This window comes from Salvia splendens, chromosome 21, assembly GCF_004379255.2.
Source record: "Salvia splendens isolate huo1 chromosome 21, SspV2, whole genome shotgun sequence".
NCBI lineage: Eukaryota > Viridiplantae > Streptophyta > Magnoliopsida > Lamiales > Lamiaceae > Salvia > Salvia splendens.
This window is the reverse complement of record NC_056052.1, coordinates 26357993-26603431: the sequence shown is the minus strand read 5'-3', so window position 1 is coordinate 26603431 and position 245439 is coordinate 26357993. Positions and strand designations below refer to the sequence as shown.

At 37.7% G+C, this 245439-nt stretch overlaps 29 protein-coding genes and 3 pseudogenes across 54 annotated transcripts; 14 read left to right on the top strand and 18 right to left on the bottom strand.

Moving 5' to 3' along the window:
- Positions 1-4148: 4148 nt before the first annotated feature.
- On the bottom strand, positions 4149-7579 carry LOC121785131 (MDIS1-interacting receptor like kinase 1-like). Its single transcript, XM_042183501.1, has 2 exons — positions 4828-7579; positions 4149-4748 (listed from the first exon to the last, which is right to left on the bottom strand). Exons 1-2 carry the CDS (start codon positions 7466-7468, stop codon positions 4339-4341), a joined length of 3051 nt encoding a protein of 1016 aa, XP_042039435.1. The 5' UTR covers positions 7469-7579; the 3' UTR covers positions 4149-4338.
- A 13224-nt stretch (positions 7580-20803) lies between these two features.
- LOC121783582 (bifunctional TH2 protein, mitochondrial-like) lies at positions 20804-24875 on the bottom strand. Its single transcript, XM_042181697.1, has 6 exons — positions 24352-24875; positions 23561-23669; positions 22725-23015; positions 22207-22621; positions 21826-22092; positions 20804-21512 (listed from the first exon to the last, which is right to left on the bottom strand). Exons 1-6 carry the CDS (start codon positions 24720-24722, stop codon positions 21100-21102), a joined length of 1866 nt encoding a protein of 621 aa, XP_042037631.1. The 5' UTR covers positions 24723-24875; the 3' UTR covers positions 20804-21099.
- A 557-nt stretch (positions 24876-25432) lies between these two features.
- Positions 25433-29006, top strand: LOC121784478. Of its 6 annotated transcripts, XR_006046710.1 has the most exons (4): positions 25433-25831; positions 26272-26713; positions 26832-26917; positions 27292-27426. XR_006046710.1 is itself a non-coding variant. In XM_042182612.1 (3 exons), the coding sequence occupies exons 1-2, from the start codon at positions 25493-25495 to the stop codon at positions 26686-26688; spliced, it is 756 nt and encodes a 251-aa protein (XP_042038546.1). In that variant the 5' UTR covers positions 25433-25492; the 3' UTR covers positions 26689-26713; positions 26832-27111. The 6 variants fall into 6 exon arrangements, 2 of the variants coding, with proteins under 2 accessions (XP_042038546.1, XP_042038544.1); XR_006046708.1 differs by lacking the exon at positions 27292-27426 and adding an exon at positions 28874-29006 and having other exon boundaries at positions 26272-26917; XR_006046709.1 differs by lacking the exon at positions 27292-27426 and adding an exon at positions 28877-28995 and having other exon boundaries at positions 26272-26917.
- Positions 27076-37580, bottom strand: LOC121784448 (ammonium transporter 1 member 2-like). The gene is made up of 17 exons (XM_042182583.1): positions 37323-37580; positions 37139-37213; positions 36532-36620; positions 36201-36285; positions 35867-35948; positions 35478-35569; positions 34611-34862; positions 34484-34543; positions 33914-33961; positions 33684-33816; positions 33512-33588; positions 33255-33353; positions 33098-33168; positions 32922-33012; positions 32737-32831; positions 28868-29289; positions 27076-28414 (listed from the first exon to the last, which is right to left on the bottom strand). The coding sequence occupies exons 1-17, from the start codon at positions 37491-37493 to the stop codon at positions 27324-27326; spliced, it is 3033 nt and encodes a 1010-aa protein (XP_042038517.1). The 5' UTR covers positions 37494-37580; the 3' UTR covers positions 27076-27323.
- A 577-nt stretch (positions 37581-38157) lies between these two features.
- LOC121783358 lies at positions 38158-50005 on the bottom strand. Its single transcript, XM_042181404.1, has 7 exons — positions 49457-50005; positions 49225-49311; positions 48435-48707; positions 48134-48304; positions 39771-39824; positions 38846-38992; positions 38158-38753 (listed from the first exon to the last, which is right to left on the bottom strand). Exons 1-7 carry the CDS (start codon positions 49676-49678, stop codon positions 38376-38378), a joined length of 1332 nt encoding a protein of 443 aa, XP_042037338.1. The 5' UTR covers positions 49679-50005; the 3' UTR covers positions 38158-38375.
- A 1906-nt stretch (positions 50006-51911) lies between these two features.
- On the bottom strand, positions 51912-71461 carry LOC121785305 (protein ILITYHIA-like). 2 transcript variants are annotated; one of them, XM_042183692.1, is made up of 60 exons: positions 71290-71461; positions 69459-69844; positions 69232-69363; positions 68747-69128; positions 68472-68618; positions 68129-68313; positions 67901-68027; positions 67702-67808; positions 67375-67451; positions 67054-67090; positions 66804-66970; positions 66198-66381; positions 65960-66037; positions 65499-65618; positions 65342-65401; positions 65093-65218; positions 64904-65015; positions 64646-64815; positions 63845-64147; positions 63639-63755; positions 63455-63556; positions 63220-63369; positions 62935-63099; positions 62678-62854; positions 62305-62427; positions 62055-62135; positions 61866-61982; positions 61450-61622; positions 60993-61070; positions 60755-60902; positions 60104-60226; positions 59927-59983; positions 59749-59859; positions 59441-59632; positions 59211-59384; positions 58467-58577; positions 58307-58376; positions 58135-58213; positions 57468-57570; positions 57212-57382; positions 56991-57113; positions 56792-56905; positions 56426-56532; positions 56297-56348; positions 56106-56212; positions 55976-56035; positions 55777-55891; positions 55371-55481; positions 55121-55258; positions 54924-55046; positions 54708-54779; positions 54392-54504; positions 54127-54285; positions 53937-54033; positions 53683-53865; positions 53285-53479; positions 52878-53057; positions 52644-52776; positions 52397-52475; positions 51912-52257 (listed from the first exon to the last, which is right to left on the bottom strand). In XM_042183692.1, exons 1-60 carry the CDS (start codon positions 71390-71392, stop codon positions 52218-52220), a joined length of 7926 nt encoding a protein of 2641 aa, XP_042039626.1. In that variant the 5' UTR covers positions 71393-71461; the 3' UTR covers positions 51912-52217. The 2 variants fall into 2 exon arrangements, with proteins under 2 accessions (XP_042039626.1, XP_042039627.1); XM_042183693.1 differs by having other exon boundaries at positions 67702-67775; positions 71290-71424.
- Positions 71462-71961: 500 nt separating this feature from the next.
- On the bottom strand, positions 71962-83951 carry LOC121783423 (annotated as a pseudogene).
- Positions 83952-85253: 1302 nt separating this feature from the next.
- Positions 85254-87922, bottom strand: LOC121785383. 7 transcript variants are annotated; one of them, XM_042183796.1, is made up of 4 exons: positions 87631-87922; positions 87165-87517; positions 86747-86818; positions 85254-86645 (listed from the first exon to the last, which is right to left on the bottom strand). In XM_042183796.1, exon 4 carries the CDS (start codon positions 86394-86396, stop codon positions 85740-85742), a length of 657 nt encoding a protein of 218 aa, XP_042039730.1. In that variant the 5' UTR covers positions 86397-86645; positions 86747-86818; positions 87165-87517; positions 87631-87922; the 3' UTR covers positions 85254-85739. The 7 variants fall into 7 exon arrangements, with proteins under 7 accessions (XP_042039730.1, XP_042039731.1, XP_042039726.1 ...); XM_042183797.1 differs by having other exon boundaries at positions 85254-86621; XM_042183792.1 differs by having other exon boundaries at positions 86747-87517.
- Positions 87923-88205: 283 nt separating this feature from the next.
- LOC121783923 (probable disease resistance protein At1g58602) lies at positions 88206-91767 on the bottom strand. The gene is made up of 3 exons (XM_042182111.1): positions 91140-91767; positions 90415-90817; positions 88206-90016 (listed from the first exon to the last, which is right to left on the bottom strand). The coding sequence occupies exons 1-3, from the start codon at positions 91635-91637 to the stop codon at positions 88305-88307; spliced, it is 2613 nt and encodes an 870-aa protein (XP_042038045.1). The 5' UTR covers positions 91638-91767; the 3' UTR covers positions 88206-88304.
- A 7806-nt stretch (positions 91768-99573) lies between these two features.
- Positions 99574-103061, top strand: LOC121783716 (probable disease resistance protein RF9). Of its 2 annotated transcripts, none has more exons than XM_042181869.1 (2): positions 99574-100799; positions 101171-103061. In XM_042181869.1, exons 1-2 carry the CDS (start codon positions 99890-99892, stop codon positions 102889-102891), a joined length of 2631 nt encoding a protein of 876 aa, XP_042037803.1. In that variant the 5' UTR covers positions 99574-99889; the 3' UTR covers positions 102892-103061. The 2 variants fall into 2 exon arrangements, with proteins under 2 accessions (XP_042037803.1, XP_042037804.1); XM_042181870.1 differs by having other exon boundaries at positions 99575-100799; positions 101186-103061.
- A 628-nt stretch (positions 103062-103689) lies between these two features.
- Positions 103690-107879, top strand: LOC121785390 (U11/U12 small nuclear ribonucleoprotein 48 kDa protein-like). Of its 3 annotated transcripts, none has more exons than XM_042183803.1 (6): positions 103690-105011; positions 105334-105448; positions 105816-105923; positions 105998-106819; positions 106915-107137; positions 107604-107879. In XM_042183803.1, exons 1-4 carry the CDS (start codon positions 103696-103698, stop codon positions 106694-106696), a joined length of 2238 nt encoding a protein of 745 aa, XP_042039737.1. In that variant the 5' UTR covers positions 103690-103695; the 3' UTR covers positions 106697-106819; positions 106915-107137; positions 107604-107879. The 3 variants fall into 3 exon arrangements, with proteins under 3 accessions (XP_042039737.1, XP_042039738.1, XP_042039736.1); XM_042183804.1 differs by having other exon boundaries at positions 105998-107137; positions 107604-107699; positions 107772-107879; XM_042183802.1 differs by having other exon boundaries at positions 105998-107137.
- A 3062-nt stretch (positions 107880-110941) lies between these two features.
- Positions 110942-113601, bottom strand: LOC121785392. 2 transcript variants are annotated; one of them, XM_042183806.1, is made up of 4 exons: positions 113392-113594; positions 113045-113275; positions 111279-111515; positions 110942-111199 (listed from the first exon to the last, which is right to left on the bottom strand). In XM_042183806.1, the coding sequence occupies exons 1-4, from the start codon at positions 113398-113400 to the stop codon at positions 111146-111148; spliced, it is 531 nt and encodes a 176-aa protein (XP_042039740.1). In that variant the 5' UTR covers positions 113401-113594; the 3' UTR covers positions 110942-111145. The 2 variants fall into 2 exon arrangements, with proteins under 2 accessions (XP_042039740.1, XP_042039739.1); XM_042183805.1 differs by having other exon boundaries at positions 110942-111515; positions 113392-113601.
- Positions 113602-117015: 3414 nt separating this feature from the next.
- LOC121783809 (violaxanthin de-epoxidase, chloroplastic-like) lies at positions 117016-120905 on the bottom strand. Its single transcript, XM_042181987.1, has 6 exons — positions 120769-120905; positions 119307-119575; positions 119060-119226; positions 118867-118963; positions 118382-118773; positions 117016-117682 (listed from the first exon to the last, which is right to left on the bottom strand). Exons 2-6 carry the CDS (start codon positions 119565-119567, stop codon positions 117169-117171), a joined length of 1431 nt encoding a protein of 476 aa, XP_042037921.1. The 5' UTR covers positions 119568-119575; positions 120769-120905; the 3' UTR covers positions 117016-117168.
- Positions 120906-123711: 2806 nt separating this feature from the next.
- On the top strand, positions 123712-124667 carry LOC121784447 (the record flags this gene model as incomplete). Its single annotated transcript, XM_042182582.1, has 1 exon — positions 123712-124667. A coding segment is annotated over one exon (609 nt), but the record flags the coding sequence as incomplete, so codon positions are not given.
- Positions 124668-124829: 162 nt separating this feature from the next.
- LOC121784446 (wall-associated receptor kinase-like 21) lies at positions 124830-125546 on the top strand. Its single transcript, XM_042182581.1, has one exon. The coding sequence runs from the start codon at positions 124830-124832 to the stop codon at positions 125379-125381; it is 552 nt and encodes a 183-aa protein (XP_042038515.1). The 3' UTR covers positions 125382-125546.
- Positions 125547-125554: 8 nt separating this feature from the next.
- On the top strand, positions 125555-126283 carry LOC121784445 (somatic embryogenesis receptor kinase 5-like). Its single transcript, XM_042182579.1, has 3 exons — positions 125555-125788; positions 125890-126090; positions 126155-126283. The coding sequence occupies exons 1-3, from the start codon at positions 125555-125557 to the stop codon at positions 126281-126283; spliced, it is 564 nt and encodes a 187-aa protein (XP_042038513.1).
- A 516-nt stretch (positions 126284-126799) lies between these two features.
- Positions 126800-128923, bottom strand: LOC121784558. 3 transcript variants are annotated; one of them, XM_042182719.1, is made up of 5 exons: positions 128478-128922; positions 128247-128297; positions 127730-127863; positions 127448-127548; positions 126800-127343 (listed from the first exon to the last, which is right to left on the bottom strand). In XM_042182719.1, exons 1-5 carry the CDS (start codon positions 128823-128825, stop codon positions 127177-127179), a joined length of 801 nt encoding a protein of 266 aa, XP_042038653.1. In that variant the 5' UTR covers positions 128826-128922; the 3' UTR covers positions 126800-127176. The 3 variants fall into 3 exon arrangements, with proteins under 3 accessions (XP_042038653.1, XP_042038654.1, XP_042038655.1); XM_042182720.1 differs by having other exon boundaries at positions 126800-127286; XM_042182721.1 differs by having other exon boundaries at positions 127190-127332; positions 128478-128923.
- Positions 128924-148429: 19506 nt separating this feature from the next.
- LOC121783752 (probable serine/threonine-protein kinase PBL26) lies at positions 148430-151776 on the bottom strand. Its single transcript, XM_042181921.1, has 5 exons — positions 151508-151776; positions 150428-150606; positions 150004-150193; positions 149526-149917; positions 148430-148688 (listed from the first exon to the last, which is right to left on the bottom strand). The coding sequence occupies exons 1-5, from the start codon at positions 151596-151598 to the stop codon at positions 148494-148496; spliced, it is 1047 nt and encodes a 348-aa protein (XP_042037855.1). The 5' UTR covers positions 151599-151776; the 3' UTR covers positions 148430-148493.
- A 502-nt stretch (positions 151777-152278) lies between these two features.
- LOC121785044 (protein LUTEIN DEFICIENT 5, chloroplastic-like) lies at positions 152279-156276 on the top strand. 2 transcript variants are annotated; one of them, XM_042183380.1, is made up of 16 exons: positions 152279-152501; positions 152589-152742; positions 153004-153220; positions 153302-153373; positions 153507-153617; positions 153751-153942; positions 154024-154185; positions 154292-154387; positions 154470-154571; positions 154645-154677; positions 154764-154844; positions 154943-155025; positions 155203-155334; positions 155639-155699; positions 155817-155882; positions 155993-156276. In XM_042183380.1, exons 1-16 carry the CDS (start codon positions 152402-152404, stop codon positions 156164-156166), a joined length of 1836 nt encoding a protein of 611 aa, XP_042039314.1. In that variant the 5' UTR covers positions 152279-152401; the 3' UTR covers positions 156167-156276. The 2 variants fall into 2 exon arrangements, with proteins under 2 accessions (XP_042039314.1, XP_042039315.1); XM_042183381.1 differs by having other exon boundaries at positions 152344-152501; positions 152576-152742.
- A 1022-nt stretch (positions 156277-157298) lies between these two features.
- On the top strand, positions 157299-170566 carry LOC121784602 (brefeldin A-inhibited guanine nucleotide-exchange protein 5-like). 2 transcript variants are annotated; one of them, XM_042182770.1, is made up of 34 exons: positions 157299-157351; positions 157524-157682; positions 158266-158341; positions 159109-159301; positions 160377-160498; positions 160581-160639; positions 160813-160870; positions 160944-161028; positions 161126-161305; positions 161450-161508; positions 161607-161676; positions 161766-161834; positions 162054-162176; positions 162254-162307; positions 162407-162489; positions 162628-162724; positions 162804-162902; positions 163025-163219; positions 163318-163428; positions 163497-163681; positions 163813-164436; positions 164796-165213; positions 165487-165726; positions 165813-165936; positions 166011-166159; positions 166275-166631; positions 166929-167095; positions 167187-167443; positions 167529-167704; positions 168790-168909; positions 169008-169144; positions 169250-169511; positions 169618-169713; positions 170208-170566. In XM_042182770.1, the coding sequence occupies exons 2-34, from the start codon at positions 157571-157573 to the stop codon at positions 170283-170285; spliced, it is 5235 nt and encodes a 1744-aa protein (XP_042038704.1). In that variant the 5' UTR covers positions 157299-157351; positions 157524-157570; the 3' UTR covers positions 170286-170566. The 2 variants fall into 2 exon arrangements, with proteins under 2 accessions (XP_042038704.1, XP_042038705.1); XM_042182771.1 differs by lacking the exons at positions 157299-157351; positions 157524-157682; positions 158266-158341; ... (4 more) ...; positions 160944-161028; positions 161126-161305 and having other exon boundaries at positions 161465-161508; positions 161752-161834.
- Positions 170567-173985: 3419 nt separating this feature from the next.
- Positions 173986-176534, bottom strand: LOC121783798 (L-ascorbate oxidase homolog). The gene is made up of 2 exons (XM_042181980.1): positions 174939-176534; positions 173986-174302 (listed from the first exon to the last, which is right to left on the bottom strand). The coding sequence occupies exons 1-2, from the start codon at positions 176435-176437 to the stop codon at positions 174002-174004; spliced, it is 1800 nt and encodes a 599-aa protein (XP_042037914.1). The 5' UTR covers positions 176438-176534; the 3' UTR covers positions 173986-174001.
- Positions 176535-176933: 399 nt separating this feature from the next.
- LOC121785588 lies at positions 176934-180115 on the bottom strand (annotated as a pseudogene).
- Positions 180116-183429: 3314 nt separating this feature from the next.
- LOC121783282 (endoglucanase 12-like) lies at positions 183430-188048 on the top strand. The gene is made up of 6 exons (XM_042181308.1): positions 183430-183552; positions 183721-184174; positions 185480-185787; positions 186074-186671; positions 186970-187142; positions 187532-188048. The coding sequence occupies exons 1-6, from the start codon at positions 183511-183513 to the stop codon at positions 187931-187933; spliced, it is 1977 nt and encodes a 658-aa protein (XP_042037242.1). The 5' UTR covers positions 183430-183510; the 3' UTR covers positions 187934-188048.
- Positions 188049-188185: 137 nt separating this feature from the next.
- On the bottom strand, positions 188186-193486 carry LOC121784666 (beta-hexosaminidase 3-like). The gene is made up of 15 exons (XM_042182865.1): positions 192970-193486; positions 192300-192649; positions 192058-192132; positions 191851-191886; positions 191353-191464; positions 191089-191159; positions 190653-190783; positions 190503-190568; positions 190053-190153; positions 189896-189955; positions 189774-189807; positions 189547-189645; positions 189347-189406; positions 188722-188969; positions 188186-188494 (listed from the first exon to the last, which is right to left on the bottom strand). The coding sequence occupies exons 2-15, from the start codon at positions 192639-192641 to the stop codon at positions 188328-188330; spliced, it is 1602 nt and encodes a 533-aa protein (XP_042038799.1). The 5' UTR covers positions 192642-192649; positions 192970-193486; the 3' UTR covers positions 188186-188327.
- Positions 193487-193595: 109 nt separating this feature from the next.
- Positions 193596-198129, bottom strand: LOC121784665 (beta-hexosaminidase 3-like). 4 transcript variants are annotated; one of them, XM_042182864.1, is made up of 16 exons: positions 197976-198023; positions 197698-197832; positions 196768-197101; positions 196463-196537; positions 196233-196268; positions 196012-196123; positions 195854-195924; positions 195608-195738; positions 195356-195421; positions 195089-195189; positions 194931-194990; positions 194758-194791; positions 194580-194678; positions 194449-194508; positions 194123-194373; positions 193596-193847 (listed from the first exon to the last, which is right to left on the bottom strand). In XM_042182864.1, the coding sequence occupies exons 3-16, from the start codon at positions 197098-197100 to the stop codon at positions 193681-193683; spliced, it is 1596 nt and encodes a 531-aa protein (XP_042038798.1). In that variant the 5' UTR covers position 197101; positions 197698-197832; positions 197976-198023; the 3' UTR covers positions 193596-193680. The 4 variants fall into 4 exon arrangements, with proteins under 4 accessions (XP_042038798.1, XP_042038795.1, XP_042038797.1 ...); XM_042182861.1 differs by lacking the exon at positions 197976-198023 and adding an exon at positions 197898-197930 and having other exon boundaries at positions 197698-197819; XM_042182863.1 differs by lacking the exon at positions 197698-197832 and having other exon boundaries at positions 197992-198129.
- Positions 198130-203249: 5120 nt separating this feature from the next.
- LOC121784983 (bifunctional purine biosynthesis protein PurH-like) lies at positions 203250-207763 on the bottom strand. Its single transcript, XM_042183290.1, has 13 exons — positions 207644-207763; positions 206908-207080; positions 206710-206806; positions 206549-206624; positions 206222-206318; positions 205818-205920; positions 205587-205720; positions 205272-205449; positions 204918-205072; positions 204531-204740; positions 204068-204415; positions 203851-203977; positions 203250-203734 (listed from the first exon to the last, which is right to left on the bottom strand). Exons 2-13 carry the CDS (start codon positions 207052-207054, stop codon positions 203583-203585), a joined length of 1824 nt encoding a protein of 607 aa, XP_042039224.1. The 5' UTR covers positions 207055-207080; positions 207644-207763; the 3' UTR covers positions 203250-203582.
- Positions 207764-207876: 113 nt separating this feature from the next.
- LOC121784984 (ribosome production factor 1-like) lies at positions 207877-211010 on the top strand. 2 transcript variants are annotated; one of them, XM_042183291.1, is made up of 10 exons: positions 207877-207969; positions 208569-208943; positions 209047-209130; positions 209237-209306; positions 209493-209575; positions 209770-209849; positions 210115-210213; positions 210307-210403; positions 210620-210709; positions 210824-211010. In XM_042183291.1, the coding sequence occupies exons 2-10, from the start codon at positions 208617-208619 to the stop codon at positions 210860-210862; spliced, it is 969 nt and encodes a 322-aa protein (XP_042039225.1). In that variant the 5' UTR covers positions 207877-207969; positions 208569-208616; the 3' UTR covers positions 210863-211010. The 2 variants fall into 2 exon arrangements, with proteins under 2 accessions (XP_042039225.1, XP_042039226.1); XM_042183292.1 differs by having other exon boundaries at positions 208565-208943.
- A 788-nt stretch (positions 211011-211798) lies between these two features.
- LOC121784444 lies at positions 211799-212302 on the top strand (annotated as a pseudogene).
- Positions 212303-215558: 3256 nt separating this feature from the next.
- Positions 215559-223109, top strand: LOC121783293 (mitochondrial proton/calcium exchanger protein-like). Of its 2 annotated transcripts, none has more exons than XM_042181320.1 (15): positions 215559-215714; positions 216556-217239; positions 217315-217627; positions 218411-218557; positions 218714-218802; positions 218921-219013; positions 219522-219648; positions 219964-220028; positions 220112-220286; positions 220793-220996; positions 221091-221138; positions 221389-221532; positions 221703-221785; positions 222064-222179; positions 222686-223109. In XM_042181320.1, the coding sequence occupies exons 2-15, from the start codon at positions 216647-216649 to the stop codon at positions 222766-222768; spliced, it is 2280 nt and encodes a 759-aa protein (XP_042037254.1). In that variant the 5' UTR covers positions 215559-215714; positions 216556-216646; the 3' UTR covers positions 222769-223109. The 2 variants fall into 2 exon arrangements, with proteins under 2 accessions (XP_042037254.1, XP_042037255.1); XM_042181321.1 differs by lacking the exon at positions 215559-215714 and adding an exon at positions 215895-215917.
- Positions 223110-223461: 352 nt separating this feature from the next.
- Positions 223462-228946, bottom strand: LOC121783418 (leucine-rich repeat receptor protein kinase HPCA1-like). The gene is made up of 19 exons (XM_042181485.1): positions 228643-228946; positions 227883-228006; positions 227704-227775; positions 227552-227626; positions 227411-227482; positions 227162-227329; positions 226996-227070; positions 226851-226922; positions 226682-226750; positions 226539-226607; positions 226399-226473; positions 226240-226311; positions 226033-226164; positions 225494-225954; positions 225268-225417; positions 225058-225197; positions 224693-224912; positions 224223-224458; positions 223462-224084 (listed from the first exon to the last, which is right to left on the bottom strand). The coding sequence occupies exons 1-19, from the start codon at positions 228731-228733 to the stop codon at positions 223560-223562; spliced, it is 2898 nt and encodes a 965-aa protein (XP_042037419.1). The 5' UTR covers positions 228734-228946; the 3' UTR covers positions 223462-223559.
- Positions 228947-230095: 1149 nt separating this feature from the next.
- On the top strand, positions 230096-234063 carry LOC121785075 (V-type proton ATPase subunit H-like). The gene is made up of 11 exons (XM_042183413.1): positions 230096-230226; positions 230395-230520; positions 231007-231109; positions 231191-231263; positions 231537-231602; positions 231689-231803; positions 232572-232733; positions 232866-232991; positions 233093-233218; positions 233292-233471; positions 233606-234063. The coding sequence occupies exons 1-11, from the start codon at positions 230191-230193 to the stop codon at positions 233852-233854; spliced, it is 1362 nt and encodes a 453-aa protein (XP_042039347.1). The 5' UTR covers positions 230096-230190; the 3' UTR covers positions 233855-234063.
- A 1245-nt stretch (positions 234064-235308) lies between these two features.
- LOC121784055 (sister chromatid cohesion 1 protein 4-like) lies at positions 235309-243775 on the top strand. Its single transcript, XM_042182238.1, has 16 exons — positions 235309-236052; positions 236534-236795; positions 237142-237239; positions 237321-237364; positions 237825-237871; positions 237940-238027; positions 238234-238543; positions 238625-239107; positions 239383-239781; positions 239887-240031; positions 240160-240296; positions 240763-241595; positions 241860-241893; positions 242301-242409; positions 242844-242973; positions 243386-243775. The coding sequence occupies exons 1-16, from the start codon at positions 235929-235931 to the stop codon at positions 243482-243484; spliced, it is 3342 nt and encodes a 1113-aa protein (XP_042038172.1). The 5' UTR covers positions 235309-235928; the 3' UTR covers positions 243485-243775.
- Positions 243776-245439: the final 1664 nt, after the last annotated feature.

Sequence of the window (245439 nt, the reverse complement as noted above, 5' to 3'; positions counted from 1 at the left end):
ACGGAGCGAGATAGATATAAGAATAAGAGTGGGACACAAATGCATACCAGTTCAACAAGAAATCCTTTCACATCACGTCCTTGTTCGACACCAGCCATCACTGCAACCTCATTTACTGTATTGTACAAGGTTTTAAATAGGATTTCAACTGGCTTCTCTTTCCATTTGTTTCAGTAAAGTATGCATTACAAAAGAATATATAATTTTGTGTTTCTTCTGCCATAACCTGTGTATTTTACGTAGTCATATTATTTACGTGTTTATCTGCATTATTCACAATTAAGGTTCACGTAAAAAGATTTAAAAATTCATAATCTTATTCAAAATATAAAATCTAAAATTATCTCCAGAATCTTGCAATCTTCCAAAATAATTAACCTATCAATTTAGCAAAAATAATCATACTTCTTATATTTTTATGATGGTGATGAATTAAGTTAAAGACCTTATAATGATCGGAATCACTTAAAAAATATATTTTCGAATAAAATTTAAATGACATATGTATATATGTCGATCTTTATTTATGTGTCTGTCCCCTACCAACCTATATGTCTTTTCAAGAATAGTATCAATTTCGGATTGGAAGTGTCGGTCGACTCCCAATCTTTCTAGGGTGTCGATTATACACAGACTCGAGGGTACATCCGAAGGTGGAAAAGGTGCAGTTGCTCGAGAATCATCGCCTTCCCTCTTCAACTTCTCCTTTAATTCTCCCAACAAATCCTAAAATAGGGGCATGTGTTTAAATCGAAATCCAGAATTTGATCGAATAAGAACAAGACAAGATTTTGAGTTTGCATCTTACTGTTGTAGTAAGGCTGGATTTAACGGTAACATATGACTTTTTGGCCATGGCCATTCGTAATCCTTTTTTCACTACGAAAGAAACAAGATAAAATAAGCAAACATAATATAAATATTCTAATTAAAATCATCAACAATTAACGTCTAATTAAAATTTGGCTCAAACGCCCAACTCGGTGGCCGGAGAAAGGTGTGACTCCGATGTTGAAGGCGAGCGACATTTATAATTCGGGGCTGGGGAGGAAAGAGGCGGCGATGACGATGGTTGCTGTTTATTTATGTTGGTGGAACATATATATAGGCAATGCATGTTTTAAAAATCTGATCGATGAGTGAGCTATTGAAGCTATCGGTTCATGTTTTAATTGATCGGACCAGTTTATTTATAAGTACATTTATCAATTATCAAATAATATAATGTAAAAGGTAAGAGGTATATTAAGTTATACTAGTAAGAAAGATTAATATTTAAGGATTGTATATATATTGTTTAAAGATTTTTATAATGCAAGTAATATATTTGAATTGTGGTTTTATTTTTTATTTCCAAAAGTGTCAAGTGTATTATAATTAGTAAAAATGATATGTAGATAATTAGTACTACTGTACTATAAGTGCATTTAAATTGTGGTTTCCAAATAAAGTCAAATTATAGATTTTCTTAATGTATATGAACATTAAAAGGGACTAATATTCTAGGGGTGAGAAAGTATGTTAGTTACGTATGTTTATTGATTCAAATATTTATTACTGTACAATATATACTTCACGATTGTGTTTTAGTCCACCAGAACTAATACCTATAAATTACATTAATTTAATTTAAGCTCTTAGCTAGGTAGTTTTACTTTGATGGTAAGCTAAGCACTATGTTTCCCTCTTTGCCCAGATATAAAGTACGTGTAAATTGTTTATAATGGACATTCATATGTATTTAGATAAATAGTAATACTACATCTCCCCTAATTAAACTTTAACAAAAATTAAATAAATTCTTATTAAAATAGTACTCCACTTGCTAATTAACTAATAATAAAACAGGGTGTTTGGTGATATGTGCGATTCAACTAGTGATTGAGAATAATTTATTATTGCAGATAGAAATCCATGAGTTCCATCCTAAAACCACATGGTGATAGGAGGAGAGGCCCATGAGACCTATATAATGGATTAAGCTCTTTGTGTACGAATATTATTATATTCATTTTTATGTTTCAATTGCCAACACTCTCCCTCAAACCTTTCAAGGTGAATCTTGGAGGGGTTGGACTTTTTTATGATCGATTGGACAATCGGCCCAATCTTTTTTTGATCGGTTGGACCACTGGCCCAAATTTTCAGCCCAGTTATACTGCTAGGTCAGTCATTTTTTTCGGTTTCAGCCCAGATATACTGCTGGGTTAGTTAAATATGACCCACAGTCGGCGACCCGCTCTGATACCATGATAGAAATCCATGGGTTCCATCCTAAAATCAATTGGTGATAGGAGGAGAGGCCCATGAGACCTATATAGTGGATTAAGCTCTTTGTGTACACCGATGTTGGAATATTATTATATTCATTTTTATGTTTCAATTGTCAACAACCTGTTAAATTGGGCCTAAATAAATCTAATTTTCCTATACCCTTTGTTTAGTGAATATATATATTGTTTATTTAAAGGCGTCCAAATAGTAAGGATTTTTCTACAAAAATATTCTATCCATTTTGGATAATCATTAAAACCAGTACTCCGATTTTTCTAATTTTGGTAATGGCTATTTATTCACAAATATATGGAGTTAATTTTGGACTGCTCGCCGTTCCTATTCAATAACAGTACATCGTAGAGTTTACCACATTTTAATTAAGGAATAATTATCATGTAAATAACAACTTTTAATTGTAATTTAAATTATAATTTTTCGATGACTATTGGTTGATCCCATGATATTTGAAATTAGAATATAAACTTAGTAATTTTCAATTTTTTTCAATCGTCTTACCATGGCTAAAATTGAAATATTTTGACAAAATAAAATATGATGTGGCAAGTTATTTGTTTTGTTCATAATGAAAAGTGATACCAGTTCATCTTAGTGTTGCAGTAAGGCTGGATTTAACAGTGACATATGATTTTTTGGCGATGGTCATTCGCAATCCTTTGACTACAAAAGAAACAAGATAATAATCAGCAAACATAATATAATTATGCTAATTACAATCATCAATAAATTAACGTCTAAATGGGACCTGGAAAATTTGGGCTCAAACACCCAACTCGGTGGCCGGAGAAAGGCGAGCGACATTTATAGTGACCGGAGAAGAAAGAGAAGGCGATGAGGATGAGAATGAGGATGAGGATGGTTGTTGTTTATTTATGTTGGTGGATATATATAGGCAATGCATGTTTTAAAAGTTTGATCGATAAGTGAGTTAATGAAGCTATCAGTTCATGTTTTAATCTTAATTGATCGAAACCATTTTAATTATAAGTACAAATCAAATAATATAATGTAGTTTTAGAGGTATATTAAGTTATATAAAAAGAATATATTGTATATTTAATTTTAAAAAAGATTAATATTTATGAGTAAGATGTTTTATGTATTTTAATGCTAGACTAAAATGACTTTACTTGTTATTAGCAAAAATGATATGCAGATCAGTATTGTATTTTACAAATAAATGAAATTTATTTTCTTAATGTAGAGTTAAAATAAATAAATTCTATTAACAGAGTAATTAACTAAGTAATAATTAATCAATAAAATTTTAAACCGGGTTTTTTGGTGATATGTGCAATGCAACTACTGATGGAAAATAGTAGTAATTCATAAGTACGACGGTTTATTTAAAGGCGTCAAAATAGTGAAGGATTTTTCTACATTTTGGACGATAAGAAAAATCAATATTTTTGTATTTCTGGTAATGCTATTGTTCGTTCACACATTCAGTAATTTGGAGTTAATTTTGTACTGCTCTCCACATTTTAATTAAGGATTAATTATCTTTAAAATTACAACTTTTAACTCTCATTTAAATTATAACTTTTTTTTATTATTGATTGATTTCTAAGACATTTTTGAAATTGAAATACTATAAAAATATAATTTCCAATTTTTCGTTATTGTTAAAAATATTATGACAAAATCAAATATGATGTGGCAACAAAAGATCGTTATTTTGGACCGACGCCACTTTATAAAACGGCATTGGTTTATCGAAAACAACGTGGTTTTGTGTCACATCAATTTCGATTTCGACGACACGAGAAATTTTCACTTTTTAATTGAGAAATATACTTAGAATTCTATCAACATAACCAAGCTCCAACCTGCACAAAAAATAGTTAAGCTACTCAAAAATCAAAGAGGAAATCTATATTGTATAAACACTATGCTTCTTTCCCTTTATTACCACAACCACAAAAAGGGTGAAAAACAACATACAAAAAAGAAAAAAAAAAACTTTACAATTCTATCAACACAAATTTAACCAACCAAACTTCAAAAGCATCCAAAACAAACTCAAGAAGTTCAATCTCTCAACTACAATTGCCCTATAACTGGTGAATGTGCAAATATCATTTTCTCCTTGTTCTCACCATATCCCCACCTCTGGCATATGCTCTTCCTCCTCGGCTTCGCCTCCCCGAGCATCATCACAACGTCCCTCATCGAGGGCCTCTCCTTGGGCAGCTTAGCAGTGCACAAAAGTGCAATCTTGAGCACAAGAATCATCTCTTCTTGCACATGCCTACACTGCCCTGCAATGTCCGGATCCAACGCAGCCTCGGATTTCGCCTTACTCTTCACTTCTCGTCTCACCCATTCGACAATGTCAATCAACTCCCCAAAAGAAGGGTCCAAAGGAGCCCTCCCGGTCAAGAGCTCGAGCAGCACTACTCCATAGCTGTATATGTCACTCTTCTCATCAACCTTGAGTGTGTAACCATACTCTACACGAAGAAAACAGATCAGAAACGCGCGTTTTATATCAAGAAACAGGCTTTTTAAAGACGAAGGGAGGGAAATTACCCGGTGCAATGTAACCATATGATCCAGCCACCATGGAAACAGTCTCATTCTGGTGCAGCATTGTCCTTGCAAGGCCAAAATCAGCAATCCTTGCCTCAAAATCAGAGTCTAGCAAGATATTGTTCGACTTCACGTCTCTGTGGATGATCGGAGGGTGGCAGTCGTGGTGAAGATACGCAAGTCCCTGTGCTACACCAAGAGCAACATTGTATCTAGAAACCCAATCCACCAAGAACCTCCCGGCTTCCTTCCCGTGTAATGCAGCCCCAAGGCTCCCGTTAGGCATGTATTCGTACAGCATCATCACATCCGCCTCGTTGTGGAGATACCCGAGCAATCTAACTATGTTCCTATGCCTCAATTTTCCCAAGATATTCACCTCAGCAAAGAGTTCATCTCCACTTTCCACATCACTTGCTTCTGATCTCCACAGCTTCTTCACTGCTATAGCAGTGTGAGGCCTCTGCGTCTCGGCCTTGTACACGATCCCCGTCCCGCCCACGCCCACCACGTTCGACTCCTTTATGCAAGACAAGATCTCAGCACTTGTGAAATGCAGCCTTTGAAATGCCACAAGCCTCCAAGGCCATTCTGAGCTGCTTTTCTTGAACAAATCTGTGAATGAGCTGCTGCTGCATAGGTACCACTTCCTGTACACCTGCCTCACCGCGAAAACGAGGATTCCCGCAGCAAAAATCGCAGCAATTCCGACGGAAAATCCTACCACAATGTGCTTCACATGAGCCTTACTATGCCCAGGAGGCCTAATTGAGCCTTGTGAGCAAGGTGGGAGTATTGCACCACACAAACCGGCATTGCCAGCCAGATCGTCCGGATTGATCGTCATCAAGATCCCGTTGCTCGGGACTGGCCCCACGAGCTTGTTGTACGATACGTTGAGCGTTTCAAGAGCCGGTGAGCTGCCAAAGTCCTGAGGTATCCTCCCAACCAGAGAGTTGTTGGATAAATCAAGAACTGAGAGTGTTGGCATTGTGGCTATTGCCCTTGGGATTTCTCCACTCAACTCATTGCTTCTGAGATTTAAAGTCACCAGTTTTCGACACGAAGCAACGCCCTTTGGAATCACCCCGGAGAAACGGTTGAAAGACAAATCAAGAACGGACAGAGAAGGGCAGCCTTGGAACTCATCAGGGATCTCTCCCACCAAGCTGTTTGAGGCCGCCATGAACGTCTGGAGAGTCCCAACGGAGAGAATGCTCGAGGGTAACGACAAATCAAGGCGATTCCTCGAGACATCCACAAAGGAGAGGGATGTAGAAAGAGCAAAATCTCGAGGGATTTCACCACTCAAATTGTTGGTGGCCACCTCCAGCCTCTGCAGCCGAGGCAGAGTTCCGAAGCCTAAAGGGATGGGTCCCGAGAGGCGATTGTTGTGAATCCTGACACGAACAAGAGACGAGCAGCTAGCCAAGCTCGCGGGAATTGGACCCGAGAAGGAGTTGTTAAACAGAATAAGCTTAGTGAGATTCCCCAACTCACACAAGCTAGGTGGAATCTCACCAGACAAATTGTTTGATGAAACATCAAGCCATTGCAAGGGGGAATCTCTCCCAAGATTCAAAGGCAGAGATCCCTCCAAAGAGTTCCTCCACAGCTCAAGAACCTCAAGATTCCTCAGCTCACCAATCTTTGGAGGAATCAAGCCACTCAAGTTATTACACATGAGATTCAGCAGCTTGAGATTCTCAAGCCCTGCCACCTCATAGGGAATCTCACCTGAAAACCTGTTGTCTGACAAATCAAGAAACACCAAAGAATCTAACCCCCCAATCTCAGAAGGAATCTTCCCTTCAAACCTATTCTGATACAAGTAAACAGTTGTCAGCCTCTTCAACTTCCCCAACTCCTTAGGAATCTCACCACCCAAAGTCCCCACAGCCAAATCAAGATACTCAAGATTCCTCAAATCACCAAACTCCTTAGGAATCCCACCCTCAAACTCGTTGTATCCGATGATCATTGTCTCCAACGACTCCATCTGGCCTAACTCGACCGGGATCCTCCCAGTCAAGTTATTCCCCGAAAGGCCTAAAAACCTCATCCTCTTCAAATTCTTGAAAGATGAAGGAATTGAGCCTTCAAAGAAACTCCCCCTAAAATCCAAACTCTCCAAAGAAGATGCATTGCCTAGATCATCCGGGATCCGCCCTTCGAAATTGTTGCTCGACGCGTTAACCATCTCCAGCCCAGGGAAGGCCCCAAGCCCAGAAGGGAACCTTCCAACAAAGCTGTTCTGGCTCAGATCAATGCTTTTGAGTGAGGTCAGATTGCCTAAAACCCTCGGGAGCTCACTCGAAAACGAGTTGTTCGAGAGATTGAGCTCCACAAGGCTGCTCAAATCTTGAATGTGATCAGAGACGATGCCACTGAGGTTCATGCTGGACAAGTCCAGCCTCACCACAAGGCAGTCTCGGCTGCAGAGGATGCCGGCCCAACGGCAATGTGGGGAGGTGGATTTGTCTGAATCTGTGGAGTTTTCTTGCCAGTTTTGCAGATTGTTGAGTGGATCAATGAGGGTGGATTTGATTTGTAGGAGAGATGAGAGCTGATTGATGGAAAGAACAGAATGGAAAGCAATGGAACAGTAGAGGAAGAAGGGGAAGAGGAGGTGAGGCCTCATTTTTTTTGTTTTTTGATTTGATTAAGGTTTGGTTTTTTCAGTTTTCTTGCACCATTATAGGTTCTTGCAAGAAGGGTGGTGGTGGTGGTGATGATGGACAGGAAGATGTGTATATGAACAAAGCTGAATCAATGATTGGTTAACCAGTTAGTTAGTAGTACAATTATTACCTAGAGTGTGGGGCCCTTGTGCTTTTTTAGAGTGGCCTAATTGATCAAGTGGGTGATGAAAGTGTTGAAGCTAATCTACGAGGTCGAATCTGTCTCACATGATTTACTACTTCAATTTATCCCATTGTGCCAATAGGATCTATACATTTCTTATTGGATACATGATTTAATATATTTTTAATTATTTAAAACTGTAGAATATAGTGGGGGTGTGTTATAATGATAATTTTTCTTAAATCGGTAACTTGCTAACTTATTAACCCATTGTATTAAAAATATCAACACAATCCCATTAAAATATTAACACAAATTTGTGTTTACATTTTAAATATTAATGTCAACATAGTGTATAAAAATATCAACTACGTTTATGTTAGCATTTCAATGTCATCGTATTGACATTTTTAATACATTATATTGATGAGTTAGTAGAGTTAGCAACTTAAGAAAGTTAGCAACGGATCACATCTATATAGTATAAGAGAATAAATTACAGAGACTATCATTTTTGTTAAATGTGTCACTTAAATAAGACATTCCAAAAAAATATCACTATAAATGCGATAGAGAGGGTGGATGTTGAATACAAACGAGATTTGTATGGAATGGACAGTGAATAATGTAGTTGAATTTACCACATTAATAATAATAAAATAATAATAACTAAAATGTCCCACTAGTAGGTCGAGTCTGTCGTGTATGATTTTCAAATGAAATTTGTATTAGCATGATATTGAGTGGACACAAAAAATAGTTTAGGAAAGGCTAAAATCGAATTTCCTAACAAAGGATGCTAAATTAAAATAATTATAAAATAATACAAAAATATTGTGGAAAAAATGTGGGGGTGCTAGAGATCCCCCTAAACCTTCTATTTTTTGGGTATTGGTTGTTTTTTATTTTTTATCTCATTAGATTTGATAGTTTGTTTTTCGATAATTGCAACACAAAATATTCAAACCATTAACAAAGTGAGAAGAGAGTTACTAAAACAAGCAACGCACTTAAAACAACACAACGGTGAATAATACTCCATCCGTCCCTTAAATTTTGTCACACTTTGACTAGATACGAATTTTAAGAAATATAATGGAAAGTGAGTTGAAAAAATTAGTGGAGAGTGAGTCATACTTTTATATGCTCCATCTGTCCTATTAAAAATGAAACGTTTTCCTTTTTTGTTTGTCCCATTAAAAATGAAACGTTTCCTAAAATAAAAACAACTATATCTCTACTTTTTCATCGCTCTTACACTCTCTTCATTAACTCACAAAACAACACTACATAAAATCTCGTGCCGATTCCCAAATGTTTCATTTTAAGTGGGACGGATGGAATATTAGTTTTATAATAAAATGTGAATTGAAATGAGTTAGTGGAATATGAGATCACTACCAAAATGGTAAAATGTGAAATGTGACAAATTTTGTGGGACGAAAGGAAATGAAAAAATGTGACAAAATTTAAGGGACGAAGTAGCCTTCAATTTCTCTTGGTTAAATTTTTTTAAAAAAATTTAAAAGAAAAAAGGAAAAAGAGATGGGACCCTTTTTGCATGTGTGTGGATTTTCTTTGTTTGGAATTACTATTAACTATAAATCTAATGATTAAGTAGTGATTGGATTAGTTTAATTGAGTTCGTGAGGTCTTGGGATTCTAACCAGCTACTAATCTTGCTACAAATGACTCTAACCATTTGGACTATTGCACATTTCTTCCGACATTAAAACATGGAAGGAATGTGTTTAATGAAGTGACAGTGCTGCTAATTGAATATTATTGCCTAATTTGGTCAACTCAAACAAGATTAACGAATATTTAGAATCTTAATCGCACATAAAGTACAAATAATTATTTATTTTTATTTTAAAACTGTCTGTACCCTTAAAAGATAATGTTTCTTGTTTTGTGGTTGTCAAGAGAAAACTGTTCATGTATGAACTACTATCATGTGGGATGTCAAGGTTCTTTCATTAAGTGGAGCTGTCAATGCTATTCTTTCTATCTCTCTAGAAAAATGAACATATGATTTTTTTTGTTTTAATTTAAATATTCGAATGGATAAATAATGACATGAAAAAATGAATTATTTCTAGTTTGACTCGCGCTTCATATCTTAATAAATATGTTTTATTTAAATTTTTAGTTTTTTAAGCTAAAAACAACATTGTTTAATCATTCACGTTGTCACATTAATACATTTGTATCACTATTCACTCACATTACTGAAAAATTACATGTGTTCCAACCTAGCATGATATTTATTAGAAAAAAAAAATCATCATAGAAAATTTGAGGATTTTTTAAAAATCACTATTCAAATTTCGAAGGTGCAACTAATTATGTTGGGTTTTAAATATATAAATACTAACAGTAGAATATTCAAGTATTTATAATAAATACTCCCTCCGTCCCATGCTACTCGCACTTTTCATTTTAGGCCGTAAATTTGGGATTGATTTTTTTGTGTAATTAAAAAAGAATTTTAGGTGTAATGAGACATCACTTAATAAAAGAGCTCTTAACTTAAACTAACATATTAATTAAATGCATTAATTCTAACTTAAATTATAAATAGTGTAATGACTTTGTGACGAGCCGAAAAGCAAACGTGCGAGTAGCACGGGACGGAGGGAGTACTAGATATTAATCAATCCCACTTCCATAGTCACAATCTTTCAACATTGAACATTATTTTGAGTGTCACAATCTTTCAATTTCCATGCACACGTTGGCCAATTTGATAGAACAACGACTCTGAAATTGACAAGTCCTAAATACAAATATGAATATATAAATTGTGATCAATATAATTTAACGAGTCGAAATAGACTGTGATCGATTTTTATTTAAAAGAAAATAAAAGTAAAACCATATCAATGATTAATGAGGGGTGTGGACCCCACCCACCCCCCATCCTATTTCAATAATATCACTTGGAAAATAACATGCACCCCATCTGTAACGTTGTATCTTTGCATGAATTTAAAATTAGGAAAACAGTACAAAATTTAATTTATTGATATAAGTTGCTAATAAATAAACAAACACTAAAAGTCGAAAAAGGGCTGGACACCATGTGAATTGAAGCTACACCAGCACCGCTTTTACATATTTACCCCTCTTCAAAAACTTAAATCATAGTACTAATTTTTTTTTACAAAATCGATAATTTGGGATATAAACATTTTTTGTAAAATGTAGTCAGCATAATTTTCATAATAATAGTAATAATGATAATGAATGCTATGTAGAATTGACGTTAGTTATCGATATTTACACTATAATTAATGGAAGCCAATGAGGGTAATATTGTATTTACATTGCAATCAACATTATCGTTTTTGTCAATCGATCTCAACAATTGAATACCTGTTATTATATATTGGCATGTCTAAGAATATTCCTAATTTATATACTATTAACCACAGCTAAATTCTAAAATACATAAAAGAAGTAAAAAAAATTCCATCTTTATAATCATTATACAAGAATTATGATAGTATAGAATAAAATTTTTATGATGTAAAGAAAGATCTACTTATGAGTCTAAATGAGGTGTCCACATGCTTAAACGTATCAAGTAATCACATTTCATATTTCATCATTAGAGGTGGGTTTAATTAATGCCACTTTATTATATATATTTTTTTAATATTTTTTTCATTTAATGGACTTAGGGTACCTTTATATTATCAAAAGTGATACTTTTTGTTAGTATTTATCGCTTAAGACTTGGGCTAGCGCGCTAGAGAAATTAGTGTGTAATTATGTCGTTTTTAGTAGTTTATATAATAAGTTTGTGATTAAGATAATAATTGCTATAATATTAATTGGATTTCTCTCCTCTTTTTGTTTCTTTTGGAAAAATTATTAAATTTCACAGACTTGTAATTTGTTAAATTATTAAAAACATTCAATAGATCAATCACCATGACATGATTGTTGGCCATAAAATAAAATAGAGAGAGGAATCTGGGAATCTCAATTATATATACTTGATAGTACTGAAAATAATTTAAGCTATGCTCCCTTCGTCCGCGAATAGGAGTCCCGTTTTTCCATTTTAGTCCTCTGCGAATAGGAGTCCCGGTTCACTTTTACCATAAATGGTAACAGAGTCCCACCTTCCACTCACTCATTCCACTCACATTTCATTTAAAACCAATATATACAAGTGAGACCCCTATTCCACTAACTTTTTTCCACCCACTTTTCTTAACTTTTTTTAAAACTCGTGCCGCCAAGAAATGAGACTCCTAATGGTGGACGGAGGGAGTACAAGATTACATATTATTCCCAATCACTGGTTGTCTGTAGTTATTATTTATTTTTCCAACATTTGTCCTCATCTTCCATTTTGTTGCTGCTTTATCATTTTGCTTGAAATAACAAGACTGTTGGGGCTGATCTCACATATAGACCTTTTATGTAAATCATGTTCATTTGAGTCTGGACTAGCCCAATTAATTTATGTAGTAAGCTATATTTATCACAACAACAAGTTTCAACATGAAAAGTTCATGGTTTGAATTCAATAGCAACATCTAAAGTATATGTATTCATTAATAATAATAATAATAATAATAATAATAATAATAATAATAATAATAATAATAATAATAATAATAATAATAATAATAATAATAATAGTTCTTTACAAATTGGAATTGGCCAAAATAATAAATCAGAGCTTTAGATTACTACGGACTACAAAATATTATTGAATATTGATCATCTTTTGTGATAATGTGAATAAACAAATTTCCAAAAAAAGGTTTTATTGGCACGAATTGGCTGGAGACACGTGGCAACTGCAAGTAGCTAAAAACAAAGACCGACAACACATAAAGCAAAGATTAGGCCAAAAAATTACAAGGTGTTGAATTTGATTAGTGGAGATTACTGTTTGAAAGCGCCAGCTAAAAAGTTCATTTATCCATCCATATTTTTCTTATACAATTATTCAATAATCTTAAACCAATAGAAAATTTACAATTTCGATTATTACATATAAACGAGATAAATTTGCTAATAAGAATTTAATTACTTGTTTAATAATTATATTAGGTGATCGATGGTTCAGTGATTCATCATAATTGCTTTCTTAAACACCACGAATTAAGGTATAAGGACTGTTATTAGTTGGCGTCCTAATTAATTAACCCTTTTTAGTGGTGATTAAAATTTCAAAACAAGACACATTACTATTAGCTATAGTGAAGAAATTCGGTCATGCAATTAATTATTTATATGACTCATCAATTATTGTCAATTTGTCATCATGAGATCACGTCTTACCTGATTAACAAATTTTATTGTCTTTTTATTTAGTTAACTTCTCTCTTATCGTACTAATTGATTGATTAATTGCTATCTAAGAATGGGAAAATTTTATTTGAATACATTGAGAAAATAATAATTTTCTATTGTAAATAACTAATTGTTAATCCAAAATCGTTGTGTCAATCAAACTCACGAGAGTAATCTTCATATTCCGGAAATCTTTGAAATATAAATATTTAATTCTTTCATAGTATGAATCATGAACAAGTCACCATTTTAACTTGATAATAAATGGATAAAAGTTACACATGTTTTAGCAAAAAAAACACCAAATTAAACGATCCATGAATCTAAATCCCAAAGGATGACATGATTATTACAAGGAGAATTTAAACCTACGGAAAAACAAGAACTTTAATAAAAGTTAAACTGTCAATGAAAACGGAAAAAAAATTGGATTTTATGTTGAAAAGAACATTGAGAAATGGTCAATCTAGCTTGGGAATCTTCAGACAACTAAAGATTTTATTCTTCTCCCACCATGTTTGGCCAATCCCAACTAGCCATTGGAAAATAAAAGGAAATAAAAACAAAGAAAAACTTAGGTCAAAAAAGCCAAAAAAAACTTTAAATTTCAGCCAAGCAGCAGACTTGCCTAGAGGTTGCATTTTTCTCTCTATCATATTTCAAGAAAACTCAACCCCTTGGAGGCAATTGATTCTCATGTAACATGTTGCATACTTTTCTCTCTCTTAAGCAATGCCTGCGAAACCGCCCCGACGTCACCGTCTCCGTCTCCGTCTCCGACATGTCTTCCACCTGAAAATAGCCAAGAAGAATAACAACAAGAAGTGTGTGTGTGTGTGAGAGAGAGAGAGGAGATAGAGAGGAGAGAGAGGGGTGAGAGGTTTAAAAGGACTTGATAATGGTACTTATAATATGGGAGAATGAATGATTTTGCTTAGTACATAGGGAAATAAACAAAGGTCGACAGCTTCAAAGAGATTGGATAGGAAAAGCAAAATAATACTCCCTCCGTCCCCAATTAGGAGTCACTATTTGACCGGACACGGGTTTTAAGGAAGTGTTTGAATGTGTGGTGTAATAAATTGAGTTAGGTAGTGGAATGTGGGACCTCTTTAACTTTTTGTGTAGTAAATTTGTTTGAACTATTCAATGTGCAAATAAATTTTGGATAAAGAGATAATGGTGTAGTGATTAAATAAATTCCATGGAAGGTGTTTCACTTTCCCCCCAATTCACAGGATGTGAAGGCGGCTTGGTCTCCGACCAGTCAAACGGCTGCGACGGAGGCTGAGTTTCAGATTCGTCAAACACCACAGCCGGAGGTAAAGTTTCAGATCCGTCGATTAATGGGGACAGAGGTAGAGTTTCAGAACCGTAGAAGCCCTCGGACGGATCTGCAGTTTCAGATCCGTCGAAACCCTTAGACGGAGCTTCAGTTTCAGATCCGTTGAAACCCTTGGACGGAGTTTCAGTTTCAGATCCGTAAAAGAACAAATCGGGGGTGTCAGACCTTCAGCCCCGTCGTCGCCTATGAACGGTGGAACACCGTGAACCCCGAACCCACGACCAATTTCGTCGTCGTCAACCCAGTCGGGCGGTGTTTCAGGGACGATAGTGTCCATCGAGGCGGAGGGAGGCGGAGGGGGAGTGAGTGAGGCGGAGGAATCGAGAGTGAGAGAATGAATGAGAGAGAGAGAATCGAGAGTGAGAGTGAATGAGAGAGAGTATCGAGAGTTGACTGCTGTTTCCATTTCCATTTCTTTTTTTTTTTAAATGTAAATAATGGCATTTTGTGTAAATTTTGCCAACAATTAGGGTATTTTTGATGTCCAAATATAATAAGTAGGAAGAGTGACTCTTAATCGGGGACGGATCGATATGGAAAAGAGTGATTCTTAATCGGGGATGGAGGGAGTAATAAAGATCACACATTTGCATTTGTAGGAAAAACCATAAAGTTTACTCAAATTTTGGTATGCCTGCAACTTTAAAACTTAGCCGAAAAAAGCGATATTTTATTTATGAGTACGCGACATTATTTAACTGATTATATAAATACAATGTCACTAAAGTTTCTCATTGTGAGATACTCCCTCCATCCGCCATTAGGAGTCTCATTTCTTGGCGGCACGGGTTTTAAGAAATGATAAAAAAATTGGATGGAAAAAATTAGTGGAATATGAGTCCTACTTGTATATATTAGTTTTAAATAATATGTGAGTGAAATGACTTAGTGGAATGTGAGACCGTACTACCATTTATGGTAAAAGTGAACCGGGACTCCTATTTGCAGACAGACTAAAATGAAAAAAAACGAGAATCCTATTCGCGGACGGAGGAAGTAATTGCTAGCAGATTCGCACTTCATGATTTTTTTGATTAATTTTTAAAATTGCAGAACATACTAGAATTTGACCATTTTGTTAATACTCTCATTGTCCCATATAAATATGTGCATTTGAAATGACACGAGAAATAATGCACAATTGGTAAAATACAAGAGAGGAAGAGAATAGTAGTTAAAGTAGTATTAGTGGATAGTGAAACCCATATTATTATTAGTGTTTAATGAGTTGTAATGGTGGATCATAATGAGTTGATGACAACTTTCCATAAATAAAAATATCCATATTTTATGGGACGGACGGAAATAGAAAGTGCACATATTTTTTTTATGAAATGGATGGAGTAATAGTATTTTTTTCATTTGCCCTAATACACATTTCCATCTTAATTAGTAAGGGAGGCTACGAAATCAAATAATTTGTTCTTTGTTTAAGTGCAAGGAACCTTTTTTAGAACTAAAGGGGGCGAGGGCATTGAAGTGGAAAAATGAGGGAAGCCCATGAAAAATTGTTTGTCAAACACTAATTTAAATGGGTAATAAAAACAAAGGAATGATTAGAAAAATATTATTGGCCAAACACTAGCTTAGGGCATCCGCAGTGGTGCGGATGTCCCGGCGGAATTCCTAAAAACACCTCCTGCCATGTCATAAGGACTTCTCATTGTACTACCACGTCATACGGACTTCCCACTGCACAGTGGCGGAATTCCCCTGCGGAATTCCCGACAGAATTCCCACATTAAAAAAAATCAAAATTTCACAAATTAAACAATTTCCGGAAGTAAACAATTTACGTAATTAAAATTTCGACGAAAATAAGGAAAAAATTCTATTAAAATAAGAAAAGTACATTTCACCAAATAAAAAAAATTACATTTCAATAATTAAAAACTACATCAACGACGACCCCTACGCTGCCACACTTCTTCAATAATATCGTTCTGGAGTCGAACGTTGGCTTGTTTTTGGTACATGTCTGCAAATGCACGGACTCGATCGACGTCGTCATGGGGAATCCCCATGCGTACATTGCTAGTGGCCACCGTGGCTTGGACCCGCAGCATCAGCATCATCATTGGTCCAATCGGTCAGTGCTGGACCTTCATCTTCGACGATCATGTTGTGCATGATAATACATGCGTACATGATGTCGGCGACGCTGTCAACGTACCACAGCAGTGATGGATCCTTCACTGCCGCCCATCGAGCCCGGAGCACACCAAATGCCTGCAAATGCACGGACTCGATCGACGTCGTCATGGGGAATCCCCATGCCTACATTGCTAGTGGCCACGCCGTGGCTTGGACCCGCAGCATCAGCATCATCATTGGTCCAATCGGTCAGTGCTGGACCTTCATCTTCGACGATCATGTTGTGCATGATAATACATGCGTACATGATGTCGGCGACGCTGTCAACGTACCACAGCAGTGATGGATCCTTCACTGCCGCCCATCGAGCCCGGAGCACACCAAATGCCCGCTCCACATCCTTGCGCGCTGCCTCATGACGTTGCGCAAAGTATACCTTCTTCGCATCCGTTGGGCATCTGATCGTCTTCACAAAGACGGGCCACATTGGGTATATTCCATCCGCCAAATAATAGCCCATGTTGTGCTGGTTGCCGTTGGCGACGAAGTTGACGGCCGGACCGACGCCCATGCACTGGTCGTTGAAAAGGGCGACGACTGGAGGACGTTGATGTCGTTGTTCGACCCGGCTACTCCAAAATAGGCATGCCATATCCACAACCGGTAGTCAGCTACCGCTTCAAGAATCATCGTAGGATTCTTGGCCTTGAAACCGGTAGTGTACATCCCTTTCCATGGAGCGGGGCAGTTCTTCCATTCCCAGTGCATACAATCTGTGTTGCCCAGCATCCCCGGGAAGCCGTGCTGAGCCCCGTGCATATCCAGCAGAGCCTGACAATCTTCGGGGGTAGGCTTCCGAAGATACATATCCCCGAATATCTCCCTAACGCCGTGACAAAAATACTTCAGGCAGTCGCGGGCTGTCGACTCGCCGATGTGGAGGTACTCGTCGAACATGTCCGTCGCACCTCTGTACGCCAACTGCCTGAGTGCGGCAGTGCACTTCTGAATCGGTGTGCGGCTGGGTTTACCCGCTGCATCCTCCCGCACCTTGAAATACCCGTATCGACGCTCCAAAGCGCCAACGATACGCATAAACAGCGGCCGCTGCATCCTAAACCGTCGCCGGAATAGGGTCTCCCCAAACCGTGGCTCCGGCGCAAAGTAGTCCTCGTACAACCGACGGTGGGCAGCGAGGTGGTCGCGGGGTACTATAGTGCGACGGTGGATGGGTCGAGGCACCGCCTGCGCCGAGGTCTCTTGTTCCTCCCTTGCCGCGGCCTCCCGCACACGTGCCCAAATCAGAGTCATTACGTCTTCATGATGACCACTACCACTACCGGCCATTACTATTATATAAAAGAAATTTAGAGAGAGAGAAACTTGTTAAAACAAGTGGTGCGAAATGAAACGAAGTTCAACGAGTGGTATATATAGACATTACAAAAAAAAGAAATAAAGCGGAATTCCGCGGGAGTTGACGCAATGGCGGACGTCCCCGCGGAATTCCGCTTAACGCCGCGGACCTGCGACGTCCTTAGCCCAATTCCGTATCCGTGGCGGGCACGCCTAATGGCAGACGTCCGCGACGGAATTTCGGGACGTCCGTCGGAATTTCGCGCGGAAGTCCGCCATTGCGTATGCTCTTAGAGAGAACAATCAAAGATAATGATGGGGGCGGCTTCCAAAGTTTTTTTAATCATACATGTAATTCTCACTTTATGGAAATCAAGAAAAAAATTTAGATTAAAAAGATACTACTACTAAGCTAGCACTATTATAATTAGTTGGGCAATCTAGTTAATTAAATTTAATCAAGTTTGGATAAGAATTCCATAAGTCACTATATATATACTATTCTCCCTAAAGAGGGTTTCTAATTTTTTATTTCACTAAAGCTAATGAAATTCTTGCACTATTTAGCTAGTGTGAGCTTTGTCACAAATTATATTGAATTAATAACTTCTAAGTATCCCAACTAATAATACACTTGATTAGAAAATGAAAATTAAATAATCATTATCAATAGCGTCCTAGCGTTAAATTGGATTGGTGGCGGGTTTTGTGTTTGTTGTTGTTCTTTGATTTCTTTGATAGTTCTGATTTGTTTGGCTTACCGCGGTATACCATTTTTTATCGAATATACAATATATATCGATATTATCCGTATAACGAAATATATCGAAAATCAATACGTATTGAATTATCGATACATACTGTTTATATCGATTATAATAATAATATGTATGGAGATGTGAACAATGTTTATTCTATTGTGTTGAAATTATATTATTTTGGTTTTATTTTTCAGTTTTGAAATTATATTTTTCGGTATACGGGTATTCGAAATGGTATAAAATTTCGGTATATCGTACCGAATTTCGATATACGGTTCAGAAAGGTATACCGAAGTTCGGTACGATATGCTGAAATTTCGATACGGTAATGGTATAGATATTATCCATACCGAAATTTCGATATACCGAAACTTTCAATACGGTAACGATATGAAATTTGAAGATATGGTATATGGCGCCGGGTTGAAGATATGTGACTTCGGGTTGTCCATGAGGTTCGGGGAGGACTTGGGGGGGGGGGGGGGTCCACTATGGTATATGGATGGTGCTGGTGGAGCTGTAGCTGGTTAATGTGGCTCAGGCGCTCAAATCCAGAAGCTGATCACATGTTGGAGAGTATGTGCGCTCCCTTGGTTAATCAATTGATGTAGTTCTAGAATACAAGACTTGGAGGCTAAAGCATGTAATTTTTTAGGTTTTATTTTTCTGGTTCTCGGTTAACCAAAACTGGCCGGTTAATTGAGGAATCGGGAATCGGAAACCGGTTCCAACTTTTTATTTAAAATCGATTCCGGTTAGAACCGGAACCGACCGGTTCCTAACCGGGAATCGGATTACAATTCAATTTTATTTTTTTAATTTAATACTCCCTCCGTCCCATAAATGATGTCTCACTTTCATTTTTAGTTTGTCCCACTAAAGATATCACATTTCTATTTTTTTTAAAAATTATCCCTCATAATAATATAAATATTATATTTTCTCTTTCCACCTAACCACAAAACAAAACCTCAAAAAATCTCGTGTCATCCCACAAGAGTGACATCTTTTATGGGACGGATGGAGTATATTACTAAATCTAACTTAATTGAATTAAGATTGAATTGAAATAAAATAATTTAATACATTGAATGATTTTAAAATTTAAACAATGTTAAATTTGTGAGCTCTGTTTTCTGAAGTATTTAAAATGTTTAAACCTTGATGCTTTGAATCTACAATTATTACCTCAATCCATTTTTTTATTTACTAATTATTATGAGTAGAACATCATAAGTTTTTTTTTTTAAATTTCCAAAAGAACTAGACAAATACGATATCATCTCATATGATAGAAATTTAACTTTATCACAAACTTATGTAACAATTCATTTAATATACGATGTTAACATGTTTGTGATTGATTTATTAATTGTTCCGTATTAAACCAAAAAGTCACTACAAAATCAATTAGTATTGGAAATTCCATTGAATATTTATTTAGCAAAAAATAAAAGGAAATGGAATTCAATTTTAAAACACCTTTTAAAAGTAATGCTAATTTTTAGAACTCCTTTTTTTATAAAAGAATTGCCAACATAAACTATCCCGACCTACTACACTTGGCATCAGTCTTACCCATATATGAATATTATTGTATTGTTGGTTTGTATTTTTTGTGTAGTCATTTGAATTTTTAGGTATTATTTATTATATTTCCAGATGTTGGATTATTATTTTATTAGAATTGAATTAATTAAAATTTTAAATAAATTCGGATTAAAATTACACATCGGTTCCGGTCCCAGTCCCGGTTCCGATTCTAGGATTTATGAAAATTTGAAACTGGTTACAGATAATGACACATTTTGTACGGATTTAAGAAAAAATAAATAAAGATTGTGAATCTCCATACAATAAACAAAAGAAAATATTGGAGTGACTTATTGAGTCAGTTGAACTCATATTTCCATCAAGCAAAACTACTTTTTCGTGTTTTTTTTTTGTCTTTGATCTCATGGGATGTTGTGGAAATCATGATTTCTTCTCGACAATGATTTGCCTTAAGTGGATACCATATCATAGATGAATTCAAATTTTGTTTATTATAGGATGGAATATGGTTAAGTTATTGAAATCAAATATCCACCAACTTGATTCGTCTAGAGTATGTAAGAAGCATGTTTAAATACGTTAAAAGTTGAACAAGCTTTGGAAGTTCTAGAAATGCATCATAGTATAATGGAATTGTATAGAATGGTACACCTATGTGAAATATAAAATGATCATAGACATTCATATTCATACAAAATATAAAATGCGCATGAGTGTAAAATATAGAAAAGCTGACAGTTTCTTCAACATGAATGGAACATTTTAATATTTCAACCAAAGATAGGTGACAATCGAGCTTCGAAAGCTTTTGAGTAACACTCCAGCCAAAAGAATTGCATTCACAGTTTATAATTGTTTGGCTAAAGAAGAGAAATGATTGTTGAGCTGAAGACCCTCTAGTAAAAACAAAGGGAACAACAAAGCTGATGATCATATGTGTGGCCCACAACAAAAACAGCCACCAAGCTTGTATGTATATCTCTATATAGACATCACTCCAAAACATCCAGTGCAGTGTATCCGAGACGGGAAGAGCTTCTACACCCCGAGAATGAAAGAATGGATCTCTGTCCAGCTTGATACTGTGTAGAGAACTCCGGAAAGACCCTTCCACCCAGGCATGCTTTCATCACTTACTTGTTTCTGTTTCGCCACCAGAGATGGGAAAAGGGGAACAAAAGAAACGCCGAAATGATTTCCCACTCTTCTAAGGCTGGCACTTGAACCTATCACGATTCCCACATCTGCTTCGAGCAAGCAAAGCAAGTCACCCACTGAATCTCCAATATAGATGGTCAGGGTCTTTTTGTCGTTGCAGCTGTTCTGCAGTATTTTAGTAAACACTTGAACTTTGTCTATGGGAGACTCAATCTTCTTAACAATCTCACCCGTGGATATTGAGTCTTCAAAGACCAACTCATTTGCATGTATAGTACCATCGTCTAAACCAACTGCATGAGGAGGTTAGACCAAATTAGTGTAACAGTGTAACCCTCAAAGAATAATGAAGAAATTCCATCCTAATCTTAGACAATACTACAAAACAATATAAAGCACTTCATAACATACAAATCAGTTTCACAACACCATTACAAACAAGATCTTACATAAATGAAATTCAAGGTCTCTTAAATCAGATTACTTAACCGAAAGTTCAACATTCCTACACTAAAGGTAAGGACAACTCTTAAGTTTTACAAGTTCACTTAAAACTTGAGGATGCAATATTCATGTTTCATAATGAGATAGGAAAAGGAGGCTTACCTGAGGAAAAAGCAGACCTTATTAGATCACCACACCAGCAATAGGAGAGGATATTAATGTTTTTGTTCAACTTTTCATTCTTAACAGCATTCTGAAAAAAATTGGTACAGCCATCATGTAGGATAAGGCGTCCTCCAGCCCGTTTGATGTCGTCAGCATTTATACCCTTCAATACCCCAGACTCGATCACTCTTAAGTTTGCTTTCTTCTCAAAATCTGAAAGGTTCTCAAGTGCTGCACGCAGCCCGAGATAGTTGAATTTGTCCTCTACAAAGCACAATTAATCACAAAAAAAATTATCATCAACACTCCAAGCCAAGTAGCAGGTCTAGAAGATTGACAACATTTATCGTCATGAGAGAACCATGATAAAACACTCACCTTTATCAGAATGCAGTATGCTGTCTATGCACTGTTCATACTCTTCAGTGTAATCCTTGGAAAGTTCTCCCCATGTATTTCTTAAATCAGCTGAGGACATCCGAGCAAGTTGAGTTCCAGATTGGTTTTGATCTGATTTTGGAGCTGTTATAATTGCTATTTCCGCCAAGATCGCTGATGAGTCCACAACAGTGCACGTCAAATCAAAATCTGAAAATAACAAGAGACATTTTTCTGTTGGGTTGTGCTCTTTAGAGAGTGGAACAACAATTTTCTGCGCAAGTGGCTGGGCTAGAAAGAACTCTATTTCAAGCTTCATAGCGTGAAAATAGAGCTTTTCAATTATATCAAGCTCTTCCCCAGTTAAAGATACACTCAATGTTTCCAAGAGATCCTCTGTTTGCAAAGCTGCAGCCTATACAGAAAAAGAAGGGATAGAACCGTAGGGGCAGAATAATTAATGAGAAGTAAGGCATATGTTGCTTTAGTTGAATGCAAAACTAGTATTGCTAACAAACCTGAAAAGCATCAGAAGAATAATTGTCTATCCACTTTTGGTAAGGATGAACACCTTCATTGGGATCAACAAGTGTCTGCAACTCCTTACCCAGAAAGGCATAAAGCCTCATACAAGGTGTCATGGCACCGATAGTATAAGCTGCCAATTTTGTTTTCTCAAAAGGAGTAGCGAGTTTACCAGGAGCTTTTATTCCATCAACCTTTCCCGAGGCCATTGCCAACAAAAAATCTGTATACTTAACAGTTGCAGCATTTGGAGTGATGTCTTTGGGCAAACTAAAACCCCATACCTGCATAGGCCAATGTGGAGAACAGTTAGGAAAACAGTAACACAATGGAGTGATGTCAACTTAGAAGCAAACGAAATGGATTACAGTCATTAAACTTAGCCAATAAAGCATCCCACAAGCTATTATGTCAGGTTTCTGGGTATCTAGTATTTCACCCAACAAGATGGCATTAGCAGAAGCAAACCAAAGAGCCAATCACATGACTAATCTTCTTTTTATCCACCACAGACATGAAATAAACACGGAGTAGCATAATAAGCAATGTGTTACTGATCTAATTCACAAATATTGAAGATTCCAGACATATAAAAATAAATCTACATACAATCTTCATCTTCTTCTGTCCTCAGAGGTCAATAGTTTAGATCCAAAAGGCATCTAATAGATCCAGAAAACTATCTGGAAAACAATTTTAAACACTACATCCTTGATGCCATTAAGAGAGATTTAGTATTGTGATGATTTTAAACACTAAATCCAAAAGTTTTCTACTCATCTTACAGAAGGTCTATTTTACAAACAATGACCAGAGTATTATTACTTACATCACCAGATGAATCATGCATTTTGAGTTCTTTAAGAACATTTTTTCGGAGTTCAGCAATCCCAAGTTTTGCATCGTCATCATCAGCACATTCCTCAGCCATTTCATACCTGATGCACAACTTTTGGACCCTTACAATTAGAAATTATATCGGATTACTATTTAAACATAGAGTTTAAATTATTAACAAATTATTAACAGAGGTCAAATATTTATCTATAATAGATTCCACTAAAATAGGTTTCACAAGCATGCATCATCTTCATTAAACTGGAAATTCTTAAAGTGTAAACAGAGAGTTTAAATTATTAACTTCAAAACCATTTAACAGCCTATGAAACAAAATTAAAATTTAAAAAAAATAAGAAACAGAAACAGAACATTTTCTTTTGCAAGAAAGCTAATAGAATCTTTCAACTGCTAATATTTTCCCACCAAAGAATGAAGTATTCCACTAAACTAACATTCACAAGAATAAAACACCTATAAAATCGTTAGCACATTACGAATCTCTCCCTACGCTTATTTCCTAATATATCAAAGAAATATCCTCACTACGAATCTCTCCCTACGCTTATCATTAATTTGCTCACTAATTCTATCACGATTTCAAGCACAATTATAAAAAAATCATAATACTTGAAACAGGCATATGAATTCTATACCAGGAAACAAACATCAACATAGAATAAACTTTTATTAAAGAAAAACTGATAAAAACATTTAACGACAAAAAAACATAAGAATACGAAATGTAGATCAAATGAACACACAGAAGTTAGGATTACTAACGCTTTCACAAATGCACGCAGGAAATACACGTCCTGTGAGATATAATCGCGAAATGTGTCGAGCTTGAGATTTCCCGCCGCCAATGCGATCACAAATGGAGTGTAAAGAGCTTCAGTCCACTCCTTCTTGAACTTTATCCAGTACTTCTTTCCTAAGCCGTCTTCTATCACTGCCGGCAACTTCCCCGTTGCCGACGATGCCATCGTAATTGTTTTAAAATCACCGGTAGTCGATGCGAATTTGCAAGATCGGTGACGCTGCACGAACGCCGGTGAAGGAACAGAACGAGAAGAAGTGGAAAACAGATTTGTGGAGAAATTGGGCGATTGCCGCGATGATAGGGTTTTGAGGGAACTTATCAGCTTCTGCATCAAATTTAGCGTGATTTCCTTATTCTTCCAGAGTTTATTCCTCTAGAAGGATGTTCCACTAGTTAGTGCCTCTGGTGGCGACGGCTGCAGCTGAGGAGGCGGTGGACGGTGGTGGCGGAGAGAGTTGGAGAGAGAAAATTGGAAAGTTTAAAATGGGCGGATGAAAATAAGGCGTGATGGGCTCTAATATATATATATATATTCCAGAAAAGCCCATTTATTAATCGGCCCATTTATCCCAAGATCGGTATGCAGTTACAAGTGGTCCCACTTCCCGAAGTCAGTTAAACAGTTTTTTTGTTATTTTCGTATGGAGTCAAAATATAATTAACCCTTTTTTTAATCTAATTTTAATTATTTTTATTTAATTTTTATCCGAAAGAAGTTGATTATTTTTAGAGAAAACATATAGCTTTTGCACCTCACGCTGTTCTAATTGTTCCTTCAAAACTCTAATCCAAAGTCAGTTAAGCAGTTTTTTGTTACTGTTACTAAAACAGCTGTAGATATTTTTTTTATGAAAAAACGTTATTATCGGATTTTTAAAATTTATCTATTTTTTTAACACTGTATTAATCGTATAACACCTGAAGCATTCAGTTGAAACCGTTAAAATTTGGATCTTTGAATAATTAATCTTTTTATTTTAAGCGGAAGAGATAAAGCTTAGATAGCGTTTGCACCTCAGGCTATACTGATTGTACCTCCAAAATCCTAATGCATAAAAAAAATGGCGGTTTTCTAAAATCTTGCTCAGTCGCCCATGCTCAATGGGGTCTCAAGCAGTTCAATTTTTCTGCGAATTCAGAAGTCCAGCTTATCATAATCACTTCCGCAGATTCATAGATGACGGCGGCCGAACCAATTACAAGGCGTGTCGGTGGCGGTTTTTTACCGGTGGCAGGAGGTGGAATTGGGAGGGGAATTCGAGACCTGACCGACGGTCCAGATTCAGCGACGCTTATTCAGCGGACGAGTTCGATGAGGAGGATGTGTTAGAGTTCAGGAACGCCGTGAAGCAGAGGGTTTGGTGGTCCGATGATGATGAGGAAGATGAAGATGGTTTTGGGATTCTCGAAGCTTCGATTGGATTCGATTGGGTGTTTAAGGTAGTGTATTAGGTCAATTTATCGCTTGCTTTTAAATTGTAGTTATAATAATGTAGAATTATGACAATTTTCCTCCATAATTATACTGATTTCTGACAGATTTAGAAGTTAATTGAAGTTATTTTCGTTTTATTTAAATTGAGTTTGTGACATTTTAATGATAAATTCAGTGGTTGAGAGTAGCATAGCTGCTGAAATATTCTCAATTTTGTTGCTGCATTGTATTTGGTGAAAGCATCTGTGAATTTGAACATCTGGTCTTGTTTGTGTATGTAGAGGTAATTGTCTCAGCATTAGATTAACTGGTTTTTTACTGTTTGATGCATGAAAGCAAGGATCATGTGTAAGATTTTTTGGTGGATAACTTTGTTGGTGTGTACATTAGTTCGAATAGTTTGTCTCACACTTCAATGAGATGATGGAGTTCAGTTATAGTGCAGATACTTCGAGCCTTTGGATGGATGGTTCCAGCAGTTGTGATCTACTTTTTTATGGGCAGGGGCCCTGATTCTATCCTCATGGCAGTTGCTCTTCCCCTTGCTCAGTCAGCGTTTTATCTAGTTGCGGACATGCTGTGGGGGAGGGCCGATGAAACCCCAAGACGGAAGTCTAAGAGGAAGAAGAGGCCTTTCACTGGTAGTTCTAGAGCAAGAAAAGAAAAGGGAGGCCAAACCCGGAATAGGAAGGAAGCTGGGAATTACAAGTCATGGTTCGAAGGAAATAATAACAATGCAAATGAGAGCAGGAATCGTCAAGATTTTGGAGGGTGGGACGAGCTAGATAATCCAGTGAGAGCGGAGAAGGATCCTCGTGTGGCGCCTATTAAGAAGGAAGAGGAACCAGGAGCTAACGAGTGATTTAAGATAACTAGGAGAACAAAGGGTAAAAGTTCATTGCTCGTGAGACTCTTGATTTCAATGTTCCATTTTTGGGATTTTGGACCAAGTTATTCTGATCTCGAGTTTGCATACAAAATTGCCCCCATTCTTTGACAAATCAGCTTTCAATTGCTAAGCTCGCTTGACTTCTATACCGGTAGGGATCCAGAACAAGGGCAGGCATGGTGGATCGACACTGCTCTTAAAGGTTCGGTTTCTTTGGCTTCAGTTCTCTCATTTCAGGCATGGATTATATTATGAGCCTTTGTTCGGGTTTCGACTGTTGTTATTCGTTGTGTTACTATTATTGTTCAATGTCTATTCAAGAACCGTTCTGTGTATACGTTGTTTTGTGTTAAAGACGAATGAGGTTGAATATATACCATCTTATAGAATGTGAAACATTCATTGTCTTGACATAGGACTCTGTTACACAATGAAGCTTATCTAGATGGAATCAAAACACAGCAAAAACATCAAATTATAGGCATATCCTACTGAAAAATACTGTTACCATTGGTTCCTGTTGACTTGTTTGACATCCTAATGCGTTTTGATACACATTGGTTCCTGTTGTGGTAGATGCTGAATTCTTGAGCATGCCTGGACCGGACCTACACACCCTGCTGTCGACGCTCCCCTATCGGAGTTTCCCCCGGTTCGATCCTTGTCATCTTGAAGTGTGGCAGAGTATTTTCGTCTTCCTGGTCATGGTAGATGTAGGCTAAGCCACCATGCCTGGTGACATCCATTCCGGCCATTTCATCGTCGGACGAAATCCTCAGCAACCTCAGCTTGTGGAGCACCCAGAACAGTGGTGCCATTGTCACCGTGACCCACCCGATAATCACCAGAATTTGGACGATCTGGGCGCCCAAGAGCCTCCCGCCACCGCCCATGAGCAGCCCGTGCGGCCTATCTGGTTTCCCTGGGTAAACCTCGTTTACAAAAGCTTTCTTGGCGAATAGCCCAGTGAATAGCAATCCCCACGCGCCACAGCCACCATGCAGCTGTGCCGCCTCTAATGGGTCATCATACTTTACCTTCTCGGCCAGCTTGTTGAACCCTATCAGCACCCAAGATGCCACGAACCCGCATATAATTGCAGCCCACGGCTCAACCACAGAGCAGCCTGAGGTGATTGCGGCAAACCCTCCCAACAACCCATTGCACACATCAATCACATTCCAATGCCCAACCAAGAGCCTCTTCCCGAACAGGGTGGTTAGGGCAGCCGTGCTTCCTGCTAATGTAGTCGTGACAGCTGTTCTCCCCACCGCGCTCCACTGGCCGTAGTAGGCCCCTCTAGTGTCGTATGACTTCGCTATCGCCAGAAACGAACCGGGGTTGAAACCGTACCACCCAAACCATAGAAGGAAGGTGCCTAGCACCACTAGCGATGCACTGTGGCCACGCAGGGCGACAGACCGGCCACTGTGGTCAAACCGGCCGATCCTCGGTCCCTCGATGAGCGCTCCCCATAAACCAGCAATGCCACCGACCATGTGGACGACACCCGAGCCAGCAAAGTCGATGGCTCCCGAGCCGAAGAGAAAGTTCCCGTCGGCCTTAGCTGCGCCAGCCCAACCGTCGCCCGACCAGACCCAATGTGAGACCACCGGATACACGAACCCAGTGAGGAATGAGGAGTATATCAAATATGCCACAAATTGAGTTCTTTCTGCAATCGAGCCGCTAGTAATGCCTGATCACAATATACAACGTCATAATATTATGATTGGACAAATATACCCTTTACTATATACAAAAATGACATATTTCTAAAGATGAAAATCACACTTTTACTTTATTCTTTCTTCAACTTATACACTAAACAAAATTGTTAAAAAATATTGTGCTGAAAAAGAAATATTTTGTGGCAGGGACAAAAATGTAGATTCTTGCTAGCTATGAATCTGTTATTAATGTCAGAATAAAACCCATTATTATTTCTCTTCCCTTTGTTTTTGGTTCCATATCAAATTTTCCTATATGTATTACTATTAATCCTGCAACCGTTGACATTATGCATTAACACCATCAATAAATGCCACATTATTTTCCAATGACTTTTGCCTTTAATTCTATTAAAAGTCATAGATTTTTACGTTTCACATTAATTATTTACAAGAAAAATAGTGATGAAAATTTTAATCACCTGCAGCAGCAATGGCGAAAGCCCATTGATACAAGAAGAAGCTATAATCCCCGGCGGGAGAGGGGAAATCTCTGAGGCCGAAGAAGTGTTTTCCGATGAAGCCGTTCGAGGGCCCACCGAAGGCGAAGGCATAGCCGAAGAGGTAGTAGCTGAGGCCGCCGGCCGCGGCATCTAGAACGTTCGTGAGCATGATGTTCATGGTGTTCTTGGCGCGGACCGAGCCGGCGCAGAGCATGGCGAAGCCGAGCTGCATGGCGAAGACCAAGTAGGCCGAGAAGAGGAGGTATGTGTTGTCGATGGCGAACTTGGCCCCGTCGAGACGGGTGGAGACCTCGTTGAAGCGGGTGCAGAGGAAGGCGGCCGCAGCGGTGGCGTTGGCCGCTGAGCCGCCGAGGAGGGGGAGGAGGTCGGCTGCTGAGCAGCTCAAGGGATCAGCCATGGATATAAGAAAGTTTTGGGATGAGAATGAATTATTAGAGGAGATTTGATATTTATAGAGATTGTGGGAGGCTTAGGGTATTTTGGACATTTTATAGTATGTGTTAATTAGTAGTACTCCCTTATTTTGCAATTAATTTGGTTCTAATTATATCCTGATTTTTCTAATTGTGTTCATTATCATGTAAAAATTTATTGGCTGTATTGAGAAAATTCATGTTTTTATTCAATGTGCGCAGATTAGGTTATATATGAAAATATGTTTCGCAGTTAATTTGGTTCCACATATATCCTGATTTTCAATTAGTGCAAGTTATATTAATCTGAATTATTTTTGTCAGTTTAATACTCCCTCCATCCCTGAAAATTTGTCACTTATTTCCTTTTTCGTCCGTCCCTAAAACTTTGTTACCTTTCACTTTTACCATTTTTGGTAGTGGACCCTACATTCCACTAACTCATTCACACTCACATTTTATTATAAAACTAATATATAAAAGTATGACTCACATGCCACCAACTTTTTCAACTCACTTTCTATTATATTTCTTAAAATCCGTGCCGAGTCAAATGGTGACGAATTTTGGGGGACGGAGGGAGTATTGTTTTTTTGGTCGGAAAATATAATTACCTAATTTTAAATTCATTTTTATAAAGTCATAGTACTAGAAATGTGGTGATATTTCGAAAATACAATATTTATGAAATTGGTGATACAATTAATGATATGGCACATAAATTATGAAGTCATTATATATATTTTAATTGTTAGGGGTATCATCATATTCTAATATTGGAATCATTATAGTCTAAAATTTATCAACAGAAGCTTGACAAGTCATACGGTGGAGTAGAGGTGCTCAGGGTTCCGGAACCGCCGGTTCTCGTTTTGGAAATTGTTGAACCGAAACCGAACCGCGAGGATGTTTCGCGATTACGGTTCCGGTCTCAAAACCGCTGGTTTCGGTTTCGAACCGTCAGTTTTTCGACGGTTTTTTACAGTTTTTCACGGATCACAACCGCCGGTTTTTTGCGGTTCCGGTTTGGAACTGCCCGGAACCGGTGGTTCCGGCACGGTTTCGGTTCGAAAATTTTTGAACCTAAACAGAACCATGGTTCAAAAATTGACGGTTTTGATTCAGGTAAATCCTCACGATTTCGGTTCGAAATCGTAACCGGCGGTTACGGTTTTAGTTTTAACTGCCGGTTCGGTAAACCTTGGACAGGTCTACGGTGGAGTTCTAATGTGAAAATATGAGATTCTTTTCAATATTTTGTATGATTCCTGTAAAAAGTAGTAGTAATAAATTTTGGATTCAATACATTTGAATCTTGAATCTTGCTGTTGACCTTTTGAATGTCATTAATTAGGAGTAGAGTACTACGTCTACATTGGGTTGAAAATAGCAATAAAGAATTATAAACAATTTGCCTAAATATAATATAGGCCAACAATGATTTACTAATTGATATAGGTATTGTGAACTGGATCTCTATCTCTACTTCAAAAGGTCAGATATTTCTCTAATAGAAGTAATAGCTTTTAGATAATTACCAAATGGTCAAATTAATAGTAGTATACTTTTTAATATTGTAAAATACTCAGTGTAGAATGATTTAATCAGTTTGATTTGATAAAATGAATTTGATGTCCACATCATCATTACATAGAGATTATTAAATAAATGAAAGAGTTCTTTTGACCTCGATGCTAATTATGTATCTAATTTACTCTCCTACCTTTTGCACGAATATGTAGTTGAGATTTGATCCCATCATAAATATTGAAAAGCTTATGTGATTAGCTTTTTTTAATGTCAATCAGTTTTATGAAGACAAATGAGTAATTGAGTGTGGTGGCAAAGCGGAGTTTTGACTCCTTTTTAGTCAATTTTTAGTATGAGCAAGAACGTCAATCTGAATACATATATTAGTCCCTCCCTTTGTCCATGAATAAATGTCTCATAGATGACTGACTGAGTTTTTTAGAAATTGTTTAATTTTGTTAAGGAAAATTGATAGAAAAAAGTTGGTAGAACTTATGTCATAGTATTATTATATACTCCATCTGTCCCCTAAAAATAGAAATATTTAAAACGATATGAATTTTAAGGAAAATTAGTAAAGTAAGAGACACATAGAAAGAAAAGCATGTTGATGAAAAATGGGTTCCACCTCATTAAAGAAATTTTTTTTCCTAAAAATGAAAGTTTCTATTTTTATGAGACATAACAAAAAGGAAAGAATTTCTATTTTTACGGAACGAAATGAGTAATAGTTTTATACGGAGTAATAAAATGTGAGTGGAATAAGTTAGTGTAATGTAGGGTCCACTTACCAAAAATATTAAAAATAAAATGTGACATTTAATGGTAGGCGGAAGGAGTATGATTAACATATAAGTATAATTTGTACATATATTTATATTTGTATTTTCAAATATTTGACCGAACCAACCTCCATTTTTATAAGAATCTATGGAAACCGTAGGCGTTTGGGCTTTGGACTTTGGAGGGTAAAATTGAAATTAATACTAAATCATAGTGTATGAATTTTATAATTCAAGAGGCTAAAAATGTGATCAGAAGGCTGACCTCTCATTGAGAATAAGTGGTTATCAAATTAATTATATATGAAAATATCAACTATATAGAAAAGTCAGATCTAAACAGCATATTATAAAGGTAAAAGAAGTAAATAGCTGAAAACGTTGATGTCTGCATATACTATGACAGCACAATTTTTGGCTACTTTTCAAACAATACGATTCTCGATGAATTTTATGACAAAATTATAAGCAAAGAAGTCCAAATTAATGATAATTTAGCTATAACTAGTGGGTGAACTAACATCACACGTGATGTCACTATACATGTTTGTCTCATTTAGTTTCTTCGTTCATACTACTAATTTCGAATACATTGAATTATTGATTACTTTATTTTGTTACACGCGATATCTATCAATTAATCTTATTATATAAAATAATCAGGGCATAGATAAAATTCCAGCATAAATAAAAAATCACATCATCGATGACTATGTAAACCCTAGTTAGTTCATAAATCCCAGGTCGAAAGTACTAAAATAATATTTTTAATTCTTCTTATTCTATTCTCTTATACCCCTAGTATTTTATTTTTTCCCATTTATATATATTATTATCTCTACACTTATTCAGATCAATTTCTTAAATCTCATGCCCACGTCGAAAGTAAACATCTAGATTTCGATACACACACGCACTAGGTGTTCTTTGTATAGTGATCATATAAAAACTAAAAGGAGTAACAACAGTTGATGAGATGAAAATATGAGAAAACTTCATCTTTTATAATGGAGACTACACAAAAGATCAAATTACATCACAACTGTCAGAAAAAGAAGCAAAACAATTCAAAGAGCATACAATTTTTCACTTATCCTTCGACTTCAATTGTCCTGCAAGTAGGACTAGCCCGACAGATGCGAACGCAGATAAGAACGTTGATGAGTAGAAGATCGACAACAGTGTCAATCGCAGTGACTGCATTTCGCATCATTTCTCCATTCAGAAAACACACGTATGATGAAAATTGAAAACGAAATGTATAAAAAATGAGTTTACTTTAGGCACCTTAGCAAGGAGCAGCGCGTTGTCATTTGCATACTCCAACGAGCTCTCTGGTATGCGTTGGATGCCTTGACCCACTTGCCAAGTGAGAATCCTGCAAGCGGATTTTCAAAAAGAAGGCGTGAGTTTCTCAAACTTTGCTCGAGAAATGAGAATCTCACAGCTCGGGCGGAGTGTACCCGAAGAAGAAGGCAATGACAGCACCAGTATACGCCTTTTCTGGAGTCAATTCGACCTGGAGCTCCCCAAACTGCAGAGAGGCAGGAGTATGACCGCCTCGTTTCCACAATATAGTGATTATAGAACATGATTTCGTTCAATTGCAAGACGATATACCTTTAGAACCCTAGTTTCCTGTTTTGGTTCTTCATCAGCTACCTTGGAAACTGGAATTTGGGACAATGCCTTTCCTGCTCTGTTCATGACTTTGGCAATCTATGCTGATTAAGAATGATCAACAGTAAACTGAGGTGCAGAAATGCTTATGGTGAATGTAATCCGAAACCAGAAACCGATAAACAAAGTAACAAGAAACTCAAGGGTGAAACAAATGTACTTTCACGACTTCGTTTAAAACAAGACTCTATCCATACCATTTGCAGTTCATCTTGACCATACTGGCCCATCGCCTGGAACCTTCTAGAAGCTGAAACCAGGCGCTTGCCAAGTGCTAACTAGCATTAAGACTGAAATCAGTAAGCACTAATACAGGCGTTTTCACGAACACGAAAAACACCACAGAGAGCGGTATCACTGCAGACTTGCCTGACTTGTTATTACTGGTCAGAGAGCCCACGAGTTGGGGGAGCTTGCTCACCAAAGCTGCTGAAACTGATGTCTCTGCATTTTCCCACGCTCGACTTATATTTAACAAAGTCTCTCCAGCCTCTTCTCCACACTGAAATACAAAGGCAAGCAGACGATTCATCATCAACACATCAATCACTACAAAATCTCTAATGCATTTCAAATTTCAATCAATAATGCAAACTGACCTCATCTTTGACAGTACCGTTTGAGAGATCAAAGGCCGCATCATTCAGCTTCCACATTTTAAAGGGAAAAGTTAATTTCTCTATAAAAGTGAAGAAATAGAGAAGACAAAAAAACAACAGTATGAAAATCAAGAATTGGTTTAGTCGTGTTCGAGCAAAGTACAACCATCAATGCTAAGATGTAAACCTAACTCATCTCCACAGCACAGCTGCAAAATTCAGAGCCATACCGAATGCGACACAGCCATCCGCAGACGTTATTTATCACCTAAGGCTAGTATTTGTGCTTCAAATTACAAATTCTCATCCTACTAATGCAAAATTACACAGCTACATTACACAATACATAAATACCATTGTTGCATTCATAATTTTTACAGCTTTTTACATAACTTCGATCAATTCAAAAATTGCAGGCACAGCTTATCTATTCTATCTTCTACAGCTATGCAAAAGGTACAAACATCCATGCACAGTGTACACATTTCACAAAAACATAAATTCTACAAACTCGAGATTAGAAAAAGTAGAACCCTAAAACAAGCACACGTCTCCAATTAGTAAGCTTACATCCAGACGGAGATCATTCGGCAACTGCTTAAAATAGTCCGCGGGAAGAACAAAACAATCCTGCGAAAAAAAAAAATTAAATTTACTATTTAGTTAATTGCATAAATCACAATACTACTGGCCATACCGCGAGCTCTTGGAGACGTTCAATGGATTTGGAAGAATCCGATGATTCTGCGAGAGCAAATGATATTGTTCTAAGCGATTTCGACTTTAGGGGTCTCTGATTCGGGGAGGAGGGGATATGGAGGGGAGTTTGGGGAAAGGAGTGGGAACGAGAGGAAGAGAATTTGGAGGGAGGAAGAAGATTGAGAGCTGAGAGTGAAGTAGTAGCCATTTTTTGGTTTCCAAACGAGAAAAGGTGTTGCAGTTTTTTTTTCTGTTAGATTTCTATCAATATTTATTTTTATTTTTATGGTTTTGGAGTTGACATGTGGACTGAATGTGGACAAATTATCCAATATTTTGGATCATATAATTACAATAACAATAATTATGTAATCTGTAAATGGATAAAAGAGTTGATTCTCTCCTAAATCTCTAGATATTTAATTTACATAAATTTATCTTTTCTAAATTATTAGGAACAGTAAATATGTAAATGTAATAATCTATTAATTTATTTGAAATTAATAAATATTCTCAATTTGGTTTTAAATGTAAAGTACGGAGTAATTCATATGTCCAATTATTTATATGGAATTTATGAACATTTATCATCACTTCATCGTCTCTGAATAATAGTGTTTCTTGTAGTATAGTATAAAGAAATAGGTAAAATTTAATCTTTTCGAAAAAATGAATTACTAAAGAATCTGCACTAAACTGGAAAGTTTTAACATCATTTTTTATGAAAGTATGAAATGGTACACTTCTCAAAACCAAGCCTCGAAACTAAAAGTATTACAGATAAAGAGCACAATGCATTGGTTGAGAGCAGCAGCAGCTAACAAGTTAACACCCAGTGTGCAAAATGCAGTTTCCAGCTACTTCAGACGGCGTCGATCTTTGCTACTTTTCTCTGCTCAGTTTGGCCTGTTAGAGGGCACTGCATCTCAGTCCAGCTTATAGGAACCATCGTTGCACCTGCACGAGTTTAGAATGTATGGTTTAAGGAACACGCACGAGAGTATGTAAATCATGCCTGCGAAAGGGAGATTTGAACTGAATGGAAAACCAAGAACAAGGTAAATGAACTGTTTCACACAAACTATCAAGTTTGGCAATAATGCACCCTATGTGTTTCTTTCCATAGCTTCTTTTTGCATTGAAAGTAATTTGAGACGAAAACAACTTCAGTCTCCCACATCTATGCATTCCTTAGCGAGGCTATAATGACTAGTGGACAAGTTTTAACAGATAGACAGGTAGAGAAGGTCATACCAGTAGCGCTTTCGGCTGAAACAACACCGAGTTCATTCTTTGCAGTTGACAAATAATAAGCTCGAGCATCACCAAGAGACAGCTTTTAAAGGGAGAAACATTAAGGATAGCAGTGGCATTGAATAATAAAATCAGTGTATCAACTCACATAGGAAAAATGAATCCAAACCATTTCAACGACTGAGATAGAGAAAAACAGAGTTACATGTGTTTTATATGTGTGTTTCTGAATATAAACTCACAATAATAGATTTCATCTAACAAAAAGTTTGACATATGAATGTTTAATCATGTAATGAAAAATATGTTGATCTGCAAATGGTATGAAGGATACAACTAAGGCTTTAACTATGTCGCCAGGACGGAAAGAGGAGTGCATTTCTACTTTGTCAATCTCTGTTGCCCTGACATCTTGCTGCCTGTAGTATGTGCATTCCAAGACAAGGTAGTCATCACCCATTAGGTTCCAGAAAGAAAAAAATGGTACTCAAAGTAAAAGTAATACCGATAAATGGAAAGTGAAAGTCGCACTTAAGATATCATGCAACTATCATCTAGTTATATTCGATGAGATAATAAGCATTAACTATGGTCTGAACTCTCAATCGCTAGTAGTCTCAAGAAAAGCCAACAATGCCTAAAAGAGTAAAAGTTACTTCACATACCTAATGATGCCTGTAAACTTTTCTTTAACGGACTTGGGACCTACACAAACAATATCTGCAGAAGCCATTTTAGCCATCACTTTTGTAACCTGTCACAAGAACAAGTAAAATATGGCAAAGTATAAGCATAATCAGAATAGTCTCAAGTTTACCCCAATTCGCAATCAGCAACCTCTGATTACTACGATCACTTTCTAAAACCAAAGCGTTTAACAAATAGATTCAGCCTACAACTCCTAGAATACATATAGAGTATACTCTTGCTATCTCATAAAATTGCCATCAAAATCTCCTATATATTCCCCTTAAATGACTCAAATTGAAAAAAAAAACAAGCAACTTGTGCCCTAGGCTTAATTAGCTTATAGTATAAATTAAAAATAAGAACTCAAATTCATTAGATAGAGCAATAAATGAGCCAAGCTATTTGGAGCTCCAATATTCAATATGCATATACAGATATACTACTAATATTTTTAAAAGAAACTTATTCAATTATAAGTAAGCTTAATGTAAGCTAAATTATGCCCTAACTCAGCTCATCACCAAACCAAAATTAACTACATTTCCACAAGCAAAACAAAATTAGCAGATTGAAAAACCTTACTCTTGCAGTAACAACAACACCGGGCTCCGGCACCGGACCGTGCGACTTGTGCCCCTTCACCTCCACCGTCGCTCTCTAAAAACAACAATCCACACATAAATTCCCAAAAAAGCCAAAAAATTACAAAATAAATTAACTATTCAATCCAGCTCAAAATCAGCAGTGTTTCTGGCATTGAAATTACCTGGTCGTCGGAGTCGATTGGGGCAGGAGTGATAGAGCGGAATCCAGTGAGCGAGGCGTATATGGTTTTATCGTGGGAGGAGAAGTAAGCGCCGTAGCCAGGTTTCAGCTCCAGAGCTTTTCCAAGTATATCACCAGGCGTCACGAAATTCTCCTCTTCTCTCTCCTTCATTGCAATACTTTTCCAAGTTAGAGAGAGATAGAATTCCTTTTTGCAGGTGGCGGTGGCGCAAACGGAGAGAAGCAGCAGATTTGCCGCTCTTTGTTTCTGTATTTGTTTTTTTTTTATTTGGGCCCCTTTTAAGGGTTTGGTTAGTAGAAAGTTATTTCCTAAGAAATTGGGCTAGACTTTTTGAACTGGCCCGCATTGATTCTGTAGCCCATTTATTTAGAATATTGATTCATATATACTCTTTATTCGGTTGCTCGAGATTAACTTGTTGATAAATAGTTTGAAGATAGTCAAATATATGATCTTAGTAATAAGTATGCCTTTACATGTACTAATATAAAATAGTACTCCCTCAATCTCGGCTAAGATGACACATTTCTTGGCCGGCACGGGATTTTAGGAGTTATTGGTTAATGTATTTAATTAGAGAGAGAAAATGTAGGTGTAATATTAAAATATAGAGAGAAAGATGAATATTTTAAGAGGAGTGAGAAAAAATGGTAGAGTGTATTAATTGGAGAGAGAGTTTCCAAAAAAGGAAATGTGTAGACAAACTAAAAAGAAAAACGTGTCATCTTAAGTGGGACGGAGTGAGTAGTAAACACTCTATCTTTCCACCAGGTGAATCTATCCGAAAGTAGAACAACACAAGTTAATTAAGATATTCAAAACCACACTTTATAATATTAATAATTACCTTTTTCCAAATTAAATATAGCTATTTCCTTACCTGTTTTATGCTTACATAACACATTTCTTCCTACCAACACATACAAAACTAGAGAACCGAAACGAGCAAAAACATGGTTGGAAATAGCACCAATTCTACAATCTTAAGTAAACTACACAAAGAATTTGGACTTGGGCCGGCCCGCCCTACTATTACGGGCACTCCAGGCTTTTCCCGGGCCCTCCATAGTAAAAATGTGTGCCCCACTCATTGTTGTAGGCACTCTTGATGTTGTAACAATTCGTATTCTCGGCCAACGTTGATATATCTCGGGCCGAGCTGAGGCTGTTGTCCGAGTCGACGATCTCTAGGTTTCGAAAATAGCTTGCCTTGCCAAAGCCCGCTTCTGCATAATGGCCCGAGCCCATTTGGGTTGAGGTGTGCTGGTCATTGGGCCTGGAATTAACAACCTCGCCTCCCCATTCCACCATCGTGGCCCGGTCCGTTAAATGGGTGAATAGCTCGTTGGGCCAATAGCCCACTAATGTGCTATCACCAAAGCTCATCCACCAATTTCCCAATTTGGGGTCCTATTTTCATGATTGGATATTGTTAAGATAAAAAACATAAAATTATGTGTTTTTTCGCAATTTAATTTGAAACTTTGATGACTGAATCTAACCTTCCATATGAGAATGGTGACGTCGAATTGATTTCCGCCTGTGGATGACACCGGTGAGATTGCAGCTCCGATGGCTATCCGGCTATTTGTTTGTATGAATCCGGAGCATAGGAGATTGTAACACCCCGTTGCTTGATATGAGTCGCTCTGAAAAATTATAAAAGGAAAAAATAAGAAAAAAGGTATATTATATTTACTCGAAGTTAAAGAGAGAATCAATGAGTCAGCTTTGATCTGAATAATTATAAATTTAATTGCATTAATAAAAATTATTATTGAAATAACATTTATACTGGTAATTCGAGTGTATAATGACTAATTAATGCATTTTTCTTAATTTATGTAGTACTACTATACATGCATTGCATGATGACAAGGTTAAAAGAAATTGAGCATTTTGGCCATGCATATTTAATAAGGAGATGAACAATTCATCAGTGCTTGCAGAAGATGGGTAAAGTAAAATAAAGGCACTCCCAATTATTGCAAAATCTCATTTCCAACAGATTCCAACCCATTGACTTCAAGAATTCACTGAATTTCTCACCAAAAAAATATTCCAAATTATTGTTTCTTAATAGTATAAGTGGACCAAAAAACATAACAATCACATTGATGCAGGAGGGTGAAATGTCACTTTTCATGAGTTAATAGCTATAAATACATGATGTCTCTCTTGACAAGTACAAAATTTAAGTCCATGCCTTTGGACCCCTCTTTACAAATCTCAAGTCTTTAATTAGTTGAATATTTCAAGTTAATTTGATTTATTGGTACCTAAAATAAAAGAACTCGGATTATTACTCATGATAGTTCACTAAATTTACATGCTACCTAGCTTAATTAATCGTCAATTAGAATTAATTATCTGCTATTTTTAGTACATTTTTCTCTCTAATAAAAGTTGAGAAAATCAGTAACATACCGTCCAATAAGTGAAGAGCCTTGGTCTGCTATCACCATACAACTCCGGACTAACCTGACTAGTACAACCCATCAAAACTTCAGAATTTCAACATTTTCACAACTATTTGCTAATAATATTATAATATCCAACAAATGAAAAATAATTCGTCATCTTCATATGTAATCTACATTAGGAAAGCAAATCCTTAATCAATTAACTAAAAGGTCAAAAGGGAGAAAAGTGGACATTTAAAAAAAAAAGAAAAAAAGTCAATGCTCAATCCTACCATTTACACGAGTGACGAGCCCAGCCCAGCCCACAGAAAAGACAAACATAAGCTTAAATACAACAGACAACCAAAAATTATGCTGCAAAATCCTTTAAAAATTCAAATAGTTTGTCAATTTCCCTCTAAATTAAAGATGAGGTGTGATGGGGTACGAACTAAACAAGCCCAACAGCAGTGACGGCCCATCAGCCCAAAGCCCAAGGAAGAGTATGAGTTCGGCATTACCAAAGAGTTCGGAGGAGTTCGGCATTACCAAAGAGTTCGGCCTCAGCCTACAGCTCGGTAAAAGCCAACCAATCAAGCTCTGCTCTCAGGTCGGCATCAAGCTCTACTCTCAGATCGGCAACCAAAGCAGTTCGGTCTCAGTATTCGACCGAACAAGGAGTTAGTGGACCCATGCAGGATTTCCACAACTTCCAACACACCCACTACCACGTGGCGTCAACTCAGGCCACGATCTTAGGCCATGACCTACACGACCTCCACGACCTAGAGTGATGATGTAAGCCACGATCTTAGTTCAATGTATAAATAGAACTTAGATCTGATAGAAAAGAGTTAGAATCTCTCTAGAGAAATAATCATATAGCAAGTCTGTGTTGTAAGCTGTAATTCGCAGATCAAGCAATACAAACCTGCCCCCATTTCTCCCCGTGGACGTAGATTTACCTCAGTAAATCGAACCACGTAAAATTCTCTGTGTCGTAATTTATTTTTACGAGCATTTATCATCATCAAAAATTCGCGGAATCATCACTGGCGCCGTCTGTGGGAAACAGAGAACAAAATTTGTGATAAAGCGAATTTTTGATCCATTTTTTCCACCCAAAAAATGCATACCAGATCGCAGAGTACCCGTATTCCTGCCCGTGAGAACCAGGAGGAAGCCAATCCATCCCATAGGTCGGGAAAACAGCCTAGGGATAAATCCACCACCAGTTCTCATGGTGGAGGAACAAGCCGCTCCAAAAGCCGTCACACCGAGTCTTCCCAGCAGCCCGATTTGAACGAGGCTGTCAAGCTGTTTTTGGCGGAAAAGCAGGAGGAATTCTTAACCTTCCTGCAAAAAAAGCCAAAAGCAGCCGGGGACAAAAACGGCGGATTCTCCCTCTCCCTCCATACGAGACAGTCACTACCGCAGTAGTGTCATGTCTTCCAGAAGAAAGAATCCTCGGTACCGGAATCACAGGAGAACTCCATCTCCTCCATACCGAAGAAATGTCGGGTTCGCCATGTACGGAGTATTGAGGACTCCGTTCTCGGACGATATTACCCGAACTCCCCTTCCACAGAACTACCGAACTCCGTCGATAACCTATGACGGACTCGTGGATCCTCATGACTTCCTGGGACGCTATCAGTATAATATGGCGAACCAAGGTCTCAATGAGGTCCATATGTGCAAGCTGTTCCCCGAGCTGCTCATCGGGAACGCCAGAAGGTGGTTCGACAGCCTTCCTCAAGGCAGCATTAGATCCTACCGAGATCTGATGGATGCTTTCCACAGGAGGTTCTTTCAGAAAGCGGAAGCCCGAAATACTTCGGCTCAGCTGCTTTCTATACGTCAAGGTCGCGACGAAAAGATCAGCGACTTCCTGACGAGATTCCATAAGGAATGCCTACAGGTGGATAATCTCAATGATCTACTTGTCATTTCGGCATTCCAAAATGGAATCCTGCCCGGAGCTCTCTACAGAAAGCTCGTGGAGTGCGGTCCGCAAACAGCTCAAGAGATGTGGGACCTTGCGGACAAGTTTTCTCGTGCCGATGAGGCAGACCGTCGAAAACGGTCTTTAGACAGCTCATCTAGAGAAGACAAAAAGAAGCCCGGTCATAGCGATCAGAGGCATCCTCGCCGAACACCTTCTCCACTAAAGGAGAGATAGCGGTCATCCGAGGTGATCGAAAAAGAGCAAGTGTGTTCGCAGATTGCGCTTAAAAGTGCCGAGCAATCAGTTCGGCACCATCAAGCATAGCAATCACAGCAGCCGGAATCAGAGGCCGGCGAAATGACCGAAGTCACACCGGAGCCGAACTCGATGGTGTACGGCACTGAAGCCGTGATTCCGGTTGAGATCGGCATATCCAGTCCCCGAACTCAATTTCTCCTCAGAAATGAATGGTGACGGACTAAGAGCCGAACTACATCTGGCCGAAGAAAGAAGAGAATTGGCCTGCATAAAAGCAGCCAAGTACAAGGAGCAAGTAGCCCGGTATTATAACCAAAGGGTGAAAAAGCTGCAATTTCAAGTGGGAGATCTCATCTTGAGAAACAACGAAGTAAGCCGAGCAGAAAAGCTGGGCGAACTCGAACCCACATGGGAAGTTCCATATCGGGCGTCAGAAGTCCTCGGCAAAGGGTCTTACAAATTGACTCACGTGTCAAGAGCACAAGTACCCCGAACATGGTACGTTTCCAACCTCAAAAAGTTCCATTTGTAAGAGACAGTCCGGTCAATGTGCTTTCTTTGGTTTGCTTGGTTTTTGTTCGTCTCTGTGTGCTTTTTATTTGTCTATATGCCTTGTCTATGTGCGTGTCGTCTCTTACAAATGTTACTGAGGTATCTTGTTCTTCGAAGGCTGATCCCCTTCTTAGAACATATACAAGCTAAACGATTGTGAGTCAAAGCTTCTACAGAAGATACAAGACCACAATTCAGCTTAAACAAGCAGTTCGTCTGAAACGAGCTGCAACAAGCCCACGATTGTGTGTCAAAGCTTCTAAAGAGGATACAAGACCACAATTCTGCTTAAGAATCAAGCACTTCGTCTGAAACGAACTGCAACAAAAGTCCGATTCTCGCGATAAAACTTGCCTGAATTAGGACAAGGGAAAGTCCAATCCACGCGATAAAACTCGCCGAATTAGGACGACCAAGTTCGGTCAAAGCAGTTTACCTCATAAGACCGAGGACGACCATGTCTAGTCAAAGAGGTTTACTGCATAAGACCACTTCGGTTAACTGGGAAAGTCCGATCCACGCGATAAAACTCGCCGAATTAGGACAAGGGAAAGTTCGATCCCGGCGACGAAAATCGCCAAATTAGAACACAAAGACGAGTCAGGTCAAAGATGTTTATTTCATCAGACCAAAGACGAGTCCGGTCAAAGATGTTTATTTCATCAGACCAAAGACGAGTCCGGTCAAAGATGTTTATTTCATCAGACCAAAGACGAGTCCGGTCAAAGATGTTTATTTCATCAGACCAAAGACGAGTCCGGTCAAAGATGTTTATTTCATCAGACCAAAGACGAGTCCGGTCAAAGATGTTTATTTCATCAGACCAAAGACGAGTCCGGTCAAAGATGTTTATTTCATCAGACCAAAGACGAGTCCGGTCAAAGATGTTTATTTCATCAGACCAAAGACGAGTCCGGTCAAAGATGTTTATTTCATCAGACCAAAGACGAGTCCGGTCAAAGATGTTTATTTCATCAGACCAAAGACGAGTCCGGTCAAAGATGTTTATTTCATCAGACCAAAGACGAGTCCGGTCAAAGATGTTTATTTCATCAGACCAAAGACAAGTCCGGTCAAAGAAGTTTACTTCATAAGACCGAGGACAAGTACGATGAAATTTTTTCGCTAAGCTGTAAATACACAGTGTTAGAAGCGAAAACAAAAACAAAATTTCATTTTCAAATCTTGTTCGGCACACAACTCCGCTACCCTACAAGATGGCGTTACGCTATTACAAAGGACTGTTCTACTGTCCAGGGTTGCTAAAGTTGAGCCATCTATTCACAAAATCCTCGTGAAGCTGAGTTCGGGCGTTCCAGGCAGCTGCAGAATAAGCAGGTCGACGAGATGCTCTAATCGACCTGCCACCTCTTCTCTGAGCCCGGGAAGCCCTAGCACCTCGGCGGCGAAGAGTCTCTTCACGAAGCAGTTGTTGGTCTTGCTCACTCATAATCACAGCTCCTCTACGAACTTCAGCCCGTTCTCGTCTTGACGTTTCCGGCTGTTCCAGAGTTCGTTGCTGACTTGGAGTACGGTTTTGAGCAAGTGAATCAAAGGTTTGATCTGGAGTGCGAGCATCTGTTGGCACGATATGCCGAAGGAATCTTTCTATGGAGGGGCGCCGAGAAAGAACAATGTTGTACCGAGAAGCCCAGCGCCGCAATGATGTCACGACTTGTTGGCAAGCCGAGCTCTCCAGCGCATTGTTCCTCCGGAGTACATTATATTCCTCCCACAGTTCGTCAACTCGACTCTGAACATCTGATATGGTCATTCCCCCGCGCACACGGATGTAATCCTCGTACGCAGTCCTCTCAGCAATGGTCGTGTTCAGCTCGGCCTCCAGATCATTCTTATCGGACTCTAAGTCCTTATTATCGGCATCCAGCTTCACTAAACGAGCCAGAAGCTCGTCATTCTTCGTCTGATCGGCTATAGCTCTTTTCTCAGCTTCGTCTAAAGCCGAAGAGTACAGCCGCTTCCAGTGAAGTACCTCCAGCTCCTTGAGAGTTAAGAATACAAAGCAGCTACGTCAGTTCGGCATTTCAGCTTACCGAGCAGGTAGTAAACCACAACAGGAGTAAGAGAGTACGAAAGGCTATACGAAGACACAAGAGCAGAAAGAAGAATTTTTTCATTCATAAGAAAAAAAATTTTTCTATACAAGGAGGGCTTCAAGGCCATTTTACATAAAGGAAGAAACTAAACTAAGAGAAGGGAGACGAAATCATACTTCGCTAGCTTCGTCTCCACCTTCTCGGTGAGGTTCAGCTTCCTTCTCCTTATCTGCTTCAGCTTCAGCCTCTGCCTCCTTGCTCTCCTCAGCCTGCTCGGCGCCACCGTAGCCGATCTGCTGCGTCTCCTGATCGGCTTCCTTCTCCGGATGCCCGACTCGCTCGACTTCGGCCTCCCGCTCCAGCGGCTCGGCCTCACCCTCTCCGTTGTAAGTCGAAGCGGGTGAAACGGGTCCCACGGAGGCAAAGATAGCCTCCAGGTTCTCGTCCCGATCAGCTCGACAACTCCGGACTCGGTCTGCAGAAAGCAGGACCGAGGATGAAGCGAGCTCCTCAAGGAGCGGCAGATTCTGAAGCCGAGCTGCTATCTCTCGGCTGTACAGAGGCAGCACGACATCGGCCCCCTGCTCGCCCTTATCGGCAATTAGCCTTACCAGGCTACCGACAAAGGCCGAGAACTGGCTGCTCAAAAAGAGTTTCTCCGTGTAAACACGGAGAGCCTCCCCTTGGGCAACCACGGCAGCAGCATCGCTCCGCTTCGCCTGCTCTCGCTGGATGACGAGCTGGTTTTTGGCAAACTGAGCTTCATCCTGGGCCGAAATCCTAGCAGCTCTGGCCTTCTCAAATTTAGCCTCAGCCTGTTCGGCCCGATGACAAACAGCCGCCAACTTCCTCTGCATCTCGGCATAGTCATTGGACGCTTTGGAGAGTTCGACGGCGACGAGCTTGGAGAGCATATCGTTCCTCTGAAAATGGATAAGGAAAAAAGTCAACAGAGGGCACCAAAAATACAGGACAGAAGCCAGGCCAAAGAATCAAGAAGACAATTCACCTCGGCGAAGTCCGTGGGCCATAAAAATGGCTCACAGATATGCTCCGAAGGAGGCGCCAAGACCACGTCTTTCTCTGGCGCTCTCGGGGGCTTCTGGGTCCTCCCCTTCCTACTTGCCGAAGTCGACTCCGGCTTTTTTGGACCCGAAGAGGTCTTTTGCCTCTTCGGATTCTTCTCGGCATCAGGCGCCGAGCTGGTAGCCTTCTCTTTCTCCGGCTCCTCAAGCTCGGAGGACTTTCGGATAGCCTTATTCAGCATGAACACTGCCAAAAAGCAAGAAAACAAGGTTAGTTTTCTTCGTTAAAGCAGTAGAGCATAAAGATAAAGAGAAATCCTCACCCTCGGCCTCTTCGTCCGAAGACGAGATATTGAACACGAGGTCGCCCTTGACGAGCTCAGTTTCCGAATACTGTTTCCTAATCATAGGAATCTTATTGAGCTCGCCCTCGAGCTCGGCCAACGGTTCTAACCGAGGATGGGGAATCACGGACTTCGGCCTTCTCCAAGGAAAGCCCGGAGCCGAAGTCCTATTATAAAAAAAGAAACGGTTTTGCCATTTCGGCCACTTGGTTTTGCAGAAGGCCCTAAAAGGCTGTAAGGGGATCAAGTAAAACCAAGATCCCTTCCTTTTAAACTGGAAAAAATTAAGGATTGCCCTCAGAGACAGATCCTTATCTAGCCTACGCAGTTCGGCAGCAAAAGCCGATAAGTGCCTCCAAGAGTTCGGAGTCACCTGACCTAAAGGGAGTTGAAAAAAATCAAGAAGCTCTACAAAAGGTGGGGGAAGAGGAAAACGAAGCCCGCATTCTAAGCAGGCTTCGTAAACGGTGGCATAACCCTCCGGCGGGTCGTTAGCCCTATGATCATCGTCGGGAACCACCGCCTTCCCCCCAGGTAAAAAATATTTCTCGTGAAGGGATATCACAGTATCCTTACTCAAGATACTGTGAAAATACTCTACGGTCTTCTCCCCGGATTCTTTCCGGCTAGAAGACCCCTTATCCCCTTTCCTACCGCTACCCGACACCGAAGAAGAAGAAGAAGACATTTTTCTTACTTTTTGAAAGTGAAGAAAGTCTGAAGAAGCTCTTGAAAGCGGAAGAAAATTTCTCGAGAAAGAGAGAGTATAGAAGACGCAACAGCAAAGGTGTTCAAATGAGGAAGAAAGAGCATATTTATCAGATTCGGCGAAGATTTCAAAATCATCGCACCGTTTCGAATCCCACCTTTTCAGGATTCAACGGCCGGATTTTACTGTCGCATTTAATGCAGTCACATGCAAGGCACGTCCCCTGACGTCAGCCTCCCCCGTACCTTTATCCAGAATGCCGAAGTGACTCGCTTCGCCGAAGTGATTCACTTCGTCTTTCGGGGGGGGTAGTGATGGGGTACGAACTAAACAAGCCCAACAGCAGTGACGGCCCATCAGCCCAAAGCCCAAGGAAGAGTATGAGTTCGGCATTACCAAAGAGTTCGGAGGAGTTCGGCATTACCAAAGAGTTCGGCCTCAGCCTACAGCTCGGTAAAAGCCAACCAATCAAGCTCTGCTCTCAGGTCGGCATCAAGCTCTACTCTCAGATCGGCAACCAAAGCAGTTCGGTCTCAGTATTCGACCGAACAAGGAGTTAGTGGACCCATGCAGGATTTCCACAACTTCCAACACACCCACTACCACGTGGCGTCAACTCAGGCCACGATCTTAGGCCATGACCTACACGACCTCCACGACCTAGAGTGATGATGTAAGCCACGATCTTAGTTCAATGTATAAATAGAACTTAGATCTGATAGAAAAGAGTTAGAATCTCTCTAGAGAAATAATCATATAGCAAGTCTGTGTTGTAAGCTGTAATTCGCAGATCAAGCAATACAAACCTGCCCCCATTTCTCCCCGTGGACGTAGATTTACCTCAGTAAATCGAACCACGTAAAATTCTCTGTGTCGTAATTTATTTTTACGAGCATTTATCATCATCAAAAATTCGCGGAATCATCAAGGTGAACATATGATATATCTACATTGCTCAAACGGCCAATGTATTAACGGATGTAGTTGGATGTTAACGTCAATTCGCTTGCTAAGGTGACATTGATTTATCACGAACCGACAATTATATGAAATCAAAATTAAAGGATGTTATCGTCAATTCGCTTGCTAAGATGACATTGACAATTATATGTGATAGAAATCCACGAGTTTCATCCTAAAATCAATCAGTGATAGGAGGAGAGGCACATGAGACTTATATAGTGGATTAAGCTTTTTGTGTACACCGATCACCGATGTGGGATATTTTTATATTCATTTTATGTTTCCATTGCCAACAATATGAAATCAAGATTAAATGAAAATACGTGTATTTAAATGCAACTATAGTATATAAAAACAAAACTCGGGATTGGAGATTGACTTTTGAAATTGATTCTTATATTCTACTCTATTGATGAGCAGATCTTATACATGAATGAGACATGTGTGTGCATGTGAGTGTGTGAAATGCTACACATATATGTATATGTAAGTATAGAAAAACACAGAGACACGTAGGGGTGTGTGTGTGTACCTGCCAGCCGGCTTCAATGCTGTTGAGATCGGAGCCATCAAATGAGCCGGACAGAACCCATAGTTGGGAGAGGCTGAACTCATTCACCTCTTCTATCGATGGGTCCCACACGTTTATTGTCGCTTTTGCCCCATATACCTCTCCTGATCCCGTTGTGTACGCTATCGCATGCTTTATTTCATCAATTCATACAAATTACTATCAATAAATCACCAAATTTAATTATTTAGTACACTTACATAATTTATTTAGTATAATTAGTTTACAATTAAATCTCTTTTAAATTAACACACACACATACCTCATGGCCATTGCCACTAACAACATCGGGGGCGTCGGCGCGGCGGAGGGCCGCCATCTCGGCCGTATATCTAGAAGATTTCTTGCCGAAATGATAGAGGGATTTAGCCCTCAGCACATCATGCACCGTGCTACGCCGTATCGGCACGGTTCCCTTGGGGCAGCGCCGCCCCATTTGATGCCACATTTGCCACACATTTCCGCTGCTGTTTCTTTCTCTTACACCATCGGTTTCCGCCATTTTCACCCCCTTTGGCATTTCCGGTGGTGTTTTCTGCAAAATATTTTTCATATTCTTGTTATTTTATTTTATTTTATTTAAAAAAAATCGATATAAAATAAACACTTATATTAATCCGTGCGGTTCCCACTATTGTTCGTGACTAATGGCCTTATCTATTTTTATCTCTTGTGTTGTTGCCTTTTTCCTACTTAACTTGATCCGTCTCCACAATGTCATGATTAAATAGGCATTATTTAGTTCAAATACAGTATATTTGAACTCTCATATTATATCTTAGTATTATTTTGTTAATAAACAACATAACCTTAGCGTACGAAAAATAGGCATTACAATGAGAGAGTTTGTTGGGTTATTTCGGATTCTTGCAAGAATATTTGGTTGTACAAAGGGAGAGAGGTGGTTGGTAGTTAAGGAATTTATTGTACCATAAAGAGAAAAACCAGTTGGTAATTTTGGTGGGTTTTGGCGTTACGTTTCCAAAATTTAATAAAATGTGTCCTTTTTCCTAGCTAGAGAGAGACGAGATAAAGAAAATTAAATAATTTACCTGAATTTTGTGATTCTTGAGTAGAGGATGATCCAAAGCTGGCTGTTTTCTTTTATGTACACAATCTATCATATCTCCATCTGGGCTCTGGAATTACACAAATTTGAACATCAAGAACTCGATTTTGTTTATTTATCTTTACGTTATGAGAAAAATGAACAAATCGAACTTTGATTTTAACGTATAAAACAAAAGAAAATTAATGTAGATTAGTTTGTGTAAAAGAAGATACCTGAATGGTGAGGAGAGGGGGCTTGTTGATGCTGTCCAAATGCCTCTTAATCCTCTCTAGTCTCAAGCTGCTGACTTTTTGTGAGTATTTGGTGTAGTTTAAAGAAGTGGCTTCACATTGTAGAGAGAGAAAAGCAAGAAGAAGAGAGGGAAACACCACAAGAAGAAAAGAAGATGATGGGATGGGAAAAAACCCTATCTTTCTTGCTCTAACACTTCCCATTTCATTCACAGTGATGCAAAATGAAGTGAACCAAAAGAAAGAAAACACACACTAATACCTCTCTCTCTCTCTCTCTCTCTCTCTCTCTCTCTCTTGAATTGAATTGAAGGTTGATGCAGAAGCAATTAAGCTGAGAAGGTGCACACAGTTCCACACACATTCAACACATCCAAATCATGATTGCCTGCAGACAGTGTGTGTGCGTGTGTATATATATATATATATCAGCATACATGAACTAATTAATTATATCTAACAATGACTGCCCAACTTTCTTATCATTTCCTCACTGATAAAATTGAATCTTTGTTATCATTTCACACACAATAAATGCAAAAGAGAGAGAGGTAAAAATAATGTTAGTGTAAATCATGAAGACCTACCCTCCTCACCCCTTCTTTATTGCACTCAGCCCACTTGAAATAATAAAGCATATAATTCTACCTATCTTCCCCTCACCATTTATTTCTCTCAAGATCTTTAAATCACCCTCTTCTATTTCCAATTACGTGGTTTTAATTTAATTTGCACTGTCAAAATATTTGAAATCCGAGAACCAAATCGTTATTTAAAATTCGGTTCAAAATTTTCAGATTTTCGGATTCAATATGGTACTCATACAACTTTTTTTTATTTTATGGTATTGGTATATGAATTTTTTTTTGTATTGGATTTTTGGATTTTATCTTTTTTTTTATGTAATTTCAGAGTTTTTGGATCGGATCGGATTTCATTGCTCAGATTATGGAATTTTGGACAATTCAATCAGACTGGGCAAAAATACGATCCGAAATCCAAATGTTCGCCGCTAAAGTTATTGCAGTTGGGAAAATTTGGCCTCCATATGAGCTGTCACAGCTTTAGTAATTAATACTCTAGCACTGATTAATTATTATTAACTTCATTTTATATTTGAGGGAATCATTTTATATTAACTTCAGATTATTGGTTTATCCTCAAGAGTTGTAATTGAATATTCAAACTTCAAAGTATGAAAGTATAGTACATATTAATATTAATACATATGTCAGTAATCAGAAGAAAATCAAGGCAAAAGATCTTAATGCCAAAGTTTACATATATGTATGTGAAAGTAGTTTCTCTTTTTGTTCTTATGCACACACATATGATGAGGGAGAGAGAGAGAGAGGTAATAATTAATAAAGATGGCAAACACAAAGCAATATGTTTGCAGAATTCATATTTTTCCAAAGGAGTGTAGTAAAATGAGGCAATGAGCTTGGATTTCCCAAACAAGATTAAAAGGTTATAATATTAAAATTTTGCACTAGGGAATCAATTAAATAATAAAATAAGTTTTTGAAAATTTGTATAGAATTGCGTACGTGGGGGAGGCTTCTATTCTGTTTTCTTGTGGGGAAAATTCCTTGTTCCAAGCTACAAAAGCGATCATCTCCATGTGAGCTTACATCTTAATCCACAATCTTTAATGCACAAAAATATTAAGTACTAGTACTTATTAATTGTTTTGAGCCTTCCATCTTCTTGAATCTCGAATAAATTCATCCAAAAATAATAGGAGTAGTTTTTGGAGGTGTCAGCTTCTTTAACTCTCCATGCCTGGAAGTCTGGGTTTTTGACTCACACAATTTCATGTGCACAATGACTTTTTATGTCCTCTTAGTATTAAATAATTTATTGTAGAACTGTTTTTTTAATTATTACAACTTCGATGAGATTTGAATGCACCTTCCATGACAGGAGCCAACGGCAACGCTCAATTCAGTACATATCCTGCTTATAGATGTTGAAGGGGAAAAAAGTACTATTGAAGAAGAAAACAATAAGTAAAGCTCAAGTCATAATTAACATCTCCACAAGAGTAGTACTAATTTTGTAGTGTATTTAATTTGGTTGTGCAGTAATATTTAGGCATAAACAACATTTGTTTAAAATCAAGATAAAGTGGAATGGTACAAACCTCGCAGTACATATTTATTGTAGGAATTTATAAATCTTTAAAATCAGATGGTTTTATTCTTCCCTTCATCGAATTCTCTTTACACTTTATTTTGGATAGTACTTAAAAATTGGACACGAAATAGGAGGGATTTTATGTCGCACCCACATTTCCTGGACTTCAGTGTTGAATGCAGTGATAACTCAACAAAATCAGTGTCATAATACATAAAGCAGTGGAATGTTTGTATACAGTGTATAAAAAGGGGGCTAAAATCACTAGGAACACAAGCACACATTATAAAACATGTCGTAAAACCAAAAACCCAATATTTTTATTACTCAAAAAGATGATTTTATATAGAAAAACGCATGCTCACTCAGAGTTTCCAGTTTCAAAATGCCTACAAAAGTTACAGAAGCAATCACACATCTTCTATTTGGGAACAAGTATACATCATATGCTGCTAATGGGTGTGTATATTAGTGTAACGTCTCTCAATAAATAGGACATGGGGAAAATCGGCTTTCGCCCTTTCCCATCTGGCATTCTTTTCCCCTCAAGATTCAAAACATCATCGATAAACAACCAAGTCGTATCAGCCATCAAAAGGGTAAATCAGCTGCTAATATCGTCTTCACCATCTTCACTATCATCACTGTATCAACGCAGCCAGTTAACACAATTGTGTAAAATCAATAGCATTTTAAGGAAGTAAAAGTTCTGTACTTTTTATTGCACATAAGGCCAATTGAGTGCTGGGGGGTTTATATAAAATGTGGAACAAAATTCCTTACCTGTGTTCAGGAAGCTTTGCTATTCTTCGAGCATCCAACCCTGTAATATATTTTTGTGCAGCTTGAACATATTCCGTACCTGTAAGAAAGTATGCAGGAAGAACAGGAGTTGGACGCAATATAAAGCACAGATTCGTCTATCGTAAAACTCGAGCAAAAGTTCAGAATCCAAGGGTCCACTGCTGGGCAAGAGATATTTAACAATAGCTTACGATTTGAAGCAAACAAGAAAAGTAGAGAGGTGTACCCTTTGACAGTAGGAAGCAGTGTAGTGCACATCTTTCTGCAGCTAGCCTAACAGGTGTAGAGCTATCCTTTAAACATTCACCAAGCGCAGGTCCGAATAAGGAAACATGAAGTATGATCCCCTGTGGATTAGCCTACAAAAGATTTCAGTGAGGATTAGATTACAATTTAAACATTTTACTGATAAAGTATGTAACATTGTGCTATTTTGGTGATAATCATAAAAACACTGTACTTTGGCCACTTTCTTCAAAGAACTCAAGGCCCGTCTTCTCACTTCACTTGAGTCATCTTGGATTGCCAACACCAAATAGCTCATTGATGCCAAATGTGCAGAACTGTTTGAAGGATCGTTCTGGTTCTGATGTAGTAGAAGTCTTCCGAAAGCTCGAACTGATGATTCACGAACAGGGAACTACAGAAAAACCAATGTTTTAGCTCCACTAATAGCTGAGTAAAGAAACATCTACTAAGAATATCATACTATCCTAAACCACTCTATAATAGCATATCACAAGTGGGGCATAGATATTTCATTTTCTCCAATTATACATATTAATGATAACATCGACATTCGGAAGAGTTATAGTGAGTTCACTTAATGCCAGTTCTGAAGAGTTCAATCAGTCCTGAAAACTATACCTTATCATCCTTCAATGAACTTTTCAGAGCATCAATTATGTCTGTAAACAATGGAGAAGCACAAATTATGGCAGCATTATATCTAAGCATGGATGATATGGCTAGAGCTGATCCATGTCTTGTGGTCCATGTTGACGAGGAGGAGGAATCTACTACTTCCACAAGTGTTTCAGAAACTTGAGCGACTTCCAAGTACTGTTACAGATTACCATTGCAGTTAACACCAGGAACTCCATATTCATGTACTTAAAGAAACAATAATAAATCTTTTTTTTTGTAAACAATAGTACGCATACAGAAAGATTCATGTGCAAGAAAGGACGCCCAAAGCCACATACAAGATATTTACAAGACGAAAAAATCTTAAGGGTGACATTCAAAAGAAGATAGCTTTTAACCTGCAATAAAAATCCCAAAATACCAGCTGCTGGGCTTCGTATTTGATCATCTTCACTGTATAACATATCCTTAATCTGAGTGTGGAGACGGGATATAACAGCACTACTCAAACTTTTTCCAGCATTTTTAATAACACCATCCAAAGCTGTTAATATTGCCTCCTTGACTGCAGGATCTGACGCCTGGTAGAAATACCGAGCTAGGTTATTTTCTAGAGCCAATGCGAAGGAAAATAAACAAAATATGACAATACCTGAAGACCAGACAAAAGATCACCAACTAATGGATCAATCCTTGTACTGAGAGCACTAAGCTTTCCTAGGGCAACTGCAGCACTTGAACGAATAGTCCTGCAAAAAACAGTTCTACATAAGCACAAAATAGGATCTGTAGAAACAAACTTGGTAGCTAATATTTGAATAGAGCGATTCTAATGAGCTGACCTTGTATTGTCTTGTAGGCATTTAACAAAAGTAGTTTGAAGTTGGGGAAGGAAAGGCTTTAGAGCCATTCCACCTTTTTGTATCATGATGGTCAAAGTTGATAAAATAGCACTTTTCACTTGCCATGGAAAACGGTCTCCTATAATGCGAATCAGTGGACTGGAAATAACAATTACAGTCATATCAGGTTTAAATTAAATTAAGAAGTCACTAACTAATGATGGCAGAAGGGAAAATAGTCCATGAAAAGAATCATACAACATACCCTGTAATTGGAATAACAAATTCACGCAGGGCTTTTTCACTTGTGACTTCTATCAATTCTCCAAGACCCAATGCTGCTTGTTCTCTTAATTCAGCAGATCCACTTATGAGACCCTACAGCACATAAATTGTACCAAGGAATTTACGACTAGCAATAATAACTGATCAATGAAAAAGGATAAAACCATACATATGTAGACCACCTTATTAACTATTCTCTTCTACCCACAAACAAAACACGTGTATAGACCATAGACCACCTCAAGTGAAGATCACAAATAGATTTCCACTTCCAGAAGATTCGATGTAGTTAGTACCTGGAGAAAGATGGGTAAAACAGGTTGAAGTGCCTTAGGAAGACAGAATCCAGGTATCAGAACTGGTCCTCCCTGTGAATATGGAACAAAGGGTCACAACTTAAACAGATGTAAACAATCCACAATAAATCAAATATAACAATATAATTCCTTATATAGTGATTTTGAGATGTCTTCCACCAGCTGCAATCAGAAAAAGGGGGGCATTAAACTTACTCTCTTTTTCCTACGTTCTTTGTCCCTAGCTGTAGAGACTGCATCGCGAACCAGCTTCATATACGAAGGAAGAACCTCTTTAGGCACCGAGCCTACAACCCTCAACAATGCTTCCCAAGCAGCCTGTAGAAAAAACAGAAGAGTAGATGAAATGCGAACTCACAATGTGATTGAGCAGATTTCCATTTAATAATTACCGCAACTGTAGCTGAATCTGGATCACTAAGCAAAACTATCAAGGTAGATATCATGTTTGGTGCTTCATCAGCCAGATACAATTTGCTATTTTGGAAGAAATATCCAATCAGATATGACGAACTTCTTCTTATTGAGCCCTGGAAAGTAAACCATTTTATCAGAATTTGTTTGTAACAATTGTATTACTTGCTATTCTGGACAATGACTCAAGTTCAACAATATCAATGGTCAGATGGTCAAAAATCGTGCCTGATTATCAGAAGTGCCTTTCAGAAGCTCTGAAATCAAAGACTCGATGCCTTCCTCGTCTATAACCAAGACAACTGTTTCCGCTGCCTTTTTCGCCAACTTCTGGACATCCTACGATTTCACAGGAAAAAAGTAAATGTTAAGACATAAATAAGACTATTGCAGAGGAAGAGCATGCAACACCCTGTACACAAATAACTAATACTCCGTCCGTCAGCCATTTAAAGAACCATTTTGACTCGGCATGGGTTTTAAGAAATTGCTTGACTTTGTGAAGAAAAGCAAATTGAGAAATTAAATGGAATGTGGGATCCATTTTTAGTATTAGTTTTATAATGGATGGTGAGAGTAAAAAAGTTCGTGGAATATGGGGTCAATATACTAAAAGGGAAAAAAGAATACATACCTCATCACTATCACTCATTGCAACAAGTAAAGCAGGCAGTATTGTACCAAGATGGAAATCAAGACCAGGCCCCGCAACCTCCGCTAGAGCTCCTAAAGCATGGGCATTGAATTCGCTGTAGGCAGATCGAAGTATGTAAGTCAAGAATATGAGTTAATTATATAAAAATACAGAGCAATCTGTAAATTATTGCACTTACGATAGTGGAAGGTGAACAAGCTTTGGTAGTATATGAGGCAGCACAGCAGTGGTCCTGACACTATAATTGACAATGATAGTTTAGTACAACAGATGTAAATGTAAGAATAATAAGGAACCATGTAAAATACCTCAAGATTTGTTTTAGGCCATCAAGAGCAGTATCAGACGTTTTTTCATCTTCCAAAGCATGAAGAAGTGTAGGAACTATTTCATCAATAGCCTGCAAACCAGCACTCTACACACCACAAGACAGCTTTCACATCATGAGTTTGTCCATTAAAGCAGATAATTTTTTTCGTAGGTAATTTGAAAGGCATACCTTGTACAGGGTACTGAACGCAGTTCCTGCAGACTCCCGAACCTCATGTGTGCTGCAAAGAAACACATAAAAGAAGGTTGTCAGTAATCTGCACTAAAATACCCAGTAGATGAGGATAACGCTAAGTACCTGTCACAAAGAGCAGTCCGGATCGTTGGGATGAGCTCATCCATGAAAGTCAGCAACTGACTCTTACCAGCGCTGGACATCACTTCACTTAGACCAATACATACACCCTGCACCTCATCCCGGGTAAATACTTTACACAAATAAATGAATAAAAAAATGGTGGGAGGGAAAACATGTTCAACACATTCATTCAAAACATAAAAACTCCCAGCAGCAAAAAGATGCCAGTTTATAAGTAGCAGCAAAACAATTTTTATTCCAATACCCTAGTTGATTGATCACTTCTTAATGCATAAACATCACTTAAACAACAATAGTGCAACACATGCATTGAAAAAAGGGGTACAGAAAGAGAAGAAACCGCACTTGTCTTCTGCTAGGATTAGGGTCGCTGAGACCTTCAGATAAAATAGGAATAATTAGGGGAAGCACTCTTTCACCAAGCTTTCTGACAAGCTCGCCCAATGACCGTCCAGCAACCTGATAATTATAAAAAGAGCAAATTAAATCATATTTATACTCCATGCCTTTGATTATCTTAAAAGATAGGGATCTGATGAGGAACCTGTCGCCTCTCTGAAGATGATGAAGCCAGAGAAGCGATTAGTGTGTTCATTAAAACTGGCATTATTTCCTTGAGGGTTTTTGGAGTATTTGCAACTATGGTTTTCCAGACATGCAGTGCAGCCTGAGTAGAACATAGGGTTACAATGTCAAAATTCTAACACAGGAAAACTTGGAGAGCAAATCTGGCATCACAGGTCAAAATGAATTTAATAACCATACCTGCCGTACAACTAAGCTGACATCTGTGCGAACCATATACAATGCAGCAAGAACTTCATTACGTTTATCTTTTCCAAGTACTTCAATAATAGCCCGTCCATGTGCTTCAGTGCTAGAACCTTCATCATCACTACCACCTTCCAAAAGGGCTTTCCCAGAGGTTCCAGCAACCTAAACAAAGATAATAACAAAACCTGAAGTTGCATTCTAACTTTCCAAGAGAAAAAGATAGAAAGGACTATGGAAGCACGCACACCTTAAACAAAAGATCGCCCAATAATTCCACAGAACTCTGCCGAATACGCCAACTATCATTGAATATGCCATCCTCTACTGCAGGAAGGAGCAGAGGCAGAGACCTGAAACAATGAAAAGGCAATTTTAGTTTTAAATGAATGCATATATGTCTAAGCACAATGCCATAAGAGTTGTCTTCTGGCTAGAGTATACATCATTACATCCATGCTATGCCATATTCCCCTCCCCCCAACAGTGGATGCATGGTGCATAACAATTCTTATTTCATCCAGTTGCTGCCAAAACTACTTGGATGACCAGCCATTTAAACATTTCTACCTCAGACCAATCTATCAAATGATCCTTTTCCAGTCCACCCCCCCCCCCCCCCCACCAAAATTCATAAATGTACTTCCAAGCAATTCAGTATGCAGAATGACAAGCTTAAAGGGTATAATTTTACTGTGAATTACTCCCTCTGTCTCACTAATAATGTCCCCTAAAAATTGTCTTAATAAGTGGGGCCCCTTCAATTTATGGCCATAAAAAATGCATTCCTTTATCCATGTGCCCAAAGCCACCCAATTAATGCAGATGGAGGGAGTATAAACATAACTACAGAGCCACCCAGTTAATGCAGATGTAAATAACAATTCATCATTGAGGAAAAGAAAAATAATTCATACGTAGTTGCATAATGTTCAACCAGGACATGCCCAGCACTGAGAGCTGCTTCTCGTACTGACTCGTTCTCATCAGCAAGGCCTGGGAGATGCAAAAACATAATATTACTGAATACGGTCAAGTATACAGCAGGTCAAAAACAATTGCAATAGACACTCATTTATAGGGCCATACCATCAAGAATAGCAGGTAAAACCTGTTGCAAGTACTTCTGAAACTGAACACCTAAAGATCTTGGCAGATACTGCAGGAAGCATAAAGGATTTTCATCAAAATAACGTACTCAAATATATATAAAAAAATTAGCAAGACCATGGCATAGTCAATATCTAACCTTGAACAGTGTTAAGTAACCATCACGAACTGGAGCTTTTGGATGAGAACAATTCCGAATAATATCAGGAAGTAAGGCCTCAAAATACTGTGTCCCGAGTGCTGCCAATACCTGTAGAAGAAAGAGATAAAATACTGCATCATTATTCTAATTTAAACAAAGGAGAAAGAACAATAGTAATACACCGACCAGTACTAACTACTAATACAGAGCAAGAACCAATAAAAAAATTCTAACGTAAGTCAAGAAACTCCCGTCAAAAAATGAGATTCAATGTTGATGCTTCATTCAATTAGTTGGAGAGTTCTATATACGAGTCTCATCTAAGTCACACAGCTAACCACTTGTAAAACTGGACAGTCAACAGTTTTATATGTGAATCTTCTAAAGCAGTTTTATGCATGACCTTGTTGCCCACACAACTTAATCTTCTTTCAAAGATAATCTTCTTGTCTCTTACTCCCTCCATTCCATAGTAGTGAGTCATTTTCCTTTTTAGTAAAAGTCGACACAATTCTTCTCACTTACTTTACTCTCTTACTTTATTCTCTATTCCTCTCTCTACCTTTTTCATTTCCTACATTATTCTTCCTTTTTAGTATGTTTTTACATAATGTAATATAGGTATGGATTATATTAACAGTTCAATTCATAGCTTTCAAGCAACTTTGATGAAGACACTTTTGACATTAATGCAAAACTACAGAAGCAAAGAAATATTATAGATTAAGATAATGTTCTAACCTCACTCAGCCCTTGAGCTGCTCCTGACCGCTCAACATTGCTACCATCAGACTTCAGGGTGTCTAATAACCAAGGAACAAGGTCTGGGAAGTTATCTTCTCCCATTCCTCTTATGAGAGAACCAATGGCTCTGGCGGCAACTGCTCTAACTTCAGGGATTGGATCAACCAGGACCTGTTACATAGCAAGTTAGAAAATTCATACAAGAAAACTTTCTAACACAGGATTACCTTTTTCACTTCAGGTAGAAGTAAGCCTATGTAAGGAATCATATCCTTTGGCTCAGTAACTAAAGAACACATGTTTCCAGCGATTTGAGCAGCTTTCTTTTTGGTCTCTGCACCTCTCTCCCTAAGCCCTCTATGGACAATGGGCACCAATAATGCAAGAGAAGGAGCATCTATAGTATTAATGAAGGTAGTCTGCAAAATTCAGTAGGCATTAGGTAGTCTGAATATTCCAGAAGCCATGGAAATCTAATGTAATGACGCAAATCCAATGCATACATCCATCGAAAGCATACAGATGATATATTTACCTGCAGAAGGATATCAAGTGAATATTTTGTATAATCATTAGGATCTGTGAGGCCCATCATAAGAGTGGGGACAAGAGCTGCTATTTCCGGATTCTTAATCACTTCTCCAACCTAATTGAAACAGCTCATCAATATATGCATCAATGCAGTTATTGAGACTTGATTAATATTTATTTACCTGCCGGAGAGCAGTTTGTCCAGCTGATTGGACTTTGGGGTGGGTATCTGTTAGAACCTGGAAAATAATCAAGAAAATTGCTCAAGTACAAGAACTCATACAGTTCCTAACTGAAATTTGGGGTGCGTTAATAAAGAATCAGCTAAACAGAAATGCACTTTTGCGCTCTTTACAGACCTCAGTCAACTTTGGCACAATCTTGGGCAGACATTGAGACAGTTGCTGTGGAGCACAGTACGCCATAGCACCTAGTAGCTGTACACTGCTTTGTTTTGTTCTCCAGGCTTTATCTTCAAGGCCCTAACTCAAGAAATAATAGTTTGCAGTCATTCTCTACACAAACAGATTGTTACTGTAGAGCACTGATTAAAGATGAAACATAGCATGTCAAACATATGCCAAGGTGGTATGCTAGAAGAAAAAGAAAAAGTCCTAGTTAACAAAGATACATAGGAACATGCAGAATAACCAAGAAAATTAATAATGTGAGCTCCGACAAAAAGAAAAAGGCCTAGTAAAATCTTAACCTATTAAAAGGCTGCTTTCGGTGCTCTAGCTAAGGAGACAACGAGTAAATTCACTAGTAGTAAGATTAAACTGGTTTAGATATAGCTTGGGGCATCATTTTCTCAACATAATACAGTCTAGGAATTGAGGAAGAAATGCTTTAGAATCAACATTTAATCAATCCTGGCTTTTGTGAAATTAGCACTCTACCGGACAGTGGACACTTTAATCAACCAAACCTCTTAAATATATCAAAATTAGTAAGAGTACTGTAAATTTATAAAATCAAGTTCATGGGCAATGCAATCTGAGTGTGAAGACCTTTAAAAGGGATGGTAAAACAAGTTTGACTCCTTGAGCACTAAGTCGAGACATCATTGCACGGGCTGCACCCTCAGCAGCATCTCGCACGGCAATAACTGGATCAGAGAACGATACCAGGAGCAGGGGTAGCATTTGAATCACATACCTGAAAGGAAGGAGGTGTAGGGAATTATCCATAAATTCTCCCAGGATTCACGGTGATAAAAAAATCACAAAACAATATCCATAAACTTACGGCTCAAATACTCTCCCAAGCTTGTCACAGAAACATTCAAAAGCAAGCAAAGCTCCCTCTCTCCTTTTAGCAGAGTTTCTGCAACAAAAGAAGTATGATATGAAGCCAGTAGAAAATATATCATGAAGCCCGTAGATTGTGTAAAGAGCTGATGTCTACAAAGGAATGAATTTTTTTGGGGGGGAGGTTGTCATGATAACACCCAAAGCATATAATCAATTGATTATGTGCTTTAGGACATCCAGTTAGTTTGATTGGTTTCTTTCAAAATCATCAAAGGAAATCATTTACTCTTTAGCTGGAACTTTTCCAGTTTTAATTTTGTAAAATATTGGCTGATGCCACAAACTGCTCATGATCCTGCAACACTAATATTACTATAAAACTTTACAATGTAACAAGGATTCTACCAAATGTTTGAAATGCAAAACACCTGAAACAACTCATAGAAACAGACCTGTCAGAAAGACCATCACGTAAGGCTGTCATAACATTATACTTCTTAAGACATGATATTCTAAATCCTTTAACTACTCCAGCAAGTCCAAATGCTGCTCCCCGGCGCTCACCATATTTGTCACTCTTCATCAGCTTAACAAGCAGTCTGGAAATAAGAGCCCCTGCTTCTTCCTGTGGCCATACCACACCATAAATGTAAATTTACTTGAAAAAAGAGGTAAGGGGAAAATAAAAAGCTACAAAAGCAACCAAAGAATTGTATAAAAAATTACTAAAAGCAGGCGGGAAAAAGTAGACCACTAGACTGCTAAAGAGAAAGCAGTAGAAATAGCGGCTGGTAACAGCTCATGGCAGTTATAGGTATACATAGAAGTAACAACTATTACCACCACTAATCTAGCGTCCCAGGATTACCTGCTTTGATTGCATTAAAGGTGCAAGGCAAGAGGAGACTGCGCGTTGCACAGACTCAGAAGGTGTGTCCAATACATCCAACAACTTCTCAACAACAGCATGAACTTTCGGATCATCCTGGAAATAATAGGAATTTTCAGGCTAGGCATCTACTTCACTATAATAAGTTTATAAGGGAATGGTTAAGACCTTCGACAAATGTTTTGCCAGTGCTCCTGTGAATATAACCACACCTTCCCGTACCAAGTCATATTTCTCCTCATCTGGTGCCTGCAAAATTTATTCCAAACAAAGGTAGGAATATTATTTTGTTCAGAATGTGCCTGAATGCAGACGTTCAAATATAATCAAGATGCTGACATCCAGAGATAAATCATAGAAAGTACAAGCATGTGAAGAAATTAGTGCATAAAGATGAAACATATAGGACAGGAGAGACCTTCTTGTTCAGGAAATTCTCAAAGATGGGAAACAACAAGGAAACATTATCTTGGCCATGCTTGTCAATAATCAAAATTCCAGCATCAACCATTCTTCCACGAACATCAATATTGGGATCAGCCTGCATGCTCAATTCAGTCAGGTTCAGATAAAAGGGAGGTGATTAAACAATTAACCAGATAAGTAGCATTTTACAAGTCAAATATAAGAGTTTGCCCCATATATTCATAAAAACTACACAGTTCATTCCATTTGAGTAGGCTATAAAATCGAAGTTACTAAATAACTCAAGGAATAACATCAGAGTAAGCAAATCTAAAGCTAGACAGGTTGATATCAACAATGCAATGCAAGTGATGGAATATGAGTACCAAAGCTCGAGATATCAGAAAAGTCATCACAACAGGAAGATCTTTGGTTCGGAGGACATCTGCCACACCGTGTAATGCCAGGGCTATCCCTTGTCTACCTAGCCAACCAGTGGTAGTGTTCTCCCCACCAAATCCAGCATCACGGAGGTATAAAGAAAACAAGGTTGACAGAGATTCCTGAATAATTAAAAATAAGAAAATAGTGATAATGAATTGAGGATTTAGTCCAGATTACATAAACTGGATTATTGCGTCACCTGTATTGTATCAGGCTTTTCATCCAAAGCAGCAGCAAGGGCCTCTGCCGCAGCAACTCTAACATTGTAATTAACATGTGAAAGTGCACCAAAAAGTACAGAGTAATCTGTACCAAAGTCATTGCGGTAACAATCCCACACATCTTCCGCAGCTTCTGCAACCGACTAAGCATCATAAATGACACACAAGTTACTGTAAGGTTCTTTTAGTTTCCAGAGGGAAAAGAATCACGGAATAATTCCAGAGTCTTGCAAAGCAAAACATGACAAAACTAGCCGTACTACCTTATCAGAGTCGTGCAAAGCAAGCCATATGCTGGTCGCAACCTCAACATTTTGAGGAATTGAACAATTGGAGACAGCTGGAATGCACTTTACAGCATTTAAGCAGGCCATTCTGACATGAATATCTTTGGCATAAACACCAGACAAAGCCTATACAAAGACAAAATGAAATATAGTGAACCACTCATATATGTGATATAAATTGCTAGAAATAAAAACAATAATGGAGCCGTACGGGTGCTACTTCATCAGGATGTAGACCAAGGCACAATTCATTCAATGCTGGGCTAATAGACGATTGGTAAGCAGGGACAACACCTAGAACATGGTAAAGAACCTGAAAAACATAGCATGAGTAACATAAGAAGCCATAAAATTAATGGTATAGTTTGATAGGTTGTCAAGCAACAAGGTCTTACTGATAGCATTCTAATCCTTGGTAGTGGCAACATAGGATCTATGTGCAAGAAAAGAATCTGGAGAACATCATCATGAAGACTTGTCTTCTTTGGAGACAAAAGTATCCTCTCAATTACCTGCACAATAATTCATAACACCAGAGCAAGTTCAAAGCATTGAAAGAAAGAGGAAGAATAGGAACAGCCAACAGTGCAGCGTAATTTACCGGGAAAATAAATGTAAACGAATCAACTGGAAGAGGCCCAGATTTGCAGGAGGTGGTTAAGCCACTGACTAAACGTTCAAAAAGGCCAAGTGATGGAGTTCCATCATGCTCCCCGTCGCGAATAGATGGAAATAAGTCCCACAAGATACTAGTTTCTTCAGTGGCAGTCAGTCGTAATGCAGTTGCAATTTCAAGAGACCAATTGCAAAGGGGATCAATAGTGCATTTCGAAAGTTTCACTAGTGTCTCAAAGGCAGCATCACCTACAATTGGTGACCTAAGGAAAGGACTGACGAACTTGACCTGAAAATGATATTAAGTGAGATATATATTACAATCAACCCAGATTCTGAGTCCATGTTTTCTAATATACAAACTGTGATATACTAGATATTAAAATAAAGAAAGTACAGTATATACTAGCTGAATATTATTGTCTTCTATGATAATAAACGTCATCACCTTGGTAGAAAAATAAAGGGTCCGAGGTGCTACATGTGCAACTCGATTTAGTACTTTCAGGGTATTTTAAGAACAAGAAAACTCATGACAAGACATTTTGAGAGATATTGGAACAAAAAATTTCCAGAGAAATACCACAATCAGCAGTATCTTCATATGCATCTTATTCTTCTTTTATAATCGAACTACTGAATCAAAAACATATAACTAAAATCTTCTAAGAACAAAATAGTGATACCTACAGATATGCTATAACTAGGTTATTATATTTATAGCTAATAGTGAGATAATCAAAAGAAATACTGGTAAGAGATTGTTAATGATGGAATAGGAACTAACCGAAGAAGGAAGCTGACTGTGAGTGAATATAGGATTAGCAATTGCCATTTCTCCCAAAGCTTTGAGCATCAATGAAATGTTTTGTTGAATTGACATGACCTTGTCACGAATATGACCCTCTTCCTTAAGCTGCAATTCACGGGCTTCTTCTTTAGAGGTTTTTGTCTTCTCTAGAAACAAAATTTTAAATATAAAAGGTCAGCATACAATAAATAAAAGGTGATCGATATCCAAACAAATATGACTGATATAACTTGCCAGATTTTTTCATTGATTTTGGAGCATCTTTTTTCCCAGACACGGCATTGGGCACATCTCGTCTTATAGATTGATTCGAACTAACTACTGAGTTATTAGAGCTAACTTGATCCTGAAAACATGCATTCCTCAGTAAAGACAATTAGAGCATCTCCAGACTTCCAATTGAAAAGATGGCATTTCACTAACCAGGTCATCATCCTTATCATAAATGCGAAAACGTCCTTTTGCTTGCTTCACATTCTTGGAGGCAACAGACTCCGCAATATAAACGCCTTGTTCAGTAGAAAGCACTCCCTCAGGAGTTCGGAAGATCTGGAACAGAAACTGAGAAATCAGTTATCCAATAACGAGCACAAGTAACATCCATAAATAGCATCAAAAGAAAATGATGAAAATTAAAAAAAATAATTATAGTAAGTCTAAGGGTGAATTAACCTGAATATCATCTTCTGAGAGTGCGTCATGCGCAACACGATCTGGGAGATCAGCGAAGTACTGCAAAATATATTCATGTAATAAGAGCCACAGATCACCATATAGTTTTCTTCATCTAAATCATAGCAGAAAGAGCAGAGAAAGAGATGAAGCCAACCTTAGCAAATTGTGCATAAGTATCTGCTGGTATAATAGACATCAGCGTGGACAAGGAGTTTAAAGCTGCTTCTTGCTCCATGTAGCTAAAACTCAACAATCCATTTGAGCCTAATAGTCCCTTCATGAACAAGTGAACTTTTAATAACTCAAAAAAGCATCCAATTTGAACTGTAAATAAAGCACCATATAGGTGCCTTGCTTATCAAAAGCAAAAGGTCCATAATTGGGGTATCAGCTCCAAGAAATGCTTGAAGTGTATTCACTAGTTGACCTTAAAAAAAAGAAAAGGCTAAAAAGATAATGTGTGTATAAAAATAAAAGCTAATAGATAATGTGGGTCTGAAAAATCCCCAAAACCAAACACAACCTAACTACAAAAGGATCAGAAATGAATATTAATGCATGAATGATTCAGAAAGTTGGTAACAATTAACAATTTTAAAAGAAAATGCAATTTACCTTGCATAACTTAACAACGTCGGCAGTAATAAGACCAATCACATCAATTCCCGATTTCTGCAAACACTTCTGCACCCTCTGAACAAGGAGAATGAATATTAGCACAATGTAACAGAAACAAATGATGCACACATCATCAATGGGGATGACTATCAAAACATGAAAATAACTTTAATTCAACCCATCCAGAGGCATCAAAACAGGGCCAACTAAAAGTAAATTAAGAAGAGAAAGATACCCTCCAAACTGAACTCCTTTCCCGAGTTCCAATTATGTAAGGGTGATGTACGCAAAGCAATAGCTGCACACAGGCATCTGGGCCTCTAGCAGAAACCACTGGTGCTATTACAACTAACGCTTTAACTAATACTTCAACTGATGGAAGGAAAGGAACTTGGGAGTCTGTCACATTTTCTGCATCACTGAATGAAGAAAATGACTTAGTAAGGGAGGGGGAGCATCCCAGACAGGAGCAACTTCAATATTATCAAATACATCAAGATGCATGGTTTTTCAAAAATAGAACTACCAAAATGATAGCTGACGGGCTGAATCAAAAACCACAGAAGACAACAACAACAACCAAAAAAAATTATAAGTAAATCTCCGAGTGTTTCAACCGTGTCCTTAACATCTTAAGGTTGTCTGTACCCAGGATATGGAAATTTCGACAAGGAACTTAGGTTATCGTATTCTGTTAGATACCACCGACACATTCAGGAAGGAAGGCTTGCATCCATTTTTGAATTTTATGGTTGCACGTGTGTAAATTCCTCTAGTGATTCGAATAAAAACCACACAAAGTAATGAAGCATAAGAAAGAGTTATGTGACAATTGAATTACCTCATCTTAAGATTAATAGCCTTTTCTCCAACAACAGAGAGATAACTCAAAAATTCGGGTAAAATAGCTTCAGCTAATACATAAGATGCACCAAGAATCTTCCTCGAAGTGCCATAGGCTGCTTTCCTTATTTCCCAATTCGGATGGCACAGCAAAAACAATATAAGCTGATGCATGAGATTAAACTATTAATAACAGATAATCCTTTCAACAATCAACATAAGAAAAAGAGCGGCTTAATAGTAATCACCTGTATGAATCCCTTGGTAGAAAAAGTTTCCAATAGCCTGCACCATAAGATAAAGGTCAATTTAAACAATTGGATTATTGGACATTAAATTTAGTATGATAATACATCAAATATTTTCAATAGCTTCTGATTAAAAATGCCAATTAATGAGGAACAAAAGCACATGTGCACATTTCTGGTTTCTGATATCTACCAACAGGGGTACAATTGATACTCTGGAAAATATACAAGATAGATCTTGAAAATCAGTAGTTAAGAAGAGATTGGTATTCCTCATTTAATAATGTGCTTCAGTTCTACCACATGTCATATTCACCATACCTCTGAGGGTAATCAACAAGTAGAACCTCAACAAGGTCAATGCACGCCGCTAAGTCCTCAACTGACAATTTTGATGCCTGCGAAAGTAAAATAATAATAGCTGATTGGATAGGAAAAGGTCCAAAACCAAATGTTAAGGCTTTCCTTATTTATAGCTGAAAAAAATATTTTAGGTGACATTTCTTGACACCCCCCCCCCTCCCCCTATCAAATGCAGAACATGCATTCATCTAATTACTGAAAAAAGCATGTTTAGTATTCTTCACCAATTCTTTTCACAATGGCCATTTATTTTGTCTTCGGAGGACTAAAGAAAACTGTACTGACCAAGGAAATTGGAATAATTGTTGGCTCATTCTGCGCTATCAATTGCCAGATTTTCTCCTTCGATATTGTTTCATCTATAGGAAATGAGGTGTGAGAAACATGTGACACTGACAAGGAATCGATCTCATCAACAACGTATGCAACCAAGAAGTATGTGCAATGACGCAGCACACAAAACAAAAGCTAGAATAGTAAGCACCTGCTTTTACATCAACAGCAGCAATTTTCACCACGGAAAAAAGTGCAAAAATGCCATCCAATCTCTGGGCAGCTTTAGTAAAACCAGTCTTGACTAGTTGGAGAAGAGGCAGCAATAGGGATGACATCTATAGCATACAACATAAGATCTGAGCAAAAGGAGGAATAGTATTTTAAACTACAAAGAACAATAACCCAGACTGTGTGCTACCGCTACATATAAAGTCACCTGGATAACAGCTTCAGAATTTCTACATACTAATCGCAAACAGCGAAGGTAACCTCTTCTCAGTGTTTCCTTCTCTTTGAGTCCAGAAACAAAGAAGGTAACTAACTCTGGGGGAATAGCATCCCCTGATTTAACAGCCCAGGATGCCAAGCAAGACAAAATTGCAAGCTTTACTTCTTCATTTCCTGCAAATCAACAAATTCAATAAGAGATAATACAGAATGTATAATTTCCATGCACATAACACCATTTCTGCAAAGAAGTCTATTCAGAAGAGGTCCAATTTTAACCTAAAGTTATCGTATGTATAGATGCATGTGATAGAGATTAAGCAAAGACCAACCATCTTCCTTGTAGCATGACAACAAATAGCTGCACACTGTTGGAAACAAGCTGCTAAAATATTTTCCTTCAGGAGCAGCTGAAACTTCTCTAAGCGCATTAACCATGCCAACTCTCTGGTATGGAAATGTAAGACGACCTTCCGAACCTGTTTGTATCACGAATATATGTGATCATCAACCAGTATCAAGAAATTTATTGATTGCAAGTCGAAGTTATTACAAGTTACTATCAGGTCCACTGAACTATTAAAGGAACAAGCACATTTAGCCATACCTCCCATTATAGCTTTGATAGCAGTAAACATGGCTTCTATAGCATCTGGACTGCTTGACTTCTGGCTCAAGCACCTAACTATGCTCAAAGAAACAAGTCGTCTTCCTTCATCTGCATGCCTAGCCTGTGTTAGTACCACTGGGAGAGTTTCAGTTACATATTTACTCAAGTCGAGGTTGACGGATTGCAAAAGAACTCCAACTGATTCGAGAACAAGTTCTGGGTTTCGTTTCAACATCTTAAGAGAAGATGGGAGTATGGTGTTCTTAAAATCTTCATGCGACATATGAGTAAATAATGGAAGAAAAGCCTCACTGAGGCCCTTTGTGGGCTTATCCCTTGCATTAAGAACTGATGTAACATATAAGTCGAGAAACAAGTCCTGTAGAACCAAGGAAATGCAATAAGTTCACAAACCTAAAATCCTGAGAACTACGCACACGATTTGTTATACCACATTGCTAGTACTGTATATAGTGAATTACCTTTACTTTATCAAATGAAGAAGGATATGAATTAGCATAGTCAAGCATTAAATATAACAACGCTGGACTATCTTTGTATGGAATCCTTCCATCTTTCAATTCCTCTATGTATGCTTTATATATGCTTGGTGACTGAAAATTAAATTAAATGAAACAAACATTAGAAAATGACACAGCAAGGATATTAAATAACAGAAAATATCATAGAGGGAAAATGAAAAGGGGACCTTAGTAAATAAATGAAAGCAGGTTTTCCTGCAAGCCCTTCTCACGCCAAATGGTCCTTGCATGATCATATGAAGTACCAATGCCTGTGCTTGGGCTACCCTAGACAATCCATTCTTTGATAAGGTAGCAAACTGACTATGAATTAAGAGTATACAAGACCACTTTAGAAGCCTGTAACCCCCAGTCAGTGATTGGAACTTTGAATGCCTTTCCATGGCCTGTACAAGGGTTGCTGCAAAACTTTTCATAAATAAGTCTTTAGTCAAAGCTTTAATAATAACTTCGTCCACAGCTTTTCTTGATCCATGGTCATCATAGATGGGTAATGTTTGGAAAATTAAATCAACCAATATTGACACAAGCTCAGCAGTCATCTGCAAAGAGTCTGAAGAATCATATGTCAGAAAGTTAAAAAATAATGTCTAAAATATTTATTGCCAAAGAAAAATACTTAGCAAGCAATGGCATATTTTCTTAATATGATTGAAATGAAAGCGTGCATAGAACAATAGACACCCAAAATAGAGGCATTGCAAGAAAATGAAATGCATAAAATGCTCGAACAAAACGGTTCTTTTTGCATCTCTACACAAAAGAAATTACATCAGGAGATACAAATCAATTTCATGAAGGGCTAATGGAAGATCGAGACCTATGAGCACCAATTACTTAAAGTTAGGTTGGTCAGCAATACACCAATACAAAAGGTAGCTAAATCGAATTACACTCCAAGAATGCACTCACAGAGTGACACCAGCAAGAAGTACTAAGATGGAAAATCTGGATGCAAACATCGCTACACTCTACTGTTCATCATTCTAAGCTATATCGCTAAGCAAACTACAAAAGACAAAAATAGAACTATTGTCTAAGAGAAGGACAGACTTTACATTAAAATGGCAGAACTCTTAAATTTCCAGAAAAAAGATTAAACCAAGTCTTGAATTCTTGTTTGCACAAAACTGTAAAGTTATCTAGGACTAGGAGTCTAGGAGAACCGCAAGATACCTAAAATTTTCAGTGCAGCCATTCAACTAACTTGTTCGATATAACTGACTGAAATAACTTAAATATCACATAAGTTCATAAACAATCTAAACCATATTTAAAACTCAGCCATCAATAATTTGACGTTTTTCATATTTAGGATAGAAATAAGTATCAAAAGTAACCACATATGAACTAAAGGCGCCTTTAAATTAAAAGCATGAGTAAAGATTGGCTTTGTGAAGATGATGTTTATTCCAACAATCCATCATTCAGTGATGTAGTTTTAAATATCACCTATGCCATCTACTACCAAATAAGACAGTTTTTTTCCATAATGCACAAGACTTAGTTGACAATTGCATCTTCTTTGACATCAAATTATCAACCATAGTAATTCGGAGTTGGAAATGAATGAGAAAGTAGTGAATAAATCCAGTTTGCCGTCCTAGCTAGTCCATAAAACCTAGGAGACAGTAGCAAAAGCTACAAATTTATTGATGACAGTCAAATGAATAAGAAAATTAACGATTCCATTCTCATATAACTAATTTTCTCGTATAACTAATTCAAATAACAGAATTAAGTGTTTCTAGAAATGAAAAACTACAATCCAGCTAATTCATTATGTACGAGCTAATACTCATTCAATCAGGTAGGAAACCAACCCCGCCCACTCCAACGACGAGTACAGAGTTTTCATGTGAAGCAGCTGAGCGATAAATCGCTTGCATGTGGAAAAGTCAAGGAATGCATAGAATCAGCTACCACAAGCAGAGCACACATTTAAATTCCGTAAAAAATCATTGCACACGGCGAGCATCCATCGATAAGCTCTGGTACCTAAATTGTCGAGAAGTGGAGGAATCCGGTGGCGGAAGATCTCAATGCGGCGGCTGGTGGACGGCGTGGAGACCGTTGCGGCGATCGCCGTCAGCGACTCCATTGGATGAGCTTCCGTGGGTTCAAATTTAGGGTTTTAGGACCTAGAATCTGAGTGGACAGAATTCAGTGTTTTGACTCATTTTAGTAAGCACACTCTATTTATACTCATTTCTTTTACAATTATAGTAGTGTTAATTTATTTTTTAGTATATTCAGTTTCGTTTTCTGTTATTTTAACGAGAGTGCTTTGACGGTGGGTATGTACGATATACCTTACCGAAACCACCATACCGTATATCTTACCGTACCTTATTTTCAGTATATCTAACTTCAACATCAATGAAAATAGATGATTTGAATTTTTAGAATATTATTTATATTTTATGATTTTAAAAATATGCTTTATTCATAAATATATTTATATTTCACAATAGATTTTATAATTTAAAAATTGTGGAAGATTATTTTGAACTGCCATTAACCTAATTATTTTCAACAGCCATATAATTCTATGGAGAATGAATGCATCGTCACATAGTTCAAATTTGGTTATCATTTTGTCACATAAGGATAAATTGCGAATATAACAAAACAACATGATGATGCAGTTAAAACCTACGAACAAATTTGTTTATTCTATATAAGTTATTCATGTTCATCAAGCATCAAATAAATTTCCATTAATCTTTGCAGCATTCTCATCAATAAATAATGGACAAAATCGTATAACTACACTGTACAAACATGAAAAAGTAGCAAGTCTTAAGAGGAAAAACTATGACGATGCATCAGCGCCTGAGCTATCCTGTCTAGCAGAAATGACTCGATCAAGAGTTTCGTCCGCAACTTTGATGCCACTTGTCTCGAGGTCTGCAACAATGGCGATGGATGCATCGAGTTCCCCAAGATCTAGACACAGGCTGATGACTTCGTCGTACAAGGGACTGCATAAAAACATACAACTCACACATAAAGAATCGATAGCAAGTTTTGAACGGGAGTTCGTTAGTGGCTAGAAGAAGTATTCGAGAAAGTCCAAGAATTTTGGGCCGGCATAAAAAAATACTGGCAACAACTAATTTCAAGTTTTTTCATAAGACAATCGGTTTCTGGAACTCATCTTCTAACAAGTTTCATTATTTCTTAGCAGTTGAAGGACAAGTTTTTTTCAAACAGAAAACATAAGACTCACCTGCCAAAAACATAACCTAGGCGATGAGTTGTCTGCAAAATCTGTAAGAGGGCTGAAGGCATAGGAGCTCGTATAGCAGCTCGAAGTATCATAGCACAGTCCCCAATGGTTGGCGTTCCTCCTAATTCAATTACCTAATAGAAAATCCATTTTCAGATACATGTGATGTATGCAAATATACACAAATATAAAAGCACAAACTCCAGGAGTAACAGCACAAAATATACAGATAGATATAGTAATTACCAAATTCATTATTTTAATGGCCAATTCAACCTCCCATTCCTGCGACCATCTTCTAGGGGCTTTGTTCTTAAAGTCCTTCTCCCACGTCCAACCCCAGACATCAGCTAATGTGTACATATCTGATACATCAAACACCTTCCTGTTCCTCAATTCCTTAAATGCTTCGTGAATATCTTCCGGAAACCAGTCATCATCGTCATCATCCTGCATTCAATTGTGCCAAAGACGAATAGCATATTAATAAGAATCATGATTAACACTCCTGTTACTCGCGAGCCTGAGAAAAAGATCAGGTGACAATCCAGTTATGTCACTCAGAGCTTTCTAGTACCAATTTCACCAACAAGGACATATATTGTATCACATGTGAACATTCAATATGCTAGAGTTTTTTAGGAAGGGCACAGAATATTTTGTGAATGAAAGATCAGTTTCAAGCGAAGAGTAGGGAGCATCTCCGTGACCCAGCACGTTTTAGAATGGGATAGGAGCAAGAATAAGGTGCTCTATTAGTATCAAGAGTTATACACACGGCATTTAAGCAGCTTGCTAGTAGACTATATGCAACAGGTTCAAAGATTTACCTCCATAGATGCCCTAGGTGATCTTTTCTTTAACTTTCTTGATGAGCTAGTACTCTGGTCAGAGTCTTTCAACAATTGCACCCCAATCATTTGAAGAGGTCTGGCAGCTTCAGCTTCCTTATTTTTGTTAAATGGTATAGACAACATATTTAGAGAAGAAAGCAATGGGAGAAGATTATTGTATTTTGATTGAATGATGAAATGGTACTCAACACCCATATATTTATAGGGATGTTGGTGACTTTTGAGATCCTACAATAAATGTATATTCATGGAACTACACTACTATTGGAACAATGCATGCACATCTTCAATGCTTCTTGGAACTCTATTCTTCTTTAATGCTTATTGATACTTCCCCTTTTCTCAACACTCCCCCTCAAATTGAGTGGTGGGATCTCCAAAACTCAATTTGGAAAGCACATCTTCAAAGCTCCTTGAGTTGACTGCTTTAGTTAGGATGTCGGCAAGTTGATCCTCAGAGCGAACAAAAGGGAGTTCGACAATCCCATTCTCAATGTTTTCTTTGATGAAGTGTCTGTCAACCTCCACATGCTTCGTTCGATCATGTTGTACTGGATTTTGTGAGATGCTTATAGCGGCTTTGTTATCACAATACAACTGGCACTTGCTTGGAGGGAGATTAATCTCTTTCATCAATCTCCTTAACCATAAAATCTCGGTCAACCCACTTTTAATCCCACGAAATTCTGCTTCGGCACTCGAAAGAGCCACCACCTTCTGCTTCTTACTTCTCCATGTTACCAAATTACCTCCAACAAAGGTAAAGTAGCCTGCTGTAGACTTCCTATCGTTTGGGTTCCCTGCCCAGTCAGCATCTGTATAACCATGAATCTCAAGATGCCCATTTTTAGCGAACAACACTCCATGCCCTGGAGTTCCCTTCAAATACCGACAAATCCTAAGTGCTGCCTCCATGTGATCTGTCTGCGGCTTATGCATGAACTGACTTACGACCCCAACTGCATAGGCAATATCTGGCCTAGTGTGCGAGAGATATATGAGTTTTCCGACTAGTCGCTGATATCGACTACGGTCAGCCAACTTGGCTCCTTCTCTGATTTGTAATCCGTGATTAACCGCCAAAGGATGTCCAAGATATACTTCCTTTGTCGCAGAAAAATTCCTTTGGTTGACCTTAGCACTTCAATCCCAAGAAAGTACTTGAGATTCCCCAAGTCTTTCATCTCAAATTCCTGAAAAAGATTTTTCTTTAATTCCTCAATCTCTTCTAGGTCGTCACCTGTAATAATCATGTCATCAACATATATGATTAAACATGTGATCTTGTCACCCTGCTTCTTAAAAAATAGCGTATGGTCTGAATTGCTCTGTGTATATCCATAGCTAATCATTGCCCCAGCAAACTTCCCAAACCATACTCTTGGAGATTGCTTCAATCCATACAAGGTCTTCCTCAATCGGCACCCTTCACCTGCTTTAAAATCTGTTGCAAAACCTGGGGGTGCCTCCATGTAAACTTCTTCTTCCTTCTTCAACTCTCCATGTAGGAAGGCATTCGTCACATCAAACTGGTGTAATGGCCAGTCCCTATTAGCAGCAATGGATAACAACACCCGAATTGTGTTCATCTTAGCTACTGGAGAGAAGGTCTCAGAATAGTCAACTCCATATGTCTGAGTATAGCCTTTTGCGACAAGTCGTGCCTTGTACCTTTCTATCGAGCCATCAGGTCTTCTTTTGATAGTGAAGACCCATCGACAACCCACTGGTCGTTTCCCTTCTGGTAGAGCACATTTCTCCCATGTGTGGTTTCGAATCAGTGCATCAATCTCTTTCTTCATTGCTTCCCTCCAATGCTTGAATTTCATAGCTTCTTCCCATGTCTGTGGTATTTCTTCTTCCTCATATAGTGCATTCTCGAAAGCCCGAGCCATCTCTGATAAATGGCCTTTGGCTAGGTTCACAACAGAGTACCGCTTTTTCTTGTCAATCCTCTCTGGCGTATACCTTTTGGGTGGAACTCCTCTGTTTGACCTTGGTGGAAGTATGTACCTCCCAGTGTCAGGGTCAACTCCTTCGACCTCGACTTCCTCAATTTCCCTTTCTTCGGCCTCAATTGAATTTTCTTCTGCACTTACAGTGTTAGCCAAACAATTATCTGTATCCACAGGATTACTTACATTGGATAACCTTAACGGAGAAATATTTGAGGCGATGCCACTTTCTACGATGGACTCTACCACATCAGAGACTTGCTCAGCGGAATTGCTTACTGTTTTCTCTGATAGATCCGCATCAGGATTGCTTGGCGTTGGCAGTGGCATTGAGATCCAACTTAGCGGGTCCGTATCATTGTTATCCCTAACATTACTCTCCCCCTGACCGCTAAGATGGGTAAAGAAGTACTCAGTTTCAAGAAAGTTGCAGTTCATTGTAACAAACATCCGGTTGGACTTTGGATCGAAACACCTATACCCCTTTTGATTTACCCCATATCCTACAAAAACGCATTTGATAGCGCAAGGGGATAGTTTAGTTCTTTCATGTTTAGGAATGTGGACAAAAACGGAGCATCCGAAGACACGAGGTTCAAGAGTCAAGGGCGGAGGAATTTTTGTGAAGGTGGACAAGACTTGTAGAGGAGTTTTGTGTTTGAGAATACTTGTGGGCAATCGGTTTAAGAGATAGGCTGAGGTGGCAATGGCTTCTGGCCAGAAGTGTTTCGGGGCTTTTGACTCTATAAGCATAGAACGAGTCATTTCGAGGAGAGATCGATTTTTCCTTTCAGCCACACCGTTTTGTTCGGGAGTATGAGCACATGTGGTTTGGTGTATAAGACCTTTGTTTTGGAAGAGTTGTTTCATGGTAGAATTAACGAACTCCCCCCCATTATCTGACCGAAGGACCTGAATGGTTTTGTGAAACTGAGTTTGGATAAGGTTATAGAAATGGGTAAAGTGTGACAAAACTTCAGATTTTTGTTTCATGAAATATATCCAGGTCATGCGAGTGCAATCATCCACAAAAACTAAGAAATATCGAAAACCTTGCCCCCCAATAACTGGTGCGGGCCCCCAAACATCGGAGTGTACTAAGGCAAATGGGGTTTCAACACGAGTATTACTTAATGGGTAAGAGTTCCGATGACTTTTGGATAAAAGACAAGTTTCACAGTACATGTCATGCTTAGGAATAATACTAGGAAATAACAATTTTAAGTAACCGATAGATGGATGACCCAAGCGCCGATGCCAAAGCCAAGCTTTCCGGTCAGCTGATCCGTGAGTTAACATGGCAGTCCCTTTTTGAGCTATCTCATCCACATAGTAAAGCCCATCACGTTCAGTGCCACGTCCAATTATCTCTCCGGTTCGGATATCCTGCAACAGACAAAATTGTGGCTGCATTAGTAACGTACAATTCAATTCCTTTGTGACATGACTAATGGATAATAACTTATGAGACATCGAAGGAATATATAGACAATTTGATACCTGTAAAGTTGGGGAAATGTTAACGGTTCCAGCCCCCTCAACCACCGTAAATTCCCCATTGGCAGTTTGGATATGAGATTTTAGAGGTTTCTGAAGGTTGGTAAGGTCTGAGGCATCATATGTTATGGTATCGGTTGCCCCACAGTCAAAAATCCATTTATCATTTTTCTCATGGCCATTAGATACTGCACACACAACTCCAAGCTTCTCGAGAGGCTGAAATCGATTTTGGCAAGTGGTTTGGGAAATTATGGAATTTTCAGGAGATTTGGGGGCTAATTGTGACTGAGAATTTTGGTGGGGTAAAACCTGCAATTTCCCAAAGATTTGGGGGCTTCCAATAAAAGAGCCCCCTAACCCTAATCTACCTGAATCAGGCGCCGCCTCTCCCCTCATCAATTCTTCACTCCAATCGTGAATTACACTCCCACTTCCGCTGGCAACGAAGTTTGCTGCCCCGGTTGTGTTCGCCGGCTGAGCAGCTTCATTTCTGGTCCTTCCTCCTGGCTGGACAGCACCGGCGGTTTGCACGACCCCCTGCACGGCGTTGCCTCCGTCGCCTCCAACTGCTGCGGCGGCGTGCCCGCCACGGTTCCAGGGTGTTTGCGGTTGCGGCGGCTTGCCGTGCTTCTCTTCCCACCAATCTGGATATCCAACTAGTTCAAAGCATGAATCTTTTGTGTGTCTTTTCCGTTTGCAGTAGGAACACACCAATTTTGACTTGTCTTCTTCATCACTTCGCCGATTTCTATCATTGCCACTGCCGCGACCACCACTGTTGCTGCCGCGACCACCACCGTTGCTGCCGCGACCGCCACCCCGAGAGCCGCCGGTAGGGTTCTGCCACCCTCGGATGGCGAGGCCAGTTCCAATTCCATCCATGGCAGCTGCTCCGCCGGTGTTTGCCTGTTGTAACACTCGGAGTCGTGTCTCCTCCTGCTGAATCAGGTTGTACGCATAGTCGACGGAGGGAAGCGGGTCCATTTTCAGTATCTCCCTCTTAGTTGTTTCATATTTGCTATCAATTGCATAGAGAAACTGACATACTCTCTGATCTTGTATGAATTTGTTATGAATCTCCATATCCTCTGGACATTTCATTGGGTTCGTCTGTTTTTGGTCGATTGAAATCCAGATCTCTCCCAACCGGCTCCATATTTCTTCTAATGAACTGCTTCCTTGTCTCAGTGTGGTTGCTTTGAACTGAAGATCATACACCTGGATTTTATCTCTTCCGCTCCCATATGTGACGGCCAACGCATCCCATATATGCTTTGCCGTCGGATGTTGTGAAACTCGACTCACCAGTCGAGGCTCAATGTTTTGTACTAACCAAGTGATCACACAGTGATCGGCTTGTTCCCATTGTATGAAGGCTGGATCGGTTCGCGGTGGGGAATGAGGCACTCCGGTGATGTGAGATACCATTCCCCGACCGCTTATTGCCGTCTTCATCAATACGGACCAAAGGGCGTAATTTTCTCCATTCAACTTATTCCCACCAATGTGGAGGGGCTGCGTGTCAATTCTGAATGGCATGGCAGCTGTTTCTGGTGGATTTGGTTGGTTCATCGCAAAACTATTGCGCATAAAGTTGGCAAATTGCCGGGCAAATTCATCTGCCATAGATGAATCTGAGGTTTCGGTTACTATATAGTTGTCATTTGACATTTTGGCTTATGGTTATAGGTACAGCGGAAAAAGGAAAAACAAAAAAACGGGAAGGGGCCGAGAAAGGTATCAAGGACGATGATGATACCTTATCTGAGTCCAAACCCGCTTTGATACCATGTTAAATGGTATAGACAACATATTTAGAGAAGAAAGCAATGGGAGAAGATTATTGTATTTTGATTGAATGATGAAATGGTACTCAACACCCATATATTTATAGGGATGTTGGTGACTTTTGAGATCCTACAATAAATGTATATTCATGGAACTACACTACTATTGGAACAATGCATGCACATCTTCAATGCTTCTTGGAACTCTATTCTTCTTTAATGCTTATTGATACTTCCCCTTTTCTCAACAATTTTTAACTCGGTCACTGACTTGGATTTCAGTTTGTTCTACCTCCTCGTCCTCTTCCTCACCAGCCTCATCATCTTCAGCATCTTTGGCAATCTCATCACCAACATCAGCATCATCTAAGATATCAAGGGCTTCATCATCATCGTCCTCATCATCATTTTCCTCTTCTTGTTCTAATGGCTTGCTATGATTTTCATTCAGGCCCTCCCCAAGGAAACGCTGTCTCCAGAACTCTGTATTGCCTTCTTCCAGCTTAATCCGTGAAATTAATTCATCCAACTCTTCATCCACCTACAAGTTAGCATAGTTATGTTAGACAATAATCATTCACATTTGGGAACGAAGAGCATTGGTTTTTTGAAACTAGGAGACACTGAGATGACTATATAAGAATTAAAACATTTAACCAAATTAAGTAAAAATATGAATAATTTAAAACATACTAACATAGTTACAAAATTAATCATAGGTTTACCTCTTCTTCTTCCTCTTCCACAGGAGGAACCCAAAGGGGTCGGCCTCTAGAACGGTTTATTCTCCTTGCCTTTTGCACACGCTGATACAGTACATTTCTAGTGCCATCAGTTGGCAAACCTTGAGCTTCCAGCTCTTCCTTCAGCTCTGATACTATCATTTTACTAGCAGCTTTTGGTTTTAACAGATTTTGTTCTGGACCTTTTATAATTTTCTTTAATCTCTCCTTAACTCTAATATAGTCAGCCTCGGTAATATTCCCCAACACTATTGGCCCTTCATTTCTTAAGGTTCTTAAAAGTTTTCTATGATGTATTTTCCATTCCTCAAGGCATCGCTGTTTGAAAGAGGTTTCCATAGGATTGGAATACGCAAAACCCTCAGCATCAGGATCTAGAGGAGTTTTTCCTCTACGTGGAACCCAGCGTTTGCGTTCACCCGTGAGCCACCTTCTGCAACATACCTGTTATCCAGCTATGTAAATCAAACTTCTTACAGTAATCAAAATTAGATCAATATAAAACATAGTAAAGGTTCCAGAGAAATTATATGAAAGATTCAGAAATGCTCAGAAAAATACAATTCATTAATGCTCACAAAACTAAACTTGGTGTTACAAATAAACAGAGAACAAAATACAAACCAATTAAACAGCATAGTAGAATGATTAAATAAAAGCACATAAAAGGAATTGGAATCATACAGATTAGCTCTCTGATATGGTAATATAATTTGACAGAATTAAACCTGGCAATGTAGTCAATTTCATGCCCAAGTTCAGCTTCTTCTTGCAAAGGTTCAATCCATGAGCTAACTAGAGTCCGATATTTCCTGCTCAAGATCATGGCTCGGGGTGGGATTTGTTGTTTATCCTTCGCCATGGTTTCCAGAGCATCTAGTAACTCGAAAACTCTTCCTGATTTCAATTATGATAAACAGAAAGAAAAATATGACCTCTAAAGATAGAGACTGAAGCTGCTAGCTCAAAGAGCAACCGGGAAGAAAGAAACAAATGCGGAAGTTAAGAGTGTATCAGAGTACATGCCTTCTCTGCACAATGCTCGAAGATACAACGAAAGTGGATCACCATATTGTCCCTCATAATGTAACAAAGTGGTCCCGCCTTCAAACCTTTTGAGAGCACGAAAATGTCGAATGGCTTCCCTTGTGACACAATATTTTGTAAAGCATTCCACCAACAACCTACACAAGAAGTGTAGAAGCCAATTACTCAGTATCAGAGGATGCAAGTAGATTACACCAACAGATATTAGCAGATTCACTCTATCCATGCTTCACATGTGACATATAAAAACAATTGAGTTTCCGCATAGAAACATAACAAAGTTAATTTGTTGTGGCTTGGTTCTTAAAATTATTTCCACAGTTATCTTTCAAAAGTTTAGGGTGAAAACATCTCAGCCTAGCATTCAGATATATAGATTACCAAAACTTGTCTTGAAAATGGATCTGGAAATGTAATTAGATCATACGGAAAGCACTTTTTAATATATGCTAGGTGATGACGGAAACTCATGAAATTCATTGTCTAACATGAAATAGAACTTAAGAATATCTGCTAGGGGAAGGTGAGAGATATGAAAATAAACACCTAACAAAATATAGAAGATGAATTATTTAAAGATCACATTCAATGAAGTCTAAAGAAAAAAAGATCTTACGCGTAGGTTCTCACATTTGGTTGCAAACGCTTGTGGTCTTCAAGCATCATTCCAAGTAACTCGGCAACATCTTGGACCCTAGATTGCCATATTGAAATCTGAACACATTATAGAAGTTGGCAAGCACAAAGGAAGAAAATGAAAGTATATAAATATCTTCAAAATAACATAAATGGAATGAAAACATTCTTTAAGGAATACCAACCACTTTTGTTAAAAAGGAGGCTATCAAAAAGTTATCAGCATCACAGCATAGAGAACGGTGAATTGCTTTGCATACAAAATAAGATACCTGTCATATGACTCAGCTCTTGTGTATGCTTGGATCACCCAATTATATGTCTCCGTATCAGGTTTCATATAAGCTAAACCAACCAAGAGCAGTCAAAAGGGAACTTTTAGAAAGACGACAAATCATCAGCAGGAATTATGAATGATCAATGGTCAACAATCAACTTCAATACAAGTTAATAAGTTACATTAAGGTAAAAGGGAAATAGAAGCAAACACAAACCTTCTCCATATTCCATGTTTTCAAAGGTAGCAAAAGCAATTTCAGGAATTCCACAAGCCGCCTGGAAAAGATGTGAAAATAACTTCTTAATGTCTCAATTCAAGTTTGTTTTCTTTAAGGAAAAAAAGGTAAAGGAATGAAATAATGAAGGAAAAAGTTTATGTAATATATTATACACAGATTTAGCATATTGGATGCCAAGTAAAAACAAAAGTGAAGAACTTCGCTTCTTTGCACTAACTCATCGTTCTTAAGTTAGCCTAAACTAGGACATGATGAAACATGCAGCAAAATGACAAACCCAAGTTGTTTTTTATAGTATGATTTACTTTTTGAGTATGAACACCCATGATCCCATCTGTGATAGTATCATTCAAGACATCTGATGCACATAAATCACTCAGCCTAGAAATATCCAAATTTACCATAAAATCTGTTGTGACAGAATAGAGCAATTGTGTAAATCGAGACAAACAGAAACGTAAAGAGGCACAGATTTACGTGGTTCACCAACGTTGTGTTGGCTACGTCCACAGGCAAGAAAAGGAGATCATATTGTATTCAAAGTGTTTTTTTCAAATCACAAAGTTATGCGCCCTACTTCTATATAAATAGGCACACAGACGACGGGCTAGGCCCAATAGTACAGTTAAGGCCTAAAACAGAAACATATCATAGCGAGACCCCCATTGGGCTAGCGGCAAACAACAGATTCAAGGCATACTAACAAAATCAAAGGCTAAAACAGTAGATCATCTCATGTGAAAAACCAGTAAGACCATTAATAGTTCTTCTCAGCAACATATAACCTGCCACAAAAACCAAAGACTAGAACAGGTCCGAGGGACACTGGTACCTGCACACTCAAAAGACAATTGAAATGAAAGGTTGTCGCCATTCTACCAGCTGCTTCCATTTCATAGGCTATGGTCAATGCATTTGAGTGATCTCCTGCCTTACAATCCTCTTGTATAAGAAGATCATAAAGCTTATCTGTAGCTCTAAGGCCACCTTCAGCACCCTTCAGGAAAACTCTATTGGCATCTTCTAGATGATTGCCTTTCACAAGTTCCTCTGACGGAAAGAACATGACCAATTAAACAGGGAACTTATAGGAATAAAAACTAAATTGCATGATAACAGTGACCAATCCACAGACGGTGTACATGCGTACCAACAAGAAGCAGCCAAGCTTGTCGAATGTCATCATTGAGTTTTTCCATTGCTGCAAGAACTTCCAATCCTCTAGTAGCAAGGCCTTTTGACCCAAACAAACGTACTAATGCAAGAAACGTTTCATGTAGAGGCCGAAGACCCTCACTCAGTTGCCTTCGAAGTGCATGCATCTGCCATACATGAGTTCTAACATAAGTACGCCCCCTGTTAGTCAAGAATGACAATATTTAAATTCCACTTTGACTATGATAACAGTACGCTCAATTGTCTTTCATGTTAAGGAGCTACTAATGAGGAATGCAAATAACTTTGTTATATTTTAAACCTTGGACATTCCGGGTATAAGTAGACATATTATACAGACAGATGTCAAAGTGAGCTGACCTTTACAGAATGGCCAATATAATAAAGCTTAGGTATGAAGTTTATCAAGAGCTTCCATTAGATTTTCAAATTATTCAAAAGTTCTCTAATAAAACTCGTAGCTCCAGGTAATCAACACATGTCAACTGTTCCTTAAAGTTTCAGGTAATCAATGAATTCTTTCTATTAGATTCATGTGCCTTCCCAATCTCTAGGTTATGTATAGCTCCCTAAATATTCTCTGTAATTTCACATTTAATGGCACATTATCCAACCAGCTTGAATTCAACCTCTAGCTCATTGAGGTCATCAAATTAACATTAAAAACTAGCTCAAGCAGGAGCTCATAAATATAGTACTATCATCCTAGAAGCTTGACATTTCCAAATCCAACTAAACTCAAGCATATACGCATTCACTCAAAACTTCATAAAAATAGCCATACAGATCCCTCCTCGTCGCCATTGAGCACGTGAGACACGACGAGACCGTGGAACGACCTCGGCCCAGGCGTCAGCCCCGCGGCAATCATATCGTAGATCACATCAGAAACTCCGGCAGCGCTGCCGCTTCGAGCGCGCTCCATCAGCTCCTCCATGAACACGAGCCTCAGAAGCTTCTCGACGGCGTGAAATTTCCACCCTCGCTTCCGGGATAGCCGTTGTCGTCGGAAGATTTCAGGTCGTTCTGCTGCTTTTTCCGGCGCGGTTTTCTCTGAGAGGTGGATATCGAGGCGGAAGGTCCGGCCGCCGCGGCGACGGAGTTCCGAGGAGCGGTGGTGGAGGTTAGTGAGAGGGAGAAAGGCGTCTGCGTTAGAAACGAGAACGCCATTTTTGTTTGGGGGAGAGAAGTTTGGATAAGGGAAACGGTGGGTTTTACAGTTCAGTCTTCCATGAGGATTGAGGATTTGAGGGGTTTAAGGGAATGGGTCAGGTTACTCGGGTTCGGATCTTTACTAATTTGATATCGGGTCCGGTATAATATTCCACTTTTTAAATGGGCTCATATTATTGGGCCAAGTTTCGGACGTTGATAATTTAGTAATTAGCCCATTCTATAAAACAAGTAATTTGTGAGGTGAAAGGTGCGTTTATTAAATACCCCTAGTCCCTCCGTCTTCAGAAAATAGACAAATTTATAAATGACACATATTTTAATGTGTAATTGGTAAAGTAAGAAAAAGAGATAAAAAAAATAAAGAGGAAAAAGGTAATGCTGGATTTCATGTATACACTTACCTAGGATGGAATGTAATCAAATGCAAACTCTAAATATTGTACAAACTCCAAACTATGAGCTGGTCCGTTAAAAAATATCAATAGATTACAAAATAATAGCAACAGACAGTATCAACGGTTGACACTGTGTTGAGTGTTGACGTTGTATTAACACTGTGTTGAAAAGTTTAGAGTTTGTACAATATATGAGTTTGCATTTTATCACTATCCTACTTAAGATATTGTAACATTACAGTGAAGACTATCCTTATGTAGATGACAATGCAAGAAGAATTCGTTGGGGACAAATTGGAAGTCATCAATCCTTTTTCAAGAAATACATATTCTTAATGGAGAGCCCTTTGAGGTGTGGGAAGCCCCATGCAATTTATTTCGGTTAAGCTTAATATTAGGTACTCCATATTATAATGAACATTGTTAAAAAGGTCGGAAATATATATAGAATGTTGGAAACGAGAAAATATTTGGTTAACCGTTTGTAATCATATTTAATTTTATATTTCCTTTTCTCGACCTCAATTTTTTGTTCATTATTCTCTTCCATATTTCTTCCTGATTTATAGAAAATAAAAGGACAAATCATAGTGTTGACTAGACTGGGCTTTACGTCAAGATAAACATATCAATTTTAATTAAAGATATATATTGACGTATGTAGTTAACATATTTTATTTAACTAAATATGTTAGTTGGCTGCATAAAAAAAATTGCATTTGATCGTCCTTCGTTGACTAACAATGAAATAATTAATACTAATAGGCCATTGATTGATTCCAACTAATTATTAATCTAGTGGTAACAAACTAATAATTCAAGTGGTAATAAACTAATAAATCAAGTACACCTGCAACAGCTTAATACACACAGTAGTAATTTGTATATTTTCCCATTATGCATGGTCGACTAATAAAGCTAAAATTATTTTGAGAGCAAGAAAGAAAAGCTGAAAATAAACTCTCATTACAATGAAGTTATCTAAGCACAAGAAAGTAGAAAACATAGAATTTCGGAAGCACGCATTCACTTCAAAACACAATAAACATTGCACTGGGATATCATTAGTAACAAGATTATACCACCGTCTTCATGGATGACAATGATGCAAGAATTCGGTGGGGCAAATTGAGTTGCGGCATTCCACCTTCTTCCACATCAATCCCTTTCAACAAATACATATCCTTAATGGAAAGAAAGCCCTTTGAGGCCGAGGAAGCCCCCACGCAACACTCTCATCCTCTCGCCCAAGCACACGTAGCCACTTAACTTCAGGTACTCCAGCTTCTGCAGCTTTCCCAGCTCCGTCATCGGATCCTCCTCCCAAACGTCTCCACGAGCGTCAGATTCGGCGGGAAAACGCCCGGATCCGGGCACCACCTCATCCTGCCCCGCAGCTTCAGCTTCGTGAGGCCCGCCAGATGAGGGATCATCGCTGGCTCGATCGAGCCAGCGACAGATCCCACGTCAGCTCAAGCTTCACGAGATTCGTCATCTCTTCCATCGACACCCTCGCTCTCTTGAGCACGTTTCCATCTCTCTCCTGGTCGAGAAACAGACCCAATTCTCGAACAGGACAGGTCGAGGGAGACGTGCACCGTAGCAAATCATCCACGCTGAGGTATCTCAGAGTCTCCACGTGTTTCAAGCTCTCCATCGTTGTCAGTCCGTGGACGTGAGCTGCGCTGAAGTAGCGCAGCTGCTCCATCACGGGAGTGGCGTGCGGTAACTCGAGATTCTCGCTCCCCACGTCGAGAATCTCGAGTTTCTCGAGGTGGCCGAACCACCCCGGGATCTGGATCCGCTGATCAGCGGTTACGGACTGTATTCTTAGGTACCTCAACCCGATCAACGAGCGGAACGAGTGAGGGAAACTCCGCCAACCAACGCCTTCAAGGTAGAGTATCTCGAGCAACTGAAAACTCTTCCAGAAACGAAATGGGGTATTCACACAGACATCGCTGAAGCCATCGGAATGGGAATTGATGATGAACAGAGAGCGGAGATGGCGGGTATGGTCCCTCGACACTGTGTCGAGGTTCTGACCATAGAGAATGCGATGACGAGGCTTTGTCGTCCTCTTCATCGCCTCCTCCTTCTCCTTCCCCTTCTCGATGATCTGAAACCCTATTTCATCTTTGCTTTCTCCAAACACACTTCTCGGAAGAGATCATGTAAATGGCAGTTTCTAACGCGGCCATCCAGCATTAAATCCTTGATTTGAACCATGTTTCGATTGATCAACTCATCCAAATAGCCTCTCGCGATCTCATCCAGGGTTCTACTTCCTTCGTGATGGATTAGCCTGTGTCTTCATGATTCATCACAAAAAGTTCTGTAATTCTCAATAGGATATGAATCAAACAAGTTAATCGAAAATTATAGAATTAATCACATGCTTTAGACCATCCAAGATTAGTGCGTAATATTTGCTACCTCCACAGCTTTATGCTTCAGCTTTGAACAACCTCGTTAGCTTGGACAGATGAGCATGTTCCATCCACACTACTGCAAGAAGATTACCAACAGAAAGGAGCCTCAACCTCAAGGATGGGATTAAGACCAAAAAATTACAGAAAGCAAGGTGAATTCATTAAGCTTGTCATCAAACAACATCACTAACTTCATAATTCTCCAACTCCAGAGCCAAAATTCTGAAGAATGTAGTCCTATGGAAAACACGAAAAAAGTTCACTTCACTGCAGTTCGACCTATAGCTTTCCACGATGAAGTGTTTCTCCAGTTTAATAAAAATAGAAAGCACATTGAAACACATAATCAATCTATATATACCAAAAACAAAATAAACGCAAAACAAGATACAAACTTAAAGCAGAACACAACCAAAATATACCGTTGGTACGCAATGCTTTGATCTTATCTTCAATAAAAGCGCGTTCATGTAACCATTTAAGAGATGAAAATCATACTGTTGCCAACTGTTACACATTCTATGCTCTCTCTTTCTCCTATCAATTGATCTAACACTTTGCACCCCTTCAAAGAAAAATACGAAGCATGCGATGCAGAGGTCCTTCAACAAATTAATGGCAAAATTCTTCCCATTAACTTCACCATACAATACATTCACCATCACTCTAACTAAAACCGGGCATTCAGTACACCGATTCCCCAACCCCCCGCAAAGCTTTCTCCATTTCCTTCATCTCTCCATCCTGCCAGTTCAACAGCCTCCTTAACAATAACCTTCAGAGAAAACTTCACGAATGAGCTCTCATGGCACAATCAATGACCACACCATATCTAGGCGAATTCGCAATAATCCAATCATACAAATGCAACAAATTACAGTCTCTCACCCTCAGAATAGAGCGCAAAAATGCCGCTCGATTCAATTTCACTACGAATTGCCCAAATCTCCGACGGCAGTTGAGGAGGCGACGATTGAGAGAATGGAGGGCGGTGGAAGAGAGTTGAAGAAGAGATTTGAGGTCGGAGAGGAGAGCAGTGGTAAGGGACGGTGGATTTGGAGAGTGGAGCGGAAGGATGGTAACAGTAGTGGTATGCCGCGGCGGAGTGTGAGACAAAAGCCGCGAGAGGTGGAGGATAGTGAGAGGGAGAAAGGCACGCCATTTTCGTTTGGGGGAGACAGTTCAGTCTTCGGGTTTAAGGAAATGGGTCGGGTTACTCGGTTTCAGATCTTTGCTTCGGGTCCGCAGTTAAATGGGCTAATATTATTGGGCCAAATTCTGATGATAATATTAAAGAGCCTGTCATTCTTTTTGTCCGTTCTTTTTTTTTTCCATTCTATTATATACTAGTGAAATGTATGTTTATTGACTAGTTAATATTGTTACTTAGAAAAGTGATTTGTTTGAACAATTGAATACTATCTCCATGTAAGGTTTACTTTTTAAGTATGTATTGACAGGCTCTAGCGTTGAAGCACGGTGCTGATATTATTTTTAGTACTACTACTTATTATACATTGAACATTTGAACTAAGACATCATAACATTGCAATTTTACAGTATCAACATGTAGATGACAATGATGCAAGAATTCGTTGGGGCAAATTCATAGTTTTCAAGGCCGGGCAATGACGGAGGCGGAGTAGTTTGAGTTGCGGCATTCCACCTTCTTCCACATCAATCCCTTTCAACAAATACGTATCCTTAATGGAGAGCCCTTTGAGGCCGAGGAAGCCCCCTTGCAATACTGTCATCCTCTCGCCCAAGTACGCGTAGCCAATTAACTTTAGGTGCTCTAGCTTCGGCAGCTTGCCCAGCTCCGCCATCGGATCCTCCTCTAAATACGTCTCCGCGAGCGTCAGAGACCTAAGATTTGGCGGGAACACGTCTGGATCCGGGCACCTCCTCATCCTGCCTCGCAGCTTCAGCTTCGCGAGGCCCGCGAGATGAGGGATCATCGCTGGCTCGATCGACAGCCACAGATCCCACATCAGCTCCAGCTTCACGAGATTCGTCATCTCTTCCATCGACACCCGCGCTCTCCTGAGCACGTTTCCCTCTTTCTCCTGGTCGAGAAACAGACCCAGTTCTCGAACAGGACAGGTCGAGGGAGACTTGCACCGTAGCAAGTCGTCTACGCTGATGTATTTCAAAGTCTCCACGTGTTTCAAGTTCTCCATCGTTGTCAGTCCATGGACGTGAGCTGCGCTGAAGTAGCGCAGCCGCTCCATCACGGGAGTGGTGTGTGGTAACTCGAGATTCTCGCTCCCAGCTTCGAGAATCTCGAGTTTTTCGAGGTGATCGAACCACCCGGGGATCTGGATCCTCTCAACGGATCCGGACTGGATTCTAAGGTACCTCAACCCGATCAACGAGCGGAATGAGCGAGGGAAATCGCGCCAGCCAACGCCTTCAAGGTAGAGTATCTCGAGCAACTGAAAACTCTTCCAGAAACGGAATGGGGTTTTCACACAGACATCGCTGAAGCCGTCAGAGTGGGAATTGATGACGAAGAGAGAGCGGAGATGGCGGGTCTGATCCCACGATAGCGTATCGAGGTTCTTACCATAGACAATGCGACGACGAGGCTTTGTCATCCTCGTCATCGCCTCCTCCTCCTCCCCCTTCTCGAGGATCTGAAACCCTAATTCTTCTTTCGCTTTCTCCAAACACACTTCTCGGAAAAGATCATGTAAATGGCAGTTTTTAACACGGCCATCCATGGTTAAATCCTTGATTTGAACCATGTTTCGATCGATCAACTCGTCCAAATAGCCTCTTGCGACCTCATCCACAGTTCTTCTTCCTTCATGACGGATTAGCCCGTGTCCAACCCATATATGGATCAGCCGCTTCACAGGGATGTTTGCGTCTTCATAAAAGCATGCGAGGCACAAGAAGCATGATTTCAATTGGGGAGACAGGTTTTGGTAACTTAACTCCAAAATGGTTGATATTCTGCTGCCTGCTGCTCTTCCATAATGTGAGTTCACTTGTTCTAAGACCTCTTCCCATCGTCTCTTCGTGTGTGGTTCGACTAGTAAGGCTCCGATCACAGTGATGGCTAGAGGAAGTCCGTTGCACTTCTCCACAATTTCTCGGCCGATGGGCTCAAGTTCTTCGGGACATTGGGGGTGTTCGGTGTGGATGAATGCCTTCTTCATGAACAGTTCCCAGCTCTGGTCGAGGTCTAGAACCTTCATCTCGAGGGCATAGTTAACATACTTTGTAATAGTCTTGTTGCGAGTTGTGATTAGTAATCTACTTGGTTTATCTGTTACGGATCGAAATGACTAAATTCAATAAACCAGTGGCAAGTAATGTGAAAGAGAAAGGGAAAGAGAAAGAGAAAGTAAACGATAAAAATATATATTTTTTTAAAAAAAGGAAATGACTCAACTATCCTGGAAAAAAAAAAGAAAAGAATACGATTCAACTATCTTGGCACGAATAGAGTATTTGTTATTCAAGATGATTTGTTCACATACAATTTTCATTGAATTTTCAGATTTTTCATATTTTTTCTATTATACTCTTATATTCAGTATTATCTACACTCCAATTAAATGTAAATCTTATATATATATTTAGTACGAATATCATATAGTATAATTCATGGAACATACATGACTTAAATTTATGTAGGAAGCAATATATGCATATTACACAAACCTTGTTTATCTGGGAAGGCATGTCTCAGAGCTTCCCAGTGTTCTTTCTCCCACAAATCATCAAGAACTATGAAATACGTTTTTCCCTTGAGCTGTTCATGGAGCATCTCTTGAAGCTTTTCAAGAAGATCCTTCTCATCCGTCGTTGACTTCTCGATTTTCCTGATTTCATCTTTCAGCCGCGGCGACCTCGGCAACTGCATGATCAGCTGCTTAACTGTCTCCCTCGGATCAAACCCACTAGAAACCACAACCCAGCAACGACAATCGAATCTTCCAGCAACACCGTTGTATATTTTCCGAGCAACAGTTGATTTCCCAATCCCGGCCATGCCCTCGACGACCACAACCGAGAGCAGTTCCCTCTTCTCCTCATCTAGAATCGATTCCTGTAGAATAGATTCCTGTAGCAGGGGTGAATAGTCAATAGACATATATTACTGATTTACTAAGCTGATGTTTGGTTTACTAGATAAAACAGTATATAATTTAGGATTGAATAATTATGAGATTATTTAGGGTTTAGGGTTGGCTATGATTAATTAGCAGGAGAGGGTTGGCTATAAGAGTGTTGACTATGACTAATTATTTAGCAGAAGAGGATTGATTGTGACTAATTATTACATGACTATAGTCATGACTATCCATCTACAATTAGGGTATTAAAACACTTTTTGACATATTTCTTTATAAAATTGGTAGGGGCTTATGCCCTATCCGCCCTACCAGCTTCTGCATATCATCTGCCACGCCCACCAAATGCTCGTCCTTTTTCCAAACCGGCATCCGCCTCCGCGATTCGACTCTCCATCCGGAAACCGATTCCACATCCTCCCCGAGATCCCTGATCCCGTAGCTCAGGCGGTTCCTGTGGATTGCCCGCAGCCGTTCCTGGATCGCGTCGATTTCTTTCCCTACTTTTTTGTCGTAGTGCATGTGCTTGGGGATGGCGGATAACATTCCGAGACGGGATTTGCTCTCGACTTTGAGGATGAACATCTCGACGACGTCTCTCGAGTCGAGAGCAACCTCTCGGATCTCGGATATCCAGTTGCGGATTCCTTCGTTGTCGGCCTGCTTCTGGTTGGCGTCTTTGAGGTAGCATTGGATGCGCTTGAGCTCGTCCTTGAGTAGCTCCACCTTTCCCTGGACGGATCGAAGGAAATATATCTTATGCAGCAGCAAATCGGCCAGCAGTCGCACCGTTGATGCGACTACCTCCATCTCTACGTCGGATGTGTTGGATTTCTATGTGAGCGTAGCTAGGATTTCAAATACTATATATAGAAAAATTTTGTATGTTTAAGAAGGGACATTTGGTATAATTTTATACGTATGATATTTTGTAGTAGGAATAAATTATGTAGAGGTGAAGAACGGGTATTTTTTTGGCTCACCTCTGGCAAAGATGACGAAGTTGTTGTAGTTTACTTTTGGCAAGAGGGGAATTTAAACTTCACATAAAGATTTGATTAATTCTTAGTACTAATATTATGATGTGTTCGAAAACTTGTGTAACACTATGAGTCTAACTTTGACTTGAAACAGATTTTAATACATGATAAAGGAAAGTCTGTGGAGAAAGTTAGTAAAATGTGAATCATACTTTTATGTACTTACTTCGTCCATAGAAAATAGTGTTGTTAGTTGACGACATGAGTTTAAAACTACTAGTACTCCATTTGTCCGCAATAAATAACTTACTCCCTTCATCCCACAAAGATTGTCTCATTTTGATCGGGCACGGGTTTTAAGAAATGTAATGAAAAGTGAGTTGAAAAAGTTAGTGGAATGTGTGTCCTATTTTTATATATTAGTTTTATAATAAAAGGTGAGTAGGAATGAGTTAGTGGAATATGAGGTCCACTACCAAAAATGGTAAAAGTGAAATGAGACAAATTTTGTGGGACGGACAGAAATGGAAAAGTGGGACAATCTTTGTGGGTCGGAGGGAGTAATTTTTACCGGTTCGAGTTTTAAGAAATTGTTTGACTTTGTAAAGATAGAAAAAGTTAATAAAAACCTTTATTAACGAATGAACGAACAAAAAATGAGACATTTAATAACGAAAAATGTTGCAATATACATATTACTACCTTCGTCCTTAAAAAATATAAACTTTTGAAACGGCACGAGTTTTAATGCATAATTAGTAAAGTAAGAGAGATGAAGATAAAAATGAGTAAAGTACGATAAATGAAGAAAATAAGTAGTTGAAAGTGATGTTAGTGGATTGTGGGGTCCACTTTCTAAAATAGAAAGTTTTTACTTTTAACGAACGAAGCTAGTAATAAAGTAAAAGAGATAAATAAGAAAATGTTTGAATTATTCTTAGTAAGAAATGAAATTCATCACATTAGACGGACACTAATTTTGGTGGGCGAATAAAAATAAAAACACAATATTGTTTTTTTGCAAATGAATGAGGAATGCGGAATATGAAATCCATATACTACTAAAAATAGTACTAAATTATTGATGTGGTGCATATGTATAAAATCAATGCAAATAATGAAGCGTATTTTGTCGTTTCATATTTGTTTCTGAGTAGAAAAAACGTAATTTCTAGCACAAGAATGTGCATTCTTTTCTTTTTAATCCGTCTTAAAAGAATATGCATTTTCTTAACTTTAGAAACTTTTTTTTATCTCTAATGAGGTGGGACACATTTTTTACTAAGAGCATCTATAAGGAGAAAGGTAAATGAAGAGGTAAACTCATATAACTACCATATTTACCTTTTTTTTCATGAAAAATCATTCTCCGAAGAGAGAGGTATATAAGAAGGTATTATACATTTTCCTATTTTGAAGAGGTATCTTTACCTCTCCATTGATGGAGAGGTAAAATCTTATAACTACCATATTTGTCTTCTTTTCATAAAAAATCATTCTCAAAGGGGAAGGTATTTGAGAAAGTATTACACTTTATGGTTTTTAATGTTTGTACTATTATTTTATTTTTAAAAAATGATTTACCTTTCTATATACCTTTTTTCTTTGTAATGTGTTATTTTTTAGAAGGGTATATTTCACTTTATAAGAAGGTAAATATATGATATACCTCTTTCATTTACCTCTCCTTGTTGGAGATGCTCTAATAATATTTTTATTACGTTTTCTCTCTACCTCTCTTACTTTACCAATTTTGCATTAAAACTTGTGTCTAACCCAAAGTTCATATTATTTGGTGACGGGGGAGTAATATTTAATTTTTAGTAATATATAACGAATTTTTTTATAACGAACATTATTAAAATAGGTTGGTAATATATAAAAATGTTGATACCGATGAAATATTTGGGGTAACCTTTTGTAATCCAGTTTAATTTTGAAGGAGGATTTCCTTTTTTAGACCTCAAATTTTTTTTCATTATTATCATAGGTTGAGTGGGCTTCAATTCAAGATAAACACTGACGTATGTGGTTAACATTTATTTAACAAATTACGTATGTTGGTTGTGGCGTGAAATAATTGCATTAGTTCGTGTTCGAAATAGTCTTTAATACTAGTAATACGCAAGTCACCATATATGTAATTTTTTTTCCATTTTATTTCAATATTTGGTCTAGTTTTTTATAGCTTGATTATTGATTTTCTATTATCTAAGTTTGTATTATTTTGATTAATTCGTTAGTGATATATTGAAGTTCGTCATGATGTGAACACATATGACGTATCCTGTATCTGAAAGATATAAAATAGTTGGTTGATAACATTCTATGTTAAATTAAAATATTTAACTTCTTTTAAGATTAAATATCCACGTGAACTATTAAATCAAGAACCCACTAGCTTCTTTCCTTTATGATTAATTTAATTTTCCTTGTTTTCATGTGCTAAAAACTTGATAACGAAAGAAATCAAAATAGTAATAAAAATATTACTAATATTAAATGTTATTGGAGAGATAAATAGTTTAAATTATTTAATTAATAAATTAACAAGTAATGAGCCCATGTTAAAATGCCCTCGTCAACTCTAGCTATAACGAACAACTAGGAATCTATTCGATTAAAAATTAATGCATAGTGGCCGTAATGTGATAATTAGGTGGTCATGGCACTGTCTGAGTAATTCTACCCATTATTGTTTATTACCACTATATATGATGGAATATATAGAAGTTGCTCATATATTTATTTAATTCTTAGTTAGTGGAAATTATTATATTAACATCAAGGTAGAGTAAAACAAAAGCTAAGGGGAGATGGCATATCATACTTAAATTTAATAGTTTTCGACGACTTAATGAGTTATTACTAGTGGCAAGGGTAATCTCCAAGTGATTACTTCCTAAAAATTAGAAATGACAAATACTAAGGAAAATCTATGAATCATGTCATACGATTTTCTTAGTGAATACACGAATCATGAGGTTGTGCATTCGAAACTAGACGTATTTTGGGAACCAGGCATTGTATATGTTGGAGGCTTAATTTCCTTGTCAAATGCACAAGGAATAGAGGGAATATAAACTTTGCAAGAATATAAACAAACACTTCATAAATGGACTAAAAAAACAAAATATTAAAATAACTTGCCCTCAATTTATGTACGCTTTCTTTTGTGTCTTAAATTATGGTTATTTTTAAAAATTTTCAAACGCTAGTAATTGTGTCTAATTTTCATGTTCCTAAAAGATAAACTTTTCCTAAGATGATCCAGCCACCTAGGGAGCTCAACTGTGAAATCATAGATGACGGGAGATTTGTGTATTCTCAAGCACTTTAATCCGATCAACGAACGACAAGAGCTAGGCAGTTTTCGAAAGCCAAAGCCATCAAGCTCGAGTGTCCTCAAGAGCCGGTAGCTCTTCCAGTAATCATACGGAATGGCCTTGTGATACGAGCATATCTTCGGGAATATCCCCCATATCTATATTATTTAGTTAGTTATTGATTTATCATATCTTTTCATATTTATTAGGATTATTTTCTTGTTCCTTAAGTTATGGTATCTATCCACTATTATAAATAGTGGACATGTTATTCATTTGGATCATTCAAGAAATATCAATTCAGTTTATCCTTTATCGTTACTTTATCTTTTATTATACTTTATTTTCTGCAAGTTCATCTCGTCAAACCCTAATTGACGGAGAACCCTAGGCTGCTCGATGGGAAGATCCCGCGAACAAACCTAACCCTTCTCCGGCGACTTCGCGCTGCCGGAACCGATACGAGTACCCTCTGATAAACTCGTGGTTTAGCAAGTATTTTGGATGTTTAACGTGAACATTTCAGTGTTTTTGTAGCATACTACTTGAGTTTACATCCATTATCCACTACATAAGTGTTTTGACGAGTTTGTCGAGTGTTTGGAGCTAAAACAGGTGAAAATGACTTGAAAACGAGCTTGAAGGAAGAATCGCCTGACCGGGCGCGCTTCAATGCGCGACTTTCGTATAATAGCCATAACTCTCTCATCCGGACTCCGATGGGGGCGTGCAAGATACTCACGCGAAGCCCTTTCGAAGACGAAGACAATGCTTTTAGAGGATTCCAGAGAAAACGCCCGACCGGGCGTTTTGGTCGCGAACTCCAGCAAGTTCGCCCGATCGGGCGTTTTGGCGACTTAAAATCGCCCGGTCGGGCGATGTGTTCTGCGAGATTGAAATTGCTATTATTTCCGCCCCGGGTATAAAAGGAGACCTAGGTTTTCGACCTCAACACACCATACACGCCACATAGCAGCTTTTGAAGGTTTGGAGAGTGGAATTGAGAGGAAAGGCGTCCCAATCCTCAACAAGATTGAAGACGAAGACGAATTTCCGTTCAATCCACCCTTGGGAGTATTTTCATTGGTTTTCATGTTTTATTCAATGACTATGGTTTATTCTTATGTTTTTGAGTTGAATATGAGTAGCTAAATCATTTGTAGAGTTTTGGTGAAGACTACAATGAATACTTGTGATTGATTCAATAGCTTTTGATTACCTATGCTCTTGTGATTATTTTGTTTCATTCTCGTGCCTTTCAATTCAATTGCCTAGCTACCAATTGGATATATTGACCTAGTTTTGAGTAATCGAGAGATACCTAATTAGAATTGATAAAGGAATGAACAACACCTAGATAATTTGCATTTGAGAGAAGGAATTCTAGAGTGAGGACTTGAATCTTTTGAGTATAGGAGTTAATTGTGAAGTATAGAAGGAGACTTCAATATTAATAGTTAATCAACGGGTTGAGTGCACTCGAGAGGGGGCTTAGCCTAGAATAGCGATTGTCCTTCTAATCCTAGAGACTTCAACGGGTAATCAAAGTTGTTGAGTTGTTTACATTGTGGGTATTGTAGTTGGATCCAAAGCTCCACCTCGTTCTCTTATTTGGAACTTTATCTTTTGTCTTTTGTTTTACTTTGTTTATGTTTAATAGTTAAATATCAAAACCAAACATTTGCTTTGTCTAAATAGTAGTTGAAATCGGTTCGTGGTACTTGAGTTTACACAATTTGTCTCTGTGGGATACGATACTCTTGCTTACTTTGTGCTACACTAGCCCCGTACACTTGCGGGAATTTCTTGTGTTAAAATAAGTTGAGTCACCCTCGTATCATCTGGTGCTTTCATCGGTTCTCATCCTCCGCATTACCACCGTCTCTACCACTGCAACGCAACATGTACCAGCAACGACAATTCTTGGAGTTGCAATCGCTCGACCAAGGATTGCAATATGATGTGCCGTCGTTTAGCGCGGCGGATCAATTACAACCCGATCCCTACCACCAGGGCCATCAATTCGACCACCACACACAACCGCCGCAGCCACGACCCCCTTCCTGTTGGGACCCGCCTTGGTATCACTTGCAGCAAGAGTACAGATCATGTGTTCAAGAATCCCCACCCGGCTGGCCATCTACCTGCTGGGACTTGTCGACGCCCTATCAAACATCAGAGTATCATAGCCTCCAATTTGAGTACCAGCCCCCACTAGTCCAGAATCAGTTTGCTCACGACGCCCTCATCGCCGGTCATTCCGGATGGTATCAACAACCTCAGCATTCGAATCCTAATATTGACGAGGAGACCGTGAATCCTTACTACCAACTAGAAGTGTACCAGCAACGGGCTGTTGACCAATTGCCTGAGCAGCCGCCCTATACGGGCTTCGATTTGCCAGAATCACCGCCATATCCGGGTTCGGAGCCTCTCGGCATGGCACGTGATCCGGTGACGCCGAATTTGGAACCGAACCTACAGTTGACTGCCTTGGCTTCACAGTTCGAGCGTTTGACTGCTACTGTCAAGCAATTGACGTCTCTGATGGATGCAAACAAACGCTGCCTGGGCGATCCACACGCCGCGACACGACCTCCACCAGACCCTACAGCCAGTGTCATGTACACGGAGCCGGTATCGTGTCCCCTACCACAGATGGCCGCCGCCGCCCCAGCTGATCTCCATCACGATCCATCTAGAAGCTCGCTGCCTGTTGTCGTTGCTATCCCGCCTCCACCAACCACAATATCTCTGTCGTGCGACTCCAATTTCGGGTATGACTCGATGGAATTAATTGTCGTTGATATTGATAAAGAGGAAAAAAATGTTATTCATTCTAGTGTTGATGTTAGTGGACCAATTTATGGTAGTAAAGATGGCATAGATGATCCATGTAGTGTTATTTTTACTTGCCGAGAACATATACATGTGGTGGAGCATAACAGGTTGGATATTACAATGTTGAGCAACAGGATTGATTCTTTTTTGTTGAAAGAGGACGAAGATGGTTCCATTGAGGATATGAAGAAGGTAATTGCCTGTGTATATGCGGTTTGGCATGTTGGTAATGTTACAAGTATTAATCATCGATCAACTTTCCTCGATGCTGATGCACGGTTGATTCCTCCGTGCAATGACGTGCAATGTTTGGGCATGCATGGATGCGTTGACAAGCTCCCTAGTCACACGCACTATCTTCGGGCGAGGCATAAATCCAGTCAGCTAATGGATGACTTCTCAAATCTCGGCGGTACAAGAAGCATGGGAATAATATTGAAGTTTGCAAGAGTACATGTATCCCTTCTTACAAATGTTGTTCACCAACGAATTCATGGAGGATGTTCTCATGAGGAGAAGGAAGGAGAGAAGTGTTTTGTTGATGTGCCGAGAAATGAGAGAGTTCGTGGGCATATATACATTTGATCCAGGTAGGGATACCTCGCCAAAGCTTTTGTTCGCCACACTCTTCGTTTTGTCGTGGTTTCCACCTTGAGGACAAGGTGAATTTTAACCGTGGGGAGTTGATACGAGCATATCTTTGGGAATATCCCACATATCTATATTATTTAGTTAGTTATTGATTTACCATATCTTTTCATATTTATTAGGATTATTTTCTTGTTCCTTAAGTTAGAGCATCCACTATTATAAATAGAGGACATTGTTATTCATTTGGATCATTCAAGAAATATCAATTCAGTTTATCCTTTATAGTTACTTTATCTTTTATTATACTTTATTTTCTGCAAGCTCATCTCGTCAAACCCTAATTGACCGAAAACCCTAGGCTGCTCGACGGAAGGATCCCGCGAACGAACCTAACCCTTCTCCGACGACTTCGCGCTGCCGGAACCGATACGAGTACCCTAGTATCACCTTGCATATGTCACGATCGCCTTGGACGTTAACTAGTGAGAGGTAGCGTAGATGCTTATTCTGATACGACGAGAAAGTGTCGAGATTTTCGACATAGACTACGCGATGGCGAGGTTTATGTAAGGATGATTCAGATGAGCTCCCCTCGTCCGCCTTCACTATCTGCAAGCCTATTTCCTCCTTTGCTTTCGTAAAGCATTCCTCGCGAACAAGATCGTGGAGACGACAATGTTTTACTCGGCCATCAAAGGTTAGATCATGAATTTGAACCATGCTTCGATCGACTAGCTCATTCAAATATTTTCTAGCTATTTCATCACTTGTTCTACTTTCTTCCCTTCCGATCAAGCCTTGTGCATCCCATATATTTACCAACCTTTTTACAGGTCCTTGAAAAATGCTAGGCACAAGAAGCATGATTTTAGTTGTGGAGGCAAATTGTTATAACTCAACTCCAAAATTGATGAAACATTGCTATCTGACTTTCCCAAATAAGTGTTTATTTGGTTAAGAACTTGCTCCCATCCATTGCGCACTCATGCGTCTTCCACTTGCTTTTTGTTGGCGTCTTGCAGGAATGACTGCATCCGCTTCAGCAGCGAAGCCGCGGAGGGATTTGAGCTTCTGGATCAGCAGATCGCCGAGTAGTTGAGATTGCCTTGCCGCCTTTGCTGCTGCCATGACGATCACTCGTTAGCTAAGTATCGGGTAGTATAAAGCAGAGCATACAAATTGAATAGTACTAAGCACTCGAAGAATAGTCTTGGTGTGGCCTACTTCACTAATGCCATACTAGTAGTCAGTAGGGACAAATGATGCACGATATCCGAATGTATCATCCATCACCAGTCAAACAAATTCTAAAATATCGATCGACATGGCAGCGGAGGCTGCGATCTCAACGGCGGTGGAGGTTCTCGGCAGTCTCCTAATTCAGAAGGTGAAATCCCTGCGAAGCGTCGAGGGAAAGGTGCGGTCGCTGAAAGAAGAGCTGGAGTGGATGCAATCTTTCCTCAAAGACGCAAACAGAAAGCAAGCTGAAGACGAAGGAGTCCGCAATTGGATAAGGAAGATCAGAGAAGTCGCTCAAGACGCCGAAGACACCATCGAAATGTTCCTCATCAATGTCGAGAACGCCAACAGCAGAGGCAGCAGTCTTCTCAAAAGCTGCAGCAGCTTCCCGAAGCGCATGTACTACCTCGACCGAATCGGGGATGAAATTGATTCGATCCGCGCTAGGCTCGACGCAATCGACAAAAGCCGCGAGAGGTTCGGGATTAGAGAGGCGTCGGAGCCGGTACTGAGTCTGGACATCGAATCGCGGCGGCGGTTGGCTCCTACGCAAAATGACGAACAGGTGGTGGGCATTGAGGGCGATGTGAGGGAGGTGGTGCGGGAGTTGCTTCTAGATGAGGGGAAGGGAGGGGTTTGGGTTGGGGTTATTGAGGGGATGGGCGGGATTGGGAAATCGACGCTTGCGAGGGAAGTGTACAACCACCGCGACGTGGCGGGCGGCGGCGGATTTGAGTGCCGTGGCTGGGTTGTGGTTTCGAGTGAATTTACGCCAAGGGAGACGATGAAGCAGCTGATTTTGGAGTTGCCTGGGTCGGACAGACGGAAGGTGCGGGAAGTGGAGGAATCGAGCAAGGACGAGTTGTACATTCAGCGGAAGCTGCAGGAAATGCTTCGGGAGCAGCTGCAGGGGAAGAATTACCTGATTGTTCTCGATGATGTGTGGGAGAAGGAACATTGGGAATACTTGAAGAGTTCTTTCCCCAATCAAAAAGGTATGTGTATAACATACATCCAAGTTTCAATACTCTATTCCTTGCATCCAGTAATATATTTATAGTGTTGGATGAATCAAAGAATAGCAAATTGCCGGAAAAATCATGAAATTTGGTCGGTCGGTCCGTCCCGCATCTTTAAAAGTCAGCTTGATAAACCATGAACTTTGGCATTGTAGACGACCTGATTTTTTTGCTTTGTTTTTTCAATTGATTTTTCAAGTTGCGGAATGACCAAAATTTGACCAAACTTCATAGTTTTGCCAACAATTTTCCCATTGCAGAATGTGGCTAAGTGAGTTATGCATAGCTACAATGATTATTAATTGCTAGAAATGAGAATGAAAATGCTCTGTTTTTTTTTGAATTAGTTCTTGTACTGACAGATAAACGTAGTAGATTGCTGCTTACAACTCGAAACAAGGTTATTGGAAAGTACTGCCAATATGTGCACAAGATGAAGGCTTTGGACTTGGAGAAGAGCTGGGAATTATTACTGGAAAGGGCATTCATTGGTAGCAAAAATGAAGAATGTATGAAGGAATTAGAATGCATAGGGGCACAAATCTTGGAAAAATGCCATGGTCTGCCCTTAGCTATTAGTGTTGTAGGAGGCTTACTCATGCAAACACAAACCAAGAATGGATGGGAGCAAGTTTATAACCAATTAAACTCTTACTTAGGAACATATGAAAGTAATGTATCAGCAATTTTGGAGTTGAGTTATCAGAATCTGTCTCCACAGTTGAAATCATGCTTCTTGTGCCTTGCCTTTTTCAAGGAAGACTCGACTATTCGGGCGAAAAGGTTGTTGAATGTATGGGTCGGGCAAGGCTTGATCCAGCAAACAGGAAGCGGAACAGTAGATGAGATAGCAAGAGGTTACTTAAACGAGCTGATAAATCGAAACATGGTTCAGGTCGAGGATGTAATCATCGGAGATCGAGTACGAAACTGTCGCCTCCACGATCTGATTCGTGAGGTTTGTTTAAGAAAAGCCAAGGAGGAAATAGGTTTGGAGATTGTGAAGGGGCAGGACGTGATCTCCTGCTTGTATAAGCCTCGTCACCGTGTTGTCTATGGGAAGAATCTCGACACTTCCTCGCCGAGTCATAATAAGTATCTTCGCTCTCTTTTCATACTCAATGTCGATAGTGATGGCAATGCTTACATGACTACTCCATCTCATTACTGGAAGAGCTTCAAACTCCTTAAAATGCTCGACCTCGATGGTTTCGCGTTTCAAAAGCTGCCTCGCTCGGTTCAGCTGCTGACTGGATTGAAGTGTTTGAGGATTCGTAAGTCTCACAATATCTTCCGTGATGTCTTGGAGCTCCCAACATGGTTGGAGAGCCTTAAAAAACTCGAGATCCTCTGTGTGGAGAATCAGTATGTGAAGTTCCCAAAGGATGCACTGAGATTGGAAAAACTGCGTCACTTCCACGTGCACAGCGTGTATGGAAGAGCCATGAAGGTAGAGAACTGGAAAAGTATTGAGAGTTTGAAACTGATCCGGCTCGAGGATTGGCTCGAATGCAGCTCGGGACTAACGGGCCGTTGTCATGTTCGGAAACTAGGTATACATATGATTGAAACAGAAAGGCAGAATGAGCTACAGAGATCATTAGAGAAGATGGTGAATCTTGTGGAACTACACCTAGAATTTAATCCGACATCGTTGATGAGTCCGAAAATCATCCCCCGTCTCAACGGTCTTACTAAGCTTAAACTGGATGGTGGGATGCTCGAATGCTCTTCTGCGAGTGAGTTCCCTCCGAATCTTTCTCGCCTCACGTTGGAGTACGTAAGGCTGGTTGAAGATCCGATGCCGGAGTTGGGGAAGCTTCCGAAGCTACAATACTTAAAGTTATATAGACGGCGCATTTCTAACGAGGAGTGGAGGATGAGAGTATTGCGCGAGGGGTTCCCCTGCCTCGAAGCGCTCTCGCTCGAAAACTTGAATCGACTAAGAGGTATCGACGTGGAAGAGGGTGGAATGCCGCGCCTCAGACAACTCCGGATCCGTAAATGTCCCAATCTGGAGATTGAGAATCTTCCCGAGCACATCAAATGTGCTGTCGCAACAGCCTAAGTACAAGTGCTTAGATTCAGCTCTTGGATTTTTGTGGTTTGGTATATCTAAAATGTGTATGTATAGTAGTGCAAGGTTTGCCAATTTATGGTGTTAAAACATGAACACTGAGCTATTTTGGACTAGAAGAGAGTCCTTGGAATTTGGAATGATACATAATCTTATATCTACTGATTGAAAGTGTAGTTTAGTTAATGTGGACTCTTATGGTCTTTTGTTGCAACTTTCAACAAATGTGGTGTGCATACAGCATATGACCCAAAAGTCAAAACTCATTTTAAATATAGGGGTTGTTTAGGACATTCACAATGGACTTTCCTTCACCATCTATCTTAACTATTCATGGCACACATGCCACATTTGACCTTATTCTTTACCAAAGAAACAATATCCATGAGACCACAATACATAAAATATGATATATTACGAGAATTAAGACAAAATTAGTAAAATAAGATAGAACAGGAAAATGATAGTAGTTAAATTAGTATTAGTGGATAATGTCACATTATTAGTAGTATTTAATGGTGATATAAGTTATAAATAAGTTAATATATATAAGTAATAAATTAGAATAACTATCTAAAAATTAAATATATATATTTTTATGGAACAGATAAAAATAAAAATAAATATATATTTATAAGATGAAGAGCATATATAATTTCTAATTTTAAAAACTATTTTCTCTCATTCGCCAATGATAATAGTATTTTAATTACCTTTTCTCACCAATCAAATTCAAGCCCAACAAATGGAACGTTTTGACGGAAGGAGGATATATGCATATTTAAAACCAAATTCATGACCAACAAGATATCGTGCTCGAAATTCGAAACAAGAAGCGATTTCACACAGTTTGACAATTTCACCTCCGCTATGAACCGAGCACCTCCGCCGCCGCCGCATACCACCGCCACTTTCCATCCGCCCCATTATCCAAATCCACCGCTGTCCGTCACCACTGCTCTCTCCGACCTCAAATCTCTTCTTCACCTCTCTTCCACCGCCCTCCATTCTCTCCCACCTCCAATCGCCGACGCCTCCACCGCCGCCAATACCTTCGTCCCCTGCCCTTTCAACCCTAACCACCGTCTCCCTCCTTCAATCCTCTTCTCTCACTACCTCAATTGCCCTTCCCCTCTCTCTCTAACTCACAATTTCCACTATCCCCTCACTCTCAGCTCCTCCTCCTCATCAACCGCCGCCTTCGCCTTCGCCTTACCCACCCTCCCAGCCGATTCGTCCGATCTCACCGTCTCTCTCGACAGCTACATCGCCTATAATGCCCCCGCCAACAGTTTTTTTCACCACAATTGCCCCGGCCCTGTCACCCCCGCTACTCCACCGCCTCCATCCCTCATTTTACCTATGGTTTTATACACCGAGTGCGCCGATTTCAATGACAAATCTCCAATGGAAGCTACCGCCCTTGATTTTATTAGGTTTCTGCCGTCGGAGATTTGGGCAATTCGTGGTGAAATTGAATCGTGGGGTGGTGATTTCCCCTCGGTGTACTCATCACGAATTTTGCGTGCAATACTGAGGTTTAGAGACTGTAAATTGTTGCATTTGTATGATTGGATCATTACGAATTCGCCTAGATATGGTATGGTTATTGATTGTGCCATGAGGGATCATGTGGCTGTGTTGGTTAAGCTTTCTTTGAAGGTGATTGTTAGGGAGTCTCTTGAACTGGCCGGCTTTAATGGAGAGGTGAAGGGGATTGAGAAAGCTCTGTGGGGGAATCAGAGTTTTGAATGCCCGCTTTTAGTTAGAGTGATGGCTTGGCTTGCATTGCAGTTCAGTATATTATATGGTGAAGTTAATGGGAAGTATTTTGCTGTTGATTTGTTGAAAGGATGTGTGCGGAACTCTGCATCGGATGCTTCGTTGTTTTCTTTGGAGGGAAAGGATGATGAACCTAGCGAGGAGGGAAATGATGGCGGATGTGTAGAAGAGCAGGTACAAAATGCTGGATCAATTGATGAACCAGTTGGAAACAGTGTGATTTTCGTCTCTCAAGTGGCTGCTGCTGTGGCAGCATTATATGAACGCACTTTTATTGAAGATAAGATCAAAGCATTGCGTAATGACAGGCCAACCTCTACGTACCAACGGTATATTTTGGTATTTTGATCGTTTCTGCTTTAAGTTTGTATCCTGTGTTGCTTAAAATCTTTTTTGGTATGTATAGATTGATTTTGTGTTCTACTGTGCTTGCTCTTTTTGTTAAATGGGAGAAGCACTTCTTTGTAGAAAGCTATAAGTTAAACTGCATGAGTGAACTTTAATATATTGGATCTGGTATTAAAGAATCATGAAGTTATTAATTATATGTTTGATGATTAGCTTAATGAATTCACCTTGCTTTCTGTAATTTCTTGGTCTTAATCTCATGCTTGAGGTTGAGGCTCCTTTCTGTTGATAATTTTCTTGCAGTAATGTGGAACATGCTCATGTGTCCATGATAGCTGATGAGGAAAGACAGAAACGTCCAGATTATAGACCTGTAATCGAATATGATGGTTTTCTGCGGCATAGGTCAAACAATCAGGTAACTTCTTCATAAGTGAGCCGGTTTCTATCTTCGACTTATAATTTCTATGTACTGCCTGGTCACTTTTAAGCACGTATAGTTAATGTCTTTTGGGATATCTGCAGCTTTGCTTTGAAATAGTCCCTTTTAAATGGCTTTTTTGAAATGGTAGCTAGGTGGAATGAGTATCCTGTTTGACTTTAGGTTGTTCGAAAGTTAATAATCCATTTACTACACTGGAAAATTTTGCCTTTGAAACTGCCCCACACAGAGGAACTGGCCTTTCATTATTTTGAGGATGAGTTGTAAAGATATCAGAACAATGGCATTTTTTCTCTGTTAATTGTTTTACCTGATACAATATTTTATTTTTGTGCTCATGTAGGATTCCAGCAAAGTAAAGACAAAAGAGGAGTTATTAGCTGAGGAAAGAGACTACAAAAGGCGGCGAATGTCTTACCGTGGCAAGAAACTTAAGCGTAATGCTGTGGAGGTAAGAACTTTTGTTTTTCTGTTGAAACCTTTGTATGTCATCAATTTATCTTTTCTCCTTGTAATATCTTGAAGGTAACAAGGGGTATTATAGAAGAATTTATGGAGGAATTCAGGATATCTGAAGGGATCGGTAGGTTGTCAGATGCTGTAGATGAGAATGAAGCTTCGAGGAGAAATTCTGAAGTTCCTGAAGATGATAGAGACCAATCAGTTGATTACAGGAAAACAGTACACTCTCGCCATTATGCAAAAGATTTTGAGGATGACAACCAGCAGCGAAGACAGGATTCAAGTTGGGATGATTGGCGTCAAGTCCCCAGTAGAAGCAGTAAGAGTAATTTTTATGACGGAGATGAGTCTGCAACACGTGATGGAAGACGAATTGACAGTCACTCAAGAGTGCTGATGCATGGTGGAGAAAAGTCAAACTTTGCTGAAGATGATTCTCGAAGATCACACCAAAGACGAAGTGAGTTACATGACAAAAAGTATTATAAAAGCACTAGAGATGAGCATGAGCAGAAAACTCATAATAGACGAAGAGATGAACATGACAGAAGTAGTCGTAAGAGAGAGAGAGCCAAAGACTGTTGGGAGTATGAGGTCCGAGATAGAAGCAAAAGAGACAGAGCTTCTGGAGAGAGAGATGAAGACGAGAGAGGACATGCGGATAGAAGGAAAAGCAAATCAAACCGGAGTAGTGGCTCTCGGCATGAGTTTGATGACAGATATGATCCTGCAGTCTCTCACGCAGTCTCTCATGATATGTAAGAGGAAAAGATTACTGGTCAAAAGACTTGCTTACTGGTTATTGGAATGCACCTCTGTAAGTATATGTGATTTCCACATGCGAACTATATTACCTAACATGGGACAAGTGTTATCAATGTTGGGGTAAGTTTCCCTAACATCAGATTTTCAAAATTCGACTAAATGTGGGTTGGTAGTAAGTCTGGTTCTTGCTTTTGCTTGTTCACCAAATTTGGCAGCAAGCAGCATGCTGGTGTTTCCAATTTATCCATCACCTGTATCCTCCTCTGTATCCTTGAAATTCCTCATTCTGTTGGTTTAATGGCCGATTTTTCCTCTATGTTTACATTGTATACTTTTGTATTGGCATTTTTATTAAACTTATCAGTTGATGCTATTTTAACGGACTCGTTTGAGCATCAAGTTTTGGGCATGGAAAAACTATGACTTTGACCTTTGCAGGTAATTAGCCAATGCATTATTTTGAGTTGCTTCAATTTGTTATCTGTAAATATTTCTCTTCACACTTGACCTATACATTCCACCACAGACTACTTTATCCACGACGATCACGTCTTAGTTGTCCAAAATGACAGTTAGTCCATCCAGATAAACACTAGGTGTTGTCGTCTTTTGTTCCACCATGTTGTGAATTCTTGGAGTGGTTTATGTACGTCTTTTATGTGAGGATTCACTATTCCCAGTTTGTGCTGCTAATCATCTGATGTTATACTTTGTTAGCTTATTACCAAAACTAGAAACCACTGAATTTACTTGTTCACATACCTATTTACTATTCTTCTTTACTTGTTCGCTTACCTATCTACTATTCTTCTTTCATCCTTGTAATTTTGATTTATGTCTGGATGTTATTTTGTTGAGATTGTGATATTTAGATTTTGTCTATAAGATCTGTGTTTTCTTGCAGCTACTTCTGTATCATTGTTCTTGCTAGCAAAGAAGATTGTGATGATGTTGAAAGAAGTTCACGGAGCAGTTTACTATTCAAGATTAGCCTAAATAGGTAACAAATAGTATACACTAATCTATTGTTTACTAGATAGCTCTAATTTCTTTTACTTCATTTTCTTACCAGTTCGAGGCGGTGGTATTTGTTTTAAACTTTTACTTGATTTTTGTTACATACATATTCATTGACTAAAGAGGTCTTCAAATATTGAGGGGCAGTTTGGCGGGTAGATAACTCTTCTATCTTGGAGTTATAGAACAAAAATTATCTAAAACGTGTGTTTTTATCATGTTTAGTTTATTTATCTTTCCTACCAAACTACCCCTTATTGTTGTAGTTCAATGGTATTATTCACCCCATCCTATAAGAAAAAATTACCTTCGTCCTCGAAATAATGTCCACATTCGCCATTTTGGTTCGTTCACAAAATAATGTCCGCATCTGCCCTTTCCATTTTTGGTAAATGGACCACATTTGCCACTAACTCATTACGCTCATATTTTATTATAAAACTAATACATAAAAGTGAGACTCATATTTCACTAATTTTTTCTACTCATTTTCCTTAACATTTCTTAAAATTCGCACCAAGTTACAGTAGGACTTTACACTGTGGACGGAAGGAGTTGAGAACAAGTAGCTAAAGTATGTGAGAGAGGAGGAAAAGTGGGTAAAGTACGAGAGAGAGACTTTTCATTTATAGAAATTTTGTGGACATTCCAAAATGACAAAATGAGACTTTTTCGTGGATGGAAGGAGTATAAAATTGAGGAAAGATGCTTTGTAGCTCCTTTGGAACAATAGCGGAGTACTCCTTCAGTCCATCCTACCATCCTAAAGTGAGATTTACATTTAATAGACCTTTTTTCCTACACTTAACATTTTTAGACTGAGGCAATTTTCAAACTGTGAGCAATTTTCAGAAAAATAAATATATTTTGACAAAGGAAAATACTTGACAAATACATGTACGTACTTGGTAGTCGGGTCATTCCAGACAAATGGATGAATAGAGATCCATTTGTTTTTGACAAAGGAGTAGGTAGCTGGCTCATTCATGGCCTCATTGAATGCTCTCACTCTCTCCCAGCTGCCAAAAACAAGTGGTCATATAATGCACTCAATGAGGTTGTTGGTCACTATCTTCTTCCTTGAACATGTGGCATGGAGTTGATAATTATTAATAAATGTCACATCGTTTATGATCGATAAAACACATGTATGTATTTGGCTTCTTACAACACAAGTTTCGGTGTGCATATTTTTACTATGAATCAGTTAAATCTTAATGTGATGTTTAAATTCCCCACTCGCCAAACTGAACTACTCAACTTCGCCATCAAACAAACACATTTTGTAATAGTTTGTAAATTTTATCCTTATAGTAGTCATAATCAAACTGTGTAAGCACTTTTATACCGTTTTTATTAATTGAATACTTACAATATATAATAGGAAGTCAAATTCCATGCAATAACCCCTCCTTTGAGTTGTTTGAATTATGGGTATACCCTACTTTTTGCATCAAGTAAAAGCAATAGCAAGTTGGTGGCTGTGGCAGTGCCATGACTTTGAACAATTTAAGTGAGTGCAGTTTCAAAGAAATCCAAGCGATCTGACTATGGCAGATGCGGCAATCTCAAAGATTCATTTGCTTCCCGAAGATTATGAGCAACCTTGACCAAATTGGGGATGAGATCGACTCGATCCTTGCTAGGCTTGAGAAGAGGCAGAGAAAGAGAGAGAGAAAGAGGAGGAGATGTCGCAGGTTGAATTGCGACGGCGGTTGTGTCATTGGCAAAAAGACGAACACCTGGTGGGCATTGAAGATGCTGTGGAGGAGGCGGCGCGAGAAGCGACTCTGAATGAGGAGAAGAGAGGGCTTTGAGTTGCGGCTATACAAGGCATGGGTGGGATCGGGAAATCCACACTTGCACGGGAGATATTGAACCACCCCGACGTCATTGGCGGTCCATTCGATCGGCGAGGATGGGTTGTGGTGTGGAGTGAATTTACTCCACAAGAGACGATCAAGCAGATCATCTTCCAGCTGTCCAGATCGGATGAGGAGAAAGAAGAAATCCAGATATTGGAGCAGTCGACCAAGGATGAGCATTATCTCTTACAGAAGCTTCAAGAAACGCTCTACAGGGATCAGCTTATTTCATAGTAGTTATGGAGCAAGACCATTGGGAATGTTTCAACGGTGCTTTCCCCAATCAACAAGGTATGTTTTTCTATGTTGTTATTTCCATTTTAATGTTCTTAATTATTCCCTCCGTCTCACATAATTTGACCCAGCTTTCCATTTTGGGCCGTCCCACGTAATTGGACTCATTTCACTTTTATCATTTTTGGTAATGGACCCCACATTCTACTAACTCATTCCTACTCACATTTAATTATAAAGCTAATATACAAAAGTGGGACCCACATTCCACTGACATTTTCAACTCACTTTTCATTACATTTCTTAAAACCCGTGTCCGGTCAAAGTGTCCCAAATTATGTGGGACGGAGGGAGTATTTGTCATTATTTATAAACCTCCTAAGTGCTTTTGAGGATTGTAACCTACCATAAATTATTTGAAACATCTCTAGACAGATAGATTATATCTCATTATTAAATATGTACATTATGTTTGGTTCATGAATTTGAATCTCATGATTTAATACTAGATGAATAATCATGTGATAAATAGTCATAGCCAACCCCTCATTTAACTAAAATAATCTCACAACTTAATCCTAGATTATATCTTAGTACCATTTTATCTAGGAAAACCGAAAAACCACCTAATAGTACTTAAAAGTTCTCACGTTGAATCTATTGTACAACGATCTTTAAATTCAATGCTGCATTTAGCAAAAAGAAAAAGAATATGACTCCCACCGTTGAGGCATTTCTTTTCTTTATGTAATTTAAGAAAATTGTATTTGATGATTTAAGTGAAAAATAAATAAAGTATCATTATTATAATTGGCCTCAAAGCGTAGCGTATAATTTTATAAGGATGAACAATAGCCCATATTGCAGTAATATAATCGCACCAAATTTGTGTTTAATCATTATTAGTAAATAACAAAAACATATTGTAATTATTGACAGCCCATTTAACAGCAAACTGTGATTAGTAAAGCAGTTCACAACATGATCATTACACATAATGATTATAGCATTAATTAGCAGTTCACAACATGCTCATTACACATATCATACATAATTTTAGCTATATGCAACTATATACTCCATCCATCCATCCATTATTAATAGCTTTGATAGTAGACGACATGGATAAATGAATAATCATTTCTTGATACTTAAACAAAACTAGAAAGGCTTGTTTACATACTTTGGCCCTATGATCTTTGCTACGATTTAGCTAAATTTGCAGAGGGAAAACTCAATGAAGATGAAAAATTGATTGTTAATTATTTTCATAGTCTTACACACAAGTTTAATAGCATCATTCATTCTATGCAAACTGCTCAAGCTTGGCTCATGCAGCACATGGAGGAACCATGCATTTGGAGAAGAATCCCAGCATTTTTTTCTGAAGAAAATGTCAATATTAGATAATCTTTTACACATCCAATTGAAAAAATGTAAAAAACTGAAAGCAAATTACTTACTCTTTTTGAATTTTCGAGCAGCTCGGGTGGGATCTTGTACAGATCCTCATCCACTGGTTTAGCCGAAACCGATGATCTATGTTGCACGAGGTTTCCAGATATAGTAGTATTACTTTGTTTTGGGTGGTGTTTGTGAGGGACTTTCTGATTTAATCTAGGTTGATTCATCAAGTCACGAACCTTAACTTTCCTCATTTGCTCATCTGACTGTGGATACCCCTTGTGCACTCCTCTTGTCTGAAACAAAATTTCAAGCTATGGAAATTAAATTGGGCGTGCAAAAATAGTTTTGGTGAGTTGAATTGAAAATTTTTTAGGTGTGGAAATTTTTTTTACTAATAAATGCATAATGTAAGGGGTGGACGCAGAAATAAACATTAGTAAGGGCTATATTTTTAAAATATTATTTAAAAATATATTTTTAGGTAATTTATATGATTAATAAGGGCTTTAATATTATATATATATATATATATTAAATAGGAATAAATTATAAAAAGTTTATAAAAGAAAAGTATAAAAAAATGAATTCATTAAGGGCCTAAGCCCTACCCTATCTCTGCATAGATCCGCCCTTGCTAGAGCTGTCAAAATTGATCTGGTCTGAATAGAAAAAATGTCTTTGGCCCACAAGCAATCCGACTCATCCTTGCGCGGATGGGTCGGGTGGGTGGAGTCGTGGTTCACTTTATCTGTATCGTACCAATTGAGTTATGTACGTGGTACTATATAAAATGTTATATTTTCTAGCAGATTTTAATTGGATGCATTACAATCTTACCTACCATTTTTTTTCATATATGCAATAATGCAAGTGGGGGTGGGATTGTAGAATGTATTAGAGGGTAGATATGCAATCAATGAAATCCAGCATAAATAATTATACCGACACCATTGGAATATAATATATACCCTCAAACTCTCTCAAGGGCATTATGATCAAATAAAAACTTTATTTAATGTAAAAATTATAATTTGTTTATACTTGACATATAAAATAACTATATTTAACTTAATAACATATGGAAAATAAGTCATTCAAATTATGAAATTTGATTAAATTATACTGAATCACGTAAGCTTAAACATAAATATTAAATTTTAAAAAAAATTAATCATTTTATCCGTGCACAAAATTAATGCTCAACAGTCAACACGACCAACGTCATTTTAAGAATCACAAAAAAGATGTCAATTACTCCCTCGGTTCCTGAAAATTTGTCCCTTATTTCCTTTTTTGTCCGTCCATAAAAATTTGTCACCTTTCACTTTTACCATTTTTTTGTAGTAGATCTCATATTTCACTAACTGGTTATCACGCATTTTATTTTAAAACTAATATATAAAAGTAGGACCTACATGCCACTAACTTTTTCAACTCACTTTCTATTACATTTCTTAAAACTAGTGCCGAGTCAAATGGTGCCAAATTTTAAGGGACGGAGGGAGGGAGTAGTAAACAAACGAAACATTTGAGAAAAATTTAAGTTTTCATAATTTAATATTCCGTTTTCCAAACCTTGTGATTAGATTTCACCAAAATTTCGCAGTAATTTTAATAACTACTCTCGTAATTGGAATCTCGTAAATAGCAATATTATATGAAAATGACAGGACCTCAAAAATGCAGTTATATAATAAAATCCACTAAATATATTAAACGCAAAATTCATGGATTAATATTTACAAAAAAAATAATTATTTTCACTATAAACAGTATAGCAAAAAATTACTAAGAAATGATTTAAAATAAGTGAGAAACTAACCTTGCGCTCAGGAACGGCATGAACTCGGCGAGGCAAATGCTTCTCATAAGAATTAACACCGCCGCCCCAATACGCGGCATTAGCACCGTAAGCGCCGCCGCAATCGCCGGAGCAGCTGCAGCGGAGCAGCCCCGCCTGCCTCGCGCACTCGAAATACTGCGTTATCGGCATCTCACTCGCATTTTCCCAGTCGCCAAACGCCGGAATCTGCCCACTCTTCCTGTAATTTTCCTACAAAAATAGTAATAAAAATGAATCCAAGATTCCTCAAACAACTCGAAAAGGGAAAAGTGATGCTGATGCTGAAGGAATCAAGATCTTGAAGAGTTTTTCTTTTTGTTACTTACTGTGCCCATGAGAGAGAGAGAGAGAGAGAGAGAGAGAGAGAGAGAGAGAGAGAGAGAGAGAGATGGGTGGTGGATTGATTGGAAATTGGAATGGAAATTGGATTGAATCTTGATTTCTATCTCTCTCTCTCTGTGAAATGTCAGTGGTGGTGGGTTGTTAACTGTGGTAATGTGAGGGAAACATACACTAGCTACATCATTTTCAAAGTCATTTATCATTGTGGTTTTTTGTCTAGTAATGGGATTTTGAGATTAGTCAAAGAATGGATGTGTGTAGGTGTTGAAAACTGAGATTTTTGGTATGTGAATAAATAAATTAGAGGGAAAAGTCTTGAGTTGATTGTAAGTTAGCTAGACTGCTTGAATCTTGGATAATTGATAGTGAATTAAGTCAATGGTTTGAGTATCAACACATTGAAATATGTGAGCTTATTTGAATTGAATATTTGCATGATAATCTTCGATATTTGACCATACAATTTTAAAATTAGTAAATTATAAATAAAATAAAAATGACTAAAATGCTATTAGTAGAAAGTAATGCTCACCTTATATCAATTTCATTAAAAGAGAAATTTATTATAAATATAATGTGAATATGTTTTGTCGATCATCCGAAATACTAGTTTGAAATATGCTATATTACTAAATGTAACATGTGATTGTCTCTATTGTTCATTTAATATACGTAGTATGCATCACATATTACGTGCAATTTAAGAAATGTTTTCTTGATTTTTCAGTATTTAAAAAAATTAAGATTATTTATAAGCATAAATTTGTCTCAAAGTCTATTTCTAAGCATAAATATATAAAAATTTATTTTGATAAATGAATAAGATAATTATCGTTTGGTTAAGACAAATTAGGTACACAATTGGAATGTGTGCAAGTGTGAGCACAACAAGTGATGAGGAGTCAAACAACGCACACTTTAGTGACTAATTGTTGACATTAAAAATGTACTTTTTGTATTTATTTAATATTGTAATGGTTACCAATGTGTGAAGGCACTTCTTGGTCGTTTTCTTTTAGGTCTGGGTCACGGCACTACTCCACTAGCTAGATCTAGGCATTTTTTATTATTCAATTAAATATTTGTGAATAATGATTTAATAAAATGGAAAAAAAAGGAAATTATCTTGGAAGAGTGTAGTGTTTAATTTGCCGTCATATAAAGGGTGTTGATTGTTGATCGCCTCTCTTTCAAATAACTTAATCAGTCAAATAAATAAATAAATATTTTTTCTCTCCTCTAAAAAAGGAACTTTGGGTATATTACAAATTTGAATGCGTAATTTGAAAAATACTATAAAAGAGATAAAAGAAAATAGTTAAAGTCGTATTTGACTTTACATCACTAGTAATTTAATGTGTAATGAAATATTTTCAAATATGAAAGTAGATTAATTTTGATAAACAAGCCAAAATAATAAAATGAAATTATTTTTCAAGAAAGGAAGGAAGTGAGTATCATATGAAATTATTCTTACTCTGGTGACTAAAATTAATGTAATTTATCTACCTTAATTTATAGATGATCAAGAAATTATTGAACTTTTGGGAAAGTACATAGAAGAATATTAAAATCAAACAATGAAAAAAGATTAGAAGACTTTTGCATCATCATTTTCCACCATGATTCCCTCTTAAAAGAAACATTTTCCACCATGATTTCCGCCGCACCAACTTTGTCAAATTACAACACCATAATTATGGGCAAAGTGAACAAATCTATCCTAATCTAAAGTGAAAGTTGGGTGAAAAGATCTTGATGCTTTTTTGAAGAGAAAATGGAAAAATGAAGTGTCTTCTATCCAAAAACAATTTTTGAAGGCAAAAACAATTTGACAAATAATGGTTCAAAATGCTAATTTCTTGAAGAAGTTTTAAAATACATTTAAATAGAGCACTATCATTAACTTTTTTTTATAAGTAAGTTATTAAAATTTATATATTAATTAGCCGTATATTTGGGTTAAAATTGGAATTGTGCTAGACAGTTTAGTTTGACTTCCATTTATTTAGGTTAAAATTGAAATTTAATCCTTTATTGCAATACTTTTTCTTGCAATACTTTTTCTCCGAATTGATTCACAAACTAAACGACAATACAAATATGTAATGTTTACAATTTTCATCATATATTTACTCAATTAAAGTTTTTAATTATTATATTTTAATTCGCCTCTAATTAATTAAACAATACTACTAAGTTTATATATTAAACTACGGAATAAGATGAAATTATATATATTTAAAATTAAATCTAACTTATAAAGTTTGTATAACTTCTTAATATAAAGAGTAGTGTAAATTGTCACATTATTCAAAACAAACAAGATGCATAAAATATTATCGTTATTTTAAGTGATAATTTACTTTTTATACGTATATGTGGTGGGAAGTAAGAAATTTATTCTTTCGGATATAAAAAGAATCATTTATTCTTTGGCCATGTACTCCGTATATCAAGTTATGCTATGGTGTGACATTAAACGAAAGAAATAAATAGTCAACTAAAATGTGATTATTGGATAATACAAATTTTCTAACTTGACTTCTCAAATAAGTTTTAAATTTTTATGATTTAAATTATTCATATATTTAATGTGGATATGTTTAATATTCCATATATATTTTTCAAAATATTTTTTTTTTCAAATTAAGCTATTAAATTTATATATTAATTTACCTTTTATTTGGATTAATGACTTGCATAGCACTGTTAATAAACATCTTTACTCACATATATTTTCTTTATTTGTATATCTTATTCTAATTAACTCATACTTTTTTATCATTAGTCACATGTCTTCTTTTTGTCATTAATTTTATTTATTTTTACTCCACTTAGATTATAAATCAAAATTGCATAAATGTTTCATTCATTAGAGAGTAGTAAATTTTTCATTTAGAGTGAGACAAGATAAGTACATTTCTGTTTTTTTTAAAATCTTTACATTGCTTTGAATTCTTATTTTCTATATATTTATTATATTTTGTATTCATTATTTGAAATCCACATGTCCCGTGCATAGCACGAGTGTTAATACTAGTTAATATAGTATACATGTGTTTAGTTTTATGCTATCCACATTTACTATCATTAGTATTTCTATATAGGGTGCCTCACGATCCTTTGATAATATTCGTTAAAAATGAAGACATTATAAGTAGTGAACCCCAGTGAACATTTTTACTTAATATTGGAGGAGTTTAATAAAACTATATACCTTATTTATGGAATAATCAACCATAACCATGGAGTACTTGATTTTTAGTTTAATAAAACTACATCTAAACCAAATCTCAACTAAAAAAATGTGACTTAGGTGATGGACCCCCATCCAAGTCCAAGAATAGTGAGAGGCCCAAAATATTATTACGATTAATTTCTATCGCTTAGTAGTACTTATTAGCGTTATTTATATTGTAGTATATAGTATCTAAGAAATATTATTAATTATCTATATTAAAAATTCGATTTTATTTCTTTATAATGTTAAATAAATATTTAAATAATAAATCATGCTTTGATTTTTATGAACTTCGTAAGATTACAAAAGTCCGACAATAATTTTTAATGTATTAAAATCAAATTTATCATATAAAATGCAAAAATTATACTAAATGTAAATTAAATGATAACTATGTTAATGTAGCATGATATTTCTCTATAGAATCATGTATGAGCTATACATGAGTCTTTGCATAAAATGGTACTACTAATAAAATCAATGTATCTTTCTTTCATTCTTTCACTATACAACACATTCACCTCAGTTTTCTCAAAGGCAAAGCTCTTCCAAAGAGCTTCTCCACCTCACTTGCTTCCATTTTCATATCATTCAACAAATCCATCTCTTCCTTACTCAGCTCTTGCAAGAAGTAATCCTTGTCTTTGATCAGCTCTTGGAACCCTTCCGCCAACCTCTCGAACAACGTCCTCTCCGTCTCCTTCGCCCTCTCGACTTCCTGCTCGACCTCCTGCTCGATCTCCTCGACCTCCCTCGCGACGATCCCCTCGCCCTCCTCCACCGTCTTCTCCAGCCGCTCCACTAGGGGGGGCTCGGGCCCGCATGTGTTGTCCGTCTTGATGAACTGGCTCAGGTCGCGGCCGACGCTCTTCGCCGCCTTCTCCAGCCGAGGCACGATGCTCTCGGGCAGAACCGCGCTCCGGGTGTAGATTACTGCGCCGCCGTAGCCGTCCCACGCGTCGTTCCGGCCGCGGTAGTAGACGAATATGTAGTCATCCGGTTTGTTTTCCACCTGGGCTGAGAGAATGTACCTGCTCAAACGATTCAGAATCAATATTGTTGTGACAAAATAGAGCAATTGTGTAATCGAAACAAACAGAAACGTAAAGAGACACAGATTTACGTGGTTTGGCTACGTCCAAGGACATGAAACGGAGAACAGATTGTATTCAAATTGTTTTCGGATTCTAGAATTGTGTGCCCTACTTCTATATAAAAAGGCACACGGATGACGGGCTAGACTCAATATAACAATTAGGGCATAAAACAGAAACATAGCATAGACCCCGTTTGACTAGCGGGAAACTACACAGATTCAAGGCATACTAACAAATACGTTAAACTCGAACTTGAGACATTTGTCCTTTGACAGTAACCACTCTGCTGCTAAGCCAACACATCAGAATCACCAGTAATGAGAGCACTATAAAGTAGGTATCAAAATGGTCGGTCAGTCGGGGCCGATCAGGTTATGATTTTTCTTGGCCGGGTCGACCCTAAACTCCTGAGCTGATTATTGGGCCAATCCATTTAACCGACCCGGTCTATTTTATCTCAAGTCTATAAATGTGTAGCTAAATTTGCCACCTCTATCAACAAGTGCCTTATAGCTAACTTAACATTGTGCCGAACGATATTGGCGTGTTGCCAATTATCGTGGAACGAAGGGGGTATATGTTACGCAATGCAAAAATTTGAGCAATGAGCGTAAGCAAGACTGCAGAAGTTACCAGTCATCTTGGTAGTGAAGATACTCATTGTCGTGGTTGTACAATATCCCCGGATATTTAGGATCTTGGACGAAGTTCTGAACTGCTGTTCGGGTGAAGAAGCCCGTGTCTGGAGTCTTGACACGCCATGTCAAGTTCGCCACAAGCTTGTTCCCCTCAGTGTGGAACTCGTGTAGTTGGCAGTCAAAAGTGTCGAATGTGGGATTCAAACCGCTGCTTATGAACCACTTCCCGTTGAAATCATTCATGTTGAAGTTCTGGACTAGAAGGGCCGGATCTGGCGCGGGGAAGTCGCCTAGATCAGATTTTTGAGGCACGCACTTCTTCCGCGAGACTGCACAGTCATTGAACTCGTCCACAACGCTGTTTGCAAACAAATCTCCGCACTTTATCTGTGATACACAATGATCAGAAAACCTCAAACCTACTTTTTAGATCTATGAAAAGCTTAAGGCATTCGTATCTATGGCAAACGTTCGAGTTACCTGGCATTCAGTCTCGTCCGGCCTGTTGTTGCACGTGTTGAGACACGCGACGTTAGCAGCACAAGATGGATTCGCGATGCACTTTGCAAGCTCGATTCTGCACCCAACATCATTGTATCAAATTATAAGACACGAAATGGCATAGTCGTACTATTGTCACTACTATGTGCTCAAAATTTCAATTTCGGGTTACCTACACTCCTTGAGTAAGCAAGTACAAGTTTTCAATGCGTCCACAGCTTGAGCCGAGGGACTCATCATCAGTGCTAACGTTACTACCACCGCTGCTCCCTCAACATAGCTCCGTTTCTTCCAAAAATCAAGATTAGCCACCTCCGGGAAACACAGTTTCTTCTTCACCTATACATAACAAGAATGTGTGAAACACAGAAGCAATGGCAACAACTCTTTGAGAACACATCAAGAAGTGGACTCATCACCTCAGCTATAATTGTGCTAATCCCTCTACAGCTTGAAGGTGACTGTCTCGGCCCCAACCCTTCACGAAACTGATGAGTAGTATTTAACAACTTCAGGCACCGGTGGCTCCATTTACCCGAACCTACTCTTATTGCAAGTAGATTGCCGTTGAGATCAGCTCTACTGCAGCCATATCTTTCACAACTAGCTAGCTTCGATTTATCATGCAATAGTTTGCTTTCACCATTGGAAAGCACTCCTGAGTATAGCGGAAAAGCCATGGCTCACGCTGATGAAAGCCGAACACTAACTTAGTTAGAGCAATCATGTTAGAGATGCTTCTAACATGTCAAACATGAATGTTTTACCAAATTCATCATCAAAAGTCCATGTATATACCAGTATTGTTTGTGATATAGCATTGCAATACAAATCATGATTTCTTTTCATATAGATCCAAGCATAGTAATACTCCATTGGCATATGAATTTCATCATAGTTTTAGATTGAAGGATGATTCTCACATGAACTATTTAATGCCAATCAGCAACTCTCTCGAACATATTTTCATTTGCAACGACAGTTAAGATAATCTAGATATTATTCCAAATACAGAAGACACAATAGCATAAACACAAATCATGAGCTCTACAAATACAAAAAAATAAAGTAACTCAAGCATCCTGAACTATAGTTCAAATCCATACAAGTGGGTCATTTCTCCATTTACAACACACTCAACTAACATTCTTAGAGGGAGTATTTGAAAAAAAAAATATTTTCATATTTCATAGATTCCCCCCACACCAAGCAGAATCCAACTGTATATTCCTTGAAGAGAATCATGAATCTTTCCGCCTTGATTCATTGACATTTTCAATGAAGCTTTCATCTTTCATGAATATAACAGCTAATAAAGTGTATCTTTCAAGTAAACGGCTGCGGGTATCTAATAATGGATTTTCTATATTATATGCTAATTTCAGATTAAGCACTTGAGAAGCAGAATTTCATGGTATTTCACTCAAAACCCTCACTGCATCTCTTGGGATTCTTAAAGAAAAAAATTTTAATCAAACTAAATGTCACCATTGCACAATCTCTCACAACCCCTCAAACTTGCTATATTGGGATTATGCGTTATCAATTCTTGAAATATATATGTACACTACTAATTACTAAAGCAAAAACACAAAAGTGTCAAAAAACAGAATTTCATTGTATTTCAGTCAAAACCCCTCACTTAATCACTTGGGATTCTCAAAGAGACAATTTTTTTCAGCAAGAATCAATTTTTAACCAACTAAATGCCAAATTGCACAATCTCTCACAACCCCTCAAACTAAAATGAGTTTTCACACTTAATAAACATATAAACTGTGCTAAATATGAGAATTGAGAAATGCCAATACTTCTTAATAGTGCAAACTAAGACAAAACCAAATGTAGAAAGAAAAGAGCAGAGAGAGAGAGCCCAAAAACCTTGAACATGTGAAACGAGAATGGCCATCCTATTTTTTGGGCATTGAGTGGTGAAAGAGAAAAAGATTAGAGTTAAAAATTTGGAAGGGGAAAATAGGTGACGTGTGGAGTTTGATAGGATAAGGGGTCTTCTGATTATGAGCCCTGCAACGTTGATAAATGATAGGTGGGGTTTTTATGGAAACTTATTCAATTTTCGACCATACGTTGAAATTATATTACGTTAATATTCTTATTGCTATTATAAAAATAATTATAAAAAATTTTTAAGATAAAAGAAATAGTTGTTATGAGTTAGTATTAAGTACTAATTTTCTTTTAATCCAGGTGAAATAGTCTTAATTAATCACATGAATAATGTAAACGGTTTAGATTGAAGTGTTTTTCCCTACACGGACTCGGCTGTCATTGCCCTAAGCCACTAACGGCATCACTAAGAAGTTGTGACATGTATATACTTCTTTCATCCACAACTATTAGTCTTGTTTTTTCATTTTAATTCGATAAGTTTCTCCCTCTATAATTATATGAGAATCATTTACCAAATATTTTAATTATTTTTATCATATTTCTTTTATATTTTAATAATTTTATATTAAAAATGTGTCGAACTTATTGATATTCATCCAAATGTAATGAAATCAAGAAATTAGTCAACATAGGTACCAATGTCGTTGTGACAATATAAATCATGACCTAAGAAATTACCATTAATTACTTTTCTTGTTAGTTGTTCTTAACGCTAATTCTGTTTTGAGTGTTGATTCCTACTCGGAAACTTGATCACTAATTTGTTATTTACTTGTAATGACAGATTGCTTTAAAATGTCATTTTTTTCATAAAATTTCATCCTTAAATGAGTTATCTACCCTACTAAACATATTTTTATAAACCAACTTTCTAGTTAATAGTACTATGATGAGTACACTTTCTATATTCTAATATCTTCGTCACATGTTCAAGTTCAATTGTAAAATACACAATACAGTATAATTCTCAAATGAAATATATAGAATTATAGATTATCAATTTAAGAAAAAAATTGATGTTATATAGGTGTTATTTGTTGCCACAACATAGGAAGAGTGACTCTATGAGTGCATTTTTTTCGCTTATAGAATTGTACTAATGATTTTTATTAAAATCAGGGTCGTTTAAACATTTTTTGGAAAGTTTTTCGTTATAGAAATGGTCCAATTATTTATACTCATATTAATTTTTTTGGAAAAAAACCCTTCATTGTACAAAATGTTTATATTACTTTTATCAAGTGCACCTATCTAATAGGAGTATTCTCTAAAGATTATCAGAATCATCACAAAGAACTATGAGGAAGACACTGTACCTGATTTTGAGAACTTAAAATACAATAAAACTTTTGTCTTAAAACAAAATTTATACTAGGAATATTTTTTTTTCTTTTCATATAGGCACCAATATTGAAGATTAAATTGATTAATGTTTCTATTATACCAACCAAAAAACAGCAGATCGATGCCAAAAAGATAATTTCAAGAACAAGGTTGCAAAGTCCGAAGCATAAAAAAGAAAAAAGAGAAGAAAAAAAAAGAATATTCGAATCTCTCTTCGGTTGAAATGAGGAAGAAGCCACCTATAAATGTGTGCATGGCTTACTTTGTTTACAAAAGAAATTCTTACTTATAGAAATATGAAAATAATTATCTTTTGAAAATTTCAAGCAATTTTGTAATGCAATATCGAATTTTCACATAAAGATGGAAATCGGATGGCAGTGCTTGATGAAGTTTCGACTTCATTCTCTCTTTCAAAGGACTTTGCTTTGTGTTTTAGCCATTTCACTACCATCATTTTCTTATTCAGGTTCTTTAAATTTGTTTCATCTTATTTTCTCGATTTTCGTATTTCTACGTAGGAACCATGTCATAATCTGAATTAGTAGTCCCTGCAAGGTTGACAATTTTCAACAAAAAATACGACATAAACGCACTCAAAATTAATGGGGTATTATTAAATCTTACTCCTTATCGGACCTAATAAACATATGATAATTTCGGATTTAGGCCGAGTTTAGATAAATCAATTGATAATCAAAGTTATTAGCATTATAATTATTTACTTCATTAGTTGTAAAATAATTGATTTGTAGCATTTCTTTTTAGATGTCTCAAGGTAAATTATGCATTTCCTTTGAAAAAAATTAACTCTTATACTCTGTCTATTTTATTGTCTTTTCTTGTTCATATGTTATTTTATCTGCCATAGTTATCTCCTACTTAACTCGATAAACATCACTTTCTTAACTCTCATGCCCAAAAGAAATTAATCGTTTTACATGGGACATAGAACATTATTAGAGTTAGGATTGTGTTTATATTTTCAAATTCATAAGAAACATCCATTCATTGTTTTCACAGCTGCCGCTTTCGCCGCCACCACCACACTATCAGGGTATATCTACCATAAAACATGTATGAATCATTTCATGTTATTATTCAACGTGGTTGTCGTGTGTTATCAAGTTTGCAAATACAGAATCATATCACTAACAAGTTCATATTCGGGTTATAGGTTTTCTTACCAAATCGTGTTCGAGTTAGCCTTAACAAGTTGGATCATTATCAAGACGATGCAATAACAACCAAACCCATGTGATTTATCAACCCCTGTACTTCTCTATGTTGTACCCTTTCACACCATTCACTAAGACTTTGGTTTCTCCTATTCATTTTTCTTGTTTTATCCACATCTAACCAAGAGAGCCACATTACTCATTATTCCGTTACTAAAACCGAGCACAAGAAACATGATTAACCTGTTATGTCCACAGTTGCTACTTATGAGTTTAATAATCCGATTACCATCATTGAGCATGATCAAGATTTGTTCTCGATTTATCATTTTATCCAATTTAATCTTATGATTCTTGCTTTTTCTCTCTACTAAATGTTCTGATCAAATAAAATGCACTTACACTTGCAGCTTGCACGTTGGACTTCACTCCATATCCGTACAGACCTTTAGGTGGATGCAATGGCGTTAAAGAGAGCGTAAGCGACTGGAACATCTCCCCCCGCACCAGCTGCTGCCAAGAAGCTCTCATCGTGTACGCGCATGCATTAGCTCTCGTCGCAAAAAACAGCTCATCGGGGACCATCTTCCTCAGCCAAGATCAGTGGACCGACTGCACTCGTGCACCCTTTCAGCTACAGCCCAACATGTCGATCGAAAGCTGTGGCTTCAACAATTTCTACTATGGGAGTGGCAAGTGCTCAATGCTGAAGCTCTCGGACATCGACCCGAATGTCACAAGCCAGTGCTCCAGCTTCGCCTCTTACGACGAAGCCTGTGGGATTTGCACGAAGAAGATATCAACGGCGTTGGATACGATGATGGAAAGTCTGGATGTGAAGGGGAATGATACAGAGAGAGCTACTTGTCTCGTTGGCCTTATGGTCTCAGTTATTGCTGGGAAGAAGAATGGTGCCTCTGATGATTTTGAGAGATGCTTGCCTGCTTTGGCTGGTCCAGGTTGGCTCTCCCACTCTCGGCTATATTTACAAAATCGATAAAACGCATTCCTAGAATGCGTCATTGAGTAATCATGCATTTGGGAAATGCGTGATTAAAATACGCATTCTCAGGAAGCATAACTCAAACACACATTTGCCAAATGCGCAACTCATTTGATGTGTATTCCCATTCAATATAAGTGAGTTATGCATTTGGCAAATGCATGTTTAAATTACACATTCGTGGAATGTGTATTTAAGTTGTTCATTTGCCAAATGTGTGACCACTAAATTACGCATTCTATAAACGTCTTCTTATCAATTTTGTAAATAACAAAAAAAAAGTACCTCTCTCTGTCTCATGGTCTGACTTGAAACATGTCTTCTTTCTTGCAGCGCCTCATAACTACATCAAGATAAGTTGTGAGTGAAACATCACTAAATTTCTAGTTTTTTTATGATCTATTAAGTATGACTCATTTGACTCAATATAAAGAAAAATGTGTGTGTTTGCGTGTGAATTGTGATCAGATGGTGTGGCTGAAGCTCTACTAGCAGTGGTTCTGGCCATGATCGGCTTAGCTGCAATCATAACGCTGATAAAATACGTAACCAAGAATGAAAAGCAAAAGAAGAGGAAATCACCAGAAACAAAAGGCGTGCCGGATATCCCTGGCCTCTACAAATTCTCAAAGGCGGAGATTGACAGTGCGATAAACCACGGAGGCAAGAAGAAGTGCTTAGGAAGAGGCAGTGCAGGCCTGGTTTACAAGGGTGTACTTCCCAGTGGGCAGTTGGTGGCAATCAAGCAGATATACAAGAGCAACACGTCTGATTCGTTCACCCGGGAAATAGAGGGCCTTTCGAGGGTCAGGCATCCGAATCTCGTATGTCTCTTTGGCTGCTGCATAGAGGATGGGGAGCAGTACCTCGTGTACGAGTACTGCCCTCACGGGAACCTTGCTCATCATCTTCTACGTACGTCATTTCTCGTTTTTCTGTTTTTGCTCTTGGAAACATCATTCATCTTGCTCATGACCGTTCGAATGTGCAGGGAAGGACACTGTCCTAATGTGGGAGGACCGAGTGAGAATCCTGAGGGAATGCGCGTTGGCTCTTAGGTATCTTCATCACCACACGAGTGGATGCATCGTTCATAGAGACATCAAGGTGAGAACCAACTAACCTGTTTCAAAGCGATTTTTACACGATCACGTCGATCAGTTCAATATGAAATTGTGTTGATTGTGGGTTCTTGTTTTGACAGCTGACAAACATTCTTCTCACTCATGATATGCAAGCAAAGCTGTCTGATTTTGGTCTGGCTAGGATGATAGGTATGGAAGAGAGCAAAGTGTTTACCGATGTTCGAGGAACGATAGGATATATGGATCCTGAATATATGAGCAATGCCAAACTAACCAGTGCCAGCGACATCTACAGTTTTGGCATTGTCATGCTGCAGCTCTTATCCGGGCAGAGGGTCATCGAGCTCGATCTGGACGCAAGAGACCAGCTCACCAGGAAGGTTCTTTCATCACTGTAGCCATATATGATGGTCTCAAATCTGCACACACACAAAAAAAATTGCATCTAGAAAAGGGGATTAAGAATATGAAAATGATGCAGGCAAAAGATGTGAACAAGCAAAAACGGCCACTAGCAGATTTTCAAGATCTTAAGATGAAAGGAAATATTGTGATGGTAGATTTTAAGTCCATACTGCAATTAGCAGTGCTCTGTGTGGCAAGTTCCAGCACCGGCCGCCCAAGCGTAGATGAGGTTGTAGAAGAGCTCGAGAAGGCTTTGAAAAACACACAGCTGCAAATGGTTAGTACAATATTCAAGTTATGCATCCATTGCTACGTAAACATTCATATATATGCATTGCCAGTATGTAGGTGTGTATGTTATTTGGAATACGAAATCACTAACGAGGCACTTGGTTGGCTTGCAGAGACAAAGGGAAAAGAGTTCATTTGAAGCAACACCCTCGAAATCACCAGAAGTGATTCATGTGTGATCCAAAGATGAAGTTTTTTCAAGCCTTTAGTAGAGATGCTTCATACAAATAATAGAAAGACGTGACGTAAATACACTGAATTAGTGACCATGAAGCCCGAGAGCCGGGTTTTCTCAGCACTCCTGTTACATGTATATTTTAGCAAGAGAGTAAACTTTTCGTACCTTCCATCGTCCCTTTGTTTTCAGAAAAAACAAGGATTGATTTGATGATTTCTCAGTTTGAACTCAATCCTCAACTGATTAAAGGAACTTACAGCAACAACCTCACAAAATGATAAAGATGGTCATAAACATCATCCAGAAATTGTATAACAATAACAAATCCCAAGGATTCAAACCTAAAGACCTCCATCATACATCCATGGCGAATGACATTTTGTACCCCAGACGAGGTACAAATGGAAAAGTAGATATTTAGAAAATAAAACAAATAAGCCCTCCACCATGGAGTAGAACTAGGATTTTAAGCTGAAATATCATGGTAAGGACAAAAAATATGATATGAACCAATCCATTTGGAGTTAAGCTTAAAACTTTAAATTCAAAAAAGTGGTACAAATTTAGGGTCCTTCAACTGGATCCATGTGGATCAATACAAGCAAGATTGCACTTTAGACTAAATGCTAACTCCAGCATGAGTGCATGACATGATCTAAGCATTTCAGGTAGAGGTTTTCAAATAGATCGTGACTATAAACTCCACTTAAACTAATTTCCTAATCACGGAAAGATAGTTTCGTATTTACACCAGAGAATGCTACACAAGTCTTTATTTTGCATTATGATCTGATCCAGAGGGAAATTGCAAGCGTGTTCGGGTGCTCATGTCACGTACCACAATGCCAGTCACATACATTGATAAGCCAGCAGACTACGTATCGACTGAAGCTATCAACTTTCTGTCTCGTATTCATCAGCTGAGCTGTGTTCGCCTGGCGATATGTAGTTCAAGAAAGTTTTGGCTGCTTTACCAACAACACGAGAAGTCTTCTTTGCAGCCCCTGCCACAACCGGTTGTAGTGAGATGATAGGCAGGCTAGCTCTTTCCTGAATCATGGCTTTTTTACATAAAGTACAATTATTTCGTTTATTCAAGAATGTTTAATATGCATAAAAATGCCTCATTTTGTTAACTGAGAAGAAAATGAATTGAGTGTCTTACCCATTGTTTGTTCGCGAGCAAGTGAACCTATTTGACGAGCTCCTGCTTCGGCTGCTTGCACTACTTGAGCAGACTTGTTGACCCCGTCTGTTATTTCTTGGCTGAGAAACAGATGAAGCAGCACATATTTAGAAGACCTTTCACAGCTTCTAACAACTACCAATTCTATCAATCCTATGACATATTCTAAATACTTCAACTAATTTATCCACCCAAAGAACTAGGAAGACTGGATCATTACCAGTGAACTACTCGTCAGGAGAAATGAAAATGTTTAAATACCTCAAGTCACTCAATTCCAGTGTGAGATCACTGATTTCCATCCCAGACAGCCTGACAGCTGCCATTGTACTGGGGAGCTCCTCACGTGCAGTATCAGCTAATTTTGAAAGAGATATAGCAGCCCTTCGCATTGCCTACAGCAAAAGGAAAGTAAATGAATCCATAAAGTCCAGTCTTTCTTAGTCTTGAGCGGTTACTTATATCTTTTACTTTTAATTTCCCTGCAATCTAAGATGATTTCTCTATTGTTTTTCAAACTTAGCAATACAGCCACAAGTAAGATATACCACCAAACCAATTACATGGAACTTGGATCCTTACCATAACCAAAATCATAAGAGCACACTAATTTGTCCCAAAAGATTATCGTTTTAGAAAGCAACTTCTTCAAATTTTATTCACAACGCACTTCTTGTCTTACTGCATCACCATATCATAATAAAAGTCCAAATAAACCCAAGCAATATATCATCATTCCAAAGAGATTGAGAGAGAAAGAGAATACAATTATACTTACAAATAGCGTTGGCACAGCTGCGGCAACAAGGCAAGCGAATGCAACAGAAGTCTGCAAATCATCAATTTAACAATATTTCATCTCATACAGAACAAAATCAAAAATTAATTATACACACAATAAAGATGCAAAATAAACAAATTAAATATTTGAAGTAAAACAAAAACAATCACAATACCGAGTCCAAACAATCGAAAACGAAATTAATTTGCGTAACCGAAAGCAAATTACCGTGCAACCGATGAAGGTAAGGAGCAAAAAAGCCTGATCGCCCAAGCTCAATCTAGGGCGCGGAGTCAAATTAGGTGGAGAAAAAGGGCTTCTCACTTGAAAACTCAACGATTCAACTCCGCTCTGCGTCTCCGACGCCAAATCCCCAAATTGAGAAGTATGCGGCAACGGCGCCGTCGTGCCACTCGAATTTCCCGATCTGCACAAAACTCTGAGACTGAACCGCCGCCGTCTGAGCGGTTTCAGGTCCGCCGTGAGGCGGAAAACGCCGTTCTGGATCCAAAATTGAGGCGCCTTTGGAAGAGAAAATTGAGGGGCGGCTGTTAGTGAGCCGCCGGAGGGTTTCATTGCCGGCGGTGGGAAATGGCTTTGAAAACACAGATAGTGGAAATGAGCTGGAAAAATGGAACTATTTTAGTAGCGGAGAGTACAACAATTCATTGCAGTGGAATTCCTCTGATTTTAGGCCTGTCTTCTCCGGGAAATTCGGGTTTATGGGGGAGTTTACACTAAATGTTACGTAAATGTACCCATTTTGTTATCTATTCCACAAATGGGAAAAACGCCAACCACATTGGCGTTTTTATTAGTAAATACGCCAACGTCATTGGCGTGTTTTAAGGTAAATACGCCAACGATGATGGCGTTTTATACCGTATTTTGGGTGTATGCTCTCGGATTGTAATTACGATAAAACACGCCAACTTGGTTGGCGTGTGTAAATAAAAAAACGCATTTGTAAATGGCGTGTTATTTTTGTTGAAACGCCGAACATATTGGCGTTTTTCTAAAAGACGCCAACCCGAGTGGCGTATTTACTTAATCATTAAAAACGCCAACCTGAGTGGCGTGTTTAATCAGACTGATATACCAGGCGTTCCTCCCCCAAATCGCGAAAACCTCACAACACACAGCCGTCGCGATTTCTCCAGCTGCGCGCCTTCTCTCCGTGATTTCGGCATACATTCATCAATCGGTGCTATTCTCTCCCAAATTCATCTATTTTATTCGGTTAGTATGCTTACCTTTTACATTATTATAGTAATTGGTGGATAGCTAGGGTTTGTAATGGGTTGTGAATTGAGTAGAAATATTATGCATTTTGGATTGGTTGAATGATATTATTGTTGATTATTATGTTGGATTGTGTTGGGTTTAAGTTAATTTGTGTATAAATTTGATTATAAACCTAAACCCTAGGGTTTTTATAGCTAAAAAATTGGGCAAATTGTTTTGATTTATGTGGGTTTTGGTTGATGTATGTTGATTAGTTTAGATTGTTAAATTTGTTTATATTGTTAGGTTTGTCAAATTGAAATTGGACAAATTGAAAATGTTAGGTTAGGCAAAATTGAAATTGGTAGGTTGGGCGAATTGTTAATTGAAATTGTTAATTTTGTGTAGGTGAATTGGTTTATGATTTTGAATGTGCAATGTTGTGTAACTTGCTTATTTGATGTTGGTGTTCAATTTTGTGATATTGGATTAAATTGTATCTAATTATTGAAATGGTTTATGGTTGGTTATTGTTGAATTTGGTTTATGAAATTGGATTAAATGTTATGGTTGGTTATTGTTGAATTTGAATTATGTAGGTAAATTATGGCATCATCTTCAACCTCTCGTCGTCGGCTTGCATGTGGTCCTGCGGATCCATCTGTATTATATTTTCAGAGACAACACGTCTCTAACAATATATGGGCAGGAGTTCAATCCGAATATGTACGTTGCCGACGATATGAAGGAATAATTTGGGATGTTCCCATCAATCAATATGTCTTGGCAATAGTGGACCAGATGGGGTTTGGGGGTATATTAAGGTGTGGTAAACCAAAAGACATTGACCACCATCTTATCACAGCTCTGATTGAACGTTGGAGGCCAGAGACTCACACGTTTCACTTTCCAGTCGGTGAAGCGACTGTGACACTGGAAGACGTCGAGGTCTTATGGGGCCTGAAAGTTGATGGAGAGGCTCTGACAGCTTACATCCCCCCGACGGAAGCGGGACATTGGATGGACAGGTGTTTGGATTTTCTAGGATTCATACCGGACGCATCTGAGTTGAAGGAAATGGCTTTTAAAATGGCTGTTATTTAAAAACGCCAACGCCATTGGCGTTTTTAAATTAGTTTTTTCTTTGCTCGTTTTTTCTACGCCGAAAGCGGACATTTTGAACAAACACGCCAGTCCCGTTGGCGTGTTTCAGCAATAACACGCCATTCACGTTGGCGTTTTAAAGTGAAAAGAAGCCAATTAAGTAGGCGTCTCTTTAAACACGCCACTCACATCGGCGTGTCCTATAAAAAACGCTCCCACAGTTAGAGTTTTTAATCATTTCATCATTATTCAATATATAAGTACATACAAATATTACCCTATACATTAGTCCAAATCTTGCTAAATACAGAAATCCAATATTACACAATGCATACGTTCAATTGTCTCGCCTTTTCCGCGTAAAAAAGCTACGGATCCCCTTCCCGATTCTGGCGGTTGAGAGTCTAGACGGAGGAGTCTCTCGCACAACGACATTCTCTAAATCAACCCCAAAATATTCGTCTCGCACAGAAGACCGAGGTGGAGAATGTGGGACATCACTGAGACCGATGTGTTCGCCTGTACCACCAGTGTGGCTGACAGAGTGACGACCTCGAACTGCAGATCTTGGTGGAGGTGGAGGCATAAAATCGTGATCGACATCATCAGTGTGACTGACAGAATGACGACCTCGAACTGCATATCTTGGTGGAGGTGGAGGCAAAGAATCGTCAGCGGCATCATCTATCAACTGAGTATCCATCCTTGGTGGAGGTGGATGCATAAAATCGTCAGCGGCATCATCTACCAACTGAGTATCCATCCTTGAATGAGCATTCGGGCAGTTGCGCCTGTCGTGACCTGGTTGACGGCAATGTTTACATCGGCGTCGGGCTCGTGGCTGGTCAGCTTCACGGACATCCATCTGATTAGGAATCCTAGTAGTACGGTATCGACCGCGACTTTTAGGCATTAACTGAGCTCGTGAACATTGCAAAGTCCATTCAGGCACGGCCCAATAATCTTGGTGTCTGGGTGGATTGAACACCGTAGAATATTGGTGTACCCAAACACTTGTGCGGTATACGGGATCAACAAGCGACAGCATGTTGTCGTTTCTAAAACGCGCAACTGCCGCTGCATGTGAACATGGAAGTCTCCACATCTGCCACTTTTGACATTTGCAGTGCGAGTCCAAGTACTTTACCTTCCACTTATTAGCGCCCTTTCCACCAATTCGACGCTTTGTTCGAACCACATAATGCCCTGCAATTGTGTTGGGTGCTCTCACATTATGCAATTGACCTTTTGCATCATTTTTGCACACCTTTTCATGCGCCCACGGGGTAAGTGGTGTGGCACACTGTGTTGATGCAATTGACCGGTCATTGAACCATTCTATTGTCCTCCAGAATATCATATCAATGCAAGCTTTAATTGGGAGTTGTCTTGCGCCTCTCAACACATTGTTGTAAGATTCCACCATATTAGTGGAAACCTCACCCCATCTTTTGTGTTTGTCATACGCCAGATTCCATTTTTCTAACTCCACGGCATCAAGGTACTGCAAAGCCTCGTTGTTGACGTTTCGAAGTAAACGACGTCTGATCTTAAACTTGCGCTTCTTGGTAGCAATACCAATTTTCCAAACAAGTCTTTTGACCATGATACCTTTGTGATTCTGCAAAACATTCTTTCTAACATGTACCAAGCAAAATCTGTGATGACCCACATTGGGTTCTTCTTTCCATATGGGAGAATTCATTGCATCTATGATTCCCACATGCCTATCAGATATGACACATATTTCATGCTTTGCTACATGAAGTCTAATGCGTTCCATAAACCAATTCCAACTTTCTTTGGTTTCCTCATCAACAATGGCATATGCAACAGGCAAACATTTCTTATTAGCATCAAATCCAACGGCAATAAGAATTTTACCTCGACATCGTCCACGTAGATGAGTTCCATCAACCGTTAAAACTGGTTTGCATAGTTGAAAAGCCTCCACAGCTGGTCCAAAAGCCCAGAATACGTACTTGAATACCTTGTTCATACCATTGCTTAATATGTCATCGTGCATCCATTCCACAATTGTGCCAGGATTTTGTCTTTGCACTTCATTCAAATAAGCTGGTAAAACTTTGAACGACCACTCCCATCCACCGTATACAAGCTCAATCGCTGTCCTCCGAGCATACCATGCTTTCTTGTAACTAACTTTGACATGAAATCTATTTTCAATATCCGCCACAATTGCTTTTACCTTGTAGCAAGGATCGTTTTCTATCTGATGGCGAACACTCAACGCTATCATACCCGACGAAAGATTAGCGTGGCCATTATAGTTACGATCCCCCATGCAAGTATGAGCAGTGCTGAACACTCTAATTTGCCAGTGTTCATCATGCTTCCTCAGTGTTGCTCGGCACTCCCACAAACATTTAGGTAAGGACGTATCTTTCGGATTTCCCTGTGGCCACTTACAAACTGCATGCCATCTCTTTCCTTTACTTTCAACAACTGTATATTGTCGGATTTTTTCCAAATGCCAATGAGTCACAGCTGCCTTCAATTCCAACTTCGTTCTAAATTTAGTATGCAAACCGACATTGGTAGGATCCTTTTCACTCCAATAATGCACACTGGGATCATCACGCTCAAAGTTTTTGGGATCAAAACTATCATATGGACCTGGTAAGGTGCGAAAGTAGTTGATTCCAGGCTGTGGGAACTGTGGAACTACTCTTCCTCCAACTGCCCTTCCACCAACTGATGTTTCTCCAACTGCTGTTTCTCCAAGTGGAATGGATGGTCTTGAAGCAACAAATTGTTCATCATCCGACGGATCACCATCTGAGTCTGTACTAACCGTGTCGGAATCTTCAGAATTATAAGGTGATTGTGGATCAAGAAAGTCGGCTTTATCAGGACCTATTATGTCCTCCACCACATCACAATTGTCACGATCCCCTAAATGCACGCCTCCAGCTTCAAAATCTTGTGTTGCAGCTAAATATGGTTCTTCGGCTCTCGTAGACGTACCAACATCAAAATCTTGTGTTGCAGCAAAATATGGTTCTTGGGCTCTCGTTGACGTACCCGCATCATAACTTATGACATGATGACTATGATGTTGAGTAATTGCCGAATACTCAACATATAATTCAATTACACCTCCAATAACCATACTCTCACTAAACATTAGTTGTATGCATACTTCTTCTAGTTGAACACCTATAAACGTGACTCCGGATCCAAAGCATATAGTACGTTTCCATATTATTTGAATATTGTTTTCATATATGCTTATCCCCATCCTTTCACAAATTTTTTCCACAAGGTCATCGTACGAAATTGTTTCATCCAACATAATGAATCCTTTAGCAAAAGGAGGATCATACGAAATAACTGCTCCGGGAATTATCTTTCCACCCCAATATAAATTGACACACCACGTCATACTATCTGCAATAATGTAAAACACAAATAAATATGTATTATTTTTACATTCATCATTATGTAGAGTCAGCCAAAAAATTGACAAAATAATTCTATTAAATACACTACAATATGTATTATCATAACAATCCATAAAATATACTATAACATATAATAGCATAACAATTGGTCAAAATATTTCCATTAAAATATATACTATCATAATAATCCATCAAAATATTAGTGTACCCATAATAATTGGTCAAACTATTATATTAATTACACTACAATATATATTATCACAACAATCAATCAAATATTGGAAGACTAATGTTTAGAAGAATGAGTCTAAAATTTGATAGACTAACCGATTAGAAGGACTAATGGTTGAAAGAATTAGCCAAATTCAAAATATCCACGCTTAAATCCACCACCGGGTCGACCCGAGCGAAAGGTTTTTATGCGTTTGGGAAGGGTTTTCGCGTTTTGGGGAGGGAAAGTGTTTAGGGTCGCGATGTTGGGGGAGATCTGATAAGGATATGGTTCAACAGAAACACGCCGCTCAAATTGACGTTTTTAAGAATAACACGCCAACCTCAGTGGCGTTTTTATTAGTAAATACGCCTACTGCATTGGCGTTTTATTAATTAAACACGCCAACTACATTGGCGTTTTAGCTTAAAACACGCCAATGAAGTTGGCGTTTTTTACCGCCGCTGTATTTGGCGAAAATACACCTCCAATACGACGCGAAGATAAACGCCAATGAGGTTGGCGTTTTTACTAATAGAAACGCCAATGTGGTTGGCGTTTTTCCCATTTTTGGAATAAATAACAAAATGGGTACATTTACGTAATCTTTAGTGTAAAGTGCCCCATAAACCCGATTTTCCCTGTCTTCTCCACTTTCACAACATTGGAATTATCTTTCATTTCGCAAAAATCTTAAAATTTTAAAAAAATATCAAGAATCACTAATTAGTTCCCTCTATCCTAAATTAATAAATTCACATGCAATGAATTACATGGTAAAAGAATAAAAGTGAGGAGAGAATCATTTAAAATTAATTTAATTTTTAATTACATTATTATTGTGGAATTTTTCTATAATATCGGTCGTCTAACCATAAATTTTGACTGAATAGATTCTAAATTTGTTGCAAGTATTAACCAAATCAAAACTAAAAACTTTTTTCTACAGATTCATATCCACTTTAAAAATATAAAAAATAATTAATTAAATATTAGAGAGATACTAAATGATGAATATAAAGAAAAAGTAGAAGAAAGAGACCAAATAGTGGACCGTACTAATAAAAAGTATAATTTTTGTGAACAAATAAAAATAAAAAAACAAGATTATTGACTGTTAATTGTGCATGGGGAGATAATTATGTTGGTTGGAGAGGTTTAATAGGAAATTAGGACTGATGTCAAGAGGACTCGAACTTGGCGCCTCATACAATAATGTCTAAGCTCTTTGCCGCTAGAACAAAAGCTCTGGACTAATAGTTCATTGCAGTGGAATTCCTCTGTTTTCAGGCCTTTGTGTTCTTAACTTTTACAACAATGGAATTATCATTCTTTTCGAAAAATCTTACAATTAAATTTTTTGAAAAATCAAGTATCAGTGTCACTCTACTTTATTGGAGTACTTCTATCACAAATTAACCAAATCAAAACAAAAAACATTTTTACGGATACATATCCACATAGAATATAAAAATAATAATTATGAATTTCAATATAAAATTATTAAAGCATTAGAGTGAGAAATGATTTCTATATTATTAGTTAAATATTGATTTAGTACATAGAAAACGTAGCAGAAGAAATACAAATAATGGATCATACTATTTGGAATGGAAACTGATATTTTTTGTCATTCAAAATAAAAACAAGATTATTGACTATTAATTGTGGATGGAATAATAATTTTAATTTATAAATATATAAAGTGTAAACGTGACGATTATTTTGGAGAGGTTTAATAGTTTAATCCAGATAAATTGATTTTAAGTTTTACGATTTTGAAACTACTATATTTGGGCTCCAAATAAATAAATTATTTGGTTAATATATGGGCTCATTTCAAATAATATTGGGCTCATGAAAGTTATATGTATGCCTTTTAAAGTTATTGGGCTTTTAAACTGTAGTACAAAATGAAAAAAAAAGCCGAAATATTTCAAATAATTTCACTTTAATAGCCCTTCCATTTTGGGCAAATATAAGGTAGGTGTTAGAGATAATCACTTACTTATTTTCATGGGAATAAAATTTAAATTTCAAATTACAAAATTAAATGCTATTGTATGTATTTGTGGATACCCATAAATTATACTGACCATATTACACAAACGGTAGCATGAAAAATTTATTAATTATTTCTTTTTAGTTTCATTTTTACCTAATCCGTGCTGTGTTTAATATCTCCAAATTATTTAACAAAGTGTAAATGTGAATTCACTTTATTTCGCAAAAGTGATACTCTATAAAATTCTTGTTTTGTGAGACTATTTGGGGACTTGAAGAGTTTTAAATAAATCAACACTAAGTTGCTTTACAAAGGTATTGGTTGATTTCAATTTGAATGTTGTGTTAATTTATGCATGCTTACTTTAATTATATCTCAGTTTGTACATGTGGTTTGTAGATCCAATTTTGATTATTCAGTAGATTTGAAGTCTACAAGTCTCACGAATTTTGAATTATTAATGTTTATTTTATTCTGTTATTTGTGTAGTAATTATTTGTTGAATTGTTGATTCTATTTGATGAGATGATAGTTTAAGTGTAATAATTTTGAAAGTGTTCATTTTGATTATTAAAAGTGGATTTGAAGTCTATTAGTTTGAAGCATATTAATGTTTATTATTATAATTCGTTGTTGTGCAGCAATTATTCGATGATTTATTAATGTTGTTTCGTGATGAGATTGTAGATGCTGATTTTCAATTTTAGGTAGATCCAATGTTGTTTTATTTAGGGTTTTGAAGTGTAATAGTAAGCATCTTGATGAGATCTATAGATGTGCATTTTAAGTAATTAATGTTTATTATGTTTGGCGTTGTCGTGTAGCGAGCAGATGAATTTTGTCGCTTTTTGATGCATGTTCAGTTTAATAAGTTCGTATTTAATCCAAAAGTGTAAGACGTGTTAAGAACGGTGTAGCTTCAATAAATACTTCATATATATGATATTTAATTTACTCATATAGGCGTTGTCGTGTAGCGAATTGTCGGTTTTTGATGCGTGTTGATCAATTTAATAAGTTTGTGTGTAATCCAAAAGTGTAAGACTCGCGTGTTAAGAACGGTGTAGCTTTAATAAATACTTCGTATTCATGATATTTAATCCGCACTTTTCAGTTTGATTATTTTCAACAACAAAAAAAAGACATGTATTTTACTTTAAGATGGATTGTTTTAATATAGATATTAATTGTTGATGTTGTATGAATTCCTAAAAGTATCACACAATTTCTACAAAAATAGTTTTTGTTTTTAAATTTAAAATAAATTGAAGTTATTGTTTTTTAATTTAGTTTATTTTATATTACTATACGTTATATTACATAGAAAATTTTTTCTCACATTGGTCATGACTTAGAATTCGACTCTTCTGTATAACATTTTATAACTTGTTTTGTATATATATATAGTATTCTCAGAAATAATGAAGCAAGGATCTTCACAAGATATCTTTGTTGAAAGAGAATCAAGATACAGGTAATTAATAACAAAAATATAAGTTAATAATTATTCGCAGTTTTCAATTATGTGTATAAATAATATCTATAAAATAGTATTATTCATACATCTAATTATTTAAATAAATTTGTAGCATCCCTCAAATAAGTCAGTATCAAACTTCAAATTTTGAGGGTGCACCAAATTTTTCACAAAGCAGGCAGACACAATTTTCAGGAGGTCCATTACAGGTAAATTTTTAATAATCCTTTGTCTATTTCCACATGGATTTATATATTTGTTTTTTGATGAAAAATTAAATATTAAGCATTGTGATGAATTTAATGTTCTAATTATGAGAAGGGGGAAATGCTGTCACAATTTCACGGAGGAAATTTAGATCTCTCTGCTGCCTATGGTTATTTACAATCATTTGATCAACAGATGTAAGTGCTCTCTTGCTTCTACATATAGGGACCATTGCTATATAAATTATAAATTCTTTTATTCACTTCTCAATTATCCCATAATAGTCAAATTGAAACTATTAAAATTGTTAACTAACCTATTTCATTTTGATTTTATAATAGATATCAAGCGAATCAACCATTTAATACTGCAACGATGGCCGGTGAAGAAGCACACTATGATGAGATGATGAATAAATACGACATATCATTGTCAAATATGCATCCTGAATTTCAAATTTTAAGATCTTCATCTACAAATAGAGGGGTGCAAATTGGATCCTCACAAGCGCTTGTAAGAAATATATAAATCCTTATGTTATGTGTGTTGTATGTGAAATGTTGTGTGTCACATCATGTATGTATATGTTTGTGTACGTGTTTTGTATATATAAATCCTTATGTTTGAGTGGGATTTTGTGTCTGTTTTATCGTATATCATAACTTATATCATAAACAAATTTTACCATATTATAGTAACTTATATAACTAAACAAATTTCTCCATATTTATGATAGGTACCATTTGAAAGCTTGGGAATTGATGCAATGGTAAATACTGACATACACAATGCTTATTCTGTGCCTCGTGCTTAAAATACTGAATGACAGTTGAGAATTTGGATTAAACAAATTTCTCCATGTTTATGATAGGTACCATTTGAAAGCTCGGGAATTGATGCAATGGGAAATACCGACAAACACAATGCTTATTCGGCGCCTCGTGCTCAAAACACTGAAATGACGCTTGGGGATTTGGATTCCGCACGGTAATATTCTTGTGTGACACAAAATATTAATTGAATAAATGAGAACTAAGATTAAGTCCTCATGTTATATTATTAATGTAGGCCAACGAGTTCCCAAGGTTTTTCATATCCACTGAGCACACCCAATGGCTTTGACATCTCCAATAATTGGACAAACCCTGCCACATCAACACACAAGGTAAAAATGCTAATTAACTATAATAGGATTAATCTCATTTTATATCATTATAAAGTTGTTTAAACAAAAAACTTGTTTCTATAATTCGCTTATTTGTGCATACAGGCATTGTATGAAAGCTCGATGTCTGGTTTATTAAATGACATTGCAGGCCAACATAGTTATCCGGCACAACAAATGCAAAACATTGTCACAACTATTGTATCTCCTATTCCAATTAGGTACCAAGTTTGCGGATAGTTCACCGGTAATAGGATTCGAACCCTTGAGCTTTATTCGCGAACTTTTTATGTGCAAATTCGCGAAAACATATGTGCAAGAGCGTGCATGTGCGTGCAAAACTAATTATATTAACAACTAAGGTAGTCATATTAACTAAACTTTGTAAATGTGTCATTCTCAATCGATATTAATCACTCTCACCAAATCATTTGTATGTATATCTATTCATATATCTATATATAGCATGTTGATGTTTAGCTTATCTTTGAACTAAACCTAACTTATGTGTTACATAGACCGGTTAGTACTACTCAAGGAAGTCCATATCAAATGAATACAACAAGTGGCTTCTATGCGAGTGGTTCTAACGCTCCCTCATCATCGTCGTTGAAGGTACGACTTTATACATAATTTGTCTGATGTATACAATTTCAATGAAAAAAACTTTTTCTGGATTAAATTTATCTTGATAAACTAGTCTTTGGAATAAGTTCTCATTAGCCTGTAACAGACTGGCTTTTGAAAAAATCTCTCCAATTCCTATGCGAGTGTTTCACCACTACATTTTTATGTTACATTCATATTTTATTCATTGTACATATGTACATTTATTGTATAGAGGAAAGTGGCTTCTCAAGATGAGACAACTCCAAATAACCAAAGTTGGAATTCCAAATTTGGTCGAGGTCTACATAGGTACAGTTCAGGCTGCTACAACAATGGTGAAAGGTATTCAAAATTTACTATTCTAATATTTACTTACCTTTTTAGTGAACTCTGTCTTAATTCTTATTAAATCAAATATGAAATATAGGTACTCATTGTATGACAAGAGGTACGAGGATGTCGGCCTTCCTCTCGACCCCCATTTACGCATCTTCATTACTTCAAATGGAAATGGAAATGGAAATGGATATGGTAAATTTATGAAGTTTTCATCATCTCTACAAAGTATTTCCATTCAATAAAATAACATTGCATCTTAATATTTTTCTTTATATGATTAGTGCAAACAAATATTTTGTAAAACATTATTTAGTACATATTAGTGCAAATATTTTAACTAGAATTTAGTGCAATCAATCCTTACCTTATCATACCAATCTTTTCTACATGTATACCTTTTCAGGAAATGGAGAGTCATCGCCGAGGAAAAAAAGACCGATTATCTGAAGGAGTTTGTTGATTATTGTTTTCGAAAGTAGCTTCTTTCAATGCCTTTGGAACACAACATTTCTTGTTATTTATGGATCATATTCATATAATGAAATTTAAATTTGGTCAAATATAAGTAGTTGTTAGGGATAATCACATCCTTATTTCATGGGAATAAAAGTTAAAATCTCAAATTATATGCTTTTGTATGTATCTGTTAGGGATATAGACAAGAGTATACGAACGGTAGCATGATAAAAAGTTACAATAATTATTGCTTTTAAATTTCATTTTTACCTAATCCGTGTGCTGTGCTTGAATATCAATCAATCATTTAAAGAAGAGTATATGTGAATTCATTTTATTTCGCAAAAGTGAAGGCTAGTAGGCTACAACCCCTTTGGTGAAAAGTGGTTTTCATTTAGATATAATATTATTGTTTAGTGAGACTATTAAGTAGCTTACAAAGGTAATATTATTGTTTAATGAGACTAATCGAGAATTTTTTATGACAAAAATTTAACGTATTTATGCATGTTTAATTAGTAGTTGCGGAAAACTTATGTGCATTGAGCGTGCGTGCAAGACTTAATAGATTATTAATTAAACTATTAAAATGTATGGAATCAAATGCATATCTTATTGTTCGGTTCAAATAAAAAAGAAAGAAATTAACAAAAAGAAAAAAATTATTTTAGTCAAACAACATCATTTTTAGCATCATCAAAAGAAATCATTTTGTATGAGACAATTGAAAAATGTTGAAATTTATTAATTTAATATTCTATTTTCAAACTTTATGAGATCGACCAGAATTTGACTAACATCTAACTTAATTAAATCATATGAGCTCTTTAAAAATAATACTTGGGCTCTTCCAAAACAAACTAATTATATGGGCCTAACAATGGTATGTTCCTTTTTAAATGGAAAAAGTTATGAGCCTTTTTAATTGTGTAGGACAAAATGAAAAAAAGTAGAAAATATTTCAAATATTTCTAATTAACTTAGATTATGCTAGTCCAGAACGGATACTAAAGTAGTTGAATCAACATTAATTTCATTTTGGTCAAATAAAAAGTAGGTTGTTACAGATAATCACACACTTAATTTTATGGATATATAAATTTAAATTCAAATCTCGTATTAAATGCTTTTTTGCTTGTATTTGTAAATGTACATTTTACAGACCAGATTATACAAACGGTAGCATTAAAAAGTAATTACTAATTATTTTCAATTTCATTTTTACCTAATCCGTGATGCGCTTTCATGTCTATAAATTATTTAAAGTAGAGTAAATGTAAATTCATTTTATTTTGCAAAAAGTGATCATTAAGTTGCTTACAAAGGTATTGGTTGATTTCAGTTTGAATGATGTGTTAATTTATGTTTAATTTTAGTCAAATCTCAGTGTTTATCTTTGGTTTAGTGATCCAATATAATTTTGATTATTCGGTAGATTTGAAGTCTATTGGTTTTAAGCATGTCGATTTATTAATGTTTATTATAGTTCGTTGTTGCTTAGTTATAGAAGCATCTTGATGAGATGATAGATGCACCAGTTAAATTTTACTAGATTCAAAGTTGATTATTTAGTGTAGTTTCGAATTAGTGTTGAGCATGTTATTATTAGAGTTTATTATATTGATTGTCAGTGTAGTAATTTGATGAGTTATTGTTGCTTCTTGGTGACTGATGATGAGATCTATATAGATGCACATTTAAAATATTGAGTAGAACCATTGTTGACTATTTAATTAGTAGTTAATCACAAGCATGTTGATTGATTGATGGTTAATACTCTATATTTCAGTGTTGTCGTGTAGCGAGTTGATGATTTTTTGTCGCTTCTTAATACATGCTTCTTCATACGTGTTCGTGTCTAATCCTTTATATTTATGATATTTAATCTGCATTATGTTTATTTTCAACGATCAAAAGAAAGACATGTAGTATTTACTTAAAGATAGAAATTATTATTATTATTATTATAGTTCTTGATGTTGTATCTATTTTCGCAAAATTAGTATAGTTTTAAAATTAACTAATGACATTTTTGCATTGTTTACTTTCTAATGACATTTGTTCATTTTCAGAGTTATATTTAAACGAAATTTTTGTGTACATGTGTATATATATATATATATATATATATATAGTATTCTTAAAAATAATGGAGCAAGGATCTTCATCATCAAAATCACTATCAAATTCAAATAAAAGAAGGCAAAGCTTTAGTGATGAACTGCATGATATTGTGAATTCATCTTCACAAGATTTCTCAGCTGAAAAAGAAACAAGATACAGGTATTTAATTACTAGCCCAAATATAAGTTAATACTTAATAATGTGTATAATTAATTTTTATGTAGTATTATTCATACGTCTAATTATTTAAATAACTTTGCAGCATCCCTCAAAGCAGGCACACACAATTTTCAAGAAGTCCATCACAGGTATTTATTTTCACATGAATATTTATGTATTTGTTCAAATATTATATAAATTAAATATCATATTTATATATGAGAAGGGGGAAATGCTGTCACAACTTCATGGAGCAAATGTGGATCTTTCTGCAGCCTATTTTAATTTACAATCACGTGATCAACAAATGTAGTGCTCTCAGCGTCTAATATAATATCGTACTTTATTATTTATAAATAAAAAAAATAGTTGGTTTTGCAATTTTAATGCTGAATTTTGATTTCGACTATTCTACTTTTGTGTGGAAATTTCACCAAATTTTTATGATAAAAGTAAAATAAAAGCAGAGTAAGTAATTTATTTCAATAATTGTATATTAATTGTCTTGGATTTTCTAAGATTTGTAAGTAACACAGTATTTTGTTTGACTTTCTAATAAATATCAAGCGAATAAGTCTTTGAATGGTGCAATGATGACCGGTGAAGAATTATAGCATAATGAGGTGATGAAAAGATACAATATGTCTATATCAAATATGCATCTTCAATTTCATTTGATGACATCTCCATCTATAAATAGAGGGGTGCAAATTGGATCATCACAAACCTTGGTAAGACATATAAATAACCCTTTATATATTTTTTACTTTGAATCAGACATCTCACTGTATATCTGTGCAAGTATTTAGGTTGTGGTGTGTATGTGACCTGTGTGTAATGTGCATTTTGAGTGCATTGTGTGTACAATTTTGCATGTCGTATGTGATTGAGTGTGACCGTTTAATGTGTACTTATAGTGTGAATCGCATGTGTGTTGTGTGTACGCGCAATGTGTGTTTAGGAGGTAATATCATAAACAAATTTTGCTATATTTATGATAGGTGTCATTTGAAAGCTCAAGAATTGATGCAACGTTAAATATTAACATGCACCATGCTTATTCAGTGCCTCATGACCAGAACACCGAAATGATATCAGAGAATTCAGATTTAATATTCTTTGTGTGAAACACTATTAACTGAATAAATTAAAACCAAGATTAAATTGCATATGTTGGTTGTATTATGATTTGGTACTCACAAATCATAATTATCAATTAATGATAGATTTACCTTTAGGCCAATGAGATCTCAAGGCTTTTCATATCCATTGAATACACCCAATGGCTTTGACATGCCCAACAATGTGAAAAGCCCATCAACATCATCACCCAAGGTAAATTGTTAATAATAAATCATTACCAAGTTGTTTAAATAAAAAAAACCTATTTACATATTTCACTAATTTTTGCATACATAATTTATGCAGGTACCGTATGATAACCCGATGTCGGGTTTATTAAATGTCATTGCAGCTCAACGATGTTATCCAACACAACAAGCGCAAAACAATGTTGCAACTATTGAATCTCCACTTCCAATTAGGTAAAACTGAGAGTTCATCGCGTAAATTAACATGAATTGAGAATGACGTATAGATATGCCAGTAATGGAATTCGAACTCAAGAGCTTATTCACAAATTTTCATGCGTAATCTTATGTGCAAGAGCGTGCATATTTATGCGTCATCCGCAATCTTAAACAATAATCGTCATTCTTTGTATCTATATTAATTGATTAATTCATACACATACCATGTTGATTTTTAGCTTATGTTATAATTTTAATTAAAACTAACTTATGTGTTACCTAGACCGCTTAGTTCTACACAAGGAATTCCATATTCAATGAATACACCAAGTGGTTCTAATGGCCCCTCATCATCGCCATTGAAGGTATGATTTTATACATTTTATTTACTTCGGAAATAAAATTGCTCACATAGTGAGATCGTATTAAGACTTCAGCGCAAGAAAACTTGTCAAATATTTTTGTGTTACATTCCTTTTTTTTCAACAACACATGTAAGAGCATGCGTAACGCAAGGGGCCGGGCCGCATCTCGCGAGTCCCGGCCCGTCCCGAGCGTTGCACGGAGGAGAGTCACGGCCCAGGCCGCTCCCGGGGCCGCGTTCCCGACCTGGCTAGCGTCCCGCGTCCCGGCCCGGGACGGCGTTGCACGGTGACGGGCCGCAAGGCGCGAGTCCCGGCCCAGCGTTGCACGGTGACCCGGGCCGCAAATCCATTTTTTTTAATTCGATGTCTATAAATACGAGCCTTTGTTGTGCATAAATCTTACGTGCATTCAATTTCAATCCTAGGTTACATTTCAATCCTCTATTAACTCGAACAATTATACCCTTTGTGTCGGTGTAAATGGATTGGTTCAACAGCGATCAACGTGAGATGGAGGACTTCGTTAACTCGAACAATTGGTACATACCGGCGTCGCCACCATCGCAGGCGACGCCTAGTCCGGGAGTCGGTAGCAACGTCGACGGAACATCGCCGGTCACCACCGAAGAGTTCGAGGTCAGTGAGATGGAGCCCGCTCAAGAGCGGGGCAAGGGGAAGGTGGGCGAGGAGGATGGGCCGAAGAAGTACAGTCCGCAAGAGACAATGTGGCTTGCGAGGAACTACATCGACATCGCCGAGGATCCTATCATCGGCAACCAGCAAACCAGCAAGGTTTTTTGGGAGCGGATTGCTGAGAAGTATAACGCTGGCCGTCCTAAAGGGTCGATCGAGCATAGCTACGTGAAGTTGCGCAAGCATTGGGGCCGGGTCCAGGCGGATATGAGCAAGTGGAACGGAAAGTTGGCCAACGTAGTCCGGATGTGGCCGAGCGGGCACAGCGAGGCGAACCTCGTCCAGATGGCGAAGGATGCGTTCTTCGCTGACGGGAAGAAGGCCTTCAAGTACATCGACGTTTGGAAGCTCGTCGAGAAGAGCCCGAAGTACACCAGCGGTGCCGAGCCGGCGGCAACTGGGGCGGCGAAGAGAACCAAAGTTTCCGCCTCCGGAAACTACTCTTCGAGCGAAGGAGGTCCGGCGATCGACCTCAACGTGACGGACGACAACGTCTTCGGCTCCTCTCCTAGCATTCAGAGCCGCCCGATGGGAACAAAGGCGGCCAAGAGGAAAGCAAAGGGGAAGGCAACTGCGAGCAACTCCGCTATGGTGCCACCACCGACCAATCCGTCTCTGGATAAGATGTCCGACACTTTGTCGGAGATGAATATTACATGGCGGATGAGCCAGCTGACGGAGTTGACAGCGAGGGATACATCGAAGATGTCGGACGAGGAGCTCGAGTTGCACCGTGAGATGATCGCTTACCTTCGCGCTCAAATGAAGAAGTAGTAGTCGTGGCCCGGGTTTCTTGTATTTTAAATTTGCTTCGTCTAGTAATGTAATGTTAATTTCGAATGAACAATGCATTTTTCCGGTTTCAATTGTTCAACGAATTGCGTTTTCGAGTTAAATAGGTTGGAGTTGTGAATAGTGTCATTTATTAGTTGCGGCCCGAGTTGCGGCCTGCACGGTTACAGCAGTTGGGGCCTGGGCCGCAACTGTAGAGGAATGATGACGTGTAGGGGACTTGGGGCCGGAAATGGGGACGGGGTTACTGATGCCCTAATATCCAGGCCCCAACTGTAGAGGAATGATGACGTGGAGGGGACTTGGGGCCGGAATTGGGGACGGGGTTACTGATGCCCTAATATACACATTTACGCATCTTCATTGCTACAAATGGAAATGGTAAATTTTACTCTTCCCGCCCCACTTTAAATAACATTGTTTTCCTTTTTAAATGTCTACGCATTTTCTAAAATCGAAACATCATTATTGAATGTATTTTCTTATTGAATTTTATAATTTCTCAGGATATTGAGATTCATCATCGAGGAAAAGGGGCTGATTAGTCGAAGGTGTCTTTTGATGATGTTATACTAGCAAACTAATTAATTTGCTTATTGCTAGGTGATATTTGGATAATCTGTATTTTGAATTGTTGTTTCAATCTTGTATTTTAATTTAAAGCTACACTACACTTTTTTTTAACTTTGGAGTATTATTTTGTTTAAAATATCTATTTTCATTTAGCATCTTTTTGTCCCTGGAAATTGATTTTTACAGAGTTAAACCCTAGAATTAGATGTGACAAAAATGTAGAATCATATGAAGTGGAAATCTTGAATTTGTTGTGACTCATGCTAATTTAGCAATCAAAGCGTCACCCACAAGTGAACGGGGTAAGTAGCACGTCGCAAGCTAAAATTATCGATCCACGAAGACTAAAATCCAGTTTGAGTACTATGATGCAACTTTGAACACTATCTAGACTAATAAAATGGTTTTTGGTTTTCTTAACTAAGATCAAAGAACAAATAAGCAATAAAGACAAATAACTAGACAAGACAAACAAAGGATGTCTTTTCACACAAATTTGGAAAGGTAGGGATATGGATCCGTTGGTATGGATCACGGGTGTCACCTAGGGATGTTGCTCATCTATTGGGTCTCATGCATGGTTAGGAAGGTCAGGACTATTGGATAGACCCCCTCTCGGGGGCATCTAACACGTTGATCGGACCTTAATGTTGGAGTCTCCTCCCAACACTTCAAGTCCGACTCCCTAATTCTACGGACCCAAGCCCTCTCTCTAGCTATGCATCTCTCGATCACATAAAACGCACAGAGCTGTTGGTTATTTAACAATCTAATCAAGCATTTCTCAATGACAATAATTAGAACAAGATATATCAAATTGGTAGCTAAGCAATTGGATAATAAGAGCCCAATAACCAACAAAACCACACAAAGAGATAGATCAACATAAATCAAGGTTCAACCCATGGATTCCATACAAACTTCACCACATCCCTAAGGAAAATCTAGCTACTCATGTTCAAAGATGAAACAAAAAGGAAAATAAAGCAAATGGAAAAAGACATGGATGGAAAATGAAAACTAGAACTCCATATGGTAGAATTGATGTTGGGGAAGTCTTCTTCTTCAATCTCTTGAAGATGGGAGCCTCCTTGCCTTCAGTCCTCTTGAATCTCTCGATTTCTCTCTTGATTTTGCAGTGTGGGAGGTTAGGGTTTGAAAATGAGTGAGAACCCTTATATATCCGGAGTGAGAAAGGGGCAAAAGTGAGCAACAATAGGTATCGCCCAGCCGGGCGATTTGTAAGTGGGAAAATGCCCGGTCGGGCGTTCTCGGACAATCGCGATGTAGCCTTCAAACGCCCGATCGGGCGTTTCGTCGGATAGAATACGCCCGGCCAGGCAAACTTTCTGTTTCTCTTCTTTAAATGTCCGACCGGGCGAACTCTCTGGAATCAGTCCGTTCGCTCCGTTTTGTCAGTTTTAGACATGTTTTTACATCAAAACTCCGACAAACTCGTTAACTCTAAAAATAGCAAATTAGTGGATAAAACCTAGACTTTATACCTCAAAAGATTCAACAACATGCGTTAATCACCCATCTAAGCATCTTAAACTATGAGTTTGTCATTGAGCTAAAAAAATTTTTCTGGTTACAATGGTTATAGATAGCTATTAATAACATTGGTCATTTATACTTAGAAGAATGCATCAATGATCACAAAACAATGTCCCAAATCATGGGACAAAAATAATAGATTAGACAAAAAAGAACATTGGCTGAATTTACATCTCTTCTTGTTTACTATGTCAATTAATTTTGGCCTCTACATATTGTTACAAAGCCGCCTAGGGCGGATCCATCGCCAAAAAACTCAATGCAGCCACGGCGTCAGAGATCAGAGGGCGACCGACCGGCTCCTCCTGAAGGCACATTGATGCCACCCCGATCGCCTGATTCAAGCTCGTTATAGGGTATTGACTTTCCAGAAGTGGGTCCGCAATCTCAGGAAACTTCTTCGGGTTCCTGAGAAACGGTTTCACCTGGCAAACAAAACCATAAAGTAGTTATAAAGCAGTTATATGTTAGTTGATTGTACAGTTGTCGTTGTCGTTGCCTTGGGCCCACAAACCATACACTCCATAAATGGTTTATCGGACTGGGCCGGGCCAAAACACCCAATTTTTTGTTTGTGTCTATTAAATCTTGACCGACACTAATAAAATACTGGCCAAATTCGTCACTTGCAATTAATACTCCTTCCATCCAACTCCCCCGTTCCATAGAAGTAGAGTCACTTCTTTTGGGTACAGAGATTAAGAAATAAATCGAATATATTAAGTGAAGAGATAATAAAGTAGGAAAGAAAGAAAAGTAGAAAGAATAAAATAAGAGAGCGAAAAAGTGTTACTTTTTGCTAAATGGGAAATGACTCTACTGTGATGAAACATCCTGAAATGGAAAAATGACTCCACTACTATGGAACGGATGGAGTATTAGAAGTAGTCTGTTCCAAAAAAAGAAACATCTTTTTCGCAAAAAACTACTCCCTCCGTCCCGAAAAAATATGCATTTTCGGTTCGGCACGGATTTTAATGTAAAATCAGTAAAGTAAGAGAGAGGTAGAGAGAAAAAGTAATTAAAGTATTGTTAGTGGAGAATGAGTCCCACCTCATAAGAGAGAAAATATTTTCTAGAATTATAAAGTGCATATTCTTGTTGGACGGACTAAAAATAAGAGAGTGCATATTCTTATGGGACGGAGAGAGTCCAATTTTTTTGCACAAAAAAAAACAATTTTTTCAATCCATGTAAACATGTCATGTCATTTTTAATGAGACGGTGAGAGTATGTACTACGAGGTTAGTAGTTTTACTCACCCAATTTCCGAGAACTTGCTCCTCCGTAGGCCTCTGGCTGTCGAAGGCTCTCCGGCCCGTGATCAGCTCCAGCAGGACGACGCCAAAGCTATAGACATCAGCCTTCACTGTGACCTCACGGTGCATCTCGAACTCGGGTGCACAATAACCATAAGACGAGACCATTCTGGGCGACACATTCGGATTGCTGTCGCCCTGCAGGAGCTTAGCCAGGCCGTATTCCGACAGCTTCGCGGTGTTCGTCTCGTCCAGCATGATGTTCGACGCCTTCAGATCGCGGTATATGATGGGCGGGTTGGCCTTGTCGTGCAGAAACTCGAGCCCTAGAGCTATGCCGTATGCTATCTTCATTCTCGCGGGCCAGTCTAACGGCTTTCGATCAGCTGCAATATCTGAAGGAATAGTCCATTTCAAAATCTTGTTCAAAAATGTATTTTTGGGGATTCAGTTTGAGTTGAAATCAGGATTTGGAGTTTACCAAATAGATGCCTTTCCAAAGAACCAGATGGAAAGTATTCATAAACTAGAAGCCTTTGATCTCCATCAGCACAATATCCAATTATTTTCACCAGATTTGGGTGGTGAAGCTGACTTAATTTCAGTATTTCAGTTTGGAAATCTTTGCTCCCTTGTGTTCCAGTTCTGTCTAGCTGCCTAACAGCCATGATCTGTTCAGAAACAACTTGTTTTTTTAGATTGAATTGTTGTTTGAATAAAGATAAACTTTACTCCTAAATTTGCAGATAACTAATTGAATCTTTTCCTAATTATTGTAAAAGGGTAAATATGTAATACTAGAATTATCTATGTATATTCCATCTGTCCCAACAAAGATCTCCCTTTTTTTGGTCAGTCCCAACAAAGATTAATTACACTTCAATTTTTTCTCATGAAAAAGTTACCTGGCCAGATTGAAGGATTCCTTTATATACTCTTCCAATATCACCTTCCCCCAACAGACATTCTTGTTTGAAATTTTTTGTAGCTGTTGCAAGGTCGCGGAAATTGAACGCCTCCGCCTTATTTTCGTCTTCGTCACCATCATCTGCTGCAATTGCTTGCGAGTTCTTAGCACCATGTTCTGAAAAAGGATGTCTTCTATGGTTTATTGTATGTAAATACATGAAATGAACAATACTCATATTTAGATTTTTGAAGTCACTATGGTTTTGGCAAAAAAGTATATACACTTCTAATTTTAAAGTTTGGCAAACACAAGTGTAGCCTACAAGGAGCTCAAGCCCAAAAAAAGTTGGACGACACAAGTTTTATCGGAAAATTAGTAAATTGTAGGAATTGAATAAATTGGAAAAAGAATAAAGATTAAAAAAGAGTAGGAGAAAGAGAAAAAAGTGGTGAGTCGCATAAAAAAACGAAAAGACACTAATTTTTGTAGAAAGACCAACAAATAAAAAAGAGACTATTGTTTTTGGACAAACGGAGTCTTATTTGATTCATTCTTACAATATAATAGAATGATGGATATTTTATAGTATAAATTATTATGCAAGTCTTAAAATATTGAAATAAAACATAAAAAAAGTTCTCCTTTCAATGTTTCAAATTCAAAATTGGAAAATATAGGCCATAGGAAAAAAATTATGCATCCATCTTGCCTATAGTATGGATGTTTTTCTCATAATTGTTCGAATTTCGTTTAAATTTATATTTATGTACCATTAGAAAACTATCGTTGAGAACTTTGCAACCATACTTTTAGACTTCCTATCGGACTCTGAATAAATGGAGTCATTGGCGAGCTTATGCCAAAAAAGAAGTAGAAGTTCATGTAAATTTTTTTACCTAAATGGGTTAAAAGTCGATGTATTTTCGATTTTACATACAATTAACACATTCAAAATCCCCAAACACATGTAACTAATGCACGAAGTTCTTGAAATTTGAATACACCACAACAAAATCATACTATAAATCAATAAATTATTTATTGGAAGATTCAATTTTTGCATAAAAATGTGTACCGTCAGGCTGTTGAGGGCTAGCTCCAGCGATTGGCTCATTCCTCTTACTCCCTTTGATTTTCCTTCTCGTAAAACACGAGAAGAAACCCATTTCTAGAAATCCTCTTTCACCACTTTTATCGAACACAATATGTGCTATGATTCTGGGAATGGATATGTTTCTGGTAAACTTTCAATCCGCATATTGTGACTATAATCAATGGAAGAGGAAATGGGCCTTCAGCAGACATTCAACAATTTTACTAAGCATTTGATTCCGGAAAATGAGGGAGAATTTAATGGACAGTAAATTTGAAGGTTCATTTTTTTCTACCTTTTTATTGGTTTAAATAAAAATGAATGAAAAATGGATTATAATTTTAGATTTATATACTACTACTATTAACTTTAATATTCATATTTATTTAGTAAAATTTAAAATGTTAAATGAGATATTTATAGATAGTAGTACGAAAAGGAAATACTATTATACTCCCTCCGTCCCACATAATTTGGGATACTTTGACTGGGCATGAGTTTTAAGAAATATAATTAAAAGTGAGTTGAAAAAGTTAGTGGGATGTGAGTCCTACTTCGACAGGGACATAATTTGGGACACTTTGACCGGGCACGGGTATAACTAACCGTATGTATCAGTCTGATAATTCGACAGGGACAAACTAGAGAAGATTCTTCGTTTGTCGTTAGCGTACCGAATATTACTAACGTCACTCCAATATTAGTCTCGACAGATCACCGTATAATATTTAAGTGGTACATACCGTATCGCCAGTTGTACCTTCTTCCTGGCATTAGAGAATCTCTCTTAGCTGTTGTGGCGGACTCTGCAGACTTTACGCCCATTATCGTCTTCCTGACTCCTCTCCCCAGCATCATTTTCTCTCTGAAACAACAATGGCTGCGACTCTCTCCTTACATCAATTCTCGCCGCAGACGTTTCAGGCGAGAGACTGGAGAAGGAAATTCAGCCCTGCTGTTAATTTGAAGTCCCATGGTACAATGCGTGAGGCGTAATGTACAACTAAGCCGGTTGTTTTCGTGTTTATTGTCTATTATTCGTGAATATAGATTGAATTTGCAGGGAATTCTGTGGTTAGTTGCTCGGCGTTGGGTAATGGGAGAGGAGGCCCCGGAGATGATGCGGTGAAGGATGTGGAGAGGCGTTTGGAAGAAAAGCGTAGGGCGGAGCTCTCGGCGCGAATTGCTTCCGGAGAATTTACAGTCGAGAAGCCAAGGTATAAATGTGGATTTTAGGTTGTACTGTGTGCTTTATTTGTAGTACCATTGGGAAATTATTGTCACTCTTACAATTGGGGATTTTGTGATTTTGCTATTATTACAAGTTAAAGTTAAATTGCAACCCACTGAGGTATTGTATGTTATTCATTTATGCTGCAGTTTGTTTGGATGTGAAGTATAATAGGTTTGGTTATGCAGTTATTTTCTTGTGTAATTCCTTTTCTGGATTGTAAATTGCATTCTTGTTATGATTATAGCTTTCAATCGCAACTAAAAAACGGTTTGTCGAAACTGGGCTTACCGAAAGAGATAGTTGAGTTCATAGTCAATGTCACCGGCGGTTCAGGGGACTTTCTGAAGATTCCGGAGGCAAAAGGCTCGATTGGCGCCATCAGAAACGAGCCATTTTTCGTGCCATTGTATGAGCTTTACCTAACTTATGGTGGAATTTTCAGACTAACATTTGGTCCTAAGGTTAGGTTCAGTTCGATTGTAGTGCCTGTTTTCGTTTAAATTTATGCTTTGCTGAGTAACTGTTATGGGGTTCTATTGCAGTCATTTCTAATAGTATCGGATCCTTCAATCGCCAAACATATATTGAAAGACAATCCAAAGTCTTATTCGAAGGTATTGCAGTTGCAGAGACGAGATGTTTCTGCTTCGTTTCTTGTCTACTTGATGCATACATGACTGATGAACGTTTTGATTTCAGTAACTATTTGTGAACTGAATTGTGTTCGTTTCTTTGATTTTCGACCAGGGAATTTTAGCTGAGATTTTAGATTTTGTAATGGGAAAAGGACTTATACCCGCTGATGGGGAAATATGGCGTGTTAGAAGACGTGCTATAGTGCCTGCGTTGCATCAGAAGGTAGTGAGCAGATGGTGCAACCATTATTATCCAAAGAAAGGAAGAAGGAAAAACACGAGAAAGATTTAAAGATAATGTGATCTGTAGTATATATGTCTTTATAACTGACACCACTTTACGTTGTTCCTCTTAGTTTGTGGCTGCAATGTTTAGCTTGTTTGGAGACGCGACTGATAGACTATGCAAAAAACTTGACGCTGCTGCATCTGATGGCGAGGATGTTGAGATGGAGTCTCTCTTTTCCCGTTTGACATTAGATATCATTGGGAAAGCTGTATTCAATTATGATTTCGACTCTTTAAGTGTCGATACTGGAATTGTTGAGGTATCGGCTTGGCACCTACTTAGCTTATCACTCAGTGCCATTTTATGTTGAACCATCTCTAATACTTGCTCTTTGCTACAGGCTGTTTACACTGTTTTACGAGAAGCAGAGGACAGAAGTGTCGCGCCAATTCCTTTCTGGGATATTCCTATATGGAAAGATATTTCGCCAAAGTTGAGGAAGGTTAATGCTGCCCTGAAGCTAGTGAACGACACATTAGATGACTTGATTGCAATTTGTAAGGTAAAGCTCGTTTGTCTATTACCGATTCTTGTTTCATTCGCTATGTTATTACTGATCTGCAATAAATCTTTAGTTTTCTTGACCTATGTTCGTCGTCTGCTTCCAGAAAATTGTAGAGGAAGAAGAACTGCAGTTCCATGAGGAGTACATGAACGAACGAGATCCCAGCATTCTTCATTTTCTATTAGCATCTGGGGATGATGTACGGAAGTGGTTAATCTTTCTGTCTATTTATAATATATCACTGAATTTTCTGGTAAGATCCTCATCAGGATAATATGTAGGTTTCAAGCAAACAACTCCGTGATGATCTGATGACAATGCTCATAGCTGGACACGAAACATCTGCTGCTGTGCTGACATGGACATTTTATCTTCTTTCACATGTATTAACGCCAACGGTGGTTGTCCATACAATTCTAACATTTCGTTTCTGACTAATTGTTTTATAACTTCCAGGAGCCTAGTGTGATGGCCAAGCTTCAAAAAGAGGTTCGTCTCTTTGCCCATTTTACCTCTGTCTCTGAGTCTGAGGATGATCACTTCAATTAATATTAATCTTTGAAACTGCTGCACAGGTTGATTCAGTTCTAGGTGACCGATTTCCAACCGTTGAAGATATGAAGAAGCTCAAATATACAACTAGAGTTATCAATGAAGTGAGTAATGCCCGTTCAACCTGAATATCGGTTGCAAGCTATCTCTGCATTTCTCACCTCTCAATTTTAACTGCTTCTATATTTTTCCAACTTTGCAGTCGTTGAGACTCTATCCACAGCCTCCTGTTCTAATTCGCCGTTCCCTTGGTGATGACATGCTTGGGAACTACCCGATTAAAAAGTTAGTTCTTGATAACCATGAAATTGTTTTGTATACAAATTTTTACAGGTTTTGGTTAAGTAGTTAGTTCTCAATAACTGTAGCCTTTGAGTACCTAGAATGAGAGTGTCGCATTATCTGTCGTTGAACTATGGGATCACCGTCTCTCTTTCTATCTAAACGAAGTTGGTGTTGCAGGGATGAGGATATATTCATATCTGTGTGGAATCTGCACCGTTCCCCTCATCTCTGGGAAGAAGCCAACAAATTCAATCCTGAAAGATGGCCTTTAGACGGCCCAAATCCAAACGAGACAAACCAGAATTTCAGGTCCGAATCCTCAGCTACTAACTTTGTGTCCAAATCTAAAATGACTATTTGAGATATAGCAACTCACTGTAATTTTCCATGGATGATGCAATCCATCTCGGTTTGATTCTGTTATTCTCATCCCAAAGATTTCACACGAAATCTGAGGTTTCAATCGCCTGGTAGACGACAGAACAACACGAAGACAAAAGAAAAGATCCTGTTCACATTTTAATATGCTATGTATTTTCATTTCCAACTGATAATCTGTTATCTCAAACAATCGTCAGCTAATGCGAGGAATTTCATCACTTTTCTGTTGCAGCTACTTGCCATTCGGGGGAGGGCCAAGAAAGTGTATCGGAGACATGTTTGCAACGTTCGAGGTAAACTATTTCAAGCCCTACCATTAGTTAGATGTTGAATTGTGTTTTTATTGTTTAATCTGCTCATCATATTATAGTCACCATAATGTTAATACAGCAATTATCTTCGATTTGCAGACTGTTGTAGCAGTTGCTATGCTTGTCCGCAGATTTGATTTCCAACTCGCAATTGGTGCCCCTCCAGTAAGAAATCTTCGAAACTCATAGCCAATCGCGCGTCATCTACATCACTGCTATATGTTGTTAGTCCAATTTATCGCCCAAAGTAAACGCTTCCTTCTCGCTCTTTGCAGGTCAAGATGACTACTGGCGCAACTATCCACACCATGGAAGGTCTGAAAATGACAGTTACGCGGAGGCAGCGAGCTCCTGTGATTCCGAACCTGGACGTTTCGACTATGAATGTGGACTCGTCACCAAACACTCAAGAGGCAGATCAGACCAGCCTCAATTTCTTAGAGAGATAAGAGATATTAGTGAATCTGCACTTTGTTACTTCAACTACTCCAAACTCTATATATAAATGAATACATTACATGTGCATACACATTTTTATACTCATTCCGTTTCAAGTTAATTGATTCGTATTTAAAGAATAATAAAAAGAACCAACGGGATGTAGCGCAGTTGGCAGTGCGGAGCCGTGGAGACTTTCGGCCTTAATCCGCAAGCCCGGTCGAGTAGGATTAATCTTATTCCGCTGAAGGCGAATTCGGAACACATGTGATCAACCAAAAAAAAGGAATAATAAAAAGAAACACCCTTTTTGTTTAGAGCAGGCTATAGGGGTGTGCATTCGGGTTTCGGTTCGGTTTTTTGCCAAAACCGAACCAAAACCGAAAAATCGAATTTAGTTCAAAATCCAAACCAACCCGAAAAACCGAAACCGAACTTAAAAAACCGAAAAACCCGAACAATACCGAAAAACCCGAAAAAAACCCGAAAAACCTGAAAAAAATAAATATAATATAAATATATATTTATATATGTGTATTTTATTTTATTTTATATATACTAATAGAATATTTATATATAATATAAAATTAATATTACTATATAATATATATTATATAGTAGAATATATTAAAAGAATATATATATTATATATAATATAATATATTATATTAATAGAATATATATATAATTCGGTTTTTCGGTTTTTTTCTTCCCCCGAACCGAACCGAAAAACTAATTTTTTTTATTTTTAAAACCGAACCGAACCGAAAAACCGAAAAAACCGAACCGAATTTCAAAATTTCGGTTTGGTTCGGTTCGGATATTCGGTTTCCGGTTTTTTTGCTCACCCCTAGCCGGCTATATAGTAAAAATTATTTGAATTACCGTAAACAAAAAAGAAAATTAAGTGTGTCTCAGAAGTATAACGTGAGATACGCTGTAATTAATATTGCAAAAGCCTTATACAGATACAAATTAAATTCTCTAGATACACATTCTCTTCCTATAAACCTGAATACGATTTCTATTATACATATTCAACAAAACAAAAAGCGTTACTCAATTTTCAACTGCGACTATCTGCGACTAACGACTCTGTTTCATGTCTTAAAACAGAGGTTCTCTCAGCGCCCATTCTTCCAAGCCAGATCTCTTGACTTTTCTCTAACAAAGATAGAATTTCTGCAAAAACCCAGGTGAAAAATTCAATCTTTCTTCTGGTATTTCGCTCATTCCGCTGCGTGTGATCGGAAGATCGCAATCTCGCATCCCTAATGCGTGTGAATATGTGATCGTTTTGTTCCTGATCCAATTTGATCAGAAGAGAGGGAATTCCGCTAATTTTAGAAATTGGGATTTCTGATGCAGATTGAGCTGAACTGAATTGAACTGAGGGGATAAAAGGTTCGGCAGAGATGTCGGGTGGCGCGCCAGGAGACCTTGTGGCGCGGGCATTTGAGTCGATGCTCAAAGAATGTTCTAACAAGAAATACAATGCTCTTCAATCCTCCATTCAGACGTATTTGGGTGTGTTTGTATCTAAATTGTGCCTCTTTTGCTCAGCATTTGGGGCTGTATGAGATAAATATGATTGTGGTGTTTCTTGTTTAGTTTATGTTTTTTGTTTGGTTGGCCAAACTTGATTGAGTGTGGAATACATGTATTGTGTTTGTGAAATTGAGCTATTGTTTCACTCGTGGGAAATTAAGTTATAGCGATAGTAGAACTTGTGGTTATGAGACACACCAAAGCTCCATTAATTTTCCATTCTTTTTTGGGGGTTTTGTTTTTATCTCTGATTAATATTCGTCTCGTCTCCTCTTTGTGATTGTTTTCCATCTTTCGCCTATTTATTTTTATTTTAATACTTTTCTCATGTTTATGCTTTACCTAGGCTACTTTATGTCACACGGGAATGTGTTCCTTTTTTTTATTCCGTTTCTTTTTTTGGTGGTGGGGGAGTGTTGGTGGATCAATAAATTGGGGTGTTATCGTACAACAATGCCTTACTCAGCAACGTTTTGACCGCGTGTTTCACACTTTTGTTCTGTTAATGTGATTGAAATCTCTCAGACTAATATATGTTTTCCGTTGTCCTTTGATGATTCAGACGGTGGAAAGGATTCCAATCAGCAGTCAAATATTGGCGAGACTAAGCAAGATTCAACGGCAGCTCCAAAGCAAAGGTGTTCTAGCGACAGTGAGATTTTAGGTTTTGGTACTCTTGGCGAATAATGTTATGAAACCTCATCCTTGTATCCATGAATTATCACTGTTGTCGAACTGCATTTCCTAAATAACTGGCGTGGATGCTGAAGGGGAGCTAGAAAAAATGATTATTAGATGGGAAAATATGCATCCGAAATAATTACTACTCTCGTATGTAGGTTCATGAGAGTGTAGATATGCACTCTTACTCATTGATATACATAGATATGCCCGAATTCTAGGTAGGTTAAGTGAAGTTCAGAATAATTACTTCCCTCGGTACAAAACTTTAATGAAGTCACGTGCCTTCAGAACATCAGTGATGTAAAATTGATATCAAGTTATAAACATCAAACATTGATTTAATGATATGATGGTTGGCATATCATTAGTTTTCATTATAGATCACTGAATCTGTCATCATGCATCACCTACGATTATACATTTGGTTGTGAATTTTGTGGCATGTTCTGGAATATGTGTTTTGAGAGACAGAACTAATGCTTGGTTGGTATATGTTCTCAAATTATGTGTTGTGGGAGAGAAGTTTGAGGGGAAGTATTTTTTCACCCTTTTCTTAGAAATAGAGATACGTAAGTAGTGCAAGAAGATAAATATAGATGCATAAGTTTCTCCCTTAGAAAAACGGTTAATTTCTCCTGACGGAGTATCTTCGTATTTACTACAATCATGCTTCTTTATCTCTGTTCCATGTAGTTTCAATTTGTACAATTCTTTTTCTCAGTGGTTCATTTGAACCTGACTCCGGAGGTGAAAAAAATGAGGGAGCTGAATCAGCTGCTAAGGATTTCGAACCTACTAGCAGCAGTGGATCAACCACAGCAGTGTCAGATGCTGATCTTGTTCTGGAACCTCTTAAGCTTGCCTTTGAAACAAAGAATACTAAATTGGTGGAACTTGCATTGGATTGCTTTCATGTACGTCCTCCATTTCGTTCGTTCTTATATAGTTTGTAGAAGTTTCTTTTTGGGATAGGCTATTCAAAATTCAGTACTTGCCAATATGAAAGTTGATATTGATATGTTGTGGTGTATGGCTTATCACATTTCACCTCTAGGGCATGTTGATTTGGTTTCACCTAATGTTATTAAAAAGCGGCCATGGCGCCGCCGTGGCGCCATTGCGTGGCGGGTTTCGGAAAAAACGCCATCGCCACGAGCTGCCACAAAACTTTTTTATGGCGACCGCCATTTGCCGCCATGAGTGAGGCGCCATGGCGGTGCCATGGCAGTTATGGCGTCACTTTTGGTTGGGCTGCCCCAAACCTCAGCCCAATTACCAAATAACACGGCCCAAATGATTTTTAACCCTTAACCCGGCCCAAACCCGGCCCAAATAATGAAATAAAATGCCAATTAAGTCAAAATCTAGGGTTTTTTTATAGTATCTCTTTCCCTCTCAAACAAACCCAACCTGCTGCGCCCCCAGTCCCACTGCCCTAGTCACATCGCCGCCGCCCGCTGCCCGCCGCCGGTCCGCCGGTCCGCCGCCGCCGCCCGCCGGTTTCGTTGGAGGACGATGATATCGATGAGGATGAGGATAACTATCTTGTGGAGGATGACTATGTTGGGGATGGTGATGATTGAGGATGGTTTTAATTTAGATTTGATATGTATTATGAATTTGTGATGATGACTTTATATTTTGATTGTTGAACTAAGACTTATTATGGTAGGCATATTATATAATTGCTTATGACTTTATGCTTTATTTATTGTTTTAATAGTTGATAACTTAATATATTACAATTTTTTATTATTTTCTAATTTTTTGAATTTATATATACATATATTACTAATATTTTATTAATTTATTTATCGACCGCCATATCCCGCCATACTGATACGCTATATCCCTGTGGCGGTTTTTGGGCTCACCGCCGTAAGCCGCCATACGCCATCCATAACATTGGTTTCACCTCAAGGGAATGAATAAGAAATGTTATGGATGTTATGTAATCAGTTACATTTCTTCTTCTTTTTTACCATGCAGAAACTCGTTGTTTACAATCATCTAGAAGGTGATCCTGGTATTGATGGCGATAACAATTCAAAATTGTTGACAGACATACTCAACATGGTTTGCAGCTGTGTGGATAATTCGACACCTGACAGGTACATGTATTGATACAATAAGACTGAGCTTTCTGGCATTTGACATTTCCCGAGTATAATAACCCTATAAAATAAAATGCAGTGTCACTCTTCAAGTAATGAAAGTTCTTCTTACTGCCATAGCATCGACGAAGGTTCGAGGTATGTCATGTTATTGGCTCAATTATTGTTCACTTATCCTAATATGATACTCCATATAATTTTGTTATGATACCCCATTTCACCAAATATGTGGAAACATACAGTTCAGACTTATCTCAATAAAATATTACTCTAATTGATATTCTGTAATCTTTTGATTTCTTGTTATGCAGTTCATGGTGGGCCATTGCTCGAAGTCATCAAAGTTTGCTTTAATATTGCTATTACTAGGTATCTTCATTTTGTTATCCCGATTTGTTTGACTTATCCATCATCTAGTGCTAATACTTCCTGGCATGTTTAGCAAGAGTCCTATAAACCAAGCAACAGCAAGGGCATCACTGACGCAAATGCTCAGCATCATTTTTAGACAAATGGAAAACGATGTGGTGTGCCATATATTCTTCTTATACAAATTCTTTTGCATAATTCCATCACTAGCAGAGTGATTATACATGATGGAACATATACGTCCTTTTCATTCAGGTATCTCCAGAATCTTCTAAAAGCAAAGATGGTCAAATGGAGGACTTAGAAAAGTCGCTCAGTGATCATAATGACCCAAAAAAGACTCCAGACGACATTATAACTGTGAAACATTTAGATGGTACACTCATTGCGTCTGGTGAAGGAATTCAGAGTCTTGTAGGTGGCGCTGATATAAAGGTATATCACTCGCATTGATATGTTTATGTTTTTCTTGTGCAGTTTGATGATATGTTTATACATTTTCTTTGTTAATAATGTTCTTTGAGGTTATTTATAGATATCTCATATCTGCAGTTTTGGTTAAAACTCCTCTATGTATAGGGTCTCGAGGATATCCTTCAGAAGGCTGCGAATCTTGAAGATGATAGTAAACTCGAAAGGTACAGTCGCAATCCGAGTTTGCAAAAGTGCATGAGCATGACTACAGTCGCAATCTGAGTTTGCGTACGATGATAGTAAAATTGCTGATTTCTTTCAGTGGAACGGGTCAAAAGAGCATGAGTATTGCACAACGTGATGCTTTACTTCTTTTCCGTACTCTCTGTAAGGTTTGTGTATCTGAATGCAATCTTCTTACATTCTAGTCCTAATTTTTTTTGTCCTAACATTTTTTATTAATCTAGCAATTTGCTTACAGATGGCTATGAAGGAGGGCAATGATGATGTTACTTCCAAAAATCGTATTCTATCTCTTGAGCTTTTACAGGTTAAAGATTTCTTATATTTGTTTTCCATCACCCCCATCCCAAAAGAACTATAAAATAGGCATAAATATGACTTTTTGTCAGTGCAATAGTTTGTTTCGGGGAGTTGTTTTTTCTTTGATAGTTTTGTTACAGATAATGGAGGATATGTTTGCATCTTATAATGATGACGCTGCACTGTTAATGTGTATTAACGAAGCATACTTCATGTGGATTTACAGGGTGTATTGGCTGATTGCGGTGTCTCATTCACAAAGAATTGTCAGTTTGTTGACTCATTAAGAGGTCACCTTTCATTTGCATTATTGCGGGCGGCGGTTTCCCAGTCTCCTGTGTTATTTCAGGTATGTTATGGTTGTGCTATGACAGCCTTTACTTATTGCTGTTAAAGTGCTAATAGTTTTGTTTCATGTCTTGCTAGCATGCAGCGGGGATTTTCTCAGTTATTTTGTTGCGATTTAGGGAAAGTCTCAAGGTCAAACAAATTTCAGAAACATTGTTCATCTTTTCTTAAACAAACGAAAGAATTCGTTTCACTTGCCTTCTCAAGCTGAACATATTAATCCTTTTACAGGCTGAAATCGGAGTTTTCTTTCCCATAATTGTTCTGAAAGCTTTGGATGGATCAGATCTTAATCAAAAGCTAGTCGTACTCCGGTATGCTGTTGTCTTTTGAAACAAATATTGGAATATAGGCATAAGATGCATCATTACGTTGCTCGAGTTCTTGCTCTGCTACCTTGTGTCAAAAGCAGCTCATGTTGGCTTTTAATTATCATTAATAAAATTTGCCAGGACATTGGAGAAAATCTGTAAGGATCCTCAGACGCTTGTTGACCTGTATATAAATTACGACTGTGATAATGAAGCACCAAACCTGTTTGAAAAGATGGTATGTGTCTTGTGATATATGATACTTTCCGTGTACAATCCGTATTACTGTATCATCATACAATTTATTTCTCATCTAGGTTGCCCATTTATCCAAAATCGCTCAAGGTACTCAAAATGTGGATCCAAAATCTTCTACCGCATCCCAGACAGTATCAATTAAGATATCGTCTCTTCAGGTCTATCTCGAACATTGCTTGCCCCCTCATGATCTTATCATTCCTACTTATGAGAGCTAACTTCCACCTCTCCACATTGTTGTGTAAATTGACCTGTGCCTGTTTGCGGGTTGTCGCTCTAGGGTCTCGTGAATATTGTCAAATCACTAGTAATTTGGGAGAAGGGGCACAGAAAAACAAATAATCAGAACGAGGACAATAAATCCTCTGAAGCTGTAGCTAGAAGATTGGATGGATCAAAAGGTACGGGAGAATCACCGAGCAATTTTGAGGGGTTAAAGGTTTATAAGTCCACCATGGAAGCTTCTGTCTCTGAGGTATGAAAATTTGCTAGTTTAATGAAATTATATGGCTATTTCTTTTCTCGAATAATATGATTTAGTTACTTAGAAGACTCATACTTTAATGTGCAAAGTTTAATGAGCAACCAGCGAAGGGCATAGAGCACTTAATATCCAGTCAGGTAGTGGAGCAGAATCCAGCTTCAGTTGCCCAGTTTCTTCGACATACTCCCGATTTAGACAAGGTAGATAGGATGCCTTTTGTTTTCATAATTATTTTAAAGAAGTTTATCTTATAGAATCTGATTTTCAGGCTATGATTGGGGACTACTTAGGTCAGCATGAGAAATTCCCCAAAGCTGTTTTGCGTGCTTACGTCGAATCCATCAACTTTTCTGGAATGAAGCTTGACATGGCAATACATGAGTTCCTCAAAGGGTTTGAACTTCCGGGTGAAGCTCAGATGATTGATCGCATAATGGAGACATTTTCAGAACGGTAAGCATTGTTTGTTGTACCACCACATTCATATGAAGCACCCATGTTCATGAATGTCATAAGTATAAAAATTATTGTTGCCAACAGAAAACTTGTTTGTTCTTTGATAAGATATATCTCCTTTTCTGCAGCTACTGTACCGACAACCCCGGTCTATTTAAGACTGCAGACACAGCATATGTGCTTGCTTATGCTATTATTTTGCTTCAAGCCGATGCTCACTATTTAACGGGGTGGCCGAAACTGTCCAGAAGCGATTTCATACAAATGAGTGCAAGTACTGCTGAAGAATCTGCTCCTCAAGAACTCTTGGAGGAGATATATGATAACATTGTAAAAGAAGAATTAGTAAATAAAGATGATTCTGTGGACTGTTTGAAAAACAGCAAGTATAAATTAGAACTGAACGGGAGACGCGGCCTACTCAATGTTCTCAATCTGTCCTTCCCTAGACGGATATCTTCGAGCGATTCCATTCCCGACAAGGAGGCTGTTCTTAATCAGATACATGCTGTAATTAAGGAGCAAGGCAACAAAAAAGGTGTCTTTTACACTTCAGACAGGATTGACATTTTACGTCCGATGGTTGAAGTTGTAGGATGGCCATTACTTGCTACTTTTTCCGTTGTCATGGGTGAACCAGACAACTCAACATGGATTAGTATTTGTATGGAAGGATTCAAAGAAGGTGTAGTTATAATGTTCGCGCTCGGAATGGACACCATCCGCTATGCATTTTTGACTTCATTACTGAGGTAATTCTCAAATTATCTTCTCAAACATTGCGTAATAGTTAGCACTTTATTCTTGTTTATGTCATGTAAAGCAGTCTTAGGATTCCCGGCTTTCATATCAGCATGAACATTAAGAATAAAGATGACAAAAGTTATCATCCAAGCTTATTCGGTCGTGTTTTAGAGTTTTAGTAGACAATTTCGTCACTTGTTGATAAATCTGTGTGGTAGCTTTAGGAATGAATGGAATGTTTTGGTTGGAGGGATTTGATTCGAAGAAAGGATTTTGATCGATCAATTCCTTCGGTATAATGGCAAACATATCTTGAAACTTGACATGATTGAAAGAGGCATAATAATAGCTTATAAATTGATTGCAGGTATAATTTCTTACACGCGCCTAGAGATATGCGAGAGAAAAATGTAGAAGCTCTACGGACCCTTCTTGATTTGTGCGATACCCATATGTATGCCCTCCAGAACTCTTGGTTAGCCATTCTGGAATGTATTTCGCGTCTTGAATATATTGTTTCTTGGCCTGCTATGACTGCAACCATCGTGCAAGGAACAAATCAAAACTCTAGAGATGCTATTCTTCAATCTCTGAGAGAGCTCTCAGGAAAAGCAACTGAACAAGTCTTCTCGAATAGTGCCAAATTGCCCAGTGAATCAGTGGTTGAGTTTTTTTCCGCTTTGTGTTATGTATCAGCCGAGGAATTAAAACAGTCACCAGCTCGTACTTTTAGCTTGCAGAAGATTGTTGGAATTAGCTATTCCAATATGACTCGCATACACATGGTAACTGATCACCTTACAAATTTATTTTCATTTACAGTGTTTTCATTGAACGCATGTGCTGCGTTGGTCCAGCAAGGATATGCATCTATCTTCACAATCAGAGGGTTGGTTACCCATTATCACAATAATTAAGGGTTCGAATCCCGTAAGGGGCAAAAAATTTATTTTTTAGTGCAGTGAACTGTACTAGGAATGTATGTAGTGACTTTATACATTCAGTGCAATGTTCTCGCAATCCTAGGATGATTATGGTCCTAATTGTTCTATTTCCAGGTTTGGGCTAGAATATGGACCGTCTTAGCACAACATTTCATATTTGCTGGGAGTCACGCTGATGAAAAAGTTGCAATATACGCAATAGATTCTCTACAACGGCTCGGAATGAAATATTTGGAGCATCCCGAGCTTGGACACTTCACTTTCCAGAAAGGAATTCTCAAACCATTCGTCGTTCTCATGCAAAGCAGCAAAAGTGAATCCATAAGAAGGCTTATATTAAGTGGCATCGTTCAAGTATGTTTGCCTTGTACTATCTGATCTTTTATGAATTTATATTGCTGCTTCTTTTGATATCAATGTATTCTAGTTAAATTAAACAGATCATAAGATCAAGAGCTGGAATTATAAAATCTGGATGGCATAGCATTTTCATGATTTTCACTATGGCTGCCGATGATAGCCTAGAACCCATAGTCGAAAGTGCATTTGAGAATATCGAACAAGGTTTGAGCTTTCTCTTTTCTCTTGCATATATTGCTTGATTTAGAAATATTTGTGTCTAACAAACAGTGCTGCAGTTATATTGGAGCACTTCAATCAGGTTTTTGTCGACTGCTTCATGGATTGTGTGAACTGCCTGATTGGATTCGCCACCAATAAGAGCTCAGTTGACATTAGCTTGAAGTCCATTGCTCTCCTCCGCATATCTGAGAATCGTCTTTCAGAGGTCTGTTTTCAAGTACTAATAATTGGAATGTTTTTATGGATTTTATGTAAATTTGTTACATAAACCAAACTCAATTCTGATGAATCTAGCTATTATTCTTGCTCCTCGTTTCCAGGGCCTTGTACCTGTTGGTTCTCTGAAATCTGTAGATAGCACAGTCGACGAAACATGCAAATTAGCCGAGCATTATTGGTTCCCCATGCTGTCCGGTCTTTCTAGGCTTATATCTGATCCGAGATCGGAGGTCAGTAATTGTGCCCTCGAGGTTCTATTCGATTTGCTGAACGAGAGAGGAAGCAAATTCTCAACAGCATTTTGGGAGAGTATTTTCCAAGGAATCCTTTTCCCCATTTTTGACCATGTGAGACATGCTGGAAAAGAGAATCTTATGTCTTCCGAGGATGAGTGGCTTCGTGAAAGCACTGTCCACGCTCTCCAGTTGCTGTGCGATCTTTTCAACAGTTTTTACAAGGTATAGTTATTTCCATGACTACTATGCTATTAATAGTTTCTAAAGAATCCGTTTACTCAAAAATTAGTGATTACTGTCTCTACTGCTGCTACTAAATTTTGCTTGAAAAAAATCGTCTACTTCAACTACTACCATTATAATATCGCATGAATTTATGTGTTTTAAGTGTTTTCTTGTTTTTTCACCTTTAATAAGTATGGTTAATTACATTTATCTTATTTTCCCTGTCTGATTTTATATGGAGTGTTCATGAATTTTAAAGATGAAGTTGTGATGATTGATGTTCGTTTAACGCAGGATGTGTGTTTTATGCTGCCCCAACTGCTCAGTTTACTGTTAGATTGTGCAAAAAAGACCGATCAATCTGTTGTTTCAATAGCTTTGGGTGCATTGGTTCATCTGATCGAAGTTGGAGGTCACCAGTTCACCTCCGATGACTGGGTTACTTTGTTGAAAAGTTTGAAGTAATCTCTCTCTCTCTCTCTCTCTCACACACACACACACACATTTTTATTTCTAGGTTTGTTGTTAAATTTACTGATTACTTCTGAGCAGAGATGCTGTGTATGCAACACAACCACGTGAGCTTCTCAACGATGCGAGTTTCGAGAATGGGAAGCATCGCAAAGTATTATCAGGAGACTTGGACAGTGGTGTTCCGGTATCCAGAGACTTATTGCATAACAGTCATGACACAATCCATACAAATGGGAGTTCCATGGGTTCAACATCCTTCAAAGCTAATGGTGATGAAAACGCATTGGCACAAGATCAAGAAATGACGCGCGCAGTGGATATGGAGGTATCTCAAGGTTAGTGGTGCAGTAATATGTTTAAAGAAAATTTTTCAGTAAATAGCACCAAATTTATAGAAAGTGTTTGGTGTTTTTTCTGCAGGACCGCCGTCGCCATCTGCTGGAGCAACGGAATCTGAAGTCGGAAGCCTTCAGCGTAGTCAAACATTTGGACAAAAAATAATGGGGAATATGAGGAACAACCTGTTAACAAGAAGTTTTACATCGAAACCAAAGAAGTTTACATCTGATGCAGCAGTGGCATCTTCTCCATCCAAGGTTCGTTTTTCCAATGTGTACGCTTACTATGAGTCATTGTTCGTGATTACATCGTGAGCTGAATAACTATAGGCCATGTTTGGTTGTCAGGATTCTGTATGGGAAAGTAATCTGATTCCTTAAATTTTAAATTCATGTGTTTGTTTCTGCTCTTAATCAAACTGGGAAAGTAATCAGAATCCCGGAATTAGTACAACTTTCCTCGATTCTGAATCTTAACTTTTCTTAGCTATTCTTTTTCCCAGTTTTAGGATTCTTATATATTTAATGCAATATACTAGTATAGTTTTATTATTTTTATATTAATTAATATTTTAAAAATAATTTAAATCATACTTAATTTCAGTATAATAAATATTATAATTAAAATTATCATAATTATAATTATATTATTATAATATTTATATATAATTGTTATTATCATAATAATAATTATTAATTTATAAAATAATTAAAATATAATTATATAATATAAATCATACAATAATAAATAATAATTATTATTTTATAAATTAATAATTAATCAATAAAATCGTACTGAAATTTTAAATTATAAAATTTAAAAATTTTATCTTTAAATATTTTAGTTATAATAATAATAATAATAATCATATATATTATTATAACCATTTATGATTATAATATAATACTTCATGTAACTATGAATACAATTATATTATTATGTATTATGATGGATAATTCATATTTAAACTATTAATCGTAATAATAAATATAATAATATAATTATTATAATTTATAATTAATAACTTATTAAAAAATTTATATTATTATTCTTTTTTATAAATAAAAATAATAATAAGTATATTTTTAGTTAGTGTTTAAATCAAATATAAAATTTAAAATCTTGATATTTTCCAGACACAGGAAAGCAAAGTTATTAGGAATCACATTCTCTGGATTCATTTTCCTGGGAACCATTTTCCTTGCCAACTTTAATTTTCCGTCAACCAAACATGGCCATAATGTTTTTTGGAGAAATATTAGTGAACACATCTTTGCTTAGCTAATGGTCCTTGTCTTCGCTGTTGGAAAATCAGACCTTATGTTTTGGACGTGTTGTGTAGTTTCCTGATGCAAATAAGGACGTTAATGCCAAAGACACGGAGGAAAGTCTGATGTTGGAAACCGTTAGGAGTAAATGCGTGACACAACTGTTGCTATTAGGTTCGATTGATGGTATTCAGGTACAATCTCTTTCGTGCTAAAACGAGCCTTTATATGGTGGGCCATAATTGTCACCTCCTGCTAATGTCTTGGCACGATGCACTTTTTCGACTTTCAGAAGAATTACTGGAACAAGTTAGGCGCAGATGCGAAAGTCACGATTATGGAGATCTTGTTTTCGATCCTAGAGTTTGCCGCCACCTACAACTCGTATACCAACCTCAGATTGCGAATGCAGCAGAGTTCTACCGTAAGGTTGGCTAGAAATGAGCACTCGACTAGGAATCTCAAAGTCTTTGGCATGTTTTTGCTTTGTCACTCTCCCGATTTTATGAAACGTAATAATTCGCTCCTCGACAGGCCTCCGTTGAATCTGCTCCGCCAGGAGCTGACCGCAACTAGCATCTATCTCAACATCCTGCTAAAGACAACGGCAGCAGTTGAAGTTCAAGACGACGAAGCAGCCAAAGAAGAGAAGCCGAAAGGGATAGCTGAAGAAAAGCTGGTCTCTTTCTTCGAACAGGTGCTGAGAGAAGCATCTGATTTTCAATCTAGCATGGAAGAGACGGCGAATATGGAACTCCATCGAGTTCTAGAACTGCGTGCTCCTATAATTGTGAAGGTAGCACACTTTATCCTTAATTGTGAAGGGAAAAATTATGATATCGTATGATGCACTTTGTTATGCTCGTTTGTTCGATTTTCTAAGCTTAATCCGCGGTTTTCAGGTAGTGAAAGGTATGTGCGAGATGAATCCCCAGATTTTCAAGGATCACCTCAGAGATTTTTACCCTTACATTACAAAACTCGTCTGCTCCGAACAGGTTAGCTCGTTTGCTGCAAGCTCTACTTGCATAATCTATCAGAGCTATAAGATGTAATGTGTTAAGATCTTATAAGTCGTCATGAAAAAAAATAGAAAATAGAAAATAGAAATAACAAATTATAGGGAGACAAAGAATATAGAAAATAGAAAATAAAAATAACTAACCACAGTTAGATTTTTTTGTAAATTGATTGTTTCTGATAAAATCGTGAAAACATATGATAGGGTTGATGAATAGTATCTTATTGGGATAGTATTTTTACATAGAAGCTTATTTTGCCAAACGCTTCTCAATAGTTTACATGCTATTTTAAATGGAATTTCACGAGTTCGAATATCACCATAGAGTCCTAGCTCTAGCTCGTTGCTCAGGGCTCGTTTCAAGTAGTTGTATTAGAGGCAGGTTTGATCATTGAATAGCGGTTGTGGGTTTCTTTTCGTGCGCACGATCATTTTTGCCATGATTCTAACACCCGATTAATTCCCTTGTAGATGGAAGTTCGCAGTGCGCTTGCAGATCTATTTAGCTCGCAGCTCAGCACGATGTTGCCCACCGGAGATGAAGAGTGATGGTAAATTCGAATACGATCACGACTTATGTTTGTTTCTTCCTGCTCCCAACTTTAAAAATTATTCTATTTTTTGTAGAATTTTTACTTATATAATCTCACTGTAAAAAATTGTTCTATTTTTTGTAGAATTTTTATACCTGCTTAAGGCCATATCTATAGTAGAATTTACTAGCTAGATTGATTATAAGTAGTCATGGAGGCTTGGAAAAATTGGATTTTTGAAGAATAGGATATGTGATTATTTATTTCGACAAATTTATATGTTGCTTTTTTGAGACAGTTCTATTGTGTTGGTGTACATCGGATTCTTCTAATAATTTTTACTAATTGTATTTATGAATTTGTCAATTAATTATGTTGCTATTAGGTCCAGTCCAATCATTATACGTATCAAAAGAAGAAAAACCTTATTCAATGATTCTGTCATCCAAGCTACTACAATTATTGTTTTATTACGCTAATGTGCATACTATTATTATGATTTAAATAAAGTTAAATTAAAATCAATAAATCATATGATCAATTTGCTACGATCATTTGCAATATCCCATGAAAGGAATTTCACAAAAAGATGGTGGCATTTTTTAGTATTATTTAAAGTTGAATTTTGGATCGAAAAATACTTGTTTATATACTACTCTCTCTATCCAAAAAAATAGGGCAATTGGTGTATGACACGGGTTTTAATGTAAATTTGGTAAAGTAAGAGAGAAGTTTTAATTCTAATAGCATAAGTGGTAAATAAAATGATGTGTAGGGTTATTATTTTGTTGAAAACTTTCCATAAATGAATGTTCTCTATTTTTTGAGGACGGCCAAAAATGATAAATGTGTTATATTCTTTGTGGACGGAGGGAGTATATGAAAAGGAAAACAGTGAGATTTTGTTATTAATTTACTGAAAATTGAACTTTGGACATCGAAAATGTATTAATTACTATTTCAAAAATGCAGTATCGGTATTTTTCTTTTTTTCTCAAAATTAACTTTGGGCTTAAAGAGATGAAGTCTATTTGATCTTCGGAATCGGACCGTCTGGCATGAGTTCATATTATTAAACATTTTAAAATAAATATATTTAACATAATAAACACTTTCTCAAATTCATAGGAATTATTGTATATGGTCCACACTTTGAAAGGCTTTTCTAAAATGAATTTGAACTTTTTCTAGTAGGGATGCAAAATTTATTTTCCATGGGGATGTATAAATTAACTATTCGTGTTCGAAATGTTGAAAGAAGATTACCTTCACACAGAAAAATACTATCAAATATTAGTAATATTGTATGAGTTTTTTTATCAGGGGCTTAAGCCCCTTGTGGTTTAAGCTTGTCTCCAACAGTAAAAAACCTCTACCTTTATTCTATAATAATATATATTCAAACCTCAATAAATTTTTTTAAATTTATCTCTACATTCAAATCTCTCTCACGGCATACATTTTTTTTTAATCAGGAAAATTGCAATTAAAAAAAATCAAATGGTGTACAATTTAGGTCTTGGCATGTCCTTTACGATCCCGCATAGCAATTGATCGTCGGGGATATTGTACTCATCGCGGAGGGAGAGCTCCCGCGAGAGCACGCTAAAATAGAGTTGCTGCCCTAAATAGTGTTAGGAATTCTTGTATTCATCTAATGAGCGCAGCGGAAATTGCAGACAAGAATAACAGATCTAGATTCATAATCATATTGCAAGTTGAGCACGTAATACACAACGGAACTAAATCTTACTTGTTGTTGTGTTTTCTTCTACGATTGTTTCCTGCAAGTTGAATCCACTACTATCGAGGTCCACGTGTATTCTGATCCGATGCAGGAACAATTCCTCGGTACAATCGCTCTATAGAGAAAGCTATGAATTCTCTACAAAGCTTTACGTATTTTCTCTCTAATGTTACGATCTTTCTCATCCCCCACAATGGAGAATAAATAACCATTATATAGACAAAGAGTCATTAGGGTTTCATGATTGTTGGGCTTATGGACTAATTATAATTGTAGCCCAACTATAATTATTTAATCCATATTAATCTAATCTAGCCCATATCCTTTCAATCTCCCACTTGGACTAGCATTAGATATAATACGTAGTTCCAACTTTGTACCCATGAGCGGATCAAAATACACTTATAGTGTGACCCTTTAGGCCCTCATTATCGACGACGATCTAATCGAAGTCTGCACAAAACTCCTAGACTGCGTTGGCAGCGTAGCTCGATATATGAAGGACGTTTACGTGAATTCGGTAAACAAGCATTTACACAAAGTTTATAGTAACATCATTTCATTCACGAACCACCCGATTGAGCCTAAGATTTGTCATGTGTCATCCAAATAGCTCAATCACTTTATCTCATCTCTATTAAATGACCCATTCGATCATATTCAATTACTTTAATTGAATATATCTTTGCATTGGCCAATGACTTAATGGTCAAGTAATATAGAGAATTTGAGTGTTCTCTCGAAATTCTAATCGAGGAATGAATCTCATTATTGGCTCAACTACCATTTCCATTTATCTTATGATGTACCCAACACAAGTCCGTGTCTTAATCCTCCGAGGGGAGGCAAAGCGTTGTACAAGGTCAAAGCAAACCACTCAACAAACAAAATGTGTAATGACCTCAGATCCAAGGACTATTACATACTTCATGTACTAATAAACTGTAGACACTCAACAAAACAGTTTAATAGTAGGGTATACCAATACTCTCCAAAGTATACCATGTGTCCATCACGAGTATCTAATATCTCATAGTTGTGAAAACAACTACATTCTCGAAGAATGTGATGCAAACCCCATGCTAACCTATAACATATCATCAATATCCCATTCTTGATGATCATTGGTTAGGGCTATTTTAGAATTATACTATATCATTAATGTCTCACACCATTAACGACAGTCATAATTCAAGGGAACAAATATTTAGAATAAAATCAAACATTTAAAACAATTATTCCAATAAGTGCACAAAACTCATAGAAAATAAAATTTTCATATAATGTGATCAAGTAATATTGTCTCAACACAAAATGTTTCTAAGACATATAAAACTGTAACTCCCACTGATTCAAAGCCATCTACCAACATGCATAACACCTAAGCTCTCAAAGTGCTTGTTGTGTTTTGCTATACATAACGGTTTGGTGAAAGGATCAGCCAAGTTATCATCAGTGGGTACTCTTTCTAATTTTATGTCGCCTCTTTCAATTATTTCTCTGATCAGATGATATCTTCTGGGAACATGCTTGTTCCTGTTCGTAGCTCTGGGTTCTTTTGCTTGCGCAACAGCACCAGTGTTGTCACAATACAAAGGTATTGCACTATTGGCACTCGGAATGACACCCAGTTCTTTAACGAACTCTAACAAAGCAACAGCTTCTTTGGCAGCTTCAGATGCAGCAATATACTCGGCTTCGGTGGTGGAATCGGCAGTTGTACCTTGTTTGGAACTATTCCAACTCACTGCTCCACCATTGAGGACAAAAACATATCCAATATTAGTAATATTGTATGAGTTTTTTTATCAGGGGCTTAAGCCCCTTGTGGTTTAAGCTTGTCTCCAACAGTAAAAAACCTCTACCTTTATTCTATAATAATATATATTCAAACCTCAATAAAAAATTTTAAATTTATCTCTACATTCAAATCTCTCTCACGGCATACATTTTTTTTTAATCAGGAAAATTGCAATTAAAAAAAATCAAATGGTGTACAATTTAGGTCTTGGCATGTCCTTGACGATCCCGCATAGCAATTGATCGTCAGGGATATTGTACTCATCGCGGAGAGAGAGCTCCCGCGAGAGCACGCTAAAATAGAGCTGCTGCCCTAAATAGGCCCTCTCGGTAGAGCCCGCCCTCAAATTCCACATTCCTGCATTATCCATCGTCAGCATGATCGCCGCCCAGCATCCCGGGTATACTTGGATGGTGTTCCGGCTCACAGCGTCTAAGAGATTGTAGTTGCTTCGCCTCGCCGGTGTCCATTTCCCTGGCTCTATCCTGTTCCATTCCATGCATGAGAGGGAGAAAGAGAGTTTTTTTGTGATATGCTTTGATGATAGATGCTATTGTAGATATTTTAAACAAAAAATGTATAAAGGTTTTTCAAGAATGCTATTTTTATTTTTATTAAAATATAGAGTACTATTTTTTAGAAATTACTCTCTCTGTCCCGCAATAGGAGTCATATTTGGATTGTGCACGGGTTTTAAGAAATGTAAATAAAAGTGAGTGGAATGTAGGTCTCACTTATATATATTAATAAAATGTGAGTGGAATAAGTTGGTGGAATGTGGGATCTACTTACCATTTATGGTAAAAGTAAAATAGAACTTTTATTGTGGGACGGACGGAAATGACAAAATATGACTCTTATTGTGAGACAGAGGAAGTAGTACTCGAAATTGTTTTAATTAAATTTTGAGCTTTAATTAATTTGGTGAGGATGGATATTGCACAATTTTTCACACAAAATATCGAAAATTTGATAATTTATGATTACAAAAAATTGAGAAGCCTAGATTTCCTATTTGTTTAGAATAACATAATCATGATTAATTATGAATAAGTAGCAAATAAATATACCAAATTTAGGATTAAATTTTTGCATGGAGATGAGAGAGAGAGAGAACTCACGCGACGGCGAAGAACGAATAACCAGCCAAATGCCAACTCTGCACACTCTTCTCCGGATTCTCAAAAACAATCTCAATAAAATCCCTATACGTCGCATTCACCACGTCCGGCGCCACCGTAATCTTCTCCCCGGCCTGGCCGGGATAATCCTTCATCAGATTGTACTTGAAAACCTTATCCGCAACCCTAAAATACTCCGCCAGCTTCAGCGGCGTCTCCGGATTCACGTGCGACACCCCGTTGATCGCGTACCTCAGCCTCCCGTCCACCGCTCCCGCGCTGTTCACGACCTTGATCGTCCTCGTGATATTAATCTTCCCGTAGTGGTACGACCCCTGCGGATTCGGCCGCGCCGCGCTGGCCGTCAAATTCCACCGCTGCGACCGGAACTGATTCAGCGACCACGCCCACCCCACCGGCGGCGCCGGCATCTCCGCCGGCGGCGGGGCTTTCCCGCCGACGTACCGCACGAGCGCCGTCGCCGACAGGACCTCCTTCGTGAACCGTGTCGACGCGATCAGGTAGTAGTCCCCGGGCTCCTGGTCGGCGGTCACCAGGACGGAGTAGCATTGCCCGAGATGAACGTCGAGCGAGTCGTAGATGTTCTGGACCGTGTGCGATCCTTCGATCTCCACGAGCTTGATCGAATGCTTCTGGAATCGGATATTGATCGAGTTCTTCATCCCGACGTTGCAGAATCTGTATCTATAGGTTTTGCCAGGTAGCATGGTGAACATCGGCTCTTCCTTATGGTTAGGTTTTTTTTCAATTTTCCCGCTTTTTCCGTTGATGACGACGCCGTCGGGTCGTCCGAGGCTGCGGCCGGAGTCGAGGAGCTTGAGGAGGTCGGGGAGGGGCTTGGTGTACCAGTCGCCGACGAGGGCAATGTGCTCGGCCTCGGGGAAGGCATACGGGACGGGGATGAGCTCGCGGCTGTGGACGGTGATCGGGCCGTAGCCGCCCGTGGCGCGGTGGAGGGAGGTGGAGGGGTAGTAGTAGTAGCTGCCGATCTGGTCCTTAACCTGGAACTTGTAGGTCATGTTGGTGCCGGGCGGGATGGGGCAGTTGGTGCCGGGGAGGCCCTCCTGCCACGAGTTCTTGCGCTGCTGGATGCCGTTCCACGTGAAGAGGACGGGCTCGTCGAGGTGGTTGAAGATGTTGACGACGATGTTGTTGTTGGAGGTGCCATTGATGCGGGGGCCGGGGAACTCGTCGTTGATGGTGATGACCTGCTCGGGGGAGCCGAGGGGCGAGAGGGTCGCGTATTTGACATTCCACGTGTGGAAGTGGTAGGGGTCCTCGGCGTGGGCCGCGCCGAGAAGGAGGAGGAAGAGGAGAGAGAGGGAGGGGGGTTTTGGAAGGGTCATTTTGGTTTGTTGGTGGTTGTTTGGAGGAGAGAGAGCGAGAGAGTGGAGGTGATTTTTTATTTGGAGGGTGAGGAGGAATCGATGGTGGGAGTGAAGGGCGTGGGGAAGGATGGTTTGCCTTGAGTTTCTCATGTTGTTTATCTTAATTTGGGTTTCAAGTTTCAACTTCCTTCAACAAACTAGGAGAGAGAGAGAGAGGGAGTGAGAGTTTCTTACATCGTTCGTCTTAATTTGGTTTCAAGAAATTGTAGGATAAGAGTTGGACTCGGAGAGGGGAGAAGTCGTGTCTGAGAAAATAACATGACTACTTCAATGAATGAATTCATAATTAATTGGTAAATAATTAAGTGTAGATTTATTGAACTGAAATACAAAAGAAATAATTTAGAACTGATTTTACACTATCCTTCCTTTAGTACCTACTTATTTTAAAGAAACAACTACGTTTTGGGCATTACAAATGTTTATTACACGGATGAGATAATTGAGAGAAAAATCAAAACTTCGTGATTTGAATAACTATTCTCTATAGAACTTTATATACATAAAACTTTACATTTTCTTCTCATATTCGATGCAAATTCTTCAGTGGTTCTGTTTATTTATTAAATAAATAACAAAAACAATGTGTACTGAAACTCGAATTGAAGTAAAGAGATAGAAATAATTGATGTCTGGATAAAAATTGGTAATAATACACGAAAAAATAGGAAGCTCACTTGGATCAAGGAAGCTGAATATCAGATACATTTTGGTGGTCGTCGATGAGGTCGGCTGATGTGGCAGATGGAATTCTATGACGATTTAGTATACGCGACGTGGCTATTCTCGCCTTCTCATAGTTCAACACAATCACTCTCTCATCATCCAAATCGAATCTGATATTCTCACTGCTACCGTCTTCTACTAGCTGCCGTAGATGTTTCAAGTTGTCGACTTCGATGCTGTTGACCTTCTTCACCTGCAAAATCACTCTATTACTGTAACAGTATTTGCAAACAGACCAATCTTATATGCTTGGATACTAATGGTGGGTGGAGAATACCTGAAACTCAGCAAGCCGCTCGTAGCCCGTGTTGATGTCGTCCACGAGTACCTGCATCATATTCGAAGTTCAAGGACAGAGTAATTCACATTGTACAAAATAGTAGTGTTTGCACATATAACTCACAAATAAGAAGAAAAATGGGGTACCTGAGAGAGGATGACAAGCTGTTGGCCATCTTTCTGCGGAAGTTCTTTCAGAGCACGTTCACACAATCGACGGGGTGATGTATTGTACCAATCTTCTCCATACTCGTGAAGATATGGTTGTGTCAATGGAACAAAGACAAGACCGGCAAAAATGAAATAACTTGGTAGCTGATCGAATTGATGGACAGGAACAAGAGGCTGTAGCTGCATGCGACAAAAAAAATATGACAGAAATCAAACGAGGATACACGGTTGTATGGTATGACAGATGCATTCCAAACAAAATACAGCATGATATTTCTTATGATAGAAATATGCAAAAACAACTGATGATTCAAAATTTATTTTTCCTGTTGATTCGCCTTTGAAGATCACAATAAACAAAGGAAGTATAATCTACTTACTGGACGAAGGGCAACAGTGAACTCATGCTCTTCACCATCTCTCAATACTTTAACTTGAGCAGTATCATCAGGTTTCTTCATGGAGACTAAATGATCAAATGTTATTCGCTCTCTATTCCGAAAGGAAACTGTAAAAATAAGCCAGGCAGTACATTAAGATAATGGATATGAAACCAATTATACAATGACAGCTAAGCAATCAGAAAGGTTGAGGCAACTGCAAAAGAAAAATCAGAGAGAAGACTGAAAATAGGCAAGTTAAATGGTGACCTGATCCATCATTAGCTATCGGCATACCATCAAATGAAAGTATGATATCATCCTTTTTGAGAACCCTGTACGCATCAGATATTGGGTTGATCCGATTCACAAGCACCCCAGTTAGGCCAGGACGCATTTTGAAGTGTTCCCGTAGTTGGGCATTTTCAGTAGCCTGGCAAGACAAACCCATGGAGCAGAATCCAACATAATCACCAGTTTCTTCAACACCCTCAATGAAACGCTTTATCACAGGTACGGGAATAATATAACTGCAAATAGTTCTCTAATTAAACAAATTGGCCTTCCCCGAATAAAGTGTAAAATGCAGGGCTGCTGCGTGATGCGATTCTAGCTGCACTCTTCGGCACTCATTATGTACGCCAAATAAATTACAATAGACAGTATTCGCGTGTTTACCCAATATTCTCTGCATTAGAAAGATTTTGAAATGCTACTCCTGCAACTTTGTCACCCATTATTGCTGGGCCCTCCACTGTTGCCTGGATTTATAGCTGCGTCAATCTGTATTGCCAACAGCTGGGTTGCGCCATGCACGTATTGTGTTGGTTCGACCCTAGAGACAACACCCTTGGTGACAGAAATGTTGTCGCCACCTGCAAACAGGTGCCCGTTGCAGGGAGTTTTAAAGTAAATTTAGCGAAAACAGATAAGTTTAATCTTTTAGCATGAAAGGGGAATAAAAAAGTCCAAGAAAAGAGAGAATTGTAATAATATTTCATTACACAATAATTTATAACCATGATAACAGTTCATGAGAAAGCAAAACTTGATTTTAACAAAATATGAAAGAGAGGTAGAGTTATGGCCTCAGTTTTCAGATTAATTCTAGACATACAAAGAGCAGTCTATCATCAAGGGAATCTTCCTCATTCAGGAAGAGATAACGAATATCCAATGCAATGCCTACAGGAAGTAAACGCACATTACCTTGTGGATAACCGACAACTGCAACGGACTCTTGGAGGAAGGGAACATCGCCAAGCTCCAAACAGTTCACCCCTTCCCAGAACTCTTCACTTTCGACCATAAGGATAGCCAGATCACACTCATGACCAACAGCCTGGACATGTGCTCTATATTTGGCAGGAGAGCCGTGCTTTCTCACAAGGACAAAAGTATGATCCGCCACAACATGTGCATTGGTCAGAATTCTCCTTCCCGAAATAACAAATCCTGCAGTAAAATCATCGAAATGCCATATCCTCATCATCAAGATAAATTCGGAACTGTATCTTAATATCGACCTACAACTACTACAACCATAAATCCATCGCCTTCCATCAAAACTGAATAATTAAAACGCTTCAGCTTTCTATTCATGCTGCCATCATTCGATTAAAACGATATCAGGTTCAAATTAATTAATTACTCTAGTAATACATTTCACCAAAAAATTAGGTTTATGTAAATGAATTGCATTGCACTAAATGAGATACAGAGCAAAACAATCAATTACCAGAGCCCATGGATTCCCGCTGAGACTTGTTCTGCCAAGGCAGAAAATAGCTCGGACTACTCGCTACCGTGAAAATCTTCACCACCGAATCCAACGCCAATTCGATCGCATGGAACGCGTCATCCATCGCCGCGTTACGCATTGACAAGTAAGCCGCCGCCGCGGCGTCTGCTTCGGAGTCGGCGTCAGCATTATCAACGCTAGCGCTAGAATTGGAGATAGAGCAAGTCGAGAACAATCTAACTGAAGAAGAAAGAAAATCCCTAGCTCCACTTCTAGTGATGAAGTGCGCCTTAGCTCGGGAGGCTAACGTAGGATGAATTGAATTATTCAATTGAAAATAGCGGGAAACAAGAGTTTCGGTATTGCTACTGCGGCTGGCGGAGGGCCTCAGCCGCCGAGCCGCCGCTCTGGCGGCGGCGGCTGATCGGATTTTTAGCATCGTGTCTTAGGGTGGAGGCGGCAACCAGTAGAACCTCCGCTTCAGGGTTTAGTAAAAGAAAAAAATATTTTAGAAATAGTAGAAAACGTTAAATTGGGGTAATTACGTCTTTTAGACAAAATATTTTATCTTTATTTTAATTTAGTACAAACAAATATTAAGTTTACCTATTTCATACAAAAAGTTTACTTAGTATTCTAAAATAATACATTCCGTCAAGTCTCTACTAACACCATTCCTTCCAATTAAATTATACTTACAAAAAGTTTCATCAATATTTTAAATTTGTACAAAAAGTTTTAAATTAAAACTTTCTATTTATTATTTCAAACATATTTATTTTTATTACTCACAAAAATAAAAAATACAGAAAAAAAAATCACCACTCTTCACTAGCAAATTAGCGAATTGCATTTTTTTGTAAAAATGAAAAATTAAATATTGACTTACTGACTATTGAAAGCTCAAATTAGCCATTTTGTAAAGATGAAATATGGACTTATTTTATACCGTGTTCTATAAAAAAATACAATAAAAAATAGAGTATATTGAGAGACATAATTTTTTTAAACCACGATCAATTGATGGAATAATTGATATTGAATGTTAGTTTTTTAGAGTGATTAATTGTATTACATCTATAATTATTCTTTTATTATGATGATAAGTTGGATAAATTATAAACTAACTAACGATGTTTAAAATATTTAACAGAATATATTAACTTAAAACATTAATGTAACTTTTTGTATGAAATACGTAAACTTAATACTTTTTTGTATTAAATTGCAACAAAGATAAAATATTTTGTATAAAATATGTAATTACCCCTAAATTATCATGCTTACGATTGAATTTTATTTTTTAATAACAAATTTATAAAACACAAATAATGTGAAATTTTAAAATATAGTCGGTAGTTATGTTGTACTAATAATTATTTTGTCTTCGCATTTTCTAGAAGAGTAAGACGAAATAAGTAATTAAGTGGAAGCAATAAAAAAAATAATAAAGCTTATAGAATTATGGAATATCTATTCTTGTATATATAAGTAAAATCAGTTCCATAAATAAAAACAGAGCTAAATGTATGAGACCCAAAAATTTATCTTCACCTGGAGTACTTTATTTTCAATGAATTATCGAATTCATAATTTTTATTAGTTTTAGACTAGACTACTAATCTATTAAACCCTTAATATAATTTTGGAGAGAGGGTTAGAAAATGTGGGTGGCAATATTTTACAGAATAAGCTTTTTTTCTCTTCACTCTAAATCAGTTGACTATCCCGGATTATAGTATTAATTATTGGAATTATATCATTAAAAGCGTGTAAAATATATTACTATAATTAATATCGCAGTTGGAAAGTATCCATCACAACAAACTCTTGCACTAACATTGACAATATATATTTAAAAATCAGCATATCAATGCATTTCTCATAAAGTAAAACATTGTTTGAGTGTGAAATGGGGCATCAGCCAAAAGATTATGTCAATGATATTATTGAATTTTTTTGATAATTTAATAAATATGACCTCACACTCGCTATATAAAATAAGAACCGACATAAGGTTGTTATAGACTTAGATTAGACATATAAACTACATAAAATGAACGACAGCCCAATGACTTTAATAATTATTATCTAATTAATTACTAATCCAAATTAGGAAATTGAGAGTTTGTTTTATGACAATCGATAATACATTTGCAATCGATTGCGTATTAAATTCTATATCTTAATTATTAAACCCTCATTAAGTTGTATATAGCAATGGTTAATAAAGTCTACATTTTCCTATTTTCATTTTCATTTTCATTTTCCTAAATTTAAAATAATCTACTTGCTTCAACATAATACGATGCCATCGACTAAAAGAACTAATCAGAGAAAAATGACAATTTGATCAAAACGCTTATATTATACTCCATAAAAAAGCTTTAAAACAAAATATATAGGTTATCGTAGCTATTAAGTAATTTATGTTTGGTTTGTAAGATTGTATGCCGAATTAAATATGTAGTGTGTTTGGTTCATGAGATTTAATTCCACAATTCAATCCTAGATGAGTGATCATGAGATAATTAGTCATAGCTAATCCCTATGACTAAAATAATCTCGCACCTCAATCCTAAATTGTATCTTTATTATTTTATTTAGGAAACTGAACACCACCTTAATGTATGTCTCTTGTCCTACACAAGTATAATATTGTAAGTAAGTTGTTTGTGAAAATAGAAACAATGACTAGAATTTGTGCAACCAATTTTGAATAGTGATATAGCTCTTATATATAAAAATTCTTACTCCATTCCTCCAATTGGAAAAATTTTAATGTGAAATTAGTAAAGTACAAAAATAAAGTTACAAAATGAGTAAAATAGGTTATCTCAATAATTAAAAAGTGATATAGTAAATTATATTTAACTAACTCAATTAATTAAGAAAAGGTAATCACGTAGGAGTAAAATATAATACTCTGGTAGTATATGGTAAATCGTGTCAAAAACAATTTGATATAGTAAATCTCATTTTACTAATTCAAATTAATAAATAAAATAAAATATCGTATGAATCGCATTTGATATAATATCGTATAATACTTATGGAAGGCGAAATTTAGGAGAAGTAGAAACCGTTCATAATGAAAAATTTTCTGATTGTCATTTTCAAATTAATTAATTATTTAATTAATATTTTTACATGACTTAATTACCTCTTAAATTTGATATAATGTATTGATAATAAGTTAATACTCCTATTATTTAATTATACTCATATATAATCAAAATAAATGTTATATTAACCCATGTTTCATAAATCTTTTATGGACAAAAACGTTTCACGTGTGTGAGCTCCAATTCAGCATTTAGTTCCAAGACTTATTGTTTTTTATATTAAAATCACTTACTAAAAATTATTTTATTACTACAAAATTATAAATAAAAATGAGCTTTATATCAACTATCTAACTTTTTCCTTTAGTATTAATTATTTACACAATTGGATTAACAAACTGCCTTTTTTTGGTAATTGGATTATGAATTCACTAGGTAGGAAAGTTCTACTCCACAATAGTAGCCTAAAAAGTCATGTTAAATTAATTCCTTAAATAAACAATTAATGGAAAACGATAGTATACCGTTATATGTATTTCTCTATAGATTACAGCGTCATTACAGCTCTCATTCACTCTGTCTCAATCTCACACGATCAAAATCTTCTAATTAATTTAATCAATATCACATCAAACAAAGAGAAATAAAGCCATCAACTTCTTCCCCCAGAAAAAATTTAATTAATCAATTAAAATAGAAAAAGAAAAATCCAAGTCAACTTCTCTCTCCAAAATATACATATATTTATACACTTCCCATACACACTACAGAGATAGAAGGAGAGAGATACTCTAATGGCGGATGCAGAGAGCTGCTGAAGAATTTCGCCACCGATTTTGGCAGGTAATTAAATTTCATAGCGCAATTATACCTTTTCCATTTCTTCACACGATCTCATATGTTCTCAATATGCATGAATGTTAATTTACTGCATTCTCATCAAAAAACGAATTCAATTTGACCGCAATAAATCCTGTATTTAATTTCCTCATTCATAATCACAATGACCAGGTAAATCCAATTCCACATGAATTCGCCGCAATAAATCCAAAACAAATCCGAGATTTCTTCACCAAAACCGAAAAAATGCACAATCATTGGGGAGGATCGCTGGAAATCGCGGCCGATTCGGCCGTCGAAGACGAGAAAAGCAGGAATAATTTGGATTGGGACAGAGCGTCGCTGGCTAACCAGGGGTACAACGGTAATTTAGACCAGACGCAGCAGAGCTGGCTGCTAGGGCCGCCGGAGAAGAAGAAGAAGAAATACGTCGATCTCGGATGCATCGTGTGCAGCCGGAAAGTGTTTAAGTGGACGATTCTGTCGATTTTGATCGCGTTCGTGGTGATCGGGCTTCCGATCATCATAGCGAAAGCGATACCGAAGCATAAACGAGCGCCGCCGCCGCCGGATAACTACACGGTGGCGCTCCGGAAGGCTCTGCTCTTCTTCAACGCCCAAAAATGTACGTTTTCTCTGTTTTCATTAGTCGCGCTTTAGACTCTCGTTTTTTTGAATTTATGCTCTATAGTCAAATGAATGAACTCATTACGTTTTTCTACGGAAACTGGAAAAAAATTTGGAATATTTCAAAATTAATTAATTGGTATTGTAATTGTACATGAATAAAGAATTCATGTAATCAAACGCTAAAAAAAGATAGTACTAACTTTTTATCAATAGAAATTATTCTCATTAAATATCAGTTAAAAATATGTTGGCATGTAAAGTTATCAATGGTAAGATGAGTTCGTCAATATTGTCCTCGTAGATTATTACTGACATGAATATTAGTCGTTGAATTTATCTATAGGGGTCGATTACATGTAAAACTTAGTAAAATATTTAAGATGTTTAATAAGTTTCAATGTGAGTAAAGTGTTTGACTTATAGGCTTAGTTTTACCTATGTAGTAGATGGGAAATAGTATTGTATGAGAATTATGTAATATGATTAATTTTACTTTATGACTTCATACAAAGGGTCAAATCAATCAACAATAGAAAACCATAATCTTCATTTTTTGGCACTTGCATTTAGTGAGATTTGAGGTGGTGGATAAATAGTGGAAAAGTGACACTAAATTAAATATTCTGCAATCACGGAATGGAAATAGCCTTAATTCGATAAAATCATTGACTTGGTTATAATATTTCAATATCGCTCATATTGCTATTAATTAAATTAGAAAGAGGAGACTACGAACGTGCTACGCACGTTTGGTTTAGTTTCCCTTTGCATGAAATTAACCAAAAATCAAAATCTTTACTTCATCCATTTTCTTAATCTACAATTATTGTTTTCAGTGAATTGTTTAGGAAAACTGACACGATGTTTAATTAATTTGACATTAATCTAGACATGATTAGGGAAAGATTTTAATTTGTGTCCATATTTTATTGTCCATTTTATATGATAATAAAATGTTTATTTTATATTTTCAATTAATCAAGTTTAGGAAGTGAGATCATTGATTACGTCTAAGCCAGGTCGTCTGATTTCCTAATATTTTTTAATTGTCTTATTTTAACATGTCATGGGTCGGGTTTGACCCGCACATTCTCTAGGGTTGGGTTTGACCCATACCTCCCCTGCACGTGCGCAAGAGCGTTGCTCAATCATAATGTCAAGAATAAAAAAAACATGCTGATTATATTAACTTAATTCCAAAATCTCCAATTTAAGAAAAAACAACAACTTTAACTTCACTCATTATATTTTCCAGATTCAAAATAATCAGTATAGCATTATTGTTTTTTTGGATATGTAGCTGGAAAATTGCCCAAGAGCAACGGCATCCCATGGAGAGGGGATTCCGGGTTACAAGACGGGTCGGATTTATCGGACGTTAAAGGAGGGTTAGTGGGAGGATACTACGATGCCGGAGACAACTCCAAATTTCATTTTCCGATGTCGTTTGCTATGACGATGTTAAGTTGGAGCGTTATTGAATATGAACACAAATATCGTGAGATTGGTGAATATAATCATGTTCGAGACCTCATCAAATGGGGAACCGATTATTTGCTCCTCACTTTCAACTCCTCCGCCACCAAAATTGACAAGATTTACAGCCAGGTGCGTTCATATAATGTTATTCGATTTGATGGATTATATAAGATTGTGTCACATGAATATGTATTTTATTAAATTAGACATTATTTAAATTAACTTATTCTCATATGTCTGGTCTGTTTTTTTTATTATAAAAGAAAATTAATCTCAGATCAATTTAATCTCGTGTTTAAATGTGCCAGTCAACTTAGCTGTGATATACTACTTACCTTGGGACGGAGACGGAGAGAGTATATAACATTTTTAGTCAATGTCATCCTGATGATCTATCACGAGCCTAATCATGCAGGTTGGCGGGTCCCGAAACGGCTCCACCACGCCCGACGACCACACGTGCTGGCAACGTCCCGAGGACATGGACTACGACCGCCCGGTCCAGACCACGACGACCGGGCCGGAGCTAGCCGGCGAGATGGCGGCAGCCATGGCGGCCGCCTCCATCCTCTTCCGCGACAACAACGCCTACTCCAAGAAACTCCGCAAGGGGGCGGAGACCGTGTTCGCCTTCGCCCGCGACGGTGGGCGGCGCAACCGCTACTCGAGGGGCAACCCGTTCATCGAGCCCTACTACAACTCGACCGGGTACTACGACGAGTACATGTGGGGCTCGGCGTGGCTGTTCTACGCCACGGGAAACAGCTCGTACCTGTCGCTGGCGACGAATCCCGGGATGTCGAGCAATTCGAAGGCGTTTTATATGATTCCGGATTTGAGCGTGTTGAGCTGGGATAACAAGCTGCCGGCGGCGATGCTGGTGCTGGTGAGGACGAGGCTGTTCTTGAACCCGGGGTATCCGTATGAGGATATGTTGAAGATGTATCATAATGTGACTGGCCTTACTATGTGTTCTTACTTGAGGAGGTACAACGTTTTCAATTTCACCCAAGGTATGATCTTGATTGTGTTTAATTTGCTTTAATTTATTAATATTTGTGCACTAAATAGTGTTTAATTCGTTTTAATACATTAATCTATAGAGCTTCAGGGATTAGGATTTAGTGATAAGTCATCATACACAAAAAAAATCATTGATAGATGCTATCTTTTCAAAAATTCATTTTTATAGTATATTTTTGAGTTATCTAGATTTTTTTTTGAGTTATCTAGATTATTGTAGAGGCTATTCATAACTATTTAATTTTTTTTATTTTGATATGAATTAAAATTATGATCATATATTTATAGGAGGAATGATACAACTAAATCATGGGAAGGCACAGAATTTGCAATATACAGCAAATGCAGCGTTTTTGGCATCGATTTTTGCTGATTACCTCAATGAAACTGGAGTTCCTGGCTGGTATTGTGGATCCAATTTCATGCCAATCAGTGTGCTCAAAGATTTCGCAACTTCTCAGGTAACGCCACACTATACATTCTTTATATGAGCATCGTTCTCGTTTAACCTACATTATAACTTGTTTTTAGTCATTTTAGATAACACGGTGGTCAGTGGTCGTTTTTAATGAATTTTACAAAATTCAAATTTTGAAAATACCGAGGTTATTTTTAAATCATTTCTAAAATAAACTAAAAACTGGTAGTAGTATATAAAGATAACCTCCGTATTTTGATTCTGTGTTTTTCAATAATATTGAGTTCTTCGCTAAACGAATTGAATAATTAGGAGGATTTGTATGATCTAGATATTCAAAAAAGGAAACTATAATTCTAAATTACTAATTATCCGTAGAAATTAAAAAAAATTACTAGATACTAACCCAATTTTTCATTTTTTCCAAAATAGATAAATTACATATTAGGTGACAACCCTGCAAAGATGAGCTACGTAGTTGGATTCGGTAAAAAATTCCCAAGGCAAGTCCACCACCGCGCCGCCTCCATCCCTAAAGACAGAACCAAGTACTCCTGCAGCGGCGGATTTCGGTGGCGCGACGCCAAGACTCCCAATCCCCACAACATCACCGGCGCCATGGTCGGCGGCCCCGACCGCTTCGACAAGTTCAAAGACGTCCGGGCTAACTACAGCTACACCGAGCCCACGCTCGCTGGCAACGCCGGGCTTGTCGCCGCGCTTGTTTCTCTCACGACCAGCGGAGGGGTCGGGATCGACAAGAACTCGATTTTCACGGCTGTGCCGCCGCTGTACCCGGTCAGCCCACCTCCGCCGCCGCCGTGGAAGCCGTAGAATATGTATTTTAGTTGAATATTACTGCATGCAGTTTGATGTTTTTTTGTAATCTATATTGTTAATTATGTTTTCTGTCAAACTTAATTCTTTTAATATATATATTTTCTTAATATATAGTACTCTTTTCATGTTGTGATTACACGTCTCATTTTATCATTTTTAGTTTGTCCGTCATTACATTGTCTCATTTCACTTTTACTCGCATTTATTTGCATTTCTTAAAACCACCTGCTCCACTTGAATCCATCATTATACAAATATGAATCTATTTTCATTGTTAAATTGAGAGGGATCAAAATTATAAGCAAAGTAACATAGTTTCATTGCCTAGATCAGTAATTTAGATGATTATTGATCTTTTGAAGAAAAATCCACAACTGCTACTACTCTATCATTTTGTGTAACAAGAACCGGGCCCATACGGGCTCGTTTTGCCTAATCCTTCCAACGGACCAGCAGCTACCCCCCTTTGATTCAGCAGACACCTAAAATGCGACAATCGGCCCCTTACATCACTTGGATCCTTGGCAAGCTTGTCATAGCTTGTCCACATCCTCTCTACAAACAGAAAATGAAATAGTGTAAGAAACTCCATTCTTGTTTCTATTTGCAGAGAGAGATTCTAAAAATAGACGTGTTTGCAGAGAGTGTTTGTTAAGAGAGGATATATTTAGAATCAGATCTATTTTTATTTACATGTGCATAATTTTCTCCTATATTAAACCTATTTGAATCATTTTTCAAAAACAAAGTTAGCAATTCAATTCGATCCAGATTGAAATTACCAGCAGCTGCAGCAGCCCGGGGCCACACCATCTGTTCGATATCGCCGGCGTCAATTAGCTCGCCCCACATGCACACCTCGCCACCAAGGACACGACTGTGCAACTCGTGGTTTGTGATGTTTTCGAGTGGCTCGTTGGCGTAGAAATCTTGCCAACGAATGTAGTGATCCAAGTACCATTTGTCTTGGTTGCTCACAATACAGCGCAGTCCTGCTTTAACAATCTTTTCAGCAACACCTCCCCCAATCCTGCACCACGCATAATCACCTTAACTAAAATTTATAGTATTCTCTCCTCATTAAAACCTTAACTACCTTCTTCTCTCTACTTTAATACATCCAACAACTCCACCTAAAATCCCGTGTTATTAAAGAATGTGAACATTTTCATTGGAACGGAGGGAGTACTTGAGAGTACAACAGAGTTCTTATAGGAACTCTCAGCTTTATGCATAGCAATTGTGTTTTTTTAATTCATAACTCTCACCTTTATTTAGAAGTTAAGCCTGTTAGAAGTTCATGCAAGTTTTTCACATTATTCGATCATGTAAATAGCAATAAAATAAAATAAAAACTTCTTGTAATATAAATCTTATACTTGTGAAATATAATTGTCACTCGCTTACCAGTTATGTACCACGGTTTGGGGGTTCAACTTACTTCCAAAGTCATTGAAAGTCTCTTCCCTGCAACAATGGAGAAAGTGTTATATTAATGCATAACAAAATATAGTATATATATACGATAGATCTGCCTATAATCATGAAATTATGACCAAAATAATCGAATATATAGATATATAAAAATCATGAATAAATTTTTCTACCAGTTAATTATTTCATAGCCATGGGACAATGCCAGTTTTTGCACTCGCAACACGAAATACTGATAAGCAGCTGAGTCATCCATCCCTTGCTTTTGTAACCTGTGTATCACAGACGAATATATTACGAGATGCCCTTATGATTTTGATACACTTTCTGGAAATGAAGATGAATATATCAAAAATATTTTCTTTTTGCAAAAGTTTTAGATATGAAACAAAATAATTACCAACTTCTCACATGAGGAGTTAAGATCCAGCAACCTGAAATTGTAATAAAGTTGTGAGTGAATGACAGACTATACAAATAAAACAGAATAATTTTAAGAAAACTAAGCTGAATAAATCTTACTAGTATCGACTTCATCGCCTCCGAGGTGAATAAATTTAAACTTGAAGATCTTACTAAAATCTGAAGAACAATAAAAATTAAAAATGATGAATGGCCATTAAAGTATATTCGAAGGAAGCAACTAGAAGTTATTATAGCATAAATTAGATGGAAATACCCGAAAGAATTCCATCAATTAATTTGAAGGTAAAATCATTACTAACATCAAGTGGCCTCGTGCAATTTTCTGAAGGTCGCAGAGAAGGATATCCAAACCCCCTAAAAGTAAATATATTTAAGTGTGTGGAGTAATATGAAGGGTAAATTGTCGAATATAACACAGTTTGTACATATATACCACTAATGGCGTCGTTTTATCAATGAAACAATGTAGTGTCTTGTCAAAATTTTGGGGGTGGGTGTAATTTCCATAAAAATGATACAAGAGCTGGTGTTGAGATTGCAACATTTTAACAGCACTGTGATATTTGCAAATTTGATAAATGTTATGTTATTTTCAACAATTAACAACAGAAATAACAATGAAAGAAAGTCAATGCAAATTCCAAATTAGTGAAGAAGATGCAATCATCAAATATCTACTAAGTTGAGAACATGAGCAAAATACCAGGATTCAGCATGGCCAGGAACATCGATTTCAGCCAACACATTAATCCCACGTTTCTTAGCATAACTGAAATAAATGAGAAGAGACAGAAATCAAATATATTTATTTAGAACTTGTGAAGGTTATTAGATATGATATCGAACTACTTGCCTCACAATCTCTACAGCATCAGCAACCGTGTAGCGTTCAAAAATTGTAAAAGAGCCATCCCACAACTTTGGATATGATGGAATCTCAAGAGGAAAAGATTGTGTATCCACGATATGCCAATGCAGCACGTTCTGTTTTATAAAACAAGCTGACTCAACAAGATATGGAGACTTAGATATGATCATTACAAGTTTGAGTTATATCACAAACACTTGAGAGGCATAATTATCTAGTAATTTGGTGGTGGTTTATATTCTATTTATATTCTACATGCCTAAGTGTTCATAAATTTCGCTGTGTATCACTATATCCTTATACTAAATCATGAGCTCAGATGACCATTTCTAGGCCCTCATAACAAGTTCGACTATAGATGCATCTTACTCATAGATAGTAATGCGAATATCAAAACAAATAAAAAGTTTTTGTTACTTACCAGTTTAGTATAAGCCATTGCATCAATAATTTTCTTTATCACTTGTAAGGGCTGGTAATGTCTGGCTGTATCTGAAATACCACCAAAAACAATGTAGAAGATCAAATTCACTTTACAAGAAATTAAAAATCAACTAAAGAATTGAATTTGAACAAAAACTTAAGGTAGGATACATATAGCTTAATCAGAGTTAAATCCAAAAAAAAGCTTTATAAATAATAATTAAATCTTTATCCATCAAGTAAATAAGAGGGAGAATCTTACCAATCAAAAGGCCTCGATACGAGAACCTTGGCTGATCAGCAATAATCCATGGAACTTGATGGACTGAAATCCCTCTTGATGAAATGCTATAGCTACAGATTTGGCTAAACGTCTGACGCATGAAACAGAGCATTTTTGGCATTAGTCATTTACCCTCATTGGGTTTTTTTAAGTAATTTTCTCGAGGATTGGAGAAAAGAAAGGGAAAATACCATTTATGTCACAAGGTTTGACCTTTTTTCAAATAATGTCACACTAAAATTTTGGGAAAATTGATATACAATATTTCAACTTTTTTTGAACAATATGTAGTTTTCCACATGAGACCCTACGCGCCAAATGAATGTCAGGAAGCCGGAATTCAGATTTCTTGACATTATTAAAAAAATATTGAAATGTTGTGAACAAATTTTCCAAAAATTAAAAAGTGTCATTACTGAAGAAGGGATCAAACATTGTGACATAATAAGGTATTTTGTCGAAAAGAAATATTCAAACCTGCAGCCCATGCAAAGCTCCATAAACAGTTTTAGCCTGACAAAAATCATTTGGAAAGAAGAAAATTATGTTGCAGGGAGGTATACTAATACAAGTCAGGCATTTTCAATATCTAGGGATATGAGATTTTCTGTCAGATTTTCGTCTAGACATAATATCAAATAATGTAATGAAGAACTCACAGAAGGACAACTTAGCTGCACTCACCTCAATGTAGGCATAAACTGGTTTTCCATGAGCAGGGATATTCAGCTTGTATGACTCATCAATGCCATATTGCAACTGACAAAACAAAGGTTACATTAGATGTAAGGATTGTTGTTGAAAAAATTTGAGTTCAAATTAGATAGAAAACAGTAATTCCTTTTGATTCAAATCTGAGCACTGGAAATATGGGACTTGTTCAAGGCAGTAATTCTGGTCGAGAGTTCAAGGCAGACATCACGTACCTCATCAGAAGGAGATGAAATAATTACATGAATTCCTTTGAGCACCAAGGAAGGATTGATCTTGGAAGTATCTAATTCAACAACATGGCTTGATCTGACGATATCAATTGTTCTAAAGAACGCCTCTTTGAGAGTCCCAGAAGCATCAGCAAACTTGCTTCCTTTGGTTATGAGCTCGAAATCATTGCTGAGATGGAGATTTCCAGAGCCAAAGCTCACAGAAACTGGCATTGGCCATATATTGACCTCATTTGTATCATCTGCATCACATGATTTAGCAAAAAAACACACCAAGTACCAAATGTACGCAATTTTCAGCCTCGTTCTTCCCATCCTTAACATCCTAGAAACTGCCAAAAAACAGGAATATAAGTCTAGCTTTGTATATGTGTTTCAAATATTTGAAGATGCAACATTTGTGAAACGGTAATTACTCCTAAACACACAAATTTCCTCGTTCCATTCTGATTTTGCACATGAACTAAGAATACTACCTCTAAACCAGAATGTATATGCGGCTTAACCAAATGATGCCCTAAATGACGTAATTGGATGCAAACAATATAAAGGATCATCGTTTTTTCTCACCAAACAAAAGCCATTTAAAACATCAATTCATATGTAGATACAAGAATAATTCATCCACAGCTCCAGAGATTAAAAAAAATACCTGTTAAATTCCACCGAACTTCTTTCCTTGAGGTTTTGAAGCAGAGCTAAAAGAAGCAAATTATTTGATTCGGTGAGGCAATATCGCAAACACATTATGGGTGAAGTAACCATAGATTTTTTCAAACCTAATTCCAAAAATTATGCGATGAATCAAAACAAACAAATTAAAATCTTCACATTCAGTGCGTGTGATGTGTGTGATATTTAGGCTTTCTCTCTCCTCCATGAGAGTGGTTTTTGCTTTTCTGGTGCTGAATTCAGTTCAAATAATAAAACAAAGGCTCCCCTCCTTTACGTCTCAACCGCTATAACAATAAAATATCCATTAATTAATTTTATTTCATTTTTAAAATTGCCTTTTCAAAAATATGAGGTTCCTTTTATTTTTTATTTTTATTTATCTAAAATTCTTTAAAAAAATATTACAACTGAAAATTGGAAAAAGAAACAATTTATTGACATAGTTTCTATGAGTTGTGAATATGTTTTGATCAATCAATTGGAGTGCAAATGTTCCAAAAAACATATGTCAATATATATATATATATATAGAAATGTTACGTTAGTATGACGTATCTTGTGAGCATCGTTCTCGTTTAATTCACGTTATCATTAGATTTTTAATTTATACATTTAATTTGATTTTATTATCTTAAAAATCATTATTGATATAATTCATTTTACAAATCACATGTCAATTTTTCCAGTATCATTGCAAGTAACAAGAACCAGGCTCTATTGGTGCTTCCCTCCCATATCCATCCAATGGAGCTGCAGCCACTCCCCTTTGATTCAGCAGACACCGGAAATACGACAGCCGGCTCTTGATCTTCTCCGGATCCTTGGCTAGTTTGTCGTACGGTGTCCATAGCCTCTCTGCAAACATAAAAAACATGGTAAAAACAAGAAAAGCTTGAGTTCCGTTGCAACAACTTTCAAGTCATTTTCTGACCACTTTCACGGCCAAAACCGAAAACTATAAGCACCGTTAGAAACCTGGAGTCGAGAGCTTTCCAACGGTACCTTCAGATAGCCCATCAGACTCCAAAACTTTGAGTTATTAGTGAACAACATTTGGACTCATTCCAAATTTTTTTAAAAATCCAAAATTTAGTTGAGATTGTGTATGATTTGCTTGTCGAGAAGATTACCTGCGGCTGCTGCAGCTCGTGGCCAGATGGTTTGCTCGATGTCAGATGCATCGATATGCTCAGCCCAGGCACACACCTCGCCTCCGAGGACCAAGGCCTGCTCCTTAGGATCCGTAATATTCGTGAGAGGCTCATTCGAGTACACACCTTGCCAAAATGCATCCAAATGGTCCAAATACCACTTGTCTTGGTTGCTCACGATGCAACGGAGCCCTGCTTTAACTACGTTTTGAGCAACACCACTGCCTAGCCTGCAGAGTGCAAGTGTCATGCTGTTTAGTGCTTATGCGTTGCTGAGACCTTCGTTTGAGCAATTAGTTACTTACCAGTTATGAACCACAGTTTTGGGGTTCAACTTTTTTCCAAAGCTGTTGAAAGTCTCTTCCCTGTGATCATCAGTTTTTCACATGTTATCTAACTATTTTTATGATTTTTTTAATCAGGCTGATTTCTTTACCAGTTTATGATGTCGTATCCGTGGGAAAGTGCGATTTTTTGCGCTCTCAGCACAAAATACTCGTAAGCCTCGGATCCATTCATGCGGTTTTTCTGTAGCCTGTGGATTACAATGGAATGTAGCTAAGAAAAGATGATGTTTTGACAGGGTGTTGAGAGTTGAAGCATTCGAGTTTTACCATTTTCGGACATGAGGCGTCGTCTCCCAGCAACCTGCAATCCACATTTACTGTCATTTCATTACAAATTTACAAGTTTATGAAATGAGAAGGTGCAAAGCTAAATGATGGACTAATGCAATAAACTCAGCAAGAAATTGTTTTGAAATTTCGAGTTTTGTGTGAAATCTTACTCGTGTTAACTTCATCGCCTCCCAAGTGTACGAATTTGTACTTGAAGATCTTGTTGAAATCTGAAAAGCAGTGAATCAAACTGAAGTTGGTTGATCATAGACTCATGGTGTTTCCGGGATGAGAGGGTGGCGTTTCTAGGAGAAGAAACGAAACGTACCTGAGAGGATCCCATCGATCAGTTTGAAGGTGAACTCGTTGCTGACATCAAGTGGCTGCTTACAGTCTTTTGAAGGCCATAATGCAGGATATCCAACGCCCCTAAAAATCAAGAATTTAAGTTCATCATGCTAGCTCGAATTCACGAGTTTTTATGAGAATTTTCATGAAAAGCAGTAAATCTTAGTCCGGTTCAAGATCAATGTCGTTGATCTATGATCAAAATTTGTATACTTGGATAAGTGATGAAGATGTTGTGGAACACTACCATGATTCGGCATGGCCAGGAACATCAATTTCAGCCAACACGTTGATCCCTCGTCTCTTGGCATAACTGCATTGCGACATGAAAAATTATAGTATCGGCACTATATACCAGTTGCATTGAACGCATAAAGTTATCTGAACTGTAATAGTGTTAAGGCAGTTTAACGTGATCGCTGTGTTCTCATAGTGCATATGCTTTTTATGTTTAGTGCAGCGTTTTCACGCTCGTGCTCACTAAGAACGATGCACTTACCTAACAATCTCTTCGCCATCAGCAAACGTGTAGCGTTCTGGAACAGAATATGCTCCGTCCCACAGCTTTGGGTACGATGGTAGCTCGAGTGGGAAGGATTGCGTATCTACAATATGCCAATGCAGCACGTTCTGCGATCAGTACGATTCACAACAGAAAAAAAAAGGTCAAAATCCTTCTTTGGCCTATTTTATGCTATCAAATACTATGAAAGAATTGAACGGCCCTTTGAGTCACGATACTTACTAGCTTGGCGTAAGCCATTGAGTCGATGACCTTCTTTATAACCAGAACAGGCAGATAGTGCCTTGAAGTATCTGCAACGACACGAGCAATTAAACACAACAGATCAGAAGAATTTGAGAGAAAATGGATCTTAGAGCTTGGATTTTTGAGGCTCTCACCTATCAAAAGGCCTCGATAAGAGAACCTCGGCTGATCAACGATGGTCCACGGGACTTGATGGACCTGAATCCCTCTTGATGAAATGTTGTAGTGACAGACTTGGCTAAATGTCTGTCACATTTTATACACATTCATCATTTTTACCCTATTAATACATGTGATAAATTGTAGTAGTAAATAAAAACTATATATATTGAGATTTTGAGAATGAATGGTAAACCTCCAGTCCATGTAAAGCTCCATAAACAGTTTTTGCCTGCAAAAACACACAAATTTTTAAATTATTTTCAAAAATATTTTATATGAGAATTTTAGATATTGTCACAAGCATTATTAGTTTCTGAGACGAGCTCGCGGCCTAAGCTTCCGAGCTCTTAATATACACGACACGATATGATTCTGTTTCAGAGAGCTGTGTTAGGCGAAGACAGAATGTTTCGTAGTGCACACCTCAATACGTGCATAAAGTGGATTTCCCTTAGCCGGGACGTGCAGCTCGTACGACTCATCAGTTCCGTGCTGCAACTGCATCAAACATGACCAAATATTAACATAGAAATCTAAAACTGGACACAAATGCATTAAAACTATTTTTGATAAGTTACTAATTAGTTAGACTGCTTAGACATTTTAAAGATATGTGACAGTATAATGTAAAAAACTGATGACTACTGCAGCATCTAAAAATTTCGAAAATAACGAATCGAAGAGATAAAGGTGTGCTCAAATAAACTGTGATGCACACAAAAAGGTACCTCATCAGAAGGTGAGGAAACAACTACATGAATTCCTTTCAGCACCAACGAAGGGTCAATCTTGGACGCGTGAAACTCAAGCTCATGGGTTGATCTGAGGAGGTCTAGAGACCTCTTGAACGCGTCCTTGAGAATCGAGGAAGCATCAGCAAACTTGCTTCCATCGGTCCTCAGCTCAAACTCATTGCTGAGATGAAGATTTCCATATCCATAGCTCACGGATTTAGGCATCGGCCATATGTTCAATTGAGTGATATCGACTGCATTAGCCGATATTACGAAAACACACACCAAATGCCAAAGAAATATGCCTTCTAGCCTTGTTATTCCCATCCTACAAAAGGGAAATGAACCAATGCAGTATGGTTTTTTCAGCAATTTGGCTACAATAAATCAAATTCTAGTTTCTTATTTCCAGATATTTAAAATAAAATGCTTTCATTTATTGCAGTTGGATACCAAATGTACACTCCTCTAATGATCCCTCAATTAGGAAAAAGTATATTTCTTTACAAAAAGTTGTATTTGCTACAAAAGGAAGCGAGCCAATGCAGTGTGATTTTTTCAACAGTTTGGCTACAATAAATCTAATTCTAGTTTCTTTTTTCCAGATATTTAAAACCTGCTTTTATTTATGCCAGTTAAACCCTTCAATTAGGAAAAAGTATATTTTTTTACAAAAAAAAGTTGTATTTGCTATAAAAGAAGATATATTCATGAATTTCACCATAAATGCATCTCATCTGCAGCATTATTAATTCATCACTACACATCAAAATCAATCAAATTTCATCTCAATAATCCCAATTCACACACCACAATGTAGACTCAACAACTCATCAAATTCAGCATTCAGAAAGAAAAAAAAAAGAAGAAGCATTAAACAAAGCAAGAATCACAAAAAAAAAATGTGAAGAAAAAAGATAGCACCTTTCAACTTTCAAGAAAGCCCCACAATTCTTTCCTCTCCCAACAATATGAATAAAGATTGAAACTTTTACAGAGGTTTTGGAACCAAGAATCTTGAATCCCCACAGAGATGAAAAAGCAAGCTGCTTTTTTGGGCTGAGTAAAATTAAAGCAGCAAAGAATAATTGAAAATGGCAAAACAAGATTATTGTTCAACTAACCAAAACATAGATCTCCATCCCTCAATTCATATATTGAAATGTAATAACAATCACACACATATATATAAACACACATACAAATGGGAAAAAAAACCTCCACTGTGTGTGATGTGAAGCTGTGGGTGGTGAGTCTGGTGGCAACAAGCTGACAAAACAAATGAAGGAGTATGTTTTTACTTTAAATAAGTCTTTTGTAATTGATGGTGAAGGATTTCAATGCTGGTAGTTAATTAGGTACAGAGAATTAAATAAAGTCTCCCGCCTTTATGGTTTATCTGCCGACAATGTCAGTGGCTAATTCATGATTTTGCAATTTTCGGAAAAATTGCAAGTTCTACTCAATTATGCAATTTTAGAAAATGGTTAGTTAATTTGAAATTTTCTCAGTTATTCCATGACATAAAATTTTAGCGTGCTACATACAGTGCCGAATCTAGGATTTTCGGTTTTGGGGTACGAGAAAGAATTAGTGTAATTTGATGTTTTTCAAAATCTGACCTATTTTTTTTATTTCTTTAATTTGTTCTTGCAATAAAAGTTTTTATCCTTACTTTTTTTTAATTAAGATTATTCGTTGGCTTATTTTTATTTTATTGTTACTATTTAATAACTTTCATTATTTAAAATAATGGTTTTTGGATTTATATTATAGCTGTATAATTTAAGCATTTATAGAGTGTGTTATCTTTATTAATAAATCATTTTTTTGTTTATTTGAGAAAATTATAAATTTTAAAAATAGAAAATATAAAAATAAAATGCATTAGAAAATAATTAAATTGTACCATAATACTTTATAAGAGAAGCAATTGTTCTAGAATTAAAATGCATAAAATCTATAAGAAGAATATAAAATAGAAGCACACAATAAAACTCAATGCAAGCGAAGAAAATAAAAATACATTTAAAAAGAATTAAAATACTAAGAGGATATATTATTTTTAACATAAATGTACAAAATGGTACATAAAAAGAGTTACTCCATAAAATAAATCCAAATAGACAAACTGGAAGACTCTAAAACGCTATAAAAGAAAACATGTCTCCTTGAAATACTAAAATAGAAAAAAGAATAAATAATATATTGGATTCTTCAGGAGTCGAACTCGGATCGCTAACTAGGAGGGGAAAGAACTTACCGCTAGGCTAGGGTAAGACTAGAGTTACATTTTTATGGCGAATGCATAGTATTATTAGTTCATTTTTGGGTACAGCTATACCCCTTGTTCCTTAGTGGATTCGCCACTGGCTACATATCTGAATTTAGCTGAACGTTTTGTTCATAAGATATTTTTCATACTCGACATCATGAGACCATTAAAAAAATTGTCCAATTTATAATAAAATTAGACATTTTTAAAAATTGTAGGATCAATCAAACTTGATGACTTATCAATCTCACCACACGTTAATTGATTCATTATGTACTAGTAAAATTTTTGGATGAAAATTGAATCACTTTTAATATAGCACTTTATAAAGTGATAAAAATAAGTAGCAGCAGCAGCAGCATTGTTGTGGCGTGCATTACTAATTGAATATTTATTATTTTTGGTAAAAGTGCTTTATTAGTGAACAGTTAAATGTTCAAATTTGCAGTACTATTTAGTTATATAGTGGAATTTTTGCAGTGATATTTTAATGGGCTTAAACCTTGGGACTTGTTATGTTTCGGTTATTACATTATAAAAAGGACATAAAATATTTGTTGTCAAGATTAGGAACAAATGTTTTGTCCGTACGTTTACTAGAGAGTAAATCGAGAGCTTAATTTATTTGCAATATATAGTAATAGTAGTACTCCGCATTCAAGTCTTTAACCGCTCAATTTGTTTTTTTTTTAAAAATAGTATAGTAATAAAATATGGATGTTACAATGTACAACTTACATCAAGTATAACTAATAATACAACCGTATTTATTTGAAGGTTTTATTCTCATCATTTCTCATATTTGACTTCACAGTTGCGAATTGTTGAACTAATTAATGTTTTGAACCAAATAAAGTAAGCTATAAATAACAAATCATTTTACTACTATCACAAAAATAATAATTAGGTAGCGTAAGAAATTAGGTAGTAAGTATTAAGAAATTAGATAGTAATAAAATATGGATGTTACAATGTACAACTTACATCAAGTATAATGTTAGGGACCTAAATCCCTAACGATCCGATAAAACGGACAATAACGAGATAAAGATAATCCGGCGCCCGTGAGGGTCGGCGGAGATAAAGATCTGGACGGCTGTGCGCGGGTTCCAACCCGTCGGGCAACGGCTACAGATCAGATATACGTTCCGGCTGTGCGCGGAGACCTTCCGTCGGGCAGCAGGTAGCGTAGGGAATTAGGGATTCAAAGAATCACACGTGGACTTGGCCAAAATAATATTGTATTTCATTGAATAAATATTATGGAAGACTCCACACATATTATAAATATGTGTGGATACAAAAAAGATATGCTAAATCCCTATAATATCTAAACAAAATAATAAAAGAAGATATGCTAAATCCCTATGATATCTAAACAAAATAATTATAATAGAAGAGAGTTAGGATCGTATCAACTCCCCCACGGTTGAAATCCATCTTGTCCTCAAGGTAGGAACCATAAAACCACGAAGAGAGTTGAAAGTAGAAGCTCTGGTGAGGTATCTCCTCCTGGATCAAACGCCCACCGAATAGTTGTGCGTCTCCCTTCATCATTTCCACCCAAAATCACCAATAGAGAACTGTGTTGGGTATAAGATATGGTGGACACCCCCGCCATATTGTTGTCGTGACAATTCAACGCAAAAATGAAAAGTTTTGCCACACCTCCATGAATGCTCAAACACGGCGTGTCATTTCCCGGAGGAATCAACCTTGCATCGGCGGCGAGCGACGGTAATCGAGGATTCATACTTGTAACATTACTGACATTCAAATCCACATAGACACAAACAAGTGCTTGCGAACCGGAGTGAGCATCACCTGTCTTACCCAATTCTTCTGCTTTTAATTTAAGCTCATCCTCAAACAACCTTCGCTTCTCTTCCATTTCCTCTTGACTGTCCTGTTTTTTTATATCCAATCTAGCCTCGATGCCATCAACAAGGCTTTGATTCTCCATGCTCTCTCTCTTTTTCGGCTTCTCACTCAACACACTGAAATCTTTTTCTTTCTGCTCTAAACTAGATCGAAGGGCTTCGGTTTTATTTCATTTCTCCAGCAAAGTCGCTACATCATCTTTCATCTCCAATTCCTTATGTGTTGGAACACTAATATCATCAATCTTCTCATCATATGCCCCGACAAGCACTTGCAGCGGCGTATTGTTGGTCTTGATGATCTCTTCCAGGGACTCGTCATTTGGTACAACAAGATTAGCACTCCCATTGTGAGCAACGTTGTCGGGAACATCCTCTGCTAGATTATCGTCATCAATATTCTCCTCAAACAATGCATTCACGCAGGCGAGAAGGGCGGCTTGCTCCAATCTACAACTACGTAACTTCTCGTTGAAATCACTTACGGCAGCTAGTTGGGCCGGGCAAGGCGAACGAACCTTGAGACTGGGGGCAACAACAGGCAACGTCGTTGTGCGGTGACCCAACGATCGGTCGCGCGGTGGTGGCTGATACATAGGCTGTGTGTGCATCTCTTCCGGTGAATCCCAACAGGTAGGCGAGTGCGTAGGTTGGTCAGAAGTTTGACTGGTCACAAGCGTGGGCTGACTGTATAGGTCCCGCGGTGGCTGTTCGGTGAAGTAGCGGGGCCGGTGGGAGGGGGGCTGGACTCGCAGCGCTCTCACCTCCTCCTGAGGGTGAGGTCGATCCCAGCACGTCTCCGAGCGTCGGGGCCGGTCAAAAGGCAGGTAGCCGCGGTCCTGCTGTTGCGCCGGTGGACAGCGGCGATTGGTTCGATGTCTGGGCGGATTCCAGCAACTAGGTGGACGCGGCGGTGGCTGATCATAATTCGAGTATCCCTGCGATGCCCGGTGAGGCGGTGGTTCCCAACAAGAGGGCTGCCGCGTCGGTGGAGGGTCATAGGGATCGAAATCCTGGAGTTGGTATCTCGGTCGTGGGCGACGATCAAGTGGATCCAAGTGGTGTGAGACGTAGGGTGATTCTGGATCAGGCCACGACGGTGAACGGAGTACTTCCACCCGGCTGCTCGGAGGGTCCCAACAGGTTACACTGCGAGGTTGGCCCAGCTGGTAGGGACGGAATGGCTGTGTGGCCTGAGAGACGTCGTATTGACGACGGCGATAGCCGACGTAGTCGTATGACATGTCGACGGACTGAAGAGTGGCTGTGGTGGATGATGAGCGTCTAACTTTGACGCGGCACGCGGGAATCTTTCCCGTCGGGCGTTGCAGAAGTAGAGTTGTCCGGCGGCTAGAGCTCGGCGGACAGACGGGACTCGGCAACCAAAGCAGTTGCTGTGCGCGGAATGTTTTCCGTCGGGCAGCGGTGTAGCTTCGGTTCGTGATGGTGGGAGGGTGAGATCACGATGAAAGCACCAGTTGTTAGGGACCTAAATCCCTAACGATCCGATAAAACGGACAATAACGAGATAAAGATAATCCGGCGCCCGTGAGGGTCAGCGGAGATAAAGATCTGGGCGGCTGTGCGCGGGTTCCAACCCGTCGGGCAACGGCTACAGATCAGATATACGTTCCGGCTGTGCGCGGAGACCTTCCGTCGGGCAGCAGGTAGCGTAGGGAATTAGGGATTCAAAGAATCACACGTGGACTTGGCCAAAATAATATTGTATTTCATTGAATAAATATTATGGAAGACTCCACACATATTTATAATATGTGTGGATACAAAAAAGATATGCTAAATCCCTATAATATCTAAACAAAATAATAAAAGAAGATATGCTAAATCCCTATGATATCTAAACAAAATAATTATAATAGAAGAGAGTTAGGATCGTATCATATAACTAATAATACAACCGTATTTATTTGAAGGTTTTATTCTCATCATTTCTCATATTTGACTTCACAGTTGCGAGCTGTTGAACTAATTAATGTTTTGAACCAAATAAAGTAAGCTATAAATAACAAATCATTTTACTACTCTCACAAAAATAATACTAGTAGCGTAAGAAATTAGGTAGTAAGTATTAAATAAGTTGACCTTTTACTTTTTATCATTCACTATTCGCCACAATAATCAAAATAATAGTAATTGGCAATAACTGTTATTAAACATATGGTTTTATAACCGTACCTACAATTCTTTATATTATTGGATTAGCCTATTAGAAAAGTGGTCATCGTTAATGGACAAATATTTTTTTATTTATTCAAGAATATATTTTTGGGTAGAACTTAAATTGAAACATAAGACTCTCATTAGCTAGAGATTCTGTTTTAAAATTTAAGCTTCTGCGCAAGTGAAATATATAGTAATCTACATTTAAATAGAGTTAGACATGAAATATAAATAGTTCTGCCGGACAGACAGTTCTGCCCGGACCGGAACCCGTACCGTGATTTCATGGTCAAACCGTAACCGTACTCTCGGTTCAACCGGGGCCAGTCACAGTTCAGCTAAAGTTTGAGATGTTTGGATTTTCAAACAACCCCAAGGCCCAGAAACGAAAACATTAAGGAAAAGGAAAGAGAAGGAAATTATTTTTGAAAAAAGGAGTGATCCACAGCAAGCAGGAGCTTACAATCAGAGGATCAATGCCTGAAGTGCCTGACATTGGTGAAGGCAAGTGAAACTCCATACTTGTTGCAGCAATCGATCGCGTCGGCGTCCCTGATGCTGCCACCGGGCTCAGCAATGAAACCGATCCCGCTTTTACATGCTTCTTCTACGGCATCATTCCACGCTGTAACCACCCAAAAACTCGACTTTAGGTAGGTTCCGAATATGCAAGCAAGCTATTGAGTGATGTGCCTATTTTCGACTAATTACTTCTCAAGGCAGACAAAAGTGCAAACTTACCGAATGGGAAGAAAGCATCGCTTGCCAATGCAGCTCCCTTGAGTTCGTCCCCTGCTTTCTTCATCGCTATTCTCAAACTCTCGAGACGGTTTGGCTGCCCACTTCCCATACCTAGCATACAATTATTCTGCAAAAGAAAGGGTAAGAACTCGCTGGGAGTATTGAACACAGTTCAAGCACCAGATTTTAATGGAAAACTGGGAGTGCAAAGATGAACCTTTGCGATGACAATAGCATTGCTCTTCACGTGCTTGACACAAAGCCAGGCGAATTGCGCATCATTAAGCTCGTTTTCGAGTGGAGCCTTTTCTGAAACAATATTGAAGTTGATATCTTCTGGGGTCAGATCATCCGCGTCTTGTGCTAACCACCCACCACCAACTTGTCTCAAGGACAGCTTTCCTTTGATATTTTTACTCGCCTCAAGGATTCTCAATGTTTTGGACTTCCCACGAAGTACTGCAAGCCCCTTCTTGGTATATTTAGGAGCAACGACAATCTCATAAAACATACGAGTTTCACCATCAGTTGGACTCCTGAACTCTCTGATATCTTTTGCAAGAGCCTGCAAATACAGTGACACATGAAAGTTGTTGGCTTCTAGAAAGTTAGTGCAAAGAAAATAAGATGACATTTTCTTGAGAAAAGAAAACGATATAAGATATGAAAATGGACATTACCTCGTCAACTTCAACATTGAAGGCAACAATGCCACCAAAAGCACTAACAGGATCAGCTTTGACAGCCAGCCTATAAGCTTCAATGATGTCATCACGCGATGCTACTCCACAGGGATTTGTGTGCTTAACAACCACACAGGTCGGCTTGCTAAACTCGCATACACAGTTCCATGCTGCATCTGCATCTAAATAGTTATTATATGACATTTCCTGCAAGAAAAAGGTACACCAAAGGTTAAGAGAGAGACATTTTTATCATAAGATCAAAAGGCAGAATAAACATGGTCATTTAATGTGTGTACATATAAATCATACCCACAGAGTTACGGATCAACTGATGTAATGTTATATAACCAAAGATCACTCTCAAGGACTATGGGGGTATACCTTCCCATGGTGTTGGACAGAAGTTGCGATGCCACCAGCGTTGACCTCTGCAAGAGACTTATCAACGTAAAATGCAGCCCTCTGATGAGGGTTTTCACCATACCGAAGTGAACTCTTGAGAGACAAAGGAACTGTCAGGCTGGGAGGAAATTTATCTGCAATGAAATATATGGTCATAAAAATATATACTCAGACATTATAAAACTTTTGGTAAGCTTCTAGCCTAAGAGATGCTGTCATTCCTTTGGAATATAACAAATTTAGTAATAACTCAGCAGAAGTTTATTTGGTCAAGAAATTAGATATTGATCTTTATGACAGGTTAATCTGTTTTTAGTATCTATTGAAGAGTACCTCCCTCAGTCTGCTTCCACAACCATTCCGAAACGGCAGAATCATAAGAAGCAACATGCTGAAAAGCTTTCCAGGCTAGCCTTCTCCGGAATTGCTCATCATCTCGACCTTCTTTGAGATATTCTAGGAGTTCTGGGTAATCACTGGAGTCGACTACAACCAAAACATCCTGATGATTCTGTCAACAGAAAAAATGCGATTAGAAAAGTGATACAAGACAAAAACATGAGTTGTGTTTAACCATATTGCACTAGATCTTAAAATGATATCTAGCTAAAGTTGTGTTATTAAAAAGAATTGTTAAGCCCAATTAACCTTAGCAGCAGCTCTGATCATGGCAGGTCCACCAATATCAATGTTCTCAATTCCATCTTCAAAAGAAATTCCAGTAGAAGCGGAAACCTTGTCATAGAAGGGATATAAGTTCACAACTACAACATCAAATGTACCTACAGAAAACGAAAACAGCTTATGAATAGATGATGAAAATGGAAATTAGACAGCTGATCAATAAAGACTTTATTAAATAGAAGGTTGTCAACATACCGATTCCATGATTATTCAAGGCTTCCATGTGGTGCTCTTGATCTCTTCTTGCAAGAATACCTCCATGAACATTAGGATGTAAAGTTTTTACACGACCATCGAGCTGTAATGGATGAAGAGTAAATATAAGACCAAAATGTTAGAACAGGCCAACATGCCTGTCCTGTCATAACAGTAAATATATTAGAACAGACAGCAAAAATTAGCCATTAACTAGACATTGCATCACACTTTAGTACAGTTCCAAAAGCAGTAAATATATTAAGCATGTCATAACTGATAGAAATAAATTAGTGCATTTATCAATTATTGATTTAATCATGTTTCCAGTAATCCAGTTTTAAGTGACAGAGGAAACATATAAATTGAACCAATCTCTAATGATGTAGGAGAAAAGGACTTACCATTTCAGGAAATTGGGTTAGTTCCTCCACCTTGGTAACAGCCACACCAGAACCTTCTAAAGACGACGCTGTTCCTCCCGTGGAAACAATTGTGAATCTTCATAAAAACATAAATAATTATTTTATTTTTCCAAACGTAGGTATTCATTTGTATAAGTTAAACCATTTGCATACAGTAAGGATGCGATGCAAGCTTCCGAAGATAGCCAGACTATCTACAAATAGATATCCTAATATGCCAAGTTGCCAACATCAACTTTAGACTCCCAGTTGTCCAACACTTGCAATGAAACATATAAATTGGACAAAACCATCAAAACACCTCACCCCAATTGCTGCAGCCCAACGCCAAGCAAAGCTAAATCCTTCTTGTCTGACAGTGATATCAACGCTTGCTTCTTTCCTGAAAGAGTAGATTGAAATAAAATGACAAAAGATACACTCATAAATCATAAAGAAACGAGAAAATATTTTAACAAATAGATTACCAGAAAGTGCGGACTTGGGTTCCATCTTCAGAGTTGAAGCAGCTTCTGCCATCGCTTTAACACGAAGCGAATTCAAGTTATGCGAAGTGGCCGCAGACTACAACAAAATGTCAACACAAAAACGTTAAAATGAAATCCAAAGCAGCATAAATTAATAGTAAACATGTACATATAACTAAAAACCAAATAATTAGGTACCAATTGGTGCGACGGAAACACAGTGGCTGGATGAAAAGCAGAGGAAGTTGCGTAGGTGACACTTTGAAGGGGGTGGCCTGTGCTGACAATTGAGGAGGTGACAGCAGCGTTTGTAGAAACAGCAGAACTAGTGCCTAAACCCAGCATTCCTCGATGTTTATAATCTGGTTGCACTACGTAGCAGAGAACACTAATCATAAAACTTTAATCCTACAATTTCTCACTAACGTAAATTCACATTTACTCTCAATTTCTCAAAAACATACACAAAATCAGCAGTAAACGTTTCGTAAACCAAAAACCTAAATGAAGGTCGAGCTAACTTAACTGAAAACAAATTTTCCAAAAATTCAAAAAATGCAATATTTCACAAACAAATTAGCTGCGTAACGCGTGCAAAGGAAATTTGAAATCATCGAACAACTGAATTCAGTACAGACTAAAAGCATGAAAACTGCAGCATAACTTATCAATATTTCAAAAAAGGCTAAAACATCCACCAAAGTATCAAAGGCAGCTATGGATGAATAACATAAGAGCAGTAAACGTTACGTAAACAAAAACCTAAATGAAGCACGAGCTACAACTCAACTCAAAACTAGCTGCATAACGCGTGCAAATTAAATTCGAAATCATCGAACAGCTGAATTCAGTACAAACTAAAGCATCAAAAATCTATCAGAACTCATCAACATTCCTCCACAAAAAAAAAGGAAAAAAAATTCAGCTAACTTACACGAAATTTCTGGAACAGTTCTCTCCTTTTCTCCTAACTGTGGCGGCACCTCTATCTCTTGCTAAAGCAGCAGTGAGATGAAGAAAGCGGGCAATTCGATACCCAAATTTAAAGCGTATGGGCCGCCTTGTGGCCCAATATAAATTGAATTATGCTCACTACCCGACCCGATCACTACTATGGGCCCAGAGCCCAAAATCGACTTTAATAATCGGGGTAATTAAAATTTCTCGGACCGATTTCTTCCGCCGCCCATTGCTACCTTGGAGGGAGGAGCAGATTTTGCAGCCACAGCGTGGAGAGAGAGCTGCGTCAAGTTCTAGAACGTAAGTTCGCTGATTTCTTCTGGTTGGAGGAGTATTGATGAGTTATGATGTCGTTTTGATGCCTTAATTTCTACTGGATTTAGTTTTTCGATGATTTTTTGTTGCGTTGTGCAGCCAATTTGGTTGTGAAATATTGTATTTTTAAATTTTTGTTTGAGTAAGTTTAGGTTCAAGCTGCATTCAATTTTCTTTTTGGTGTTATTGTCGCTTTTATTTTTTCTTTGCTTATATCTTCTGTTCCTCAAGCTTTTGCCTATGATATTATTGTGAAAGGCCTCGTTTTGAAATGTTATGTTCTTAGCTTTATGATCTATCAAATACTTCCCCAAATTATTTTTTGATTCCGATTTTTGTGCAAGATTTATTGTGATTATTTTATTTTGTTTTTGAATGGGCGATTCTTTGAATGGAGTAGTTAGGTATCGACTAAGAAATTAGGTTCATTGTTAAAGTTGAGTTAGCTATCAAACTGATTGAAGAATGGCCGTGCATCTGTTCGTTTAGCTTGTTGCTTTTTTTGAATTAAAGCTCGTATTGGGCACATTCGGTATATGGTGAAAGTATGTGATGTTTTATGATCGTTGTTCTTGACTAGGTAGTGCTACAGACATATTTAAAGGAGAGTTCAAGAATATATAAAAGATACAATGAAGGATTTGCTGCCGTCAGCGATTAAAAACAAAGAGAAGAGGTCGGAAGTTCATGCAAAGTTGAAGCATCAGAAGAAGCTTGAAAAGAAGAAGAAGGCCAAGGTTCGCGAAGCCGCAGAGAAGCAAGCATTGGAGCTGGGGGAGGAGCCTCCTGCAAGGCCAGTCCCTCGCACCATTGAAAACACCCGTGAACTTGATGAAACTGTTTGTAAACCTGATGACGAGGAGCTATTTGCTGGAAATGATGCTGATGAATTCAGCTGCATATTGAAAGAAGAACGCACGCCTAAGGTCTTGATCACAACCTCTCGCTTCCACTCCTCGGTATGTTTTCTGTAGCAGCTTTTCTCGAACCATCAAATTTTTTTCATATGATACTTGCCTTGTTTTTTTCATTCTTAATGGATGTTTGTGCTATAATCTGCAGAGGGGACCTGCGTTTATTGATGAGCTTATCTCTGTCATTCCCAATGCTCATTATCACAAGAGAGGAACATATGACCTCAAAAAGGTATTCATGTTGCCATCTATTATCGTTTCGTTTTGCCTAGATGAGATGAGATTCTAGGTTTGTAACATTTCATACTTATTCGACTTTTCGTTCTATCATAATTCAGATTGTTGAGTATGCGAATAATAAAGACTTCACCTCAATCATAGTTGTTCATACCAACCGCAGGGAACCAGGTCAATCTTTGCACTGATCTTTACGTACTTATATATCCAGGCACTATGCTAGAAAATAGAAATTGATTATGTTCCAATCTCCAAGGATAAAATAGGTTGAAGTTGAATGAATCAGTGAATCTGAATCTCTTCTATTATGCATTTTGGAAAGTCGATTTTTTTTTTAATTCTTATAAGCTACTGCAGATGCTTTACTAGTTATTGGATTACCAAGTGGCCCCACTGCTCACTTCAAACTTTCGAGACTTGTTTTGCGGAAGGACATTAAGGTAGGATACTAGGATGACCACTTCCCCGTCGTCTGACTACATTCTTACTCAATGAATTATATCGACTAACTTGTGATCTTAGTCCTTCAACTTAGATTCATTGTGTTTCTATTATTTTGCCTCATATATATATCACTACATTGCCCTGTTATATCTAGATTTGGACTAACTTTGCATTTCTCATATTTTCATAGAATCATGGAAATCCTACCAACCACCAGCCTGAGCTTGTTTTCAATAACTTCACAACACGCTTGGGACATCGTATAGGCAGGTAATTTTAGTGTGATTTAATTAAAAAAAATACTGCAAAAATACTCTCGGCAATTTTTAATATTTCAATGCCTAGCTTCTTATTCTGTTTGCAACATATTTGCGGTAGTTATCCACATTTGACCTGAAGTGTATCTTATGTATCTGAATCTGGATGCATGTCTAAAATTTGCTATGTGATCGTGTGTTTCTCCTATTTCACTCGGGGTCCAGATGTATCAGTTTAGAATTGAATTACAAAACTTGTCATTGTCTATCTGTTTCAGGTTAATACAGTCACTATTCCCACAAGACCCTAATTTCCGTGGTCGAAGAGTTGTTACATTTCACAATCAGCGTGATTTCATATTCTTCCGCCATCACCGGTATATACTCGTGCATGTATGATACTACTCTCTGTTTTACCATATAATGATGGCCTTAAGTATCTTCTTTTTCCATATTGTTGCATGTTGAAGTTACATATTCGAAACAAAAGAAAGCAAAGAGCCTCAACCAAAAGGCGAAGGGAAAAAGGAGGCTAAAACTCAGGAGAAAGTAATTACCAGGCTTCAGGTTTGTCATTCTGATCCTTGGGGCTTACCGTCCTACACGTTTGAGCATCACTTCTCATAAAAGTCATTGTCACGCAACATATCGATATCACCCTATGTGAATCCATGCTAGTATCCAAATTATTTCATTGGCTGATTAATCTGCCAATTCTTGCTTTTGGTCATGGAAAGCGAGTTCTTCCCAATATGTCGTGTTCCTTATATCTTAAAATTGCAGGAATGTGGCCCTCACTTCACGCTGAAGCTGATCAGTCTTCAGCATGGAACATTTGATACAAAAGGAGCTGAATATGAATGGACACACAAGGTAATCTTTCAATTCATTTGCTGACTTTACAACAAGCTTTTCTCGGCCTCCCCCTCTCCCAGCCCTATCTCGAAAACAAGTGCTTACGTGTTTTCTCCCTTGTTCCAATGGCAGCCTGAGATGGACACCAGCCGCAGGAGGTTTTTCTTGTGAAGTGTTCCGGGTGCGATTTTTGTAGCAAACTAAATTTTAGATGTGATTTTTATTGCAAAATTTTGTGTCAATGTACCCTTTTGATGGAAGTGAATGAGAATTAGCAATAGACAATGCCTTGAATATATCCAACGAAATTTTGGTTTTATTTGGTGCAGTTTAAATTGTTAAATCCTTTATCATCATTGTTCATAGTATATAATCACAAAATTTATTTGGGACTATTTCTTTTTGGTTAGTTCCATAAGGTTTGAAAATACAATAGTTACTATTTTTCTTTTCAATGGTCTTGGCCATGTGCAAAAAATGACGACTTTTGATAATATTCAGACATTTGTTGTATGTGCAAGAAAGAAACAACAGAAAAGAGAAAATACTTAGTTTAATCAAACAGTGTTCGTTAGAACATCATTACAATTTACAAAGCACCATTTTGTTCATGCATGAGATAGGTGCAAAAATTTGAATTGTAATTTAATACTATTTCATTTTCAAACTTTACGAGACTAATTACATTTTGTGATTAAATGGCTATTATCCATTTATATTATTTAAAGTTTTTTCATCATACAAGTGTTTCATTAAAATCATTCTGTGACAACAATATCATATTATAAGATGCGACTATATGAAAATATAGAAAGTTCTATATCCTTTTGTTCTCAGTGTTCTATATTATTTGTTATATTAAAATCAAATAGCCTCCATTTCAACCTATTATACGTAGTTGAACGTAATAATCCACACAACTAGAGCCACATTTCTTGAAGTATATTAAATACTAGTAATTTCTAAGTCACCTACAAATAAAATTTACATGTTGATCACCAAAACCCACCTAATAATTCTACATCAAATACTATATATATATATATGCACATACATCAACCAAAAATATTACTGATCAGATCATACAAACTAAAACAAAACAAAAAAATGAACATAGTGCATCAAATCTATGTATTGAAGATTGCAATAATCTTCTCTATGTTCATCTCCCAAAATCTTGCACAAGTGCAACAACAACAATGCATGAACGAGCTTTAGCCGTGCCTAAACTATCTTAACGGAAACACCCGACTGTCAGATAGTTGTTGCCAAAATCTCGATAACGTTATTAAGTCAATGCCGGAGTGCCTATGTGCTATGATAAGCGCTAAGGGTGCCGATCTAGCTCAGCAATAGTTATTAAGTCAATGCCGGAGTGCCTATGTGCTATGATAAGCGTTAAGGGTGCTCGACAACAACAATGCATGAACGAGCTTTAGCCGTGCCTAAACTATCTTAACGGAAACACCCCTATCAATTCTCTTGTCATTGCTCGGGAGATGTGGGCAACGTATCAACCTGTTAGGGTATGTGACAGGCACGCCCGATACGAGATCTAGGAATACGGTTCAAAATTCCAGTAGCTTGAAATTAATGTTTTCTCGAATTTGAGAATGTTTGTTGTTGCATCATTTGTAATTTTACAAGCGTCTTAGTTATGTTGTTGAAGTCAGTCACATATTAAAGTTTTTCACTTTGGTTCTAAGTAAGGAGATATGTATTTATTGTGTCACGTTTGAATTTATTTGTTATAAAACATTAATGTTTACCGTAGGTTTTGACCTATTTGGATTGAGAAATTTCGGAAGAAGGGATTAATGTTGACACTGATTACTTATTATGGTATTATTGAAGATGATGAATAATTTATAGTTACTCTTTGGTAGTAGTTCATAGCGGCCCAGGCCCAACTTTGAGAAGAGAATTTGTACACCGGTTATTACAACCCAAACTATACTATTTTTCTTTCCAAAAGAGGCCCAGTTTGAAATTATTCGTGATTTTAGATATTTATTCATTTCTTGATGTTGGAACTTATCAATGTACCTCTCATTTTGTATAAAAATAAGTTTATATGCGATGTTGTGATATAAATTGTTAAATAAAGCTTATCGGTGGACGAATGCCTAATTTATAAAGTATAGAAATATAGAGATATTGTAAATAAAGTAAAACCGATAAAGAAAAACTATGGTGGATGAAATTTCTTTATATATAAAATAGACTAATTTTGCTAGACAAACTAGCATTTAAAAATGCAACTAGTTTTTATGGACATATGAATTATCATACTAGTAGATAATAATATACTCTATTTACGTCAAGCTAATCAAGATATTTTTGTCAAGAGACTATGTAAAGTAATGATATCGAGTTATGTTGCGAGAGAATAATGTAAATTAGCAAAGATTGACGTAATAAAATTTGAGATTGAATAGAACAGACATTAAAAAATGAGTAAAATAAAAAATAAAATGATTGGTTTTTGAAAAAAAAAAACTAGCTCATTTAATCGAAAACATAAAAAAATGTGATTTATTAATGTAGGAACTGGGCCTTTTGTGATGCCATTGTATCGTGCATGCGCACGAAAGGATAATTTTCAATTAGCTTCTAAAATACAAATTTAGATATGATTTTTATTTATCCTATTTAAAAATCGATAGTTTAAATATTTTAATAACACCATTGTTATTCTTTTATTCAGTGAACTCAACTTCTATTGTTAAATTAACACTATTAATTTTACAAACCACACATGAAATGATGAAAAATCATGAGTTTGTTAGAATTTTATAGACTAAAAAAGAAAAACATAATGTATTTATTATTTAATATTGCAACAGTAATACACTTGACTTTTCTAATAGGAGTAGCAAAGGTACAACACCGGAAGCGCGCATTCTGTTGGTTGTACGCTGTTCGCCGCAGCTGACAACTCCATACCCAGTCTCATGCTCTAAGAGCATCTCCTATGGCGCCCCTCCGGTAGGACGTCCGGTCGGACACCGGGAAGGGCGACGGGACGTCCGCCGTTGGGAGGTCGGAGGTCGGATACGGACGTCCCGTGAGGACGTCGGGTGTCCTCGGACATCCCGGCGACGGGCGGGCGGACGTCCGCCACTGTGGCTTCAACTCGGTCGTCCGGTCGGACGTCCCGTTTTTTTTTTTTTTTTTTTGAAACTCTATATATACGACTCGTTGAATTTTATTTCATTCGCACCACTTGCGTTAATAACAAGTTTCTCTCTCTACATCTATAATCTCAAGTATATCTAGAATGTCTAGTGAAAGTGATAGCGAGAATGAGTTGGAGGTTGTTGTTTCAGGTGCTATACAGAGGCTGCTACAACAGAGGTTGCAGCGGCGGCAGCAGGCGGCGGTACCTCGGCCGATCCATCGTCGAACTCAAGTACCCCGTGACCACATTGCTGCACATATTCGGTTGTATGCGGACTACTTCGCTCCGCAACCGCGTTTTGGGGAAGCCTTATTCCGGCGACGCTTTAGGATGCATCGTCCGCTGTTTCTGCACATCGTGGGTGCTTTAGAGAGTAGATACCTGTTTTTTAGGATCAGAGAGGATGCAGCTGGCAAACCCGGACTCACGCCCTTGCAGAAGTGCACTGTCGCAATCAGACAACTGGCGTATGGAGGCGCGGCCGACATGTTCGACGAGTACCTCCACATTGGCGAGTCCACAGCAGTCGAGTGTCTGCAAAATTTTTGCGCGGGCGTGAGAGCGATATTCGGGGAGCGGTATCTTCGGAGTCCGAGCCCCGAAGACTGCCAGATGCTGATAGATATGCATGGGTCGGTGCACGGGTTCCCTGGGATGTTGGGCAGCATAGATTGTATGCACTGGGAGTGGAAGAACTGCCCCGCCGCCTGGAAGGGGATGTACACTACCGGCTTCAAAGCCAAGCATCCCACGATGATCCTTGAAGCTGTAGCTGACTACCGGTTGTGGATATGGCATGCTTATTTTGGAGTCGCCGGGTCCAACAACGACATCAACGTTCTCCAGTCGTCGCCCCTGTTCAACGATCAGTGCAATGGCGTTGGTCCCGCCATCAGTTTCGTCGCCAACGGCAACCAGCATAATATGGGGTACTATTTGGCAGATGGGATATACCCAAACTGGCCTGTCTTTGTGAAGTCAATCAAGCATGCGACCGGACAAAAGAAGACATACTTTGCGAGCCGTCAGGAAGCAGCGCGCAAGGATGTGGAGCGTGCATTTGGTGTGCTCCAGAGTCGGTGGGCGGTAGTGAAGGGTCCTGCACGGCAGTGGTATATTCCCAACATCGGCGATGTCATGTACGCATGTATCATAATGCACAACATGATTGTCGAAAATGAAGCTGCGGAACTGACTCAGTGGACCAATGAAGATGATACGGGTGCAGGTCCAAGTCACGGCGTGGCCACCGCGAATGTGAATATGGGGGTACCTCATGGAGAGGTCGAGCGGCTGCGTGCATTTGCCGACATGCGGCAAACAGATGCCCATATTCGACTTCAGCAGGATATTATCGAAGAGGTTTGGACTCGGAGGGGTTGACGTGATAATGTATGAATTTTTTTTTTATTAGTGTGTAATTTTTTTTTTCGAATCATGTATGTTTTTTCCGATAAAGTTGTTAATTTTTCCCGTTCGTATTCTCGGTCAAATTTTATTTCCGTAAACGTAAATTGTTTTATTTGTGAATTTATGATTTTTTTATTGCGGGATGTCCTAGTGGGAAGGGCGATGGGAAGGGCGGATATGCATGAGATGTCCTAGTGATGTGGCAGTGGGGTGGGATGTCCTAGTGACGTGGCAGGAGGTGTTTTTGGGATGTCCTATTGGATGTCCGAGTGGGATGTCCGCCCACTGGAGATGCTCTAAGCTCATTCGAGCTTCTATATCGCTCCTAATCTCTACCGAAATTCTGATTGAAAAGGTTGAGAGAATCGAAGAGTAGTATCGATTTTCGTTCGCTTGTTCTTGGTCGATTGTCTCGTCAGCGTGCATTGCGAGGTAGGGATTTATCGTTGAATTTTTCTCGAATATTCCAGTTTCCATTTCTATTTTCAGACTACTGACGGATTATTCGCGTCCTAGTGTTGCGCAAATGTTTTCATTTTGTTTATCGCGTTTTCTGGATTTCTGCGAGGCATTTTTGTTGGATTGATCATCGTTATTCATCTTCGTTGAGCTTGAATTGTTGCCAATATGTGATGGTATGCATTGATGATAGCGTAGAAAGGAAATTGAATTGTATTGTATGTTTGTCGTTTTACGAGCTTTTCCAAATGCGAACTTGTTGCCTTTTTTTGTCTGGAGCTGAAAAATAAGAAGAATTAGGAATTTAACTCTCTATATTCGATTGCAATTGGTTTAGAAAATACTGATTTATGTATCATCTTTACCTGATTGGTCGTAACTGTGTTATCAATTCTCTATTCGACATGAGTTCGTATTTGAGACAGAATCTTGGAGTAACTGAAACACTATCTCTGAATGAAGCAATCAGGTGACTGTATAATTTACTGAAACGTATATCCTTGAATTGGTAAAAATTTGTAAACAGCTGAATATTTTAGAAGTTGGACTGTTCGTGAAAGACATCGTATTATCTATGAAGATTGAAGAGCACGGCTATAGGCATATTTGTCGTGTTAACAACTTGGAACATGTCTTCTCCAATGCATGTTGAATTTTTCGTAATAAGATTGAATTTGAATTATGTTTAGTGGGCATGACAAGAGAATTGATAGGGGTGTATGCTTTTATGTAGAAGCTCTTTAACAGCTCGTGTTAAAGAGACTTGTTTAATACATAAATGTGTTTTTTTACTGATTATATCTATGATATGCAGTTGACACTGACGACCGTGAATCTTCCAGTTATAGAATTATTGGAATGTGCTTGGATATGCACTGGTAGTTAATATTAATATTTTGTGCATTATGGCTTCAAGAGCAATATTGCAAAAGAGAAAGTGTCTGCTTGATTCTGTCAAGCGGCCACATTATTTAGCTCAAAGGTTCGTCTGTAATGACCATGGGAGGTTGTTGGACGCTCCTGATTCACAGTGTGGGAGCTGTCCTGTGATTCTTTCTTATTCAGATAACCGTGAGAAAGAGGATTCTCACTCTCTAACCAGACGAATGGCACAGCGAACTCTGCCAAAAAAGTATGCTGGCCATTATATTTCCAAAGTTCCAAGTTTTCACCGGGAGATTGGAGTACATGGGGAAGTTAACCCTTTGGGATTTAGGTGGACAATAGAGTACGCTCGTCATCTTTCAACTGCTCCAGCTGGTAAGACTGAGTTAGACAGTGGTGATAATATAAAAGAATCTGTTAAGCCGAAAAAAGAACCTTCACCAGAAGAATGTGATCAGGCAGTTGAAGGTTTAAGCTCCGTGAAAGCCAAAGCTAAAGCTAAAGAGAAGCAGTTGCATGATTCTTCAAAGGGCGAGAAATTTATACTCAAAAAGATGCGGGCTATCCTTTTAGGAATTGGTCCAGCTTTGAGAGCTATTGCTGCAATGAGCCGGTAATCTAGATTCATTTTTTCTTGTTGTCTAGTAAAATTTATCGTGATTGTCTCTTACATTTCCTCTTGATATAGGGAAGACTGGGCAAATAAGTTACGGCACTGGAAGGACGAGTTTAAATCTACAATGCAGCATTACTGGTTGGGAACGAAGCTACTATGGGTTGATGTTAGGATAAGCTTAAGGCTATTGTTAAAACTTGCTAGTGGGAAGACTTTGTCCAGGAGGGAGAGGCAACAACTAACACGAACAACTGCAGACATTTTCAGGCTAGTTCCTTTTGCTGTCTTCATTCTAGTTCCATTCATGGAGCTCTTGCTGCCTGTGTTCCTGAAACTGTTTCCAAACATGCTACCATCAACCTTCCAGGACAAGATGAAAGAACAGGTAAAGTAGTACTAGTCTAAGTAGAATAGCTCTTCACTGTCTGACATTCTCTTTTATGTTTGGTTGAACTGATCAACCAGACCCTCCTTTATTGTTTATCCTTTTGGTGAGTTAGTATCTTTCAATTGGTTTAAGACACTGTTTGTCAGTCTGTCCCTAGCTTACACTTAATTGATAAAAAAAGGATTTTAAACAGGGGAATCTCTTAGTTTTCTGTACACTGTTTTTTTTTTAAATTGATACCCATGCAAACTTCTCAGTTGTCAATTTTCTTATAACTATGTCCAAACGGGAATGTGCTTTTTTCTGTTTTGTTTGACGCATCCATAAATATATGGGGGTACGTCAAATCAAATGTAGTTCCATACAAAAGTTGGCTGAGAGCTACACAATTTTCTTATTCCAATGGTAGTAATGCTATGATATGAGCAAGGAGGTGTGAAAATGCTTTATTGAGCCTTCATTTTTATGCTATAGCGTGTTTTCCTTACAGAATTTATAGACTGATGATCTTAACCAGCCTATGGAACTTTACGGGAAATCTTATTGGTTCTCGAAATTACTTACTTAAATTTGTCTGCTTATACCCTCTCTTTTTGTTTGGGAATTACTTTAGGTTCAGGCATGCATTAATTTATTCTGCCTTCAGACTGTAGTTTATCTTATTTCCAAACTTAGAATTACTTTAGGTTCAGGCGTGCGTTAATTTATTCTGCCATCAGACTATTTATTTCCAAACTTACAAATGTGTATCATAATATCATTGAAATCTTCATTTGACAGGAGGCCCTGAAAAAGAGGCTCAATGCAAGGATAGAATATGCAAAGTTTCTTCAAGAGACTGTTAAAGAAATGGCAAAGGAAGTTCAGAGCTCAAGAAGTGGAGATGTAAAGAAAACAGCGGAGGATCTTGATGATTTTATGAGCAAGGTAAGAAGCCAATATGCATTTTATTCTTAAACTGGAATATTAAAAAGTCTTCCAAACAAGGAAAAACAACTGCTTACTCTAGGGTAGCTTTCTTTTAACTTGTTTTTTTACCTATGTATGATTAAGTGTAATATCCTCACAATTTATTTTGGTCAGGTGAGGAAAGGAGCTCCTGTTACTAATGAAGAAATTTTGGGTTTTGCCAAGTTGTTTAATGATGAGTTTACCCTGGATAACATCAGCAGGTAATTACTGATTAACTCGCACAGTTCAGGGTGCTTTTCTCTTCCTTATAACCTGAGGCATTATTTGGTGTGCACAATGCTTTGATGATAAAGTTTCTTCTGATCCACATGGATGCAGGCCACGGCTTATGACTATGTGCAAATATATGGGAATTAGTACTTATGGTACTGATGCATATCTACGGTATATGCTCCGAGACAGGCTTCGGAAGTAAGTTACTTTATTATAGCTTCAATTTTTTTATTGTACATTAGCGTTTTTAATTCATATTTTTTTCTGCTTGAAGCAATTTTTACTTTCACCTTTTTTAGATATCAGATCGAGTATTCTAGAACAGCATCAGATTGTCTGTCTATAATCTCGGATTGGTTTTGTTTAATTTTATGAGCTTCCATGAATTTTATTTTGTATAATATAACGTATAAAGTTCCTTTTATCCTCGTGGATGTTACTTATTGATTATAATACTCAACACAAGTGTATACACACCATGGAATTCAAACTATTGTGTTTTGGTTGTCTATTTTAGTATTTTATAAATCTTGCTTCTAAGTGTCAGCTGTAAAACAGTTATTAAGGAAATATCTTGGAATTTATTGTAGAGCAGCTTATTTGCTTCTGATGGAATTACATGATTCTAATCAAAAAACATGATACAATAGTATAGAGTTTATTGATAGATTATTTACTTTAAAGCTATCTGGTTTTCTCATTGCAGGATAAAGACTGATGATAAAATGATCCAAGCTGAGGGCATAGAGTCTCTTTCAGAAGAGGAGCTCCGCCAAGCATGTCGAGAACGTGGATTGCTTGGGCTTCTCTCAGTTGAAGAAATGAGAAAACAAGTTGCTTATTGTTCTTTAAACTCTTGCTATAAGAATATGTCCATAGAACTTTATATTGTTTCTTCCAAACAATCACAAAAACTACCATGCTCTATCTTTTTTTTATTTGGAATTTTTCTTTATCTTTAATCGTGTGGAACCTAAGTTTTTCTTTGAAATCATGCTCAATATGCTGTTTTACACATGCTAGCATGAGTTTTCCTCCTTTATTATATTTAATTTAATTAGGATAAAACCCAATGAAAGGTATCCTAGACCTGCAGACTGGAATTTGGAATTTATAATTTTTATTTTTTATTTTTTATTTCTTTGCAGCTTCAAGATTGGCTGGACTTATCTCTCAATCATTCAGTACCATCTTCTTTACTAATTCTGTCTAGGTAACCTAAATTTCCACTGCCTATATGGCCTTATAAATTCCACCACTGGTAACCTTTCTTATATTTTTGGCACTCCGGTACAGAGCATTCAGTGTCTCCGGTAAAGTTAGGCCAGAGGAAGCTGTCCAAGCGACACTCTCATCTCTGCCTGATGAGGTGGTGGACACTGTCGGTATAACATCTTTGCCATCTGAAGACTCTGTCGCAGAAAGGAGGAGGAAGTTAGAGTTCTTGGAAATGCAAGAAGAATTAATCAAGGTAGCATCCAAGTTATTACTTTTGCTGCTCTCAGTTGTAGTTAAAGAAGAATAGTGTGTCATGTTGTCAATGCCTGGTTGGTACAGCTGGCATGTGACTGCATAACTTCCCTGGTCTATCTTTTGCTCGTATAATGATGATTAGTCCATCTGTGAAAATCTATTCAGTGTGTTAATATTACATCTATTGTTACAATCATGCAAAAGCCAGTGTTTTTCATACACAATGATCTGTCATGTGGTAGATTTAGATTTACTATATGTCATATATTTCACTGACGCACCTAACTTCCTTGGAACTACCCTTTAGTAGGCATGTAGTGGTAAGCTATAGCAAACAGATATTGATAATTCGTCTAATAAGTTGCCTTACTCCCATTTCTTAACATCCGATGTTAATTATACATATTCCTCGTATTTATCATGTTTTAGTTTAATCATGCAGACTATTTCACTAGAATGTGCTTCATTGGTTGTTGGTTACTAATAAGAAGTTCTTTATTACAGGAGGAGGAACAGAAAGAAGAGAAAGAGGAGGAAGAGCAGGGCAAGTTGAAGGAATCTGTCAAAGAGCAGAAGGATGTGGCCTTGGAAGAGATGGTAGATGCCACTGCTAAAGAAGTACAAGAACGCGAGAAGTCAAAAACTTTAGATAAGGATGAACAACTTAGTGAGCTCAGTCGTGCATTGGCTGTATTAGCATCTGCATCGGTATGTGCCATTTTTCTTTCAGTGAGGGCCTGATGCTATGGCCGGTTCATATAGCAGATTGCCATAAATGAATGACTTGCTTTGCTTTTGTCAGTCTGTGACCAGGGAGCGTGAAGAGTTCTTAAGCCTTGTCCAGAAAGAGGTAAATATTGATATTTGCTAATAATTTCTTGAAACGGCTAATATGTTATGAAACCTTGGACCTGTATAGATTGCAAATATAATTATTCACTCTTCAATTCCATACATTCCTTCTTTACTGCTCTAATCTTCATCTTTATTATCTCCATTTCCTGATCCTCGCTTTCTTTTGTTTATGTCAAGTTAAACCCATTTTTTTTTCTTGATTCTCAAATCTTTCAGTTTATCACTCATTTATGTGTGATCTTCAGGTAGAGCTGTACAACCACATTGTGGAAGAGGGCACTGATGGAGAAGCAGCAGCTAAAAAGGCATATATAGAAGCTAGAGAGGAAATTGATCATGATGCTGAGAAAGCAGCTGGCGATAAAGTATCTTCAGCACTCATAAATAAGGTAAGAATAACTTTTGTGGATTTTTGTTGCTGTACTTTATGATTCCCTCCTTTGATAGTTATTGGACCTGTGCATCGGCGTTACTATATTCTATTTTTTCCATGATAGCTGGGTGTTTGTGTGGATCTAGAAGTTTTCTCACATATTTGTTGGTGCCTTGTGCTGTGTAGGTTGATGCTATGCTCCAAAAGCTTGAAAAGGAGATTGATGATGTAGATGCCAAAATTGGCAATAGGTGGCGGTTGCTTGATAGGTATTTTACCATAGTGGTTATACTGAAGCTATATAAGTATTTATTGAAAGCTCTGTGTTGATCAAGTGTTTAAAGTTACAGAGGATCATTATAAGAGCATTTTCCTCATTTCGCTGTTACAATGAGTACAAAATATCTTCTGATAAATATCTTGCTTTATTATTCGTATTGTCTTCGAACGAACCATATGTGAAAAATCATTCTCTGACATAATACTATCTGGTGAAGCTAATTTTTTTGCTGTTTATATTATTTTAATGAATAACTTTTATGGCTAGGGATTATGATGGCAAAGTAACTCCAGAGGAGGTTGCATCTGCTGCCACATACCTCAAAGCTACCTTAGATAAGGAGGGAATTCAAGAATTTATCAGCAAATTGTCGAAGGATCGAGGTCAGTTGTGTTACTTATCTTCCCCAATCTGCCCCCACCTTACTCCTCCCTTTGAAAAGAGTATTTTAAAATTTGCCGAACATGCTTGATTCTTTTGTGGAGACGTAAGGATCTCGTATTGACTGTGCAGAATAGCTCAAAGCTACTACAGTCGATATAGTATTATTCTGGTTGGGAACAGAAATATTACTATGTTGATTCATCTGAACTTTAATGGTATTTTTTTCTTTGGGGTAGATCCAAGAAAAGGCCAAAAAGGTTCCCAAATGTTTACAGTTTTGGGAGAAATGCACAGCACTCTTGAGTTTCTCCCAAAATTGTAAACATAAAAATAGTTTCCCATTTTGGGGACCTTTTTCTTGGATCATCCCCAAATTAGATAAAATCCGGACTTTAATCCTCCTAGTGCTATTTTTTCCCTCACATTTTGTTTGGTATGTCACGAGGTCAATTTGGGGCGATCTTTCCTGCTTGATTTGATAATTATGCTCCTGTTCTTGACACAGATGGGAAAATTCTTGTTGAAGATATTGTCAAGTTAGCCAAGCGATCCGAAGACGATGAAAATGCCGAAGATGGAAAACCATAAAGCAAAATCTCTGGTAATCAGCAAATAATCTTGTGGTTCTATCAGATTTAATGAACTGCTGCAGTTTTAGTGACAGTAGGCTGATGTCGAAACTTGAAGGCGGTTCTTTTATATCTTCTCCGTCCATATAGAGGAAACTGTTACGCTCAAGATTGCGCGATAAACATTAGCATGGTTTTAGACAACTGATGTCTCTATAGGTTACAAAATTGAAGCATGATTTCTGTCTCTGCTCAATTCATTTTGTAATTTTTTTTTTGTATATGATTTGTGGTGTATGTCTCTGAGAAGTAACTATCAGTTAATAAATAGAAGGATATGTGACATCCTAGATTTCTTTATATCTGCTCTTTTTCGTGTTAATGCTTTTCATAATATTCGGAACCGTAACATGTGGTTAGTCGCCGGTTTTCTCCCAAAAACGGGGAAAATATAGATTATTGGAAAAAACAGTTAAACCGTGAAAATCAAGGGTTTTGAGCAGAAACCAAAACTGCCATTACTTTTTTGTTTTGTCGGGTTAGACACGGTTCCATCTCTCTTGGAACCGAAGCCAGCGGTTCCAAAATTGGTCGCGATCCGAGTTGGTCGCATTACAGCCCTACTCTCCCACCCAGAAGAAGAAAAAATAAGCTTTATTGATCAGAGAAAAGATTACAGAATTCCCAAACCTAGGATTCTGATTTTCCACAGTATTTCAATAGGTATATCAATAGACCACAAGATAAATGAAATTTATAGTACAACATATCTATTTTCAGTTCTATTAAAGCAGACAAAAAATTAACATTTTACTTTGGCTCAACTACTGAAACAAGTGCATACCTATTATCAAACCCAAAGGATTCACTCTCCGCCCCATCCTTCATCGCCAGAGAGTCATCGTATGGATGTTGGCGTACGCCGTTGCCGTGTCCGAACTCCGTGAGTGACGAGGAGGTTGAGGACGACCCGGATGTCGAGCTCGTGTTCACGCCTTCGGCCTGCAGCAGAGCTTCGAGGGTCTTCACGATCTCGCTCGTTGAGGGACGATCCGCAGCAGCTTCCTCCACGCATTGCATTGCCAGCTCGAGGAACCTATGGAACCCAATGAGTTGATCATGGCTGTTCTTTATTGCTGGGTCGATTTTATCGTTGAGTCCGTAGTGGGCATCGTCGTTCTTGTCCATCGCGATCCTCACCTCGCGAACGATGTACTTGCCCTTCTCTATCGGCTGACGGCCGGTTATGAGCTCGAGCATCACAACTCCAAGGCTGTAGACGTCGCTCTTCTCAGTTAGCTGTTGGGTCATGTAGTATTCGGGGTCCAAGTATCCCTACAAAGGTATATAATGTTAATATGAAATAATCTCCTTTTTGCATTGAGAAGACTCAGTCTATGGGTATTTTCAAATAAAGAAAAAAAACCGATCTTAATATGCAAAAAGTAAATAAATGTCTTATTTTGTACTCACCAGAGTGCCTTTCACTTGAGTAGAAACATGACCTTTTGAAACGTCACAAACCAGTTTAGACAGCCCGAAATCGGCAACCTTAGCCGTCAGATTATCGTCTAGTAAGATGTTTGTCGACTTCACATCGCGATGAATGATTGGAGGATGCGCCAGTTCATGTAAGTAGGCCAATCCTCTAGCTGAACCCAATGCAACCCTTATTCTCCTCATCCAGTCTAATTGGATCCCACTCTTTCCTGCACGTTATAGCATATTTTCGTGTTACATCACGTATAATACTATATCAAATCGTGCCTCATAGTACTAAATACTACAAGACTGATTAATATAATTTTAGCATTGTAGTAAATGTTCAAATATTTGGAGGGAAATAGGGGGTGCTCGAGCCCCCCCAAAATATATTCCCGTGTTTCTGTGCATTTTATCCAAGGTAAAGAAAAAAATTTGTGATATATCTTGCATTTTGCTACCTGATAAACTTTCACGGAGCGTTCCATTAGCCATGAACTCATATACCAGCATCTGCTCTCCTTGATCGAAGCAGAATCCGACAAGGCCAACGAGGTTCTTGTGATGAACTCGCGACAGCAGCTCGATTTCTGTCTTGAATTCTGTCCCTCCTTGCATGGATCCTCGCTCGGATCTCTTCACTGCAACTACCACTCCATCACTCAGAACTCCTTTGTACACCTGTAGAGAATATTCAAGAATTTTTTAGGCCAAATAAGTTCAGCCCAGTCCAGGCCTATATGATCCACTGGGCCGGGACAGCCAAAGTTCAGTAGTGTAAAGGCACAGCCCGGCCCCATACAGTAATTTGACAAGATGAGTTTACCTTGCCATAGCCTCCAGAGCCTATCTGGTTGCTCTCTGAGAAGTTGGTGGTGCACTTCTTGACCTCTTCGTAGGAGAACCACCGTGCCCCTTTCAGTTGTGGAGCCCCTCCCGTATCCCTCCCACCGGTTGTCCAAGAGGCTGAACATGAAAATGAGTTTGAGAAAGTGAAACATAAAATATGTGATGCATATTGTGCAAATTTATTTACCAAATGGATTGGACATAGACATGGCCTGCTCGGCTCGCCTTTTCTGGCGAACTGCGTACACAGCCAATGCAGCGAGCATGAGGACCAGAACCGCGCTTCCTGTCACTATCCCGGCTATGGAGCCGGTGGTGAGAACTCTCCTCCCCCCATCTGAAAGGCAGCCACAAACTCTGTTTATAACTAAACATTTTTTTAACTCGAGACCAATTTTCATTGTTTATTTTACCATCAAAGATGTATTCAGATGGTCTGAAGTAGTACAGTCCCAGCTCAGACGGCGCCTTGTATGTTCGTCTGCCGAGAGCAGACGCGACTGTCCTGATCTCCGATCTGCTGAAGTACTTGTCGTCGCTAGGGAATAGCTCAAGCTGCATCTGAAGATTATTCTCATTGTTCAAAGAGAGGTTCTGCAGAGATACTGATAGGCCTAGACTCACTGTGAGGCTCGTTTCCAAGGAACGGAACAGTGTGGCGTTTGATAAGTCCAGGGAAGAGGGCGCTACGAAGTACAGGATCCCTGCATATGGATACGAACAGGTGCAGCTTTCAGGGTTGAGTTTGAGGTGATCTGAGTCGCATTTTGCCATGCCACAGAGTGTGAGGCTGGTCGAGTATGGCTTCGCCTCTTGCTGGAGTTGACAGTAGATTTGGTTGGGATTGTTGGAGCAGACGGGGTTCCCAAAAAGCCTGTTTTTGCAGGAGAAAAAAACGGTTGCAATGAGCGATGTTAAGATGAAATAAGCATCAAGAGGTGTGTGGCCTTACATGAGTGTTTTGGTGAATTCAGTCCCGAGTTCTAGCTGAACTATGCCGTTGTTTTGGAGATCAACGAGCTGAAGCTTGTCGCCTATGTTGGCGCTGAGGTTTAGTTCTATGAATGCATTGTTCTTCATGAACCTGTTGATTAAAAATGTTTGTTGAAATCATTTTTTTGTTTCATTGTTTTTCAAGAAAATCTGTTTTTGGACTTACACTTGCTGAATTTGAGGTAGGCTGAAGATTTCTTGTGGCACTGCTCCATTGAAGGACCCTTGTTCAATCACTCTATGTAATCAAATCATTTTTATTAAATCAGGTTTATATTGATCTTGATTTTATTAAATGCTTATGTTTTTGTAAAAAAATACTCACAAAGTAGCTACTGACTGCAAAGTGGAGAACCATGCTGAAGATCCAGTTAGATCAAAAGTATTGTTGCTTAAGTCCCTGAGAAAACCACAAGTTATGGGAATTTCTTCGAGAGATCGTAGGATAACGAGTGAGATTCTTACAGATACGTGAGGGAGTTCATTCCGGTTAGATCTGGTAATAAACCAGACAATTGATTGTTTGCCAAATGCCTGCATATTTAGTTGTATCCATAATCAATGTCAGAAAAAATTGGATGTGAATTTTGGGAGAGAGAATTGCTCACATGTTAATGAGATTAGTGAGGTTGTTGAGGCTCGGGACAGATTTAGTGAGGCGATTGCGATCAAGACGTCTGAAAAAGTTCAAGAAACATCGTAGTCAAGTGGTTTGTGCAAGAAAAGTTGAAACTGATGCAAGAAATTATGTGATCAGAAGACGGTGTTTCTACTCACAGAACTTCGAGTGTCTGAACACTTGCTAATGAAGTCGGAATCGTTCCTGAAAGTTGATTCCCATCCAAGAGCCTGCCAAATTTTGAAACCAACAAAAAATCAAGAAAAAAAGATGTAAAGTTTAGGACATGAGTTAATTACTTACAAGTGGATCAATGACATGTCTGGACCGAAGAGCTGCTCTGGGATGGAACCAGAAAGCTGGTTGTTGCTGAAATGGCTGCAGCAGATGTAATGGCATCATAAGCTTGAGATGAAAGAATGAAGTAAAAATGCAGCTAGTTTGGATTTTGGAAGGTTCTAGAACTCACAAGTGCCTCGCGTTTTTGAGCTGATTGAGGCCTGGGGTTGGACTAATGCTTGTTGCGAATGGGATCTGTCCTGTGAGACGATTGTCTGACAGATCGAGCCAAGTTAGCTTCGCGAGTTGGCCTATAGAAGGCGGTATTTCTCCGTTCAAGTTGTTGAAATTCAGTGCACTTCCAATGAAAGAGAGAAAATCAGACATTGCATTTGATGCATGAGAAAACTAGTACTTGAAAAGAATCTTGATTTCTTACAGAAAAGTTAGCTCGGGAAGACTTCCTAGTTCGCTCGGGATGCTGCCCATGAAGCTGCACCCTGAAAGCATCCTGCAGAGATATGCATATATTTGAAGAACTGATCAAATCAAGATTCGTGTGTGTGTGTTTTTGTCTTACAAAATAGCCAACTTCTTCAGATTTCCGAGCTGTGGAGAGATGGTGCCGGTTAGGCCAAGGTTGTTCGACAGATCTCTGTGAAAAACAGCTCCGAATAGTTAAGTTGAGACAGATTTATGACATTTTTAGCAGATGTAAGAAAAGGAACTCACAGTGAGAGCAGTTCACTTAGCTGTCCTATGTCACCACTCATTTTTCCTGTTAGCCCCATTGACGAAAGTTCTCTGCGTACGAAACACGATGAACGAGACGAAGATTTTGGACGCAAGTTATGCCAATAAATTAGGACAGTGTGAGCAAATCTTGACACATTTTGGGATCAGTGACTCACAGTGAAGTGACCCTTGATGAGTTGTCGCAGACAATGCCGTCCCAGGATGTGCACGGATCACCCGAGCTGTCCCAGCTTGGCGGAGTGTTGGTCCACTCGTCTTTTAGTGATCTTAGAGCAGCAGCTGCATCAAGAAACACACATTTTGGCTATGATCCTATGTTTTTGGACATGATCAAAACTAGGAACATATTTTCTTTATGAATGATGAACCAGATTATGTTATGAATTAGTGTAGAATCAACAAAACTATGATCCAATATTCTTTGTGAAAATTGAAATCCAAATTTGGCACACACACACACAGTAGATGTTGTTTGGAAGGAGAGGTTTCCACTATCTTGTGCATTAGTCACCTAATCACACAATCTCTTACACACACACACACACAAAAACTTGATGTTGTTTGGAATGAGATCCTTTACACACACACACACTTGATGTTGTTTGGAAGGAAATCATTTACACACATACACACACACACACAAACTTAATGTTGCTTTAAGGAAATCTGTTACACACACACACAAAAAAAAAAAACTTGATGTTCTAAGGATATCTATTACACACGCACACACACAAACTAGATGTTGTTTGGAAGGAAATCCTTTACACACACACACACACACACATACACAAACTTAATGTTGCTTTAAGGAGATCTCTTACACACACATACACACACACAAAATGTTGTTTTAAGGAGATATCTCACTTTATCTCTCACACAGTTGAAATTGTTTGGAAGGATAACTCTTACCATCCTTTGCATTAGTCGCAGCATACAAAACTCCAACATACATAGAGAAAATCAGCAGACAGCAGAAGAGCAGCCGTGCCGCGGCTGCCATGTCAGCTTCCCTTCTTAAAACACCAGTTTCAACACAAATCTGTGATCAATAACACACAAAACACAGCTACCAAATCTTGAAAACTACATAGTCTACAAACTACAAACAACCAAACTGTTTGTAATGAAATGCAAGGTTGTTTGGAAAGGCAGTTTGTTTTATTGATCGATGTGTAAACTAGTTTGTTCCGCCTGCCTTGTAAACAAGAAAATCCAGTAGATGACACCCGGTCAATTTATTTCATTGCATTAAAATTAGTTTCTTTTTCGTCTCCGTTTTAAAACTTTTGTGCAAGTGAAGCATCGTTCCGGCAGGGCCTACAGGAAATTTTTTTAGTATATGCTCATCAAATGAAATACGCGGTTAAATCACGAAGTTCGTTCATATTATGGCCTGTCTCGCACCTTTTGAAATTTGAATTATAAATCACGAAGTTAAAAAAAATGTAATTGATCCAAGACAAATTTTGTCTCGCACCTTTTGAAATTTGAATTATAAATCACGAAGTTTAAAAAAATGTAACTGATCCAAGACAATTTTTTTTTCCTAAGTTGGCACACATGTAAAATTCTGGTAATGTGAATGAAACGACGTCTTTTTGAGTCAAATAAACTAAAAAAATAAAATAAACTCCTTTCTCTAGAAATAATACTAGTACTATCTAAACTTACTATTTTTTGAAATCTGCACAATACTGGTTAGTGCTTGGCCTGAAGTATAAAAATAATGGCCGGCACACAATTGTTTTATATTCATTTTATTTTATATTCTATTTTATTCATAGTTTGTAAACTTTGTATGGTGACTTGATTTCCCCCAGTCTTCTCTACTTGTTTGATTGTTGTCTCTTCCTTTTTTGGTCAAAATATAATCAAGAAAAATTGATAATGGGATATAATAAATGAAAACAAAAGTGATGGAGTTGTAAATGAATCACTTAAATTCATTTATTTAAGACCACCTACCGTCGATTTGTGTGACTAAATCTATTATATAAGTATATAAATGAATGATACATGTGACAATTTATATGGTTCAAGATTTTAAAAAATTCAGAATATACATTTTCACACATAAACCGTCAATTTTAAATCATTGATATTTTTTTGGAGAAAATATAAATGTAGTAATGAATAATTTGATGTAAAACTTGATCCAATTACAAGCCCAAGTTGTTTGATAATTCATAAATGGGTGAATGTCACAGCTAAATTGGGCTAATACCTTTAGTATTCATTTATAATTATTTGGATTTCGACCCGGTTCCATTTACCCGTTTGTAGCGAAATGCATTGGCCCGACCCGCAATAATTGAATAAACAATTTAATAATCCATTAATCCAAAAATCACATAACTACCATTTTGTGTTTGATTGGTTTCTGCTGCACACCCTCTCTCTCTACACCGGCGAACTTTCTCTCTCTAGATTCCGATCTGTTTCACACAAACTCCGAGAATGCCATCGGACCGCTGGGAGCTCTCCTCCGACGAGGTACGCCGCCGCCTGTTCATACACTTCGCATGTATGCATATGCTCAATTTAATATGTTAAGGGCTCCAAAATTGGCTGATTGATTTCCAAAATGGTGGGAAATGCCAACATTTCATGGGAGGCGTGCGTGATTTGTTGTGTTGGTGATGCTATTGATTTTGTGTGAAGGTATTACGGAGGGATATTCCGTGGGAGACGTACATGACGACTAAGCTGATCACGGGGACCGGTCTTCAGCTGCTGCGGCGGTATGATAAGAAGCCGGAGGCATACAAGGCTCAATTGCTTGACGATGTAATCATCTTAGTGCCTAATTGTGTAGATATTTGTTTCCGAAGTTGTGTGGTAGAATGATTTGCAAGTTGTTTTGTGATTTATTTGTCCGATAGCATGCGTTTGGAATGAATTGTTTGCTAATAAGTCGTCGGTTGAGGAATTCGAACACACGAACATATTTCATGGGGGAAGGGGGTTGTTGAGCCAAGGCATGATGTGTTTTTTTTCCCTAATGAATAGTATAACAAAGGAAAAAATTAAGCTATTCCACAGTTGCCTTTGTTATTATGAATCGTGAGTAAACTTTGATAGGAGTTTATTTTATGTTCTGGCATGTGGTTTCCATGATTGGCTCTGTATTAGCTCTGGTAGTTATGCCTATGACTTATTGAAAGTTCAAATGAACACTCGAGAGGGATGGGGGATCAGTTGATATGTTTGTAAATCTCTGCAATACATAATCCTCTGGGAACAGTACTTTGATGTTTGGGAAAATTGTTGCAGGATGGTCAGTCTTATGTTCGGGTCTTCGTGAGCATTTTACGTGACATATTCAAGGAAGAAACCGTGGAATATGTTTTAGCTCTTATTGATGAAATGCTTTCAGGTGAGGGACAAACTATACATGATTATCAATTGAATTTTGCGATATCAACTGGCTGAGTTTTTCTTTCTTATTCCATGGCAGCAAACTCCAAAAGAGCTAGACTGTTTCATGATGAGTTGCTCTCCAATGACGATATTTATGAGCCTTTCCTGAGGCAAGGATTCTGATCCTGCTACTTTTGCATCGACAGTCATGAGAATGTCAACTAAGATATAACCAATAACATGTTGATTTAAGTGCTGCTATGTATCCTCGTCTTTTACTTTTGCTCTAACAACTGCTGTTACTTTTAATTCATATGTCAAAGTGTTTTCACTTGCATGTAAATGAGCTGGATTGTTGACACTGAATGAAACAACATTGTCATGTGTAAAGAGGTTCTTTATGCCATTGTATAATGGATGACTAGCACTCATTTCTTTTGCAGATTACTCTGGAAAGGCAACTGGTTTATACAAGAGAAGAGTTGTAAGATACTTTCTATGATAGTAGGGTATGGATCGACAAACATACCTAACTTCGCATGCAAACTATATTGGTCATTCTCATGCTTAACTTTTTATATTTTATTAATTCCAGTGAAAGGCCAACAGCGCATGAGACTGGCACCTCTAATGACGCTTCAAATTCAAAGAAGGAAATTACTACTACAGACGAAGTTTTTAAGGGGCTGATTGAGTGGCTTTCGACTCAGGTATATGCTCTCAAATCTTTATTTATTAGTTTAGTATGCAAATGACAGAGGTACTAAACATGTTGAATGGGACTTTTTATACTATTATATTCCTTTTCCATCGTGTCAAAGGAAGCTTTAGCAATGGGAGAATAATTCATATATTTACTCAAATAAATTTAATACGTTGACTGAACAAGCTGTGGTACAATTTGAATTTGAGTGGATACTTTAACATATCTGCTTTTGGACGTTTTGCGTGATAATATAATATACACACAGTCATCATGAAACCAATCTGCTTTATATTAAGGTGGATGTAGTTACACTTCTGATGTGAACATGCAACTCTGTATATTTTTTACTTTTCAAAAGTGATCTGCTTGATTAGGTCCGATATGAAAGGGAACTTCTGGTATTGAGTAATGCTGATCATCTTTTGGTGATATAATCTGCTAGTGGAGTAAGTAGCCTTTCATTTTTATAAGATGAACTGACATTCTAAAAGGCAACTTCGCAATGGTCTAAGCTACTACCGGGGCATCTATTTTTGAATATTTTAAAGGATAACCTAAAAAAGATTTGGTGTCAGGTAGACCCATTTCAGTTTAAAGTTTCATGTAGCATAAGAATTTTAATAAGTTACATTATTGGGTGTAAAAGACTTATATGTTAATTTAGTTGAATCGAGTACAACGAAAATAAACTGGTGAATATACCAAGAGATATTTCACCCGATATAATGTTTCTCTCAGGCTCTCAGCAATCCTTGTCTTTCTGCATTTACAGCTGAAGAAGCCATCTCATCCTACCCGTAGCGTTCCCACAGCTATTAGTTCTCTTTCAGCTCTACTGAAAGAATCTTCTGCACGATCTTTATTTGTTCAAGAAGATGGAGTGAAGTTACTCATTCCTCTGATTACTCCAGTTTCCAACCAGCAATCCATACAAGTAAAACTGATATACTCCAAACCATGCCTTTTCAGAGTCCTGAGTTGGTTGTTAGGCTTTAGATTTTAACGTACATAAGTAGAGTTTCCAATTTTTGTGATGCATCAGTTCTCATAATTGGATTTGAAACAGCTTCTCTATGAAACATGCTTTTGTGTCTGGGTCCTATCTTACTATGAACCTGCAATCGAGTACCTGGCTACTTCTAGGTCCTTGCCACGGTTGATTGAAGTTGTCAAGGGATCCACAAAAGAAAAGGTGATTTCAGTTTTGTCTTTTTGACCAATTCATGGATATACGTTTCAGAATTTTGAGTTCATGTTTTTCTCTCTGGGCAAAACTCTATCGACTTATGGTAGGTTGTCAGGGTAGTTGTCTTGACCCTCAGAAATTTGCTGAACAAAGGGACTTTTGGTGCTCAAATGATAGACCTCGAATTACCACAGGTTGTTCAGAATTTGAAAGGCCAAGCATGGAGTGATGAGGTGAGTGATACTGGTTCTCTGTTACAGATATTTGATTTTCCTTCTCACTTTCTGGTTCTCACTTTTTCTGCAGGATCTAATCGAAGCTCTGAACCAACTGGAACAAGGTTTGAAAGATAACATTAAGAAGCTAAGCTCGTTTGAGAAGTATAAGCAGGAAGTCCTCCTCGGACATCTTGATTGGTCTCCCATGCATAAAGATCCTATTTTCTGGAGGGAGAACATCACTAGCTTTGAAGAACATGATTTCCAGGTTCGAACTCTCTGTGACTAGACGCTTCCTGGACTTCTTGCCCTCTGTTATTCACCTTTTGCAATGGCATGCATTAATTTGAGCATAATGATCTCTTATGACTGAAAACTGATATACTTCATACACCGTGATAGGTGCTAAGGGTCCTTATAACAATTCTGGACACGTCCAACGATCCTAGGACACTTGCTGTCGCCTGCTATGATCTCTCACAGTTCATTCAGTGCCATCCGGCTGGGAGAGTCATTGTCAAGGACCTCAAGGCGAAAGAGCGCGTGATGAAACTGATGAACCATGGAAACACAGAAGTCACCAAAAATGCCCTGCTTTGCATCCAGAGGCTATTCCTCGGTGCCAAATATGCAAGCTTCTTGCAGGTTTAGACTTATTTGTTCGTAGAAGTTTTTCGAATTTCTCAAGTATGTTTTCACTGAGGATTTGAATATTTCGCGATATTATAATCTGTTACTGTTTATATATTTCTTGTTCACGACACAATAAGATGTAGCTTCGCATCTGTATTTCAAATATGTATCAATAATGATCTTCATATAATGTTGAATGCTGTCAGTACTTGGATGGTCGGTTGAAATCTCTCTCTCTCCCTCTCTCTCTCTCTCTCTCTCTCTCTCTCTCTCTCTCACGCACACACATATCATCATCATCTTTGCTGTGCTAATGAGTAATGAAGATAGAGTTGTGAGCTCCAAAATCTGAGTGGAAAATCTGAGTTTAATGTATTTTTTATAAATTACACGTATGAGATTCCTTTGTGGCTATTTTCTTTGTTGAGAGGGGAGTATATTGAGTTATGTAGCTAACTCGATTTTGACAAAATAAAATTTTGGATATATTTTTAAATGTACGGGGTAATAAATTAACTCATTTAAAATGCTTCAAGATTTTAACTCGGTCATGTTGCGACATGTGCACAGTGAAGGGAACTTTGCTGCTTATTACTTGGAGTATCATATTATGCTTATTTGGTGCACAACGACATTCGTACGCTGAAGAATCCACCCACAAAGCTTAATATTTGACTTTTTCTTTTAAAAAAAGTAATATGGTAAGTTAAAAAGAAATAATACTAGTAAGTAGTATAGTAAGTAGATAATTGACATCACTATTAGTTTTGGAACGAAATTTCATGAACTTTTAATATGGTATTAGAATGGGTCGTTCACTATCAATCAAATTTAACCGACCTATCAATAGTCAACTCGACGAAGAACTTATCAACTCGATCATAAAAAAAAGCCAGCCGACCATGACAAATATTAATAGCTTAAAAAGGACATGAGTGCTTAACATAACTTATTTGCTATATTAAATTATCGTTTTATACTACTATCTAGTTGTGGATTTAATTCCATAACAATGGTTTCCCAAATTATATAATTAAAATATACTCCATTATTCTACTACTACTAATTAAACCTCCTCTAAAAAAACTCTCTTTATCCACCAAAAAATTGAAACAATTATCTTATTAGACATTCGTAGAATATTTCATCTAAATAGTAAACAAATTTTAACTACATTCGACCATGACTTGATAAATACTTCAACCATGCTATATTTTTTTCAACAACAGCATAAGATTTTTCATACTACTAATAAATTTTGGAGATTAATTGTTGAATTAAGTAGACTGTTAAAACAATGATTTGACCACGTAATAAATCCGCGGCAGCCAACGCTTAACCCATCTAATCTACACCGTTGATTCTTCAGTCTCGCTGGTTGGAAAGATCTGGACCGTCCATGCTTACTACGCAGTAGATTCTACTCCGTAGAATAGCACGAATTATTTTACGGCTCCAAAACCAAAAGGCGCTGTCATTTGTACTTAGAACTCCCGAAATAATTTCGTCAAAAAAAAACCCGGCAAAAAATTTCACTCAGATTGCACAAAATTCGTGATTCGCGCTCTGATTTCACTCTACCTGAGCTTACGGATCACTTTTATGCATGAATCTATCCACAAGCAGCTGTCTTCGCGCTCTCTGTCGATCGCTTTCGATCTTAGCTGGGAGTGAAGACTCTCCGAGGTTGAATTGGGGTTAATTGAGTTAGTTGAGCTGATAATTTCGGTAAATTATTGATCCTGGGACAGTTTAATTAGGTTGGTGTGGTATTTAGCTGTCGATGCGTATTCTAGGGTTTGGTTGTTCGAAGTCTGCTTTGGGAATAGGAATTGAAAGTAGGTTGTGCTTGATTTTGCATGGAAGTCCTGACTGAATTGGAAAGTTTGGTTCTTTAATTTAGTTTCTTTATTAAGTTTTGTTTTTCCCCCCAATTCTTTTGGGGTGTGGTGTAAATTTAGGGTTGTGAAAACTGTGAATGTGCACAGATTGAAGAGTTAGAAGAAAAACAACGTCTTGAAGTAGCTGTGCTGTTGTTTTTTGTGAGAGTAGAATAATTGTTGACTGGAATTGGAAGTGGTAGGAAAGGAAAATGTTTTACTCACAGTTCATATTGGCGAAAAAGGGGCCGCTGGGAACGATTTGGATAGCTGCGCACTTGGAGCGTAAGCTTCGTAAGAATCAGGTTGCTGATACTGATATTGGAGTTTCTGTAGGTGAGTTTTTAATGTATCGCCAATAATGTGACTTTTCTCTTGTTTTTGTCGTTTACGATGCCCAGTCGCCCATAGACTGGATGCCGGGCAAGGTAGATGTGCATCTTAGGTATCGAGTATAGCCTTTTATTGTTTGAGGTGCCTTTTTTTAATCATTATTCCTATTTCACATGTTGTATTAGCAATCTTGAATCCAATCTGCATCTTTTTAGAAGGCATAAAATAGTTATAGATTCTATGCAATAATTGAAGCACTACTTGTTTGCATCCAATCCAACTCATCTATAACTAATTCACCTACCTTTCTGCATTTTTCAACCGCTAATTACAAATGGAAATTCACGGACCCACAGAATGAAAACTTTTTCTTTGGGACACATACTTATTTTAGCCGCTATTCATTGTTTTTAGTGGATATTCATTGTTTCCCATGCTACCTATTTAAGTCTCCTGATAAATGCATATTGCTTATATAATACAGATTCAATTCTTTCCCCCGATGTGCCAATTGCACTTCGTTTGTCCAGCCATCTCCTGCTTGGTGTGGTGAGGATCTACAATAAAAAGGTGAACTACCTCTTTGACGATTGTAGTGAGGCTTTGCTCAAAGTTAAGCAAGCTTTTCGATCTACTGCTGTCGATCTACCTCCAGAAGAGTCAAAAGCACCATATCACTCCATTACATTGCCGGAGAAATTTGATCTTGATGACTTTGAGCTGCCAGATAGCGACATTTTCCAAGGGTTTGTTCAACATATTAATTTCTTCGCCTTGCAAATTTTGCAAATGGTCTTGATGATTTCTTTAAAGCTGCACTGGCAGAGGATTTATGGATTTTCCCACTAATTAAGATTGGGATCTACTAGTAAACTTCTAAATTGTCTACAAACACAAATTTTGGGTTAAATGAATAAACAGACGGTCGAATACTGAAAATAGATTGTTCTCTCTTAAAGACATAGAAATTGTAAGATTGGAGATAGCAGAATCCGTTGGCTGATATCTCTTGCAGCTTTGCCAATATTTCCCTAGATTTTGTTATCGCATTTTTCGAATCCTTTTCTAACATGGCAACTGTAATATTTTCAGTAACTATGTCGATCATCACATTAGTTCAAGAGAGCAAATCACTCTTCAAGATACAATGGATGGTGTCAGTTACTCCACATCAAAGTTCGGGCTGGACGGTTAGTAATAAGATTGGGCTAGCATTTACTGTAATGATTCTACATATTCCCTTTTAAATGTTTTTCTTCTGTTTTTCTCAGAGAGATTTGGTGATGGTGATATGACTGGATTGGACCTGGAAGAGGTGCACTTCTGATGTTCTTATTATGTTCTGTTCTTATTCATTTTGTTTGATAGGTTATGAATAGATCTTAAAACTAATCCTGATTATGGAACACAAAGATTAGTAAGATATTAGTTAGCTTTTGGTTGACTGGCAAGTAGTCAAAGAATCACATCTTAGATGGTTAGGATAAGTGCATATGATACCTGTAGATGCTCCAGTTAGTTTTATCAACTCTGATTAGTAAGGGGAGGGGAAGGCTCAAAGTACTCATAAAGAAACTGTTTAAGTAGAACTTTTTGTTCTTGATTATGAATTAGGACAATGTTTCAATTTTCAAACTTTCGAAAGAATACAACTGCGTGATGTGGTCATATAGCTGACCTGACGTAGTGGGATAGGATTAGGTAGTTCTGTAATATTGTTAAATATTACTAGTATATTAGCTATTTTGTTGTTTCTCATCGACAATTGCATGCAGGAATTGTTAATGGAGAAACTTGGTACTGCAGAACCTGCCGATGAGGGGTAAGCTTCACATCAACTTTCTGACAAAGAGTACAGGTTTCTCAGAGCCACACTCTTTCTGATTTCAGGGCGGATCCACGGACATCTTTTGGATCAACATTGACTCCTAAGCAAGACCAACATCCTGAAGATATGGGTACTAATTCGGAAGCCATGGTAGGTGCTTTTGCGCTATAAGAATTTCTGGTGGATGGTTGAGGTGACAATTCATCTTTGTTACCATTTTTTTTAAAATAAGTCAGCCAATAAACCATTGTTGCTTTTCAATTGGTTTAGATTTTAGATGATGCAACCACAAAAGGGAGTGTTGGTCCATGGTATCTGAAGAATGCACTCAGTGATCTTGTTCTTCTTTTTCGCAGGTTGATGGTGGTGGTGCATGCGCCGATGTACTGGACTATGCACATGCTCCTTGTACTCCTAGACTGGAGGATGAGCCAATTTTTTCTAAAGTTCAAGAAGCTTCTGCATGTGATGATCATCTTGAATCGGAATATCACATAACTGGGTCCACTACGAGGGAGAACATGGATACAGCTCCTTATGAGGATAAACAAGAGGTGAAATGGTGTTCGCAGAATGATATGATTACAGATGCAGTACCTCAGGGGCCACCTGCGGAGAACGGATACCTGTCAGGTGGATTGAAAGCCAAAGAAACAGGGCGACAAGGTGAATTTCATTGAAGACAATGTTGAATTTGGTGCTTTGGTGGAATCTATAATAGTAAAGCTCATTTTGCTCATTTTTTAGGTCAAACAGAATCCATAAAACAGGCTTCGGAATGCACTAGTGAGATCATTAAAGAATCTGATGTTCCAGAGCAAACTGAAGCCATCAACAACAGTGATAAGAATGGTTTGGTTTCAATTGATGAAGCTCACCGCTACGGCCCGAGTCCCAATGAAGTTGGTCCAGGAGTTTCTGAAGGTGCGTCAGCAGAAAATGTACAACCTCTTGATATTGAAGCTCCTTCTGATGAACAGCAAAAATCATGTCGTGATGAAGCAAGGTTATCTTCAGAAGACCAAAATGGACTTATTTTAGGGAAGCCCGAAAACCTTGATGCTCATGACCAAGTCTCAGCTACTGAAACTAATGTTTTGAGGCCCTGTAGTTCTATCCAGGACCAAGATGGTGCATTAAAACCCGCAGTTAGCCCTACATATGATGGTGATGTCAATTCTGTCATCTACGTTGAAGCAAATGATGGAGGAGAAGAGACAGCAAAGCTAGGTTTGTGTAGTGCATGCAAAACTGTTAAATCTCCTATTATAGCACACGTGCATATCTATAGCAAGGAAATTGCATTATATGCCAAAACTCATAGCTATATGCTGTCAATTTTCTCTGCCCCTGGCAAATTACTTGAGCATGAAACAAAGATAATTCTTAGAAAAAACATAGTTTCTATAGAAAGTATGGCTTCTTATTTATTCCCAGCCTTATTTGTTATAATTGACAATTTGATGGTGAAGGCCTTCAATTAATTGTTGCATTTGATTTCTCAGGTCAAGTGCATTTTTTAAATATCAGTTCAGAAGAAAATACGAAGGAAAACAAAGTTCAACATGATGCATCGGGTGAAGATATTCTAGTGGCTGCTGTTGAAGCTGATGGTCTGGCAAATGCAACCACTGAGCTGCCTGCTCCTGAAAAACTTCTTTCAGTACCAGAAGGACATATGGAGTTGCATAGTGGCATGATGATGGAAGTTATCCCCGGGGACTTTGAGGGTCTTTATGAAGATGACGCTGGGAGCAAAACTGCTGCAGGCAGAAAGCGTACTTTTACTGAAAGTACACTAACGGAACAGAGTCTTAACTCAGTTGAATCGTCAAGACAAGTCCGTTTTAAACGAACGACAGGATCAGTTCCAGATGATGATGATTTACTTTCTTCTATTTTAGGTATATCGAACTTCATGTTTTTATATTGCACTAGCTTGCCTTATTGAGGCAGTTGGTACATTTCCCCTAATAGCTTGTGAACTTGATGAGAAATTATCATCTCAGTTGGAAGGAATACGTCAATGTTGAGAGTAAAGCCAACACCTCCTCCTTCTGAAGTGACATCTATGAAGCGCCATCGAGCTGCGCCTCGGTCTGGTGGTCCCAAAAGAAAAGTTCTTATGGATGAAACAATGGTTTTGCACGGCGAGTATGCTCTCTATTTTTTTGTTATTGTTAACTGGCTCGTTTGCCTACTCTTTTTTTTTGCCTGAACTTACCTACTTGATCGCTCAGCTATTTATTCTAGTGAAAACTTATATTGCTCTATCTTGCTAGTGCCATACGGCAACAGCTGACCAACACAGAAGACATTCGTCGTGTTAGAAAGAAAGCTCCATGCACACTCTCTGAAATATCAATGATACAGAAACAACACATGGTCGATGAAACTTTACTTGAGCCTGTATTTACTGGTGAGTTTGTAATGTGCTAACGTTGACATTTTACCTTCTTTACTATATCTTTTTGTCGAAGCTCAATGTTGAGTTCTTCAGTTACTAATGCTGGTCTTTATCATTTGAAAATCTGTAAGCACTTATTGAATTTTTATTTTTTTCCCTTAAATTTTTGTTGTGGGTACTGCGTAGAGGTTTGGTCATTTGAGTTTAAATGTATCTAAGACCTCTAAGCACAAACCGTGCCTTAAAAAGTCTTCTCTGAGTATCTGCACAATTTTGAGGCCTCGCTGCTTGGATCTACTTGAATGTAACATTATTGGTATCTAGTTTGTGTTAAATTGAGTGAATTTGTTTGCTTATTTGTTCCTTAGCCTTCTACTGTTTCAGCTGGTTATTTGCTATTGATTGATGATATTGCTGAAATGAAGGATGTTGGAGAAAGTGCCATGTGATTACTTTATTGTGTTGTTTGGTTTTGTAGGCATGTCAGTTGAATTGACATCTTTGCACAATCGTGTATATGATTTGGGTCGGATCAAGGTCTGTCAGCATGAAGTACATAATGCATCTCCACAAATTGTGAGTGACCTGAGGCAGCCTTCCCAAAATGATGAAAATATTAATCTCCCTGAAACTATGGTTGAACCAGACATAAATTCCCACCTCGAAAAGTCTGGTGCTTGTCTTGAAACTGTGGTTATGGATGAAACAGCTGAGCCATGTGATAATCATCTTCTGAGTGAAAATAAGATAGAGGAAGTTGATTACACAAGTGCAGCAGTCAATGAAGAGTGGACCGAGCCTACAACTGTGGATGCTGCTCTAATAGATTCTGGTGCTACTAGTGATATCCTTCATGCTTCAGATGTTATCGTTCAGGCAGCTTCTATAAATGAATCTGAAGGTACAAATGCATATGCGGACAAAGATGAAGCTGTCGTTCTTGATCAGAGGGAAGCTGTGCCCTCAGATGAATTGGAATTTGCAGAAATTAATCATGAACAAGCAATGGGGAATGAAGGGAAAGACAAAGATGGCTATGGGGGTGAGTGTGAAACTGAACTTGGAGTGAAGGATTATGGTCTGCCAGAGATGACACAAGATGCCGCTGCTTGCTATGGAGGGCCAGAATACCATGTTCAGGATGAAATTTACAGTACTACATCTAAAGACCAGCTAGACTTGGAATTTCCATATACAGGATTCGAAAGCATGCTGCAAGGTGGCTCAATGGATCAATGCAAGGACCCTGAAGCTTATCAACTTCATATGATGGATGGAGAAATATCTGTTTTTGACCTGCATGATCGAGATGTAAGTTTCCTTTATCAACTAAACATCTTAATCATGAGAATGTCAAGACGAACATGTAATTGTTGAAGAAAGCTTACAATGTAGTTATTCTTTCTAAAATGCTTCAAATGATTCATATCAACGAATGATGTTGACCTTCCATATTTGAACCTATTTCTAGGTTTCGTTTTGGGCTATCGTGTCTCTGAGCCCGCTCTGGATTTCTTTTCTTTTTTTGTTTTTGAACTTTGATTAGATTCTGACAATCTTGTCTATATGATGCAGGAACTCAATTATTTGGCTGAAGGAAATGATACAGGTTTGCTTGAACTTCTTAATCAACCTGTTCATACCCCATGTGGGAACTGGAAAATAAGATATATAGCCATATAGGTCTCTGTGTGTTATTTATCGACTGATGTAGAAAATACCAACAATGAACAATTGCTTGAGGATTCATTTCTATTAAGAGATTAGCATAAATTTTGAATATCTTTTGTTTGTTGAGCAAATATTTAGGAAATTGAGGTTAAATAGTAAATGCACTCTTGATTGTGCCCGGTCATTGAGATCCCTGATATTATGATTCTTTTCAGTTGCTCTAGTGTCGTAATCCATGATGTTGCTTAGCATCTCTCTTTAGTCTGTTGGATATTAGCTCACACTTCTACTATCTCCTTTTTAAGCTTACATATGCTTGGCTTATATATCTTGTACTACTTTCAGACTTTCTAAATGTTGATGACGATGACTTGGCTGAAATGGCTGATGACTATATGCCTGATGCTGAAGACACACGACATAATGAGAACATCGGGTGGTCTTCTCGTACAAGGTAATTAGAATTGAGGATGAGCTGAATTTTAATTATGATTTTAATTTCATGCGAGTCAATTAGAATAAGTTTTGATTTTGATAACTATCCATGTTCGTGTAAAAGTCCTTAACTGGTAATTGCTCATTTCGTGTCCCCCTTCATTCAAGAAGATTTATCTTTTCCCAATAATTTGTTTTTCTGTATTACATGTACTTCTCATCACTGGATTTTATAGTAGAAAGTTAGAATTAGTGTTGGAACTATTGCTGTCGTGCAAAATCCTAAACTGATAATTGCTCATTTGTATCCCTTTCATTCAACGAAGAATGATCTTTTCCCAATGATTGCTCATTTGTATTACATACTTTTCATCACTGGCTTTTCACCACTAGAAAGTTTTTTTTATTAATATCGGGACAAGGATTGGTTTCTAATTACATCTGAGTTTACAGAGCTGTTTCCAAGTATCTACAATCTGCATTTATTAAGGAGGCAGGGTGTGGAAGGGCTTCTCTTTCCTTGGACAGCCTCTTAATCGGAAAATCACGCAAGGAAGCATCGAGGATGTTTTTCGAAACACTGGTAAGCTCTTTCACTTTGAGCTAACCTATTATGATCTTCATGTACTTCAAACCTTTATGTTATATTATTGCAACCAGTCTTCATTTCGCTTATTCTTAATTATGCCCGAACTTTCCCTAAATGGTGATTTTTCAGTCAGATTATAGCATGTACTTATATCCATTGTTCACTTAATAGCCCAATCTAAATTTTCGGGCAACTTAAGTTAACGTGTCTTTGAAAAACAGCCATCAAAATAAATGATATTTCCGCAAACAACCTGAAATGCTTTTAAAAATGCTGAAAAACCAACGAAAAACTCCTCAAGTTGCCAACTTATGTTATATTTGTACTAAATTTAAGTCCGGGTTATGACCTACGAGCAATCTTCTCTATTTTACTCGAACTTTTGTTGACTTAAACATTGTTGCAGGTCCTTAAAACAAGAGACTACATCCACGTGGAAGAGCCAATTGCGTTTGGTGACATAACCATAAGACCGCGAACGAGGCTGATGAAATCTGATTTCTAAACCTTCTATGCTGGAAAATTTCGGAAACATATTCGAGAACAAGATGAGAATTCTGGACTGCAGGATCTCAGGCTTAATTATTCTGTTCTCTCTCTGTTTTGTTTGTGGCAGCTAGATTCATTTTTTTCATGTGATGCTTTAAGTCAGAGATGCTAACTGACTAATTAGGTTGCTGTTACATGTAACTGTTTGTTCAACTCAGTAGATTGTTTTACCCAATCATACAATATCTTGTATTTATATGTATATATTTATACATATCTACCATGTAATATCAAGTTTTTGTGGCAATTAATGTTGCTTTTAGATTGTTCTGCCTCTAATCCTCGGATTTTTTACCGTTGTCCTGGCTCGGACTTTGTTCGAACAAAAAACTGGATAAACCCAAATTTTCCGAGTCCCTTTCTTGTTCTAGAGCGTAAACATGTTTTGAAATCATACTAGTGGTCATGTCTTGTTCTCGAGCATGATAGTGACCGACTAAGTTGGTTGCCGTATGAATGCAAAGGGTATATGGTTCCAAAACTGTCGGTTTTGGTTCTGAAAATAGGAATTGTAACCGGACCGTGAAGGGTCCATATGGTTTTCGTTCATAGCAAATGTTTTTTTTAATATTAAAAATTCCTTTGAACCGGTTTCATTGTTGGTGGTTCACAACTGAATTGGCTGATTTTTCCCATCATAATAGTTCACCGGTTCAAATGTTCGAACCGGATCGAGCCAAGCTCTAGTTTACGGTTGAACTAGCCGATCTAATTTTTAAAACACTGCTTAGAAACATTTTTCACCAAAAAATCAACAGATTTGAGAGTGTTTTACCAAACGTGAATAGTCAAGTTTTGGATATTTTGACAAAAGCAGTAAGTTTACAGAAGTGGAGCATTAGTAATCTGTCCAATCAAGCAAAGAAAATAAATTAAATGTAGTTGATTGTTTTCTAATTCATTGTCAATTTTTCATATTAAAAAGCATTGAAGTAATGATTAGAAAATTGTTCAATATATCAAAGCATTCATCGACAGCAACATCAAATGGGAGAAAAAAAAATTCACACTTCATAAATTTTGGCAAGGGGAAACAGATATATCGATTGAAATATATTAGGTTGAATAGTTGATATGTAATTTTAGGTTTATTACCGATTATATAACACTCAAGTTCAATTATTTAACTCAAAAATTACTACTTCGCTGCAAGATTACAGGGATGTGTGTAGTAAATTAAGGTGTCGGGCGTAATCCTGGACGTGAAGAATAAAATACAAAAGGTTTCTTGATTCATTTTCAAATTTTCTTAGGATTTTATCTATTCACACGTTTCACTAAGATTTGCAAAAATTGAAAAAAAAATAATAAAATAGAATATTAATATATAAAATATAAATAAATAAAACTTGCTTGAACATGAATAACTCCCTTTGGTATTTTACGTGTACTTTTACGTGCACCAATACGTACGTTTCTACGTAAACCTGTTCTCGGTATAGCTTTTGCCATTATTGTATCATCTCATAAATATGAGTCAGAAATATATGGATATATCCATTTCATGTCAAAACAGATTCTTTATTTGTACGCTGAGCCCACAGGGAAGGAAAGATTATTTAACTCTAAGACGTAGAAAACACATACTAAAAGGTGATTTGTTTTGAAGGTTTTGATTTTCAAAAGTTGATGACAAAATTAAGCTACAAGTTAACTAAAGAAAGACTATTCAAATAGGAAAATATGTCACTCCAAGTTGCTCGCTAGGCTTGTATTGTTCTACACCTTTAACAATAAAACATATGATGAGATTAAAACATCAACCTAATCACATACACTGAACATGTACACGATGAGTCGTTCGCAATTAGCTGAACACATAACCTACGAACCAATTTTCAATGTTTATAAACTCCTGCGGAAGCGCGGGAATCACAAACATCTACTATGATCACCTACTTAATCCACTAT

What these genes read in the sequence shown, in the direction of transcription:
- LOC121785131 (XM_042183501.1), bottom strand. Translation starts at nt 7,468, where the DNA reads ATGAGGCCTCACCTCCTCTTCCCCTTCTTCCTCTACTGTTCCATTGCT. An exon ending in ATATGGTTACATTGCACCGG is followed by an intron (nt 4,749 to 4,827) that starts GTAATTTCCCTC and finishes TTCTTCGTGTAG; the next exon opens with AGTATGGTTACACACTCAAG.
- LOC121783582 (XM_042181697.1), bottom strand. Translation starts at nt 24,722, where the DNA reads ATGCAGAAGCTGATAAGTTCCCTCAAAACCCTATCATCGCGGCAATCG. An exon ending in CTGCGTGCATTTGTGAAAGC is followed by an intron (nt 23,670 to 24,351) that starts GTTAGTAATCCT and finishes GTTGTGCATCAG; the next exon opens with GTATGAAATGGCTGAGGAAT. An exon ending in ATTCTTCTGATGCTTTTCAG is followed by an intron (nt 22,622 to 22,724) that starts GTTTGTTAGCAA and finishes TTTTCTGTATAG; the next exon opens with GCTGCAGCTTTGCAAACAGA.
- LOC121784478 (XM_042182612.1), top strand. Translation starts at nt 25,493, where the DNA reads ATGGGGTCTCAAGCAGTTCAATTTTTCTGCGAATTCAGAAGTCCAGCT. An exon ending in GATTCGATTGGGTGTTTAAG is followed by an intron (nt 25,832 to 26,271) that starts GTAGTGTATTAG and finishes GTTATAGTGCAG; the next exon opens with ATACTTCGAGCCTTTGGATG.
- LOC121784448 (XM_042182583.1), bottom strand. Translation starts at nt 37,493, where the DNA reads ATGAAGGAGAGAGAAGAGGAGAATTTCGTGACGCCTGGTGATATACTT. An exon ending in GTGTTGTTGTTACTGCAAGA is followed by an intron (nt 36,621 to 37,138) that starts GTAAGGTTTTTC and finishes TTCTTGTGACAG; the next exon opens with GTTACAAAAGTGATGGCTAA. An exon ending in TAGCAAAGATCGACGCCGTC is followed by an intron (nt 34,863 to 35,477) that starts TGAAGTAGCTGG and finishes GAAATCTAACAG; the next exon opens with AAAAAAAAACTGCAACACCT.
- LOC121783358 (XM_042181404.1), bottom strand. Translation starts at nt 49,678, where the DNA reads ATGGGAAGTGTTAGAGCAAGAAAGATAGGGTTTTTTCCCATCCCATCA. An exon ending in CCCCTCTCCTCACCATTCAG is followed by an intron (nt 49,312 to 49,456) that starts GTATCTTCTTTT and finishes GTGTAATTCCAG; the next exon opens with AGCCCAGATGGAGATATGAT. An exon ending in TTAGTGGCAATGGCCATGAG is followed by an intron (nt 48,305 to 48,434) that starts GTATGTGTGTGT and finishes GATGAAATAAAG; the next exon opens with CATGCGATAGCGTACACAAC.
- LOC121785305 (XM_042183692.1), bottom strand. Translation starts at nt 71,392, where the DNA reads ATGGAGTCGCTGACGGCGATCGCCGCAACGGTCTCCACGCCGTCCACC. An exon ending in GCTATTAATCTTAAGATGAG is followed by an intron (nt 66,382 to 66,803) that starts GTAATTCAATTG and finishes TTCTTCATTCAG; the next exon opens with TGATGCAGAAAATGTGACAG. An exon ending in ATCCTGATGAAGTAGCACCC is followed by an intron (nt 63,370 to 63,454) that starts GTACGGCTCCAT and finishes GTCTTTGTATAG; the next exon opens with GCTTTGTCTGGTGTTTATGC.
- LOC121785383 (XM_042183792.1), bottom strand. Translation starts at nt 86,396, where the DNA reads ATGAAGAGGACGACAAAGCCTCGTCATCGCATTCTCTATGGTCAGAAC.
- LOC121783923 (XM_042182111.1), bottom strand. Translation starts at nt 91,637, where the DNA reads ATGGAGGTAGTCGCATCAACGGTGCGACTGCTGGCCGATTTGCTGCTG. An exon ending in CAGATGATATGCAGAAGCTG is followed by an intron (nt 90,818 to 91,139) that starts GTAGGGCGGATA and finishes CCCCTGCTACAG; the next exon opens with GAATCTATTCTACAGGAATC. An exon ending in TGCCTTCCCAGATAAACAAG is followed by an intron (nt 90,017 to 90,414) that starts GTTTGTGTAATA and finishes GATCCGTAACAG; the next exon opens with ATAAACCAAGTAGATTACTA.
- LOC121783716 (XM_042181869.1), top strand. Translation starts at nt 99,890, where the DNA reads ATGGCAGCGGAGGCTGCGATCTCAACGGCGGTGGAGGTTCTCGGCAGT. An exon ending in TTCTTTCCCCAATCAAAAAG is followed by an intron (nt 100,800 to 101,170) that starts GTATGTGTATAA and finishes TTTTTGAATTAG; the next exon opens with TTCTTGTACTGACAGATAAA.
- LOC121785390 (XM_042183803.1), top strand. Translation starts at nt 103,696, where the DNA reads ATGACCAACAAGATATCGTGCTCGAAATTCGAAACAAGAAGCGATTTC. An exon ending in GGCATAGGTCAAACAATCAG is followed by an intron (nt 105,449 to 105,815) that starts GTAACTTCTTCA and finishes GTGCTCATGTAG; the next exon opens with GATTCCAGCAAAGTAAAGAC. An exon ending in TTAAGCGTAATGCTGTGGAG is followed by an intron (nt 105,924 to 105,997) that starts GTAAGAACTTTT and finishes AATATCTTGAAG; the next exon opens with GTAACAAGGGGTATTATAGA.
- LOC121785392 (XM_042183805.1), bottom strand. An exon ending in ATGCCGTTCCTGAGCGCAAG is followed by an intron (nt 111,516 to 113,044) that starts GTTAGTTTCTCA and finishes ATTTTGTTTCAG; the next exon opens with ACAAGAGGAGTGCACAAGGG.
- LOC121783809 (XM_042181987.1), bottom strand. Translation starts at nt 119,567, where the DNA reads ATGGCTTTTCCGCTATACTCAGGAGTGCTTTCCAATGGTGAAAGCAAA. An exon ending in TTAGCACAATTATAGCTGAG is followed by an intron (nt 119,227 to 119,306) that starts GTGATGAGTCCA and finishes TGTTATGTATAG; the next exon opens with GTGAAGAAGAAACTGTGTTT. An exon ending in CTTCACTACCAAGATGACTG is followed by an intron (nt 117,683 to 118,381) that starts GTAACTTCTGCA and finishes TCGTTTGAGCAG; the next exon opens with GTACATTCTCTCAGCCCAGG.
- LOC121784446 (XM_042182581.1), top strand. Translation starts at nt 124,830, where the DNA reads ATGATCGGCTTAGCTGCAATCATAACGCTGATAAAATACGTAACCAAG.
- LOC121784445 (XM_042182579.1), top strand. Translation starts at nt 125,555, where the DNA reads ATGCAAGCAAAGCTGTCTGATTTTGGTCTGGCTAGGATGATAGGTATG. An exon ending in GAGACCAGCTCACCAGGAAG is followed by an intron (nt 125,789 to 125,889) that starts GTTCTTTCATCA and finishes AAAATGATGCAG; the next exon opens with GCAAAAGATGTGAACAAGCA. An exon ending in AAAACACACAGCTGCAAATG is followed by an intron (nt 126,091 to 126,154) that starts GTTAGTACAATA and finishes ATGCATTGCCAG; the next exon opens with TATGTAGGTGTGTATGTTAT.
- LOC121784558 (XM_042182719.1), bottom strand. Translation starts at nt 128,825, where the DNA reads ATGAAACCCTCCGGCGGCTCACTAACAGCCGCCCCTCAATTTTCTCTT. An exon ending in CAGCTGTGCCAACGCTATTT is followed by an intron (nt 127,864 to 128,246) that starts GTAAGTATAATT and finishes CTTTTGCTGTAG; the next exon opens with GCAATGCGAAGGGCTGCTAT. An exon ending in TGCTCGCGAACAAACAATGG is followed by an intron (nt 127,344 to 127,447) that starts GTAAGACACTCA and finishes TATGTAAAAAAG; the next exon opens with CCATGATTCAGGAAAGAGCT.
- LOC121783752 (XM_042181921.1), bottom strand. Translation starts at nt 151,598, where the DNA reads ATGGGTTTCTTCTCGTGTTTTACGAGAAGGAAAATCAAAGGGAGTAAG. An exon ending in GAATCCTTCAATCTGGCCAG is followed by an intron (nt 150,194 to 150,427) that starts GTAACTTTTTCA and finishes GTTTCTGAACAG; the next exon opens with ATCATGGCTGTTAGGCAGCT. An exon ending in AGCAAGTTCTCGGAAATTGG is followed by an intron (nt 148,689 to 149,525) that starts GTGAGTAAAACT and finishes TTTGTTTGCCAG; the next exon opens with GTGAAACCGTTTCTCAGGAA.
- LOC121785044 (XM_042183380.1), top strand. Translation starts at nt 152,402, where the DNA reads ATGGCTGCGACTCTCTCCTTACATCAATTCTCGCCGCAGACGTTTCAG. An exon ending in TGTTAATTTGAAGTCCCATG is followed by an intron (nt 152,502 to 152,588) that starts GTACAATGCGTG and finishes TTGAATTTGCAG; the next exon opens with GGAATTCTGTGGTTAGTTGC. An exon ending in TCGATACTGGAATTGTTGAG is followed by an intron (nt 153,943 to 154,023) that starts GTATCGGCTTGG and finishes TCTTTGCTACAG; the next exon opens with GCTGTTTACACTGTTTTACG.
- LOC121784602 (XM_042182770.1), top strand. Translation starts at nt 157,571, where the DNA reads ATGTCGGGTGGCGCGCCAGGAGACCTTGTGGCGCGGGCATTTGAGTCG. An exon ending in GATTTAGGGAAAGTCTCAAG is followed by an intron (nt 162,308 to 162,406) that starts GTCAAACAAATT and finishes ATCCTTTTACAG; the next exon opens with GCTGAAATCGGAGTTTTCTT. An exon ending in TATTAAGTGGCATCGTTCAA is followed by an intron (nt 165,727 to 165,812) that starts GTATGTTTGCCT and finishes TAAATTAAACAG; the next exon opens with ATCATAAGATCAAGAGCTGG.
- LOC121783798 (XM_042181980.1), bottom strand. Translation starts at nt 176,437, where the DNA reads ATGAGAAACTCAAGGCAAACCATCCTTCCCCACGCCCTTCACTCCCAC. An exon ending in TATTCGTTCTTCGCCGTCGC is followed by an intron (nt 174,303 to 174,938) that starts GTGAGTTCTCTC and finishes GGAATGGAACAG; the next exon opens with GATAGAGCCAGGGAAATGGA.
- LOC121783282 (XM_042181308.1), top strand. Translation starts at nt 183,511, where the DNA reads ATGCAGAGAGCTGCTGAAGAATTTCGCCACCGATTTTGGCAG. An exon ending in TTCGCCACCGATTTTGGCAG is followed by an intron (nt 183,553 to 183,720) that starts GTAATTAAATTT and finishes CACAATGACCAG; the next exon opens with GTAAATCCAATTCCACATGA. An exon ending in CGTTTTCAATTTCACCCAAG is followed by an intron (nt 186,672 to 186,969) that starts GTATGATCTTGA and finishes ATATATTTATAG; the next exon opens with GAGGAATGATACAACTAAAT.
- LOC121784666 (XM_042182865.1), bottom strand. Translation starts at nt 192,641, where the DNA reads ATGTTAAGGATGGGAAGAACGAGGCTGAAAATTGCGTACATTTGGTAC. An exon ending in AATTGATGGAATTCTTTCGG is followed by an intron (nt 189,956 to 190,052) that starts GTATTTCCATCT and finishes ATTGTTCTTCAG; the next exon opens with ATTTTAGTAAGATCTTCAAG. An exon ending in CAAACCGTGGTACATAACTG is followed by an intron (nt 188,970 to 189,346) that starts GTAAGCGAGTGA and finishes TGCGTGGTGCAG; the next exon opens with GATTGGGGGAGGTGTTGCTG.
- LOC121784665 (XM_042182861.1), bottom strand. An exon ending in GATCGATGGGATCCTCTCAG is followed by an intron (nt 194,991 to 195,088) that starts GTACGTTTCGTT and finishes ACTGCTTTTCAG; the next exon opens with ATTTCAACAAGATCTTCAAG. An exon ending in AAAACTGTGGTTCATAACTG is followed by an intron (nt 194,374 to 194,448) that starts GTAAGTAACTAA and finishes TGCACTCTGCAG; the next exon opens with GCTAGGCAGTGGTGTTGCTC.
- LOC121784983 (XM_042183290.1), bottom strand. Translation starts at nt 207,054, where the DNA reads ATGCTGGGTTTAGGCACTAGTTCTGCTGTTTCTACAAACGCTGCTGTC. An exon ending in TCAATGTTGAAGTTGACGAG is followed by an intron (nt 204,416 to 204,530) that starts GTAATGTCCATT and finishes CTGTATTTGCAG; the next exon opens with GCTCTTGCAAAAGATATCAG. An exon ending in CGATGCTTTCTTCCCATTCG is followed by an intron (nt 203,735 to 203,850) that starts GTAAGTTTGCAC and finishes GGGTGGTTACAG; the next exon opens with CGTGGAATGATGCCGTAGAA.
- LOC121784984 (XM_042183291.1), top strand. Translation starts at nt 208,617, where the DNA reads ATGAAGGATTTGCTGCCGTCAGCGATTAAAAACAAAGAGAAGAGGTCG. An exon ending in CCTCTCGCTTCCACTCCTCG is followed by an intron (nt 208,944 to 209,046) that starts GTATGTTTTCTG and finishes TATAATCTGCAG; the next exon opens with AGGGGACCTGCGTTTATTGA. An exon ending in TTGGGACATCGTATAGGCAG is followed by an intron (nt 209,850 to 210,114) that starts GTAATTTTAGTG and finishes TATCTGTTTCAG; the next exon opens with GTTAATACAGTCACTATTCC.
- LOC121783293 (XM_042181320.1), top strand. Translation starts at nt 216,647, where the DNA reads ATGGCTTCAAGAGCAATATTGCAAAAGAGAAAGTGTCTGCTTGATTCT. An exon ending in TCTTTACTAATTCTGTCTAG is followed by an intron (nt 220,029 to 220,111) that starts GTAACCTAAATT and finishes ACTCCGGTACAG; the next exon opens with AGCATTCAGTGTCTCCGGTA. An exon ending in CTTCAGCACTCATAAATAAG is followed by an intron (nt 221,533 to 221,702) that starts GTAAGAATAACT and finishes TGTGCTGTGTAG; the next exon opens with GTTGATGCTATGCTCCAAAA.
- LOC121783418 (XM_042181485.1), bottom strand. Translation starts at nt 228,733, where the DNA reads ATGGCAGCCGCGGCACGGCTGCTCTTCTGCTGTCTGCTGATTTTCTCT. An exon ending in CTTCCCGAGCTAACTTTTCT is followed by an intron (nt 227,330 to 227,410) that starts GTAAGAAATCAA and finishes TTTCATTGGAAG; the next exon opens with TGCACTGAATTTCAACAACT. An exon ending in CTACCTCAAATTCAGCAAGT is followed by an intron (nt 226,165 to 226,239) that starts GTAAGTCCAAAA and finishes TTTAATCAACAG; the next exon opens with GTTCATGAAGAACAATGCAT.
- LOC121785075 (XM_042183413.1), top strand. Translation starts at nt 230,191, where the DNA reads ATGCCATCGGACCGCTGGGAGCTCTCCTCCGACGAG. An exon ending in TATTGATGAAATGCTTTCAG is followed by an intron (nt 231,110 to 231,190) that starts GTGAGGGACAAA and finishes ATTCCATGGCAG; the next exon opens with CAAACTCCAAAAGAGCTAGA. An exon ending in GCCAAGCATGGAGTGATGAG is followed by an intron (nt 233,219 to 233,291) that starts GTGAGTGATACT and finishes CTTTTTCTGCAG; the next exon opens with GATCTAATCGAAGCTCTGAA.
- LOC121784055 (XM_042182238.1), top strand. Translation starts at nt 235,929, where the DNA reads ATGTTTTACTCACAGTTCATATTGGCGAAAAAGGGGCCGCTGGGAACG. An exon ending in ATCAAAGTTCGGGCTGGACG is followed by an intron (nt 237,240 to 237,320) that starts GTTAGTAATAAG and finishes TGTTTTTCTCAG; the next exon opens with AGAGATTTGGTGATGGTGAT. An exon ending in GGGTGGTCTTCTCGTACAAG is followed by an intron (nt 242,410 to 242,843) that starts GTAATTAGAATT and finishes CTGAGTTTACAG; the next exon opens with AGCTGTTTCCAAGTATCTAC.